Below are 230,348 nucleotides of genomic sequence, written 5' to 3' on the forward strand. Positions count from 1 at the left end.
TCTGAGCATGTGATCCTTAAGAGACACGTACTGGCCTGGCCTGTATGAAACTGGGTCAGAAAAGGAGAAGCTGCAGCCTCCACACTGAGTACACGCCAAACAAGACAGAATCTCCCCCTCCACACACACATACACAGTGGTTTATGTACACGTCGTGCTTTGCTTTCTCAGTGGGAAGTGCCCTCTGTCCCTTTGTCCCTTGAGAGGTCTGAGGGAAGAGGTAGGATGTATAGTGATAAATGCAGATGGATGAGAAGGTGAGGATGTACTCAGAGGCATCAGAGAGAGGGACCAGGAGTGGAGAGACCAGAGTTCCATCATGGCTGACTAGCACAGGGTTCAGATTCTGACTGTAGCACAAGTAGGAGCGAGCAGACTTCCATGTGGAGTTTTGATATGTGTGTAATTGTTTTACTTTCTTCCTTCTATTTTCTCTTCTTTTTCTTTTTCTCCGTTTATCACATACATTTATCCTCCATGATATTTTGACTTTGGAGAAGAGCCAGAACATGTGTAATGCCACATGCCAGATGGGTGTGTAGGTGGATTAGGACATATTGGAATGCTTTCACGGGCCCAGCGTTTCGTCGGATGGCACTCACCAGCAACATTCACTGTCTTTTGAATCACACCTTACAAAAACATAAAAGAGGACTTCCACCATTGCTTCAGAATGTAGGAAGAATGATGGGATGTGTTCATGGTGAGGAGAAGTATTGTAAGGAGAATTAATGGCAGTATGTTTTCTGCTATCATAAATTATTATTATTATTATTATTATTATTATTATTATTATTATTATTTTGGTACCGGGGATCAAACTCAGGTCCTTGCACTTGGGAGGCAGGCGGCAGAACCACTGAGCTAAATCCCTGGTGCTGTAATAAATTATTTTAAAATTCAAGCACTCACCATATATTTTAATCAATCCTGTGTAGTGAAATTTTTGAAACTTATCAAATATATCAAGCTAAATGTTAATGCATTTTTATGAGCTAAATGGGCACTTCCTCATTTTTATATATCATTTATTGCTAAATCAAGACAATTTATGGAGTTTTTCATCTTCCTAGATGAAAGCTTTGAAGATACTTGTTACATGAATGAGTAGATGGGCCAGGATTTAGCTCAGTGGTTCCGCTGCCTGCCTCGAAAACGCAAGGTCCTGAGTTCAATCCTCAGTACCAAAAAATTAAAAAAAATAAAAACCACATGAATGAGTAGATGTAAAGGAACGAGTCACAAGGTTACACTATCATCCATTCTCTGAATTCCTCTGAGTCACAGACCAAAATGACAGTGATTTATGACCCACTGACAAACGGATTTTAGTATAAATAAGAAACCAGATACCAGTTGATGCGGAAAGAATTATGGGTAACACAAAATAATACTTGAGATCAAAATGACAGAGTAATGATCAGCAGCAAAATACAGACTCTCTGGGACCTTGAATCCAGACACACAGAAAATAACAACTTGGAAAAGAGAAAAAGAAAAGCGTTAGATCTCCAGGAATTGGAAAGAAACTGAACAGTAGAAACTGCAGAGAAGCTGGACTAATGGAGCACAATGCAGAGGAAAGAATGAAGCAAACGGGAGAGCTCACTCTGGCTCCTGGGGAGAGGAACCTATCTCTACAGACACAAGGTAAGCTCCCAAGGTTGGGAGGTCCACAGAGAAAGAGTGGGCTTGGCCAGCAGTGCTAGTCCAGAGTAATGGCCTCAGCTATTGTAAACCGTAATAACAACAGTGTAGGCTTTTACTCTGAAAATTATTCCTTTGGCATTGCAGGCTGGAATTTGAGAAGAAATCTACCACCCAGCATGTTGCCAGAGAGTGTTCAATCAGGGATCATTTCAAGAAGGGGTTGATTACTTGAGACTGAGCCACAGAAAAACTACAAACCAATTTCACTTCAGGGTTCCCAGTGTTACACTCTCACAGTGACTGGGTAAGAGAGTTATGGGAGATAGTCATGGACAAGGAGCAGGTTAGACATAGAGCCCTTGAGTTGTTTAAGCTCAGGTGGGGATGGACACAGGGCCTTACCCTCCATGGTGAGAAGCCAGACGTGGCATACGTAGCTCTCAGAAGTGGCTGGGTCTGAAAGTGCTGACACTAAGTCAAATGGGCTGCTGGACTCTCTCCCTGCTGCCTACATCCAGCACACATCAGAGGTCTGATTGCTTTCCCCACCTACCAGTGTGAGCAAGGACACACCTCAGCTCAGACAGTTGCCATAGCCTGGGCTCAACTAGACAGAGGGGCCTCTGGAGCATGGGGCATCTCACAAACCCACAGACTGTAAAGTTAGGAGGAGACAATTATGGCCTGCTGGATTCTAAAACTGCAGATCCTGGAAAGAAACCACTCAGGCAAATATACAAGAATTTTTTGCATTCATTTCTTTTTTCCATTGGAGTTTGGGTGTTTGAGGTTTTCCCCTTTTTCTTTTTTCCGGTTTCTTTTCTCTTTATCAGTTTGTTTTTTAATTTTTACTCTTCTTTTTTATTTTTTCATGTTCTTTTTTGTTATCTTTATCCAATTCTATTAACTTCCTTTCACTCCTTAGTAGAATAATTTACTTCACTTTCTTTTTCTTCTTCTCATCTTTAATTGCTTAATTTTTCTTTCCACTTAGATTTACAGATTGATGTATTGAATAAATTCAATAAACAGATAATGATACAACAAGTAACAGGCAAATATAAACATTTTGAGGATTTTAGATTTTTTTAAATGTAAATTCTTATTAATTAAAAAGAAAATACTGTTACTTTCCCAAAATATAGAACTGGATTCCAACAAAATAACTTAATAAAATAAGGTGCAGTGTTTAATGAGGCAAAATTCTCACAGAAGGTTGGTATAAGATTACATTATTCTATTATATCTTGGGAGGTGAGGAAGAAGTAGTAGAATTTAAATAACTTAAGTATTCTTTTTAGAACATTTACTATTATAAGGTAATACATAAATTTGATACAATAAGCTATATAGAGAAAATAAACCTACTTGTTGAGTTGTACCACTGAGTTATTCTTTTTTGGGGAGCAGGTACCGAGGATCGGACTCAGGTCCTTGCACTTGCGCAGCAGGCCACAAAACCACTGAGCTGAATCCCCGGCTTTACCATTAACTTTTAATTAATTAAATGTTTATAAAGATATTCCTAATTCACAGTTTTAAAAGCAGAAAATTAAAATATCAGATCATACATAGTCATTTGAACAAAGTAGAAGTCAATATATTTTCCGTATCCTATGAGAAGAGTAATACCAGACATCCTGATGTGTGCACAGCTGAGCAGGAGACAGGAGGCTTTGGCTGTACCTATTGAGATGGTGATTTAATTTTTATTTTGGCTATATTTCTCTCTGATCATTTATGTGTCTAAACATACCAAACATCGTCATTCTTAATAAACACCCCTCTGACTACATTAGCATCGGCATCTCCTTTGGATCTCTTTGAAAGTTTTCTGTCATTTCTCATTAACATGTTTAAGTCGTCGTAGTTCCTTCCTATTTAGGGTCCCGATGATGGGGTAGTAACTTGAGGCTGAGGTAGCATCACTGCCTCTGAGTGCATTGTCTCCCTCTTCTCAGCTGCTGACGCATAGGATACCTCTGTGATCTCCTCCATCCCCTTCACTTGAGGTGACGTCTTATACAATGGCCTTTCCGACTCCTTCATTTTTATCAGTATTTCTCCTGACTCAAGCTGAAGGTATTAAAAAGGAATGATTTGGGCCGGGGATTTAGCTCATTTTATTCCAAGGTCAAATGCACAGCAGTGGACAAGGCAGGCAAGTTTGTCCTATAGCCTTGGTTTACAACTGCTGTGTCGGGTGCGGTGGCCATGTGTGAACTCTGTAGACTCTTGACTCCTGTGAACTAAGACTCCTTCACCACATGTGTATCTCCAACAGAGGCCTCACTGTGCCTTCCACCATGAAGACTCACAGGAATTTCTCAGGGTTATATAGTATATCACACTGTATTGCTAAGCATTCTGTCCACATTGTGCTTGGTGAATTCTGTGTAACCATGACCTTTGACACTATATTCATCTTCCTCAAATCCTGGACAGTGATCACTTTGTTGGGTGGTATCCTGATAACAGAGATGCCAATGGGCTGGGGATTTAGCTCAGTGGTTCCAGTGCCTGTCTCGCAAGCACAAGGTCCCGAGTTTGATCCCTGGTAACAAAAAAAAAAAGAAAGATGCCAAAATAAAATGATTTGTAGTCCACAATTTTACCTTTAACTTACAGACAGAACTGTCAGGGCCAACAAGGCCACAATATTCATAACCTTGAGACAGCTCAATGTCTTTAGTTTACATAATGTAACTAAGAAGCCAAATTAATCCAAAAGCTATTGTACTGTTTCCAGAGAAAGAGACTGAAGTGGACCGAGTGATATTAACCTGTTTAACAAATTAACAAATGAACACCTGCCACAAATAAGCATAATGTTGGATGTTTTGGTGACTGCAAAGTTGAATCACTAAGTCCTCTGCTTGAAGTTCTGATTCATAGGGAGTGTGCACAAGTAGATATAATCCCTTTAGTCTCTGCCACCGGTTGAAAGAAGTTCTGATTTAGATGCCACTATGGAAGGACACAGATGCCCTCAGGGGACGTGGAATCAGAAACCAGGACTTGCAGCACTGTGAAGCCTAAGTCAGGGGATCACAAGCTGAACCCAATCCGGGCAACTTAGAGAACCAGCAAGGCCTTGTCTCAAGGCGAAGGATGAAAGAAGGACGGGGTATAGCTCCGCGCCAAGGTCATGGGTATCATAACCAGTCCCAAACAAAAGGCTTGTCACTTTCCGGGTCACTCCTGACACTGTTGGAAACCATCCTTCAGTAATTAGAAAAACGAGGGGGCCGGGGATGTCGCTCAGGCTTGCTGTCCTGAGTCTGATCCCCAGTTCTGGGGGAAAAAAAGAGTGAGAAAAACTGGGACTAGAGCCACTTTCTGAGCTAAATGTTAGTCCAGCACCAGGAAGCCAGGTCTAAACACAGCGGAAAAAGGGAACCAGGTAACAGCACATACACAGCCGTCTCCTAACGTGCGCTCAGCCGTCTCCCCCAAGCCCTGGCCCCTCAGCCCCGGTTACCGTGTCACTGACTACTTGGACTCGGCTTCCCCCACCCTCGGGTGTGGACACCGTGGAAGTTCGAAACTTCCACGGCCGGCTGGAGGGGCCAGGTCAAGGCATTCGTTAGCAGCCGTCACACCCCAGACCAAGCTCTCCATCCCACTGAGCACCCCCAGCCCCCAACCCTCAACCGAGCCCCCTCGGTGTCCTGAGCTTTTCTTACTTGCCTGCTCTTACTTTGGAGTGGATTTCATCTTTTCTCTTTCAAATAAATCATTGATCCTGCTGCTACCCTTACGGGTCCTTATTTTTTGTTTAGGATATCGAGAGCCCGCACAAGACCCCCAACCTGGTAATATCTACTTGGCAAACCCAGCCAGGAAGTATGGCCCCTTTGGGGGAAACATTTCTTCATATTTTTCTCTTTTCTTCCCATTTATTTGGCCCTTGTGTCTTTGGTCACTCATTACAGGCATGGGCTGGACAGGGAAGAGCCATTAGGGCGTCTGCCCCTTGAAGAAGGCTGTGAGGCGTTGCCCACTCTGTGACAGACCTTTGTCGGCTCTACCCAGCACAGTGCAACTTCCACACTTCTGCCCTCATCTTGCCGTGTGTGTGACCTAGTGCTGAACAAGGCTTTTCCCTGCCTACCCGTGACTCATTGGTTGGAACTAGTTCAGGCAGGTTGAAGACCTAGACTGGGGGCCTGAACCTACTGCTTTTATTTTCCACCTTCAACGAAGTTCTGTCTTGCCTTGTCCCTTCTCCCCTTTCCTGGGTTGCCAGTTTCAATGTAGGGAAGTATGCAGATTTTTAAGTTTGTGTTTCTACAGTGGGGCCCTCGTTTTCTCTCAGTTACCCTCCCCTTTGGTCCTCCAGTTCTGAGGCAGTTCAGACACGGTCCACCTCCGAGGCCCAGCTCTGACACAGGGCATATCCGCTAACAGGCAAGCTGCCCTGGGGATCAGCCCTCACCCTGATGCCTTTCTGAAGTGCCTTTCTTTTTTGATCTCTTATATCATGTCTTTGGGGTAAAAGCCACTGTCTAAATTGTTTAGCATTCTGGGGCCGGGGGTTTAGCTCAGTGGTGTGCTGCCTGCCTCGAATGCACAAGGTCCTGAGTTCGATCCCTGGTACTAAAAAAAAAAATTTCTTAGCATTCTGCATTCAAGGTGTTCACTATGGAGCATATGGTCTTAGACAGGGCCATAAATCCTGGAAAACTACAAGAAAAATTAACAAAATAATTTATCATTGGGATAAACGGGAGGAATGCTGTTTCTCAACTGGACGGGTGAAACCAGTAGGTGACTCCATCCTGCTCTTTCAGGAATCACAGCGGGCCACAGGCTTTGGGGAGTTCTGAGGAGTAAAAGGTCCAGTGCCACTTACTTGAACAGAGACCTCTGGGAGGAAACGAGTCTCTCGGAGGGAGGCCTTATGGCTCAACTTACGGCTCTCTGTTCTGCAGCAATACCTCCAGAAAGGCCCCAAGGCCTAGTCAATTCTCTTTCTGCACACGTTTCATGCATCACCACGGAATTAAACTGTAACCCTGTGCCACACCTGGACATCTCCTGACACAATCAGGGAAAGGCTCCAGACCCCCTTTCCAGTCAGGCCCTCGTGACCTCGTCAGAGGAGCTCCCACCCGCAAAAGAGCTCCCAAGATGCCTTTGTAAATCCTCGCCTCCTAACCCTAAGCTGAGGTCGCTAACCCTCCTTCTGGCTTTGCTAAGACCCCAACTCCTCTCCAGCTGTTTCCCTCTATATCTTAGGACTCTGCCTAATGTAAAATGACAAGAGCATTGCAAGAGATCTATTTTGATTCACATAGAAATAAAAAGGGCTAACTGGTTGTACCCAGGGAGAACTCTATGTGAGCAGTCTATTTATGTTTATAAAACTAAAACTAAAGAAGAAGAATTATAATCCAACTTGGCCAATGAAATGGTTGAAGAAAAAAGGGAGGCTCTGCCTTGGAGCCCATTTTCTGGGACTAGATATGCTGTCTGTGCTAAATGTTAGACCAGGACCAGGGAAGAAGCAACCAGGTAACATAGCTTGTACCCAGAAAGTCCTAGGCACCCACCCAGTGGCTTTCTGCAACCCTTGGCTGACCTGAACCTAATCACTGTGGTGCTGAGTGTGCAGATTTGAGCCCCTTCCTCATGGCTTTGGCTCCCATGACAGTTCCTCAACCCAGTGAACCTGAAACCCACACCAAACGCTGAGACTTGAACCCTCAGCACCAAGCCCCTTCCATATCAGGAGCTCTCCTAGCCAGTGCGGTCTCACTCTGTGGAGTGTACTTTGTCTGTTCTCTGTCAAATAAGTCACGGATCCTGCTGCTACTCTTGGGTGCTTTGCTCAATACTTCCTTTAGGACATCAAGATCCTGGAGAAGACCCCTAGCCCAGAACACGAGCAGTGTTTCTCTCTTGACAAATGCTAACAGCTGTGTCCTCAGATTCTTTCCTCGTTGAGCGGGTGCTGGAAATGTAGGGTAACAGGATGATGAAACGCAAGACAGAAGCTGAGACTCTACTAAGGGTTGGCCCTGGTGGACAACAAAATGGAGAGGAAAGATATGGTTTTATTAGTATTTTCATGAAGGTGAAGGGAATAAGGGCTGAAGGACAAAGCTGGAGAGGAAGTAACCATGCTGATATGGAGGGAAATGAGATGGACTGGATGCCTCAGTTTAAAGGGATCATCTGAACATGGCATAGCACTCAGCATGTTGATAGCCACGTTTTTATTTCCCCCTACAACATTCATAAAAGGAAACTCTTGTCTCCCTTTGTTTAGATGTAGGAAATGTAAATGGCTCTTCCAAGCTCATCTAGTCCATATAACACAGAGAAGAAAAGTTATATCTAGACCCCAAATCTCCACTGTCAGTGATTGGCCCTTGTCACTTTGCCATACTGAACTTGAGGAAGACGGGGATAGGCAAATGGTGATGTCCTCCGCCGGGGCCTGCCTGGGACCATAGAAAGCAGGGCTGGTTTTCTCTGTACACCAAACTAGACAACTGTTTACCTTGGAATAATCTTTACTTTAGTTTTACCACAAATCCATCAAGCTTGGGGTTTCTATATGGAGAAACAAATAGCAAAAGGAGATTTAGAGGCAGGGGTATGTACTTAGAAACTCACGCCCATTGCCACAAGCTGAAGAACATTCAAGATAAGCAGTCACAGCATCTGACCACCAGGAAGACCAACAAACACCACCACCTGAGACTGCCTTAAGAACAGTGACACGGTGGTTTTGCCATTCAATCCAATGGTATTCAAATGACAATAACGTGTCCTTATAACTAAGCGTAAGTAATAAGTTAGGCAAATAAGAACTAGTGATGTGTGTAGAAATTGAGCCATTTTTTAAAGCGCGTTTATTAACATTTAGCCTAAGTAAATTCTATCCTGACAGAGTCACTAAGCCCTTGTGATGGTTTACTTTGGGATCAAGGTGATTGCTTTTACCTGACTGCTTCCCTCCTTGTCTAAACTTTCACAATTGATATTTACTGTTAGACACTGTGTCAGTACTCTTCTTGAATTAATCTCTTAAATATGTAGATAGACATTCGTATTGTCACCTTCAGTTTGCAGTGAGCAAAAGATCCTGTGAGGTGAGGCCCGCTGAGGACGCCACGGTGGGAAAGGGCTGGGTTGAGCCTGAACCCAGTAGTGAGCACTGGAAGTCAGCTGCGGCCTGCCCCCGGCCGTGAACACAGGGTGACCTGAGATGTCATCAGCACCACACAGCCCAGGGCAGGCGTGCAAGTGCCCTCGTAGGCCTGTGCACCACCACACTCGGCTTCTATTTCTCATTTTTAAGTGACATCCTTGCTGCTTTCCTTAGCAGCTGCTACATTTTATGTTTCCAGTAACAATGCACACACTTTCTTCGTCTCCATAGTGTAGCTACATATGCAGTTTTATTTTGTATACTAACCATGCAAATAGGTGTAAAAGGATCTGTGAGTTAGGACCTGAAATTCAGCAAAGAAGCACCGAGGCAAAGACTCTAGAAATGTCACGCCAACCTACAGCACGCCTGACGACACGGATTATGCCCAGAACATGCTGTAAGCAGCGCAGGCTGCAGAGTCAAATCTCTCGACTAGCACACCCTAAGAAGCGAGTCTGACTGAAGCTCCATGACTCACAGAAGCAGCTCCCGAGCACCGCAGTAGCACGTAGGTCAGCATGACCTCCCGCTGACGGCCACGGCCAAGACCAGAGTGCTGGCCTGTGAGCCTGTGGGGCTGATACAAGATGACTTCTGCAGCGAGGTTGGAGGACTCACACCCAAACTCCACTCCCGCAATCAGCGCCTGAAGAGCTTGAAGGACAGTGCTCTAATCTCAACCATGTATTTTGTCTATCTTCCGATTTGAAAATGCTTTGACTTCTCTTTAAAGCCTCACCTGCATTGGTTTCCACGGAGATGTCACATACTGCACATCTCCACACGGACTTCACCTTTACCCTGACTGAATGATAAAGTTCGGTGGAAGAGATGGGCCAGGACCTTTTGCCAAAGGAGCATGGGCCATCCCAGTTCACACTTTCTTTTGTCTTAAGTTTTTCTTCAACCTTGCGTTGCACACTGGGCAGCTGGGGACTAGAGACTTGGTGTAGAGTCTCTGGCAATTCGCACCCAACATGGGGCTTAACCCACAAGCAACCACCTGCTCAGTGAAGTTACTCAGAATAAAAGGAATAAACAGAAATCGACGATCAAAGAGCTCGGGTCGTCACAGGGCATTGCAGCATAAACCCAGAAAAGAGGTAAGTGCTTCAGATGCAAGTAATTAACTGGGACGAAAGAGAGAGAGAGAGCGGGAGAGAGAGAGAGGGAGAGAGAGAGAGAGGGAGAGAGAGAGAAAGAAAGAGAGGGAGAGAGAGAGAGAGAGAGAAAGAGAGAAAGAAAGAAAGAAAGAAAGAAAGAAAGAAAGAAAGAAAGAAAGAAAGAAAGAAAGAAAGAAAGAAAGAAAGAAAAAGAAAGACAGAAAGAGAAAGAAAGAAAGAGAAAGATATGGGCAGCCTCAGACGAGGAGCAAAGTCACATCTGTTTGCTCCATGCTCTTTTTAAATAAGCAAATTATACTGTGTCAGTCCGCAGCACTGAAAAATGCCAAAAGACGTTCAGAAAGGTTTGGCAGCCTGTGGGAGGAAACCTCCGCGCTGCTCAACAGAGAGGACAAACTATTTCCCCAGAGACCCTAAGGACTTGGCTCTGGCGCGCTCCACTCTGGCCCTTTACAAGCCAGCTGGCACCTTCTAAAACGGCCTCAGATTCGCTGCGGGGAACTCGCTCCTCACGGAAAAGTGCCCTCCTCAGCGGAGGCATCGAGGGCCCTGCCTGCCCTGCGGAGGAACGCGCTCCTCCCCTGCCACTCCCACTCCTGTAGTCAATCTCTGACTTCAGTCACACAAATGAGTCACTTTCCCTTTCGAATTCCACTGAAATAAATGAAGTTAAAAAGTGCATCACCCACAAGAGCAAAGAGAGGGAAGGAGGACAGTGGGCGGTGGCGGGCTCGCCTCCGAAGGGAGCACGGCGAAGAATCCTGCGCGCTCAGGGCTGCTCTCTCTCCTCGCTCGTTTTTCATGGCACAGGGTCTCACACTTCCCACCTGGCTAGGCTGGCGTCACTGTCCCTTTCGCTCACCGTGCCCCCACTGAAGCTCTTTTAGAGGGACTGTTCTGATGGACCCTGCCTCCTGTCGGAACCCGACTGGGACAAGGTACCTCTGCAGTGACAGGAACAAAGTCATCCTGCACATTCTGATTTACAGCGTGCCTTTGAAAGTCAATCGTACTCCACTCTAGAAATCTCCCAATGCCAGTAAATATAATTGCATCTCCTCGTTATTTTTATTTGATAAGATTTTAGTAGGATTTCACTGAACCCCACAGATATCAATTGAACACCTACTAGGAACTGGATATATTCCTGCCCGTATGTGCGATCCAGCCCTATGTGGGCTTTAAGGCAAATGTGGAGATAACTGAAAGGGAAATAGGAGGCATCATAAAAGAGCTCCCGGCCAAGAACCATGGGATTCAAAGGAGAGAAAGTAGGGGCCATCAGGGGAGGCGGCAGAGTCTGGAAACCCGGGGTGGAGGAGACAGACCAGGGGGCACAGAGGCCGCTGCTAGAGCCAAGGCCCTGTGGTTTGAGGCGTGAGGCACTGTAGCCGGGCAGGGTGAAACACTCCTCTGCTGTGTTTTCCTGACTCCTCACAGCAGTTTTTGGAATTAATGTCAGTGTTCTTCCCTGCCCTCTCGATTATGATCTCCAGTGAGCAGGAATTGCCCCTCATGCCCTTTTGCTCACCCCTGGCTGCGTAGGCCAGGGTGCCAAGGACACGTGGGTGGAGTGAATCCGGATGGGCAGGCCGCAGCAGGAGTGGAAGCCACGGTGGTGTGCAGGGATAGGCGAGTGCGGTGAGAAGCAGGGTCCAGCTCCTAGGTCCGTGCCCTGTTTCCGGGAACTCCAGTCCTTTTAGGCTTACACAGAATCATCTATAGGATCACATTTTTGGGGGGTCGCTACCTCCTGCGAGGCTGGGTCCCCTCTCCTGTGGATCCCTTCTGAGTGTGGGTTAGAGTCGAAAGCCCACCACTCCCTCCTATGGGAACAATTCAGGAGGAAACTCGGGTGTTTCCTGGGGTCCCAGCTGCAAATGGCTCCAAAACGGGCAACGTGAAAACTTCAGAGAGCCCCTCCTTCCCCGACACAACTTCTCCCCGCAACCCAAGACCGGCCAGAGTGCCGACTTCTGTCCCAAACACCTCTTTCTCCTCATCCGCGACGTCTTTGCTATTTCGTCTGCTTGGTGGCTCAGGATACTGAGACAGGCAACAGCTGAGTCTGGGGTGCCTGTGCCACCCTGTGTCTGTGTGGCAGCAGCTACCGGGACGCAGGGGCGGGCGGGCCTGGGCGGGAGCTTGCACCTGCCCAGGACACAGCCCCCCACGCACTAGCTGCCCCTGTGCCTTTGCACCGTTAGAATTACCTGCTCGCTCGGCCTTGGTGTCTTCACCTGTAAAATGGAGCTGGTAATGTTCCAGAAATCTCGGAAAGAAATACATGAAGACACAGAATTCGGGTAAAATAATAAAATTTCTTCTCGTGAGCAGGCAAGAACGCCAGAAACAGATCTGGTTAGTATCTGCTGCCCTTTGTTCAGTGTTTCTCTTTTTACATCCTTTTTAGCCATTATCTCATCCCTAGTGGTCTTTGATGTATAAATATAATTCCAGTTCCTATTTACAAGTCACAGACACAAGATAGGCCATATACATTGTAAATTCACCCTGGCATGGTAACTTTGTTAGGTTAATGAAGTTACAGGTTAGAGTCAGATAACCCGCACATTAAACAAGGAGTTATGGGAAAAGCAAATCTTAAAAGAACACATTACTTATTTTGCTTCTACAACTACCTTAATATTCAATCTATTAAGTTATCTAAAACTTTTCCCTACCATTCCTCCCTCTGTTTACTTCTGGATAATTCGTCTATCCATTACAAGTTCTATCCAGTTTATCTACATTTTTAACACTAGTATTTGGTAGTCTTGAGCTGCAGCATTGTGCTACTGTATAAATTTTGAAATCCATTGGATGACACAAGGACCAAATATTAATAGTAATATTATAACAAGAAGGGGACTCAGAAGAGGTCCTATCCAAGTTTTTTTTCATCCTGCCCAAGTAAAATTAATCCCATAGGACAGCTCTCCTGTACCACATTTCCCGAGAGCCTTGATCTGATCTTGTAGTTTGCCTAGTGATTCTTGTACTACACCAGATTTATTAGCATATTAACAACTCTTTTCACCAAGAAGTAAGCAAGTCCCTTCTTTCTGGGCTGTGAGCAAATCGAGAGCATACCTATTCTGTAATGACATTGGCCAGTGAATCTAGTTGGGTTTCTAAAGCCTGAAGTGCGTCTCGAATTTCCTCAAGATCTTTTTAAATTTCTTGTCCTAATGAAATATATTACTCCTTGTAGCCAAATAAGATCCCATGGGGCTGGCATATACATAGATATAGGATTACACTGACCTTGTTTACAATTGTTACAGTTACCAGTGGCTCGTCCAACAAGGGAGCCATTGATCCAAACTTGGGTTTTCTCTTTGCAATATAATTTTTCATTAGAATAGCCCCCCACAGTCAGAAGCTACCCCAGGTCCCCCGTAATGTTTTTATCAAAGACTATTGTAAACGGATAGCCTTCCGGTTCCCATTTTACCATTTTAAAAGTCACATAGTGTTCATCAAACTTTTCATAACTAGGCCTAAACACCCATAATTCAAAAACAAGGAAGCTTAAGGCAGTGGTGATCGCACAACACAATAACCCATGTCGGCCTTGTTGGGGCTCCCATCCTTCAGCCGTGCGTTGCCTCACCAGCCTCCGGAGTGGTGAGGGGAGGGCTTTGAGTGCGGTGTCTTTCTCGGCTTTCAGCATCAGCTTTGTTGTTACCTTGTGCAATGAAGTCTTTGCCTTTCTGATGTCCTGAACAATGTATTACTGTGACTTTGCTAGGTTCCCACACTGCCTCTAGCATCTGTATAATTTCCTGTTTATTTTTAATTAGCTTCCCTTCTGCCATGAGAAGACCTTGCTCTCGGCAAATCATGCCAATGATGTGTAATGTAGCAAATGCGTAGCGAAAGTCCGTATATATTTTACCTTTTTACCCTTTGCCCATCGGCGTGCCTGTATGAGTGCCCAGACCTTATCACACTGTGCCAACTAAGGAAGGGGCCCTGGCTAGGACCACCTCATCCTTTGTGGTTACCGCATATCCAGCATGATGAACCCCATCTTCCATGAAGCTGCTGCCATCCGTGAGCAGAACGAGGTCAGCATCGGACAAGGGTGTCATCTGTAGGTCAGGGAGGCTGGAAAAGAGCTCATGGGTGACACTCAAGCAGTCATGGTTGGGAGGGCCTGTCACCATGGGCAAGAGGGTAGCAGGATTTAAAGATTTTATAGGAATAAACCGTAAGCGGGGGTTCTCACAGAGAAGGGCTTGGTACTGAGTAACCTGATTATTTGAGAGCCAACGATGCTCCCTTGTGTTCAGCAGTTCTAGGACCACGTGTGGAACCTGCACAGTTAGTTCCTGACCTAAAGTCAGCTTGTCTGCTTCTTGGATCGGCAGAACTGAAGCTGCTAAGGCCCAAAGACAAGGAGGCCATCCTTTTGCTACTGGATCTAAATTCTTAGACAAATATGCCACCAGTTGATTCCATGGGCCTACTTCTTGGGTCAACACACACGGTTCTTCTCAGTCACATAAAGAACAAAAGGCCGCTTTACATCCAGCATGCCTAGAGCAGGGGCAGCTGCTAAGGTCAGTTGTAGTCGCCTAAAAGCCTTTTTTTTTCTATAGCCCAAAGTTAATGATTTTTTTTCCTTTAGAGCTTCATAAAGAGGTTTAGTGGTCTATGCAAAACCAGGAATCGAAATTCTACAGAAGCCTGTCGCCCCAAGGAACTCCCTCAGCTGTCTCTCATCTCGTTCATCTTTCCTCTTCGCCCGTTCCTTCTCTCTCACTGACTCTGTTTTCACAGACACTTTTTTAGCCAATTGTAGCAACTGTTATAGTCATACCCTCCCAAGTTCCTTGTTCTTGAATTTTCTTCTAATATCTTGAGCTGACTGGGTCACAAAGTCATATTGATTAACTGATGGTTATCAGGAACAGCAGGATCAAAAGGTGTATACATTCTGCTAACTTTACAGAGCTACTCATAAAATCTCTCAGGGCTCTCATTGGGCTCCTGCTGTGTTTCTAGTACTTTAATCATATTTGTAGGTGGTTTACTGGAGGCTCGTATCCCTGCCAGGAGGGCTGTCTCATAATTGCTTAAGCTGTCCTGGCCTCCTGGGGTGTTGGGGTTCCAATTGGGCTGCTCATTCACTGGAAATTGCTGTTCATGCCAAGCGCCTGGATTTTGTGTGCCTGCCGGCATTCTAGGAGCATTGATCTTTTTAATTTCTCCTAAAACTCTCTGCATTTTTAGAGGTTAACAAAGTTTTACAAAGTTCTTTACAGTCCTCCCAATTAGGACAATGGGTAGCAAAGATGGAATCAAATAACTGAAGCATTTTGGAGGGGTCTTGGCAGAGAATAAATGACTTTCCTTTTCTGTGGACCGAGCCTCCTTTGTCTTTTTTTTAAGTCAAATCCCAAATACCGCACCTCACCTTGGTCTGACATTTTTGTACCTTTTTCCAACAGTCTTTTTTCTAACTCACTATAAAGGAGGAGGTCATATTGTAACCTGTTGGCTCTTAAACCCTTTGAAGATGACCAATGTACACATATTATAGTAACATATTTAGAATTTAACCCTTTGATGACAACCAATGTAAACATATTTAAACTTTTTATAACAAACTTGAAACCAACAAACAAACATACATATTTTTTGATAAATCACTTTCCCGCATCTTTTAACATACCTAGGCCTTCTGGCCTTGTATATTTTTTTATCTTTTTAACAAGACAAACATACAAAAATTTTTATGTCAAAATTGTATCTCTTTTACTTACAGCTTTTAAATATATATTTTTTATCTCACTATAGACCTTTTATCACAAACTTGTCTTTAGCTGTTAAAATTTTAAAGTGTCCCTTTTTTGTTCTCAGATTGTTACACTTTAAATTTGGTTGGCTGCCAATAGAATGGTAGTAACCTTGAGGGTTTTTTATCAACAAAGTACAGAAAAGAGCAAGTTAACCTTATAATTACAGTTGAAGAGTTTGCAATGTACAAGAAATACTTTAAGCACACCAATTAAACGTCAACTCAAACTGAAACACAGATACATTTATCAATTAACTAAAATTTCTAACTTTTCAAACTGAAACATAGATACATTTACCAATTAGCTAAAATTTGTAACCCTTGTAAAATTTTTTACTTTCTCTGGCTTTGTTTTATGTCCTTCAGAGCTTTTTTAGCTGTTTTTAATCCATTCCTTATTTTCTCTTTCTAATTTTTTTTTAATTTGAGCGTAAGCCCTATTCCATCCTCTCTGAGTCTGACCACAGCACGGTGCTCTGAAGCCAAGCAGTTTTCACGCTTTTGTCCCCACCTCCTCCAAACCTGTGAATTTAGGAACTCAAAAGGAGGGGGAAAGTCTAAATTCTCTCCCAGATCTGAAAGGACCAGTTACTTTTCAGCATGGTCCCCTTTCTGACGGAGGACCAGGATGTTGCTTTTCACTTCCGGGCCGCACATATGAAGCCAAGGAGGCATTCTGTGGCACAATGTGAGCCCTAAATCAACATAGGGAAATTGATCTGGATGTTCCCGTCCAGGGGTGGTGACTGTTAGCCAGACGGACCAGGCGAGACCCTCACCTAGGGATCTCCCTATTGGCCAAGCTGGGCAAAGCTCGGGCCATTCTACCTCACAAAAGGCTCTAAGTTTGGGGGTTTCATCTTAATACCATAATTTCCAATAAACCCTTCTTAAAATTCCTAAGCATGCATTCCAAAACTGTAGGACGAGATGGTTCTGTCCCCACGACCGGCACCTCAGAGTGTAGGTGTGTGTATGGGTGCCCTTGTACGGAGACCCAAGACAGACAAAGGTGGGGATCACTCGCTCACCTGCCTGGCTGCGGGCTTCTCGGCCATTGTGAGGTCCCTTCAGGCTAAGGCGGGCTGTCGCCACACACAAATTCTATGACTCGGGGAGGACTCTAAGCGCAAGCGCTTCCTCCCTGTCTTGTTCCACAGCTCGTTCCACACACTCTCCTGTCCAGAACTCTTTCACTCACACATTTATACAGAAGTTATCACATTCCCTCCCGGTGACCCCTAACCGTAACCAAAACAAATGAAAGAAGCTACCTCCCCAAATGGCAAAGCACAAGGGGTGATCAGGCCCCTGCGCTGTATTTGCCCAAACTTACAGAATACAAATTCACAAGGCAAAACCGGAAGTTAACCACTAGGGGGTTTCCCGGGGTTTCTCACCCGGCAAAGGAAAGAGACAGAGGAGACACCAAGAGCAGCAGTCCTCCTTCTGTGGTCTCCTTCTCGGGTTCGGGCGATCCTCCGCCGGTGAGCGGGTCTCTGTGTCCTGTTGGGGAGCCTAGGAAATTAGTCCCAGGGGCGCGCCTTTTCTCTCCAGGAGATAGAGAGCCGCTCCCTCCGGTGGGGTTCGGGCCGATGCCCAAAAGGGCTATTTCATTCCCGATTCCCAGTCAGGGAACCAAAGGTTGCAGAAATCTTGGAAAGAAATACACAGAGACACAGAATTCGGGTAAAATAATAAAATTTCTTCTCATGAGCAGGAAGGAACACCAGAAACAGGTCTGGTTTGTATCCACACCCTCTTTGTTCAGCGTTTCCCTTTTTATATCCTTTTTAGCCATTATCTCATCCCTAGTGGTCTTTGATGTGTAAATACAATTCCAGTTCCCATTTACAAGTCACAGACACAAGATAGGCACATATACATTGTAAATTCACCCTGGCACGGTAACTTTGTTAGGTTAATGAAGTTACTGCTTAAAGAGTCAGATAACCTGCACCTTAAACAAGGAGTTATGGGAAAAGCAAATCTTAAAAGAACACATTATTTTGCTTCTACAACTACCTTAATATTCAGTCTATTAAGTTATCTAAAACTTTTCCCTTTCAGTAACACCCACCTGCCCTCAGAGCCAAGAGAAAAGGCAAGTGGAAGTGTGTAGTATGACGCTTGACATAATATTTTATTCTTCCCTTCCACCCTCTGTCCTCTATCATTTTGTTGTGTGTGTACTGGGAATCAAACTCGGGACCTTGTGCTTGCGAGGCAGGTGGCGGCACCACTGAGCTAAATCCCCGGCCCTGTCCTACTCCTTCAGATGTGTCCAGCAGACATCTAACCCGGAGAGGGGCAGCTGGGGAGGAGTCCAGTTTATCTGGCTTTCAAAGCAGTTCATCAGCCTCTTCACCTCTTGAGGGAAACTTTAATCAGTTTGCAGGTCTGGCTTCCATTTCTGACCAGTGGCTCTGTTGGCTCCCGAGCCACACATGGTGTGGCCCAGAGCTGAATGGCCTCCCTGAGCCGAGCCCGTGACTGGCTGCCCACGGCAGGGATTTTATGGAGCCCAGGGCGTCCCCTTATGACAGACTTGTCCACAGCCAGGGGAACCTACTGGCTATGGAAAAGCCAGATTCTAAACACTGTTTGCTCCTGAATAATTTCTAATCCGTTTCTCAGGTCAAACCATTAACTCAATAGAAAGTACTTTGCAGATACTATGAATTAGGGTCTCACAAAAGGCCTTTGCACTCCATATGATTCTCTCCATTGGGCACGTGAGAAAACTTAGTCACAGAAATGGAAAGATCTGCTCAAAACCATGCCAAGGGCAGAGGCAGGACAGGGTGGGAGCTCAGAGTTCCTGGCTCCTCAGCTGGTGAGCAGTTTGCAGAATATGCAGGACTGGGCTCCCGACCCCCAGCACCGGCAGTGCCACCAGCTTCTGCTGACGACCTGGCACTCAGTTCAGTAAGCCTGACTAAGGCCCCCAGTTCCTGAGACCCATGCCACGAGGGGAAAGGCTCCATTTTGAACAGGCAACCTGGACACGTGCCCAGCAACCGCCTGCAGCGTGTCCTCACCAGCTGCATAGCCTTGTCCCGCTTCTAGATCCCAGGAAAGCAAAAGCAGAGTGAGAAGTTACTGGGATTTGGCTTTTCTCTGTGTGACCATCCTAGGACAGGTGACCAGGCGAGAGGAGCAGCATTTACTGGTCTCTGGCTGCCCTGCATCTGAGCCCACTTCTTACATGTGGCTTCAACACTCACCAAGAAACAAAAAGTTTGGCTGGGGCCTCCTAGGCCCCTGGTGATGGGGTGCGGGCACTGGGCCTGAGCTCAGCCAGCCAGAAGCCCCTGCCCGGGCCTACGGGTGTGGAGTGACTGACAAGAAGCAATGCAGGGACAGGGTGGCGCTGTAAACCTGGGAGGCCCAGGCGCTGCTAGCTGAGGTGCTGGGCCACTGGTTGTCCTGTGAGTTGGGGTCTCGGGGAGGCTTTCGTCCCCAGACTGCTGCTGCGTGACCTGCTGCTGCAATGTGCTGTCCCTCCTGCTCAGTTCCAGAAACTTCTGGCTTGATCCATGAGTTCCAGCTGTCCTTTCACCCCGTTCCTTTCCTGGTGACATTTGTGAGTGTCATCGGCCTGTGTCTTGGTAGGAGTCGGCTGGCGTGAGCGAGGCGTGTCTTTCCGCTTTGCTGTCATCTGCTATTGAGAAGTACATTCCTAGAGCTCAGATGTGACTATTGATGACACAGAGGTGACAATACCCCTAGACCAGAAGGCTGGCGTGGCCAGGAGCTGGTGGAGAAGGCCATCGCATCACTTGGCACCACCCAAACCCGCTTCAGCAGTGCCGGTCAGCATGGCCGGATGTGCGCTGTGGCCCACACGCCGTCATCGCCGTGCCCAGCACCACTGTGAGCCTCGGTCACGTTCTCATCGCTGAGACAAAATACCCAGCACCCGCAGCTTCGAGGAAGAGGGGCTCCTTCTGCCTCATGGTTTCAGCCCATGGTCGCCGGCCCCAAGGCAGAGATGGCATGGCGGAGGGGAGCTGCTCATCCAAGGCAGCCAGGAAGCAGTGAGGCTGAGGGCGAGCCCTCCCGCTCTGAGTCCACCCGATGACTACCGCGGCCTCAGTGCACTCTGCCCTCATTTCCTTACCGTCACAAGCTACTTCCAAATCTTTGTACCCCACACAAGGACCAGGGAACCCATGCCCAGACCCACAACCCGTGGAAATGTCTTAGGGGCCCAACCGAGAGTTGAGACTCCTTTGGTGAGCTGTTATTTCCTTTTCTGTCTTTTCTTTTGCATTTCCTTATCCTTAGTCACTTGTGGCAGGCATAGGTCAGACAGTTGAGCTGTTAGGGCGTCCGCCACTTGAGGACCCCCACGGAGGACAACCCAGTCACCTGCCAGAGCTTCCCCAGGCGCCACTGGGCACGTGTCCATCCCCACGCGTCATGTGGGCCTGTGTTCTGTTTGTGTGGCCTTCCTCTTCTTTTCCATAAACTCATAGACCTCTGCGTCTTAGGGACTCCTTTTTGACAGCTAGTCTCCTGAGCCCCTAGAAAAATGAGTGCTTAAGTATGAAAGTGCGTAAGACCGAGAGGCAATTCACTCAGAAGCGGGAGGGGGCATCAGGAGGCCCCTCCAGGGTGAGCAGCAGCCTCACTGCGCATTCCTCTAGGTCAGCACCATACCCCATCTGAGGCTAGCCAGGGCTCTGAAAAGTTTGCTCACCCAGGGAGACACAAATGAGGACAGAGCCCCATCTAGTGTCCAAAGTTTCTCTCACACACCTGGTGTGGGAGACAAAATGGAGACACCATGGAGAATTCTGGTCTCCAGGTCACACTGGAGGAAGCTATCTCCAAAAACATACACACCGTCAAGTCCTAAACACTTTGGTCCGAAAGAGACCTCTAAGCTGCTCTTTCAGTCCTCTTTCTCATTCTCCCTGTGCCCCCTCTCCACAACCACGGGGCATGGCCCCTGGGCCCTCCTCAGAACTCATGGTTCTTTCTCTGTGGAACTGTCGTCTCTTAGGAAACTCATGTCCTCTATAATCTTGTGCGATGCCAGGTATCAGGACTGCAAGGGACAGGGGTGGAGGGAGAAGCTAGGGAGGGTTGGGGGGAATGTACAAGAGCTCATGTTCTGAAGCTAGCTCCTGCCTAGGCTACTGGCAGCATCGGGGTCCAGATCCCGCCCTCTCCCAGGCCAGCAGCAGCATCAACTGCTTAAATGGCCCGGATGGTCACCCCACTTCAGATTCTTTCCTTAGGGACTCATCCTATTCCAGCTTCTAGGCTGCTGCCTGCTGGGCTCCTCACCCATTGGACGTACATCAGCTCTGCAGGTGAGGGAGCCCAGCTGCCCTACTTAGAATAGTTGGAGCCAAAACATCAGAATTCATTGCCCTGAGTCGTAACTGAGGACCATTTGTTAAGTTGCTCTCCTCTGTCAGAGCCAGGGTCCCCAAGGGACACCTTCACAGGAAACTATTTCAAGTTAAAGGTGGAACAAAATAAAACTTTTTTTGAGACAAGCTCTTGCTATGTAGTGTGTGTAGCTGGCCTTGAACTCCCTGTGTAGCCCAGGCTGGGCACGATCCTCTTTCCTTAGGCTCCTGAGCGCTGGGATTACAAGTGTGAGCCACCACACCCAGCAGGAGTGAAATGAATTTATCAGGCTCTCATTGAGGCCTTTCAGGGGAGAAGCACTAATTTCCCTTTCAGCATCGGCAGTGAACTCGCTTTTACTACCCCTCCTCAGCACAGGTGTTCCATGATGCTGAGTGATTTTATAACTGGCTAAGGGCTTCCAGCCAGCACTGGCTCCCCAGCCCCGATACCCATCCAAGAGATGGGCTGTGGCCCAAGGGGGAAGGAAAGGGGGAAACCCAAGCCCACAGGGGGTGGCACCAGTGCCACATACAACCAGAGATATCTGGAGCTCCTCTCTACTGAGGGATGTTCAGGCCCACACAGGTCAGGGATCAACCCAGGGGATGATCTGTAAGGCTCCCATGACCCGACTCTTACTCCTCCTGCCCACAAACCCATCACAGGGAATGCCTCTTCCATTCCCCCGACTCCCCACTTGGATGCCTCTTACACGGTCGGAGGTGCCCTGCATCCAAGACTCCGTGGCCCTGAAACAAAAGCCTGATCTTTGCCAACCCTGCTGTAGGGCTGATCCCTCTTTGGGAACCAATACTGCTTAGGATCTCCTCTTGTCAGTCCCTCCCTCCAATGTGCTACCTCTTTCCCACCCCACGCCGTCAGTGCCCCAAGGAGATCAAGCCAACCTCCTGAGCCCACCCCACACAAGATCTAGGTCCATGTACCATAAGACCCTGGACTCGGGAAACTCAGCATCTAAGCCTGCCACCATCTGATACCCCTTTTTTTTGGTACTGGGAATCAAACTCAGGTCCTTGTGCTTGTGCAGCAGGCAGCGAAACCACTGAGCTAAATCCCCGGCCCCTGACCCCTTTGAGAAGTGGCTGGTACAGGTGGAACTGTCCCAGTTCAGCTCCCTTTTCAGGAATAGATATCCTACGGTCCAAAGAGAAACTGGGCATGATCTCTGAGGACTCTAAGAAGTCTGTTGTTGGGCTCCATACCGTGAAGACGGCTTTCAGTCTGACCTGGAGAGATGTCCAGTTTATCCTGGTTTCTCACTGCACAACAGCTGAAAGAGAAAGGACCCTAAACACTACCAGATAGGCCAATGATAAGGCCTTTGCAACCTTGCCAGACAGCAATCGGCTAACTGACGTGCTCTTGTGGCCCAGGATGGGCGCGGGCAGAACTGTAACACTGGGGCTGGGGGACTCAAGTGCAGGTGTCACGTCCAGGCCTTGGCTGGTATTCATAAGGGCACCCCAAGCCCATAAACTATTACAGACAGGACTACCATCAGGGTTCTGATGAAAATTTGGTGGTTTTTCAACAATGGCTCAGAAAGACCCTCTGATACTAATTTGGACCCGAAGTCTAGACAAGGCTGCATAATTCTGAGCCAATATTTTCTTAGCAGTTTGGCTCCAGACATTAGGAAGAAGCTCCAAAAACTCCAAGTGGCCCACAGATGGGGATGAATCCACTGGTTGATTTTGCTTTCCTGGTCTGTAACAACTGTGACTGAGAGGAGGACAAACAGAAGTGAGTAAGGAGAAAAGGCTAAAGTCGTGGATCAGGGCCATAACAAAGCCTGCAGCACTAAGGGGTACCGAGGTGACCCAGAGGGGGGTGGAGGCAAGTCTGTGTGCTTAGGTACAGGCAGCTGGGGCTCTGGGCAGAGGAGGGCCCGAAATGCCACGGAGGACTTGCTGATCCTGGCTGGATACCGGCAAGAACCTTTGCAGTGGAGGAGGGACTGTCCTCATTCCCAAAAGTGAATAAGGTCGCTCACCACGCTGGTGGCCAGAAGAATGCCCAGATAGTGGCTGGTGGTACAGGAGACAGGCCCGGTGGCCCCTGCACAAGGGCATCCCATCAGTTTGGAAGGGCATCCATGACTCTGGACATTGTGGGTGAGCAAGTTACTTTTCTTTTGGATATAGGGCTTCTTACCTGACCCTAAGCTCCTATCAGGGCATATTATCATCAGCCCTTTACTCAGCTGTTGTGGTCCTTGAAGGAGTTAACTAGCCATTTTCTTTGTAACCACTCCAAACTGTCAGTTGGGAGATTTCCCTGTGCAAGCTGCCTTCGGGGCAATGCCACAGTGCCCCAGGGATCGGAAGAGATAAGCCCCTCCTACTGAGAGCCACCCTGTCACTCAAACCTCTTGCAATGCACGCCCTAGTTGCCGGGGCCCCAGGCAACCTGGCCCCGTCAGGCCAAGTTCTTTTGTAGGAGTTGATGCCCAAGCGTGATATGATGACACCCTGGAATGGGCTGTCGGGGCCACACTGGTGATCATTCATCTCAAGAAGCCTAACCTACACCCTCGGAAAAGACAATATCCCTCAGAAGAGAGGGTATGCTGGAGCCAAAGCCCATTACTGATAAATTATTGGCTACAGTGTTGCTCTTGCTGTGACAGTCCCTGTGCAACACACCTATCTTATAGCAGTGGAAGCCTCATGAGCATGCCACCCGGTACGAGACCTCAAAATCATCTGTGAGGCAGCAGTGCCTATTCACCCCCACACACACATACACACACCAGTGGCAAACCACACACCATCCTTGAACACATCCAGGGAGATACCAACTGGTTCTTTGTCCTTGATCTCAAGGATGCCTTCTTTTCTATCCCTGTGGACCCAAGTTCCCAATATTTATTTGCCCTCGATTGAGAGGATTCCCAAACTGGGCTCCACAGCAGTACACTTGCACTGTCCTGCCTCAGGGGTTTAGAGATGGCCCCCATCTGTTTACATGAGCCTTGGTTCAAGACCTTAGAGACCTAAAGTTGAGAAAGGATGCCCATTATGATACATAGATGACCTCCTCATTTATAGCCCCACCAAGGAGTTATCTAATTAAAACCCCTCAGTCTCCTAGCAAAGAGGGGACATAAGGTGTCCTAATGTAGGGCCTAAATTTCTTAACGAAAAATGACCTACTTGGGGCACATTTTAACACCAGAACAGAGACAACTGTCCTCAAAGAGAACAAAGACAATTTCCCAGCTGGGCCCTCCAGAGTCTACATAGCAGCAGAGGGCTTTCTTGGGAATGGCTGGCTTCTGCTACACATGGACACCCCATTTTTGAGTAGTAGCCAAACCCTTCATATGAGGCAACTAAGGAACTAGAAACTGAACCCTTAGAATAGACTGGGCACTCAGGAGGGCTTTCAGGGCCTAAATGGGCCCTAATGCAGGCTCTGGCACTAAAAACACAAACCTAACTAAGCCTTTTTCTCTCTTTGTGGCTGAGAATTAGGGAAAAGCACCAGAGTACTAACACAGCATCTGTGCCCAGAAACCCAGCTAGTCACCTAGAAGAACCAGGGCTGGCCTACTTCCTAAAGCAACAGCTGCAGCGGCACGCTTAGTCTAGCAATCCTGTGACATAACATGGACAGAAGTTTTCAGTTCTAACCCACACCAAGTCAAGGCCCTGTTAGAATCCAGAGGGCATCTGTGGAGGACTGGGGAAAGGCTCACTGAACACCAGGCCACCTTTACTGAAAACCCAGACACCAGGCTTCAGTTTTGTGCAGTTCTAAGCCCAGTTCCCCTCCTCCCCACTAACCAACAGGTAGAACACGAGTGCGACCAACCTACTGCCCAAAATCATGCCATTTGCCTGGACCCGAGGGGCCAGTCATTGCTGGTGATGGGAAGCACACGGTTCACTGATGGAGGCAGTTTCGTAAAGGATGGCATTCTGAGTGTGGGGTATGCTGTAGCCAGCCTAAGCCAGGCCTCTGAAGCGAGAGGACTCTGTCCTGGAGCCTTAGCCTAAAGGCAGAACTCAGAGCGCTCCCTCGGGCTTTACAACTCACCCGGAGCAAGACGGTTGTGATGGTTTGGGTCTAGACGTCCTCCAAAGCCTCATGCGCTCATGGGTGTTCTTTTCAGAGGTGGCTGAATCTAGAGCCTGTGATGCTGGGACTAAGGGCGCGTGATTACTAAACCAGTGCACTGATTGGTTGGACGCTGTCCTAGTGCCGGTAGTCTGGGTGGGGTGAAAGGGGCAGAAAGACGCTGTTAAACTTCCCTTGCTTGTTTGCTTTTGCTGTCTTTTGCTGGCCATGAACTGTTCCCCCTCTGCCAGGCCACCCTGCCTTGGAGCCAGCTGATTAAGGACTGAAACCTCTACGAACCGTGAGCCAAATAAACCTTTCCCCTTCTAACTCTGGGTGTCGGGTATTTTGTCTCAGCAATGAGAAAAGTAACTAAGGCAAGGATCAATATATATACTGACTCCAAGTACCGCGTGCCTCTGCTCTCAAGCACGAACCCTGACATTCAGAGAAAGAGCTGACTTTTGACTCACTGCCAAGGTGAACCAGAATTCTCAACCTCCTTGAGACAGTAGGTCTCCCAAGTGAGGCTGCAGGTGTCCATTGCTGAGCATATCAAGCCTCCTTGGACACAGTCACCCGGGGTAATTCAAAGGCAGGTTTGGCTACGAAACAGGCTGCCTTCCCAAATAGCCTGGCCCATCAATAACTCCCCATGGTTCCATCTCAAGCTTCAACTTGCAATCAGGGTGCTCTAGGGAAGAGCTTCGGGTGGGTTATGATGAGGGAGGATTTCAAAAGGGCCAGTGGTGATAAATGAGACCCCAGCTCTTCTTACCACACTGGGTACAATGGTAGTCATCAAGTCCCTCCACAGTGCCTTCCACCTAGGCTAGGAAGCCACCATCACTATAGCACATAGGCCTTTTACAGGACTCAGAGTCCAAAACATTGTAATCTCTGTAAAGCCTGCCCTATCTGCATCCTCCACAATCCACAGTCCCATCCATTCCCACTGCTTGAACCAACACAACAGTGCAGGACCTCCCCTGGGGAAGACTGGCAAATGCAGTAGGTTTTACCCACTTCCCTCTGTGCGTGTAGTGCATACGTATCTTTACTGGGTAGGTAGAGGCCTTCCCTGCCATGTCAGAATGAACCCCTGGAGGTGGTAAGAGTCCTTCTCAAGGAAGTAATGCCTCTTCAGACTACATTGATCTATCCAGAGAAAAAGTGGGCCCTTCTTTACTTCCCAGGTTACACAGGGAGCTCCCAAAGCTCTGGGAATCAAATACCATCTCCAAACTGTTCGAAATGCTGTGTGGGAAACCATTCCTGACATCTAACTTCCTACCTCCTCCAACACAGCATCCATCTGGGAAATTCCCAACAGGCCCTCCAGGAACATGGAAACAAGATGCTTCTACTACCAGGGACTAACAGTTGTCAGCCAAGGTCCACCCTGGCAACCAGGTTCTGATCAAGGCCTAGAAAGACAAGAGGCCCCAGGACCAACTCGCCCCAGATGGAAAGGCCCGTACACAACCCTCTTAACCACACTGTCCTGGGGCAAGAGACAGACAACTGGATTTGCCCGTCCAGGGTAAAACCCATACTGCTTGGGGCACCAGAAAGTGAAGGGAAGAAACCGCCAAGCCTGTACACTGTGAACCCTCAGACTTCTTTTAGGAAGAAAAACATCAATGAATCTGCTAAGTCAGATAAGTAGACTTGTTTGCTCCGCCCAAGTGGAAAGTGAAAATCTGCCCCATGGGAGTGTGGCTTGCCCTGTGTGTCTGGTGTGGCTAGTTCCTCTGCTCTCTTGCTTGTCACAACTAACACTGTGATGTCACCGCTGAGATCCTTGCCCGCAGTTACAGAATGATTTCTTTTGCCCTGTTCTTGTTTTTCTTCAGCCTGGGATCCACTTTGGTAGCTTGAGATGGTCTCTATGGCAGTGATGAGCAGTGAATGTTGTCTTTCTATCAGTCAGTCTGGATAGTGAGAGACACAGCAGGACAGCTAGCTGACCAAGCTTCTAAGATCCACCGGAACTGTCTGAGTCGTGGAGTCCTGGTCAAAGATCTGGAAGTGGCCCAAAGATCCCGGCTACTTCCCTTAGTGGAGCCTTTGTTAATGCTTCTCATAGTCTCATTCTTCAGAGCAAGTACACTTAAATCTCTTAGTCAATTTGGTTCTTCTCTTTCACAGCTGTCAAACTACAGATGACGATTCAAGCCAAGAACCAAAACCCACTGTCATATCTAGAGCTCGTCAATGCATCCTCTGTGGTGGAATACTGTTCTCTGGTCCTGCAGGATCCAGCAGGGTTAATACTTCCACTCAGGAGGAAGCAGATATAGAAGACAGACAGTCCACCCTTAGCACACCTTAAAGACTTGTGGAGACCAGGTCTCTCAAGGGGGAATAGCGAAGACGTACAACTGAGGGCTTCAGGACTGCTAGCCTCCACTCACCTAAACATGGGCAATGCCCCAGAGCCAACCTTTGACCCTCTCCTAGGACTTACCACATAGTGGTTGAAATAGAGGAAACAAAGACCCCAAGAATGCCTGGGAAAATTCCAAACCAAGACTCAGGCACACAAGACCGCCCTGGACCCCTATGCATGACCTGTAATAATCTTCCTTCCCCTGGAGCTCACTGAAGGTTCATGCACATGGATACTGTATGCATCTTATACATACAGTAATAACAGAGTGAATTAGGGGAGGCACACTTGCAGTAGACCCAGCAGACAGAACTCAGCACCCTGTCCATTGTGCTGTCTATTATGCTCTGCAGGACCCCAATAGGAGGCACCTTAAAGACTTTTAAACCCCTACACCCTACTACACCTCAGTGCTCACACCATTTTCCTTTTCATTCTGAGTATACTTTTGCCTTAACAGCTTTTGCCAGTTTCCTTGCCATCATGTGCTGCATCCTGTTGTCCATTCATCATAGGAACCACCCCAGGCCACATAACCTGTGCTAACACTGTCGCAGTGGAGTGACTCGGATCAGAGGGTCACTAGGTAGGATGGAGTCCCTCGCAGCCACAGCCCAAGAGCTACTGTTCTGCATGACGTGAGTGACTCGGAGCAGCATACAGCCTGCTCTGCACGAAGACTACAGTGGAGCACCCAGCTGCATGACCACCAAACCAGTCATTTTTAAATTTTAATTTAGAGCTAGTGAGGCGGATGGATTTGTTCAGGTTTTTCCTTGGTGACACTAAGGTGGGAGGGCAACCTGGATGGTAGGTACCTTCTGGAATAGCTGCCCCTTTTTTGAGATCTTCATCAGCCCTGTAAATTACTGTACAGTTGCCATCCTTCCCAGCCTACCCACACAGATGCCCTGAATTAAGCCTCTAACACTCAGCACTGAAGAAACAAAAGAGGCTCATTCGCCATCCATCAGGCACTTGGATGAAAAGAGGAAAACTAAACTGGGCACAAGTTTCCTGACTTCCTAGGCTACTTTGGGTCCCATGAAGAAGAGAGTTCTCACCTCAGAATGGATGAGTTCCCTGCTGAATAACAGAAGCCGGGGCTGCACCTGGCAATCTGCACTTTGCCTCCATGTGATTGTGATGCCAGCGAAGTCTAGACCCACTGGCTTCGACAGAGCTCCGTTGCGCGACTCTCTTCATTACAGGAGAGACTGGGAAGTGCTGGGCATTGGGGGCATCATCCTCCAGGACTGATCTCATGGTAGCTGTGGGTAAATCAAAATTTTAAGACCAAGAGATCTCTGAAATAAAAGGGTTTACTAAGCTGTTAAGGATGCCGCCATGCAAGACAGGGTACAGAGGGCTGGTGACCTGGGCAGCAAAAGAATTTACAATAGACAGGGAATGTAGAAAACACAAGAGTTTACTTTGGTCACAAATCCTGCCAAGGGGGACAGAGGGAGTTTCCAAGAGAGAAACCATGCAGCCAAGGCAAAAGACTGGGTTTTTGTGAAGGCTGGAGAATCTGGAAAAAGGGTTGAGACAGCACAATGTGATTATCACGTAGATACCTTTCTGGATCATTTAACGCCTTGTAGATCCCCCAGGGAGAGCCTGTATTGTGTTTAATATTACGTTTACCTTACCGAGGCAGTTTTGACAAGACTTCCTCTGGCCTCTAGCTTTAGATGAGAAGGTGAAAAGGAGATCTACACATATTTTTAGGAAACTGGGTCAATTCTCTGGGAGGAATGAATGGGCCCTTTTACATCAAAAGCTTTGGTGCTGTCTTACGACTGCCTGAGAGCGAGATGCCTTTCACTGAGCCCTTTTGTTGTTGGTTGGCTGCAGCTGAAGTTCCACTGTTAAGGGTTTTAATCCTTTTCCTTGCCAATGGGCAGCCACTACAAATGCTGGCCAAAAATGAGAGGACTGGTCCTGGGACAAATTCCCTAACATGGCTAGAGGGGATGGGAAAATGTCCACCAGAGCCAAGGAGCCAGAGTATTTTATAAAGAAAACCGGAGGAGAAGAAAGCACAAATTGTTCAACAAGCTTCACCAGGAAAAAAACTTTAAGGGAAAAAAAGTGAGGCTTTATTTCAACAGTTTGAAATAGCAGTTTGTAAACCGGGAGATGCAGTCTTTGGTACAAAATGAACGCAAGACAGAAGGAACAAAAGAGGGACTCGGACTCACAGGAAAAACTCCCATCCAGGACCCATATGCAAACAAGGGGTATTCATTGGCTGATATTTCCATCTGACCACACAGCTCAGCCGATTGGCTGGGCCCAGGTGCTGAGGTGGGATTTCCCAGATGCCGTTTAGCTTGGCAGCTGAAACCGAACATGCCCAGCAAAGGTCCATAGTGTCCACTTCGTGCTTCTGAGAACACACAGCGCGTGGCCCCAGGTGGCTGCTAGATGCGGTCTGGCCATCACTTCTCACCTAAGCACATACACCAGGCCAGGCCTTCCATTTGTTTGGCAAGACTAGCTGGTTCAAGAAGTGGCCATGTGACCAGGACTCAGGTGGCTTCAGTGCCAAGGCTGGGAAATAGTCCTGACCACTAGCGACTGGTGACGGGGACCGCAGTGAACCAGAACAAGCAAACTCTGGATTACCTTTGTCTCCCAGGGGCCATCTCTCGTAGCGACATCCCTAGCCTTTCCTCAGCTAGGCCACAAGTCTATTTTTACACTTGATCTTAGCCAAAAGGCCGAGAAGCGATCACAAGTCTATTTTTAATATCATTCCTTCACAGACTCCTGGTTCTCCGTCTGAGAAATATAAAAGCTGTATCTTTTGGTCGTTTCTCTGGAACGTGCTGCCTCTCTGGGGAAGCCCTTACTGGGAAGAGCAAGCTGCACCTGACCTTGCTGTGAATTCCTCCGTGCAGAACAGGGCTGTGCCTTGCCCTGAGCAACCCCACTTTATGGCAGCAGTTTATTCCACTTTGCCTGCAAGTGCTGAGGCAGAACAACTTGGTGACTCGTGTACAAACGATCACCACTGAAGTAAGCGAGTTAACCAGAAACCCCCAATAGCCTGCACAAGAACTTTAGCCCTTTCCTCCTGCTGCTTGTTCAAAGTGATAAGTTAACCAGCACCTAGCTTACCTTGTGTTTAAGAACAAAGGACAGCCGGGCCGGGGATGTAGCTCAGTGGTTCTACCGCCTGTCTCACAAGCGCAAGGATCTGGGTTCGAACCCTGGTACCACAAAAAAGAACAAAGACAGGACATGTTATACTGTGGCCTTACCCATAAAGGCAAGAATTTCCTGCTGGATCCCAAATATTGGATTTTAATCTATCTTGCAATTTGCTTCTGTACCCTGTGCTTGCTCAAAGACGAGATCATGACATTCTATTGTGTGGTTTTCCCTTTAAAAACTGGGCTTCCCTGCTTGACTGGTACCAAGGAAGATGGGAGCCCAAGCTCATCCTTGGTCGCCGGCTAACAAGGACTTTTAATTTGGACATTTTCATGGCATGATTCTTTTCTCTGAAACGGCTACAACAGTCACCAGGTGCTGGACGCACCAAACATCAGAAAAAGACTCCCAGCTGCACAGCACAATTGAGGCATAAATTGATAAATAAATTAATCTTCCTAATAAAAAATCGGCATGTCTAAGTTATGTCAGACCAAACCAGGCCGCAGCTTACTGGACACCCCAGCCCAGCGAACCAGCAACCTTGCTGGGTCGTACACGGGAGAGGCACCCAACACTGGGCACAGCGGCGCTGCACCCAGTGAACGCAGCACAGGGCCGGCAGGCCGAGAGCTCCAGCCCTCTTCCCCAGTCAGCGGAGCTCCGTCTCCCTGCTCCACGCTGCCCACTCGAGCCGCCTGCTGTCCACACTCAGGCTTTGAACCAACCCCGCACTCCTGAGAATGGCACACGCCCTCTCGGGAGAAGCCCCGCCTGGCCCTGACCTCATCCAGCCGCCTGCGACGCGCACGCCCCATCCCGTGGCCCCTGTGAACCCTTCTCCGCCTTTCTCTAACCCACTATTACCTGGGGTGTGGCCGCCAGTGTTACAGATTATCAGCAAGGAATTCATAACTAAGGTCCCCAAGCTCACGGTTACCAAGTGAACTTTGAGTGCTCAGCCTAACAAGGCTAAGAAAGCCAGTGTAGCTTATGAATTTTATTGTGTTCCAGTAAATTCTGACAATGTGGAGAGCCAAGTGTGTTACTGCCATGGCTCGCTTACAATGCCCATGTACTTGTAAAGTGAGTAAAATTGTATCCTTTTCTCTTGTTAATCAGCACTCGGCATTGAGTTCTTAGACCTACCCAATGAGCCCACATAAAAATTGAGGGAGGAGGTAGGGACAGTGGCACATGCATGTAATCTCAGCTACTTGGGAGGCTGGGGCAGGAGGATCATAGAGCCCGGGGATGTTCCATAAATGACCTTGCTTGGGTCATGTGCCATCTGGTAAACAAGTTATTAGTGCTGCACAAATGAAATACTATGGCTGGCCAGGCCTGGTTTATGTGCCCAGGCTTATGGCCATGGATTGAAAGTCTGTAAATTGACCCGGGGATTTAGCTCAGTGGTTCTGCCGCCTGCCTCGCAAGCACAAGGTCCCAAGTTTGATCCCCGGTACCAAAAAAAAAAGAAAGTCTATAAATTAAAACAGGGATGGAATAACTTTCCTGGAAAGTAGGAAAATAGCACAACAATGTACAAGTTTAAATTAAGACAATGCCAGCATTGACGGGGTTCAAAATGAAGCATCCATGGATAACTCTAAGGCTTTTGGTTCAGATGACTGGGTAGATGAGGCCATACATTACGAAAGATAAGTCAGGCCAGGTGTGTCCGCACATTCCTGTAATCCCAGCTACTTGGGAGGCTGAGACAGGAGAATCCCAAGTTTGAGGCCAGCCTGAGAAAAATGAAGGAAGGAGGGAGGGAGGAAGAGAGGAAGGAAGGCAGGAAGGCAGGAGAGTTCAGGCTGAGGGCAGATAACGGGGTGAGAATGAGGAGTTTGAAACAGGAAAAGATGGACCAAAAGGTGTCTCCACTTTGAGGCCTAATGGGGGCGGAGGAGCTAAAGACATAAATTCAGGGCTTTTTTGTCATGTGAAAGACAAGTAATGCCATGTTGTTACCACACATAGGTCCAGAAGCTCACTTTACAGCAAAGCCAAGGTCTGAGAGACAAGCGCTGGCGAAAGAAAGTTTTCACTCAGTGACCAAAGAATGGAAAACCAGGATCCATGCTCACGGATCAAATTCCAGGTACAGGGAAGGAATAATGAGGGAGAGAGAAGAGCAAATGAAGGAGGAAATATTCATGTTCTTCTGGGGAAAAGGTAGAGGTCTCCCAAGAACTCAGGTGCCAACTCTTTCTGATCTGGTGTTTACAGTCATGGCTCCTGGTGTCTTTAGTCCTGAAGGAGAAAAGGAAAGATCAGGTGTCTTAGACGTTCCTCATTGCTGGGACAGGATACCTGACGCCTGCAACTTAAAGGAAGAGAGGTTTATTTTGGCTCACACTTCACAAGTTTTCATCCACATCAGGCAGAAACAGCATAGCAGAAGGGCCTGGAGCGGGGAAAGCTGCTCAGCTCATGGTGGCCAGCAAGCAGAGCAAGGAGCCAGGAAGGGAGGTGGACGCTTCCAGGCCACCTTCCAACAGCACACTCAGCTGCGGAACCACCAGCAGACGGTTCGGTGCGGAGTACAGGACCTCCACGATCCACTCACTTCCCACAAGGCCCTGTGAGTGCAAGAGGCCTCTCGACCTGACTGTACCACTGCTAAGTCTGGCTCTAGTCAAACTTGTATGGTTCTGGCAAAGCATTTTTCATATGATGAACACATCTACATGGAGAACTCAGTAGCACTGACTCAAACCAAAGGTCAGGGCAGCAAACAGGACAGACAGATGTGAAGACAGAAGACACCAAGCCTTTTTATCCTGTTCTAGTCACCCATCACACATCTGCAGGCCCGCGTGAAGAGTCAGTATTTTCAGGGAAAGTGGGCTTCAAGTCCCTGAGAAGTAGCCTAGGTAGCCTACATTTTGACAACAAAAAGACCCACCAAGAAAGAAAAATATCCCAGCACTTGAGTGGCTGAGGCAGGAGGATCACTGTGAGTTCAAGGCCAGCCTAAGCTACATAGTGAGTCCCTGTTTCAAAAAAAAAAAAAGAAAAAAAATATATATATACCACCAAGAAAGAAACACATCCAGGAATTTGGCTGCCATTCATTCATTTTTTGAAAGCTTTGCTTTGAACTGTTATGTAATTTATACACAGTCCAAATACATGACAATTGATGAACAACTTGCATCATTTTGTGGTTGTTGTAGCTTTTGGCAATATATGCCAAGCTGTAAGACTGAGGGCCTTACCAAACGCTCCAAGGAGCTGACTACAGCGACGATCACCCGGGAAGGAACACACCGGTCAAGTTGGAAAGTAAAACAGACCTTTATTAGTCTGGCCAGACGGCACTCCCAAAGCAAAGTAGCTAAGAGAGGCAACTGGCTCAGAGTCCGAGGCTATTTTTATAGGGGGTTGAGGGGGAGGTTAACATGTAGATTAACGGGAAAAAAGGAACAAAGGTTGGTGGTCGACTGTCACGTACTAACGGTCAGCAGACACACAGTAATGGTCACGACCATATGGTCACGACCGTCACGTACTGATGATCAGCAGGCACAGTGATGGATTGTTCTACCGATAGTGGGTCTGGGAATTTTCGTTCTCCGGACAAACAAGGGGTTGAATGATTTACTTAGGAACTTTGCTTTGTTACAGATTTTATCTACTATTTCAAGACTAACAAGCACATTCTAACCATTAAATTTTAAACATAACAGAGGCTAGGGGAATAAATGAATTTTGAATCATACAGTCCCACAAAGCAAACCTTCCAAATATGATATAAGAACATATCTCCTGATAGATGCGAAGACATTTTACACCTTGAATTTAGAAATTTATCCTAGAACTCAGCCACCAGATCTTCATTCATGCAGTAACAAACCATATGATTTTGTAAACAGACTTGTTGTACCTATTTCAAAAAGTGACCCAAATGTCACATTTGATAATTGATTCACTAAACATTGATATTACATTTGCTAAAAGAACATCAGTTGATCAGCACAGCAACTATTTGCAGAAACAAAGCAGAGATTCCAAAAAAAAATGTTGCAAGTTCACAATAGGAAAATGTATAGTATAATCTTTGGATTTCAGAAAGACACAACATTGGCCTCATATGGTGAAGAAAAACAAAGCAACACTACTGTCAGCATTACATCATGATGATAAGAGTGATAGTGAAATCAGGCTTGGTGGCACACGCCTGTGAGCCCACCACTTGGGAGGCTGAGGCAGGAGGAGCCTGTGAATTCAAGGTCAGCCTGTCCTACAGAGTGAGTTCAAGGCCACCCTGGACTATCTAGCAAGACCCTGTCTCAAAAAACAACAAAAGACTGATAGTGAATCCTCAACACAAAGCCAGAAATGGTCACATTTTACAACAAAACAAAAGGCAGAGTAGATATTGCTGACAAGTCATGCAACAACTATGATGTCACTTGAAACACAAAGCGTTGGCCAATGGTGTGTTTTACTGGATCCTAAACATGTCAGGCATAAATAGTTTCATAGTTTACAAAGAAAATAACAAGCACAAAGTATCTCGGAGAAACTCTCTTAGAGGATTGGGACTGGAATTGATAAGTGACCAATTACAACAGAGGGAGAACAGTATGTGTCTGCCCAAAGAACTTCACAGAAGAATTCTGGAGAGACCAGTGAACAGACAGGTGAACATCATAGGAGTCCGCCTAAGAACAATAGGAAGAGCAGCAAGACGTCAAGTGCGTCCTGCCAGAGAAGACAGGAAAACAAAGCACATGTGCTGTCAGTGTGAGACTTGTGTGTGGAACATGCTGTTTCCATGTGTGAAAATTGCCTTAGGTGTGATTATCGAAGGAAAGATTTTTTTTGTGGTAGAGTTGTGTTTGTATTTTCAGTGTAGGTCATACAGGAATTGATTTCTGTTATTTTTTACATTTTGTAAGCAAACAGTTGATGGTGAAAATGTTGATGTTTATTCTAAACAGTACATATTTTATATTTTTATTTCATTGATATTATATTTTCCAGCTAAGTGCACATCGTATAATATTATGAGAACCTCCTGACAAAACACGAAGGCCAGGTGACAAGTATGTCCTGCCAAAAGAGCCAGGAAAGCAGAACACACGTGCTATCAGTGTAAGCGAGACTTGTGTGTGGAACATGGTGTTTTCATATATGAAAAAAATCCCCTAGGTGTGATAATTGAAGTGAAGATTATTTCTGTGGTACAAAAATATTTGTATTTTCATTGTAGTTCACAAAGGAATTTGTTTGTATTTTTTAGATTTGTAAGCAAATAAACTGTGGATGTTGAAAATGTTGATGTTTATTCTAAACACTCATTACATATTAAAATGTTAATATTTTATTTTATTGGTATTTTATTTTCCTGTTAAGTACATATTGTATAACTCATAAAATTAAAATAAATAATTCATCAATAGAAATACTCCTAAAACATAAATGTGGGTACTATACACCCACTTAACATTCCTTTTTTGGGAACTTAACATGATGCCCAAGGAGGTAAATTCACCATTGTTAAATGATTTTGACCTTTTTCAGTAAGATTTGTTACCATATATAGAGTCCATTGGAGCTGAAATTTTTTTAAAAAAATTTAAAAATGTTTGTCTTTCAAAACACTCCACGATATCGAATTTGGCAACAAGGTATTGGATATGATTTTTTTCAAGTTGTAATTTTTAAAAGCTGACATGATTCCCCTACAAAAAGCACAGTGCTTTATCACACATCTTGACCAAAAAAAATACTGAACTGTCCAATTTTGTTGAACATTTTTCTTCGGCCATAATTTATCTTTTACTTTTTCTTTTCTATTTCTTTTTTAAGGTTCTGTTTTCTTTGAGAGGATGTTGAAGCCGTGCTGAAATTTAAAATTTAAAAAAATCAGTAAATAAGCAAACTTTATTTTTCTAGTATAAGGCATGCTGAGCAATTATAATAATATCAAAAACAAAAAAACTACTTGATGTATTGTTGTACTTCCTATACCACAGCTGCTTTAAAAAAGCTATCTAACCTGTTCAACTATCTCAGGACTCGACACGAGCCCAGGTACGCGGCGGCTGGGCGCACGCGCACGCCCGAGGCGGGCTGCACCGGGCATCACGCAGCCCCGCCCCCCGTGTGCGGTTGCAAAACCTCGCACTCGGGTCCCCTCCGGCGCCGCCGACCCAGCCACCCCGCGCAGCCCACCGGTACCAGCACGGCGCCGCGGGGCCCGCGGGGTCCAGAACGGTCGGACCTGGACAGAGAGGGGCGGGGCCACGCTGGGCGTGACGGGCAGGGGGCGTGGTCTGCGAGGCGAGGCAGGACCTGCCGGGGGCGGGGCTACCCGGGAAGCGACCTGCCGGGGGCGTGGTCAGCAGGGCTTTCAGGACCGCGTAGTGCGCAGGCGTGCGAGGGCCGGCGGCGGCGGCGGTTGCGGCGGCGGTTAGCGGACCGGGCCAAGTCCTACACCTGCTCCAGCCGTGCGGGGCGACGCGGCCGGGCTGGTGGGTGCAGCCCGCTCCGGGCCAGGGGCCGGGGTCCCGGGTCGGATCCCGGGCTGAGGCCCCGCCGGAGGCGCAGCCGCGCGTCCCCACCTCACCCCCCGCCCGCTCGCAGCCTGGCGACATGGAGCCGGTGCTCGTGGTCCACGGCGGCAGCGCCGGCTGCATCCCGTGCGAGCGCCGGCCGCGCGTGCGCCAGGGCGTGATCCGGGCAGCCTCGCTGGGCCACGGCGTCCTCAGGGCCGGGGGCAGCGCCGTGGACGCGGTGGAGGCGGCGGTGGCCGCGCTGGAGGACGACCCCGAGTTCAACGCAGGTGGGCCCGGCGAGAGGAGCCGCGCGCAGCTCAGCGCAGCCTCACTCCTCGCGTCCCTCCACCCCTTCCCTCTGGCGGATCTGTCTAATGTCTTGCTTTTCACTTGCACTCCGGGCTTCCCAAACAGGAGAGACCGTGCGATATTCGCGCTTGTGTGTCTGGTTTACTTCACTTACCATTCTGGTCGCAAGGTGCGTCTGTTCTCCCTAGATTTGTCCTTTATACCAGAATAGCACTCCGTGGGTGTAGATGCAACGTTTTCTTCAGCCATTAATCTGTGATGGACAGATAGGCACCTTCCGTGATTTAGCGCTCATGAATCGTGCTGCGCTACACACAGGTGTGCGTGGATCACTGTACCACGATGTCTTAACTGTCGGGAAGATACCTAGAAGGGACTAGGAATAGCTGGCTGAGTGGGATTTTTACTTTTTAGTTTTGAGGAATCTCCATACTGATCTCTGTAGTTCCCCACTCCCTGCAGCTTGACCAGTCTTTGTTATTGCTTGATTTCTTGATATAGCTGTCCTAGTGACTTTTGCCTTGCTGGGTCAAAATACTCACAACCCAGGAATTAAAAGAGAAGCTCATTTCAGCTCTCAGTTTGTAGACATTTTAGTCCATAGTCGGCTGGTTCTAAGGCAGGGTGGCATCGCAGAGGGGAAAGAGCTCCTGGCAGGGCAGGCAGGAGGCAGCAGCAGCCTCCCTTTCCCCTTATATTCTACCCAGGACACAAGCCTGTCGATTGGTGCCACCCACAGCTCCTGGGGGCTTCTGCCTTCAGTCAGGTATTCAGCCCCACCCAGAACTATACTAAGTCAGTGTGAACATCTCCTGCTGTCCAAGTGGGACCAGGCACAAAGTTAAAACCCAGAGCCAGAGCGTGCAGGTGCTTTCCAGGCAGAAGTGGGGATGGGCACTGGAGGGGAGGAGAGTGCCCTGCAGAGGCGCAGGGCAGTGGAGCCCAGGCATTTCAGTAAGGTGAGCTGAGGACAGGAGAGGAGACAGTGAGCGGGAGGGGATCTGAGGCCAGGTCGGCGAAGGCCGAGGGCTTGTTTTGTAGCCATAGGGTGCTGTCTCAGCCTGAATCTGTGCTTTCTAGAGAAGTAGGGTCAGGAGTGCGGCTCCCTGCTGCAGTGTTTGCCCAGTGTGTGCCCCGGCCTGCGTCTCCCCAGCACCACAGAGACTGCGTGAGAAACAGAGAAGGGATGTGGGACGGGAAGGGTGGAGGGAAGGGAAGAAAACAAGGTAAAGCAGAGTGGTTCAGGGACCACAGCACTGTGGAGGTTCCCGGGTGGGCCCAGTGCTGGGCTCAGGTGAGGCCTCCTGCAGGTGGCCCTGTGGCTGGAGAGCCAGGCACAGCCGGAGGCAGCTCACTCCTGGAGCGGATCTGCCCCACTGGAGCAGTGCAGCCTCCACCATTCTCACCCTGGGGACCCAGCTCCCAGCGCGCAGCCTCATCTGGGCCAAGAGGGCGCCCCGTCAGATCTGAGTTTCCAGAGCCCCTGTGCAGTGGAGTAGAGGATGGGCTCCAGGGCTGCGTTAGAGGAGCACCGGGCCTTCTCTGAATTCTCCCGCCCCGCTTTGCAACTCCTCCTGGTGCAGGCCGAGGCTCTGTGCTGACCGAAGATGGAGAGGTGGAGATGGATGCCAGCATCATGGATGGCAGAGACCTGGCCACAGGGGCCGTGTCTGCCGTGCGCTGCATCTCGAACCCTATCAAGCTGGCGCGGCTGGTCATGGACAAGGTGTGGCAGGGGGGTCCAAGGTGTCCATCTGGGACCAGGGGTCCTGCCCAGGCTGAGCTAGAACTTGCAACCCTCCTGCCTGCAGAGTGAGATTTCTAAGCCTCAGGGCTGGGGATTTAGCTCAGTGGTTCTGCCACCTGCTCCACAAGCGCAAGGACCGGAGTTTGATCCCCGGTACCAAAAAAACCAAAAAACAGATTTCTAAGCCTCAGAGCATGTGTGAGTCACATCCCTAGCACTGACCTGTCGGTTTGGGACTTTGGTGAAAACAAGAACTCAGAGAGCTGGCCGTTTCAGCGTTGAGAAAGCAGGCCAGGCTGGGAGCGCCCCGCAGTGAGTGCTGCCTCCCCTGGGTGAACCTCTAATCTGATCCCCAGCAGAAGGAGGAAAAGAAGCAACACAGGCCAGTGGGATTTGCATCTGGGTCCCTTTGTGCCCAGAGAGAAGCAGTTCTTTCCACACCAGGCACAGTGAATGGTGCATTCCTGTAATCCCAGCTGCTCTTGAGGCTGAGGCAGGAGGATCACAATGTCACCGCCAACCTGGGAAACAGAGACCCTGTCTCAAAAAAAAGAAAAAAAATTTAATTTCACCAGGAAACTGTCATCTTTCCTTTTCTGTCTTCTCAGACCCCACACTGCTTTCTGACTGACCGAGGTGCAGCAAAATTTGCAGCAGACATGGGGATCCCAGAGATTCCTGGGGAGCAGCTGGTGACAGAGAGGAGCAGGAAGCACCTGGAGAAGGAGAGGCAGGAGAAAGGGGCCCCGAATGCCGCCTGCCCCCAGTGAGTCACGAGGTTCCCTAAGGTCCTAGGGGAGGGTTTGGAAAATAATCTGATCAGCCACATCTAACCAGTTTACGCCGAGGCCGAGGCCAGGGACAGCTAGCTGCTCCTTTTGCCCCTAACTCGGGCCTCATTGTTGCTCCTCTGTGTGGGGACTCCAGCCCCTGCAGTGCTCCCCTGATGTGCTGCAGCGAGGCCCGGCTGCTGGCTGAGCCGTCGAGTATCTGGTGCTTCCCAATGTGTCCCATCTTGCTGAGATTTGAGGGATCCCTGGACCCTGCGTGTACCCTCCCCTCTCTGCTGTGCAGTAGTAGCTGGGTTCCCGCTCTTTAGCTTATTTACTCAGCATGAGGATCCCGGAGTGACCAGGAGGAATCGCTGTTGTCCTGGCTGGTTCAAGCCTCCCCCTCTGGAGCTAAGACTTGGGGCCAGTGGAGCACAAGCTCACAGGAACAGGAAGCAGAAATTCTGCTAGGGCTAATGGCGAGCGGTTCCACCCCCACTTCCTTTCCTCCTTGGACTCCTGGACTGGCCTTTGGGGGGGCGCAGTGCCACAGAGTGGAGAGCACCTTTCAAATTTGAGCCGTGGTGCTCATGGCACCAGGGAGGAATCAGTCCAACTCCTAAAAATTCACATTAATCATGCGTTCTAAGGGGTGGGTCTCTATGTTACAGATTTCAGAGTCCCAATTATTTGGGATAAGTAAGCGCCCTTATTTAAAACCAGAGTTGAATGTGGCCCGGAGCTGGTCATGGCGTTCAGCCAGTGATGCTGCACAGCCCTTAGGGCGGCAGCATTTACCCAGAGGTCTCTCTTAGCAGAGGAGTGAGGGGCTCACTCCCCGAGGGACCGGGCTTCCTAGGTCTGGGGTGCAGGATGGAAGAGTTTCCCAGGTACCTCTGACCACCCCCGGTTCCAGGATTGCAGCAGCCTGGCAGCTGTGACCAGTCTCCCCGATGTGCAATTTCTGTGGCCAGAGTCCTAGCAGTGGGGCTGCCAACTATTTTAGAAGAGGTCGCTGCAGTGTTTTCCAGATGTCCTGTACAGCAGGGTTGTAGCTCAGTGGGAGAGCACGTGCCCTGCACGTGTAAGACCCTAGGCTCAGCCCCATCACCAAGAGCAGTGAGTGACACGGACACTTCTCTCCAGCCAGCAGCCCTGCTGGGCTCTGGCTCAGGTGTTTGCAGAATTTCTGCGGTTTCCTTACTGTTGGTGTCTGGTTTCAGTGTGCTGTGATCGGAGAGAATCCATGGGGTGGCTTCCGTCCCTTTGTGCTGTCCAGGGTAGAATGTGGTAGTTTGGGAGAAAGTTCTGCGTGCTCCTGAGGAGAACATGTGTTCTGCTGTGGTGCGCTAGAGCACTCTAGACATCTGTATATCCCTCCATTCGAGGCGGGAGTCAGGTCTGATATTTCTTGATTCATTTTTTCTTAGTTCACCGGTTTCCGAAAGTGGATATCAAGGTCCCCCACTATGATTGTGTTGATGCATTTGATCTTTTATGTCCAGCAGTGTTTATTCTATGAAGTTGGTGCCCCAAAACTCAGTGCATGTAAATTTGGCATTGTTCTTGCTGCTGACTGATTCCTGAACTAATCTGTAGTGCGGCTGCCCTCTCCGGCCCGCAGGAGCACTGGGTGCCCCCGTGGGAGCGCCCGAGTGACCCCCGCCCGCTCTCGCTGTGGGGAATGGGTGACTGGCCGCCCTTCTCCAGTCCCTCCACTCTCAGGTCCTGGCTCTGTGGTCTCCCACACCACTCTCCAGGTTTCTGCTCTTCTGAAGCCTGGGTGCAAATATCTGACTCCCCGTGCTGCTGAGGTGAGAGCCATCTGAGTTTCTTCCTTCAGCCAGGCCGCCCAGTGAGCTCGCACGATCCCGTGATCTCCCCTTGGGTTGAGGGGAGAGGGACACCGAGAGGCACCGAGCCACACAAGCAGGCACAAGGTGGGGCTGCCCAGTGACCAGGCTGTCCGGACCCAGGAGCTGGCCGGCCTCTGACCTTCCTCCTGCCTCTCTTCTCGCTGACTTTGTCCAGTTCCGTGGGCCCCAGGACTGCGGGATGGGGCCAGCTTGTCTCCCACCTGCTGGGCCTGCCCTCCCTTCCTGGGGCCTTGGCCAGAGCCGCACCCCACTGCTGCTGGCCTGCTGTGCGCCCCGGGGCTCCCCTCTCTCTCCTCCTGTTTTCTTTGCTCCATGCTGTTGCCGCCTGAAGTTTTCTTGGCCCTGTTGCTGCCCCTGGGCCCCTCATGCAGCTGTGCGGGAGAAGGGACTGGGTCCCTGTCGCTTCCTGCTGTGACCAGCGTCCAGGACGATTCACTCGGGGCCGGGAGGGGAGTGGGTGTTGGTGCCCAGTGATGCCACCTTTTATCTGCAGACTCATGATAAAATGTCAATGGGAAAATTCGCTTACTGCATCTTCCCCACAACCCGAGAGACAGGCTCTCAGTGGGGCCAGTGAATGGGCAGCTGGGAGCCCTGCCAGGACCTCGGCACCACAGGGCTGGGCCTGCCCTGCACCGCCAGCGTGTCGCGTCTCTCTCTTCCTGGGGAGCCTCAGAGGCTGGGCCCAGGTGTCCACAGGTTCTCCCGAGTGCCGGAGTTGGAGGTGGGCTCCTGTGTCACCAGCTGTTAACGGGGGCAGCAAGTCGGTTCCGCTCCGAGGCCCCGGCTCGAGGTGGTGCTGTGGCTGGGGTGCACACTCGGGTGGGGGGCAGGAGGACGTGGGGCCCCTCCTGCAGCAGGCTCGGTGTGTGTGGGGCCGGAAGTCGAGGCTCGGGAGTCTGCAGTGTTGGGGCCGCAAACAGCGCACACAGCGCACACTGGAGGGGCTGAGCCCCGTGGGCACTGTCGGGAGAGTTTCTTCTCAGCCTGGAGCTTTCCTGTTTCTTTGTGGCAGAAACTTGGGAACTGTGGGTGCTGTGGCTCTGGACTGCAGAGGAGACGTGGCTTACGCGACCTCTACAGGGGGCACCGTGAACAAGATGTGTGGCCGAGTCGGGGACTCGCCCTGCGTAGGTGGGACTGGGCTTCGTGCCTGCCCGCCCCTTCCCCTCCATCACAGCCACAGCCCCTCTCCTCCCATTCCTCCCGAGGGTCCAAATCCTCACGCCCAGGTGTGGACCCATATCCGCCCCCCCCCCCCCTGTACAGCGGGAGCCCTGGCCTGGGCCTGGCTCTGGTGCAGCTGCCACTGGCTGGGTCTGGGTCGGTGCTAGAAACAGGCCACAAACTCCTGGAGTGCCAGTGTGAAGTCACGAGAGAAAAGGCGCGAGCTGCATTCCCCAAAGCCCGGGTCCTGGCCCGGAGGCCCTTCGGGGACACCCTGGCCCACCCGCCTGGCTGGGGTGGAGCCTCAGCCCAGGCCAGGACTGCTCCAGGAGCCCAAGGGAAGGGAACCTGGGTCCTGTGCCAGGGTCTCCGGGCACCTGGAGTCCGGCCACTTCCTCCTGCAGCAGAAGCTTGTGTGAGACCAGGGACCGAGGCCACCTTCCCCACAGGAGTGCACATCCGCGGCCCGTCCAGCGCCCTGCAGACCCCGCCTGGGCTTTCCCTCCCTGGACACCCCGGCCCTGCACAGGCAGCCCCACCTGTCAGCCAGATGATGCCCTCATTTTCCAGCCCCATGATCCAGTCGGGTTCCGAAAGCCCCAGCTCGGAACGCTGAGACCTGGGGGCTTTTGCACCTGCTCGTGACAGGGGCGGCCACTTTCCCCAGCTTCTTGGTGTCCAGAGAGGGCAGGCAGGTGGCCTAGGTGGTAGGTGTGGGTGGGCAGCACGAACTGCCCTGAGGGACAGGAGGTGGAGGTGCTGGCCCAGTGCTGCCAGGTGAGAGGTCCCCTGCCCCGCCGCCCGGGATTTGCCTCTGCTCACTCCTCCTCCTCCTCCCCCTCCTCCTCCTCCTCCTCCTCCTCCTCCTCCTCCTCCTCCTCCTCCTCCTCCTCGGCATCCCAAGCCCCACACCCCAGCACTGGGGTTCACTCTGGGCTGCGTGGGGCTCATCTCGTGAGCCTCGCTGCTGGGTGAGAACCCTTCCCCTCTGGGCAGGCTCCGGAGGCTACGCCGACAACAGCATCGGAGCCGTGTCCACCACGGGACACGGAGAGAGCATCCTGAAGGTGAACCTGGCCCGGCTTGCTCTGTTCCACCTGGAGCAAGGTGCGCAGGCCCAGGGTGGGCGCTGGGAAGCTGGGCGGGGGTGGAGGGGCGGAGCCTCTGCAGAGACACTGCTGGGCACTCCCGCAGCCTGACCCTGCCCTCCCGTCAGGCTCCCTGTGACCGAACCCCTCTCCCACCTTCCCTCCCCAGGAAAGACGGCGGAAGAGGCTGCGGAGCTGGCGCTGGGCTACATGAAGTCGAAGCTCAAAGCCCTGGGCGGCCTCATCCTGGTCAGCAGGACAGGGCACTGGGTGGCAAAGTGGACCTCCGCCTCCATGCCCTGGGCGGCTGTGAAGGGTGGCAAGGTGCACGCTGGCATCGACCTCGGCGACAGCACCGTCATGGACCTGTCCTGAGCCAGAGACGGTGCCTGCGGGGCCAGCGTAGCTTAACCAATTAGATGTGGAAAGGAAAACTCACGCAGTCTGTCCCTTGCTTTGTGCCTGATCCATGGGTATCTGAATGTCTGTGTGCGCTGAGGCTCCGAAGTAGTGAGAGAGACGCCCACCTTCAGATGGTGGTGGATGGAGAGGATGACAAACCAGTGTGGCCCTCCCCACAGGTGTGAGCTGCCTCAACACTGCTGGGGCACAGAGCTGGGGCTGGCAGGGAGAGCCGGTGAGCAACTCAGAACTCAGTCACAGGTATTCTCTAAGGAGGGCCCTGTTGTCTGCGACCACCAGGGTCTGAGGCTCCCGATGCTGCGAGACCCTCCCACTGTAGCTCCCTGCTTGGAGCCAGGGCTCAGGTGGGGCTGGCATCCTGGGCTCAGGATTTCCTGTGTCACCCTCCGGCCCTCACACAGGGCAGCGGGGGCTCCGACCGCCCAGCTCCCCAACAGCAGGGAGGGCCCGATGCATGCAGAGGGGACACCAGCCTCGCTGGGCACAGCCTGCTCCGTGCCTTGGGACCCCACTGCTTGCCTGGCCTGAGTCTGGTGAGCGTAGAGAGCCAGCGGCACCTGGCTGGGGACCTCGCTCTGCTCTGTCCCGCTCCCCCCGTGCTGTGTCTGCTGTGAACGGCCCTGGCTGTCTCTGTCTCCGGGCTCCCTTCCTTGGAGAGGAGCTGCCTGACTTGCATTCTGTGCCCGCTGATGAAAGCTGTCTGGAAGAGGCCCGTGGCCAGGAGTCGCTGTGGCCTGGACCCGAGGCCTCCCCTGGGCAGGGGGGTGGTCAGGGCTTGGTGGGTGAGCAGGGCTTAAGCTCCTGTGACTGAGCTACTTTGCCTCCCATTTCGGTCTCAAGGCACCCACTTAGCTACAGGTAACTGCGTTCACCTTCATGGCAGTAGTGCTCCTTTGTGCATAAACACTGCATTTCTGTGCGTACGTCTGTCGATGCACACATAGGCCCCTCCACGGCTGAGCCACTGTGAACTGTGCTGCTGTGAACATAGCTGTGCAGGGATCACTGCTCAAGTCTTTCTGGAAGACACAAGGAGGGGAAGAGCTGGGTCAAATGGAATTTCTAGTGAGAGATGAAGAGCGGTAACCAGTAGTGAAATGGAACAAGCATTGCCATCTACTGCAATAAACGTGTCACTAATGTTTCACCCAGGGCTTGGAACTCGTGGACGTTTCTCTTGAAGTCAGTGAGCTGATGACTGCGCTGGCCTGTGGGCCTGTCAGTTTCGCAGTGTAGACCGGGAGGAGACGGCCTGAACCCGCTCTGGCCTCATCCTGGCCGAGCAGATTCTCGGTGACGTCTGCTGCGGCTGCTGATGAAGATGGGGAGGCAGCGTGGCCACAGCAGGATTCGCATCGGGTTCTCCTCCGAAGCTTAGAAGCCACAGGCCCTGGCGGGGATGAGGCCAGGGAGTCACCCTCTCGCTGGAGGGTGGGGCGGAGCCGGGCGTCCGCAGGTTGCGGTCTTCAGCTCCGGGCCAGGGCCACGCCATGCGGTGACAAAACGGGGTGCAGCGAGCGCGCCCCCTCCCGGCCCATGTGGAAATTGCAGAGCTGATGGGGTGGGGAGCGAAGGAGAAAAAGCACCAGAGACCTGCGTGGACAGCGCCAGTGGGACCCGAGCTGCTCTGGGCGGGGCAGGAGGGCAGGGTGGGGTGGCTGCTCCTGCCTCCGTGGCAGAGCTGTTCTCAGGAAGGGCTTCTTGTGAAGGGGTTAAGGAAGACACAGCTCACAGGTGTCCCAGGCCCTACAGCCCAACTACCGACCCCAGGACGCTACTGGGGGGGCGGGTGCAGCCTGGGGTCCGTGCCGCTCCGGTGGCAGCCTGGTAAGGGCCTGCCTCGGAGAGAGAAACCAGTCACGCAACGAGCAAATGGAGGTCAGCGAAGACCACCGGGTGTCTATCTGGGGTGGGCTGGGCACGCAGAAGCTGAGGCCAGGTCAGAAGGGGTCCGAGCGCCGGCACCGGTGCCCGCAGGCTGCTCCCCGCGTCCTGCTCGGGGCAGCTCGTGTCCAGCGCCCACCACCCGGCCCAAGTGGGTCTGCCCGCACTGGGCTGGAAGTGGAGGCCGCCTCAGCTCCGCACACCGACCTCCTGCAGGTTGTGGCCGCTTGCACCCAGACACCCGGAGCGGCCTCCCCGCGCCCGAGGTGCGGTCGGCCTGGCATGCGGGGTCAGGGCTCCGCGCGTGACTCGGTGAGAGAGGCGGCACAGGGTCAGCCGCTGCGGCTGACGGGGGAGGCCCTGAGCCAGCCCGGGGTGGGGGCCGGAGAGCCCCGCCCGCCTGGGAGCACCTGTGCGGCTGTCCCGCCCGGGCCGGCATAGTCCCAGACCTGCAGGAGCCGCCGCCCCCAGAGGGCCCGGCGTCCGGCCTCGTGCGTCCTCACCCAGCGGCGGGGACCCCACCTCCTCCAAATGCGCGCCCCTCCCAGGACCCCCACGGACCCCTCCGAGCCTGGGCAACTCTGCCGCTCCAGGGACCCTCGGCTGGCACCAGGGCCCCTTCAGGCGCCCTCCCCGGGCGAGGGGGGTCCCAGGACTTTGGGCACCCAGATCCTTCAGAAATCCGGGCACCTCAGTCGGAAGTGCTTGGAGAGCCGCAACAGTGACCCTTCCACAAGTGGCCGAGGTGGTGGCCCAGGCCTGTGACCCCAGCGTCTGGAAGGCTGAGGCTGGAGGATCAAGCCCAACGTGGGCAATTGGGAGACGTCGTGAGACCCTGTCTCAAAATAACGGAAATGTTTTAAGGGCTGGAGATGTAGCTCGGTGTGAAGGCCCTGAACTCGATCCACAGTACCATTGAAGAAGGAAGGAGGGCTGGGGATGTAGCTCAGTGGCACCCGCCTGCCTTGCCAGCGCCAGGTCCTGATTTGATCCCTGGTACCAGAGAAGAAGAAGGAAGGAAGAAGGGCAGTGCTGCTGCAAGGCTCAGTTGGTTCCCACACGGAAACAGACGTGCGCCCGGGGCACAGCAAGCGCCTCGCACGCGGGAGCTGGAAGCCGAGCCAGCCAGGCGGCCCTTCCTCTCCGGGGTCCTCGAGACAGTGGCCAGCAGCTCCCGGGGGCCTCCGTTCCCGGGACTCCCGCGTCGCTGTGACCCCTCTGGCCAGCTGCTCGCTCCTGTCGAGCTGTTTTCTGCTCTCCACGGCCTCTCGTGTCTCTGGGCACTGTGGGTGGTCAGGTCAGGAGTGAGCACCCGGCCTCTGGACCTCGGGGCCCTGCCGATCCCAGGCCCGGAGCCCTTCCCTCCGCACTAAGCTTGCGGCGATGCTGTCATCGGCTGGTCACCACCCTCTCCAGAGCGGGGTCCTCTTCTCTGGAGCCCATCTTTCTGCAAAGGGGATGCAGGGCCTCCCACAGAGAAGGGCCCCATCCTCCTGCACCAGCCGGGCAGCGTGTCCCGTGCTTGGGCTCCGGCCAGGCCTGGCGGAGGGGCCGCATCCACTGTCCCCTCTCCATGCCTCTCAGTCCACCTGGCGCTGTTCAGCCCCTGGCGTCTGGAGGAGGACTGGGTAAGAGGCAGGAGTCAGCTGCAGAGGAGACCGGACAGGCCCTAGAGGGCCTCTGCGCCCGAGGCCACGCGCGCCCCGCAGCCCCCAGTCGCACCCTCGTGGTGCCCAAGGGCAGGGCCGACAGGGCCAGGCTCCGGCCCAAGGGCCGTGGGGTAAGATCCACGGTCCCGAGGTCTCCTCAGGGACCACTCACACCCACCGAACAAACGTGACCAGCACACCACACAGTGAAACCAGTGCCGCTGCAGTCCCGGCCCACGGGAGCCAAGCGCTGCGGAGCTTCCACCCCACGGGAGGGTCAGGGCCACCTGCAGCCCCGCCTTGACCCTGGCTCCAGCCACAGCGCCACTGCGGCGCTGCCCCGGACCCGCGGAGCCCTCAGCTGCCCAGCTAAGCCCAAGCTCCCCGCAGCCAGCCCTGCCCCCAGCCTGTCCCGGGCGGGGGGACGCCCATCTCCTGGGCTCACTGGGACCCCGAAGCGCAGCCCTGCACACGCAGGAGGGGGGGGAACAGTGGGGCCTAGAGGCTCTGTCTGCTCCACAAGATCTGTCTGCACCCGTCCTCCCCTGGCCCTCTGTCCCATCCCCGGCCCCCTCATCCCTGCCCTCATTCCTATCCCTGTCCCTGTCAGACCAGCTCAAAGCCAGCTCTGCAGGAAGCCTCTGCACCCACCCGGAAACGCCACTCCCTCTGAGCAGGCCCGAGCCCCTTCCCGTAGGGACGCCATGCTGGCCCCTGCGTCCCCTGCATCCCTGACTGTCATACCCTCCAGGCTATCACTTCTGGTCAAGTCAGTAAGTTCCTCCACCTGTGCCAGCGGAGGGACCTGGCCAACCCCTGACAGGAGCCAGGCTGAGGATGAGATCAGCCCAGGACAGATCAGCACTGGGGTGAGTGTCACACCCCGCACAGCCTTTCTGCCCCATGCCCCACACCGGGCTGCTGCTGCTCTCCAGCTCCCTCCCCTGCGGACACTGTGCAAGTCCTCTAGAGAACAGTGAGTCCGTGGACTCCACTCACTCCCCAGGTGGCAGAGCTCTGGCCACAAAAGAAGGAAAGGTGGCCGCGTGGAAGGTCGGCCACCCTGGGTACAGGCGACAGGGACATCGGCAGTGGCACCATCACGGGACAGGGCCCAAGGAGGTTCCCGAAGCTGGGACAAGGAACCGAACCCACACATCACTGGACTGGGTTCACTGAACTCGGGGCACGTCCGTCAGAAGCCAGGGGTCACCAGGCAGGAAGTGAAGGCTGCTACTCAGAAAAATAGAGAACAGGGGGCGAGAGGCAGAGACAGAGAGACAGAGGCAGAGAGAGACAGAGACAGAGAGAGACAGAGACAGAGAGAGACAGAGACAGAGAGAGACAGAGACAGAGAGAGACAGAGAGAGACAGAGACAGAGGCAGAGAGAGACAGAGACAGAGAGAGACAGAGGCAGAGACAGAGGCAGGGGCAGGGGCACCCTTTCCTGGACCGGGAACATTTGTGCTTCTCTTGGGGGGAACCCAGAAAAAGGTGGTTGTGCCCCACCTTACAGGTGCTGGCCCTTTCTGCAGGTATGGACCCAGGTGTTTACGGTGGGTGGTTTAGCCTTTGAATTCTCTGTCTGCCCCTGTACTAGGGTCTGGCTCCTGCTCTCCAGTTTCCCGCTCTCCAGTTTGCCGCTCCCAGGGTCCTGAGGAACTTGGGGCAGGTGGGTGTGGGGGGAACGCGGGTGCGGATCTCCGCCGTGAGCTCCACTGAGGCCGGGGACGCAGTCTCCTTAGAGCTTCGGTTCTTAGTCACGATTTCCCAGTCTCCTCTCTGCCTGTCTTTCACTCCTACCAACCTCGGCAACAGGGGTGGAAGGCAGGTGTGAGCCACAGGGGCTGAGGCAGGGACGTCCCTGAGGCCAGGCCCTGGGGGTCGAGGTCACAGCACGGGCTGCCAGGACACCGCAGGCTCCAGTGTCACAGGTGCACACCCACAGACAAGGCCACTGTGGGGTGAAGCGGGGAGGCTGGGCCTGGGGTGACAGTGTGGCCACAGGGACAAGGGAGGCGCCTCACAAAGGGGACCAGCGGGCCACAGGCTGATGAGACAGTGCCGCCCAAGGTGACCCAGGGCCCCGGGCACCGTGTTCCCAGCATGTGAGTCCAGCAGGAAAACCCAAGGCAACTGCAGAGAAGGGGTCCCCAGCCCCGGCCCCTGCAGATCTGGTTTGCTCCTGACGGCTGGGAGCTCCCAGGTGGCCTCTGGAGGCCTCTCCCCCCACACACCCAGGCTGGCCAAGGAGGAGCTGCGTGGGGCTCTCCAGCCCCTGCAGATCAAAGGCCCAGGTGCAGGGTCCCGGGGTTCAGATCCAGGGCAAGCCGCCCGGGGTGGGGATTCTCGGAACACTGCTTCATTCGGTTCCCTCCTCCTCATAGCTCGGCTGCCAGGGTGCTGAGCGAGAATGTTGGCAGGGCTCTTCCTGGCTCCCACAGTTCAGAGGCGCTGGCCGTGGGAGCCAGGAAAGGACCCGGGTGCTAGGGTCTCAGTGCAGGCAGGCGGGACAAGGCCTCCGAGGGCAGCTGCTTCTCCTGGCCACCAGGCCCCAGGCTCCTGAGCAGGTCACGCACCTGCAGCCGCCTCGCCACTGCCTTCCCCAGCTTGGGCGGGGGTTAGTGGTAGGAGCGCAGGCTCCCAGGCAGCACGCGCTGCCACTTGTGTGGAACAGAGATGTCGTGTATGAGGAGATTGTGTCAGAGAGCTCTGTGATACACGTGGTCCCCAAACTGACTTCAACTGACTTGTTTGCTCAAGTGACAGAAAATGATTGTATGTATTTATGGGGTTCACCGTGCTGTTCTGATGTCTGTGTGGGTGGGAAAAAGAGTGAATGGGCCCTGACACACCCCTCACTCACCTCCTTCTTCCTTTGCCTGTCGCATACTTTTCACTTCTGGGCTTGGAAGCCCTGGAGCCAGGTCTGAAGCAGAGGGGGGCCCCCAGCCCTGGGTGCTGCGTGTCCTGCCTTTCATCAGATTCAGAACAAAGAACAGCACAGTGATGTAAAGACGAAGAAACAGAATTTTAAAAGTTGCTTCAATCCTGTCCTATAAGACTTGGAATTTATGCTGGGCATGGTAGCACACACCTGTAATCCCACCACTTGGGAGGCTGAGGCAGGAGAATCACTGGGAGTTCAAGACCAGCCTGGACCACATAGCAAGACCCTGACTAAAAAAAAAGAGGGAGAGATTTGGAATTTTTGTTTGGACTTAAAATTTTTAAATAGTGAAGGAGTTTAAGGTGTCATTTTTTGGTTTAATAAGTGAACATTGTAGTTCCTATTGGCAATATTTTACTAAATTGTAGTATCTTGAAAGTTGAAATGTATTCTTTTTCAACGCTTATTGTTTTAGAACTAAAGAAAGAGCCAAAAAATTTAGTAATTGTTGAAATACCTTTTGCAGGTATTTTGGTTTTATGGAAACTTTTATTGGTTACTAGATAATTATTGACATAAAAATTAACAATCAGATCCTAATCGGAACACAGTGCTGTGAGGCAGCATCCAGAGCCTCGTAAACAACCGTCCCTGAGTCCCGGCTGCACCCACTGCGGTGTTCGCGGGCCTGGCCTGGCACGCACTGCCCCGCTGCGTGGGGTGGGAGCAGCCAGGCTGGGGCCAGGGCCAGGCGGGGACCCAGGACTCAGGCACAGGGTCCCCAGCGGAAGTCAGGAGGGCGGGCACAGCCTGGGAGGGTTCAGGGCCCTGCAGAGTGAAGCTGGGGCTGACCCTGTGGTCCAGGCTGCACTCGCCTGGGGGCTCAGGCCCGGCTGAAAGAGATGAGAGAAGAGAAGAAATGCATCGTATGCTGTGTGTGCCTGCGTCATTTACACAAAATATAAATATAAGAATAAGATACCTTCGATATAAAAGTAGAAAAATGGCAGGGGCAGCGCTGCTTCACTGGGCAAGGAGCACAAGCGAGACCGTGCCTGGGGAGGCAGGTGCCTGGGGTGAGGCATCATGGGGCTCAGAGGACAAGGCCACGGCCAGGGGTCCTCACCTCCCTCAGTGAGGACAGAGCTGGGCGCCCACCCCCCAGTGCCAGGCACAGTTGGGCACAGGGCCTGGGGCACAGCGGCTCTGCCCACTGCAGAGAGCCTGTGGGACCAGGCCACAGACGGGCCAGGCGCTGGCAAAGGTCCTGTCACTGCCCAAATGCACAAGGTGAGCAGCAGACCGAGAACACCTCCTCCTGCACAGCAGGGCCTCCACCTGCTCCCCACGCCAGGGGCTGAGCCCCAGACAAACGGCCTGGCTCTCTGGGCACCCAGCCTGGGGAGGGACCCAGGGACGGCCCCACCCTGCACCCTACCACTGACCACCCGCCCAAGGGACCACAGGCCAGAGCTGTTGCCCTCCCTGAGCGACAGGCCGCCCGGGCACAAAGGGGCAGCCGAGGACACCCAGGGCTGGGCGGTGTTGGGGGCTGAGGGGCAAAAGGAGACGACGAATCCCTGGCCACTGACGCTGCCCACCCACGGCCCTCTGCTGCCCCAGTGCAGATGCCCTCAGGGGACCACAGGGTTTGTAAGGCCGAGGACGGAAATAACGCCAAGTGTGGCGAGCAGGCATGGGTAACTTGAATCGTGTCGTAGCCATGCACAGCTATACTCCGCTGCACGGAGAAGGCAGATGCATTCATAAGCGCCAAGGTTTTGCCTTGTGGTACTGGGCATTGGACCCAAGGCCTTTGCACCCACCCCTTTTTAAGTCCTTTTTTGAGACAAGATCTCACCAAGTCCCTAAGTTGCTCAAACTGCGCTTGAACTTGCAATCCTCCTGCCTCAGCCTCCCAGGGTGCTGGAATGACAGGTCTGTGTCTTAAAGCTCAGGCTTCAGTGATGTCCTAGACGTAACTCCAAGCAGGATGTGTGGGCCCCAAGCTGTGTGCACAGAGCCATGCTGTGGCGTGAGGCTGCTCTGTCCCGGACACTCGCACCGGCCCTGTCCCCACCACTGCCACTCTGCTCTGCTCCCAGGGCCACCGTCCAAGGCCCAAGCCCAGCTCAGGTCAGCAGATTAGGCTCTGGCCACGGATCCTGGATGGGATGCCCTTCCCAGGACCCTCCGGCTCCCCACGTCTGGGTCTGCTGTGGCCTTGGCTGGAGGTGAAGGGCAGCAGGAAGTGTGTGTCACCCAGGCAGCATCCAGTTCATGGAGACGCGGCTGCTCCTGCCAGGGTGCAGTGCTGGCCGAGACGGAGCGGAGCAAGGGCGAAGCGCATGCTCTGTCTGGGGACGAGCCCTGACGTGCTGTGAACGCCGCAGTGTCCAGGGCGGCTGTGCGGGCCGTGGTACCATGGACTCAGAGGAACACTGCTGCGATGATCATCATGTAGTTGTGAGATCTTCGTATATTTGGAGCCAAGAGCCACTTAACAATCGGGGGCCCTCCTGAGGCTCACTGGCCCTGGGTGGGCACTGGCCGGGGACACACTGCTGGGAGATTCGGAGCTGCAGGCCACCGGGGCCAAGGGAGAACTCGCCAGCTGTGGGCTGTTTCCGAGCAGGCCGGACCTGCATGGCTCCAGAGCCCCACACGCTGACCTCGGGCTGACCTCGGGCCGACCCGGGCCACACTGTGGCGAGACAGGCCCACCACAGCCCTCTGGGCATGGCCAGGTGCTGCAGCCCCACCCCACCTCTGCCCCTGCACCTTGTGGGGTCAAGGACAGGCCTCCCAGCCAAGCACCCTCAGGGAGCAGAGACTTGGGCCTCAGCATCCTGGAACTGAGGAGAGGCCCGACCCGGCCCCCTGCCCTCAGCTCACCTGAGCTCTTTCCCCTCCCAACTCGAGGTCCTGCACCCCTTCGAGGGCTCAGAGGGCTGAGGGGCTGCAGGACCAGCTCACTGCCCCCTCCAGAGCCGGTGCGCGAGGGCCCAGTCTCCCCGGCAGTGGCCGGTGACTGACACTTCTCCAGAGCGGAGCCCCAGCCCTCACTTGAGCCTCACAGGCTCAGGGCTCCACCGGGTCTTTAAGGACAGAGTCGCCGCTTGCAGCTAAGAAGCCGCATCTGAGCATCAGCTGGCGCTTCTGCCCTGCTGCCCCCTGTGGTGGGTCCGGGGTGGGCAGAGAAAGGCCCAAGGCCAAGCAGGGCTCCCCAGGGCTGAGGGAACACTTGTCAGGGGACACGGCAGTGGCTGCTCTCCGGTCATGTCCAGGAAGGAAGCCCCACGGTGGCGGGAAAGCAGATGCAAAGCTGGAGTTTGGATACAAGATTCTTACTAGGACACAGAGAAGGGAGCTGGGCAGAAGCAAGATCCACAGGAGGAAAATGAACTGTTTCGACCAGCCAGACCAAGAGCTCCACTGGATCACCCACTGGGGTTGTCCACGCAGCACACAGACGCCGGGCCAGGCAGCTGGGATGGTGATACCTGTATCCCAGTGACTCAAGAGGCTGAGGCAGGAGGGTCACTTCACCCGAGGACACGACCAGCCTTGGCAACATAGTGAGACCCCATCCCTAAAGAATGCCCAGGCTTTGAAATCTGCCTTCCTACTGTGCCAGGCCTGGCCTGGATTGGGCAGCAGGGCCCGCCCTGAAGTTAGGCTGATGGATTTGCTGTTGTTCACACAGCTCCCACCAGGGGGCAGCAAGTTCTTCCTAAAGGCCTCCCACCATCCTTGGACCCCAGACTCAGGCTGGCACGGGACAAGGCAATCGGGGCATCCGAGGGCGCAGAGACCAGTGGTGTGGGCAGGCAGGCCCATCGCATGGGAGCTTGGTCCCTGGCAAGAGGAAGCCTGTGCTGGACTTCAAGAGGCGAATGACGTGGTCAGGGGCTTTGGGAAGTCCGTCTGAAGGGCAGGGAGGCCAAGCAGGAGTTGCTGGGAGCAGGCTGGGCCAAGGCTGCAAGGTGCAGCCACAGGAGGAGGAGAGGGCAAAGGGACAGGCCGGCCAGGGAAACACAAACACCGCAGAACAGCCTGAGGAGGAAACACCATCAGAACACGCAGCGCCGGCCAGGGAAACGGGGAAGGACCGGGCGGGGCGCCAGGAGCGCGGCGGGGGGCTGCCAGCCACTTGGGGCCCAGGGAGGGGGAGACAGGAGGGCCTCGGTTTGGCCATCGGAAGGCCAGGACTGGGCGATTCTGGTGGGCACAGCAGGCCCAGGCCTCAGATGGGTGTTGGGCACACGTCCCCTGCTGTCCAGGCCCCCGACAGCAATGACACAGCCAGGCCTCCCACCAGGCAGGCTCCGAGCCCACGTCCTTCCCTAGAGAGGACCTGGGGCACTGGGTCTGGGCGCCCTGGCCACGGAGAGGGTGGCAGGTCCAGGGGTGTTGGGCTCCCCTCAAAGCAGCACAGAGACCTCCAGGAAACTCGGAGCAGCCCCCATGGGACTTGGTGTAAGGAATGTTTACTTAGTCCACAGAGCTGGTGCCCAGGTAAACAGTGCATCTCATAGGCAGAGCCCTCGCCAGCCGGCCCCTCAGGCAATGCCTGCTGGCTATAAGCCGCACCCATGACAACAGTGCACACACACTCTGTGGGACCACCAACCCAGACCAGCACGGCCTGCCTTCTGCCGTGAAGTTTGGCACCACTGTCGCCCTCCTCATGCTGGCGTGCAGCTGCAACTCAGGTGAGAACAGGGGTCCCTCTCTCTCCCCGCCAACAGCACAGGACCCCACAGACAGAAAGGCCTGGTGTGGGGAGGAGACACCATAGAGGTGAGCGTGGAGATCACATACAGGAGCAAGGAGATCGCGCGCGCACATGCACTCACACACGCACGGAGGGGCCACACTGCCCCGTGCCCTTCGGGAGCAGGACCCTGTAACTATGCTTCACTCTGAATCAGCCCCCCTCCCATCTGAAAATGCCATTGTTCTCTGTAGTTCCCTAAACCCAGGGACATAGGTGTTTCGGCCGGACAACCCCAAGGCAGGGAAGCAGCTGTTTTCAGAGAGCCTGCCTTGTGGCTGGGGAAGTGACCCCTTCCAGCCAGAACGCGCTTAATTAGATGTGGGTCTGTATGGAGCAGGGAGGCTCAGCGGGATGGGCGGCTGTACTAAGGGTGGATCGGGAGCAGTTTGCACCCCTGAGTTACAAGCGGTGATTAGCCCTGATAACCGCATGCAGCTGCCCTACACTGGGGTGCCATTCCCGTCCCGAACCCTTCCCTGCCATCCCTCCCACTCTCCCAGCAACCAGTGAGGCAGGCTCGTGTTCCCCTCACAGACAGCACACAGAGGCCCCCAAGGCAAGTCCTCGGCTGGCGGTGGCCTCAGTGGTGGCCCTGAGCAGGAGCCCAGTGCTGATTCTGCTCACAGCTGGAGGGAGCGCTGGGCCAGACACCCCCACACAGTGGCCTCCAGGCCGGGCCAGCCCGGTGATGCGTGGCCAGACGGTGAGGCTCCAGGAAGAGCGAGGCTCTCAAGGCCTGTGCTCGAGCACCAAACCCCCATTCCACTCCGCTCCACCACCAGAAGGCCGCCGCCCTCGCCGGGGCTGGGCTGTGGGCGGCCTGGCCAGGGCCCGCTCCCACGGGTGCTCGCTCCTCTCCAGGTCCTGCCAAGACCTGCCGCTGTTCCACACCATCCTCCAGAACTTCCTGACGGGCTCGCTGCCTGGCTACCAGAGCACGGTGGAGCCCTTCCGGCCTGACCAGGACGTGAAGGAAGCGGGCACCAGGATGAAGACCCTAGTGGACACCCTGCCCCACAGCACCCGACGGGCGGTGCTGAGGCTGTCGGTGAGCCCATCCCCATTTCCAACCCAGATGGGACGACAGCGCCAAGGCTGATGGGTCCCTGGACAAGCAGGCACAGGCTTCTCAGGCCTTCCCCAGTGTTTATTGTTGGTTTTGCTTTTGTTATTTTGGGGGGTTCTCCACACATAGCCCGGGCCGGGCTCAAACACCATCCTCCTGCCTCAGCCTCTCAAGTAACGGGGACTATAGGCGTGCAGCTGTGCCTGGCTCCTGTCTCCTTTGTTAAGCGCTCTCTAAGCAAAGCACCCCGGCACTTACGCACTGCTGTCTCTGGGCACCTTCATCTCCCTGCTCTGAAACTCACTCATCGTTCTTTTGGGCTTTCCTTTCTCTTTTAGGAAAAAATAGTAAAAACCAGTGTGTGTGCTTAGACTTCAGCAACCCGAAGCCCTCTGGATTCAAAGCTGAAGGTGTCCCCGGACCATTCTGTCCCTGCCCGAAGCCCCCTTTGCTTTGCAATAAACCTCGAGCACCTCACTCAGCCTCCGTCCTCTTCCTCACTCACTCACTTGCTGGGGTGGGGGCAGGGCTGGGTCCCCAGAGCCCAGGGAGTGGGGGCCTGGGACCCTGAGCCCCTCAGACCCTCCTCTGCCACACTCAGCGGCCCCAGCGGCCAGGCCACCGTTCCCTCTGCCCTGCCTCGTCCCAGCCTGGATGCCTCTGCCCTCCCTCCGAGGGCCCTGGAGTCTCCCCCAGCCCATGGCCTAGGCCACTCTCCTGTGGTGGAGAAGGCTGAGCCAGAGGCGTCCTCCCACCCTCCCTGAACCTCGGGGCCTGTGAACAACAACACCCACAGCCCAGCAAGTATCCAGAGCAAACGTAGGGGGAGCAGCTGGCCCTAAAGAGCACCTGAGACCCCAAACCTGGCCTGAGGTGGCTGAGGACGGGTGGCATTGACCACCAGGGGGCAGTATCACCATGCCAGGCTGAGCCGGGGCACCGGGTGGAACCCAGCACTCCCAGGGATCAAACTCAGGACTTTGCACTTGTGCACGCGGTTATCAGGTGCCGGGCGACCGAGCTCCATCCCCGACCCTCAAATGCAATTTTTGAGGCGTTTTAAAATCCGAGTTCTGCAGGAAAACAGGGGAGCCATGCTCCACCCCTAGCTGGCAAGAGCCCCTCCAAAGGATCCTGGGCAGCTGACCCTGGCCCCGAACCCAACACCCAGGTACCCGCATGGATCCCTCACCCTGGGGTCATTGTCACAGTGCCTGCCCTGGACAATGCCAGAGCACAGGCCACCACCCTGCAGGTGGCAGGAGCTGCCAGAGCCCATAAAACAGGTGACATCCGTGAGAAGAGTCCCCAGGACACACACCCGTGCTCACACTTAAGCCAGGGTGGCCCTGCCCGCTGTGCCGGAAGGACCAGGCTGTAAAAATTCCAGGGCAGGTCAGCAGGGCAGGCGGAGATTCCTGGGGCCGGATGGGCGTGGGGCCTCCCTGCCTGTCACTCCCAGGGCCCAGCTGCCTGCATCCAGGTCACCCAGGATTCCTCCCGGGTCCCCACCAAGCCCAGGATTGTTCAGTGGATAAAGATCAAGGCCAGGAAGGCTCAGAATTTTAATTACCATCCCCTGCTGGGGCAGTGTTTACCTTGGGCAAACACAGGGCAGATAAGCAAGGACAAAAGGAGCCACGATTACCCTGCAGCAGGTCCCTGCCTGAGGAGCTGAGGGGACCCATAAGAATGTGCGCTATGTCATCACCCAGAACCCAGCCTTGTGCTTTTCAAAGAACAGGGTGCTAAGCGCAAGCAGAGAACGAGCAACTGTGAGAGGCAGTGACAGGAAGGCAGCTCTGGGCCCCTTGGTGGTCCCTCCAACGGTGGCACCCAGCTCGGTAGCACCCACCACCCCGCGCCCGCAGGCAGAGGAGCTTGGGCCGAGCCTGACTTCAGGTGAACACGAGCTAAGGACGGCTTTTGCATTTGAAGAATGAAGAGTGAGGAAGAGGAGAAAAAGCCCACACTTGTATTAGGCAAATATCTACTTACATATTAGCCATTTTCTCTAGGAATATGCCAAACCCTAAACACGGGAAGCCCAGCGTACGACTAGGTCCCTCCTGCATTTGAGGGGTATTGAACACCAACTAACTGCTTGAAGAAAAGACTTAAGATGCATCCCAGCCATGAACAAAAGACTAAAAACAAGAAAGGCATGTTTAATGCTCCACTTGTCTTAACATTCAGAACCTTGAGTAGCGAAGGTAGAGAAGGACCACATTTCCTGATGACTTTGTTAAGGTAAGTGAATCTTACCGCTTCTCGGCCTTTTGGCTAAGATCAAGTGTAGGAAAGTGAATCTGGGTGAAAAATATTTGGAAAGTATCTGTTATCCCAACAACTTGGAAACCAAAGGAATTTTAGCCTCGACGGTAGCCAAAGAGGAAGGGTAATTCTCAAAGCTGCTCTCACACTGTGAAATCCCAGCCTGGTCCTTCTGTGCCAGTTGTGGCCCGCATGAATTGATCACCAGGACCGTGTGGCCCCCAACCCAGGCGGCCGAGGTTACCCTGAAAGAAAATCTGCAAATGACTCACCAGGCCGGAAGAGGAAGCCAAGCCAGCCCTAATCAACTTCATCAAGATGGTGTGGATAAAACCATGTTTAGAGCCCATGCCAGGCATGATGTTTTCGAACACCGAGGACTTGTGGGTAGTAATTCAGCGCAGGGTGATGGCCACGCTGTTGGCTTCAGATGGACGATAAAGGGACCCTTGGCTGATGACAATCGGGCCACACAAAGACCTGTAATTAGGGGTAGAGTGAGCCTGAGTCATCAGCAGCTAGCCACCCAGCACACTTCCACAATAAACTAAAATTACCAAACTACAGGACATGCAAAAAAATCTGAAAATAGATTCAGCTAAGCAGACATGGTTGCCAGCTTCGGAACTGATAAGCCAGGGACTGGGAGCTCTGGCCTGGTCCGCCTCAGTGTGCGCAGATCCCCGCCTACCCCCAACCCTGCTCAGCACGGAAGCAGGGTTTGCACCCACAGGCAGTTGGCCCCTGTCACTGCACAGAGCTGCCTTTGGGACTCTCCGGAGGCTCCTGCCCCCAAGCAGATCCTCTGTCAGCCCTAGGGCAAGGTGGGGACCCCAGGGCTCCTGGGGTGTGGGGCCCGATTCCTCCCCTGCTCTCTACCCTATACTAGGCCTTGACACCCAGGCCTGGCTTATAGCAAATCCCCTCTGCACTAATTTCTTATGGCAGCTGGAACAGATTACCACAAACTTAATGGCTGTAAAAAGAAGAAGTTTGTTTATCTTGCAGTTCTCGGCCTCACTGGGTGGGGCACAGGGGGCAGGGCCCAAGCCCTGGACGGCAGGGGCTCCTGGCACCTCCCCATCTCACTCGGTCCGACCGCGCTTCTTCAGGCTGACTCTGTCGCCCCTGCCTGCTCCTGCCCCGCCCGGCCGCAGCTGAGCCGGAAGATGCCAGCTCCACTCCAGGCCTGTGGGGAGCAGCCTGGGCCCTGCCCACTTGTGCCTGGGCCCTGCCGCGGGGCTGGGGACCGGTGCAGGGACATTTTGACCCGGCCCCCGGACGAGCTCCAGGTCTGTCTCGCTCGCTCCCTCCGGAATGCTCCTCTCCCGGTGCCAAAACCAAACGGCGCCCTTGAGCTTTGCTCACAGCCTCCCTGCTCCCAGGCTCCGCCTGTTTCCTGCTTGGCCTCAGCCCATGACTCTCCTTGGAAGAGGCCCCTCTGTGCCCCGCAGGGCAGCCTGGGGATGAGCTCGCCCTGGGGGGGGGGGGACCTCGCTGTGCTTGCTGCCCAAAGGGCCCCAAGAACCAGCCCGCCAGGCATCTCTCAGGCGAGCTGAAAAAGGGTTTGCTCTTTTTTTTTTTTTTGAGACAGGCTAACCTCGAACACAGGGCAATCCTCCTGCCTCAGCCTCTCAAGTGCTGGGATTATAGGTGTGCACCACCTTGCCCGGCCTACTGACTTTACTGTTTATCGCAAATCCGCCTCTAACCAGGCATCCTGCACTGCCCACCCCCAGCCCCTCTGTCCCTGGGCCCCCTTCCTTCCATCTGCCTCTTCACCCTCTCCAGGACAGGAGCCCGAGCAGGCATGAATCCCATGTTTGCTATCTCACTGCTCATGTAGAGAATTTAGAAAATCCAAGTAGCAGAAGGAAAAGAAGCTGCTGTAGTGTGAATGTGCACTGTGTGCTGGGTCACACCACTAGGATCCTACATTTGACCCTCGGGTGGAAACTGAGTCCCTAAACCGAGTACGGGGCAGGACACTGCTTCTAGGCAGGACCAGGGCGGTACCTGAGAGGTCCCAGAGAGATGACCCCAGACCCCAAAAGACCCCCCATGACCTCCAGCCACCACCACTGCTTGAGAAATCCGCTCCCAGGGCAGGCCGGAAGTTCCACCCAAAATTCCACGAAGTTTGGGGCTCCCTGGGCCTGTGATCCCTGCTTCTGTTTCCAGATGAAGATGAAATCACCTTACAATAACAGATTCTTCCTAAACCACAAATCCATCTGAAATGTGCTCATTTCATTCTTGATCCTTTTCAAGGTCTGATCATTACACAATTATAGCAATGTTGGTGGATGTTAACTTTTAACCAGAGGATCCCAAAACAGGAATTTCAGACTGTATCCGTTTTCAAAGGGACAGAACACTTGGAAAAGTTGTGAGCCCAAAGAAATGCGTTGGTCGACCTGTTAAAAGTTACATTCCAGGGCCGGGGATTCAGCTCAGTGGCACCGTGCCTGACTCACAAGTGCAAGGTCCTGAGTTCAATCCCCAGTACCAAACAAAAAAAGAGAAGAAAGAAAGAGTGAGAAGGGAGGAAGCGGAAGGAGGGATGGGCTGAGGCTCCAGGCGTGACTCTGGGACTGGGGAACGGCACCTGGCTGCCTGTGGCCGCCGACCGGACCCTAACCTACCTAACCCGGGCTCTGGCGAGCGGGAGGGCACAGCACTGATGGCAGAGCTGGCCAGAATGGGCGCCTGCGGGACGCTCCCCCTGCAAGCCAGGGCTGCCCGTGCCCACGTGGTGGGTCACAGACCTGAGCCCATGCCTGTCCCGCATCAGGGGAGACCCGGTCCACACGCAGGGCTGAGCTGGGCTCCGAGTGGCCACCCTGGGGAAGGTGGCCATTAGCGGCAGGTGTTTGTTTCCTTTGGCACAGCAGCATGTCATTTCCCATTTTTAGAACAATGCTCCAAGGAACAGCACAAAAACAACGTTCAGAGGGGCGGTTTTCTTCCAGCACTTGGACAGCCCTGTAAAACAACCCCAGAGGGACTGGAGTTCAAAACCTATTTGCACGTCACCATAAAACCAGGAGCCAGGACGAAGTCCCTGCCCAGAGCCTGCGGGAGGGGCCTGGGCGGCAGCCTGGGGATGGGGCCGGTGTGGCCTCAGGCGGGCGGGTGGGAAGGAAGCTCAGGGAAACAGCACAGGACGTTCTCGGGTGGGGATGCAGGAGGCAGCCCAGGCTTCCGCCTGCCACAGGAAGCCTCTCGGCCCTCGAGGTCCGCACACCGGGCCCTCAGTCAGCGCCATGGCGACCCTTCCTGTCCTCTGCCTCCTGAAGCCCAGCAGCGGCTGCAGGACGGCACCCACTCCCTCACACCCAGCCCCGCGTGACCCCTCACTGCCCCTGGGACCAGAGTGGCGGGTTCAAGGCCCACCCGAGCCACGTGATGGGCCAGATCACCACCACCCTCCTCACTGGGGCACGATCCTGCCCGGCCTCAGCATGGCGCCTGCTGTGGAGGCACCATCTGCACAGTACCTCAGAGGGTGCTGCCTGGAAGGAACTTAGTCCTCTGGGACACAGTCCCCCGACTCTAGACAGTTGCCAGGAAGGAGTAAGACCGGCTGGCCTGGCCGCCTCCCACTGAGTGCAGTCCCCGTGCACCCTTCTGGGGCCCTGAACCCCCAGAGCTGCGCACTAAGCAAACCTCTGCTTTAGAAAGTACTCAGCTCCAAGCACTCTGTAAGAGCACCGCCAACGGATCCACCCAGAGGGGAGGTGCTAAGCAAGCCTCTGTCAGAGGACGGCAGGACTGGGCACGGGCAGCCCGGACCTCCTGTGCCGCCCCGAGCTCCCAGAGGAGCTGCGAGGCCCTTACCCGGTGGTGGGGTGAACTCCTGGGTGGAGCCCAGTGCTCCCGCGTCTCAGAGGGCGGGGCCTTTGGGGTTCCTGGGGTATCAGGCTCATGGTGAAGCCCCCTTTGATTATTAAAGAGCAGCATCGCAACCTCGGAAACCAGTGCTGTACCGAGAACCGCTCGGGACCCCTGACCACACAGACGCGGGTTCAAGCCCCACCCCACTCCGACCCCTGAGAGGCTCACAAGCCGTCCATCCCAGAAGCCTGGCATCCCCTCTAAAGTGAGAGCGATGCCTGGCTGATGGGTGGTCTGGAAGACGGGGGAAATGGCCTGTGCCAGGCAAGCTTGTGTGGTAAGTGCCCAGTAGGGGTCACTACTTCCCTGGCACACAGGCATGTGACAAGTCTCATACGCGTTCAGTAGAGCATGAAACGCTCACCCTAACGAAGAGCTCGGTCATCTGTCACGCTCGTGCACCCACACGAGCCACACCCAGTCCAGATGTGGGGTCTCCCGCGCCCCGGAAGCTCCTCCCTCACACCTGCTGTCCACTCCCCCGAGACAGACAGGGCTGGGTGGCTTTGCCTGCAGCTCAGCCTCGTGGCATGGGGCACAGAGCGCGGACCCTCCCAGGTCTGCATGCACTGTTGCTGCCCTCCAGTCCTGGGGATGGACTTGGGCATCCCAAGAAAACCCCTGGGACTTTCGCGTGCGGATCTTCCTGCTGGCACAGGATGGAATCTGCTGACCCGTCGCCTGGGGCTGGCCGGTCTCCGCTCGCCCCCTGGGACCTGGTGGTGGTGTTTGCCCCAGGTCCTCAGCTGCCGCTGGCCGGCCTCCTCGCTTCCCCAGACGGGTGTTCGGTGTCTCCTGTGGCCTTCATTTGCCCTTTCCTTGCAGTGATGTCCAGTGTGGGGCTGTCCTGTGTCCTCTTTGGGGAGTACCTATGTGAGTCTCCTGCTTATTTATTTTTGTTATATTTTATTATTTGTCTTCTTCGTACTGACTTACAGTGGTTCTTCATCAAGCCTGGAAACACACAGGCAACTACGTGCACCACAGGCCCAACTCTCTGAGTCTGAAACCTGCTGTATTTCATGGTGGCTTTTGCCTGAGAGAGGCTTTTAATTTTGAGAAAAGCCAGTGGTTGATTTGCTTCGCTGGTGAGTGCTTTCAGTCTTCTGCTCTGGAAATGTTTGCCCCTCTGTAAGGTCCTGCAGACCTTCTCTCTACTTCCATTTTTTCCAGGCTTCCCCTGGAGGTGGACAAGAGTGGTCTGCTGTTGCTTCAACAGGCAGCAAAGGTCCCCGAGAGAAACATATCCCTGTGGTGCTGATGTGGAAATGCCTGAAGTCTCTGGACCACCCAGCCTGTCCCGTGGCCTCCGGACAGGACAGAGGGCCCTGGCTGCGAGCTGAAATTCCAGGGTGGGGCCCTTATGGTGGAGCCAGGAGGAGTGGGCAAGGGAGGGCCTCACTCAGCTTCTCCTTACTGTGATGAAGTACCAGAGACAACTGAGCATACCGAGGAAAGGGCTTTGGTTCACAGTTATAGTTTCCAGCCCAAGATCAAGCAGACAGGAGCTTGGGCTCTGCTGGACTCCAGGGCCAGCAGGGGACCTGCCACTGCCCTGTCATAGGGCCAGGGAGGGTCTGGGTCCCACAGCAGAGGACCTCTGTGACCTGGAGACCTCCCAGCAGCACCGCGGGGGCCTCTGGGGGACCTTGGATGCCCAGACGCGGGCCTGCACCCCGAGGCCAACAGCTCAAACTCTTCCCTGGGCTGGACTCACTCCGGAACCTTACCCTAAACTCATCCCCACCCCACCACTCTGCTCTCCTTCTAAACCCTTTCTCTCTCCTCCCCTGAAACAAGGTAGCAGTGGGCCGATCCTTCTCTGGCAGGGCTGGCCAGGCGCAGGCCGCTTCTCTCCTCCCCACCTCTCCGCCCAGCCTCTCCATGCAGAGCCCAGGGACAGGGAGGGGCGGATGGAATGAGCTCCAGCCTCCAGGGCCAGTGGGTGTGAGCCCTGCAACCCCAGTCTCAGAGGAGGAAGCGGGGCCTGGGGGCTGGGAGGGGAGCCGTGCCAGGCCAAACAGGAAGCCAGCATCCAGCTGGCCGCGTCCAGCCTTGAGCTGGGATAGCTTTCCAGCCCCCTCCCGCCCCAGCCTCGGGCGGACAGTGGTGACTGCAGGTCACGGGGTGCTTCCTGGTGACTCAGCTGTGACCACTCTCTCCCTACACTGTGATCACGGGAGGACGCCGTGCCGCTGGCCAGGCTGGGAGGCGGCCTGAGGACAGGCCCTCCACGTAGTGAAGCCCAGGCCCTGTCCCCTGCTGGGTTTGCCCCCAGGCCCCAGAGCTGTGGCACCCAGCGATGTGACCCTGGAGTGGGGCTCATGGACAGGAGTGACTTCATGCCCAGTGCTGGGTGGTAAACCTGCAACAGGCACCTCAGCAGGGCTCAGCTCCCCTCTGCTTGAAGACCCTGCTGCACCAGGCCCGAGAGGAGCCCGATGCCTTCCTGGCTGAGAGCCCTAGGCCGTGACAAACCTCTCTCCTCTGTAACCCACCTGGGCCCAGGTGCTGTGTCCCAGCAACCGAAGATGGAGCAGGCTTTTCCTGAGATGGTCGGCTGAGGGCAGACAACATTCCAGGCCCGGGCCTCCTCTGGACCCCAGCGGCGCTCAGCCTCCTCGTGCCGAACTTCTCAGTGTCAACTTGGGGCATCCACACTGCACACCTCCCAGGAGGTCACCCTGACGTCCCCTCATCTTGTACAAAGTAGGGTGGCATTTGAGGTGACTCTAGTCCTACGTGGTGATTACTTTGAACAGTGGTAGACATATTTCAGGGTATTCCAAGAAAATATTGGGCTTTGTATATAGTCCTGATAAAGATCTTTCTTTTTCTGTTATTGTTCAGTACTGAGGATTGAACCCCGGGCCTTCACACTGAGCTGTATCCCCAGCCCTTTTTATTTTTTGAGATAGAATCTCACTAAGTGATTCTCCTGCCTCAGCCTCCCGGAGTGCTGGAATGATGACAGGTGTGCACCACTGCACCCAGCTGAAGATTTCTTTTTATTACTTTTTTTTTTTTTAGTGCTGGGGATTGAACTCTGGTCCTTGCACTTGCGCAGCAGGCAGGGAAACCACTGAGCTAAATCCCCGGCCCTATTAAATTGTTTTTTAAAATCTGCATAAAGAAGGCCGGGGATTTAGCTCAGTGGTTCCACCGCCTGCCTCGAAAGTGCAAGGTCCTGATTCGATCTCCCATACCAAAAAAAAATATCTACATAAAGAAAATTATCAAGGCAGCAATGGTGAGGCTGCATGGGTGAAGCAGAGGCAGCGAGCCTGGCCCTTGATGACCAGGCATCCTCAGTCCTGGCCACCTGGTCACCGACCCCGAACCACCTTTCTGGGGCTGAGTCCCCTCCCGCCTTTCCTACAGCTCTGTCACTCAGCGCTCTCATCTGCCTCAACTCGCGTGTTCCTCTCTCCTGGAGCCACACTCTCTTCTGGGTGGAAAGGGGAACCGACTGCTGCCCCAAACCTGCAGAGAGCCTTGCAGAGTCCCCAGCTGGAGACATCACCTCACTCACTCCTGGGAAGTGCCCCAGGCAAGGAGGCAGGACTCTGTCTGGGGAGGGCTCCTGGGGTCACCTCTGTGCTGGCCCAGGGCTGTGGTGACGCGGGGAGCCCTGGGGCTCTGGCCCTTCACCCTGCCCTGAGAGCCCCCCCTCCACGCCTGTCCCTCCCAGGCCCACAGCGACACTGGGTTCGGCCCCACCCTTCGGCCGGACTTCTCCAGGGACAACTGAGCACCCACGCAGCCTGAGCCCTGCAGCCCAGGCCTTTCTCTCCCTCAGAGAGGACCTGAAAGCAGAAGAAACCAAGGACAACCACTCAGGACGCCAGCCCCACGCCGGCGGCGCCTCCAGGATGTCCCCCAGTGCTGGAGCCTGCAGAAGGGCTGGCCCTCAAGCTGATTCCTGGAGGGCAGGGGCAGTCGGGGCTCCTCCTCCACAGGACAAATGTGGACACCGTCCAGGAGCTTCGTGCTTCTTGACTGACTCACTGATTCCATCCAGGCAGACTCGAGGGCCCAGGAGCCCGGCTGACACTGAGCAGATTCTGCCCCAAGGGCTCCCAGGCGCAGACTCACCGAACGCCTCCAGGGCCCCACTTTGGAGAGGACGCAGGGTCCGGCTGCGTCCCCACAGCGCCTCCCGCAGCTCCTCAGACACCCAGGCCCGCGCTGCTTGGTCGCCCCACATGCCGCCGGCGCGGCCGGACCGGGGCCTGGGGAGCGCGCGTCCCTCCCCACTCCCTGCCTGGGGCAACAGGCACAGGGACGCCTGGAGCTGCCCGAGCTAGGAGCCAGCGAGTACAGCTTCTGCAAACCGCTTTTCCTGTGAGCGGCCGTTACTCACACACACCGCCTCCGCTTCAGCTGACGCGCGCGCAGGACGCTCAGCCCGGGCCGCTGTTTGCTTTCACTGCGTCCATGGAGACCATGACGCAGAGGACAGGCAGACGGCTGCTCTTCTGCCGGCCGGCCGGGCCAGGCCGTCCCTCCCCACGCAGAGGAAAAGTGGCCAGGATGCAGCCAGGTGGTGGCGACAGCCTCTTCACCCTCGCGGGGGGCCTGGGCCATGGGGGCCGGGCTGGGTGGACCCCAAGTCTGCCTGCCCACCTCGGCAGTCCCCGTGCACTGCAGGGCCTGCACCTGGGGGACTTCACCCCTGGACCGCCTGCCCCAGAGCACTGCAGCTCTGCCCTCACAGGGGAGGCCCAGCCAGCTTCATCCTTGCTCCTGTGCACACCAGTGTCCACGGCCAGGGGTCACCCAGGGGAGGGAGGTCACGCTGTTCCTGGCCTGAGGCCATTGGCCCTGCCCTTGAGCTCTGCCTTTAATCTTCAGCCTCTCAAACTGGAAAGAGCCCTGCGCCTCCTGCCCCCGAGGGTCCCCTGCCTCTCCCTGGGGGTCTCCCGTGTGACCAAACACAGAGGGCTCCCGTGTAGAGGTGGAAGGTGACCCGCTCGGCTTCCAGGCTCCACGGGTGTCGGCAGCAGAGCAACAGCCAGAGCCCGGCACCCTTCAGAGGACCCGCTCCTGAGGCCCTCCCCGTGACTCCCCAAACCACGAGCCCGTCCTTGTGTCCTCTTGCTGAGTCCCAGCCCAGGCCCAGGACCCCACACTCGGCTCTGAAACTCCCTGTGGCCGTCGAGCCCCTGGGTCTGCTCAGGCCGACGGTCCCTGAGCGCCAGCCTGGGGCACACGCAGGGCCCGAAGCACAACCAAGCTTCCTCGGGAGACCGGAGACAGCGGCGCTGGCCCCTGGCCCTGCTCCCTGCTCTGGGGCGAGGGGCCCTTTCTGGTGGGGGACAGGAAAGAGGCTTTTCTTTGGCACGATGGGCACAGCAGAGGGGCTGGAGGAGGATCCACCCACCTGCCCCCCTCAGTAGGAGGAGGCGAAGGCGATGCCCTTGCTGGTGGGCGGGACCTCAGAGACGTCCCGCAGAGCTGTGCTGTTGAGCATTAGGCAGCAAGGAGCACCCCGGGCATGCAGCTAGAGCCTGAGCCCCCTGCACCCCAGCTGTTGCCCTGCCCCCCAGGGCGCCGGCCTCCCGCGGGCCCACAGCCCTGCGCACCCCAAAGGCAGCTCTCCTGCTCCGTGCTGCTCAGCTCGCCCTGTCCTGTCATCCACCCAGGGACGCTCACTGCAGGGTCCCATGCCAGGTGCCCTCCATAAACAAGATGAACAAGCAAGAATCTCAAGTTGTAACCAGCCTGGGTGGAGCATGCTGGTCACCCCAGCACTCTGGGAGGCTGAAGCCCAGCCTGGGCAACATACTGAGACCCTGCCTCAACATAAAGATAAGAAGGGCTGGGAGCGAGGCTCAGTGCGAAGGCCCTGGGTTCACTCTCCAGCACCAAAAGTAAAAATCACAGGCAGCATGCTGCAAATGAGCTGAGTGGCCAAGAAGGTGCTGGGGTTGGGGCGGCTGAGAGGCTGGGGAGGCTGGGTCGGAAAGTCAGGGGCGGCAGCCGGGCGGGAGAGGAGCAGGGCTGGAGGGCAGCAGGGACCGAGGGGTGACAAGGACCTGGGGACGGGGTGTGGTGCAGAGCAGAGCTGCGACCGGACAGGGACGGGGATGCAGAGACAGGCACTGTCCAGTGACCTGGCCCCTGTGGCCGAGGTTTGGACTGGAGGGGCACAGGGGACCCCAGTGGGCGTGGAGGTGACGTGACCCTTGGCAGCCAGGGCCCCGAGGGGCAGAGCTGCCCTGAGCGAGGCTCCCACAGCCGTGCGGTAGAGCGGAGGACATGTGTGCGCGTTTCCAGCATGCAGAGCGGCAGGGCCCCAGGTGGCGCTGGGACAGGAGCAGGGTCATCCTGAGACCGGCCTGGGGTCCATCTGGGAAACGCACAGCGTGAAAAGCCCCAGGGAGGGGACAAGACACGAGGGGCAGCTGAGGCTCAGGCTCGAGTAGTGCAGGGCAGTGGGATGCGTCCTAAAGGGAGGGACTGGGGCACAAGGACCCGGGGCAGGGAGGTGCGGGACTGCGGGGCCCAGCAGACTCCTCCCCTCCTGGTGTGGCCTCCCGAAGGCTCTGCCTGGGGTTGAGATCCCTGGTGGCCGGAAGCCAGGCCACCCTCACCAGCACTGCGGGCTCTGGGCCCCCTCAGCTGCACTGATGTTGAAACCCAGGAGGGCAGCAGGAGGTGGCGCTAGGTGGGTGCAGGGTCACCCGGCCCTGAGCTGTTCGGGGACCAGGGACAGAGAGCCAGATGTCCAGCTACAACCAGGCAGCGAGGCGGCCCTGCGATGAGGAAGGGCCTTGGTAAAGCTGGTGGCTTTACAACCCGGGCACAGGTGCCAGCCCATGCGGTTGCAAGGGTGTGACTGAGCACCTGGATGCAGGGCCCACTGTAAAACAGACGACGGTGACAAGAACACCAGTGACTAACACTTCCTGCACACCCTCCCGTCCCAGGCTCTGGGCCTAACAGAGCCACTGTGTGGTGGATATTACAGCTGAAGGCACTGAGGCCAGGGAGGCAGGGAGCGGCTGATGTGGGGGCTGGGGGTGGACCAGGGCAGAGACCTTCCTGCCACATCCGCATCCGCAAGGGGGCCGTGATGCTCTGACTCTGCCAGCTCCGGCACAGAGAGTACTCCTAGCTACACAGTTTGCTACACAGTTTGGCATCTTTGTTATGTCGGTGATCCCAACTAATCAGGAGGCTGAGGCAGGAGGATCACTAATTCTAGACCAGCCTGGGCTATTTAGCAAGATCCTGTCTCTGAAATAAAAAGCTGTCAGAGCTCCAGTGGTCCAATCAGTCAGCCCGAGGTACTTATATAAAATAAAAAGCTGTCAGCGGGGGTTTAGCTCAGTGGTGCTGCCACCTGCCTCCCAAGCACAGGGTCCTGAGTTCGATCCCTGGTACCAAAAAAAAGCTGTCCCGTGGGCTGGGAAAGTCGCGGAACACTCACTGTGCACGCATGAAGCCCTGGGTTCAATCCCCAGCACCACAAACAAAACAAACAAAAATGTTAGCTCTGCCTCTTCCCTATCAACACCTCTGGAGGCACCCGCTCCCCAGGGTGAGATCCGGGTCGCACCCCAAGCCACCCTGCCCGCTTAGCCTCCTTCACCAGGAAGGACAGAGGACTCTCGGAGCCCCAGCCTGGGCCCACCCGGCCACACACAGGCCGGCTGCATCCCTCCGCATCCCGGCATCTGCACAGTGCCAGGCACCCAGATGCAGGCCTGCAGCCCTGTCTCTGCAGAGCTCAGACTCGGGCAGGGTGTGGGGAGCCCCCTGCCACTTTCTCGAGCACCGGCAGAGACAGCCCAGCCCTAACGGGGCCAGAGGCGCAGCTCCTGCCCCATTGGCAGATGGCAAAAAGCCGACGGAGCAGCAGGCCCTTCCCTCGCACCCCGCCCGAGGAGGCCACGCTGCCCAGTGGCACAGTGACAATGGCTGCCCAGGACGAGGACGGGCCGGCTCCTCCTCCCACCCAGTCACAGTGGCCCCGGTGCCCCTAGGCCCCTCTCCAGAGCCGCACAGTCTGAGGGGGGCCTCGGCTGAGCTCCTGCTCTTGGCTCCGTCGCCCACAGTGCACAAAGCCCAGCTTTCTCAGCCCCAGGGGTTGGGAGGGTGGAGGAGGAGAGAACAGAACCGGAACCAGACCGGGCCTGGGCTGAGCTGGAGGCGCCCCACCCAGCCTGCACCCAGGCACCTTGGGGAGGCTCAGGGATCCCATGCAGCCTGGTCTGGGTTCTTAAGAAACATCAGCCCACACCCCAGCCTCTCTGTGGCCGGCCAGCCAGGGGCAAACCCGGAAGGGAGACCTGTCCTGCATGTGCGGGGCAGCACAGGGTGAGTGGGACAGCCGGTCCCCGCACATCTCAGGGCCTCACACAGGGCAGGAGCCAGGTCCCCAAGCTGGTGGGGAGAGGCGGCTCCAAAGTCCACAAGGAGAAAGGACCCAGCCACAAACGGACTCAGAGTTGACATGGGTGTGGCGGCTGATCTGGGATTTCACAACACTTCTGATGAAAAATAGGATCAGACCACAAGGAACTGACTCAGGGCGCTGGCAGCGGGTCCCCTGCCGGCCCTGGTCACAGAAAGTGGCCACAGCCCCACTGCCTGCTGAGGGAGGGGCATGGAAACCACAAGGACCGTGGAGAAAACACAGTCCTGCGCGCTCATCGCTCAGGCGAGAAAACCAGAGACCAGGACGCAGGTGGGCAGGGCAGGGCGGGCACAGCTGGCGGCCAGCATACAGCCTTCTGCTCACCACACCCCACGCCAGCCCTGCCGGGCGAGGGCCAGGAAGGGAGGCTGGGCATGCGGACGGCAGACAGCGGAGCGCGTGAGGGTCATGGCCGACCCCAAGTGTGACAGTCGTGGGGGCTGAGTCAGACATCTCCCCTCCAGCCACAGATGCACCACAGCCCAGCGTCCGCCGATGAAAAGGTGCTGTGCCCCTGTGGCAGGCTCTGGCCCCAGCGTCCAGCAGATCTGAGCCAAGACCTGAGCCAAGGACGCCAGAGAGAGGCCTGGGCTGATTGGTCCACCACTCCAGAGCCCCGGAGGAGTGGTGTGCCCCAGGCACTTTGTACTTTCAACAGCTCTGAGCCCTAGGAAATAACTGATGAGCTGCTCTTGTGATACCTTTAAAAAACAATGAACAGAAAGATCTTTCTTTAGCGCGCAGTGAGAGAGGAGCAGAGAGCAAGTCCGAGCCCTGGTAGCAGAGGACAAGGATGGCAGGGTTCAAGGGAGGGAGGCTGAAGCAGCAAGGCCTGGGGCCTGGGGGCGCTGTCCTGCAGCAGCAGGGTGGAGTGTGGACTGCTTTCATAAACAGATCCAGAGGAAGTGCACCCTGCAATCCCAGCTCCTCAGGAGCCTGAGGCTGGAGAGTGTGAATTCAAAACCAGCCTGGGGCCAGGCGTGGTGGGCACACCTATAATCCCAGCACTAGGGAGGCTGAAGCCGGAGGATCACTGCAAGTTTGAAGCCAGCCTAGGCTACAAAGTGAGGTTAAGGCCAATCTGAACTACATAGCCAGACCCTGTCTCAAAAAACCAAAACAAACAAACAAACAAACAAAAAAACAGCCTATGCTACTTAGCAAGACCTCCTAAAATCAATTTTAAAAGAGCTGCCTGGGATGTAGCTCAGTGGTGCAGCATGCCCAGCCCATGCCAGCCCCTGGGTTTGATCTCCAGCACTGAGGAGAAGGGGGGAGCTCTGTGGGGATCGGGAACCGCTCCCACTTTTCAGCTCAAAGTTGAGAGAAGGGCAGTGGCGGAGGGTTTCAGATCTAATTCCTCAAAAGTATCCTGAGTTCTCTGTAACTGAGAACTCAAAAGCATTGGTGCAAGTGAGTCGGGACAGAGGGGACTCCTCCTCCAGGGGCTGAGGCTGTCTCCCGGGTTGGCCCGGAAAACCTGGCTCCAAGGCAGCCCGGGCAGTGAGTCACAGCACGCTCCGGCCCAGGCAGAATTTCCTGAAGAGCAGAGGTGAGGGTTCCCGGAAGGCTCCGCGTGTAAGCAGCCGGGCTCCTGAAGCGCCTTGAGCCCCGAGCTGCAATGCACAAGTGCAGGGGCGCCGTGGTAGCACTCTTGCCGGCCCACAAAACAATAAGCACCGCAGCACAGGCACTGCACCTGCCGGCCCCCCTGCCCCGCTTCTCAGCCTCCTGGCCACTGAGTTATTACGAGCTTGGCAGCCCTGGGCGTGGTGGAGCATGCCTGTTTATAATCACAGCTACCTGAGAGGCTGAGGCAGGAGAGTTCAAGGCCAGCCAGGACAACTTATAGAGACCCTGCCTCAAAATAAAAATAGAACAGGCTGGGGAGGTGGCTCAGTGCAAAGGCCTGGGGTTCAATCGCCAGTGCTGCAGAAAACAACTTTTCAAAGAAAAGGCTGCCGGCCGCACCCCGCTCGGCAGTTTCCTGAGCCTCAGCTGTCATGCAGGCCCCAGAAGGCTCTCATCTGTGTGCTGGAGATCTCGGAGGCAGCCAGCGGGCAGCTGCACCACGTGTGATGACAACACTGGGGTTGGGATTCCACAGCTCCTCAGGCCCCCAGTCTCTGAGAGCAGCCCGACCCACAGGAGGCGGGGCCAGGTGACAGGGGCCAGGTGAGCAAGTGCTGAGGCAGGTGGTGGGCCTGAGGGAGGGCGCAGGGCGAAGGCGCTGTGCATTTTCTCATAACGTCCCAGAACGGCAAGCATGACAGGGCCACTGGGCACTGGGGCGCATGCCTGTGATCCCAGCCCTCAGGAGGCTGAGGCAGGAGGATCGCCATGAGTTCATGGCCAGCCTGAGCTACATAGCCAGACTCTGTCTCAAAATAAATAAACAAATAAATCCAGGGCCGACCTCAGATGGGTGCTGCCGACCCAGCAGCTCTCTCTGGGAGACCAGGCCCTCAGCCTCAGCCCTGTGTCACCAAGAGAATAGAAGCCACATCCAGGGCCACCCATCTTCCTCCACTTGCCCCCCCCCCTCCGGCAGGCAGCACTGAGCTCCATCCCCGGCCCCTTTTCTGTTTTTTATTTTGAGATAGGGCCTCACTGAGTTGCCCAGTCTGTGCTACAACTTGAGATCCTCCTGCCTCAGCCTCCCAGAGTGCTGGGATGACTCTTAGAATGGACCTGAGGTGCCCAAACTAAGCAAGTTGTTCTGCAGTCTGAGGCCCTCCCCCTTCTCCCCATGGTGGTCACCCCCCCAGCTACACAGACCGGGTCCCCTCTGCTCCTCAACTCAAAGGCTGGGGCCCTGGGTCTTCCTGTCCTCCTCCTGCCCGCTGGGTCAGCCCTGAGCAGCTGCTGCAGCCAAACCTCCACCTCTCCTTGCCTGAAGCCCATTCCCAGCCGTGCCCAGTGCAGCCCTCTTTCCATGCTAAGTCCGCTTCCTGTTGCCACTCTGGGACAACAGCATCTACTCGGGCTCCGGTCCCCTCACAGCAGAACCAGCCTGTGGCCAAGGCCGGCTGCCCTGCCCACCGGGATTCTACCCCATCAGAGCCAACCGAGGTGAGGAATTTGACCGAAGGTTACAGACCAGCAAGACAAAGAATCAAAGGAATAGCTAGAAAATAGGCTGAGCAGCAGCAAGAAGAGAGGGTTCTCAACATGCAGAAAGGACGCGTGTCCAAGGACATAGATGTGTCCATCACCCTTGATCAGTACCGCTGCTCACATGCAGGAAAACAGCGCGCTGTACTCCATTGATTCGCACAATTTCTATGTGTCCACTACAAATGTTCCGAATACAGAAAAACCACCCCTGTTCGGGGACAGGGCAGCATCAGATGCCGTAAAAGCTGCTGAGTGCCAGGGACTGCTCCTCCGAGACCCTCCTCCAGCAGGTCTCCAGCCCTGCATCTCTGCTCTGCTAAAATCTCCGTGCTCCCCTGGGTTCGTGCCAGCCTCCTGGAGCAAAGATGTCCACATCCTGGTGACCTTGTCAGGGACAGAATCGTGACCCCAGAGACACATCCAAGCCCACAGTCCTGGTCAACGGGACCGCACTTGGAAATAGCCTTCACAGATGGTGATCAAGATGCGGCCCTAATCCAACGGCGCCACCCACGCAGGACACCCATGTGATGTGATTGTGCAGGGACAGAGGCCGTCAGGCTTCAGCCATCAGCCCAGAAACGTCAAGGTCGGCCAGCAGCCAAGGATGGCCCCAGCCCTCAGGGGAATGCAATCCTCACTCTGCACTCAGCCTCTGAATCTTAGACAGCAGATTTCTGTTGCTGCAGGCCACTGGCAGGTGGTCACGTTACGCAACCCTAAGGAATATGCGACCCCACTTGCCTCGCGCCTGGACTATCCCAAGCACCAGAGTCCCTGGCTGTCCCTTAGGGTCTCAAGCTTAACCTGTCCAAAAATGAACCTGACTCGGCCTCCCTCCTCAGTCCCCCCTCTCAGTCAGCAGAACCCTGACCCTTCAGCCACCATCCGGGCCCAGCTGGGGAAGTCACCCCCAATCTCTCTCATTCCTGCCCCACGCGTCCAGCCCTCAGTTCTGCACTCAAAGCAGTCCCTCTCCTCCCACCAGCTGCTGTCCTGTCTGCCTCCCTCGAATATTCCAGAAAGGCAGGGGCCTGCGCATCGTCCTCTGCAGGGCCCAGACACGAGAGAGGCACTTGACAAACATTTGTCACTGGAGGAAGTCATACGTACCGATTCCCACACGCCCCTGATTGAATCAGTGACCATTTAAACACAGGCTCCTACACAAATTAAGGGCACACTTTAACCACACAGGGCACTGAGCTGTGTGCAGACGTGCCTGCTAACCATGCTTCATCCCTGTGCTTGCTGGACCCAAGGGCTTCTTTCAAAACACCTGGTTCACTCACTGGTTCTGCAGAGCCTTTCCCGCAGCCCACTCCAGGACATGTGAACTATGCTTCTGAGGTAACGTGAACTGCATGTAAAGGAAATGCGCATTCCACAGTCCACAGCCTCAGTGATCCCATTAGAAAGTACAAACTGGGCCAGGGATTTAGCTCAGTGGTTTGCTGCCTGCTGCGCAAGCACAAGGACCCGAGTTCGATCCCCGGTACCAAAAAAAAAGAGAAAGTACAAACTACGAATCCCTTAAAGTGTCAGTTTCTGGTCTCCTGAAACCGTCCAGGCATCCTGTAGGGAGCAGGGAAAGGAGACGTTACTAGAACCTCTGCAGTATGTCCTAATCTCCAGCACCAGGCGAATTAACTTATTATACAGGAAAGGTAGAAAAATGAGACTGAGAAGAAGCTGAGCTTTGGGCCTGATCAGTGCTGCTCTGGGCAGCAAAGACAAAAGCCCCCAGCCTACTGCACCTTGGTCGGTACATCAGGAACTACAAACAAAGCAGGTGGCTCAGGGCAGCAGCAGGGATCATCGTAGAACAGTGAGGAACTACGTGATCCCCCAGGATGTCTTCAGCTGCTGTAGTCTTGTCCTGGAGCATCACAGCATCACGGACCATTGAGGCCTTAGCTGTGACCAGAGTTAGGTCTCAACAGGCCATAGCGGGCCTATAGGCAGGAGAACTAGGCCTAATCATAATTTTAATTGTGAAATGATTTTCCCCCAAATTATGTAGAGCTGCTCCTGACACCTTCTGACATGGGAAATGGCTTTAGCAGAAAGAACACCCTGGGAAAGGAAGGCAGGCGCCCTCCCTGGCCATCCAACCCGCCCCGCTAGAGCGTTTCCTCGGTATGCGTGCAGTGGCTGAAATTTGCCATTTTCCCAGCCCAGCTGCTGTGCACGGCTCCCTTCTTTGAAGTTCAGCTCGGCTCACACAGCGCTTCCTGAGGTCTTATCACACATCAGACACAGCTTGGCAGCATCAGGGCTCAAAGGTGAGTAAACAGCACAACGTCCTGTCCCTCAGAGTCCTCCCCACTGGGGAAGTGATAGGAGGTGCGGAGATTATTTGGGGGCTGTATTCCCACAACCACACAGCAGGAGGAGCTATAGTTGAGGTGTGTGTGTGTGTGCACAGGTAACTCCACTGCGGGTGTCAGACAGAAGAGGCAGTTGCGTGAGGTCTCAAGGTGGACACACAGGAAGCGTCCGAGTGCTGACTACAAAGCAGAACTCCCATGGGAAGGCTCCCGGTGCTGGGAGAGTAACTCTCCTAACTGGAGCCCCACGAAAACGGAGAACTTCACAGCCAATTGTCTGGAGGCCCCGGGCTGCAGCCATGGAGCACAGCCAGGCCTGCTGAGAGCCACCAGGTGGCTGGACCATTTGCACCACATCCCTGTCTCCTGCCAAGCTGCATCTCACAGTCCATTCTCTAGAGGAAGAAAGAAAAACTTGTGGCCAGCCACCTCGTTCGTGACAGCCCAGGCTTCCCAGCCCGTGGGTGTCAAAGGGACAAATAATGCAGGAGCCCGGGCCTGCTCCACCCACCCCACCTGACCCAGCAGGCAGAAGCACTTCTGGGTCACTAGCACCTGCACTGGAAGACCTAGGAGAACTTTGGCCCAGCAAGCACTTCAGCATCCTGCAGCTGGGGGCGAGGACAGAGCCACTGGCACCTGGCGCCAGGTAGGGGTGTGGCTGGAGGTCCCCAGAGTCCTCCTGACCATGGCTGGGCTCACACAGCCCAAAAGTGGGTTCTCAGTTGCAACACTTGTCACTCAGGACAGTGAGCGCTTCCTTGTGGGAGGCTGTGCTGACCTTAGAGTGGCTCCCTGCCCTCTGCCTCTAGACGCCAGCAGGACCCTAGCAGTGACAGCCTACGCTGTCTCCTGGGAGGGACAGTACCCAGATGAGGACAGTGCCCCAAAGGACAAAGCAGGGACAAAGGACAGGGAAAACCCAGGGTGAAATAGATGCAGGGGAATCTAGGCGGGCAGGGAGTGGGGACCAGGGGTGAAGACAGGCCAGTGGTCAAAGCCCCAAGATGACCCTGCCTGGCCCCTCCTGCCTTTTAGAGAAGAGAGATTCTCAGTCCAGTCTAGACCTGTATCTTCACTCTCAAGGAGAAGACCCAGGGCTTTGTACAGTTCTCAAACTGTGCTACAGCTTGTAACTGGATATCCCTGCTCATAGGTGGGGTTTGTGGGAGGTGGCTGGATCTAGGTGTGTGATAATGGGATTAAGGGTACTGCTGGATTAATCCACTGACTGGTTTAGCACAGGTATGGACATGGATAAAGCGAAGCCCCACCTGAGTGTGGATGGCACCACCCAAAAGGCTTATAGCCTGGATGGGTTAAAGGGAAAGGCAGGCTGGCTGCTGGCTGCTGGCTGCTGCTGCCTCCTGCCTGCCCTGCCATGGACTGTTTCTCCTCTGCTGTGCTCCCCTGCCTTGGAGCCAGCTGGCTGTGGGCTGAAGCCTCTACAAACTGTGAGCTGAAACAAACCTTTCATCCCTTAACTCCTGCATATTGGGTATTTTGTCCCAGAAATAAGAAAAGTGACTAAGACAAGTAGCTTGCACTGAACTTTTCAACAAAAAGAGAAAACTAATTTTTCTTTTTTTCTTTTTTGGTACCAGGGATCGAACTCGGGTCCTTGCACTTGCGCAACAGGCGGCAAAACCACTGAGCTAAAATCCCTCGCCCAAGAAAACTAATTTTCAACCAGCAGAGGCAACACAGTCTTTTACTAATAACTGTGTAACCTATGCTTACCTGGGCCACACCAACCCACGATGAAGGTGCAGCACATTTTGGGTAACACAGATGTTATTGGTTCTTTCCTATGACAACTGTGGTAGGGGCCCTGGCTTCCTGCACCCCCATTGTACATATACACATAAACACATGCACATGCACAGGTACACACAATGCATCCTCCTGTGCACATATACTTATGCACTCACTCATACAGGTGCACATAAATGCACATATGAACATGCTCATACAAGTATATACATAGCACATGTGCACATATGCAATACAAGCACACACAACATGTGTGCACACGCACATGTGAATATACATATAACACATGCTTGTGCATACATGCAAGTGCATGCATGACATGCACAGATGCACAGTGCACATACGAATGCCTACACACATAACATGTGCACACATGCACTGCACAAAGTACATGCATAACACACATGCACGTGTGTCCACATGTACATACATAACACATGTATGCACATACAAGTACATGCCTAACGCGATATACTTACACACAACCACATACATGACACATGTGCCTGCATATGTACACACAATTGCTTACATAAGTACATACATAACACACATGCACACAGGTAAAGTACACTGTAAAGTGCATGTGTGGATCTACTGTACATAATGCATCCACATGCACACTCACATGTATACATGCATGTGCACTTGCACAGACATATGCCTGTGTGCACACGTGTGTGCACATGTACAGTGCACTTAATGCACATACCTGTGCACACACATGCATGCAAATATACATCATGCACATGTACACACACGTGTGTCTGTGTGCACATTTGTATATGCATGCACATACAGACACACATGCACATGTGTGTACATACACATATGTAACAGTGTGTACACACTCCATTCTGGAAATCCATCCTCAGACAGCTGCCATGTCCTCCTAAACAGCCCTGAGCCGGTCCCACGAGGCCTTAGTTTGCTCCACAGCGTCCCCTCCCTGCAGCCACCTCATCCCCATGGCTCACTGAGTAACCTGAAACCCCCACTGCCCTCCAGGTCCTTCAGCCACCTGTCAGGACTCCAGGGCGGCCAACCCCGTGCTGTGCATGGAGGGCCAACCCACCCAGTGTTTCCTGGTCCCCAGAGCACCAGAGACGCCTGTGCGTCACACTCAGGGATGCAAATGCCTCGGACTCAGTGTCTCTCCCAACCCCATGGCCTCACAGAGACCACAGGAACCCACTCACCCAGGACCCCGCACGAGACCTGGGCCAGCCCTGCGCCTCAGGAGGCTGAGGAACTGCGCCTCATGCTCCCAGCCAAGGCACAGGAGTGGCCGGGCCTTTCTCCCCTGCGTTCTCCCCACCCAAAAACCTCCCTCCCTCCAGCACCTTGGCTTCCGGGGTGGCCCCAACCCCAGAGGCACCTGAGCCCCAGCGGAGGCTCCAGTGAGCTGAGTCTGCCCACCGCCCTGTGCTGCCCGTCACCCACACCCTCCTTGGGGCCTCGGCCCTTCCGCCTCCGGGACACAGGCGACACTTCCTGGTGCTGATGCCATGCCAAGCACCGTCCTGAGCCCTGTGCACAGATCTCTCACTTGACCCCAGGACGATCCATGCAGGTGCCATTGATGGGGAAACTGAGGGACGGAGACAAGTGGAGCCACCCAAGGCCAGGTGGCCGAGGAGGAGCAGGGTGGACGACTGTCCCCTGAGTGGTGCATGTCCCCCGGGCCCTCGCTTCATTCCAGGGTGGCAGGAGACTGGAGGAGAGCGGCTGAGGAAGGCCGGCGACAGCGAGGCCCGGGTGACAGTCTCCCCAGTTCCCGAGGGCCCCGCTGTCCCACAGACCCAGGAGGCCGCCGCAAGGCTGCACCCAGGCTCCAGGGCCGGCCCATGGCCCCAAGGACCCCACCAACCCTGCACAGCTGCCTGTGCACCGGAAGATGACCGGGCGCCTTGGGTGGGTGCGCCCAGTGGAGATGGGTGCCAGAGTGCACTCCAGGGGGCTGCGGGACAGCAAGGCCGCACACTTCGGGCAGACATTCTCTTTGGGTGTTGGGTCTGACTGCAGCCTGCAAGGTCGTCCGCCCCGGCCCGCAGGAGCCCAAGCCCCGCTCCCCGGCCCTAGCCCCCCCTCCGGCCCTCCCGACCCCGCTGGCCTGTGCCCACCTCCCACGCTGGCCTCTGACCTGCAGTGGGACCCAGCACCAGCGGGTGCCTCCTTGGGGCCAGCCGTGTGCCGGCCCCGTGCTCTGCAGCCGCAGTTTCTCCCTCTGGGTGCTGCATCACGCGGCCTCAGCCAAGTTCCCACCCTCAGCAGTGCCTGTGGACGGGGCCGGGCTCCACCGACCTGGCCTCCTCCCTCCTGCCTGTCCTGGGCTCCATCCCGGCCCAGGGCAGCCGTGCCCACCCTGGCCTCTCTCCTCCCACAGCCCCTCTCAGAGCAGTGCAGACAGGGCAGGACCCCCAGGAGCCCTGTTTACACCAAAGGCCGAGAGGCAAGACAGGCCCCAAAGGACCCTGCTCTCTACTCTCCGCAGCCCAGGTCGCCTGCGCTTGAGCGAGCAGCCAAGCAGCCGTTGGAGCAGGCAGCATCGCAGTGGGAGAGATGGAAATCCAGGGGCTGACAGAGGACGGTTACACAACCAGGCCACCAAACTGCAAACCTAACAGTGGCCACACGGTAAATTTTATTATGCATATTTTACTGCAATTTTTAAAAACTATGACAAAATCAAAATCTTGGTCAACCCTCAGTACGCCTAAGAAAAACCAACCCAGGTCCCGGGCATGGGACCCAGAAGCCTCCCCACTTGGCCGGCTCCCCAGGAGGGCAGGGACAGACCCCGCTTGGCATCATTAGCGTCCAGAGCAGGCTCCAAATCCTCGTCCCCACACAGGTCCGGTGCTTTCCTCACGTGGCTTTTGTGACGCAGAACACGAAGGGCCAGGCGTTCACAGCTGCCCAGTGATGAAAAGCTGAGGTTCAGTCACACTGTGCTCACTGAGCACCCAGGCCCCAGGCCCTCGGGGGTCCTGGGGTTCCAGGGCAGGCAGACAGGTGACGCCCCAACATCCAGGCCACACTGAGGGGCGGAGGGGTCTCGCCTCTCCTGCTCAGGCTCCTGTCTCTCGAGGCCTCTGCTCCCTGGGGGCCCTGGAGAGACAGAGCCTTCTCATCTCCACCCCCCTTCCCGGAGGGCGAGTGGGGCCTGGGGTCTCCACACTGAACCCCAAACCTGCGCCCCCACCCACACTCCCCAGGGTCCCAGAGACCAGGCCTTCTGGCCCCAGCGTAACCCTGGGACGCGGAATGCAGGCAGGAAAGGCCCCTTCTCTCTTCTGCTCTTTCACTTGTCCCAAACCGCCCACTGCAACTCCAAGTGTTTAGGAAAACAGACCGTGGCACCACTGGAGAAGCCACACTAAAGGCTGGGCATGCGAGATTTCGCTCCTGTGGACACGGTCATGACACAGAGTCCGCCTGGGCCAGCACTGACTGTGACAGGATGGCCGGACGCGTGCTTAGGAGCTTGCTGTTTTCTGAAGAGACCCTTTGCCTGCATAGCTTGGGGTATGGATATCATCCAAACGCTTTGGCCAGGCCAACATTTTTGTCTCAGGGACAAGGAGGGTTGGAAGGTGGCCAGGCCACCGCAGGCCTTCGTAGGCTAGTTCCCTAATAGCCCATCCCCACGCAGAGGGGGCCATCCAGGCCAAGAACCAGGCTCAAGTCCCGGGTCCCTCGAAGGGACCAGCTCTCTTGCCGTGATCCACTGCTGCTATCTCATCCTTTTGCCTGTTTTGCTGCGACACTGTTCTTGAGACTCCTCCAGACTGGCTCCGGGGAATATGCACATCTCCACTGTTTTCCACTCCAATAAAAAGTTACAGCAAGTTTGGCTGCTTCTGGGAGCTGGAATGTCAGGCAGGCAGACGAGGTGCCAGGTGCACAGGCTTGTGGGAGGGTACCCGCCCAGCACTGGGGCAGGCTTGGGGCCCCGGGTCCTTACTCCCGCTAACATCCTGTCCCCCTTCACAAATCCCCATCAGCTGGCCCTGTCCCCGGGCCGGGAGAAAATCAAGCCCAGGGAATAAATGCAATCATCCGGGGCCCATCACTTCAGAGGCCAGTCAAGTAAATTTGGGATTAGTGTGGAAGGCCTGAACCTTTCCAAGTGGACCCTGAACCCTGAGGCTCTGACCTTTGTTCCCAAACAGGGCCTTTCTTCCAGAGTGCTTTGCTATGCAAGGAATTCTGCAACAGTTAAAAAAAATCTACCAGATTTGCCAAGTTCTGGTTTTCTCTGGCCGAGCTGGAGGAGCCAGACCCCAGCAAGTGCTCCCTCTCCCTCCCTGAGTGCCCTGTGGCGCCGGCAGGAGGCCGAGGCTGGGCCTCCCTGCTGCTTCCAGGCACCTCCAGGCCCCAGAGCCCGCCTCCCCCCTCAGACCCGGTCGCACAGCCCTCTTCAGAGCGGTGTCAGATCAGCCCTCTCCAGCTGACAAACAAGCCCCTGACTGTCAGGTCCTCCGAGCCCCTGGCACGGCCACAGTCCTCCCTGGAGGCTGCCTGGCTCCCTCCAGCAGGGCCACGCTGGCTGTTCCTGAGACGGGGAGTGCTCTCCCTGAGGTGGGCTCGGGTCGTGGTCCTTGCTGAAGCCTTGGTCACAGCCATGCAGAGTGAGTGAGAGGAAGGGCCCAAGCCAGCATCTGATCCCTGTCCTGACTCCACCTGGCTCCCCCGAACCTCGGCTGATCTAGGAACCTCTGTGCCCAACCCTGGCCCCCACCTAAGGGCAAGGAGTGAACAAGCCAAGCCCCACAAGCCTGTGCCGCGCCTGCCCCAGGAAGCACTTGCTGTCACCTGGCCACACTGCCCCGTCCTCCTCCAGACCTCTTCCCCTCGTGGAGCAGAGCCCACACCGACCGGGCCACCTCACACTGCCGCCACAACGCCAGCTCCGCAGGGAACAAGGAGGAACCAGAGCGTTTTATCTGTAGTCATCACTGTGATAAGCAATGGCCCAGGTAGGGACTCAGAGTGCTTCTCATTCCTGTGTGCAGAGCCAGAGGAAAGCTGGCCCTGCTGCTTCCTGGTGGCATTTAACCCAAGACCTGGGGGAAAGCAAACTCAGGAGCGGGAGGATGGCCCTGGGCCCAGGCTCTGGCCTGGAGCACTGGAACCAGGTGTCGCCCCAGGAGACCCTGGCTCGAGGTGGGACCGCATCCACCCTCCTGGAGGTCACAGGAGACCCCAGCCCAGGGCCACGGGGTCGGGAGGGCTGCAAGCTCCTCAGTGACCCCTTTGCACTGGGGGACACGGCAGCTGGGGCCTCCCCGGCTTTCCAGCTCTGAGTGAAAGGTTTGGTGTGAGTAAAAAATGGCAACGAGCCAGCCAGTCACGAAGCTGGTCCCTGAATGCCGGTGACCGCACTGTGCATCCTCTCTGGTCACCAGTGCTGGCCGCGAGCAGCTCAGTGCTGGGGAGCACCTGGCCCAGCAGGTGCAAGGCCCGGGCTCCTTCCACAGCAGCAGAAATAACAATGATGAGGATGACGACAGGAGCGTGCTAGAACACATGATTCCGTGGTTCTGCATGCAGGAATGAGAAGCACTTCGCGTCCCTACCTGGACCACTGCTGCCACAGCAAAGGTGACTACATCGGAGCCCAGCCCTGGCCTTTGGGGCACTGGTCTAGCGTGGAAGAAGAAGTGGGGCTGACAGTGATGCTGTGCACTGATTGCTCCAAGGCAGAGCCCTCAACAGGACCAGAAGCTGGAGCGGCCTCAAGTCCCCGCTCCACTTGGCACGTGGGGCCCAGCGTCCACTGTCACACAGGCTCCAGAGGGCACAGGATGGGCTGAACCAAGATGCCAGTCCTGCCAAGCTTTGTACAGAAGACAGATGAAAAGAAATAACCAAAATAAAATCAATCTGATTCCCTCAGCTTCACAGGGAAAAAGAAGAAACCAAGCAGGGTGAATGGGCTACAGAGGGGCACAGCTCTCTGCCGCCTCTCAGAAACAGCCAGGGGAAGACGCCAGGCTGCAGCAGAGACCCTGTCCCCAGCCACTGTCGGCCCTCAGGGCCCTGATCTGCACTCAGCACTGGTGCTCTCCGGCTCTGCAGGCATCTCTGCCCCACACCTCCACTGAGTGGCACCAAGTGGCAAGGTGGGGTCGGGAGGGCTACAGGCTCCCGGGTGGGGACACCTGAGGGACTGAGACCCCGGGAGCCACACAAAGCCCAGCGTCACGGCGCCCGAGCACCGAGAGGGAGAAGGAGCACAGACGAGGGCTAACTCAGCCGGGACCTTGTGAGCAGAGGTCAGGTGAGAGGCTGGGGCCTCAGGGCCGTAGCCTGTGGAGGGCCCGGCGTCTCTGCCGAGGCAGAGCTTGTCCAGCAGAGGACATTCCGGGCATAGCTCAAGGCAAATGCAAGTGCCTGGCTGGCTACAGATCCCAGAGCTGGGTGAGGAGGGAAAGGCGGGGCCCCAGGGTGGAGGCTCGAGGACCTGCACATGCTGATGCTGCCGAGCGGCCCATCTTGGAGCTGTGGCTAGGAAGGACCGGAAGTGTCCAGCACAGGAACCGGGCAGCCAGTCAGGGAGCAGTGGCCACGTCCCAGTGGCTCCAGCCACGGCGGTGGAGATGGGAAAGCGACCAGGCTCTGGGCACGGGAGCTGGAACCCACAGGAATTGCTAGTGGTATCCCGGATGTAAAAGACCAGGGAAGCCGGGTGTGGTGGTCCATCCCTGTAATCCTAGCACTTGGGAGGCTGAGGCAGGAGGGTTGCCAGGCTGGACCACACAGAGAGACCATCTCAAAAAGCAAAGCAAGCAAACAAACAAACAAAAGAATAAGAGGTGTCCCGAAGGATGTCCAATTTTAACCTGTAAAGAAAATGCGAGGTGGTAACCCAACACAGTTGCAACAGGAGCCAGACACGGAGACTCCAAGCCACAGGCTCTGCTCATTGAAGGAGACCGGAAAGCCAACCTCCTGGCCCAGGGCTGGAGCAGTAGTTACCGGAGGAGAGGGGAGGGACAGGTGGACGGACACGATCCACCCACAACACACACACACAGACAACCACAGAAACCCAGCATGCCGTGCATCATTACCCATCCCGAGCTGCCTGCCATCTGCTGACAGCGCAGGGGAGGCCCTGCTGGAGGCCGCAGTGGGGAGAGAATTTCCCCAGGGCTCAGACCCCAGAGTGTAAAACACACAGTGCACAAGGACAGTGTCTGACCTGCACCCCACTGCTGCATGGGAAGCAGGAGGAAGCGGGAGGGGGGAATCAGGGACCCCAGCATGATACTCACGATGGCCGGAAGGTAGGCCCAGCCTGACGCCATCACACAGCGGGGGAGACTCGAGAGGTGGTGTGCACATGCAAGGAGGTAGTGCCCAGTCTCTGGCTCTCTCTCTGTGTTGAGACAGGGTCTCACCATGTAGTCCAGGCTCGCCTCAAACTCATGGCGATCCTCCTGCCTCAGCCTCCTGAGTCCTGGTATTACAGGCATCGCCACCACACCCAGCTTATTCAGCTTTAAGAAATGAAATTCCAACACCTGCCACAGCATAGCTGACCCTTGGAGACGCTGCACTAGGAGAAGAAAGGACACAAAGGCCAGACATGGAACGTCATGGGCTCCACTTACACCGAGTCCCCAGAGCAGTCAGACTCAGAGCCGGAGCCGGAGCGGTGGCGGCTGGGCCGGGAAAGGGAGGGAGTGAGTCCATGGAGGCAGAGGGCTCTGGAGATCGCCCCGGTGAGGGTCGCACAGCATGACTGCATGCAGACCAGTGAGCTGCCCATTGGAAACAGCTGGAGCAGTTCTGTTGCTGCAGAATTTTGCCAAGCTCCTATCGTGGCTGGGACTTCCTCACATGTGAAATAAGCAAGCTGGTGTGAATTTTATGTCAGGCATATGGCACAATTGGGTTTTCGTTTTTGTTTTAAGACAGAGTCTCCTGCATGGCCCAGGCTGGCCTCGAACTCAGAGATCCTCCTGCCTCAGCCTCCTGAGTTCTGGGATTCCAGGTGTGCGCCACCACGCCTGGCCTCATCAGTTCTTGCTAAAGCCAGGTGGCAGTCTCACAGGGCAGTCCACTGTTGCAGACCCACAAGGTCTTAGAGAGTCATCGCACAAGCAGAAAAGAGAAGTCGCCCTGAGCTTTCCATGACGGATGAAGGCATACCTGTCCCGCCCCGAAAGAGTCTTTGCATGGAGACAGCAGGTGCTGGGCAGGAAGGCAGGGTGGAAGTCACGGGAGAGGGGGGACTGGCCAGGGGGGCCAGGGAGCAGAGGCGGGCACAGCGGGCTGGGGCGCTGTGGGAGGAAGGTGACACTGAACAGCCTGGCTGAATGGCGAGGCCCTCACAGCCCCTCGGGAGGGAGAGGCCGGTGCCTTCGGAGGACAGCGTAGAAGGCCAAGCAGGTTGGGGACCCAGGTGGCCACGTGTCAGAGCTCTGGCCCCGGGCTCCGGGCTCTGGGAGCCACAGCCTCCACCCCACCGACAGCCCTTGCTTGAGCTCCAGCCTCTGAATCCCAGGCTCAGCGCACTTGACCCACGAGGCCACTCGGAGCGCCCTGCCCTGATGCCCACACCTCACGCAAGCATCTCCGCAAGGAAACCAGGAAGCTCTGTCATGGCTTCCAAGGCAAATGGCCAAGGCCTGCAGCAGGTGACCCGGGAGCCCCAGGCTGCAGCAGGGCCGCAAAGGCTCGGGCAGGCGCTCGGGGTCCAGTGAACATCAAGCCCAGGCTCAAGGGCCATGGAAGCGAGGGAGACGAATGGCTTCTGAGGAAATTCCCTGAACATGGAAGGCAGCATCCTGGGCTCAGGGGACTTCATCGTCCTCCCTAGGGTAAACCAGGAACATGAGACGGAAGGACACAGCTGCTCCTTGGCACTCCCAGATGGGGAATCCTGCAGCCAGCTGCTCCATTCCCCTCTGTGCCTGGCTCCTCCCGGGTGCCCCAAGACCTGCCTGGGACTGGGTGACACAGGGTAGAGCAGAGGCGGGGGTGCGCCCCCAGGCACCTCCAGATCCTGTGACCCTGAGCGTTGGAGTCAGCAGAGCAGAGAGGAGCAACGTGCTGGGAAGGGAGAGTGGAGAGGCCGGCACCCATCCCCAAGGCCAGTGCAGCCTGGCCAGGAAGCCAGGTGGGTCCTTGGGTGTGGCCAGCAGGAGCCAGTGGGGCAGGAGCTGAGGGACTTGAGGCAGAGACCCAAAGACCCTCAGGAAGCCACAGCCGTGTGGACTGGGGACCCGAAGCACTCGAAGTCGCAGGGACGACAGCACCACGTGGGAAGTCCCTGAGGTGCTGGGCATGACCTTTGGCCCGGAGCCCGAGGTGCCACTGAGGAGCTTTCAGGAAGGAGGAACAGGAGCTGGGCTCCTGACTTCAGACATTGCATCTCACAAGTCCAGCCCCGAGCAGCTGGAGGACACAGCCATGAGCTGCTGTGAGAGCCCAGGGGCCTCTGACACAGGGGACCAGGTTTTTGCACATTCATCATCCAACAGACCCCATCCCTGTCTCCAAGGCCTTTGCAGTCTGGAGAGAGAAGGGGCAGCTGTGGAAGGAGGAGGTTTCCGTGAGGGTGTTCCTGGTTACTGTCTCTCCTCTGCCCAGCACCCAGCCGCATGCTGGGGACAGGGCTGCCACCAGGACTCAGAGCCCCACACGGCGACCCCAGGCCTGCGTGGCAGATCTCCAGGCCAGGGTCCCTCTGCTGAGGGAGGGTCCCGGGGTCACCAGTCCGTGCCAGGTGTCCATCCAGTGTCCTGGAGGACACAGGTGCTGTCTGTAGCCTCACAGGCCATGTCTGTGCTCCAGTTCACTACGATCCCATGAAATCGTAGTGAAATCTTCCTCAGGAGAAAACAGCCCGGACCTTGACAAACACAATGAGTCATGAGCTCCAATTCACACTGCGGGGTGGTTTGTGCTCCCATCCCAATCCATGGTGGACTCCAGGTTGCTTAGTTTTCTTCCTCATAAGCAATGAGCCAGCCGCCTCCTCACTAGATGTTCCTCGGGCTGGAGAGATCTAGACCTTGTCTCCGCATCCCAGAGCCCAGTGCAGGGCTGCAAACGTTCTGGAAATGTTTGTTACTCGGAGAGATGGATGCCAAGGGGATGGATGGATGAATGACAAAATATTCTTTTAGCTGAATGATATTTGGATCTCTCTAACAACCAGTGGGATGAAAACGGAATTCCAAGGCTCTTAAAACGTGCACAGAGGAGGGGCCCCAGATTACCTCAGTGGTTCCGGCGCCTGCCTCAAAAGCACAAGGTCCCCAGTTTGATCCAAAAGTGGCCAGAGGTCAGTCCCATCCAGACGCTTCTTGGTCACAATTTTTTTTTTTTGCTACAAATTTTTAAAAACTGCAATAGATTTTAATCAGACATGAATTATTTTACAAAAAAACCCTTATTTTTCCCAGAAAGGGTTTGCTTGAGCATTTGACAACTCAAGCTGGGCACAGTGGCACACATCTATAATTCCAGCACTCTGGAGGCTGAAGCAGGAAGATTGTTGAGAGTTCGAGGCCAGCCTGGGCTACATAGTGAGTTCAAGGCCAGTCTGAACTGCATAGCGAGGCCCTGTATCCAAAAAAACAAACAGAAAAAACTTTGATGACTCTTCCTTTGATTTCAATTTATTTTCAAACGAATCTCTGAATGAGTCCAAATAACCCCAGAGAAAGGAACATTTTTTTCCCTTCAGAAGCAATGATTCACCACCTGGGATGTAGCTCAGGGACACTGCACCTGCCTGGCAACCACAAAGTCTTGAGGTTGATTCCCAGTACCAGGGGGAAAAAAATGAAATCAAACAGAAGCAATGATCCAATAATAACGGCAGATGCCACATCAGCACTTACCGAGCACCAAACAGCCGGAGCCCCGAGACAAGTTACTCCTCTCAGCTCTGGAGATGTGGGGAGCTGTGGCCCTGCTCTACACTGGAGGGAACAGAGCCACAAAGGGTTACGCCCTGCGTCCTGGATCACACAGAAAGGCAGCGGCAGAGCAAGGGGGCGGCTACAGTGAACTCACTGCGACCCACTAAGCCATCCACTCTCACGCTGCAAGTTTTCAAGAAGATCTGAAAGAAAAGCCCACACCTTGGTTGCAGCATTCCCAAGGTGAGAAGCAACCTTGCAGAACTCAGTCCTTGGCTGAATATATGGATTGCTTCAGGGCCGGTGCATTACATTCCTGTCCCAAACTACAGCATTTTAGAAATAGCAGTGATGTCACTAAAGCCATCAGAAAACAAAGATTCTGTACTAGCCAGGCTGTGTGCAGGAGTAGGAAACGAACTCGGTTTCTGCTCGCTTTAGAAAATGACACAACCCAATCAGAGCAAATGCTTTTCTGCTGCAAACACAAAATTAATCTGGAGTCACCAAAACGAACCCCTCTGCCTTCCAACCCCTGCGCTGGTCTGGAAGAAGAGGTGAGAGGCGATCCTGCCGGGTGGGGTGGGCCGCAAGCCCGTCGCTGCCGCCCGGGAAGCCCGGATGGGAGGACGAGGTGGGAGCAGGAACCGGCCTGGGTGGAGCTTCTGAGGCCGGAACCCACGAAGCCTGGCGGGAGCACAACCCCATCAGCTCCTGCTGAGGTGCTCAGAGCGCACGGGAGGGAGGCTGGGCGGGCAGGTACTTGAGAGGGCTAGCGGGCAGAGGCCAGGCCGCCCAGACCCCAAGGTCACGCTGAGCGCTCAGCGGCCGGAGGAGTCCTCGTTCCACCGGAAAAGGGGGCGCCTGCGCCTCCACACGCGCCGTCCTTGCCGCTCGCCCGCCACGAGGGAACTGAGGCTTCGGTTCTCACCGTCAGGTCCTGGAGACGTGGAAATAAGGGACACGCAGCCCACCCGGCACAGGGGACATGGGCCTTCGTGCCCGGAAGCGGGAGGCACAGAGCCCTCCGGGAGCCAGTGGCCCCGCTGTCAGCGTCAGCGGCTCAACGCTGCCCTTGGCAGAAGGACTCGTCCACTGTGCGACACCACGCGGTGCAGAGCGGCGCCCCCGGGGAAGGGGGGACCGCGCCGTCTGCAGAGCAGCTCCAGGACACGTTTTCCGGACGCAGGAGGAGGGTGCAACAGGCTTGGGACAGAGGAGCTTCCCTCGTGTTGTCTGAATTGTTTACCTCCAAAAAAGAATTTCACTGTGGAATAATTAAAAATTAAGCCAGGTGGGCAGGGGATTTAGCTCAGTGGTTTCACCACCTGCTGCGCAAGCGCAAGGACCTGAATTCAATCCCCGGTACAAAAAAAAAAAAATTAAGTCAGATGTGGTGGTGCACACCTGTCATCCCAGCACTCTGAGGCTAAGGCAGGAGGATCTCAGCCTGGGCAATTTAGTGACTTAATGAGACTCTGTCCCAAAACACATTCTTAAAAAGGTGAGTAGAGGGGTTGGAGAAGTAGCTCATTATGAAGGCCCTAGGGTCAATCCTCAGTACTGCAGATAAATCAATCAATCAATCTTCAGGAATATTAGTTCTCAACCTGTCCACCTGCCCGAGAGCGTTGGCCAGGTGTGAAGCACTCCATCTGCTGTGATTACTCAGGATGAGTTCTTTCAGCAGAGACTTACTGAGCACCTGCTAAGCCAGGCGCTGTGCTAGACTCAGGATATGGAAAAACCCTGCCTTCCCAGGGTTTCTAGCCCAGTGGAGTGTGGGGCGGGGCTTCTGGGAGAGAGGGCATCACAGGGCCCGAGGCAGGGCACAGCAAGCTGGGCTCTGCTCGCCTCTTCCAGGCCAAAGACAGATGGGAGAGGTGCCAGGCTTCCGTCCAGACCGGGGCAGCCAGCCAGCCCCTGCCTCCGAGGTCCCCGTCATGTGCCCTGCCCCAGCCTGCTGGAGGGACTGAGACCCAGAGGCACAGGCAGGGCTGGCTGAGGAAAGCCTCCTGACAGTGCTGTCCTGTACACAGCCACATGGGACGACAATGGCCCAGAGTGGGAAAGCAGAGGACAGGACAACCGGTAAGAGGACAGGCACAGGTGGGAGAAGACGTGGGAGGCAGAAGTCTCGAACGGGCTCACTCTGGCCAAGAGGACAGCGACGTCCCCTTTCCTGACCCATCTGCCCTCCAGGACCAGGAAGCCCTGGGCAAAGGCTTCAGGTCCTCAGGCCCCCACTTCCTGCCAGGCCCCACTCGGCACCACTTCCTGTCCGAATGGAACAGAACAGGGATGGGCCAGGAGACGTAGAAAGTGGCACTGGGCTTGCTGCTGCCCCAAGAGAGACAACACCACATAACTACGGAAGGACGTTTTCAGGGAAGGACCCCGAGAGGACCCTGGGCCCGGGGCCTCCTACACTCACAGAGGACCGGCAGGGACAGTTGTGAATGTGGAAGACTGAGTTAGCAATGGAGAAACTCAGGCTTCCTGGGCAGGCAGAGGAGCAGCCACTCCAAACCAGGCCGCCTCTCCGAAGGCCTCCATCGCAGATCACAGCCAGCCGCCAGCTTCCTGGAGAAGCCAGTCACGTGGGTGCTGGGAGCCAGTCCCATGGGCTTCTTACCGATTGGAGTCAGGTCCCAGCCTGCTCCTCCTGCCTACTTGCAGGCACTCAGAGCCCTGAGACGCAGGTGTGGTCAGCAGCTCAGAATTGCTCCAGCAATTTGTAAAATCCAAATGGGCTCTGAGATGTCAAACCTGGTTCACTACCCTGGAAATCAAACTAGAGAATCATCTAGGCTGGGCGCGGAGGTACAGTCCTGTAACCCCACCACTCAGGAGGCTAAGGCAGGAGGACCTCACGTGTGAGCCCAACTCAGGGAACTTGGTGACTTAGTGAGAACCTATGTCAAAATAAAGATGTAAAAGGGCTAGAAAAGTAGTTAGTGCAAAGGTCCTGGGTTCGATCCCCACCATCATAAAAAAAAAAAAAGACAAGGCCAGCCTCACTCAACTTCAGGTGGAAAATACCACTGTCCACATCCTGGCTGGGCTATTCTGGGTGGAAAGCTTGGGGAGGGGTGACATGAAGGTGCTGTTTTATTCCTTTAATGAGACAAAGCTTGTTCAGGACACCCAATCTCATAAAATTGTGGGTGGGTTTTTTTTTGGAACCGGGGATCTTGGTGCCACTGAGCTAAATCCCCTGCCCTCTCATAAAATTGTGTTTAATTTTCCTATTTTAATTTTCAGACAGGCTCTGGCTATGTTGCCTACACTGGTCTCAAACTCCTGGACTCAAAGCAATTCTCCTGCCTTGGCCTCCTGAGGAGCTGTGTGTGCACCACAGAAACCAGTTCTTAATAAAAACAAAACTAATCAATGGGGAACGGAAAGATCTAAACTCACAGATCCCAGACTCAAATGGTGAGTGATATTTTGATGCTGGCCTCTCGTTCGGACGAGGCTGATCAGATTCGGGTTATCTCCGCTTCCTCCCCCTCCCCGGCCTTCACGCTCACCCACCGACCTCCTTCCCCGCGAAGGCCTCTCTGCACCCGCTGCCACCCCACTGCGCCTGACAGTTGGGCAGCTGGAACCGAGGCAGCGGCTGCTGCTGCCAGGGCCGTGGGCCGAGAGGGAGCCGGGCGTGGCCCAGAGACTGAGGGGCCCAGAGGCTCCGTCACCTTCCACTGCAGACCGACCGGGCGAGGCTGTGCCCCGAAGCCGCCCCAGCCTCCTATTGACTGAGAGGAGCCGGCCCAGCCTCGGCCCGCAGCACAACCCCCAGGGACCGTGCTGACGTCACAAGCACACGGCTGTGCGCTCCTCCATCAAAGTCCGCAGCTTCCTCGTAAAACAGCATCAGCTGGGCACAGTGACAGTCCCTGAATCCCAGTCTCCCAGGAGGCCAAGGCAGGAGGATGCAAACTCAAACCCAGACTGAGCAGCTTAGCACAATCCTGTCTCGGAATAAAATTCTAAACAGGGCTGGCGGCGCGGCTCAGGGTCACCTGGGGGCCCTGGCTCCATCTTCGCCCTGGGGGGAAAAACAACTAAAACCCTGGGCTCAAAGCATTAACGTTTAAGGGAAAGTGCTAGGTGGGGAATTTGGGCTGTGAGAAGAGCCAGCCTCCCTCCCTGCAGGAGCTGCAGCCACACGGCGGCCCCAGGCCACGGCCCAGCTCCTGGAACTCGTCATCTTCCCTGCCGGCTGGAAGGACCCACGAGGGACTCGAGGGACTCGGGGGCGCGCTGACCGCCCCGCCCCGCCCCGGGGGTAGGAATCTGCCTGGCAACAGGTGACGCAAGGCCCGGGAGAGCGCGGGGATTGGCGGGGCTGGGCCGCAGGGGCGGGACCGTAGCCAGTCGCCCTCTTCTTGTCGGTCGTGCGGGGGCGCTGCTCCGCGCAGACCGAGCTTCCGGGCACCGCCCGCTTCCCAGGAGCCCCTGCACCGCGGCGCCGCCACCTACCCCGGCGGGGGCGGGCGTTGGCCTCTCGGAGCGGCTGAAACCGATGCCCGCCTCATGGGGCTGCAATGGGAGCCAGGGGCGAAAGAGCGACACACACGGCACCTGACACGAAGTCGCCCGGAAGCAGGCGTGATCGGATAATGCCCAGAAGGTTCACACTTTTAAAATGTGTGACAGAGGCCGGATATGGTGTTGCAAGCCTGTAATCCCAGCAATCAGGAGGCTGAGGCAGGAGGATCCCCGGAGTTCAAGCCCCCCCCCCCAAGCGCATCATCCCATCACCCTGACCGCTTCCTGCAGCAGCTCTGGCGTCCTCTTTCCTGTGTGTCTTCAGTGTGCTGTCCTGGCTGCCTGACGTCCTGACATTGACCTTTTCTGTCATTGTGACCTTGGGGAAGAGCTGGAGGTCACACAGTGCCAGAGCCAGTGAATGAGCTGCCGAGGACACACTGTAATGTCTGACAGAAACTGCCAGGAACATTGAGTCAATGGGGGTGATCAAAAAATATGTCTAGTGTTTAGATTTTTAAATCCATTACAGTAAAATACACATTGCCGTGCATCTCCTCGAGTATCCATCAGTCACGGTTCCTTCAAACACACTTGTCCCATCTCAGGCCATGCGGCCTTCGTGACAGTGGTTTTCTTCAAATGAAAGCATTTGAGAGTTTGGGGGGCACCCTTGTGCCATGAGGAGCAGCTCACCCCGTGTTTCCTGCTTGCTGAGCCATTCTGCCTGTTGATTCATGTCACCCTGCAGCAATGCCAGGCAGGTGGTATCACCAGCAGACAGGGAAACTGAGGCACAGAGAGTTGAACTGGGGACTCCCGAGGCCACAGCAAAGGTGCCTTGGCCCTTGTCACCTCCGTGTTGTTGTCCCTCCCTACAGTGGTGCGTTCCTGGGAGAGGTGCTCAGAGCTCTCAGCATCTCTAACACTCTCAGGGCTGTCAAAGGCCCAGGACCCCCAGGTTTCCAGAGACAGCCCCATTTCCTAGTTCTCCCCTGAGACTTGCAGCTTCCTCAGGAAAGCATCCAGAAGAAAAACATCCTTTCCTCGCTAAAGCAGAATGCCAGGCCTGTGGGGCCAGGAGCTCCTCCCACCCTGGGGCCTGGGCCCTGGGCCCCAGTCTGGACCAGGCTTCCCCTCAGACCACACCTTCCCGCTGTTTCCTGGGCAGAGCTGCAAACTCAGAGCTGAAGGGAGGATGCACTTCCCCACCTGAGCCCAGAGAGCTGGCCTCTCTGTAGCCCCTGGCCACGCCTGGAAGCCCTGCACGCTCACAGGGGAAACTGTGCTCACAGAGGTGTCTGGGGGATCAGAGCTCCCTGAACAGCACCCTGGCCACTCATGAGGTCTCCCGACCCTGGGGGCTAATCCGAGCTGGTGAGCAGTGCAGCCCTCAGAGCACCGCCTGCCCAGGGTTCTCTGCACTTTAAGTTAAGACACAGCTGCTCTGCACTGTGGAGCCCAGGCAGGAGACAGCACCAGGGCCCAGCACAGCCCCCTCTTAGAGCCACCTTGCAAAATAAACCTGCCTAAACTTGGGCTTTGCACTTGAAGACCTGGGCTTGCTTGTTAATTCTGATGGGAAAAATATAGCCAGATGACAAAGAGGGATGACCGCCTAGGAGCAGAAACTCTGTCCCCTGTGGGGGCTGAACCCAGAGGCCTTGTACCCCAGATCCCCAGAATCGCATAGTGAGGAATAGCATTAAATAAATGTCCTGCAAGACCCCTGCGCCTTGTCCTCCACAGATGTCAGCATCAAAACAGCAGTCATGAAGCTGAGAAGCCATCACAGATTGAAAAACAGACATCTGGGCATCATGGCGCATGTCTATAGTCCCAGCACTCAGGAGGCTGAGGCAGGAGGATCCCTGTGAGTTCAAGACCAGCCTGGGAAAAAAAAACACCAGCCTGGGCTACAGAGTGAGACTTGGACTAAGAAAAAAACAGACCCCAAGACAGCTAAATGCCAGGCAGAATCATGGACAGCTGAAGCCTCACTGGGAGACAGGGAAAAAAAATCAAGGAAATTATTGGGGCAATTGAGGGATTTAAATATGGGCTCCATATCAGAAAATACAAGGTTTTCTGAATGTAGTTATAATGTTGGAGTCATACAGTACCAAGAGTGAAGTTGGGACATCTATGCGGGGATGGAGGGAAATGTCAGCTTCGGAAACCAGGGCAGGAGGCAGTGTGCAGACTCAGTCTTGCCACTTCTCTGAAGATTTCAACCTCACATGAATACACCTTCAAAAGGGGACAGAAGCTGGGCACGGTGGTGCCCATCTGTAATGCCAACACTGCAGAGGCTGAGGCAGGAGGATTGCCATGATTTCCAGGCCAGCTTGGGCTACACAGTGAGACCCTTTCTCAAAAAACCAGAAAAGGGGCTGGGGATTTAGCCCAGCAGCACAGCGCCTCCCTGGCAGGTGTGAGGTCCTGAGTTCGATCCCCGGTACCAAAAAAAGAAAACAAAATAGAACAGAAAAAGGAGGGGGAGAGAAACTTGTTACCTTCCTACTAGTCCCAGAAGAACTTTCCCAGGGTCTGGCAACCTGGAGAATGGGTGGAGCCTGGTAGGGGACAGGGGTATTTGGTGGGCGTGGCCTTTTGTTGCAGACTGGAGCCAGCACTTTCACGAATGTCGCCTTTGCTCACAACTTGTCAGACGGCTCCCAGGCACCAAGACAATCTCGGCTGCACCTGCTCATCCCCAGAACAGCTCGGCTCCTGAGGGAGTTGTGCAGGACTGCAGGGGCCCGGCCCAGAGAGGATGTCTCTCCTGTTATAGGCAAGGGCCCGAAGGCTCACGCGCAGACCTCTCAGGGACTCCGAGACTGGTGCTTTATTTATTTATTTATTTTTGGTACCGGGGATCAAACTCGGGTCCTTGCGCTTTCGCAGCAGGCGGCGAAACCACTGAGCCAAATCCCCAGCCCTTTTTTTTTTTTTCACCTCTTGCTAAGTTGCCCAAGCAGCCTGAAACTCTGGATCCTCCTACCTCAGCCTCCAGAGTAGCTGGAATCACAGGTGGCTGCCCAGCATGTCTGCGCTCTCTGCCCCTGCACCTCCAGGACCCCTCCTGCCCCCCATTCTGTGTCCCCAGGAGTGGACACCTGCACCCTGGGCCCTGCCTTCCTCTTGCGCCCCCTCCGGGCCTCGGGGTGCAGCCAGGGTCTAGCAGCCTGGGCCCCCTGCCTCTACCTGGCTCCCTGCTCTGTTAAGTCTTAGGCTGACATATTCAGGTGGAACCTGGGGTGCAGGGACCCCGACAGACATGGAAATGCACCTGGGTTCACAGACACTGTACATGCCACTCCCCAGGGGTCACCATGACCACGCCCGACCACGTGGCAGTTGTGCTGCCTGGAGCAAGGGGGACCTCTGGGGGATGTGGATGCCGCTGGCTCCCATGAAGGCAAGAACTGGGGTCTCAGAAGGGAAGAGCCCAGGCCCCATAGGACCTTGGGGTGACGTGGAGCATCCTTGCCAGGGTGCAAAGTAGGGACACTGCAGAGACAGCAGGGCCACTCGAGGGGACAACAGTGAGGGCTTCTGAGCTCCTGCCCCAGCCCCCCAGCCCCACCTGCCCCAGACAGTGACATCCTGCCTCGCCGTCCCTGCCTGGGAATTTGGTGCCCAGCACCAGCTTCACTGACCCTGCAGGACAAATCTTACAGGGGTCAGAGGCTTCCGAGCTTCTCGTTGGTCACTGCCCTGGTCTGTGGAGATCAGCAGAAGACAAATCTGAGACCCCTGGGCCAGAGAATCTCACCCCGGGGCCCCAACAGCCCACCCAGCCCTCCCAGAGCCTGAAAAGAACAGACATCTCTGCAGGCACCCCGGGGACCTGCCCAGCACGGATGGGCACCACCCTGGCTGTGTCCTGGTGACCACTGGCACAGCCCTGGAGAGATCAGGGCTGCACACACCTGTGGGCCCTGCTGTGGGGACCTCGAAGCAGCTGCAGGGGGAGCACTTGGGAGTGTGCCCCACTCCACAGGGTCCTGGGCAGCCCGGGAAGAGGGTCCCACCCAGCTCCTGAGGACCCTTTGCTCCACAGAAACGTGGCACTGCACACCTAGGTCTGAAGCACTGGCCCAACACCATGGGTAGAGAATTCCACACCAGGACACTTTGTTTATTACGCAGAATTATGTGAAATTATCTCCAGGCTGTGTGAGTCCATGAAGCATAATGGAGCCTCATGTTTAAACATGGGTCCCTTTCGCCGTCTCTCATGGTATACGTGCAGATGTCCCAAATCTGAATCAACCTGACCTCAAACACTTCCAGGTACAAGCATTTCCGGCAACGCCTGCATTGCTTGGCACCTGCAGGGACCTTCGGCCCCGTGATGCCCTCGTCTCTGGTTGAGAAAACTGAGGCTGGGAGAAGAGAGCCATCTTGTCCAGTTCTCCAAGTTGGTGGAGACAGGTAAGCTCCTGCCTGACCCCTTTGCAAAGCCCAGAGCCACGCTGGACCCCCACACCCAAGACACTGGGCTCTGCAGGCCGGGAGTCATGTCTGAGATCTGGAAGGGACAGGCGAAGCCCACCCGGGGCCCGAAGGCTCCCCTCACACCAGACCAGTTCAGACCCGGAAGTCGAGAGAGGCTCAGGGAAGAGGCTTCCACCATGGTCGGCTCAGACACAGCATCGGGGACCAGAACAAGGCCCAGCCCTTGATCACATCCACACTTCAGAGAGGGTGCCAGGCAGGTGGCACCACAGGCCCTGAGCAGGTGCAGCCAGGCCAAGAGGAGGCTGTGGCACTTTGCTAGCCCAGTCCTTGGCCCCCTGGGGAACCATGTCTGAGTGCGGAGTTTGTGTCTCAGGGTGCAGGGCAGTGGGTCCTGGGAGTCCCTTCCCCAGGTGCTGAGGATGCACCCGCCAAGCAAGTGGTCCCATCTCTGCCAGGCATGGCAACTGGCATGGGGCAGGGGCTCCTCCACACCAGCTCAGCAACAGGTGGCTCCTCAAACACAGAAGGCCGAGGCATGAACGTCAGGGTTAATACACAGCTTTATTTACCTTGTACAGCATCCACTTCCTTACATTCTCAAACAATTTTGCCATTAAAGTGCCAGAAATTTTCTCAGTCATGGTAACATTTGTTAAAAGAAATCAGAACTATCATCAGGAGCGTGATGGTCATGAAGGAAACATTTCTTACAAAACATGGATGGAAGTCCCTGGTGTCCCCAGCAGGCTGAGTAACTTGCACACAGATCCCGGTTCCCTCTCCTGACACCAAGCTGGTGGGACTGCCAACCGCCACCTGGGGAAGGCTATGCAAGAGCTCAGCAGACACCCGCGGCTGCCAGCTGTCCTGGGCTATGCCGGGGGTGACTGCTGCCACCGGTCCCCTCTCAGGAGCAGAGACTGGGCAGCCCTGCCGCTCCCCGTCCCCACCAACAGAAGCCCCGAAAGTCGTGGGTGTCCATTATCCCAACAATTAACAATGTTCAGTACAAATGAGGGTAATAAACACAAAAGCTTGCTTAGTAAACAGGCGCTCTCAGCGTTCAATGCAAAAACAGAGAAAGAAAACTGCAATCTTAAGGCAAACACTGTTGGCTCTGCCCAGGGCCGGCAAACCAGAGCTCTTCACGGAGCGTGGCATCCTGAGCCCAAGGTGGCGCTGGCCGCTCTGCGCTCTCTGAGGCCGCCGGGAAGCTCTGGCCTTTACACACGGCGCCCCAAGGCTGCTGCCTGCACGGGCGTGGTCACGGGCTCGGGCTACTCCTTCCTGGCGGACACGGCCAGCTCCACATCGGGAAGCTGGATCCCCACCTTCGTCCCGCTGTCATTGCTAGAGGAGGAGGACAGTCGGGACTTGGAGGCCAGGGATGCACCGCTGCCCTGCAACTTGCCTGCGTCCTCATCACTCCCAGTCACCTCGTAGTGACCTCTGCTCTTTGAGCCCAACCCGCCAAAGGTGCCGAATTTCAGCTTGCCGTGTTTGCCTTTCGCTTTCCCTCCTTCCAGCGACAGCTCACCGCCCTCAAACTCTAGAGTCCCTGTCGGAGTGGAAGGAGCAGAAGGCTCTCTGTCCTCGCTGAAGGAGCCGGAGCGGGGGCGCGGCTTCTTGCTCTTAAACAGGGAGAACTTGCCTCTGGGGGACAGCACCTCGGGCTCTGCCTCTCCCTCCAGAGAGCCCAGGCTGGCCTTGGAGCTCTTCAGGTCCCCTCTGGACTCCGAGACAGACGCCTCTGGAGAGCCCGAGGAACTGCCCTTGCCCTTGGGCTTGGAGAAGGTGAACCGAGGCATCTTGATCTTGGACTTCTTCAGCTTCACCTCAGCCTCTCCCCATTCGCCCCCTGTGGCACCAGCCTGCGCGGAGGCTTCCACCGTGGGGAAGGCGACATCCACGCCCACTTCTCTGCCAACCAGCTCCCGGCCGGAGGTGAACTTGGGGATCTTCATCTTGGGGAATGTTACTCTCCCAGACCCACTCTGCATGGGGCCCTGGGGCCCGGACACACTCAGCCCGAGCTCGCCCCCGTTCATGCCTCCCTCTGACTTCGGTCCAGAGAAGTGGAGGCCTGAGCTGAGAGCTGAGGAGACCTGGGGCCCCTGCCATTCTGCCCCACAGCCTTTGGCACCGAGACAGCCCTCCCCCAGGCTGATGTCAGGGGCGCCGACACCCCCTGACATGTCCATGCCGCCTTTGACTTTCGGGCCCTTCAAGCTGACACCAACATCAGACTCGGGGGAGGCCACACAGAGGGAAGGCCCCTTGACGCTGACCTCAGGAGCAGCCCCGTGGAGACCCAGCCCGGAGGCCTTCAGGCCCCCTCTGATGTCAGGACTGGCAATCTGCCCTGCTGGGAGCATCACCGTCACACCAGGCAGATCCACGCCACCTCGGGCCGTCGGCAGTGCAGGGGCCTGCAGGTTTCCTTCCAGGCCTTGAATGCTGACTCCCTGAAGAGCCCCTTTCACCTCTCCAGGGGCCCCCAGGCTGCCTGTCACTTTTGGTCCCTGAATGTTAAAGTCCACGTCAGGTGCGGAGAGCTGTGGCCCTTTCAGACTCATGTCCACGCCCTTCCCCTTTAGCCCTCCAGCAACCTGTGGCCCCTTGATGCCGACATCCGTGTCGGACCCTGGTGTACAGATGCCAAACTGGGGGAGCTTCATTTGGGGAAGTTTCATTCCAATTTCTGGTGCTTCCACGCTCAGTTCAGGGGCACCTGTGCAGATCCTAGGACACTTGATGTCACCCGAGACAGCCAGGTCTCCCTGCAGGCTTGGTCCCTGCAGTGTCACATCTGGGGCTCCAACATCGGCACCTGGCACTTTCACGGCATCTCCTCCCATCTGCACCTTCCCGGCACCACCTCCGAGGGCAAGACCTGGGCTGTGCACCCTCACACTGGGAACAGAGGCACCCAGCTCTCCCTTCAGACTTGGTCCTTTCAAGTTCAGATCAAGGTCAGGCCCAGAGACTTCAGACAGGTTCATGGAAGGCAAGTCCACGCCCGGCCCCACCAGAGTGACCCCAGGCCCTTGGAGCCTGATGTTTGGAGCACTCGGGGCCCCCTTGAGAGAGGGCAGCTGGACCCCAGCCTCAGTGCCCCCCGCCTCCATGGTGACAGCAGGGACACCGATCCTGGGCACTGAAAACTTGGGGAACTTGATTTTCGCTTCTGGACCTTGCAGATCTACATCTGGTCCTTCGAGTCCCACACTGGGGACATCAGCCTGTATCTTTGGTCCTTTCAAATTAACATTCACATCGGGCATGGAGACCTGAGGGGTGGAAACGCTGAAAGAAGGTGCTTTGACTTTGGAATCTGGGCCTTCAATGGTGACTCCAGGTGCCTCCAAGTTGGCCTGCACCTTGGGGCCTTTCAAGTCCCCTTCTGTCTTCAGCCCTGAGACATCCACACCTGGCATTGTGAATTTGGGGGCCTTCACCTTAATATCTGGACCCTCCACATTGATCCCCGGTGAAGAGAGATTCAGATCGGGTGCCTGGACTGAACCTTCCATCTTGGGGCTGGGGAGGGAGGCCTCGGCTTTAAATTTGGGTGATTTAATGTCAAACTCTACATCTGGGAAGTACATTTTCCCAAACATAGTCTTCTTGGAGCGGGGAGATTTCACGTCAACTTTGAGTGCAGCATCCGGCCCAGCAATGCTGATGTCCACGTCTGGGGCCTTGAGACTGGCATCAATTTCGCCCCCAGGAGTATTCAGGTCAAAGCCCTGCTTCTTGGCCTTCACCTTAGGACCACTCATGTGAAGCTTAGGCATCTTAAACTTGCTTTTCTTGCTCTTGCCACCAGTACCAACCTCAGGAATCTCCACATTCAACTCTGCCTCGGGCATGGACACATCGAGCGAAGATGGCTTGATGTCAGCTGTAGGGCCTTTTGCTCCAAATCCAAACTTGGGTTTCTTAAACTTGGGATTTTTCACATCGTCCCACTCAGTGCTAATACCTGGGCCTTGCATGTCCACATCTAAGTTTGGCGCTTCTAAGTCAACCTTGGGCCCCCTGAGGTTCACTTCACCACCTTCTAACTTGGGATCAGAAACTCCAATTTGGGGCATCTTCAAGTGCAAATCAACATCAGGAACAGTTACTTTAGGAGCAGATATGTCCAGGGATGGCATCTTCAAATTAGGGCCTCTGAGTTTGGCATCAGGTCCTTCAAAATCCAGAGCTGGACCCTTAAGATCCACTTCAGGACCTTTGAAAGTCCCTTCAATCTTAGGGACAGAAACATTAAAATCTTTTACTTCAGGGCCTTTCAAATCCAGATCCACATCAGGCATGGAGATCCTGGGGGCCTTGATGTTCATCTCTGGCATCTTGAACTTGGGACCCTTCAGTTTCGCCTCTGGACCTTCAATATTCACATCTGGGCCTTCAATGTCCACCCTGGGTCCTGAGATGTCAATGTCGGCCTTGGGCAGGTTCACATCCACCTCGGGGCCCTCCGCTCTGAAGCCAGGCATGCTGAACTTGGGCATTTTCACCTTGGGCATCTTCAGGTGCCAGTCTGGGCCATGAACACCCACATCTGGAACATGGACATCCACTTTCGGCCCTTTAATGTCCACTTCAGGAACTTCAATCTCACCTTCCACTTTGGGGAGAGACACATCCACGTCACCCTTCACTTTCGGTCCTTTCAGGTTAAGATCAATGTCAGGCACGGAGATCTTTGGAGCTTTGATGTTCATCTCTGGCATCTTGAACTTGGGGCCCTTCAGTTTCCCTTCTGGTCCTTCAGTATTCACATCTGGAACGTCAATGTCCACTTTAGGTGCTGAGATGTCAATGTCGGCCTTGGGCAGGTTCACATCCACCTCAGGACCCTCTGCTTTGAAGCCAGGCATGCTGAACTTGGGCATTTTCACCTTGGGCATCTTCAGGTGCCAGTCTGGGCCTTTAACATCCACATCTGGAACATGGACATCCACTTTGGGGCCTTTGAGATCAACTTCAGGGCCCTTGAGATCACCTTCCACTTTGGGCAGAGAAACGTCCACATCACCCTTCAGCTTTGGACCCTTCAGATTTAGGTCAACTTCAGGCATGGAAACCTTGGGTGCCTTGAGGTGCAAGTCAGGCATTTTGAACTTGGGGCCCTTCAGTTTCCCTTCTGGGCCCTGAACGTCAATGTCTGGAGTGTCAATTTCCAACTTAGGGCCTTTGATATCCACTTTAGGGCTTTTCAAATCTCCTTCCACTTTAGGAATGGAAACATCCAAATCTCCCTTTACCTTAGGTGTTTTCAAGTTCAAATCAATGTCACTCATGGAGATGTGTGGGGTTTTGAAATGAACATCAGGCATCTGAAATTTAGGACCTTTGAGTTTGCATTCAGGACCTTCAATGTCTACCTCTGGCCACTTTGGATCACCTTGAACCTTAGGTAGTGAAAGATCCACATCTCCCTTTGCCTTTGGCCCTTTGAGATTTAAGTCAAAGTCAGGCATGGAAATTTTGGGAGCTTTGATGTGCATCTCAGGCATTTTAAATTTGGACCCCTTTAACTTTCCCTCTGGGGCTTCAATATTGACATCAGGAGCATCAATGGACACACCCGGGCCCTTGATATCAATTTCCGGGCCCTTGAGGTCACCTTCCACTTTGGGCAAAGATATGTCCAAATCAGCTCCCACTTGGGGGCCTTGTAGATGTAAATCAAGGTCAGGCATGGAGATCCTGGGGGCCTTGATGTTCATCTCTGGCATCTTGAACTTGGGGCCCTTCAGTTTCGCTTCTGGACCTTCAATATTCACATCTGGGGTTCCAACGTCCACCTTGGGTGCTGAGACATCAATGTCGACCTTGGGCAGGTTCACATCCACCTCAGGGCCCTCTGCTTTGAAGCCAGGCATGCTGAACTTGGGCATTTTCACCTTGGGCATCTTCAGGTGCCAGTCTGGGCCTTTAACATCCACATCTGGAACATCGATGTCCACTCTTGGGCCTCTGAGGTCACCTTCCACTTTGGGCAGAGACACATCCACATCTCCTTTCACCTTAGGACCCTTCGAGTGCAAATCAAAGTCCGGCATGGAGATCCTGGGGGCTTTGATGTTCATCTCCGGCATCTTGAACTTCGGACCCTTCAGTTTCCCTTCTGGACCTTCAATATTCACATCTGGAACATCAATGTCCACCTTGGGTGCTGAGACATCAATGTCGGCCTTGGGCAGGTTCACATCCACCTCTGGGCCTTCAGCTTTGAAGCCAGGCATGCTGAACTTGGGCATTTTCACCTTGGGCATCTTTAGGTGCCAGTCTGGCCCTTTAACATCCACGTCTGGAACATCAACATCCTGTTTCAGGCCTTTAATATCCACTTCAGGAACTTTAATCTCACCTTCCACTTTGGACAGAGACACATCTACATCCCCCTTCACTTTGGGCCCCTTAAGATTCAAGTCCACATCAGGCATGGAGATCCTGGGGGCCTTGATGTTCATCTCCGGCATCTTGAACTTCGGACCCTTCAGTTTCCCTTCTGGACCTTCAATATTCACATCTGGGCCTTCAATGTCTACTTTGGGTGCTGAGACATCAATGTCGGCCTTGGGCAGGTTCACATCCACCTCGGGGCCCTCTGCTTTGAAGCCAGGCATGCTGAACTTGGGCATTTTCACCTTGGGCATTTTCAGGTGCCAGTCTGGGCCTTTAACATCCACATCTGGAACATCGATGTCCACTCTGGGGCCTTTGAGGTCACCTTCCACTTTGGGCAGAGAAAAGTCCACATCTCCTTTCGCCTTAGGACCCTTCAAGTCCAAATCAAAATCCGGCATGGAGATCTTTGGGGCTTTGATGGTCATCTCTGGCATCTTGAACTTGGGGCCCTTCAGTTTTGCCTCTGGACCTTCAATATTCACATCTGGGCCTTCAATGTCTACTTTGGGTGCTGAGACATTAATGTCGGCCTTGGGCAGGTTCACATCCACCTCGGGGCCCTCTGCTTTGAAGCCAGGCATGCTGAACTTGGGCATTTTCACCTTGGGCATCTTCAGGTGCCAGTCTGGGCCATGAACATCCACATCTGGAACATCGATGTCCACTCTGGGGCCTTTGAGGTCAACCTCAGTTCCCTTTAGGTCGCCTTCAGCTTTGGGCAGAGAAATGTCCACATCTCCTTTTACTTTCCGTCCTTTCAGGTTAAGATCAATGTCAGGCATAGAGATCTTTGGGGCTTTGATGTTCATCTCCGGCATCTTGAACTTGGGGCCCTTCAGTTTTGCCTCTGGACCTTCAATATTCACATCTGGTGCTTCAATGTCTACATGAGGGACAGAAATGTCAATATCAGCTTTAGGGAGAGCAACATCCACTTCAGGGCCCTCTGCTTTGAAGCCAGGCATGCTGAACTTGGGCATTTTCACCTTGGGCATCTTCAGGTTCCAGTTTGGACCATGAACATCCACATCTGGAAGATTGATGTCCATTTGGGGGCCTTTCATATCAACTTCCGGCCCCTTCAGATCTCCTTCAAGTTTGGGAAGAGAAAGATCCACATCTCCTTTCACATTGGGACCTTTCAGATTTAAGTCAATTTCGGGCATGGAGATCTTGGGAGCTTTAATATTCATGTCAGGCATCTTGAATTTGGGGCCTTTTAAGCCTCCCTCCAGACCCTCCACACTGACGTCTAGGCCCTCAATATTCAGACTGGGACCTTCCATGTTGATGTCTCCTTTTGGTATATCCACAGTTACATCAGGACCTGCTGCTTTTAAGCCAGGAACACTAAACTTGGGCATTTTCATTTTGGGCATTTTCAGGTTCCACTCAGGACCGTGAACGTCCACATCAGGCGCACTAAGATGGACTTGTGGTGCCTGAATATCCATGTTGGGTACTTTAACATCTCCTTCCATGGTAGGACCTGCAACCTCTAAGTCTCCTTTGACTTTAGGGCCTTTCAAATTTAGCTCCACATCAGGCATAGAGACTTTGGGTGATGAAATACTCAGGAAGGGCATCTTAAACTTGGATCCTTTCACTTTTCCTTGGACTTCAACATCGGGAGCATTAATATCAGCTTTTGGACTGAACACATCAATATCAGGCTTTTTAACTTTGACATCCACCTCAGGTGTCTGAACTTTTGAGCTAGAAAAATTAAATTTGGGAAGCTTAAAACGAGATTTCTTTGACTTGGCTTCAATATTGAGTTTAGGCTCAGAAATGTCTACTTCTGGAGCCTTCACATCCAATTTAGGAGCTTTAAAGTCACCCTCCAATTTGGACCCAGAGATATCAACATCTCCTCTCAGCTTAGAGCCCTTCAAATTCAAGTCAATTTCTGGCATAGAGATCTTGGGCATGTTGACATGCATGTCAGGCATCTGTAATTTTGGTCCTTTTAATTTGCCCTCTGGGCCATGAATGTCAACATCTGGAACATCCATATCTAACTTTGGGCCTTTTAAGTCAAGAGTAGGCGCCTTCAAATCACCTTCAACGTTCGGAAGTGAGACATCTACATCTCCTTTCACTTTAGGCCCTTTAAGATTCAGGTCAAAATCTGGCATGGAGATGTTGGGGGCTTTGATGTTCATCTCTGGCATCTTGAACTTGGGGCCCTTCAGTTTCCCTTCTGGACCTTCAATATTCACATCTGGAACGTCAATGTCCACTTTAGGTGCTGAGATGTCAATGTTGGCCTTGGGCAGGTTCACATCCACCTCCGGGCCCTCTGCTTTGAAGCCAGGCATGCTGAACTTGGGCATTTTCACCTTGGGCATCTTCAGGTGCCAGTCTGGGCCTTTAACATCCACATCTGGAACATCAACATCCACTTTGGGGCCTTTGAGATCAACTTCAGGGCCCTTGAGATCACCTTCCACTTTGGGCAGAGAAACATCCACACTGCCCTTCAGCTTTGGACCCTTCAGATTTAGGTCAACTTCAGGCATAGAGACATTGGGTGCCTTGAGGTGCAAGTCAGGCATTTTAAACTTAGGACCCTTCAGTTTCCCTTCTGGACCTTCAATATTCACATCTGGAACGTCAATGTCCACTTTAGGTGCTGAGATGTCAATGTCCGCCTTGGGCAGGTTCACATCCACCTCAGGACCCTCTGCTTTGAAGCCAGACATGCTGAACTTGGGCATTTTCACCTTGGGCATCTTCAGGTGCCAGTCTGGGCCTTTAACATCCACATCTGGAACATGGACATCCACTTTGGGGCCTTTGAGATCAACTTCAGGGCCCTTGAGATCACCTTCCACTTTGGGCAGAGAAACATCCACATCGCCCTTCAGCTTTGGACCCTTCAGATTTAGGTCAACTTCAGGCATAGAGACATTGGGTGCCTTGAGGTGCAAGTCAGGCATTTTGAACTTGGGGCCCTTCAGTTTCCCTTCTGGACCTTCAATATTCACATCTGGAACGTCAATGTCCACTTTAGGTGCTGAGATGTCAATGTCCGCCTTGGGCAGGTTCACATCCACCTCAGGACCCTCTGCTTTGAAGCCAGGCATGCTGAACTTGGGCATTTTCACCTTGGGCATCTTCAGGTGCCAGTCTGGGCCTTTAACATCCACATCTGGAACATGGACATCCACTTTGGGGCCTTTGAGATCAACTTCAGGGCCCTTGAGATCACCTTCCACTTTGGGCAGAGAAACATCCACATCGCCCTTCAGCTTTGGACCCTTCAGATTTAGGTCAACTTCAGGCATAGAGACATTGGGTGTCTTGAGGTGCAAGTCAGGCATTTTAAACTTGGGACCCTTCAGTTTCCCTTCTGGACCTTCGATATTCACATCTGGAACCTCAATGTCCACTTTAGGTGCTGAGATGTCGATGTCGGCCTTGGGCAGGTTCACATCCACCTCAGGACCCTCTGCTTTGAAGCCAGGCATGCTGAACTTGGGCATTTTCACCTTGGGCATCTTCAGGTGCCAGTCCGGGCCATGAACATCCACATCTGGAACATCAACATCCACTTTCAGTCCTTGGAGGTCAACTTCAGGGCCCTTTAGGTCACCTTCCCCTTTGGGCAAAGACACATCCACATTGCCCTTCACTTTCGGTCCTTTCAGGTTAAGATCAATGTCCGGCATGGAGATCTTTGGGGCCTTGATGTTCATCTCTGGCATCCTGAACTTTGGACCTTTCAATTTCACATCTGGACCTTCAATATTCATATCTGGGGCTTGAATATCCACCCTGGGTCCTAAGACATCAATGTCGGCCTTGGGCAGGTTCACATCCACCTCAGGACCCTCTGCTTTGAAGCCAGGCATGCTGAACTTGGGCATTTTCACCTTGGGCATCTTCAAGTGCCAGTCTGGGCCTTTAACATCCACATCTGGAACATCGATGTCCACTTTGGGGCCTTTGAGGTCAACTTCAGGGCCCTTGAGGTCACCTTCCACTTTGGGCAGAGACACATCCACATCTCCTTTCACCTTAGGACCCTTCAAGTGCAAATCAAAGTCTGGCATGGAGATCCTGGGGGCTTTGATGTTCATCTCTGGCATCTTGAACTTGGGACCCTTCAGTTTCGCCTCTGGACCTTCAATATTCACATCTGGGCCTTCAGTGTCCACCCTGGGTCCTGAGATGCCAATGTCGGCCTTGGGCAGGTTCACATCTACCTCGGGGCCCTCTGCTTTGAAGCTGGGCATGCTGAACTTGGGCATTTTCATTTTTGGCATCTTCAGGTGCCAGTCTGAGCCATGAACATCCACATCTGGAACATCGATGTCCACTCTGGGGCCTTTGAGGTCAACCTCAGGTCCCTTTAGGTCGCCTTCCACTTTGGGCAGAGACACATCCACGTCACCCTTCACTTTTGGTCCTTTCAGGTTAAGATCAATGTCAGGCATGGAGATCTTTGGGGCTTTGATGTTCATCTCTGGCATCTTGAACTTTGGACCTTTTAGTTTCCCTTCTGGACCTTCAATATTCACATCTGGGCCTTCAATGTCTACTTTGGGTGCTGAGACATCAATGTCGGCCTTGGGCAGGTTCACATCCACCTCCAGGCCCTCTGCTTTGAAGCCAGGCATGCTGAACTTGGGCATTTTCACCTTGGGCATCTTCAGGTGCCAGTCTGGGCCTTTAACATCCACATCTGGAACATCAACATCCACTTTGGGGCCTTTGAGGTCAACTTTAGGGCCCTTGAGGTCACCTTCCACTTTGGGCAGAGACACATCCACATCTCCCTTCACTTTGAGTCCTTTCAGGTTAAGATCAATGTCAGGCATGGAGATCTTTGGAGCTTTGATGTTCATCTCTGGCATCTTGAACTTCGGACCCTTCAGTTTCCCTTCTGGACCTTCAATAGTCACATCTGGGCCTTCAATGTCTACTTTGGGTGCTGAGACATCAATGTCGGCCTTGGGCAGGTTCACATCCACCTCGGGGCCCTCCGCTTTGAAGCCAGGCATGCTGAACTTGGGCATTTTCACCTTGGGCATCTTCAGGTGCCAGTCTGGGTTATGAACATCTGGAACACTTACATCTACCTTGGGGCCCTTCGAGTCCACATCCGGTACTTTGATGTCCACACGTGGCCCTTTTAGGTCTCCTTCCAATTCGGGAACATCTACATCCACCTCACCCTTTACCTTGGGAGTTTTTAAGTGTAGATCAATGTCTGGCATGGAGATTTTGGGAGCTTTAAAGTGCATGTCGGGCATCTTGAACTTAGGACTTTTCCACTTGCCATCTGGGCCTTCAACAGCTACATCTGGGATGTCAACATCCATCCTGGGGCCCTTGACATCAAATTCGGGACCCTTTAACTCTCCCTCAAGCTTTGGAGCAGAAACGCCAATGTCTCCTTTGATTTTAGGTCCCTTTAAGTTGAAATCAACATCAGGCATAGAGATCTTGGGGGCCTTGAAGTGCATTTCCGGCATCTTGAACTTGGGACCCTTCAGCTTCGCATCAGGACACTGCAGATCAACATCGGGCATCTCCACATCCACACTGGGGCCTTTCAAATCTCCTTCCAATTTTGGCAAGGTCACATCCACATCTCCCTTGACTTTAGGGCCCTTCAAGTGTAAGTCCACATCAGGCATAGAGATCTTGGGGGCCTTGAAGTGCATTTCTGGCATCTTGAACTTGGGACCCTTCAGCTTCGCATCAGGACACTGCAGATCAACATCGGGCATCTCCACATTCACACTGGGGCCTTTCAAATCTCCTTCCAATTTTGGCAAGGTCACATCCACGTCTCCCTTGACTTTAGGGCCCTTCAAGTGTAAGTCCACATCAGGCATAGAGATCTTTGGGGCTTTGATGTTCATCTCTGGCATCTTGAACTTCAGACCTTTTAGTTTTCCTTCTGGTCCTTCAATGTTAACATCAGGACCTTCAATGTCCACCTTGGGTGCTGAGACATCAATGTCGGCCTTGGGCAAGTTCACATCCACCTCAGGGCCCTCTGCTTTGAAGCCAGGCATGCTGAACTTGGGCATTTTCACCTTGGGCATCTTCAGGTGCCAGTCTGGGCCATGAACATCCACATCTGGAACATCAATGTCCACGTTGGGGCCTTTGAGGTCAACTTCAGGGCCCTTGAGGTCACCTTCCACTTTGGGCAGAGACACATCCACATCTCCTTTCACCTTAGGACCCTTCAAGTGCAAATCAAAGTCCGGCATGGAGATCCTGGGGGCTTTGATGTTCATCTCTGGCATCTTGAACTTGGGACCCTTCAGTTTCCCTTCTGGACCTTCAATATTCACATCTGGGCCTTCAATGTCTGCTTTGGGTGCTGAGATGTCAATGTCAGCCTTGGGCAGGTTCACATCCACCTCTGGGCCCTCTGCTTTGAAGCCAGGCATGCTGAACTTGGGCATTTTCATTTTTGGCATCTTTAGGTGCCAGTCTGGGCCATGAACATCCACATCTGGAACATCAATGCCAATTTTTGGTCCTTTGATGTCCACATCAGGCACCTTCACTTCACCTTCTACCTTGGGCACAGTCACGTCCATGTCCCCCTTAACTTTGGGGCCCTTCAGGTGTAAGTCCACATCCAGCATCTTCAACTTGGGGCCCTTAAGCTTTGTATCAGGACACTGCACATCAACATCAGGCATCTCCACATCCACACTGGGGCCTTTAATATCGACTTGTGGAGCCCTGAGGGCACCTTCTAGTTCCGGCACAGAAGCATCTATCTCTCCTTTTAGCTTAGGTCCCTTTAAATTCAAGTCAACATCTGGCATGGACATCTTAGGAGCTTTGATATTTAACTTTGGCATCTTAAACTTGGAACCTTTCAGTTTTCCTTCTGGTCCCTCAATACCTAAATCAGGAACATCAATGTCCACCTTGGGTGCTGACACATCAATGTCGGCCTTGGGCAGGTTCACATCCACCTCAGGGCCCTCTGCTTTGAAGCCAGGCATGCTGAACTTGGGCATTTTCACCTTGGGCATCTTCAGGTGCCAGTCTGGGCCTTTAACATCTGGGACACTGACGTCCACTTTGGGGCCTCTGATATCAACTTCAGGGCCTTTGAGGTCACCTTGCACTTTGGGCAAGGAAACATCCACATCGCCCTTAACTTTCGGTCCTTTCAGGTTTAAGTCAATGTCAGGCATGGAGATCCTGGGGGCTTTGATGTTCATCTCTGGCATCTTGAACTTCGGACCTTTTAGTTTTCCTTCTGGCCCTTCAATATTAAGATCAGGAACTTCAATGTCCATCCTGGGTGCTGAGATGTCAATGTCGGCCTTGGGCAGGTTCACATCCACCTCGGGGCCCTCAGCTCTGAAGCCAGGCATGCTGAACTTGGGCATTTTCACCTTGGGCATCTTCAGGTGCCAATCTGGCCCTTTAACATCCACTTCTGGGACAGTGACGTCCACTTTCGGGCCTTTAATGTCCACTTCAGGAACTTCAATCTCACCTTCCACTTTGGGCAGAGACACATCCACATCACCCTTCACTTTCGGTCCTTTCAGGTTAAGATCAATGTCCGGCATGGAGATCTTTGGGGCTTTGATGTTCATCTCTGGCATCCTGAACTTCGGACCTTTCAATTTCACATCTGGACCCTCAATATTCACATCTGGGGCTTGAATGTCCATCCTGGGTGCTGAGACATCAATGTCGGCCTTGGGCAGGTTCACATCCACCTCAGGGCCCTCTGCTTTGAAGCTGGGCATGCTGAACTTGGGCATTTTCATTTTTGGCATCTTTAGGTGCCAGTCTGGGCCATGAACATCAACATCTGGAACATCGATGCCCATGTTGGGCCCTTTGATGTCAACATCTGGTACCTTCACTTCACCTTCCACTTTAGGCAAAGACACATCCACATCCCCCTTCACTTTGGGCCCCTTGAGATTCAAGTCCACATCAGGCATGGAGATCCTGGGGGCTTTGATGTTCATCTCTGGCATCTTGAACTTGGGGCCCTTCAGTTTCCCTTCTGGTCCTTCAATATTCACATCTGGGCCTTCAATGTCCATCCTGGGTGCTGAGACATCAATGTCGGCCTTGGGCAGGTTCACATCCACCTTGGGCCCCTCTACTTTGAAGCCAGGCATGCTGAACTCGGGCATTTTCACCTTGGGCATCCTCAGATGCCAGTCTGGGCCTTTAACATCCACATCTGGAACATCGATGTCCACCTTGGGCCCTTTGATGTCCACATCAGGCACCTTCACTTCACCTTCTACCTTGGGCACAGTCACGTCCATGTCCCCCTTGACTTTGGGGCCCTTCAGGTGTAAGTCCACATCAGGCATTGAGATCTTGGGGGCCTTGAAGTGCATGTCTGGCATCTTGAACTTGGGGCCCTTTGACTTTCCTTCTGGATATTCAATATCAATGTCACCAACATGCACATCCATCTTAGGAGCTTTCACTTCAACCTCAGGACCTTTCAAATCTCCCTCTAGTTTGGGAAGGGAAACATCTACATCAGTTTTAAGTTTAGGAGCTTTCAGATTAAGCCCAACATCAGGCATAGAGATTTTGTGTGTCTGTATATTCATGCTTGGCATCTTAAACTTGGGGCCCTTCAGTTTCCCCTCTGGACCTTCAATATTCACATCTGAGCCTTCAATGTCCACCCTGGGTGCTGAGACATCAATGTCGGCCTTGGGCAGGTTCACATCCACCTCAGGGCCCTCTGCTTTGAAGCTGGGCATGCTGAACTTGGGCATTTTCACCTTGGGCATCTTTAGGTGCCAGTCTGGGCCATGAACATCAACGTCTGGAACATCGATGCCCATGTTGGGCCCTTTGATGCCAACATCTGGTACCTTCACTTCACCTTCCACTTTAGGCAAAGACACATCCACATCCCCCTTCACTTTGGGCCCCTTAAGATTCAAGTCCACATCAGGCATGGAGATCCTGGGGGCTTTGATGTTCATCTCTGGCATCTTGAACTTGGGGCCCTTCAGTTTCCCCTCTGGACCTTCAATATTCACATCTGGGCCTTCAATGTCCATCCTGGGTGCTGAGACATCAATGTCGGCCTTGGGCAGGTTCACATCCACCTCGGGGCCCTCAGCTCTGAAGCCAGGCATGCTGAACTTGGGCATTTTCACCTTGGGCATCTTCAGGTGCCAATCTGGCCCTTTAACATCCACTTCTGGGACAGTGACATCTACTTTCGGGCCTTTAATGTCCACTTCAGGAACTTTAATCTCACCTTCCACTTTGGGCAAAGACACATCCACATCACCCTTCACTTTCGGTCCTTTCAGGTTAAGATCAATGTCCGGCATGGAGATCTTTGGGGCCTTGATGTTCATCTCTGGCATCCTGAACTTTGGACCTTTCAATTTCACATCTGGACCCTCAATATTCACATCTGGGGCTTGAATGTCCACCTTGGGTGCTGAGACATCAATGTCGGCCTTGGGCAGGTTCACATCCACCTCGGGGCCCTCTGCTTTGAAGCCAGGCATGCTGAACTTGGGCATTTTCACCTTGGGCATCTTCAGGTGCCAGTCTGGGCCTTGAACATCCACATCTGTTGCTTTAATATCTACCTTGGGACCTTTCATGTCCACATCTGGAACTTTCATCTCACCCTCTATTTTTGGTACAGACATATCCAGATTTCCTTTCACATTTGGTCCTTTAAGATCCATGTCAACATCTGGCAGAGTCATCTTTGGAGCCTTGAAGTGCATCTCTGGCATCTTAAACTTGGGGCCTTTCAACTTCCCTTCTGGTCCTTCGAGGCTCAGATCTGGGGCACTAATATCAACCTTTGGTGCAGAAATGTCCAAATCAGCCTTAGACAGGTTCACATCCCCTTCTGGGCCCTCTCCTTTGAGACTGGGCATGCTGAACTTGGGCATTTTAATCTTCGGCATTTTCAGGCTCCAATCAGGACCATGAATATCAATGTCTGGAGCACCGACATCTATTTTGGGGCTTTTCAGGTCCCCTTCCAACTTTGGCACTGTAACATCATATTCCCCCTTCGCCTTGGGACCTTTCACATGCAAATCCACGTCAGGCATGGAGATCTTGGGGCCCTTGATAATCATCTCTGGCATCTTAAGCTTAGGACCCTTCAGCTTCCCTTCAGGGACTTCAACATTTACATCTGGGACTCCTACCTCCACTTTGGGGCCTGAGACATCCATGTTGGCCTTGGGCAGGTTCATATCCACTTCTGCACTCTCTGCCTTCACACCAGGCACACTGAACTTAGGCATTTTCATCTTGGGCATCTTTAGGTGCCAGTCTGGGCCCTGAGCTTCCACACCTGGTAAATCAATGTCCACTTTGGCAGTTTTAAGTTCAACATCAGGCACTTTAATCTCACCTTCAACCCCTGGCACTGTGACATCATATTCTCCCCTTGCATGAGGACCTTTCAAGTGTAAGTCCATATCCAGCATGGAGACCCTGGGGGCTTTGATGTTCATCCCGGGCATTTTAAACTTAGGCTCTTTCAGCCTCCCATCTGGTCCCTCAAGGCTCACACCCAGAACACCAGCCTCTACCTTGGGCCCAGAAAAGTCCACATCAGCCTTGGGCAGGTTCACATCCACCTCAGGACCCTCTGCCTTGAAGCCAGGCATGCTGAACTTGGGCATTTTCATCTTGGGCATCTTCAGGTGCCAGTCAGGGCCGTGAACACCCACATCTGGGACACTGACGCCCCCTTTAGAACCTTGAACCTCTGCTTCAAGCTTTGGTACTGTTGCATCACACTCTTTCACTTCTGTCCCTTCAGCATGCAAATCTACACCAGGCATGGAGATCTTGGGTGTCTTCAAACCCACTTCAGGCAGCTTAGTATCAGGGCCTTTAAGTTTCCCTCCAAAACCCTCCATGTGGAACCCTGGTGCTTCCACGTTGACCTTTGGCCCTGAAACACTGGCATTCCCTTTGGGCACAGTCACGCCCACATGCGGGGCATCCCCCTTGACTCCTGGAATGCTGACCGTGGGCATCTTCAGGTTCCACTCTGGGCCATGAATCTCCACATCTGGGCCGCTGACATCCACTTTGGGACCTTTGACATCAACTTCAGGCACCTTGAATTTCCCTTCTACTTTCGGGAGTGTGACGTCCACACCCCCTTTCACTCTAGGTGCAGCCACGTTCAGGTCCACATCTGCCATGGAAATCCTACATGTCCCCGTCTTCCCAGAAGGGCCACCAAGCTTGGGGGCTGTCAAGGTCCCCTCCAAGTCTGGTGCCTCTATGTCCACTTTGGAGCCTTTTAGTGCCACTTGAGGGCCCTTCATGTCACCTTTTACCTCAGGAGCAGAAACTTTAATATCTCCTTTCAGTCTGGGGGACCTGAGGCTCAAATCCACATCTTGCATAGAGATTTTTGGTTTCTGAATAATCATTTCAGGAGTTTTCATCTTGGCACCCTTAGTCTTCACTTCCAGCCCACCAGGGACAATCTCAGGCAGGCCAACACCTCCAGGAACCCCTGGGAGAGTCACTTCCCCCATGGGCAGCGTCACGTCGATACCAGCTCCCTCTGCCTTTGAACCGGGTGAGAACTGAGGCCCCTTCAACTTGGGCACATGTACACCAGGGGCTCGCACCTCCCCACTGGGGCACATGACACTGCCCTCGACTTGGGGGACAGAGACATCCACTCCAATGCTCCCCTGTGGCTCGGCCCGCTTCAGGCCTAACTCCCCCTCAAGGGGCGGCCCAGCGACCTGGGGGCTTTTCAGGATCCCCTCAACACTGCTGTCCAGATGTGGAGCCTGGATGTTCCCCCTGATGACCACACCTGGCCCACTACCCCCAGAGACACTTAGTCCTGCCCCAGATGCCTGGCCCTCAGGCCCTGGAGAAACCGCAAACTTTGGCATCTTCAAGGTAGGAATTTTAACTTTTCCACTGTCCACCTCGGCTGCTCCAGCCCCAAGAGAAGATGGGACATTCCCTCCTGGAATGTGGACAGCTGCCCTGCCACCCAAGTCTAGGCCCTTCTCACTGACACTGATACCCGGGCTCCCCACCTTCACCCCAGGCATGGTGACCTGGACTTTCGAGGTGCCTGCACCCTGGAGCTCTGGCCCTGAGGGCAGCTTGATCACTGTCTTCCCAGGCCAGGTTTCTACATCCACTGTGGAGATTTCGGTCACTTCATGCCTTGGAATCTTGACCATGAACTCAGGGCTGCTGATGTCGATGTCCTTGGCTCCTTCAGGGGCGGTGACATCCACAGTGTAGGCGGTGACCCTTCTGGTCACCGTGATGGTGCGGCTCTGGGTCTCCCCGGGGTCCCCTGACACCCCGTCCTCTGGTCGAAGCCTTGGCTTGATCTTCGTGGCGTAGATGCGCTGGTACTCCTCATCAGCCCCGCTCTGCAGAGAGACACCCAGCACAGGTCGAAGGGAGCCCCTAGCCACTGTGGACAGGACACAGCACTGCTGCCCAAGAAGCAGGGTCCCCATGAGGCAGAGCGCCTAAGCAACAGCCCACCTCTCAGGCGAAACAAAATCATGTGAGGGACTGCAGGGAGCAAAAGCTCCAAGAGACTGGGCTGCAGGAGGTGGGAGGAGTCCGGGGCCAAGCCAGCCTGAGCCAGCCACACCCTCTGCTCTCCAGGCTCCACACTTGGGCTTGCTCGAGTAATCAAGCAGCACCCCGGTATGGTGGGGCACACCTTTAGTCTCAGCAATCGGAGACTGAAGCAGGAGGATTGCCCTCAGTTCAAGGCCCACCTGAACTACATAGTGAGTCCCTGCCTCAACACACACACCAAAAAAAAAGAACAAAAGGGCTGGGGATTTAGCTCAGTGGTTCCACTGCCTGCCTTGAAGGCACAAGATCCCAAGTTCAATCCCCCATACCAAAAAAACAAAAACAAAAAAAAGAACAAAAGCCCCCAAGGGCCCTCACAATGAAACGCCTTTGCAGAGCCTGAGAGCCGAGTGCTATAGTTAAGTTAACACTTTCACTTTAAGCACAGTTCATCTCTCCCATAAACGGGCCATGGAAGGAGCACGCCATGCCCCTGCAGGTCCGGGGCTGCCAGCCTCGGACTCAGAAACAGAGTCTGGGGCCACAGGTGGGCGCCACCTGCGAAGCCACCCCCTACCCAGTACCAGGGCCCAGGGTTCATGGTCACTGTCCCTGTGCACTGCTCTAAAGGGACCAGAAAAGACCAGATGGGGCAGCGCCAGCCCCACATCAGACCGAGCAGAAGAAACAGCCAAGCAGGGCGTTGGGCAGCACGGTGGCCACACAGGTGTGGAAGGATGAGGCAAGCAGCCCTGCAGGGCGGCTGAGCAGGGGACCCAAGCAGGCCCAGCCACAGTACTCACCAGAATCATCTCTGGGCTTTGGGAGCCAACGGCCTCATGTGCCCAGGCCTGGCCGGGCTCAGGGGAGTGGTCACCCCTGCGGTGCAGCTTCAGGCCCACAGTGTGGTGGCCCACGGTGCTCAGCAACTGTGCCACCTCCCCCGACTGCAGATTGTCAAAGTAGATGGTGGCACCCACGATCTGGTCACCTAAACAGCAAGCAATGAGCCAGTCAGGCCCATGGGTCTGGGAGCCATGTGTCGCAGCCAGGCAGGAAGCGGGCAGTCACAGGAGAACCACGTGCACACAAGCAAACTGAGCTCTAGACACACCAATCACTGTGCCTAACACTGCAGAGGTGGGGTGGACCCATCCACAGGGTGGGCAGAGGGGCGGAAGGGTGGGGCCCCACATCCTTCTGGCACCTGCAGTGCCCACCCAGGCTGGCAGGCCGCACTCACCCTCCTGGACCACGCCGGCACGCGCGGCAGGTGAATCCTGCTGCACCTCCTGCACAAACACGCCTCCGTCCCTCTGAGCGATGGTCAGCCCGTGCGAGCCACTACCCTGCCAGCTGGGCAGCAGCAGCTCCCGAGTCGTCTCCTCCTCCTTCTCCATCTGGCAGGCAGGGTGGGGACTCAGGTCAGGGTCCTAGGGGCCTCTCTCCAGGCTCCCTCACTCCACCCTGCCATGAACCCATCCCTCCTTCCAGGAAGGCCCAGCCACCAGACCCCTGCCCACCTCTGCAGGTCCTCACTCCGAGCAGACCTGGGCCAGGAGCCCAGCCCTCGACCTCGCTCCTCGTGCGTGTGGTCTGTGTCAGAATCAGTCACAAAGCCTAAAAGGAAAAAGTTCACAGTGACGCCCACACCCACCTGTGTGGGGCCCTGACAGCTGCCACTGAGGGGTGCCCAGGTGCTAGGCCCGGCCCAGCCAACCCCAGCCCACGATGGCCACAGTTCACGATGCTACAGCCTCTGGTCAGAGAAAGCCTATCTCTAACTCTGGCCTGGCACCTTCCAGGCAGTGGGGCCCTGGCCAAGACAGTTGACTCCCTGAACCCCGTTTCTGCCTCCATGAAACTGGAGCCGATAAGAGGCTCTCCTGGGGATACAGGAGCTCGTGACTGCCAGGTTCCTCGGGCCACCACCAGGAGAGAAGGCTGCCACTGGGCACAACCTAGGACCTGGAGGCAGCTCAGACTCCATGACCCCCCACGCCATAGCAGCATCTCTAGCCAGTGCCCAGGCCCTGCACACGAAGCTCCCTGATCGAAGGACGTGCATGGGACTGGCGGACACCTGGGGAAACACCGAGTGGGACCCTGGGCAAGGCCAGGAACTGCAGCCACCCACACAAAATGACAGCAAGGCCAGCAAATTCTCGCCTGAGAAGCTGTGTGGGTGACACTGTGACACAGCGGACAGCCTCACCCAAAGCCCCACCCCAAGGCTGTCGATATCCAGACATGAGTCACCCAATGGGCGGTGCACATGTGACCCCCACCCACGTGTCCAGCGCTGTGCCAGACTCCACAGAGGACCCCAACTGGGGACAGACACAGCCACCCAGGTCAACCTGGCAGCCTCTAGTCACTGAGTGCAGCAAAGCGACAACCCTCAGACCCTGTTCCAGACCTATGCCATAAGCAGGGTGCTTTCCCTGTGACTGGCTCAGCCTCAGAATCCCCCAAACATGAGAGAGCACCCCAAGGGAACAACCTAAAGGAGGCGCTCATGGTGCTGGAGTGTGAGCTGGGTGTGGTGATCCATGCCTGATCCCAGGAATCTGGGAGGAAGCTGAGGCAGGAAAGTAGAAAGTTCAAGCCCAGCCCGGGAGAACCTGTCTCAAACTCTAAAACATGTGTAAAGACTGCTGGGAATACAGCTTAGTGCAAAGGCCTGGGTTCAATCCACAGTGCCAGCCTCAGCCAGACCCTTACCAGGCTTAGCACAGGCACAAGATGGGCAGTCGTCTGACCACCCCAGGGGGAAATGTTCAGTGCTGGCTGAGGAGCCTGCCCTGCAGGAAGGACTGGAAGCCACCGCGCAGGGTGCCCGGGGCCCCATCATCCCCCTCAGCAAAGGGGACGCAGCTGGCTGCCCCCCATGACCCCCCTCCCGAGTCATCGCGCTCAGCTGCAGGTCACAGAGGGCACCCAGAGTTGGCCCAGACCCCAGGACACTGGCATCTCCACGGACCCCAGTGGGCAGGGAGCTGAGATGGAAACCATGCAAGGCAGGAGGCCCAGCCCACTGTAGAGACCGCCTGCGCCTGCAGCATCCATGCACCCAGTCCTCCAGCTGCTGCGCTACATACACACACACACACACACACACACACACTCACGATCTCCTCCAGGCTGGCAAGCTGAGCCAGGCAGGAGAGGCTACACCCTGTGGTCCGACTGTGGGACTCCACATGCACACAGGGTCACTCTCCATGGTCCCCATTGGGGAAGAAACCTTGGGGCCATGCTGGCCTGCACGGTGGCCGCAGGTGGCTAAATTTAAGTGAAGCAAATAAAACTCAGTTCCTTGGTTGCACTTGCCAGGGTCCAGGTGCTCGATGGCTACCTGCACCTCCAGCTGCCGCAGGCAGAATCGTCCTCAGCCCAAGCTGTCCACACAGACGAGACTGCAGTCCAGACACAGGAGGACCAGAGCCTTTGATGGCCCCTGGCGAACCGAGAGGGAGAGGCAGAGACCACCCCAGCTGCAAGCGAGGAGACGCAGCCCCAGACCTCATGCTGAGTCGGCATGGATGCAGGAGCAGGGCTGCCTCCAATCCCAACCTGCAAAGGGGGTGCCTGCCCCGCAACAGGGGTGACGCCCAGCAGACCTGGGGGACACTGGGAGCGGGGGTCACTCGCTCGAGGTCCTCACAGGAGGCCAGCACTGCGGCCGGTCTCCCAGTTCCACAGGGAGCAGCTCTTCCTCCCTGGCAGCTGAAGGCAAAGGAACTGAAACCCCCACACCCCAAACCCACAGCGCCGAAGCAGGAACACAAGGGTGCACTGCCCTGGGGGGGACACAAACAGCCCAGCCGCAGAGGGAGGACAGACACCCCGCATGCACCACAACCACACACAGGCCGGGACAGGCTGTCCCCACCCGGGACCGCTGCATGGGAGCCCCACACACCACACGACAGAGGCAGGCAGGCCACACTCCCACCAACCCTGGCACAGATAGGAGCACACATGCACCTGGAGGAAGCTGCACACACGCTACACACTCACTCCACGCCCCACACTGACAAAGAAGATGCAGAGCACTGTGGAGTGAACCGCCCTGCGCTGGTCACATCCACACGGAGGCCTCACCCCTACCCCAGCAGCCCTTCGTGGTGGAGACGGCACCTCAGTAATGGGAACTAGAGCCCAAGGCGATAGGGCCCAGTGAGAAGGCCAAGAGCCTTTGCCCAGGCAGGAACACACAGCGCAGGAGACACCTGGGAGCCATGCGGGAGGGGTCCCCAGAGGCAGGACCGTGAGTGTCCCAGAGCCCAGCTCACCGCCAGCCTCCTCAGGGGCCCACAGGCAGGGAACAAACCAATTCTCCCCTCTAGGAGGGCACCAGACCCGGCCTGGACACAGCCACCAAAGTGAGCATGGCCACTCACCCCAGAAGCCTGAGACCATGGGGGCACCTCCCCCACAACCTGGCCTCCAGATGGACTCGGCCCACGCAGCTGTCAGGTGAGCAACATGCTCGGCTCCACCCAGGCAGAAGTGCGTGCGATCTCCTGAGGAACCTTCGCACACCCACGACACCTCCGATGATGGCAACAGTGACAAACTAGGGTCACAGGGAGCCCTAGACCAGCACACAGAAAATGCCCTGGGGCCGCTCAGACACACGGACACCGCAGCCCCACTGCCCGAACCGTGGGCCACAGCCACACCTTCACCAGCTCACAGACACCCGTCACTAGCTCTTGTCCCTGGGGCCTGGCTCTGACTGTCACCTGCCCTGGGAGGGGAGGAAGGCCCAGACGCCTCCTCTGAGGCCCCAGAAGCCCCAAGCCAGGCCCTCACATCCAGCGGGCAGGGAGAATCCTGCTCGTCCCGCGGCCCTCGGGGCCTCCACCACCCCTGCCCCCCTTGGGACAGCCTGGGGGCAGCGGGTCAGGATCCAGCGGGAGGCCCCGTGGCTGGCCACAGACACCGACTCTAGGCCTCTCCAGGGCGAGGGGACGGGGACACCCTCTTGCGTGGAGGGTGGACAGAGCTTTGCCGACCCTAGGGCAGAGGGCAGCTGGGGTCCCGCCCTGGGCCCCACCCAGGCCTGGCTTGGAGCAGGGCCGCGCTGCCCCCAGTGGCCAGGCCACGCCAGTGCAGGGGCCCAGGGGCGCCCCCGGCCCGGCCCGGCCCGGCCCGCTCCAGGCTCTCCCTCCCCCAGCCTCCGGTGGCCTGAGCCCGCAGGATGCCCCTCCCCTCGGCGGACTGGCCTCTCCGCCCTTTGCAACTCGGGGAGCGCCCACGGGCAGAGCACACGGCCACTGCCTGGCCTCCAAGCCCGGGGTGACCACGTAAGCGACACACACCCAGCGCGACACCTCCTGGCAGTACAGGAACCTCACCCCAAGCCCAGGCTGGGACTCGGGGACTCAGGGCCACAGCCAGCCGGGCGCTGGGCGCTAAGGGCCGCAGACACAGCCACTGGCCCGCCGCCCCTCCAGGGCCGCCCCTCCTGGGCCACCCCTCCTCGGACCTCAGTGCCGCCTGCACACGGACAGCCCAGCCCGGCGCAGAAGGCAGAGAAGCGTGGGAGCGGGCACAGCGCTGCCGCAGCCGGAGGGGACTCGCTCTCCCGGTCTGCCTGCCTGTCTCCAGGCAGTTCCCAAGTTCTAAAGGACGGGGGACCACACCCAGGCCCACACACCTCCTCACCCCGGCTCTGTCCAGCCCCACAAACCAGCTCCTCAGGCTCGGCTTGGCCAAGCGTCGCTCCTATATCGGAGCCTCCCCGGGACCAGCGCACGGGCCCCCAGCCCCCGCCTGCTGTCCTTGGCTCCCCCGGACCTGTGTGCACCCCTGAACGGGGCAGTCCTCAGCGCAATGGGGTCAGCTCCTCAAGGAGACCCAGGACACCCCAGGCACGAGTGTGGCCTCGGTGGCTGCCCGTGTTCCCTTTTGGGGGCAGGCATGGGAGCCCGGGGCACTGGTGGCCCTCACCGCCCACCGCCTCAGCTCCTCTCCAGCCGCCCTCGGCCACAGCAGACAGGTGCTCTCCGAGCCTGGGCTCCCGGGCGCCCCAACTGCAGGCTCTCACCGAGCGACCACGCCCTGCGGGGACTTCCCTCCCTCCGCGCGGGTGGGGACTGGGCCCGGCTGCGCCTGGAAACACTCCCGCCAGGGACCCCCGAGCCGCGCACGCCACCGCCTGCCCCTGCCGCGCCCCCGGGTCCCCTTGACCCCACGGCGCCGCGGGCACGCAGGGGCCCACCCAAGACCCGGGAGCGTTTCGTGGGCGCCGTCGACAGCCACTCGGGCGGATGCGGGAGCCACGCGGGGTCCTCAGTGCGCAGTCTCGGGTCGCGCTCGAGGGGCTGCACCCCACCCACGCACCCCGCGCGGCCCACGGCGGCCACTGTGGAGGCCAGCGGCGTCGGGGTCAGGGCGGGCCCCGCGCGGGCTCGCGACTCTGTGGGCCCCGTGGCCCAGGTCCGCGCGGGCTTACATAACCGCCCCGCCCCGCCCCGCCCCGCCCGCGGTCTGGTTTGAATTAGTCACCGCGCATTCCTGGGGGGCGGGCGCGGGCTGGGGTCCGCCCGCGCCCCACCCCCACCCGCTGTCCGCCAGGCCCGACCCGGCCCGGCCCGAGGTGCAGACTTCGGGCTCCCGGGACCAAGGAGCCCCGCGGCGGGGCCGGGCCGAGCCGGTGTCGGGGCCAGAGTGGGGCGGCGGCCGCCGAGGAAACTTCCCAGGGCGCGGGGACCCCGCGGGATAGCGCCCCGCCGCGCGAGAGCTCACGGTCGGGACCGGGACGGCATCCGCCCGACTAAGGCGCAGCAGCCCCGCACGCGCCCCCTCCCCGCTCGCCCCTACCTGGCTCGGCCTCCGCGCGCCCATGGGTCGGCTCGGGCTCGGGCTCCGCGGCCGGGCGGGGCGGGAGGCTCTTGTACCCGGCGGGCGGGCGGGGCGATGGCGCCCTCCTCCCTCCTCCCTCCTCCGCCCCGCCCCCCCCCCCCCGCCCCGGCCGGGCCGGACCAGACCAGGATCGGTGAGGGCCGAGAGGAGCACGGCCCAGTGTGCGAGGCTCCACACCCCCTGCTGCAGGCCAGGAACAACTGGACACGCGACCCACGCGCCACGCCGCGGCGCTCCCCCCCCCAGACTTTGCCCACGAACGCTCACTGTCCCCAGCACCCTTGCCCCACTGCGGGACGCTGACCCGCGGGTTTACCGTCAGTTCCCAGAGCCACTTTGAACTGTATGCACATTTTATTAAACGCTAATGACAGTGCGGCCTGGGCCTGGCCTGCAGCCTGCCACACCCTCCCCGCTCCCCAGAGTCCTCTGAGCCGCCCTGTGCACTCCCTGCCCCGCTCCCTCCTCCCGTGGGGACCGGGCCGGGCGCCCCCCTCCGAGCCCATGAGTGGGCCCTGTCCTCTGAAATGGCAAACATGTTTACTGGCTAAAAATACCAGCGGCGAGGCCTTGCCAGCCCGGGGGCCGGGTCAGGTCCAGTTACCCACGGGGTCGGCGTGGGGGCGGGGAGGGACGCAGGAGGAGCCCCTGGGGTGGCGTGGGGAGGACGCGCGGTGCGCAGACACGCGTGTGGACGTGCAGCGTGCAGACAGGCTCCGACACGCACACGGGGACAGACGAGCAGACGGGTAGAGACGTGCCGAGACGCGGCCCAGCAGCGCTCTGGGCATCTGTGCGTTCCTTCACACCCGTACACGTTCCCAGCTAGTGACTCAGCCCGGCCACTCACTCTCAGGCACTGTCGGGGACCCAGAGGACTCCCCAAGAAACTGCCTCTCCCCACTTTTTTCTACGCCCTCGTACTTAAGGGGAGAAACAACTGCTGCAATTGCTGGAGCCGGAGCGTCTAAACTTTCAGACTTCGGAACATTTTTTTTTTTAAAGTAAAAACCAAGAGCCAGTTGTTTCTCTTTCTCTTTCTCTTTTTCTTTTCTTTTTTCCTTTTTTTCCGGCTGGCCTTGAACTCACCGTGCAGACTATGGCCTGGAGCTAGCTCTGTCTCAGACCTAGAACGAGGGGCCACACATCTGCAAGCCACACCATCTCTGCCGACACTCTCACAAGTAAAATCAGTGCCTCTCCAGCGCTCTAGGGCTCTTTGTTTTGTTTTGTTTTGAAATGCTGTGGATGCTGAGTGGAAATCCAGGGCCTCCCCAGAGCTAAGCAGTACAAGCCACCACCCACAGCCCCAGCCCTTGGAATTTCAACACCACAGAGTGGAGGCAAAAGACCCCCTCCAGGACCCCACCACTTGGATTGTAACTTTGAAAAGAATCACTTGGTTCTCAAAAGAGCGAGTTTGCCCAGTGCCTGTTAAAAGGTGACCTAGGTTCTCGGAGGCACGGTTGTCCTGTGACGTGGGCCACAGTGAGTCTCCACAAAAATGGCTGCAAGAGGAGGGGCTGGGGCTGGGGCTGGGGCAGGAGAGAAGGGCGAGCAGGTCTTGGCCATGAGTGCCAGCCTAACTCCAGGCCGGGGTCACCACAGGTACTGCTGCAGTGCCGGAGGGCACAGGGGTCACCCGGAAAGACCGAGCTCCTAGGCTGGACCAGACCTGGGTGCCCAGGCAGCCAGGGGAGTTTCCAGGGCCTGGAATGGAGAGTGCAGATGGACACACAATGCAGATATTCCTCGGTCCTTCCTTTCTGCCCAGGGCTGTAGCCGCCACTCCCTCAGTCCCCCAGAACCACCCGATGCTGAGTACAGCAGGTTTTCATGTTGGCTCATTTATCCCTCAATGAGGGGAGGGTCTCAGAGAGGGTGAGTGATTTGCTGGAGTCACACAGCGGGCAAAGCCAAGGATCAAGTGTTCCTACTACAACAGGGAGAGTGTGTGTGTGTGTGCACAAGCACTCTGTGCCTGGTGGACCAACAGCAGTCAGGTTTTACCTCATTCATCAAGTGATTTTTAATTTTGTGATACTGGTGACCAAACCCTCACACTTGCATGGTACATGTGTTCTACCACTGCTGCCCTTCCAGCCCCAAGGAGCAGGGTTTTGTTTTTATTTTATAGTACTGTGGGTTGAACTCAGGCCATTTGCACTGAGTTGCATCCCCAGCCCTTTGCATATTCTTTATTTTTAGACGGAGTCTAACTAAGTCACTAAGTAGCCCGGGCTGGGCTGAAACTTGTGATCCTCCTGCCTCAGCCTCCTAGGGTGCTGCGATTACAGGTGTGTGTCAGCACGCCCAGCTAGGAACAAGTTTTAAGTGAATGAATGAGCTCTAGGTGGAACTGGCCCCAGGGACCTAGCTCTTTCCAAGGAGCTCTGCTTCCCATTGTTACAGCGTCCAGCTACCTGCCCCAGGGAACAAACCCCATACTTGTAGGCCACTGCCCACACGCACATACACACATACAGACATGTGCACACACAGCCTCACAACATACATGCAGATGCATGCACACACAGACATGCACACTCTTTAAAAGACCCCTGTGTCCTAACACAGTGAAGAAAACCTGTGTCTGCCGTCACGACGTTCTGGGACTCTAAACACAGGGATGTCTCTGGCATCCCTGCCCACATCCGGGAGGCCCCTACCCTCAGGCTGGCCCTCTGTACCCCTCCAGATGTCCTGACAAAGTCCTGTGAATGCTACGTGTCGTCAACATGGGGATAGCCCCAGCTTCCCCAGGAGTGACACTCCCTCTGGGGTTCCCTGAAACACGCGGGGTGTGTGTGTGTGTGTGTGTGTGTTTGTGTGTGTGTGAGATGAACCTGGAGCTCCTCTGTTGCTAGGCGACAGGCCTCTGTTTGGTTCCTATTATGCCTGTTTCCATGGTACCCACAAGGGGAGCTCCAGTGCACCCCGGCCAGGGGATTCCCCTTCCCTCCCCTGCGGCCAGGGTCCCCCTCCTCTGAAATCTGCCCGTAGCTGGGAGGAGGGAGCTAAGTGGGTGATCTCTGTTTGAAGCATGGCCCTGACAGGAAGCAGAGTGAGCAGCCTGCTTGTGGGCCCCAGAAGCAGCCCTTCTCAAGAGTAGCCTTCTGTGTGGCCTCCTCGGTAGTTCAGAAAGGACTCTCCTCAGCTCCACTGGGAACTCTGGGGACCGATCTCCACCCTTTGCCAGCCCTGGGGTGACAGCCCTCCCAAGCAGGCCTCTCCCAGTCCTTCCTGTTCCCTGGCCAGACAGCAGACTCCTGGGCGACCGAAAGCAGTTCTCTAACTCTACAATCTCCACCGTAACCAAACACGGGGAGCCAAATAAAATCATCCTTCCCCAGCTCTGAGCCACCCGGCCCAGATTAGACCTCCAACTTCCAAAGGGTTCCTGCGTGACCAGGTGGGAACCTGTCCCATGACACACAGTTTGTTCGATCTCCAGGCTCAGCCCGGTTAAAGCTGGTGGAGACCCGCAGCCTGGTGCAGCAGGAAGGCTAAAAAGGTGGTCCAGGCAGAGAGCAGGAAGGAAGCGTGCAAAGGAGAGCAGGTAGCCCAGCTGGGGCATGGGTGCCGTGGGGTGGAGAGGAGCAACTCCACCCCAGATTGGAGGAAAGAAGGGGCAGGGGGACGGCAGGGCTGGGAGGGAGACGGAAGCACACAGGCGGCCGGGCTTGGGCGGGCCAAGCTGGAACCCTAGCCGAGCAGATGATGGACTGAGCCAATGGACTGAGCAGCCCCACCCAGCCGGCTCCCCAGCGGGACAGAGGCCTCCGCACCCCTCGGTGGAATCTGCCTTCTTGAGGTCCCTCTGCTTCCTCTGCCCAGCCCGCTCCTAGGCCCAGCTGAGGAGAACGGGCTGGGCGGAAGGAAGGGTCGGGCCGGGGCTGCTCTGCCTGAGTCACCGCATAGCTGAGGTTCCAGTCACTGCAGCCCCGCCTCGGCAGCATCCCGACTGGCATTGCTGCAGCCCACCCTGCCCCAAGCCTGCTCCTCAGGCCGGCTCCAGGTTGGGAGCCTCTGGGTGCCCTCCACACACCCCAACTCCCGGGCTCCGCTGGTCTAGGGGCAAAGGTGACTTCGTGGGGCCACATGCCGGGGCAGGATGCACCCACGGTCCCATCCCCTTGACTGCACTCACAGGTGAAACACGGGCCTGTGGGAGCCTCATGCTAGGTACATTCTGTGAGGCTGAGTCAGGCCCAGGAGAGTGGGACAAAGGGGGTGTGTCAGCTAATCCCGGTCCCAAGAGTGGCAGTGAGGCAAACGCCCTGGGCACGTCAGTGACTCAGTCCCACCCAGCAGTCTGGGGAAGCGGCACCTTGGAGTGGTGATCCCCAGGGTCCACTAGCTGACCGTCCCCAACACCACTGGCCAAGTTCCCAGTCCCAAGCAGGCCATTCCCATGATGCAGCCCCGAGTTCATGTTTTCCCTCCCTGGCCTGCTCAGCTGCCCCACTCCCCTACCAGCCTTCCCAAGTCCAGTGCCCTCGGCCCCAGCCCTGGCCCATCTGCTGCCTGCAGAGCCGGCCAGGCTGCAAAGGGCTGAGGCAGCAGAGGCCTCCCCAGGGTGACAGCCGCGCCGGGAGGGCCCCTGGGAGGGAAACACTTTTCACCAACATCACAGCAGACAAAGCCAAACCTGACAGCAGCCAGCTCCTCTACCCCGCCCAAGCCATTGTATAAAAAAGGGAAAGTCAACAGGTCCTGGCCCCGCCCCCGGGATCCTGAGGAAACCAGGAAAACAAAGAGGGCTGTGGGGTGGGGAGGGCCAAGGCCATGGGGTGCTGGCCGAGGGGCTGCACCTGCCCAGGCCCGTGCCCTCCCCAGAGGGAGTCCAGAGGAGCCCTCGCCACTCCCCAGCCAGTGTCCACTCCCGCAGGTCCTGGGTGCTGGGGCACTGGGACAGCCCAGGAATCCCGCTGGGTAAGCTGACGGCCACCGGGAGAGGTGCCAGACGGATCAGGGCCGAGTGATAGGAGCAGGTGCCCTCTTCTTTCACCTTTCAGGAGCCTCAGAGGAACAGGGTGGGGCCCAGAGCATATCCCCAGGGGGGCTGAGGCCAGTCAGGCACCATGGCCCCCGCCCCACCCAGGAGCCCACCTTCGCCAATGAGGAGGCCTGAAGGGCTCGGCTCTGGGAACAGGCTGAGATTGCCTTGCAAACCCAGGCCCAGTTTAGGAGTGTCTGGGTGGGGCCTCCTTCCCTAAGGGGAAGTGGCACATTTGCAGGGAGCGATCGGCAGCTGGTGGGCCGGTCTCACGCAGGGACAGAAGCAGCTGCCTGGCTCTGACTCAGGGCGAAAAGATAACCTAGGTCTTTCTTGGAAGAACTTTAAAGGCTTTTAACGTTTTAAATAAGTGACTTAAGCAGATTACCAAAGAAGCTGAGATAAGTAGCTGCTTGCAGTCAGCATCCGCTGGTCCACAGCTGACCCGGGCCTGGCCTGGCGCACACGCCGGGTTCGGCAAGGATCCCGTCTGCAGCTGCAGCTCAGCCCCAGCCTCCCATCGGGAGGCCCTGATGCCGCCCCGCAAGCGCATAAAACACCCCTCCTTCCCGCCTCCTGCAGGTTTTACAAGATCATCGCCGTTCTCAGCCCCTGGCCCGTCCCCACTGCCCTCCTCTTCCGCCCCAGCCTTGGGCCCGTCAGCCCGCCCTGCAGTGGGCGCAGGAAGTGTCGGAAGGCACGAGCTCCCCTGGCCTGCAAGGAAAACTGCCCAGCAACTGGAGACGTCCGCAGGCGCAGGTTCCGATTGGCTGTCCAGACCGGGAAGGGCGGGGCTCCACGTGGTTAGGACCTGGAGAGAGGCGGCCAGGCTGGTGACTCAGGTTTGGGGCACACGGGGCGGGACCAAGTCCACATGTGCTTCTCCTCGCGCCCCATCTGCCGCTGCACTCAACTCAGCTTGAAGAGGCAAGGGCTCCAGCCCAGCCCCTCAGCCCGGCGTGTTGCCCCCCGGCCTCCTGGCCGCCCAGGGCCGAGGCAGCAGGAACTGCGCACGCCTTCCTGCTCCGCCAGTCCCCAAAATAAATCTTGCACAACGCGGCTCCGCGCCCAAAGCTGCAGATCCCGGGAAGAGGGCTAAGAAGGGGTGTGGTGGGAAACGGAATCCAGGCGGCCAACACAACAGGTTCGGCGAGGCCGGCAAGAAGCTGGGCTCTGGGCTGGGGCAAGATCCTGCTGGACGCCGCGGCCCAAGGGGAACAATAACCACCCCATCTTCAGTGGACTGCAGGCCACAGCTGCTTGCTGTCCACACCACCCCGCCCCTGGAGGGCGCCTGTCCAGCGGCGGCTTCTGTGCCTGGTGAACCGAAGGTGGAAGGCGGCCCTGTTTCTGCATCTGCCTTAAACGTCAATCAGACTTGTTTTGCAGCAAGAGGACGTAATCCAGGGCACTCCTATCATTAAGCTACATCCCTGACCCTTTTTGAGACAAGGCTTTGTTAAACTGCCAGGCTGTCTCCTGTCTCAGCCTTCAGGGTGGCTGTGATTACAAATCTTTTTAGGATTTGTATCCTAAAAAGGACACAACCGAAGGGGAAAGACAGCCATCCTGTTCTGGGCAGGGAGTCGGGTGAGTTATGTGCACTTGACATCCTGGCAGGTGTGGGTGGATGGGCACCTGAGGTGACACCTTGGGCCCGCAGTCTTGAGCACCAGTTTCTCCCCTGATGGATGCAGGGACCCACCCCAGGGCTGAGCCACAGCAGGCGAGGGCAGCAGGCTGGGGTCTGAAACCCTCCCTGCCCTGGTCCGTAAACACATCTGCCAGCTCAACCAACCAGAAGGAAAGCATCCGGGGCTGGACACGCAGCTGGGTCTGAGCCCACTGGAGCACCAAGGCCCTGGGCAACACAGGAGACTCCCGGGCCTAACTCCTCACACAGCAGGTACCGGAGACCGCGTGCTGTCAGTAGCTTAAGACCGTGAAGTGCCCAGGCTCTGTGCAAGCTGACCACTCGAGCAGAGACTTGGGCTCTCCTGGGACCAGCACCTGACCCTCGACACAGCCACACCATCAGAGGCTCCTGTGTGCACCACAGGCTGCCGCAGCCTGTCAGCTCTGGGTCACAGGCACTGGACCCTCTCCCTGGGGAGACCCGAAATCCCACCTCACACTTCTGCTGTCACAAGGTGCCTTCCGCCCACTCCTCCAGCCCCTCCCGAGCTCCCCCCAACGGCAGACAGCCAAGGGTCAATGTTCCGTTTCCTTTAATGATCCCCACCTCCCCAAGGGCCAGGTGTGGGTGGCTGGGAGACGGAAGTGGCGGTCACTTGAAGATCTTGCCCTGGTTGAAGGGTCTGCCCACATGCTGGAAGGCCCCCTCCCAGGAAAAGTACTCGCGCACCAGCGTCTGCGTCTCCTCGCTGCCGGGGTCCAGCTTCCTCCATGTGTACGACTCGTAGTCCACCTGCCAGTCTAGACTCAGCTGGGGGAAGGCGGCAAAGGGGGTCAGAGTCAGACACCACCCCACCCACCCGCGCCCCCACCGGGACCCCTCCTCACCGGAAAGGCCAGCTCCTGGCCCCGGAAGACCCAGACTCCCGAGATGGAGCTGCTGTTGTTGGTGCCGAAGAGGATGACACTGGCAAAGGCATTCTTCCGCAGCCTGTCGAGCCGCTGGAACATTCCTGAGGGCAAGGGACACCGCTCGGAACCCGGCCCTGCTGTGCCCTCCTCCCCTCGCCGGCAGCCCCTGCCTTCTCACCAGTGATGAGGTTGCAGCTCATGAAGGTCTGGGTGAGCTCTTCCGGGAAGCGGTACTCAGCAAACCACAGGGACCAGCCGTCCTTGTCGAAGTGCTCCCAGAAGTACGGCAGTGCCACAGACAGGGTGTCCTCGTTGGAGTACTTGCGCTTAAACTCATCCAACACAAAGGTGCTTAGAGGAAGAGGACAAGTCATGAGGGGCGTAGGGACAGCAGCTGCCAGCCAAGAACCCACGTTTTCCTGTAAAGCTCGTGGTTCCTAGCAGTGCACCTTAGGAAGCAGGGAGCAGGCTGAGGACGCCACAGGGGCCTACTTGCTCCTCTGCCCCTCTGCCGAGTACACCAGGCACGGGGAGGGTGGCACTGATCGCCCGGGCCCAGGCCTGCATGCCAGGGACGGCATGGCCCACTGCTGCCCCCCGGTGGAGACCTAGAGCCAGGACCCTGGACTCCTCTAGGCCACTGCCCTCCCAGTTCAGTTGCTGACTCCCCGAAGGCAGGAAGGGGGCCTCCACCCCCACCCCACACCCTGTCCAGAAGCTAGTCTGGGCACTGGAAAGCTATGGGCCCTAACCCCACACGCTCCTGTGGCTCCTCCTTTTGCATTATACGAACACAAGCCGCCTACAGAACACCATGTACGCCAGTGAGCAAGAACACCAGTGTTCTTTTTTTTTGGCCCCAGGGATCGAACTCAGGTCCTTGAGCTTGGGCAGCAGGCGGCAAAACCACTGAGCTACATCCCCGGCAACCCTAGCATTCTTTTTGCAGTATTGGAGTTCGAACCTAGGACCTTCACACACAGCTATGTCCCCAAAACATCTACTTTTTCTGGTACCAGGGATCGAACTTAGGACCTTGGGCTCGCCAGGTGGCACTGAGTTAAATCCCCAGCCCTACTTATATTTTTTGAGAGTTTTCTTGCCTCAGCCTCCCAGAGCGATGGAATTACAGCCATGTGCTACTTACACCTAGCTACTAATTCACATTTTTATGTCTTCTTTGGCTTTCGATTTTCTGAAGATGCAGCTTAACTGTGCAATTCTCCCACTCACACCCTGCCCCCCCCCCGCCCCCCGCCTGGAACTGCTGTGCCTGCTGTCCACACCCAGGGCCTGCACACCTCCATCTCTCCAGTCACCAGACACAGAGACACGGTTCGTGCACAGTCTTAAAGGCACTCGAGAACCACAGCCAGACTGTAAACCACAGCCTGGGACAGCATCTCTTCCGTGATACCAACAGTCTCCGGGAACCAATGGGTAAAGACACGATGCCCACACACAGTGAAGCACTACTCTTCCATAAAAAGGGTGAATTCAAGACACTTGTCGAAAAACAGATGCACCTTAAAAACAATGTTAAATGAACTGAATCGAACACACAGCTTCAATACCGCATGTTTTCTCCATGAGAAATCCAAAGTGCAAAGAAAGTAAGAACAAAATAAAAGAGCAAAAAAAGGGAAATAGATCTTTGCAAATGTTAAGAGGACATGAAGTGGCAGTTGGGAAAGGAAATAAAAAGACTCAAGGTGGGTCGTGTAGGTGCACCAGCTATGCACAATGCATGTAATCACTGCACACCACAGATGTGAACTAGAATAATAACGAAAATGGGGAAGGGGACTGAGACGGAGGGAGAAGGGTGGGAAGGGAGTAAAAATAATCAAAGCACGTGAAGCACAGGAATCTACTCTCTAGTAGCCCGTGGATGTCACATGCCGTGCACATCAGTGGTGCACACCTGTAACCACAGGATTTGGGGAGGCTGAGGTAGGAGGGATGCAGGTTTGAGCCCAGTGTGGGCAACTTAGTAACTGAGCAAGACGCTGCCTCAAAATGAAAAGGGCACAGGACGTAGCTCGGGGTGAAGGCCTTGGCTTCCATCTCCAGTGCCACAGAAATTAATCCCTAACTTTTTTAATAACCAGGGGAAAATAAGTCTGGAGAAAAGCACTTTTGGCAACCCAGAAGGGCACCATGGCAACGCAACCAACAGGCATTAATAAACATCCCCAAGGCAGGTAACAAACACAGTTTAGTAGCTGCAGGTCCTTGGAAGGCTGAGACAGGAATCCTGCTTGACCCAAAAGTATGAGGGCAGCTTGGAAAACAAAGTGAGACCTTGCCTCTGAAAGAGAAAGGAGGGGCCGGCCATTTAGCTCAGTGGTTCCACTGCCTGCCTCACAAGTGCAAGGTCCCAAGTTCGATCCCCAGTACCCAAAAACAAAAACAAAAGAGAATGGGACATTTATCCAAGATTTTAAAGTCGTTGCCCAATTTTTCCACCCAGAATGCAGACCTATGGCACAGCCTACGGATGTCTCCAGCCCAGCACACCATCCATGCTACCTTGGCTCTGGTGCAGCTCTCACTGCCCGCCCAGGATGGTCCCACAGGGTCCAGGAAGAGCCCTGCAGGGATGAGTGAAGGCCCCAGGCTCCAACCCCAGCACTAGGAATGTAGCCGTCACCCAAGCGCCATGCCCCAGGGCAACCCATCAAGGGCTGGCTCAGCAGCCTGGCCCTGGCTGATTCCCAATGCCAGGGTGGAAACCATCACAGAACAGGACAGGTGGAGCCCAAGCTCGATAGACCCACAGTGAGTGGACTCGGGCTTGGAACAGCAGGGCAGGGGCGTGGACACAGCTGTGAGCAGACATGGCTCGGACAGCACTCAGCATGCTGGTTTCAACTCCCAGTAAATGACCTGGGGTCAAGAACTGTGCCAGAGCCAGGCAAGAACCGGTGCCCACTTTATCTGACACACCAAATCTCTCCTCAGCTGGCACAGCAGTGCACACCTATAGCCTCTGAAGCTCTGGGGAGGATGAGGCAGGGGACCAGCTTGGGCAACACAGCAAGACCCCAGAACAGGGGACACAGATGACACCCCACCTACCTCCTCCTCTCTGGGGGCTCAAAGACCGGATTTTGTTAACGGACAAGGCAGATACCAAGTGGCCTTTCTCTTAGTAACCTGCCTGGTCTATCCAGGAAGAGCACTTCCTCCTCATGCCTCACTGCTGAGGCCTTCAGGTCTTCATGAAGGCCACAGCTCAAGCTCAAGCTCCTGCGCTCCTGCACCAATGTCCCCAAAGACTAGATGGATCTGGAGCTGGCTTCCTACTTTCCACTTTTCAATTTCCTAGAACCTAAACACCCAAAACAAGAGCACGCCCGGCCGCCTCACCTCTTAGGCAAGTGTGCAAAGGGGTCCTTGGCCTTGGGCTCAGCAGCCAGGGCCTCCTCACACTCGTCCAGCTCCTCCTCATGGGCTGGGGCAGCCGCCTTCTTCTCCTCTTTCCGTTCAGCCTGGGGCTTTTGCTTTTCTTCCCGTGAGCCTTTCTCTTTCCGTGGGGTATCTTTCTTGGGCTGGCTCTCTGCAAACTTCTTAGCTGGTGGATGGGAGGGCAGCAGCATGAATATCCAGGGAGTGAGAGGCGGTGTGACAGTGGCCCAATGAGCACCTGGACCCGAGTCCCGTCCCAGAAATCCGAGCCCCCCCACGCCAGAGCAGCTAGGATTCCTTATTTTAATGCAAATCAGCCTGTGCTTGGACAAAAAGATTTAACATAGTACCACGGGCAGCCCTGGATTCTGACAGGACATCCATCAAGGGGCTGACACAAGTGGACGCTGGCCCTGCCTGGAGCTCCTCCTCAACTCACCGTCGAACTGGGCCATCTTCTCACAGAGCTTCACCTCCCCCAGGACTGCGAGGAACTGGGGCTGGTTAATGCAGGTGAGGAACCAGCGGTTGGTATTGGGAAAGGCCTGGCGGAAAGAAGGCTCCAAGACCTGCAGGAATAAGGGCGGGAAGAGTCAAGGGAGGGAGAGGCCCTGAACAGGCTCAAGCCGGAGCTCAGGAACCCAGCCCCTCTTCCACCTGAGCTGTCCTCAGCCTCCTCTCAAGCCCGACAGAAGCCTCTCCCTGCGTCACCTTCCCCTGCAGTGCTAACCACTTCCTGTTTCTTGTACGAATCTTGCCCTGAAGACCAGTCCACTTAAGGGATGCTCTATTTACTACACAGCACAGGCAGCTGGGTGGGGGCACACACCTGTAACCCCAGCTCTCGGGAAGACCATCAGCTCAGTTCAGTCTGGGAAAATCAGCACAGCAAAACCCTGTCTCAAAGTAAAAGCAGGGAGCCGGGGGTTTAGCTCAATAGTTCCGCTGCCTGCCTGGCAAGCACAAGGTCCAGAGTTTGATCCCTGGTACCAAAAAAACCCCAAAAGCCAAAAACCAAAAAAAAAAAAAGTAAAAGCAGGTCGCAAATGTAGCTCAGCATAGAGGCCCTAAGCTCAATCCCTGGTACCACCAAAAAGAGTTGGGACTAAAACAGGCATGGCAACACAGCCTGCAACCCCAGAACTTGGGAGGCAGACAAAAGAGGATCCCAGGTTTAAGGCCAATCTGGATTACATAGCAAGACCCTGCTTCAAAACAAAAAACAAGGGCTGGGGATTTTGCTCAGTGGCACTGTGCCTGCCTTGCAAACGCAAGGTCCTGAGTTCAATCCCCCGCACCACACACACACAAAAAAAGCAAATCTCAGTGTATTTGGGCCGGGTATGTAGCTCAGCAGCACAGTGCCTGCCTACCAAGTACAAGGTCCTCAGTTTGATCCCTAAAAACAAACAAAAAGTAGCTATAAAAACACAGCACTTATTTTAGGGCTGCGGATGTAACAGCAGCTGTGTTTGCCTAGCATACATAAGGCCCCAAAGTTTGATACCTAGCACTATGAGCCAAAAAAGAGTGTATCGGGCCAGGGATTCAGCTCAGTGGTTCTGCTGCCTGCCTTGAAAGTGCAAGGTCCCGAGTTTGAAAAAAGAATACTTATTATGTCAAAGAAGAGAGAAAAGAAAGAAAAACACCATGACATCTATCAATCTATTTTCGATACTGACTACACCATACACACCCTATCATTGAGCCCCACGGAGCCAAGCTGGGTAACACCTGAATCCCACACTCAAGAGGCTGAGGCAGGAGGATCACAAATTCAAGGCCAGCCTGGACTCCATAGCAAGACCCAGTCTCAAAAAACAACACCCACACAGACACACAGCAAAATCCAGGCTGAGGATATAGCTCAGTGTCACTTGCCTAGCATGCAGAAAGAAGGCCCTGGGTTCACTCTCCAGCACTACTAAAAAACAAAACAAAAACAAAACAGAGAAGAAAGAACAGGCGGGCCTGGGGGTGCACACCTGTAATCCTAGCACTTGGGAGGCTGAGGCAGGAGGATCCCCTTGAGTTCCAGGCCAGGCTGAACTAAATAGTGAGATTTGTCTCAAAAAACAAAACAAAACAAATAACCAATTTAGAGTTATCAGCTTGTCCCTTAGATTAATCTTAGCTTGAGGAAGAGCTCATTGCTCTCGTGTAGGCTGAACAGTCAGGAGAACCAGTTCTGTAGAGCCTGGGCATATATACATACACATATATATACACATGAAGACTTTCGACTGGTGGAGATGGAGTCCAGGACCTTTCCACTAAGCTACACCCCCCAGCCCTTTTCATTTTGAGACAGGATCTTGCAAAGTTGCCCAGGCTGGGCCTGAACTTGAGATCCTCCGGCCTCAGCCTCCCAGAATGCTGAGACTGTGGATGTGCTCCACCATGCCCAGCTGGTTCTGACACACTTGTGTTCAACTCGGGCGCTGAATGGCTACGTGCTATGGGTGGGTACAATTCTCCCTGCCGCACAGCCGGTGTCTCAGCGTTCAGAGGACACTGCACAGTGGTCCTTGGCCTGGGGCCTGGCACACGGTAGGTGCTTTTACTGCAACACCATATCACTCCTGCAGACCAGAACAGGTCCAGACCTGTCCACACAGCATTCTTTTCTGACCCGTGCCCTACACTGTGAGAATTATTACCCTGATCCTACACACCAGAGGAAAAAAGGGACCACAATCCTTCTACCCCATCAGCAAACAACTCGCACAAGACCCTCGCCAGAGCTGCCCCCAGAACCCTGCTGCAGCCCCGCCCTTCCCACCCCCAGCGCAGCCAAACAGAACCAGACAGAAGAGTTCTGGGCTGGTCCTGGTGCCGTGGCTGGAAACCACTACCTGAGCTGGGTCACCTGGGGGTCCCCACCCTGCCTTCTGCTGACAGAGCCTGGGGACGCACCTGTTTGTAGAGCCACAGCAAGGTGCAGACGACAGTGATGTCGGCGAGCGTCACTCTCTCGCCCACCAGAAAGGTCCTAGTTTTCAAGTGGGCATCCAGCAGCCCCAGCACACGCTTCACCTCCTCCTTTGCATTTTCGGTGGCCTGTTAATTCAAATCCCCCAACTCAACAGCTGGTACCAAGCCCTCTGTCCATGCCCTCTGCTAATGGGGCTGAGAAGCCAGTTTTCCAGTCCTGGGCACCCTGGCCCTCTCCCCTCTCAGCGGGACCATGGTTTGGCACCATGCAAAGGCACCACACAAGAAGCTCTGCACGCTAAAACTCCTCCCAGCGAGTCCAGCTTTTCATCCCACTGTACAGACGGTGTCACCTATCGGGAGGAACCTTGGAGATCCCCTACATAGACACTCACTCCTCTCTGCTTGGCCCAACTTCCCCACAGCAAAAATCTCACCTGATCCCCCAGCCAGGGTCCCAGTCTCCTGGGCTGCCAAGAACCCGTCCCTCTACATTATGTCCCCCGCAGGGCACACCACCTCGAGGCCTGCACACTTGCCGACAGCAGGCCAACATTGCCCTGCTTCTCCCCAGCTCACCTGCTTGCTGTGGTGCATGATACCCAAGGTGGGGAACACCCAAGTGCTGGCGGGAGGCACGATGTCACTGTCAGCAAAGCTCACCCACTGCACCACCTGGGCGGCCACCTCTGGAGTTCTTCCCCGGAGTTCCTCGTTGCTCACTGCGGAGGCCAGGCACAAAGGTCAGGACTTTGGGGTCCTGCCAACACCAGCCTGGTCCAACACTTCCCCTGTCCACCACAGCACCCTCATACTCTCCTACACCCACTGCCAGCCCCTCCAGTTCCCCCAATTTACCATAGTAAGCGATGGCGTTGCTCTCAAATACACAGAACCCATCATCACCCTCAAACGCTGGAACCTGGGTGGAAGATAGTTAGATACACAGGGATTTCTCACTGGCCAACTCCAAGAGCCCGAATGTTTTAGGTACAAGTAATTATGTTAAGATTGGCAGCCCTTGGTATCCAAGCTCGTGACACTGCCCGAAAGTCAGGAACCAAAAATACTTGAATAATACTAACCACTGCAATATGGGGTTTTTTTGTTTTTTTGGTACCGGGGATCAAACTCGGAACCTTGTGCTTGCGAGGCAGGTGGCAGAACCACTGAGCTAAATCCCCAGCCCTAACCCTTGCAGTATGAATCCATAAGATCTGAATAAAGTCCCCTCAATCAAACAACCAGAAGGCCAGGATCCAAGTCTCACATCCACATGTGCATCACTGCAAGTGACAAGGAGGTGACCTACAGGCAGTCGACTTCCTCTCATTTACCTAGCTCCATAAGCCCGTAGGGTAAGAATCCCACCTGCAACATACATTTGGTATATGTGCACTAATGACACCCACAAATACAAAACAGACCTCTGAATTTTAGTCACCGAATAGTTCAGTACTATTCCACACAACTACACGTGGATCTACAATGATCTCAGACACAGATGCTCTCAGAATTTCTTTTGAAGTCTCTAAAGCGTGAAGTAACATAGGAAGATCCCTTCATTTTAAAGACTGAGGCCATGTATCGCCAGGCTGACAGAACCCTAGCGGTCCTTGAGTTCTCAGGACTAAAAGCCCCATCCAGTTCCCCACTCACCTTGCCGGCGGGAAATTTTCGGAGAAATTCAGGGGTGCGGTTGGTTTGGCCAAAGTGGAAGTGGGGTGGTGCGGAGAGCACGCGAATCTGAGCCCCGCTGTACTGAGCAGCGATGAGGGCCTTGAAGGCCCTCCAGTTTTCAGGGTATGTGTACAGGGTCTGCGCGAGAAGAGGGGAGTCAAGTGAGCACAGGGCCAATTCTGAACGCCCCCAGGATGACTTCCCGAAGAACCTCATCTGCTCCACGGCGTCTCCTCCCTCTGGACAACCAGGCCCTTCGGTGTTTGCCCAGTGTAACCAGAGTCCCCTACATCACCGAGCTGAGCTGCTAAATAAAGCTCGCTGCCATCCGACCTTCCCTGAGGACACCTCTGGCCCTGAAGTGCATCTCCAGACATCGTAACTTCTGACTGCACCGGACTCCCCCGCCTCCTCAGAACCTCATTTCATTCATTTCCCAGAGCCCGCGTCTTCCTCATCCGGCCGCCCCACTGCGGTTTACTGTTTACGGATGCCGGGACCCGGAGGCGCTCTCCCGCCCAGCCCCCCGGTGGGCGCCCTGCCGGTGCTGTCTCCTCCACACCTGGCCAGCGGGGCCCGCAGCCGACGGCCCGACCTCCCGGGGCCACCCTACAAAGACTCCTCGTCGTGTCCCCACCAGTGGGTCGCAGGAATTCCGTCCGCCTAGCCAGCGCCCTCTTTTCTCGCGACGAGGACCCGGATCGCTTCTGCAGGGCCGGGGCCGCGGACCCGGCCTCCACCCCGCCCAGAGCCCACCCTGGTCAGTCTCCGTCCCGCCGGCCTGAGCTCCCTGTTCTCCGACACGGCGGAATGCAGACCCAGGCCGGCCGCCCATTTGGCTGCAGAGCGCCTCCGGTGCCGCCTGGCCCCTCTCGGTAACAGGATGGCGACGGATAGGGCGACCCGGATCATCGGAGCCGGCTAACTCACCCCGGCCGCCATGGTGATTCCGCAGAGAAAGGGGGTGGGGCTCCGCCGCTGCCGCAAAGTAAGACGGTGGGGGGTAGGGGAGAGCCGTGAGGAAGCAGCAGCCGGAAAGTGAGGACGGCACAGAAGGCCCACGCACGACAGTTTCGAGTTCAGTCGCGCTCAGAAAAAGGGGTGGGGCCTGCCGGCCTGCGTACTGGAACTCTTCATTGGCCGCCCCTAGGTGCAGCCGGCCAATTGGAGCCCCGACAGGAGGTGGGCGGTGCAGGGGCGGAGGAAAGCGTGAGAACCGGCCGGAAAAGCTGCCCCCTAGCGACTTGGGTATCAAGGGACGTAGCGGACTCCAGTGGGGCGGAGAAAGGGGAGCGGATCTAGGAGAAGGGGACCCCCGCAGGGTTGGGGGACGGGGAGGTGGGTCCCCACGGGCGGGGCCCGTTGAGGGAGGCGGGTTCCCAGCAGATGCACCCGCGCACCGGTGGCCTTTGTTCCGTTCCCGCAGGGATGTCACGTCTAACAGGCCTCGTCCGGACCCCACAGGGCTGTAGCGACCACGCTCACGTCTGAAAACCTCCCACGCGCAAACACATCCTTTGCGCCACATGCCGCCCCAAGCTCCTGCTTCGCCACAAGTGCCGGACAGAGGACACGGGACACACGTGTGGTCCAGCAGCTCATTGCTTTATTGCCTGGCGCAGCGCCTGGGGCACGAAGCCTTGCAGGAAGTGGTGCAGCTCAGGGAACAGACCCTGCGCGTCCCGCAGCGGGGTAACTGAGAGCATCCCCTCGGCTTCGGACGCGCTCGCGCTCGCCATGAAGGCCACAAGGGGCTCGGCTCCTGCTCCCCGCTCCCCGCCGCTGGGTCTGGCCAGCTCCTGGGTCACCTGGGCCTCAGTCGCCAGCCACCCGGCCCCTGCGTCACCCCTCTGGCCCTCCTGCTGCTGCTGCTGCTGCTGCTGCAGGCGCCGCCGGGCTCGCCGCCGCCCCTGCCACGTGCGGTGCCACAGGGCGCAGCGCCAGCTGGCACAGCTGGGGCGTGGCTGGGCCTGCGCTGGGTGGTCCGGTCCTTCGCGGTGGCCAGCCACCCCTGGCGGGTCTCCCGCCTGCCCTGGGCTCCACATAGCCGAGTCCGGCACCGTCTCGCCAACCTCCACGACCATCTCCTCCACTACTTCCCCGTGGAGGTCCCCCGCGTGTCCCCAAGGCTCCTCGGCCCTGTCCTCGCCGCCCTCTCCGTGCCCATCTAGCTTCAGTCTCTTCCCAGCTCCTCCCTGAGCAGCCTCCTCCATCCCCGCTTTGGGCCTCGGCCTCTTTGTCCCCTGTTCAACCTGGCACCCCAGAGCGTCCCGCAGCACCCGGACCAGGGCAGTGCAGAGCTGGGGGAAGGGCACGACCGGCAGGGGGATGGGAGTGGCCGCGAGCAGCGAGGCAGGGGAGCTTGACTGCAGGAGCGGCAGCAGCCCCCAGTCCCGGCCGCGGGCCGAGCGGCGCAGATACTGCAGGCTCCGGCAGTAACTGGCTGCAGCCCGGCAGCAGTTCTGCAGCCTCCCGGCCACTCGGCTGGTCACATTGGCGGCCACGTTGTGACTCAGCTCAAAGGGGTCCTGAAGATTCATGGGGCCCAGACGCAGACCCTCCCAGAATATGGCAGGCTGTCCCCCGGCCACAGGCAGCGCGCGGCCCTCCCGTAGGGACAGCAGAGAGCCACGGAGATCCCAGCAGGAGACACAGAAGAAGAACTGGGCCAGCAGGGCGCCTGGGGGAGGAAGCAGGGTGCGGATGGGGGGGTCACTGGGGGCCTCTTCGACCCCCTCAGAGGCTCCTCCCGGCCCCTCCCCTTACTCCCTGCTCCAGCAGGAAGCAGGAACCAGGGCGCAGCGCCGTGCTGAGCTTGGGAGCTCCCGGCCAGAGTACCCAGTGCCACATCTCCCTCTCCATCCGCACCCCGCCCACTCACCCGGGGGCTCCACGTTGGCGCTGGGTTCCAGGCTCCGGGCGTCCCTGGGGAAACTGCAGTCCCAGCCGTCCACTTCCACCCGCTCGCCCTCATCTGTAAGAGCAGAGGAGGGGTGAGCTTGGAGGGAGGGGAGAAGCGAGGTGCGAGCACAGACGGCACCCCAGGGGGGCTGGCTTGCCCAAGTACCTGCTTTCCGGGTGAGCTGGGCCACCGTGGGCAACACAGGTGGGTCCCGGGTCTGCAGGAAGTAGACCACGAGCAGGGTCAGAGCGTAGTTGCTGAGGAGGGGGCCGCTCCCTGGGTAAGCAACCAACAATCCCTTTAGCCAGCTCCCACTCCACCGCCACTTCGCCCGGCCCGAACCCAGAGCCCTCTCCATGATGCCAGCTCCGGCCAAGTCTGTCCTGATCTGCTCTCACCTGCCAGCCCTCGGCCCTGTGCCCAGCAGCGGACGGTGTACACGAGGGGCCGGACTCGCCCATCCAGCTCAGCGCACAGGCTCAGGAATTGGGAGTTGTGCAGGGCCAGCCTGGGGCAGAGGAAAGACGGGAACCACTCAGTCACCTGCTGCATCCAGAATTAGAGAAGACAAGAGCCCGATGTTGCTACAGCCTGGCGGGGGGGGGTGGGGGTTGTTGGTTTTTTTGGTATCCGGGATCAAACTGGGATCCTTGAGCTTGCACAGCCGGTGACGAAACCACTGAGCTAAATCCCCCGCCCTTGGAGCCTTTGATATGCAACGGAACAAAGCCTGAAAGGGCAGGGAAAAGGGAGAACACTGCATTTCATCTAGTATTTCCCAATCTGACGTGGCCACAGAACTCTGCACACTCCTCACAACAATCCAAGGCACACGCTTTCCACACAGCAAAGCTACACAGATGAGACACGAGCGCCAGAAGGGCCTGGGACCAGCCCAGCAGAACCTGACAGCCTCCCAGACCCGGAATCCTCCAACCTCACCCACCAAGGTACCGGTTACCGAGGGAGACGTCACCATGAAGCCCCGAGGGCCGATGGCAGAACTTCACCACAGGGCGCCGGGCCGATGGCACGCTGTGGACACGGTAGACGCCAGGGACACAGCGCCGCAGGATGGAGCCCACCAGCTCCAGCATGGCCGCTCCCGCTGGCTTCTCCCCACCCAGGGCCTCTGCTGCATCCGGGGCCTTCCCGGGGTCCCCCTCGCCCCTGTCCTCCTGCAGCGGCGAGGCTGGAGGCAGGGACTGGGGAGAGGCCAGGATCTCAGAGGCCAGAGCAGAGTCTGGCGTCTGGGGTGCTAGGGAGGACAGGGCCTCAAAGTCCAGCGCCTCAGAGTCTTGGGGAGACGTTGGGGGCTGCGAGTCCGCAGGGGAGGCTGGGGTGCAGGCCTGAGGATCCAAGGGGGAGGCAAGGGCAGAGTCCAAGGACGGAGACTCCGGAGCCTTCGGGACCTGCTGTGGATGGGAATGAGCCACATGAGTCCCCTTCCACTGTCCCAAACGGGGACACCTATGTCCCCAAGACAGTATCTGTTACTGCCAGGCCCTGTTCTATGAGCTTTCCATACAGTAACTCCTTCAACCTTCACAGTAACCCTTTCTTTTAATTTTATTTAATCCCATTTCTCCCCTATGTACAGAAGCTTTGTTTCCATTTTTCCTTCTGTCTTCACCTTTTTCTTGTCCCTTCCTCTCTCCCTCCTCCTCCCCTGTTCCCCTTCCCATTTAATTTTGTTTTGTTTTTTGGTACCAGAGATCGAACTCGGGTCCTTGTGCTTGCACAGCAAGTGGCGAAACCGCTGAGCCAAATCCTTGGCCCTCTCCTTCCCATTTGAACACTTTCTTCCCGTTTCCCAACATCCGTTATACACCTCAGTCCTTATTTCCTCTTTTGGTTTCTCACACTGGAGAAACAATGCGGTATTTAAACATGCGTGTCTGATTTAGTTCACTTAAGAGCATGGTCTCAAGGTCCATCCTTTCAGTTATAAATGCCTGAAGCTCATCCTTCTTTATGGCAGAAATCTTTTCTTTTCTTTCTTTCTTTTTTTTTTGTTACTGGGGATCAAACTCAGGACCTAGCATTTGAGAGGCGGGTGGGGCACCGCTGAGCTACATCGCTTGCCCCAAAACCACATCTTCTTTATCCACTTGACAGTTGATGGGCACTTGGGCTGTTTCCAAGATTTAGCTATTACATACTGTGCTGCTAGAAACATGGGTGTGCATCTATTGCTCACAGCAACCCTTTCTTAAAATTAAAATAATCTTTTAACTCCATAAAATAAATGTGCCAGCAAAGCATGGTGGCACTCGCCTGTGATCTCAGGGGTCAGGGTACTGAGGCAGGAGGATCAGGAGTTCAAGGGCTTGGACTGTATGAGACCCTATCTCAAAAAACAAAATACTTTTCCAATGATGAATGTCATTATATTATATACCTAAAATGTACCAATAAAATAAAATGTAAACAAAATACTCCAGGGCCGGGGATTTAGTTCAGTGGTGCTACCGCCTGCCTTGAAAGTGCAAGGTCCTGAGTTCCATCTCCGGTACCAAAAAAAAAACCAATACTCCAGTACTCTGCCATTAACCTGAGAGACAAAACCAGAGGAATAGTTCCAGAACAAAGACTGAAAAGGTGAGCCAAGGTACACTGTCATGACTGCCGACCATGAACATATGCTGCAGGTTAAGAAAGTCTGGGCTCCCCCAGCTCTGGTGCGGCACTTCCCCCACTTGCTAACCGCACCAGGGATGCGCAATGGAGCCCTTCTGTTTCTATGTCATGTGCCTTACAGTATCAAGGGCAGAGAAGCACGTGGACGTAGCCCCTCTTAAATGATTCTGAAAACATAAATAATAGCATGTGTAGAGAAAGAGAAAGTGATCAATGTTTTTACAGACCATTCGCCTTGCAAGGCTGGCAGCTAGCTCAGGGCAGAGCACTTGCCTAAGACGCACTGAACCCTCCTTTGATCCCCAGCACTGCAAAGAAAACAGTGAAACCTCTTTTGTGGGGGCTGGAGGTCTGTGGGAACTCTACTTACTGTCCACCCAACTCTGCTACATACCCGAAACAGCTCTGAAAACCAAAATCTTTAAAAATAATACTAATCCTTTCCCATTCCAAAAGCAGACTCTGTATATTAGATGTTAAAATATATATAAACACCTGGGCCTGGTAGCCTGTAATCCCACAGGCTGGGAGGCTGAGGGAGGGGCACTGCAAGTTCGAGCCCATCATGAGCAACATTTGGCCAGTGAGTGAGACTGTCTCCCAACATAAAAAGGGGGTGCGGGACTGGGACTATAGTTCTGTGCAGACCCTGGCTTCAATCTCCAGTACCACAAAAGAAAGAAAAGACAGATAAGCAAAGAAATAATCCCAAATTACCTTAATGATATATCTTTTATTTTTTTCTGGTTTATATTGTTCTTATTATTTAACACTATGATATCACATTTCTGATCCACTGCCTGGTATTGAGAATCAGTAATTAATAACCAATACAATTCCACCAAATCTATGTACATACATCCTTTTACAGTATTTTTTCACAATGCATACCCCATTAAGAAATCTGCTCTTTTTTTCTGTCAGCCTATCACCTACCTGTCTCACGTCAGTGCACTGGTACCCTGACACCCACCTCCCTCAATTTCTTCAGGACTTTGACCTTTGAAGGCGAGGTCCACATCCCTGAGGTGGAACCGAGGCACACAGAGGTCACCCACACGGCCAGCTGCCTCCACTTGCTCACCTGAGGCTCATCCAGCTCTCCCAGATCCAGGAAGAGGTCAAGATCACACCCATGGACATCAAAGCTATTTGTGGAAGAGCCAAAAGGGTGGACTGCACAGCCTAGGGGCCGGGAGAGCAAAAGTCAGGGCCAGTAGGAAGGGCACTGGACATAAGTGAAGGGTAGGCAGGCCGGCCAGCAGGCACTCACCAGGGAAGAATTCTGTGAAGACTTCCTGCATCAGGGCCACCACCAGGCACCGCAGCTGCCGCTCCGCCTCGGACAGTTCCCGCAGCGCCACCAGCTTCATCATCTGTGTGCCCACGTCTGGGGCCTCGGCCAGTGCACTGAGCAGCTGGCCACTGTCCTCGGGGGCAGCACCCCGGAGGGCCCTGGAGCCTGGGCTCTGGAACGCCTTCTGCTCCCGAGGCCGCACGCGCAGACGCTGTCCTCGTAGGCTGTGCTGGGGCTGGGCCAGGGCAGCATCCCGGGAGCCCATGTCCCCCATCTCCACGATGGCAAACACGCCCTGCAAACCCACAGAGCCCGTGAGGGTTCTGAAGCCAAGAATTTCCACCTTCTTACTGATGAGTTTCCCCAAGGTGATGCCGTGGAGATTAAATGAGAGAATGTGTATAAAATTCTCAGTGAACAATTGGTGGACAGTAGTGTTAATAAACACTTTAGCCAGGCAAGGTGGCACAGGCCTGCAGTCCCAGCACCCCAGAGGCTGAGACAGGAGGACTGTAAATTCAAGGCCAGCCTGAATTACGTAGCAACTTCAAGGTCAGCCTCAACTACATAGTTAGATTCTGGCTCAAAAAAACCAAGAGGAGGGCCAGGGATTTAGCTCAGCGGCATAGCACCTGCCTAGCAAGTGCAAGGTCCTGAGTTCGATCCCCAGTACCAGGAAAAAAACAAAAAGAACCAAGAGGAATAAAAGACAACAAAGAATCGTTCTTTCCAAAAGTAGTAAATACGGGCCAGGGATTTATCTCAGTGGTGCCGCAGCCTGTCCCAAAAGCACAAGGACCCCAGTTTGATCCCTGGTACCAAAAAAAAACCAAAAACCAAAAGAAGTAAATATAAGCCAAAATGGGGACACTGGGCTTTCTGAAGAAGCTGGGGTAAACGGTCCCAACTGCCCACCCACTACATATTCTTTCTTCCTTACAAAGAGAACCCCAATTTTGTTTAGAGAGGCAAAGTACCCAACTGAAAAAACTTAATTTCCCAGGCTTGCCTACAGTGGGGGATCACCATGTGGTAGAATTCTGGCCAATGAGATAGAAGTCAAAGTCTGCTGAAGAAGCCTCCGGAAAGTGTCTTCCTCAGAAATAAAGAAGTTGAGGGAGTCAGACTCAGAGGCCTTTTACATACTCTCTTTCAATTTGCCCTGGCGTTGTGGAAATGGGAGCACCACGAATATTAATGAGGGCTATGTGCTAAGGATGACAGAGGGGGAAAACAGCTGGTCCCTGGGCTACCTGGGTTGGGCTTGTTAGATGGAAAAAATACTGAACTTTTATTCCAAACTGTAGTTCAGTTGCTCGACAAAAGCCCTAACATTTCTTTAGGGTGAGAAACCAAAAGTGTAAATAAGGACTAAAAGGTATGATAACGTGAAATAGGAAGAAAAGGGGCAAAAGGGAAGGGGAAGTGGGAGGGGTGGGGGAAAGGAAAGAAGGGAATGGAATTAATATGAGAAAATGGAAAACTGGAAACAAAGTCTTTGTTAATAGGGAGGGATGGAGGTGTTGAAGGGAGGGCAGGGGAAGGGGGAAAAATAAGAACCAAGAGAGATTACGTAAAGGTGCAAATTTCCAATGATGAATGTCATTATATTGTATACCTAAAATGTACCAATAAAATTAACTTAAAAAAAGCCCTAACAAAGTCAGACCCTACTCATTCTAAAACAAACTCTGGTCTTCTGAGAACACTGACTCTTCCCCTGCAATGCTGGGAGTGGAACCCAGAGGCTGCACACGCCAGGCCAGTGCTCACCACCAAGCTGCATCTCCTAGCCATGTCTGGCACCTCTAAGCCATACCTGAATCCTCGTGCAGACTCAGAACCACAGGATGATCCAACAGTACAGCACCACACAAATGAACTTGTCTCAAGGGACTAAAGGGACAGTTTAAAAAGTTCTACATGAAAGCAAGCAAGATAAAAGAACTACCAAGGGGTGGGAGATTTAGCTCAGTGGTTCCACTGCCTGCCTTGCAAGTGCAAGGACCTGAGTTCAATCCCCAGTACCAAAAAAACCTGAAAACTACCAAGAATGAGCTTGTTTTCCTGTCAGAGTGTTCTAACCAATAACCTCCAGTAGTTCTTGGTATAGTTAATAAACTGCCAACCACTTTATCAAGCAGTTTCTTGGGGAGTGATCTTCCAGTGGTGTGTTGCTATTTGGGTTTTGGTTTTTTAAGACAGGGTCTCAAGATGTAGTTCAGGCTGGCCCTGAATTCACTATGTAGCCCAGGCTGGCCTCACACTTGCAACAATCCTCCTGCCTCAGCTTCCCAAGTGCTAGGATTACAGGTGTGTGCCACCGTGCCCGGTGGTATGTTCTTTAAGCTCCAACTTCCACTAAAATTATTCACATTAACTGTCCACATTAACTTCTCCTGTGGTCTGTTTTTTTTGTTTGGGATTTTTTGAGACCAGGTCTCCCTATGTACCCTATGCTGGCCTCAAATCACTATGTAGCCCAGGCTGGCCTTGAACTCATGGATGATCTTCCTGCCTCAGCCTCCCAAGTACTGAGATCACACCACCACCACCCCCAGTTCCTCCTGTAGACTGTAAACGCCATGCAAGCAAGGATCCGTCTACTCCCTCACTACTTAGGATACAGCCCTAATATTTAATACAAAGGTAGCAAGGAATAAACATTTGCCCTGCAAATAAAAGACAGTGAATAGGGCCGGGGATTTAGCTCAGTGCTTCCTGCGCCTGCCTCGCAAATGCAAGGTCCCAAGTTCGATCCCTGGTACAAAAAAAAAAAAGACAGTGAATAAATAAATGACCAGTCTCTCAGGATTACCTCTGAGGTTGGATAAAACCCAGCAGGGTGGAAGTGATGTTAGCTTATGGAGCTGGGTTATCCTGAGTGCTGCGGTCTCCTCCAGGCCAGGCCACACTCAGAGCCAGGTAGAACAAGCTGCTGCTTGCTCCCTCTTGTCCTGACTCACTCCTTACCCCTGAGCCATCCACTCTACCTTGTCCTTGTCCATGACCACGCTGGCCACAGGTCCAAATGCCTGGAAGTATTCAGAGAGCTCTGTAGAATCTACATCCCTGGGGAAACCACTGACAAACACACTCCGAAGGCCCTGGGCCTTTCTGGCAGCTCGAAGTTCTACCAGATGCCGGTGCTTCCGGCCTCCCAAATGGGCATCTAGGCTGGGTCCTGCAGAGACAAGAGACAAAAACATCTAGGTCACTCTTCAGTGTACCCTGCCACTATGTGCATAAATTCTCCTGATCCTCCAAGCCACAAAAGTGTGGCCTTTGAAGCACTCAGAGGCTGAGGCAGAAATTCAAGGCCACCCTGGGCTACATGAGTTCAAGACTAGCCTGAACTACATAGCAAGATCCTGTCTCAAAAAACAAAACAAAAAAAGTGTGACCTTTGAATAAACAAAGTCCTGCTTCCTCTGTCCTTGACATTCTCGTGGATTTCTACAGAACACGTGCTCTAGGTCATTTGCAGAATAGCACACTCTAAGCAGTTCTTTTCTTTCTTTTTAAAATTATTTTTATCTGAGGGCCGAGGATTTAGCTCAGTGGTTTCATCGCCTGCTGCACAAGCACAAGGACCTGAGTTTAATCCCCCATATAAAAAAAAAAAATTTTATTTTTATTTGAGACAGGGTCTACTTAAATTTTTAAGGTGCCCAGAGTGGGCTTGAATTTTTAATCCTCCTGCCTCAGCCTCCACTGTGCTGGCGTTATGGGCATGTGCTGTGACTGCTGGCTCCATATGCACACTAGGGATTGAACCCAGGGGCACTCTACCACTGAGCTACATCTCCATCCCTTATTTTGTATTCTGATGGAGAAAATTGTCTGGGCTGACCTCAAATTTGTGATCCTCCTGCATCAGCCACCCGAACACTGGGATTACAAGTTTGCACCAGGGCACCCACCCAGCTCAAGTCATCCTTAAATCATCAATCTGCATTACATTGCTAGGCATGGTGGCACACACCTCAAATCCCAGCTACTTGGAGCCTGAAGCAGGATTAAAACTTTGAATTCAACATTAGAAACTTAGATTGTCTCAATATAAAATTTTTAGAAAGGTCTGGGGATACAGCTCTGTGGTAGAGTATGTACAAGGCCCTGAGTTCAATCCCCAGTACCAAAACAAGGGGAAAAAAAGTAGACATATGTATCTGCTAGGCAGAGCAACACCTGAGATTGTCAAGAAATCAACAGGTAACTTATCTAGGTTATACAGAGATCTCGGGACCTGGATAATTCTCACTGACCAACTGCGGGTATAATATAGTGACTGCAAGCATGGGGTCTAAAGCTGTTCTAAGTTCAAACCCAGCTCTGTGAATCTCTGTGAGACCTTGGGCAAGCTGCTTAACCTCTCTGTGCATCCGTCTCTCCAGACTTCAACGTAGGTAACAATACCTTCCACAGAATCAATAAACATTTAGATGAACTGACAGAGTCGGTAGGTGGTAAACGAGGACAATCTCACTGCTAGTATTATCTGTATTACCAGTCAGCTGCCTGGTGTCACCAAAGTATTTGTGGAGCCAAAAAGACTTTTGATATCCAGCTTGCCCTACTGAATAAGGATGGTGCCATTCACGAGGAAAGGCTAGAATGGAAGACCCCGTTTAGAGACAATTGGGATTCCGGCTTCAGAAGTGAAATGTGAGGTTGCGTGGAGCCCCTTGAGCTTCCATATGAGGACCAAGTCCACTTCCCAAACCCATTCTCTGCCTGCTCCCTGCCACACTGGCTCACCCATCCCGGCCTCCGCGGGATGCTGCGGGACTGCTGACTCGGCCTTCTGTGCGGTGCCACAGCTGCCTCCTTCTAGACGAGGGCAACCGCATCCCCGAACCACCCCCGCCCCCGGGCCGGCAACGCACCAGGCCCGGAACAGGGGCCCACAGGAGGGCTAAGCGGAAATGAATCACGGAGCTTTCGTGGTGGATATTCTGCACAGAGGGGAGGGGAGGGTGCAGGTGGCCGGACGTCCCCATTCTGCCGTCCCCATTCTGCCGTCCCCTCCGACGTGCGGTGAGAACGAAGGTGCGCGGCCCCGTCGGGACTTAACAGGAACTACGCTCCACAAGCACCAGACGAACGCCCCCAACCACCCCTCACTAGCCACCGCTTACGGTTGGCTGTCGTAACGTGGCAGAGGCAGCAGCGGAAACCCCCACGCGGCAGCGATTCGACATCCGAATCCACCGCCGCCATGGCGACCCTCGGGCAAACAGCAAAGGGAAACTCTCCTGCCTCCGCCGGAATTCTCTTGTGAAGACCGCGATGCTCTCGGAAGCGACTTCCGCCAGACCTACAGGAAGTGACGAAGTCCGCCAATCAAGAGCAGACACCCCGCCCTCGGAAATAGCTCCCTCAACTCAGGGTTAAGCGTCCGGCCTAAAACGCTTCTCTGCGTGTGGTGCCCTTCTTGGAGGGCTCCGCGCTTTTCTCCAGCGTTGATTGGCCCAAAGCGTCGTGAATATTCATGAGGCAGCTACAGAGGCGCGCCGGGGTGGGGCTCTAGCCAGCTCCGTGACAGCCGGGCGGAGACCTTTGCTGAAACGCCTGGCCCCGGGAGCCTGGACGATCGCTGCCTCTGCGAGCCGCACCGTGACCGCCGGCTGAGCCCGGGAGACCCCGGGATACAAAACGCAGCGGGATGGAGGGCGTGGGGCTGAGAGCCGCGCACCCAAGCAGCAGCCTTGGCTTGTAGCCGAGAGCGCCCGACCGGTGCAGCCGCAGGGGCCCGCAGAGCGAGGCTGGCTGGGCTTGGGCTTCTCCCCAGGGCGCCCCCTCGGGCCTGCGTGGGCGTCCACAGGCAGGAGAGGACTGCAGGACCTGGGCCACACGCCCTGCCGCACTGCCAGGATCCTGGGTCCCAGGGAGGCCAGCAGCCATCCCGACAGCCAGCTCTTCCCACTGCCTTAAGTCCCTCCGGGCCCAGGGCCCAGACTACGCTTGGGCTCCAGCATCCCTGGGAGCTGGGGGCAGCGTGAGTCTCAGGCCAGGGGGCCCGGCAGTGGCGCACGTCTGGAATCCACCACTGTGGGATTCGGAGGCAGGAGGACGAGTTCGAGCCCAGCCAGGGCAACTTAGTAGACCGTATCTCCAAAAAGCCCTGGGTTCAATCCCCAGTACCAAGCAAGGCAGGGAGCAGGCCACCTCACCCAGCCCCAGTGTCTCATGAACCTGCTCCCCGTGTGTACCTTTCTTTCCCGTCATTTATGCTCCCTCTCAAAAACACCCCCAACACACTCCACACCCACTCGTGGCAGAGAACAGCTGAGCCAGGAAGAGCTGAAGAAAACAGCTTTTTATTCGTTACTATAAGAACCAATTACAGAATCCGAGGTTAAAAAAAACAGACAAAAGATCTTTATTTCTGAGAACTGGCATACAAAAGGCGGAGGGGGAAGGGGAGAGAGGAAAGAGCTAGCACGGGCTGGGGCTGGTGCCAGCTCAGGGGCCTCAAATACCAATCAGCAAAGTCCGGACACCGGACAGGAAGAGAAACCCCCCAATTAGGAAAAAAACCAAGAAAGACATGGCAGTGCACGCCCCCCACCCCCAGGTGCTACTACCTGAGAGCTGTCACTCTTCCCCTCCCGTCCCCTTTCACAAAGGGAGGCAATACTTTTTACAAAATTAAAAAACCTTCCCCCTGAAACTGTCCAAGACAAGTGTGGAAAGGACCAAGTTAGGAACCCTGCAGGACAGGCCAGGGGCGTCTGAGCCCCATGGGCACTGCCCCTCCCATCCCTCTGAAGCCCCAGCTCACCCCCTGCCAGGCTGCCTCCCTGGCCCTCACTGCTTAGTCCTCCAAGACAATGGGCTCATTGGTGCTGGATGCATGTGAGGGTGCAGGCAGAGGGACTGGGGGCCGCACAGCCATCAGTGCTGGTTTCACCTTCAGAGGAAGGTTGGGCCTCCGGGCAGCCCGCCGCATCTCCAAGTGGGTTAGAGCCTTCCGTAAGGCCCTGCACAGAAAACAGGACAAGTAGAAGAGGGCAAAGAACCCCCAAGATTCCCAAGGCAGCCTGACATACTCTGTGCTGCAGCTTATCTCCAGCGCACCTTTCCCAGAACCCCATTCCGCTCCGCACTGGCACCAGTGCTCCCCGCCCACTGATGCCCTACCTGGTATCCTTTGTGGCCACAAACACCACGGGATTGGGGGCATCTGCTGGGTTTAGTTTCTGACGTTTGGCTGCTGGCTGCGAGCCTGAGCGGATCCCTGAGGCCAGAGGCCTTCCGTTGGCAGAGAAAGGGACCCCTGCCCCTGCCATCTGGAAAAGGACAGGGTAATTCAACGAAGGATGACCTGGGACTCTTAGCAGAAGCAAAAGGCCACCCAGCCAGGCCAGGCCTCCTCCATCAGCCAACTCACCGTCTCATAGGCTCTCTTTACCATGATGCCCCCCAGGCCCCGGTTCTGGGTCAGCTGGTTTCTGTTGATTGGGGTCTTGGTGCCCCGAGGTGTTTTTGGTTTCAGAGGTGCCTGAGCCACTGTCAGGAAAAAAACAAAACAATTTTCCCACCTCTTTTCTGCAGTTCCCCTTTCTTGCCTCCATCTCTTTTCCCTCAGCCAGCTGTTTTACCTGGGCACAATCAAATGTATGGGGAAAGGGTCTGGAAGCAATTACTGTGTTCACAATCACACATGTGTGACAACACACAGCCAGGCAACAGCCCCAGAAAACATTATTGGGCTGAAGATGTAGCTCAGTGGTAGAGTGCTTGTCTAGAACGTGTAAGGCCCTGGGGTCAAACTCCAGTGTCACCAAAAACCAAACAAAAAGCAGCTGGGCGTGGTTGCCCACACCTGTAATCCCAGCACTCCAGAGGCTGAGTCAGGATTGCTATGCATTCAAGGTCAGCCCAAACTACAAAGCGAGAAAGAAAAAGAAAGCAACCACCACAACCACCATAGGAGCAGTTTTTCAGACTAAATTAAATGTCTTTGGACTCAGGAAAAGGGAAAGTTCTTGAGAGAAACAGAACCAGGAGCAGACACACCCAAACCGCTGCCCGTTCAGTACCCAGATCCTTGACGATTGTTGCCAGGGGTAGCCGAACCAGAGGGTGAATCTTCAGCGGTGTCTTGGCAGCCTTTGGAAGGCGGATGGAGCCTGGAGAAAAGGAAGCATGCTTCTGAGCGGCTGCAGCACCCAGGCTTAAGGGCCAGGTGGCATCTAATTTCCCACAGCTCCTACTGCTCCTGGCCCCTCCGAGTCCTTACACTCTGCCTTGATGGCATTGGCATTGATGGGGGCGTAGGGCCTCCGGGCAGCCCTCCTTGGCTGCAGCAGGTCCCTGCACATCCGCCGGGCAAGCCGGGTTAGCTTTGTGGTCTGAAGCAGGAATGTCTGCCTGTTCTTGGCCAGCAGCTTGGCCCGGTTGGCGCTGGTTGTGTAAGGGGAGAGACTTTGGGCTTCAGGTCTGGACAGGTGACCCCTTGAGTGTGGCTCCTGGAGGACAGGCACAGAGAACAGGTCCTGCAGCGGCACTGAGGGGCCCTTCTTTCTCCCACTCCCTGCAGGGGACAACTTGTTTCTGCCTGACTTTACTGACCACCCCCACCCCACCCAGGCGCTCTGCTCTGCCAGGCGCTCACATCAGCCTGCTTATGCTGCCCACCCCTGCTCACACCGCTCCTTACCGTGGAGCCCCGAGCAGCCCCCTCAAGCTGGGTTGGGGTCTTCAGCCCCCCATACTTCTTCCAGTAGATCCAACAGGAAGCACAGAGACGGCACTGCATGTTGGGTGGGCCCCAGGCGTACCACTGGGCAGACTGCGTGGCTATAAGACAGGGTGTCTGTTGGCGAGAAACCCACTCCTGGAGGCCCTGCACCCCGGCCCTGTCCTGCCCTGGGACTCACTGTGGCAGCTCTCACAAGTCAGACCCTTCTGGAACCCAGCTCCGTTCATCCCAGGTTTTGAACCCACAGAAATGATCTGGTTAGGGTTTGGCTTAGTGCTAATAAAGAAAGCACAGGGAGAAACCAAGAAACCAGTCAAGAAAAAGAACTCTTTTTTCTGCTTTGAGACAGGGTCTCAAAGGCTGGCCTCGAATTCACAGCCATCATCCTGCCTCAACCTCCTGAGTGTTGGGACTACAGGCACGTACCAGCACGCCTGGCTTGGGAAAAGAACGAACTTCTCATTTCCCCTCCCAGTGCTGAGCCCCGAGCCAGGGGCCTCACACACGCTAAGCCTGCACATGCCACTGAGCCAACACCCCAGCGCCCACCTCCATCACTGCATTCTGCTCCCTGACACCCTGAATCACGGAGGAAGGCAGAGGTCGGGGGAAGAAAAGGAAGACGAGCCAGTCCCCCCTGTCCAGACTCACTAGGTGGGAATGTAGACCTGCTTCAGTTTGCTGTCTGCTTCAGCAGCCTTCAATCTCTTCTGCAGAAAGGAAGGGAAAAGCTCACTGTCTCTGCAGAGCAGATGACACAGGCAGCCCCGGTGCAGCCTCCCAGCCCGACAAACCTGCTGAATGTACCGGTCTGTGGTCTTCCACATGTAGTAGAACTGAACTATGCTTGCAAGTGACTTCCAGGGCAGCTGAGTAGGACAGACAGCAGAAGAGTGAGGTGGCACTTGGCCCCGGGTCCCTTGATTGCTGTCTCTGCTGCCTCCCCTCTAGGCCCATCCACTTACAAAGTCCTGGCGGATGTCATTGAAATCTTTTCCGTACTTCTCCAGAGCCTCCTCGAACAACATGGCCTCGGAGGCAGACCACTCCTCCATCTCGTCTCGGCACAGCACCGGGCCCCCCTGGGGCACCAAAGTGGACATGGCTTTGGCTAGGTCATAGCCATTTCTCTGCAGCGTGTCCATGGCATGAAACTAGAGGAGAGGAAGGAGGCGGCTAAGAACCCGGGGCCAGGCACCACTAGCCTGCTGCCCTTTGAACACTCCTACACCCTCAGAAACACGGCTCTCTCCCCCCGTGTCAGGCACTGAAGACCCCACAGCATCCCCAGCTCAGCTCTCCCAGGGGCTGCTCACCAGGGTGATATCTCGGGAGGCGGCAGCCGCACTCATGTGCAGGCTGGGCTGTCGGATGGAGCTGCTGCAGTCCAGGGCTCTCGCAAAGGTCCCCACAGCTCTGCAAGCAAGATCAGGAAGTCAGAAAAGGAAAAGCAGGCAAGAGCAGGCTGAGATTAACCCCAAAGGAAAAGAGCGCCAGGACGCGCAGGACTCAGAGCCACGTCCACAGCTGCCCGGCCTTCTTCCCATCCACCCACCCTCACCGGGCCACCACAAGGAACTGGTCAATCTGCCGGTCCGTGAGGGGGTTGTCTGGATCCCAGACCTTCATCTCCATCTTCTGCTGATTCCGATTGTCCAGTTCTCCTGGGGAAGGGAAACAGCATCACCAGGAAGAGGGAAGGAAAGGTAAGTGGTATCCCGTCCTCACGCTTTCATTCTATCAATCAGCCACTGCACCTCTCAACATCTTCCCAACCATCCCATCTGCCCCTGACAGGCTCCCAAGGTCCCAGCCCAGCAGGGGAACGGCACAGAACCACGCAGACTTCCATGTAGGACTGGGCCTGCCGGCTACAGCGACCGACCATGCTGTGAGACCACCCTGGGCATTTGCTAGTCCACCAGCCATACAACCTGTCCTGTTGTTTACCCTCTGCCAGGCGATCGGGGATCTCAGCTTGGTATTTGCAACCAACTCTAATCTCCCCTTGGTCAGCCAGCAACGTCTTCTGCACTGGGTCAAACACCAACGAGTAAAAAAAGCAGTCCTGGAGGGGGAAGAGAGGAGGTGACAATGCCGTACCCCCATGGTGTGTAGTCACTGGGGTACATTCACGGCTCCCAAGGTGGGTGGGCATCTAACAACACGACTTCCTTGCTGCCCTGCTGTCCTCTCCCAGCACCTCCTCACCTCCTTTTCCAGGTACTGGCTCAAGATATCTGTCTCATTCAGAAGGGTCACGCTGCATTTCCCTCTGCAAGAGACGGGGAGGAAACCAGGTGAGCCCTCCTCCCCCACTGCCTCCCAGTGCACCGCCATCCACCCGGTATGCTGGGCCAAGGGGTCCCCTACCGTATGTGGGTGGCCGGTAACGACTCAAACTGCCGGGACAGGAAGAGCTCCCGGTGCTTCAGCTGATGCCTCTGCTGCTCCGACACCCCTGGCTGCTTTGACTCCTCCTCGAACTCCCCTAGGACAAAGAGGAAGAGACCAAGTCAGAAGCTAATTGGGAAAGAAAGGCAGCTTGTGGCAGGCAGTGATGTCACACGCCTATAATCCCAGCACTCCAGAGGCTGAGGGAAGAGGATCGCCATGAATTTGAGGCCAGCCTGAACTACATAGCAAGACCCTGCCCTAAAGGGGCTGGGGATTTAGCTCAGTGGTTCTGCTGCCTGCCTGAAAGCGCAAGGTCCTGAGTTCGATCCCAGTACCAAAAACAAAACACAAACAAGACCCTGCCTTAAAACAAAACAAAGGGCCGAGGATTTAGCTCAGTGGTTTTGACGCCTGCTTCTCAAGCATAAGGTCCCGAGTTCCATCCCCAGTACCAAAAAAACGAAACAACAACAACAAAAAAAGTACTTGGACACTAACCCAGGGAAAATGCTTTCTCTCCTGTTCTTTTCAGTACTAGGAATTGAACCCAGGACCTCAGCACTGAGCTACAGGCCCAGCCCTTTTTACATTTCGAGACAGGGTCTCCCTGCTTGCTAAACTGCCTGGGCTGAGCTGGAACTTGCCATCCTCCTGCCTCAGCCTCCCAGAGTGCTGGGATCCCAAGTGAGCACCACCACACCTGGCCAGTTTCTCACTTGGGTCAGGCATCTTACCCTTGCTTCAGCAGCCTCCCCTCTTAACTCAGTCACAAATGCTCTTGGGGAAGAACTGTCAGAGTACAAAGAGCACCACAGAAATGCATCCCAGACCCAGCTGCACAGATACCACCATGGCGGGCCCAGGAGCTTCTGCATACTTGACTCTTTCTTGCTGAACCAGCCCGAGGTCTGGGAAACCAGTAAGATGAAAGATCACACAAGACTGTAGGAGTTCTTTTTGGGCTTCATAAAACTCTTTCCTCTAAACCATCATATATAACCCTAACTAGCCCTCCCTTTCTACTTGGCTAATAATAGCTCCTGGGACTTTCAAGGACAGTACCTCTAAGCCAGTGCCAACACCTTCCTGCCCAAGAGCTGCTTGGCCCTGCAATCCTGGAGCAAAGGGTTAATCTGGCTGAGTGCCAACCCCAGCGGGGCGGGGGGGCAGAAGAGCCCAGGCTCATTGGTCCATCGTTCCAACCTCAGGGAGCAAGGAGGGGGTGAGTCAGCTCCACCCAAGCCTGTGTGCTCCGAAAAAGGGTGCTAAACCAGGGGGACCACACCCCCACACTCCTCTGATTGGACAAGGCTAAGGTCATCCCCTGCCGTATGGGGCTGGAAACCCCAAAGGGCCAGGGATCTAGCTTGATAAAGCCAGTTCATTAACCCCTTCTGAACCAAACCAGCCTGAAAACAATTTTTGAAGGAAGAAGGAGAAAGAAAACCCAAACAAGAAAGGATTAAAAAAAAAAAAACTTAAGGAAACTAAAGGGAAATTTTTAAAAACGATTAGAATGTAAAAAGAATGACAATAAAAAGAGATAACAATGTAAAATGCAGTGGAGAGAGAAATGGGAAAGGTGAATAAGAAAAAGAACAAAAAAACTTTCCTGCCATCTTTCAACTTACAGGGCTCTCTAAAATGTACTCCCTCCTCTTTTACAGAAGGATCTTGCTCCCCCACAGGGCAGTCTCTGCAGTACAATCTCTTCAGCTTGACCTTTTCACTGTCCCATTCCGTCAACCCCAAACTATCCACTCAAATGCCCTGCTTCTCTGAAGCTCTTCCTCACCCCCTACCTAAAGTCCCTCCCTAAACCCATTCTTTCCAGGTGAGCATGGTGGCACACGCCTGTAATCCCAGCACCCAGGAGGCTGAGGTAGGAGGATCACCACAGGTTCAAGGACAGTCTGGGGGTACACAGCAAACTCCCGTCTCAAAAAAAAAAAAAATAGGTAAACCCATTCTCTCTCTCTCTCTCTCACGCACCCCACAGAAACCATGGTCTGGCTCTCATTATCATCATCTGGCCACCCTGCTTCCAACTCCAACATGTGAAAACAGGCCTCCACCCCCAAACTCACAACCTGCCCTGGGCAGGGTACCAGGGCAATACCTGCAGGAACAAGCCTAGGCCCATGCGATGAGAAAAAGAACGGCAGAAAATACTCACTGGCATTGCTATCAGCCAGGCTGTTGAGGCTGCTAGAAATGTCCCTTCGCCGGAAAAGACAGACCACTTTTGCTTCCACGTTTCCATTTGCAGTCTAAGGCGGGGCGGGGGGGGGGGGGCACATGGTACAGAACGCTGGTCATTGGTAACCAGAAATGCACAGAGATTACCAACAGCCAGCACACACTTAAGTACGAGAGCGTAAGAAACTACCAGTCAAGACTTAGGTTTCAGAACACACTTCAAAGCCCCTTTCATCTGCCCCCAAGAGACAGTAAAGTTCCCACTGAGCTCTCCACACCTCTCGCGGTGGCCGGGAATGAATGGCTATGAATGAGGCAGGGAACAGGGCCCCGTCCTCCACCTAGGGAGAGACCCCAAGAAAGGCGCCCTCCCTGGGGAGCGGGGATCCGCCAGCCCACCTTGTTGAGCTCCTCGATCCTCCGCACCAGGTACGGGTTGCTGGAGGAGTTCTCGAAATAGACGTAATCTGCAGGTGGGAGGCCAGGATCAGGGCAGGGCAGGGCAGGCCGGGCCCGGAGAGCGAAGGGCCAGGTGCGAAGTCGCCCGCCGCCAGCGCAGACTCGGACCTGCACTCGGGGCGGCGGCTTCCGGAGACAGAGACCTGGCCCCGGCCCCGCGCCCGCCCGCGCCCCGGTTCCGGTTCCGGTTCCGATCCCGCGCCCGGCCCACGCGGCCCCCGGCGCCCAGTCTGCACTCACCCCCCACCCGGTACATGTTGGCCGCCATGGCCGCCGCCGCACAAAGGGCTCCGGGCCCGGGGCTGCGCTCGCCGTCTCCGCCGCCTCAGCCGTAGCGGATCATCCCGGCCAGTGGCGCCGCTGCCCTCCCGCCCGGTGCCTCGGCTCCTTCCGGAACGTGCGCTCCCACGCACCGGGGCCGCCCGCGCCTTCGCCCTCGCGCACTGCGACGTGAGCCTGCACTAGGGCTGCGGGAACACGCCAGCCGCCTCGGACTCGCCGCCTTCCGGACACCCAGCCGGCCGGAGAACAAGGCCTGCCGCTCGGCTCAGCTCGGCCCCTTCCGGAGCTGGCTCGGCTTCTTCCGGCCGTTTCCGCCGCGGCTTGGCTCCTCCTCCGGGGCGGGGCGGGGCGGAGCACAGCGCGGTTAACCCTCGGCGCTGCGGGCTGCGTGGACGGGCTCGGCTCCCTCTGGCCCTCGCCCCTAGATTCCCGAGGCGCCCAGCCGCTCCCCACGAAGGCACCAGAAGGCGACTTAGATCTGTTTATTGCCCCTCAGCAGGCAGCGGGTCAGGTGGGGCCGGGCTGGGGCGGCCCGGCGGGCAGATCCGAGTGCGTGGCGCCGGGAATGTCGAGCGGGAGCGGGACCGCCCGTCACACGTCCAGGGAGGAGGCGGGGGACAGGGAGGGCGTCCGCGACGGCGTGGCGGCCCCCGCGCCCAGCACGCGCCACTGGAAGATACTGGCGTCCTTGCCGCCCAGCGAGACGAGGTACGCGTCGTCGTGTGTGAACCGCACGCTGGTCACGTGGCTGCCGTGGCCCGCGAACACGCGGCTGGGCGCCTGACCGGAGGAGAAGGTGAAGCCCCCCTAGCCCCCCCCTCGCCCCGCCCAGCCCAGCCCCGCCCCCGAGGCTGACCTTAGCGCGCGCGCACGGGTACTGGAAGAGGTGCACTTTGCAGAAGTCGTCGGCCACGGCCACCACGCGCTCGTTGTGGGAACGGCACAGGGAGTTGATGTCTGTCCCGTCCGAGCCATCGGGCCACACGCCTGGGACCGCGGGAGGTCAGGGCCGCCCCGCCTCGGCACAGCCCTCCGCCGCCCCGGCCCGGCCGCACTCACCGTACACGTGGAAACCCAGCACGCAGGTGTAGGTTGCCCACTCGCGGTCGCGGCTCTCATAGCGATTCCTCAGCAGCTTGCAGCCCCCGGCCACGTGCCCTGGGGACAGAGAGCCTCAGCGCAGCGGTCCCCGCGCCTTGCCGTGGCAATCGCACCACCCCCGTGCCTCCAGTCCCCCTCCCCGGGGCTCTAGGTGCCTCCGTCCTTTCCTGGGAGCTGCCCTCCCACCCCCTGAGAAGCTCCGGGGTTCCCTCATCGAAGTGTTCTGTGACCTGCCTGCTTCTCCCAGCCATAACTTCCGCCTGTGTGCACGGGTCCAGCTCCACCTAACAAACCAGTCGGCCACCACCTGTGCATCTGACGGCCCCTCAGTCTGGTGTTCCCCGAGTATCTCCCATCCCTGGGCCAGGAGCCCCCCCAAATAAAGCCCACCCCAGCCGCTCACAGTAAAGAATCTCGTAGTCCCCGGAGTTGGACATGATGAAGTTGCCGTCCTTGGACCAGTCGAGGTGAGTGATGAAGCTAGAGTGACCCTGGGGACAAGGGGCAACGGTTTAAAAATGGAAGGGACGGAGGAAAGAGGCAGTGAAGAGACAAAGTGAACACGTGGTACACTGTAGATGTGGATTAATAAACATTGCTTTAAATATGTCTAAATAAAAAAAGCTTAAAATTGTAGCCACCAGCTGGATGTGGTGGTGCATGCCTGTAATTCTAACACTCAGGAGGCTGAGGCAGGAGGATTGCCGACACGAGGGTCAGCCTGAACTGCATATCGAGACCCAGTCTCAAAAAAACAACCAAAAGTAGCCAGCGCTTCCCATCCCACCCCCAGAGCACCAGGCCCTGTCAGTGCACACTCACCAGACCCACCCGCCACCCCAGCTTCCTCACCACACAGCGGCCAAAGCGGCTAGACTTGGCCCCATCACTGGAAACACTGTAGATGTAGATGGTGTTGTCATGGGAGCCAATGGCCAGGTACAGGCCGTCTGTGGAGACAGTCACTCAGAGAGGGAAGGGGGGCGGGTGTGATGTCCAGGGTAGGGGTGGCTCCCACCTGGGCTGTACCGGACGACTGAGAGCTGCTCGTTGCCATCAGTGACATCAGACACGATCTCCCTGGTCTCTGTGTCCAGAACCAACCACCTGGCAGGGAAAGGAGGTGGCAAGAAGCAAAATGCACCCCAACCTCCATGGAGCCCCTGGGCAGAGTGGGGAATGGCAAACCAGAAAGCCTCAGGCTGTGATGCCAGAACTCTGAGAGGCTGAGGCAGGAGGTGGCAAGTTTGAGTCCAACCTGGGCAACTTAGCGAAAGAGCAAGACCTTGTCTCAAAATTTAAAAGGGTCTGGGGCCAAGTAAGCTGTAATCTCAGCACTCGGGAGGCTGAGGCAGTAAGGTAAGTACAAGTTTGAGCCTAGGGCTACAGTGAGTTTAAGACCAGCCTGAACTACATAGAGATCCTGTCTCAAAAAATAAATTAATAGATAAATGGGCTGCAGATGTACCTCAGTGCAAAACCCTGGGGTTCAATCCCCAGCACTGCAGAAAAAGGGAAAAACCCAAGGTTGTCAGGTAGAAGAGAGGTCACCACCACACTTTAAGGCTGGGAAATGAGCAGATCAAAGTGAGGGGCTTCTGGAGCCGTCTGGGAAAGAAGCAGGAAACACAGACCAGGCCTGTGTGGGGCACTCGGTGCCACATTCCTCCTCAGCTCCCCGGCCCACCTCGTCCCTCCTGGGAGCCCAAAGCCCTCACCTGCCAGTGTTCAGCCCCACAGCCACGACCGCCCCGCTCGGGTGGAAGTCAGCACAGAGACCAGTCTCCTGCCAGGGAAGGAGGGTTAGGGGGTCAAGGTGCCTTCCAGAGAGGGAGTGAGGACGGCACTGGTCCCAACCCTTCAGAGCCTCCTGAGGTGGGGGACGGGAGATTGGGTCCCTAGAGCCTCAGCAGCTTGCCAGGGGGAGTGTCCCCCAGCAACAGGCACAGCACAAAGAGTTCCTGAGCACCGAGCAGTGGACAGCAAGGCAGCTTGGCTGGAGGGACCCTGGCTCTACCTTGAGGTCCAGGCTCCAGGCCAGCGCGTGGCCCTCCCCATCCCACAGGCAGAGCTGCCGGTCGTGGCCGCAGGTGAGGAAGCAGCTCTGGGCAGGGTGTGTGCAGAGTCCCCAGAGCTCATCCGTGTGGCCCTGCAGCAGAGCCGAGCAGAGCAGAGCGCTGTCACCACTGCCCTTCCCAGCACCCCACCCGCCAGCTCCGGTGCCAACCTGGATGACCGCGGAGAACCCCTGAGCCAGGTCTCCTCTCAGGAGAGCGTTCTTCGTGGTCCCCACCAGCAGCTCGGCACCCGGCCCCTCTGCGATGGCCCGCACAGCTCCGAAGTGCTCCGGGATCTGCAGGTGGGAACAGGTGTCCAGGGCCCACCGAGGACCGCTCCCCCTCCTGGGCCCCAGCTTGCCCTCACCTCTGTCTCCTGGAGGGCCACCAACCCCGGCCCCCACTGCACCAGCCGGCGGTCTCGGCCGCCACCACTCAGCAGCGTCCCATCCCGCCGGAGACATAGGGCAAAGATGGAACCTTCATGAGCATGAGCTTGGGCCACAATCCCATAGGTCTCTGCGGACAAAGCCCCAGGAGTCGTGATCTTGGCGTGCGTGGGGAGGGGCATCGGGACAGAATAGTAAATGCTTAGCTATCGAGCACTGGCTGGGTACCATCCTTCATCCTCACAGCCCTCACACAGCTGCGATTCTTCCCACTTTACAGATGGGACCGCTGAGGCTCAGAGAAGTGAGGTTATTTCCTAAAGGCCAGGTGACCAGCAGCAAGCTGAACTCTGACCATCCCTCAACCCACTGCCCCTCCTAGCCCAGGCCCCCAGAACCACGAACTCCAAGGTGGAGAGAGGGGGACCGTCCCCTCGTCCCCACAGATCCTCCAGCTGCAGCTGTCCCAGCTGCAGGGACCACGTACCTTTGGCCCCACCCCTGCCTGGCATCTTGGAATCAGAGAGGCTCCGACCCCAGGTGAGAATGTTCCCCTCTGAGTCCCCCGTGAGGATGTCACCATCCGGGAGGAAGACAAAGCAAGGGATGAACTTGGGTTTCTTGTATTTCTGGGGGCGGGGCCAGAGATGAGAGTTAAAGGCAACACCCAGGAGTCACAGGACGGCTGGGGGCTGGGTGCATCAGGGCTCCAGGACTTAGCCTCCCGGCCTCACCCCGAAGACACCCTGCTTGCGCGCCAGGGTGTTGTTCCCTGGAGCCCCTGTCCCACCGCTCCAGTTCCAGAAGTGGACGTGGGATTTCCCACTTGTGACGATGCAGCTGCTATCACGAGGGCTGAAGCCAACAGCCAGGACTGAGTCGTTTGTGCTCTGAAGGGAGAAGACACAGGGTTCAGCCACCCCCAGCCCTGAGCACCCACATCCCTGCAACTCTTCAAGGGCACCCTAGCAGCTGCTCTGCATCCAGTGCCCAGCATGGCCAGAAGAACTGTGGCCCCCACTGCACAGACGACGCCAGCTAGACGGGCGTGGGGGTCTGCCAGAGCTGCGGCCAGGGAGGGCGTGCGCGCCACCTGGTGTCCCCACCTTGATCTCAGCCAGCTTGGTCCCCCGGCTGCAGTCCCACACGGACAGCATGTGCTCGTTGGAGTCATCCACCACACAGAGAAAGGCTCCCTGGTCCTGGGGCGCAGGGAGGGCCTGGTAAACACTCCGGTTCAGGCACCCAAGGGCGTCAGGCAAGGGGCAAATGAGTTGACACGGATCCTTTCCAGGAAAAACGGGCTCGGAGCAGCTCAGGAAGGCTGGTGAGGCTTCCTGGGGGCGTGGAGGGAGTCTGGGGCCCTAGGCCAGCTCACCGCTAGGGAAAAGGCCAACGCCCCCACACCGCGCTCGAAGGCACCCAGTCCAATCTCCTGCAGCTTTAGCAGTGTCTCTGAGTCCCAGACGTGGACCACTGGCTGCAGGGGCTGCACAGGGGGAGGAGGCGCAGGGCGGATGAGGACTAGGGGCTGGGCCCAGCCGTCTGCCCAGGGGTCCAACTGCAGCCTTACCTTGCCATCCTTATCCACGCCAGCTGTCTGTCCCGAGGCCACACGGACACCGTCAGGGTGGACAGCGAGGCTAGGTGGGAGGGGACACGTTAGGGAGGGTGGCCTACCCCCAAGGCCACCAGAGTCCCCTGCTCTTGGCCCCTGCTGCCCAACAGCCCCTCCTCCTGCCAGGCCCGCCCCGGGCCGGGCCCTCACCATCTGACACAATCGCTGTGCCCCCGGTAGTGTCTCTGACTGCCGCCTCCAGGCCCCCCGGGGCCTCCCCCGGGCCGGTACAGCACCACGACGCAGGCAATGAAGTAGACCACCTCCCCGGAGCGCAGCACAAACAGATTGGAACGGGAGTCCCGGCCCCGGTACCCATACCTGAACAGGGGCCAAGTCAAGGAAAGGAACCGGTTCGGCAGGCGTAAGGAGAGGGAGACAGCGCAGTGTGTGGTGGGGGAGAGCAGCACTCATGGCTCCCGTCCCCTGGGGCCCAGGAGGAAGCTGGGGGAGGGCTTCCCTGGGATCCAGGCAGGATACACCCAGTCAAGGCCGAGGGTCTCAGGGGGCAGGCCGCTGGGCAGCTCCTCAAGGCTGCGGACGCCAGACGGGATGTACATGGTGATAGGCCGGCCACGGAGGAACATCTTCACCGAGATGCCTTCTGCCAGGGAAGTGGGTATCACACCTCAAGCCAACATCGAGGAGAAGTCCTGGGGCTGAGCCCAGCCCTGACCCCAGCCCCAGGGTCTTCCTCCATCCTGCGCACGTACCCAAATTGTAGTTGCTCCTCCGAGACCCTGGACCCCCAGGGCTGCAAAGGGGATCTTTGCCCCCACGGCTGTAGGGGGAGAGAAGTATAAGGACCAGGGACTGCGGGCGGGCATGAGAAAGCAAGGTGCTGCAGAGCCCGGTGACCCCCAGGCTGGCATCTGCCAAGTTTGGGCAGTGCCACTGACGAGATGAGAGCGCCTCAGCACCCGGGAGGCTGAGGCAGAAGGATCACAAGTTCACGCCCAGCCTGGCAACTTAGTGAGACCCTGACTCAGAGGTAAGTCAGAAGGGCTGAGGATGTAGCTCAGTGCGAAAGCCCTAGGTTCAGTCCTAAGTACCACCAAAAATCTTGAAAAGAATTTTGTTTTAAAGAGCTGGGGATATAGCTCAGGGGTAAAGCATTTGCCTAGCATGTGAGAGCCCTGGGTTCACGCCCCAAAAGACTGAGAGAAACGACAAGACCAGGCCACACAGCCCTCACAGGCAACACCAGCACCAGTGCCCTCCACGCCCCCGGGTGGCACGGGTGCGGGGAGTCCAGACTGAGCCCGGCCTCGTCTGTCTGGAGACCATTCTCCGCTGAAGGGGAAAGGGACAGGTGAATCCAGAGGTCACTGTCATCACGTGCTCAGGCAACACTGTCTCCTCAGCAGGAGTCCTGCCTCCAGGGGTCCCTCTGTCCCCTCCCAGCAGGAAGAGCACAGTGCCTGCGCAGTTTGAGGACAGGCACCTTCGCGGATCACAGGAGCTTCAGGAAGGGCGTCGAGGCCTGGGAGGTGATGCGCCTCCTGGAGGTCCTGGGGCTGAGTGCTGGGGATGGGGACCGGCGGGCCACGAGGTGGGGCCCCAGGAGGGAAGCACGTGCCCCTGCGCACCTCTCCGTGCTCCCACAGCGCAGCAGCAGGTTGGCGGAGGACACTGCCTTGCGGGAGAGTTTCTGCCGGGGCCACTCCGAGGGAGAGGAAGAGGATGAGTTTCTCCGGGGCCTGCGGGGCAGACAGGCAGGTGGCACCCAGGTCCCCAGGTGCAGCCCTCCTGCAACCCAGGGGCCCAGGTCACCTACGTGTCCACGTGTGCTGGGGGCTGCGCTGCCCAGAGCACCCCAGGAGGGCCTGGCCCCCCGGTCCCGCCGCTGCAGCCTTCAGAGGGAAGCCCACCAGGCGCCTCCCTGCCCGCCTGCAGGCCCGGGGGGCCGTTGCTCAGGCCAGCAGGCCCCAGGCTCGGCACGGCGTCCTCCTGCATCTCTGTCTGAGTGCCCCGGCTCACCAGGGCCGGGCTGCAGGGTACTGCGGGGCTGAGGTGATACCAGGAGGGAGGAGGCGAGGCGTGTGCCTGCGCCCGCCCCCCCCTCCCCCGCGCCTTTCCGCCCGTCCCCATCTGTCCCTGTCCCGTCCCAGGCCTGGGCCTTTCCTCACCTGTCCCCGCCCCCGTCCCTGTCGAGGGGTCGCAACCGCAGCAGGCGCAGCGCCTCGGCCAGCGCGGCCTTCACCAGCTCCATCTCCTCCTCCTGCGCCCGCAGCCGTCGGCTCAGCGCTCGCAGCGCCTCCGGGGCCGCGCCCGCACCTGGATGGACCCGGGGCGGTGAGTGGGGAACGGAGGCGGTGGGATGGGGCTGGGAGGACGGCGACGCGCCGGACCTGAGCACCGCGACGGGGCGGGCCGAGGCGCCACCACCCGGGTGACAGCGGGAGGGTCAGGGCGGGGCGGGGACGGCCGCCCGTGAACTCACCGGGCCCCGCGGCCCCGTCCATGCGGCCCGGGGCTCTGAGGCGGCGTCGTCTACTCCGCCGCTGACTCAGCCCTGCCCGTCCCCATGCGGACCGAGGCACCGTGGGCGGCGGGCTCGGGACCGCGCAAGCAGCCGGACGCCGGCGCAGGAAGCGCAGGCGGCGCGGCCCCTCCCCGTCCGCTCGGGTCCCCGCCCCGCAGGCAGCGCCGGACCCCACTTCCGCGGGCTGTTCCCACGGAAAGGGGCGGGGCAGTCCCCAGGGACGGCAGTGTCCCCGTGGGGAGGGAGAAGGGACAGTGTCCAGGCTGCCCCCACGGAGGGGGCGTGGCCGAAGGGACGGCCGCGGGGCGCGCGCCCAGGGTATTGGGGTCAGGGCTGCGTTAGCCTGCTCGAGCCGGGCTGCGCTGACTCAGCCCTGTCCGTCCCTGTTGTCCCTGTCCAGTCCTGTCCAGTCCCATCCCGTCCGCCCGTCCCGATGGCCCCCGTGCTGGCCCTGCCTCTGCCCCGCGGGGCCCGTGTGCGCCTGGCACAGGGGCTGTGGCTGCTGTCTTGGCTGCTGGCGCTGGCGGGCAGCCTGGCGCTGCTGGGTGCCTCGTATCTCCTGGCACAACTTCGAGCCCTGGGCGCCTTCCTGGCCCCGAGCTGCCACTTTCTGGCAGTCCCCCAGGCTGCGCTGCTGGCCGGCGCCACGGCGCTGGCAACCAGGCTGGGGGTCGCGGGTGCCAGCCGTGCCAGCCTGGATGCCTCTTGGTACCCAGCTTGTCGAGCCCCACTAGGCCCGCTGCTGCTGGCAGGTGTGCTGGGCGGTGGGGGCCTGCTGCTGGCTGCCTTGGGGCTGGCCTTGGCACTGCCCGCAGGCCTGGACACAGGGCTGCAGGAGGGCCTGGGGGCTGCCCTGGCCCACTACAAGGACACAGAGATGCCAGGGCACTGCCACGCTAAACGGCTGATGGATGAGTTGCAGCTCAGGCACCGGTGCTGTGGGCACCACGGCTACAAGGACTGGTTCAGGGTCCAATGGGTCAGCAGCCGCTACTTGGACCCCAGCGACCGGGATGTGGCTGAGTGACTTCTGTCCCCCCCTCCTGTTCCCTGGAGGACCCCACACACCCAAATGGGCAGCGGCAGAGGCCTCCAGAGCCATGGCCACAGCTTTGCCAGGATCACTGTGCAACCCTGGGCTGCTGTCAGCCACCCAGGTGGGCTGGGCCAGGCCTCTCCACTGTGAACCAGTGGTAGCGGTGCTTGCCTCCACGAGTAGTCTTGCAGGTAAATGAATCATGCACGCCTGGCGCCCAGCAGACGCCCATAAACACTGCACCACATCTTTCCCTTCAGAGACCCCCCAGCTCTGTAGACTCATGACACCGTCTGTCGTTCCTGCAGCCGCATCCAGAGCAACGTGGAAGGCCTCTACCTGACCAATGGTGTCCCCTTCTCTTGCTGCAACCCCCACTCGCCTCGGCCCTGCCTGCAGAGCCGCCTCTCAGACCCCTATGCCCACCCACTCCTTGATCCCTGGCAGCCCAACCTCAACCTCTGGGCCCAGGGGTGCCACGAGGTGCTGCTGGACCATCTGCAGGGCCTGGCAGGGACCCTGGGCAGCGTGCTAGCCTTCACCTTCCTGCTGCAGGTGAGGGGGACACCCTCCCCAGACTCCCCTGCCCTGGGGACCCCACCCCACAGGCCCATCCACACTCTTCCTCACTCTCTGCAGGCAATGGTGCCCCTCAGCCTGAGGTACCTACAGATGGCGCTGGAGGGGCTTGGTGGGCACATCGATGGGGAGGGGGAAACCCAGGGCTACCTCCTCCCTGGAAGGCTCAAGGACATGCCAAAGAGAGCCTGGCTGCAGGGAGGGGGTGCCCAAAGGCGAGCGCCTGCCGAGATGCCTCCAGAAGAGGCCCCTGCCAAGGAAGACCTGCCTGAGGCTTAGGTGCCAGGCAGGTGGGGCAGGGTGCAGATGTGCGGAACTCGGGTCCTTGCTGGGAGGAAGCTACAGAGCCAGAACTGGTGCCTTCATCTGCTCTGTGGCTGAGGTCAGGGTAACCGAGGTGAGAAGAAGGACTCGATGCTGCTTCTGGACACAGGCTCCATAATAAAGCTTTGGAACAGAAGCCACTGTCACGGGGATGTCTCTTCATGGGATGGGCCCTGAACAAGTGAGTCTGCCCTGGCAGAGGCCGGGGCCTGCGCAGGAAGCAGAAGGGGTGTGCTACACAGAGAGAACCAGAGGCCCCGGGCCAGGTGTTTATTCCGGAGGCAGGAGAGGGTTCACATGCTCGGGTATGGAGGGCCCGGCCCAGCTCCCCGACCCCCAGCATGCCATCCCAATAAGTTACCCATCCCCCCAGTCCATCTGTCCCCTGTCCCACCCACCCAGGGCTGACCGCTTGTCCCCAGTCTACAGCCACTGCTGCATGGCAGTTCTGCCAGGGATGAGAGGCACCTGGGCCATGCCCTGGTTGAGCGGTCAGGCCTGGGAATCCCACAAGGTATGTGCCCAAAGTGAGCCGAGTCGGAGCAGGGCTGTCACACCTCCACAGCCGGGTCTGAGCCCTGGCCTTGCCGCTGCATCTGCTCCTCCTGCTTCATCTTGGGCTTCTCTGTCCGTGTGTGCCATACTAGCACCTGTCAAAAGGATTCCAGGTGGGGGCAGGCCAGGCTACAGCCAGACAGCTGGGTCCTTCCAGCCCTCTATGCTCAGTGGTGGCTGCAAAAAGGGTTATGCTAGGAGCCAGGTGAGACTGGTTCCTCTAAAACGGGCTTCTGTCTCTCTGCCCTGTCATGCCATGTGGTTCCCATGGTTCCCAGAGATAGGGCCCACCCTCCCCACCCTCCCCACCCTCCCCCCCCTCCCACCCCAATCCCAGCTGCCCATTCAGTAGAGCAAGCAGGGTGGATAAGGGGTCTGAGTCCACCTTGGTCAAACACCTAGCCCCAGGGTCACCCCACACCCCCCGCACCTGCCCACCCGGCCCAGGTCCCAGCCTCCACCTCCCTACCCTGGTACAGTTGGCAGCCCGTGGCTCCAGGTCCTTGGGGTCCACAAGGCGGCTCAGGAGGCTGCTCTCCAAGTGCCCCCGGGGGGCGGCAGCATCAAACCGTGCATCAGGCTTGGCCAGCAGGAGGGGCAGGGCGACCGCAAACCCAGCCATGTCCACAGGGAAGGGCCTAGTGGGCTCCCATGCTGTATGGAACCCCACCACCCGGCCATCCTGCACCCTAGGGCCCTCGAAGCGCAGGCCCCCTACCAGCCCCACCGGCCACACTGAGACACGGCGGGTCCAGCGCATCTGCCAGAAATCAAGAGAGGAGATGGTATGGGTCAGGGAGTGGGGTGGGGGGCAGAACCATGTGGTGCCCTCCACCCAGCACACCCAACTTCACCCTGCTCCTGCCCCATCACCTGCACCCCTCACCTCTTCAAAGAGCGCCCTGCTATAGGTGTTGTCATCATCAGCAAAGTACACGACTCCTGGGGACCCAGGGGATGGCGGGTCCTTCTCCCCACCAACGGCGCCCCCTTGGCCCCGGAGCCAGGCCAGGGCTCCATTCCGCTGCTCCACACCCCGGGGCCGCATCCAGCCAGGCTCACCCTCCCGGAGCTGCTGGGCCTTGGGCGTGAGGACAGCCAGGTGGGTGAAGAGGAGTCCAGAGGCAGCCAACAGCCCTGAGACCAGTGGGGTGGGGCCCTCGGCATCCTCCACCAGCAGCCAGTGCAGCCGGGGCACCAGGCTCAGGGTCTGAGACAGCCTCACCAGCTCAGCCTTCTGCACCAGCCTGTGGGACAGGCAGAAAGGTGCACTGCAGCCACGCTCTTCTCCCACTGAGCGCTGACACTCATCTGCCCTGCCCTTCCACCCTGGGGCTCTGCAGGGGATGGGGTCCTGTTAAGTTAAGGGCAGATGGATCTGGGTTGGCAGTATCAGGTGAGACACCAGGAGAAATGGCCAGATTTCCACCTCAAGTCTACCCATCTGTGAAACAGGAATAACCATACTTGATGACAATACTGTTTTAAAAAGTAAAGATAAGCCTTGTTCATTCTAGCCAAGCTCATTTAGTCAGGATTTTTCTTAAACCCTAAGAAAGATTAATTCAATGGCAAGCTCAAAATTTCTGAGTGAAACTTTAAAACATTTGGTTCATCTATCCCATTGTTTGGCATGCTCTAGTTTAATAAGACCAGTGCCTCCCAAATTCATCTCCAACCCCAACTTCTGGGAGGATGCAGTCCTCCTGGGTGCCCAGCGCCCATACCTGGCATAGGTGGGGGTAATGACGTAGATGGTGGGCAGGGCCTCAGGTTCAGGGGGCTGGGCAGGGACAGCAGGCGGACGGTGGAGATCAGTCTGCAGCTGGGAAATCCTCAGATCCTTCTGCCGGAGCTGCTCCGCTGCTGCTCGCAGGGCAGGGAGGCAGTCGCAGGGCTGGCCTGGTCCCAGGAAGCAGCGACAAGGAAAGGGGTGGGGACAGCGAACCACAGACGGTTCACAACCCAGCCATTTACCCCGAGCCCAAGCAGGTTCCCCTTGCACTTCTCTCTCTGCCTGTCTGCACCTCTGGCGTGCGCAACGCGCTGCCTCAACAGCACCTTCTCTCCATCTTTAATGCATTCCATAATTTTCTTTTTGCAGAGCTGGGGATGGAACCCAGAACCTCGCACATGCTAAGTAACCGCTCAGCACCGTGCTGCACCCCTGCCCTGGGAGTTTTTATCTGGATATTGAGCTGATTGCGTCCATCCTGTCCCCTGGTCGGTCTTCACTTCAGCTCTGGATTCCTAAGGGAACAGGTGTGCATGCCGGACTGGGTCGGTGTCACCGGGCTAGGGAACAGTCAACCTGCACAGGAGCTCCCTGGCCATGCGCAGAGACTCTGGGCCGGCGTGAGCGGGCGTCTGTCGCCCGCTCCAGGGGACACTGCCCAGGTACCAGGGGTGCGGCCGGGACAAAGCACCCCACGCCAGCGAAGACGCGGACAGTCCGACAGCACACGTGACGAGGTCACGGGAACCATGCCTGGGCCGCAGGAGGGGTCGCGCGGCACGGGGGGAGGCCCGCCCCCTGCTCACCCAGCTGCACCAGCGCGTAGAGCAGGCCAGCGATCGACACCAGGAAGTAGACAAGGAACACGTTCTTCAACTTCAGCTTCATGGCCGCGCCGCAGCGGGCGCCCCACCCGGCGAGGTCCCCGGGTACTAGGGTGTCCACGCCCCCGCCTCCAGCCCCCTCCCCTGCCGCAGGCCCCGCCCCACCGCGCGGCCCCGCACCGGCTCCCGGCAGCGGGGCCAGGCAGCGCCGCCCGGGGCCCACTTCCGGTCATCGATGCCCTCCCACCACCAGCTTCCGGTCCCACGGCTTGCTTCCCGCCCGGGGCTGCGGCGTCACATCCGGTGTGTGGGCGCAGGGCCGGAAGCCCGGCGGAGCTTGTGGAACGCGGTTCGAGACTTGTCCCCGAGCTCAAGCTGCGTGGGTAGTAATTTCCCCACGCTTGGTCATACGCCCAGCACCCGGGCTCCGCGCTTCTGGTACAGATGGGGAATCCAGGGCTGCGCCGGAGTGCTCACTGCGATCCTGAAAGACCGGGGCTGGGGTGCAGCGCACCCAGCCCTGCGAAAGAAAACCGTGCTCTCTTCTGCAGCACATACCGTATACTAAAACTAGAACGATACAAGGATGGCCCCTGCGCAATGTTGACACGAAAGTTGTGAAGCGTTCCCTATTTTATATATTTATTTTTTGGTACAGGGGATCGAACTCGGGACCTTGCACTTGCAAGGCAGGCGGTGGAACCACTAAGCTACATCCCCGGCGCATAGGGCAATTTGCTATGTCCGTGTAGATAACCAGCTCCAGAACCTGTGCTGTTTCTTCTGGCCCACTTCTTTCCCTCAAATACCGCGTGAGGAGGTGCTCAGGCAGCGTGCCGCCTCGAACTGAACTTGCTAGCTGGGGACCCTGAAGCACATTGCTTACTCCCACAAGCTATCCCTAACATTCTTCCTTAAAAGACAAAAATTTCTTGTGAAATAGCTTCAAAGAGACGTGCTCAGTGTATGAAATAGAAGCTATTTCCTGTCACTGACAAAATAGGTTTTTTTAAACTGATACAGGATCATATTAATGTCTTAATACATGCATACATGCAACGTTCAAATAAGGGAAACCTTAGCCTTTTCCTTAGTTACTTCTCTAGTAGTGGAAACATTCAAAATCCTTTCTGTAGCTTTTATATCGATATTGATGTATACAGATACATATCAACCTGGCATGATGACACACTCCTGTAATCCCAGCACTGTGGGAGGCTGAGGCAGGAGAATCCCAGTTTGGGAAATTTAGCAAGACCCAATCTCAAAATAAAAAACGAGGCTGGGGATGTAGCTCAGGGTAAAGACCCGGGGTCAGTCCCTTCATAGTAGCACAGAAATGAAATGTACTGTATTTTCTGGAGTCATTCTGCTGTGCAGTGGAATGCCAGAACTTCTCAACACTGGATAATTTCTTTCTCCACCTCCCCTGAATGGGAGTTTTGTTTTGGAGACAGGATGTCCCATTGCCTGAGGTAGTGTGAACTCCTGAGCTCAAGGGATCCTCCTGCTTCAGCCCCGAGTAGCTTGGGCTAGGCTGGCACCCAGTTCAACGAGGGGATTTTCTTTTTAGCCACCCCTCTCCAAACGGGGAGATTTTAAAGTGCTGTTGGCTAGAGAATCACCTTTGGTGTCAGAACATCTGACCTAGCTACTGCTACCCACAGAGACATGGTAAGCACTGGCCCCCTTCCTACCTAGGCCTGCTAAGCCTGGCCCTCCTGAGAGCACGGTGGGTGGAGCAAGCCAAGAGAGGCTGGTGTGAGCTTGTTTTGCTAAAATGAGGCAGCTTGGACTGGGGATGTAGCTCACTGGGGCTGCACCTGCTTTGAAAGCACAAAGTTCTGAGTTCAATCCCGGGTACCAGAAAAAATATATATACAAATAAAATAAAATAAAATGAGGAAGCCTGTGATAAAGCCAGATGAAAATGTTAGGCCCTTCTGCCACCTGCTGCCAAAGCACAAGGACCTGAGTTTGATCCCAGGTAGCAAAAAAGGTTAGGCCCTGGGCCTTCTACAGTATGCTGCTACAACTAGAATCCAGACACCTGGAGATTATGTGTGGTTTATCTCTTTATTGTTTCTTTTATCAAAACCTGTCACAGTTGGGGCCAAAAGGTAAAATAAAAACTTCCCACCCCTCCCCCGATGTGGTTCCCCATTGGTCCTGCCGAACCCCACCCAGGGCTTCAGGCCAAACCTGGGCACACATGATCATCTTCCCCACCAATAAATACAGGTGACTGTGATTCCATGAAACCCCCACCACTCTCCCCCCAAGGGGACCAGAAAGGAAGAAGTTTAATGCCCATCCCTCTTAATAAGGAGGCACGGACACATTTTCCCCCAGGAACAGGAGGCAAAGCTACCCCGTCAGAACTGCGGCATCACTACAGGACTGAGAAGAGACTGGGAGGAGGGAAAGGACTTCTCCAGCAACCGCAGCTTTGATCCCTTCCGTCTCACCAAGTAAGGTGGTCCCAGTGTATCAGTGGGGAGGGGGCAACAGCCTGGCAGGGTAGAGCCAGGGAGAGGAAAGAGATGGGGGAGAGGAGAGCCCTAAATTCAGCCCCTTGTCTTCTTCCAAGGCATCAACACAAGAGATAGAGCAGGAGGGCTGAGGAGATGCCAGGGAATGGAGGGAAAGGCTTGGAACTGGCGAAGCAATGGAGTGGGGGAGGTCAGGAGATCACACAGGAACTGAGTCCAAGGCCACCCCTCTCATTCAGCCCAGATGTTCGTGGCATCTGGTCTGGGACAAGGAAGGTGAAGTCTGGGGCGGGCCAGCCTCTGAGGCAAGAGGACAGTGACCCCCAGCACCCCATGCCCACCCCTGGGTTATCGCAGGAGAATGCTCCAGTCAGAGGCCACGCTGACGCCAGGCTTGCGCAAGACCAGCACAGAGGTCTCGGGGTCGTGCTGGAAGGACAAGCGGCTCTCAGGCGACCCTGGAGGAAGCGAGAGGAGCCAGTCACTGCTGGGCCGCTTCCCTCCTGCGAGGCTGGCGCAGGCTCCAAGCCCCACGCTGGCCGTCCTGGCAGACGCCACGCACCTCGGGTCTGGAGCACCACGGCAGCAGGCTTCTCAACTCCCATGATCACCACCCGCTCAATCCAGACTGGCGTCTCAAAGTGGCCTCGGGGATCTGCGAAGCTGGAGTGAAAGGCAGGTGCCCAGGATGGGAAGGGGCCAGCAGCACTGTGCCAGGGAGAGCAGTGAGACAGTGGCCCGCTGCACACCCAAGGTGGCCATTACCTGGAGACCAGTGTACTGTTGGAGAAGGAGAACCGCCGCAGCAGAAACTCCTGGCGAGTCTGGTAGTTGAACGTGTGCCCGTCATCCAGGAAGAGCTCCCCTTGGGCCGTACCCTGAGCAGGAAGTGGGGGTGGAATGAGTCAGGCTGGATGGCTCATGTCCTGGGGGCGGCCAGATGGCCAAGCTGGGGACTCACCTGGGGGCTGAGGGCGACAAAGAGAGTGATAGGGTCATCCTTCATGCAGTCTGAGGAGCGCCGCACACGCATCCACCGGGGCACGATTGTCCCTCCTCGCTGGAACACGGGGATCTAGGGCAAGAGCACTGTGAGGCTGAAAGCCTCCAAGGCCCATGGCATCTGTGCTGTCATCCACCGGTGCCCATGCAGGTCCTTGGCCAAAGCTTGAACAAAGCATGTTCCCCGGTGGCTGGGCAGGCTACTCACACTGCTCAAAGTTACAGGCAGGTACAGAGTTTGTGGGCCACGGTGCTTCTGGTAGCTCTGAATGTCATACCACACCTGCAGGTGACAGCAGAGAAAGAGGCTAGGTCACTCTGCAAGGGGCCTGCAGCCCATCTGCTTTCTTTGGCTTCACCATCCTGCCCAGCAGCCTTTCCGTGACTCACCTCTTCGGGGCCAGGCAGATAGACCTGCACACCATGGGCCCCGGCATCTGACACAGGGTGAACCAGGAGCGCATCCCCTAGACAAACCAGAATCAACTCAGAACTGGGGCCCTTGCATGGCCCCTGGGGCTTGCAAACTCTGCCCAGGAGCACTGCCAGCCCAGCCCTCCCTCCTCACCAAGCAGGAACTGGTCATCGATGCTGAAGGTGGTCACATCCTGAGGATACTGCACCCACAGGGGTCTGCGCAGAAAGACAGGAGGATGTTGGCCATCAGTCGTACAAAGGAAGCCAGTCCAACCGACGGCGACAGAAATGTGTGCAACATTTCTAGTATTTCTTTTTTCTTTTTTGGTACTGGGGCTCAAACTCTGGTCCTTGCGCTTGCCATTTCTAGTATTTCTGATTGGCACACCCTCATAGGACTGGGTTTACACTCAGAGTGTTGTGAAGAGAAGGACTGATGTATGCTCAGACATGAACGCTTGTCACACAAGGGTGGGTTGTCAAAAAGGCCCCACAACTATGGCCTTGGCCTTAGGACCAGGCACGAGCCTGTGCCACCCTGGGCTACCCAGAGCCTTACCTCTGCCTGCAGGCCACACCCTCATCCTGACCCAGTCCATCTGCCAGGAAAGGCCTCAAGCTCCCACCTGGCCTCGACCTCCTACCTCGAGGAGACAGTTTCCTCAAGCACCCTCCGCTCTCCAGGTGTCACACCAAGCTAAGGGTCAGGCTGGTGAGAGGAAGGGCCTTCCTACCTGGCTGGGGACAGCGACCGAGGCTTCCTTCCGAGCCACCGGCCTGGCCTTTCACTGCTCACAGGTCCAAGGTGCAGCTCACCCTGGGCATTCAAGGCAACCCCACAGCACCCAAATGTGTCCACTGACGTGGAATATGCCCCATGTGTCCCCCAACCCTTGTGGACACTGCTGGGGCATTCTGCAGTACTGGGCCAGCACCTACAGGGCTCAGGGCCCCTCAGTGCGGGCCCACGCCATTGCCACTCAGCTGAGGGCGTCTGGGGCTGACCTGCCAGGAGGACAGTGTGCGGGTGCTGAGCACTCTGTGCTGACTGCATCTGCTTGCTCTGTGGTCTCTCACTACAATTTTACCTGTGAACTGGAATATTCCTGCCCTGGGCCTGGGATTTAGCTCAGTGGTTCTGCCGCCTGCCTCGCAAGCTCAAGGTCCAGAGTTCGATCCCTGGTACCAAAAAAAAAAAAAAAAAAAAAAAAAAATCCCAGGCCCGAACTGGAATATTCTTTACAACCGGCCATTAATTAGACTTTTTTTTTTTTGGTACCAGGGATCGAACTCTGGACCTTGAGCTTGCGAGGCAGGCGGCAGAACCACTGAGCTAAATCCCTGGTCCGAACTGGAATATTCTTTACAACTGGCCATTAATTAGACCTTTTTTTTTTTTTGGTACCAGGGATTGAACTCTGGACCTTGAGCTTGCGAGGCAGGCGGCAGAACCACTGAGCTAAATCCCTGGTCCGAACTGGAATATTCTTACCAGTGAATTTACGAAGCTTACACAGAATCATCAGTGTGCATGGGCCTATTCTGAAAAGAGAAAAGCAGCCCCAAAGAAAGAACCTGGGATGGACAGCACTGCAGCAGCCCAGCAGCCCAGAGTGATGGTCTGCTCCGGGCTCTCCTCAGCTCCGCAACCCAACTGCCAGCCTTTCCCTTCCTGTGTGGGAGGCAAGCGCAGGAGCCTGCACTTGTGAAGACTGAGGTGGACTGAGCCTGCTGTGTCCCTTCGGGGAAGGAACCAGAGGCAGAGGCCGAGCGCTGCAGTGAGCTTGGGGACCCAGGGCATGGACGGCGCTCTCTGCCTAGACCTCAGGGCATCCGGGCCTCATCTTGCACGGCCTTCTTCCATTCTTCAGACATTCACAGCTGTTGCTCATTCCCCTTAGCCTCCCCTTCACACTTCTTAAAATCTGAGGCCGGATCTCACTAAGTCACTGAGCTGCCCAGCTGGGCTCAAGCTGGGCCCCTCCTGCCACAGCCTCAGAGTGCCAGGACTACAGGTACACAGTACCACACCTCCTCCCCTCACTCTATCTGCCATCAGACTCTCTCCTTGATGAGGAGGCAGCCCGGAGGTCGAACCCAGGCTCCGTCCTGGCCAAAGCGGCCCACTCTGCAGCCCGTGAACAGCTCACCTCATGACAGGGAAGCCATCCCGGTGGGCGTGGTAGAAGAGGGTGTACCAGTAGGGCAGCAGGGAGTACCGGTGGCCCAAGGCTTCCCTGATGATGTCTTGATGCTGAGCCGGTAACAGCCACGGCTCCCGCCGCCCAGTGTCCAAGTGCGCATGAGCCCGGAAGAAGGGCTGGTAGGCACCCATCTGGTACCAGCGCACAAGCAGCTCGGGGTCTGGGTTCTTGAAGAAGCCCCCCACATCCGCTGGGGAGGCAGGGCGAGAGCGGGTTACAGGAGGGTGCAGGAGGGCAGCTGCACCACGGCCCCGTGCATACACCTCAGTCCTGTGCCTCCCACTCTGCCCCGGCCCAGCCCTCCATCCTCCCCTCTCACCCCCACAGAAGGAAAGTCCCACCAGCCCCAGGCTGAGGCACATGGGGATGGAGATCTTCAAGTGGTCCCACTCGGCAGTGTTGTCCCCGGTCCACACAGCCCCTGAGGGAGGAGAGGGCGCTTGCACAGAGAGGGCTCAGTCTTCACATGGGCAACCTGGGGCCTGGGGACCCCCTGAAGGTGCCGGGCCAGACAGGGACACACACACCCCCCCCCCCCGGATGCTGCTGGGAGGACAGTGCCCAGGCTGTGGCTCCCAAGGCCTGGCCTCCACATCCTCTGCCACAGCTCCACTCCCTGGCTCTTACCAAAGCGCTGGGAGCCAGCAAAGAACGCCCTGCTCAGGACAAAGGGGCGCTCAACGCCCCCTGAGCGCTGAATGAGCCCGTCCGCAGTGGCCATGTGCTGGGGGATGGACACAAGAGCCAGCGTCACGTGGGGAAGCTGCCCACCAACCCCCAGCAACCCCCGTGCCGCACCACATAGAAGCCGTAGATGTTGTGGATGTCACGGTGCTCCCAGCCCCCGTGGTGCTGGGCATCCTTCAGCATAGTGACCTCAGGCCCGTTGAACACAGACGGTTCGTTCATATCATTCCAGACATAGAGGTTGGGAGCAGAACCCTGGGGCACAGGCAGAAGATGCAGGCAGGACAGAGAGGAGAAGACAAGGCGGTGTCAGTGCAGAGCACTCCCTGAATCTGGAAAGATCTACTTTTCAGGGTGCTCTGAGGATCACGGAGTCCCCCCAGTTTGCTACAGGCAACCAAGCAAGCAGAAAGACTACTGCAGGAGACAGGGAGGGCCAGGCAGACCCCACAGGACAGGCCGTTCCTACCTCATAGTTGTCAAAGCTGAACATGTTGGCCCACCAGGCTCTCATCCTGGGATTGGTGAAATCGGGGTAACCAGCAGAACCTGGGAGACAGCAAGGACAACCTGTGAGCCCCCAACAGGCACGGAAGCTACCGCCCCACCCCTCACCTGCCCTCTGCCTCGGGCCTGGGCCTGCCTACCTGGCCAGCACCAGCCCTCATAGTCGGAGCCATCCCGGGTCTTCACGTACAGGCCCTGGTCCCGCAGCTCCTCGTGGACCCGGTAGCCAGAGTCCACCTTGATGTGGGGGTCCACGATGGCCACCAGCTGAGTAGACACCGCTGGTCAGAGCTCCCCAAGGCAGCCCCGCCCCAGCCCCACCCGAGAGGACAAGAGGGCCTACAGCCCCTCACCTTCCGCCGCTTGGAAGCCAGGCGCTCGAGCATGCTGCGGGGCTTCGGGAAGCGGCTGGGGTCCCAGGTGAAGTACCGCTTGCCGTCAGCGTGCTCGATGTCCAGCCAGATGACGTCACAGGGGAGACTGTGGTCATCGAAGCCCTGGTCCACCTCCAGCACATCAGCCTCGTCCCGGTAGTTCCAGCGGCTCTGGTGGTAGCCGAGGGAGAAGAGCGGGGGCAATGCCTGGGTCCCTGTAGGGTCATTGAGGGAAGGGCCACAGTGGGGCTCAGGCCCAGTCAGGGCCGTGGGGACACCCAGAGATGGAGGGAGGCCCAGGACTGCTGAGAAGGAACAGATCAGCGGGCCAGGAACCGAGGTGCCGAGTACCTGTGAGGCTGGCATACTGCTGGAAGACATCGAAGGCAGAGGGCCCAAGGAGCAAGAAGACATCAATGATACCGCTCTCCGACATCCAGCGCACGTCTGTCTGCGGGGTCTCTCCGGAGCCCTGCAGGTAGTCCAGCATCTTCCCAAACAAGGTCTGCAAGGGCAGGGGCAGCCGCTTGCTGCTCACAGTCCAGCTCCCAACAACGGCAACTTGCTCTCCTCGGGTCCCCGGGCGGCCTAGGCCCCTCCTGGGGAGGCATCCCCTGCCACTCCACTCATGCCAGCGCTATCGGGAGTGGCCACCTTGCCCTATCCGGCCAGCTGCCTGTCCCATGCCGTTCCTCCTTGGCACAGGGCCCTGTCCAGCTTACAGCACCACAAGGCTGCCTAACACACACACCAGCCGCCACTGCGCCCTTAGGCAGCCGGAGTGGTGCCCACCCAGCGACCTGCCAGCTGCCCACATGCACCTGGCAGCCCTGCCCTCCCCACAGGATGCACCTTTCCTGCTGTGTTGGAAGAGATGTCAACCCAGGTCTCGGCGGCGTTGAGCCAGAAGATGCCCAGGTCACGGTGAGGGCTGTGAGCCAGCAGCACAGGCACAGAGCCATACAGGGCCATGGGGTTGTCCACCTCGTACTGGAACACGTCCAGGTTGTACAGGCGGTATGGCTCCCCGCCCCTGTGGAGGAGGCCGACGCTGGCGAAGGCCTGTGCTGTGCACGGGTCTCCGCCTCCCCCGAGCCGGGTGTTTCCAAGAGACTCACTCAGTGGCCTTCAGCCGCAGGCTGTCTGCATGCTCAGGGATCCCGTACACGTGCTCGATGCCCGGCAGGGAGAAGTCCAAGCCCACAGACGTGGGGCCTGAAAGAAAGGTAAGGCTGAGCCCAGAGCTTCCCCGGGCTGGGGCTCCCCACCAGCCAACTGGACCTCACCGTGGGGCTTGCTGTCCGAGTGAGTCTTGAACATCTCTTCCCAGGCCCCTGGCTCCTCTCTCTCTGCCGTCTGCTGGGTCTCTGGCTATGAGGAGAAAGCAGTGACCCGGTCGCCAGGGGCTCCTCCCCGGCACCTGTCACCTCAGCCCCTCTGACGGGGACACAGCCTGCCCTCCACTTGCCTTGTCTCTGTCCCCAGCCACATCCTCGGGCTGGGCCCCGTCGCCCTCAGCGGGGTCCGTTGCTCCTTGCCTGGAAGGTAGGAGAGCTGTCTGCTCCAATCCAGAGGGGCAGGGACGAGGGGCTAGTGAAGGAGGGGTGGGGACAGAGAGCCAAGGGTCCAAAGGAACAAAAGCTCCAGAGGAGGGACTGAACGTTAGCCTGGAAGGGCCCCGGGAGCGGGCAGTTTTCAGAGCATGGGGGAAGAACTGAGAAAGGAAAGTGGGGCGAATGCCACCGGGCCCCCCCAGCACAGGTCCATACCCGTGTCCTACAGGCACCCCCAGAAGACAGGCAAGCAGGAAGTTCGGGGGTCTCACACCAAGCGGGCCCTGCTGCCCCCGCTCCTGGCCAGACAGAGCCATGCCCAGGCCTTGAGAAGACCTCAAGAGGCGTTGCCTAGGTCGGCTGGTGAGCAGCCCATCCAAGGCCCACTCCATCCCGGCCAGACCCAGGCTCTCGGCACGCAGCATCCCGCCACCCCAGGTGCAGAGGTCCGAAGAGGTCCACTCCCTGTGCTCCTGAGGGCTCCCAGCCGGGGCAACAGGGAGCGGAGGGGGGAGGGCGAGGCATGAGCAGGTCTGGAGTCCCTTCCCAGGCCAGAGTCAGGGCGGGCGGGGGGGGGCGGGCGGGCAGAGGAGCAGATGCAGGACCCACGGCCACAGATTTACCTAGAGAAAATGCTCTTGATCTTATCCCACATGCTACCGAGCGTGAGACTAACTTTATCCGAGAAACTGGGGGAGGAGATGAGTAGGGAAGGGGTAAAGGAGGCACAAAACCAACACAAAACAGAAACATAAAAGTGAGTTTCAGTCGACAAACTTCCAGATGGGGGAAAGAAAACAAAATAAATAATAAGCAAATAAGAAGAAAACTAACTTGGGAAACACAATGGCATAAGAAGCAGGAGGGAGAGGGACCCAAGCGGCCTCCCACAGAGATGCCCGGGCACAGCCTGGGGATGGGGACAAGCCGCTACCTCCCGGTCTGCACAGAGATGGAGGATGCTGCCTGGGGCCCCCACCTGCACCCCGCAGTCCCAAGCCCTACACTCACGGGACCCTTCGAAGCCTCTGGTGCTCAAATTCCAGCAGGCCCCGGGCGTTGACGCTGAGCAGAAGGCTGCGGCCCTCCAGCAGGTCCAGGCGGAAGGGCCGTGCAGTCAAGATGACCTTGTAGGGACCCTCAGCCACTGTCAGCTCCATGCTGTTGTCATCATGGCCAGAGACAGAAAGCCTGCGAGGAGAGACAAAGGGACACGAGAATCATCAGGACAAAGGTCAGCCCCATGCTGGCACAGGAGGGGACCCAGAGGGTGCCAGGCATCGCAGCAAGAGTGCAAGGACACATTCGCTGCACAAAGGAGCCAGAGAGTGCTTCGAGACTAACCCAAGCATTCTCACAGCTCAGAAATGTAAGACAGCGAACAGCAGATCAGCAAAGAAGTAGAAGAAACACATTTTCCATGTGGGAAAAAAACAGTATTTCTCACATCATACCAGATACAAACATCAACTCCAGAAAGGTTACAGCTTAAAAGTTTTTTTTCCTTGGGCCATGAATTTAGCTCAGTGGCACTACACCTGCCTCACAAAGTGCAAGGTCCTGAGTTCGAACCCCATACAAAAAAAAGTTGTTTTTTCTTTTGTAGTGCTGGGGATAAAACCCAAGGTCCTGCACATACTGGGCATGTGCTCTACCAGAGTAACACCCTAGCCCTATGGCTTAAAATTTAAAACTAAAAGCGTCAAAAAAATATATAAACCAATCGAGTTTCTAATCTTGGAAGCAGACAGACTTTCTTTTGTAACAAGGCACTGCTATGTTTCCCAGAGCAGCCTCCGACACCGGGGCTGCGAGGAGGAAACACACCACAGCCCGAGCACCAGGCCTGCACCACCCACCGTACCTGGCAAAGTTACAAATTTCTGTTCATCAAAACACATCTCTGGCTGGCATCATGGCACACACCTGTAATCCCAGCACTTAGAATTCCAATTTTGAGGCCAACATGAGCAACTTAAAGATTTAGCAAGATCTTGTCTCAAAAAATAAGACTGGGGATGTATCTTAGTGGGAAGACCCTGGGTTCAATGCCCTGTAGAGCAAAAGGTGGGAGGAAGACCCAGGGAAACCACGCATCACTAGAGTAAGACCTGTGCTTGTTCATGTCCTCTCAGAGGAACACCGTATCCAGCCCAGGCCAGGCCCCACAGGCAGAGTACGAAACTGCTGACTGAACAAAGGCAGTGAAAGGCACGTGGGGCAAAGAGGCGTAGAGCGAGACAGAAGCATGGTGAAGTGCGAGCCAGCTGCCAAACAGGCTCAGTGGGAATGGGAAAGGGACACCAGACAGGCGGGCTTCTTGGAAACACGCACGGAGCTGTTGGGGGATCGGCCACTAGGACATCAGGCACCCGGTACCGGGGCCGCAGGGGCTGCAGCTCATCAATCCTGATCCGAGTCATGTTCTTCTGAAGCCCTTGTAGCTCCAGCAGCAACACCACCTGCAGGGACAGGGTTTGGCTGTGGGGCCAGGAGGCAGCGCCCCGAGCTGTCCCCTCTGAGGTACGGGTCAGTCCCCATAGTAGGCCGTGCAGGAGTAGGCCACGAGCCCATCCCAGATGACCCTCAGCCACCCACCCTGTCCTCCTGACCTTGGTGACCTCGTGGACCAGCTGGACCGTGAGGGCATCAGGCCCAAGCTGCAGAGAGTCCAGCAGGGCATGGTATGGAGAGAGGCCTGGCCGTAGGCTTCGCTGCCTCCTGCCCAGTGCAACGGGTATTGTTGAGGTAGGAGGCCCCCAAAATGCCCCTGCTTCTGTCACCTGCAGTGTCCTCAGGGTCCCCCATCTTCCACAGACCACCCATGTCCACTCCCTTCCAGCCTGCTCGCCCACAACCAGCGTACTTGCAGAAAGAACTCTCTTCACAGGTCTTAAAGTTGCTTCTGTCCACAGCAAAGGCGATCCCCAGGAAGACCCCTAGATACGCCAGCACCAAAACCATTCGAGACCTGTGGAGACGAGGAAGGAATCAGCAAGGGCTTGGGAAGTGCCACCTTCCTGACACTGTGCTGTGAGGAAAGAAGGGGGAGATTAAGACACGGTACATGGGAAAGAAGAGCCAGGCATGGTGGCCCACGCCTGTAACCCCACACTGTGGGAGACTGAGGTAGGAAGATCCCAAATTCAAGTTCACCCAGGGCAACTTGTGACCAAAAAAAAGGGCTGGGGATGTTCAATCCCCTGGACCGCAAATTCATGAACAGAAAAGAAGGCAGCATGAACAGGGAAGGGCCAGGCCACACCTTCCATCTAGAGGCAGAAAAGTGAGCAACTGTCACCTCAGAGACCCTGGTATTGACACTGGTTACATCAGCCTCTCGGAGGCAGCAGCACAGAAAGTGGGTCCCAGAGGTAAAGTTGACAGCAACAGCAAGCAAGCCGCCTGGCCAATCAGGTGGGAGCCGGCAGAGCTGGAAAGCCTGGCACTGCCATCTGTGGCTTTCCCTGTACCCCAGGCACCGCTACACCAAGCCCATTTCCGCACCTTCAAATCACCACCACTCCTACCTAAGCTAAAGAAAACCTGCTGAGCCGGAAAGTACTGCAGGGGCCAGGAGCCCACTGCTCTGTATCCCCAGCTCTCAACTGCACAGATACAGTCTTAGCCTCAGGGACTGTGATTTAATTAGCCTGATTCAGGGCTCAGGCTTCAGTTCTTTGAAAGCTCCCTAACTGGTATGGTGGTGTGTACTAGTAGTCCAACCTGGGCTACTGAGCAAGACTCTGTTTAAAAAATAAATAAATAAAAATAAGAGTGTAGTTCAATGGGAAAGTGTTTCCCTGGCACACACAAGGACCTGGATTCAAATCCCCAGTACCAATCAATCCATCAATCAATGCTCCCTAAACTTCAAAGGATAACCACGATTCAAAACCACTTCTTTACACACACTATCTCTTTTCCCTTTTTTTAGTGAATAGGTTACGGTTTTTTCCTACATGAGAAAATTAAGGCATATAATGTTCAGTAATTCATCCAAGCTTGAATAGGTAGAAAGGGGACAAACTGAACCTAGTTCTCTTGACTCTGGGCCCACATACTTCAGTGACATGCAACAGAGCAGACTCATCACAGCATGATGGACCAAGATGGGTCACCTCCCCAGTGTGCCAGCAAATGGAAGACAGGGACTAATAGCAAACTTAAGTTTAAATGAGTTAATTTGAAGGATTTATTAATCCATTCTGAGTGAGCCCTAAACAGGGGTTATCTTAGTTTCTGCTAAGAAACACTTGCGGGCCCGGGATTTAGCTCAGTGGTTTCACCGCCTACTGCACAAGCGCAAGGACCCAAGTTCGATCCCCGGTACCAAAAAAAAAAAAAAAAAGAGAGAGAAACACTTGCAATGCTTACTAAATGCTTATCAAGTGAAAATTATCTTTCATTTTTTATTTGTTTTGCAGTGCTGAGGATCAAAGCCTGAGCCTTGCACATGATAGGGAAACACTCTACCACTGAGCTACTTCCCAGCTCCTAAGGTACATTTTGGTTTTTGTTTGTTTTTTTGGTACCGGGGATCGAACTCGGGTCCTTGCGCTTGCAAGGCAGGTGGCAGAACCACTGAGTTAAATCTCCAGCCCTGTTTGTTTTGTTTTCTGACTCAGGGTCTCATTCTGTAATTCAGGCTGGCCCTGAACTCAGTGATCCTCCTGCCTCAGCCTCCTGAGCACAGGAATTACAGGGGTGCACCACACCTAGCCCCCTAACTTACATTTTAAACACTTCTGGTGACTGCTGTGAGAACTCCAAGAACCACACGGTGAAATGTGTTCCAAATGAGAGTGGGAAGCAAAGGGAGAAGGGCTTCTTCTAAGCAGTGAAACTACAATCTATAGCAGGGTAAGGACAGGGCCTACTGCCCACATTGTATCTAGCATTAGCCTCAGTCGGTATCTGCTTGGAAGCTAAAGTAAACTACCAGAAGACTGCGGTTGTAGCTCAGTGGTAGAGCACTTGCCTAGCATGAAGGGAGGCCTGGGATCCACCCCCAGTACCACCCAAAAAAGAAAAGAGAAAAAGGTAATTATCATAACAGAGATCAGGGAACACAGTAAGCTCTCTAGCACCAGAATTTTGCAAGTCAAGCACTCCACACCGGGCCAGTCAGGAAAGCCAGGGAATCAGCAGGTGCTGGCTAAGTCAAGCAGGAGTAAATACTACCAGAGCAGACAGAAATGCTCCCCAAACATCATCAATAGCAAAGCACAAGCCCAGCTCCTGAGGAGTGGTGGCCCCGTCCACCTGCCCCAAGCAGAGCTACCAGAGGCTGGGGCGGCACCTCGACCCTCTCTGGAGCCGTATTTGCTGTCTATGAGATGGGTTCGCAGAGGTGTCGGGGAGGGAAGGGTTTCCGAAGTATCTATCAGCTGCGACCTGTTGAAAGCCCTAGAACTCGAGGACCCCTTGAGCACCCCGGAAAGGAACGAGCTGCAGGGCGAGCTGTGCCCATTGACCGCTTCAGATCACAGGCTGCACAGGGCGAGGTCCGGACTCTGCCTCGGGCGCCGCTCCCCAGACACTGCCAGTCCCGGGACCGCTCTGCAGCGCTGCTTCCACCCTGGCTGTTTCGGTGTCTCAAACCCGAGAGCGCCAAGCCCTTAGGTTACGTGTCTTGTTTGGGTAACGTCACTCCAGCGACCGTGAACCCGGTTCGGTAGTGCCAGGCCGCTGCCCACGTGCGGACCACGCGCGGGCGGAGCGGGACCAGGGTCGCAGGGGTCACCACCGTCCCCGCCCCGGGGAGATCGCGGGAGGCGGGGCTGGCCGCCGCGGGCCCAGGGCCGTGGCCAGGATAAACGCAGCGCAGCCGCGCCCTTCGGGACCAAAGCAGAAATGGGAGCTGGGCGCCGAGGCCCCTTCGCGCACGGTTCTACCGCGGGAGGCCGAGGAGCCGGAAGCCGCCTCTGAGAACAAGGGGCACCCGCGGGGCCAGGGGTGGCAGGGAGCCCTACAGAAAGGTGCAGTATAGGGCCTGGGTACACTGGGGGCGTCGGGGAGGGCCCCCGGTTCCGGGCTCCTCACCGGCTCCTCCGCGCCGCCATGGCCGCCACCGCCGCCATCTTGCGCCGGGTTTGCACCTTGACCCGGGCCTTCGCCCCCACGCACAGCGAGCCACGTACCACAGTTCCCGCCCCTTACGGCCTCCCGATTGGCCCGGCGCGCCCCGCCGCCGATGGCCCCATTGGCCGAGCGCACAATACCCGGGGGCGGGGCGCTGGAGCCCCGGGCGGTCCAGCTCCGCACACTGTTTACATCACACCGGGGCGTCGGGCTGAGTCTCAACTTGGCAAATTTTATTTAGAAAATACGGCGAGGAGGTAAAACGCGACAGCGGGGTTGGCACGGACCGGGCACCTCGCTAGGGCGCCTGGAAGCGGCCCGAGAAGAGGCCCAGGCGGTCGACGCTACGGTGCAGCACACTGTGCAGCACGGCCAGGTGCGCGCCACCCGCGCTGCCGCCCTCCCTGGAGAAGTCGCGCACGAAGCGGCCGCGCTCCGGCTGGAAGGCAAACTTCTGGGGCAGCGGCCCGTGCTCGCGCAGGAAGCCCCACACGCTCAGCAGCAGCAACCGCACCTCAAACGGGGCCAGGCGGCCGAACACCTCGTGCATGTTGCCCAGGGCCGGCGGCAGGAGGCTGCCCTCGGCCATGACGGACACCAGCGTGCAGGACGCCTGCAGGTGCCAGGGGGAGCCGGCCGTGTCAGGGTGGCGCGAGGCTTCCCAGTGGCCCAGCAGCGCGGCCAGCAGCCCGCGGAGGAGCACGGAGCAGTAGCACAGCGCCGGAGGCGCCGCCGCCACCAGCTTCAGCAGCTCGAACAGCAGCGGCTGCTCGAGGAACCGGCGGCCGATGCGGAGGTCGCGCTCCACAGTGGCCCGGGCGTGCTCCTCGGGCGGCCAGGCCAGCTCGGCGCCAGCGGCATCGGGACACACAGTCTCCACCAGGGTCACTGCCACCGCTTTGGCTGCCTCGGGGCTCAGGGTGGGAGCCGCCCAGCAGCCCCCGCAGTTCGCGCCTCCCGCAGCCCTGCAGCAGTGCACCAGGAGGCTGAGGAGGCTCTGGGTGTTGTACATCACTTCTTGCTGGTTGCGAGCCTGGACAGACTTGGGGGGCTTCAGACCACGGCCTATAATTCCAGCGTGGAAAACGGACCAGATCCCTCCAGGCCCTGGCCCAGCGGCAGTGTGCCGCCGGTTAGTGTCCAGCAGGGAGGGCGAGGCCAGAGGAGCCGAGTCAGCGGGGACAGGCTCACCGTCCCCATCTACCTCCCCTCCGAACAGTTCTGCATTGCCCGGATGCAAGGCTCCCTCCACCAGCAGCTGCAGGACTGCCTTGAGCCCAGCTGGGGAGGTCTGAGAGAGGCGGGTGAGAAGCTGAGAAGCGGAGGCCACTCCTGGAGGCCCATGCAGCCTCAGGGAAGTAAAGAATCGGTGCACCCCAGCCCTCACCAGTCCCAAGAGCTGTGAAGGGGACAAGGCTTCCACGGGAAAGGGACAGATGGCCAGGAGGGAGGCTGAAGCTCCAGCTACTTCCTCCTCAGGGTGCAGCAGGAGAGGAGCCAGGTCAGACAGATGGGCAGACGCAGACTCCCCAAAGCGGGCTCCTAGGGCTGCAGGGCCCTCCCCACCCTGCTGCTCCCACCCCACCAGCAGTGCCAGGTTTCGCAGGAAGCGGGCTGTGAAGGAAGGTTGCAGAATGCCTGCGTGAACCCGAGCCAGGCAGCTCCGAAAGGCCAGGGGCAGGAGACCAGAGAGACTAACCACCAGTCCGGCATACAGCTGAGTGGCCAAACTCAACTCCTCAGGGCTTCGAGCTCGGCTCAGTAGGTGACCCAAGGCATCAGGTCCACAGCTGGGCCGAGTATAGACAGACAGCAGGCCCAGGAGCTGGTGCTGCCAGAGGAAACGCTTCCGCTCCAGCCGTAGCGTCTCTCCACACAGCTCTCCAACATGGTTTCTTAAGGCGTCTAGGAAGGGCACTGGGCGTGGGGGCGGGGGTGGGCTCAGCACCCCATCCCCAGGGGACCCTCCCCGGTGATGGACCAGTTTTTGCAGATGCAACAGCAGCAGCTGGATCAGCCGGTCACAGGCCTCACGCACAGTGTCCGGCACAGCCAGGCCCTGGGTGGTGATAACCGAGGCAGGCATAGCTGTGTCCACAAGGAACTGCAGCAGGCGGTACGCCCCTGCTCCAGAGGCCTGGCTCACCAAGTGCACAGCCAGGTTCAGCATGTTGTCCAGCTCCTCCCGAGGGAAGCCCTGCAGGTGTTGCTGTAGCTGGCTCAGCACAGCTGGGGGCTTCAGGCAGTCCACGAGCTCACCAGAGACTGTGCCCAGCAGAGCTGGTGACATGACTGCCAGCTGCAGGAGGAAGGGAACTGTGGCCTGAAGGGAAGGGTCCCCACTCCAGCCCCCAGGACCCCCTGCCAGGCTGTCATGGAACATTCGAAGGAGCTCCCGCCGTATGCTGTCTCCGTGGCGGGAGGCCAAGTGCCCCAGGATGCCCACAACTGAGGCAATCTTAGGCACCCGTTTCTCCCCAGGAATGGCAGGAGACCCAGGAAAGGAGGGGTCTGCAGAGGGGGTCTGAGAAGAGCTTCCACTGCCAGCACCAGCACCCCCTCCAGCCCCTCCATGGACACAGAAGTCCTTAAGGCCACAGGAGAGCACTCGGGAGATGATGGTACCAGGAAAAGAGGAGCCAATATGTGCCACAACCCAGTCAAAGTGTGGGGAATGCTGGACAGAGGTATCCAGCAAGGCATCCACGCATGCATCTGGGCAGCTACCAATGAGAGCCGAGAGGCACTGCACATAGATGTCCATGAGCGTTCGAGTGGCCCTGCAGCCCATCCACAGCTGCAGTAGCTCATTGAGCGAGCCAGTGGCATGGGGTATCCGCTGATGCTGGCCTGAGTACGTGCTGCTCAGTTGTCCCATGAGGTCAATGGACCATGCACTAATCACAGGCGCCCAGGCCTTCGGGTTGGCCCGGATAAAATCGGACAGTACCTGCTGTACTTCCTGCACCACATCCTCTAGACCAGGTCCCCCAGTGAGGACATGGGAGGGTGGAGCTGGACGGAGGTGAGGTGGACCTGCCACAGGGCTCTCATCTAGGGCAGCCAGGTGGGCCCGGACACTCTCATCAAAAACACCTCTCAAGTGGTCAAGCACAGCAGCCCGAGCTGGCGGCAGAGAGCGGAGCAGGAGAAGACCACAGCGAGCATGTTCCCGGGGTGAGAGCTGGTGGCCCAAGATGGGGTCTATGCCGGTCAGAAAAGCCTTGATTTCCTGGGACAGCTCCTGAGCACTATAAAGAAGCAAAAGCAGCACACTTAGCAAGTTATAATCCCTCTGTGAGCTTTGATTTCTCTCCCTACAATAGGGATAACAACAGTACCTACCATATAAGTTTGTAAAGCACTTATATATCACATGTAGTTCTCATTCATCACGCAATAAATCCTTGCTATTTTTGTTTCAGTAATAATATCAATAATAATATGATCAGGTATTTGGTTTTGGAGTTCACACATGCTAAGCACCTACTCTGCCACTGGTCCAGTACCCATTTAAGTATTTTTTATGTATTACACTTGATCTTAGCCAAAAGGCAGAAGAGCAATGTTTTTTATGTATTATTTCAGTCCTGACAACAGCTTTACAGACAAGAACACCAAGGTTAAGAAGAGCTGTATGCTCTCTGAAGAGTAGGAATCATTTCTGTTAAATTGAGGAGGGTGTGCTGGTGCACTCCTGTAATCCCAGCACACTGGGAGGCTGAAGCAGGAGGACAGCTTGGCAACTTAGCCCGTCTCCAGGAGGTAAAAGCTACGAGTGTCATCAATGGGAAGACCCTGGGTTCAACCCGCACTACTACCAAATAAATATATTTTGTGTGTCTATATCGGGGTTTTTAAAACGTCTTCCCAGCTTTATTGCCTCCTCTCCCACACACACAAGCACCTCAGGAATCTGCTCTTCCCGGAAGGAAAATCCTACGCGGCTCGTGAAGGGCTCTCCTTCCCAACACCTGCTGCTTCCCCCACTGGGCACGAATCCTCACCACCCACCCCCACCTACCCAGCACCCAGTGTGCCGGGAGCCGGGGTGCCAGAGTAATGCCTTCCATCCGCCCCTCCCCAAACCAAAAGGTCGGTCCCAGCACTCCAGAAACTGGTGTCGCGGGAAGAGGCGACCCCCTTCCTCCTCTCGCCTTTCTGTCAAGAGACCGCATCACCAGGGGATGATGAGACTCTGGCTGCCCCGCTTCTCTCGAGGTCCTCAAAATTTTTAATAATACAAAAAGCCTCCCTGAGAGAAGGTGAGCAGGGGGAGGCTCGCGGGACAATAAGGTTTCTAGGCCTGGGTCCCGGGCGTCCACGGAGAAAGGGCCCGGTCCCTTGGGCGTGGGGTCCGGGGACGGGGCGGCTCCGGGCCGTGAGGGCGAGGCGCGCAGGGTCCGGACAGGTCCGAGCCCAATCAGGCTCGTGTTCCTCCGGGAGGACGGGGATCTGCTTGGACGCGGTAGGGCGCGAAGCTGTGGCTACCTGAGCGGCGCGGGGCCGTGGGCGGCCGGGGCGGGAGCGGGGGGCCCCGGAGCCCCGGGAGGGTCGCACAGCGCCGACATCCCGAGCCCGCCCGGAGCCCGAGGCGCGAGCAACGGGGCGCGCGAGCGGCGCATGCGCGAACGGGAGACGCGCAGGAAGCCGAGCCAGGCCGCTCTGCGAAAATGGTCCGGCCACGCCCGTGACCCCGACACCTTGGTTCCGAGCCGGCCCGCCCGCCCGCCCTCCGCGCTCTGCACCGGTCAACAGCGCGCCTCGAAGCTTGCAGACCCTCTCGCAGTGGGCCTTGGCTTTTGGCCTGGGGCCAGAAATACAGATACACAGCTCGGGAGCTTTTAGGAAATGAAGCCTGGGGCTGGGGAGGTGGCTCAGCTGGACAGCGCTGCCTAATATGTGCGGGGTCCTGGGTTCACGCCTGGCCTGCAAAAACAGGCCAAGGAGCAAAAACCCTGTAAAAAGCAGTTGAAGAGAAAGCAGAAAAGAGATGGAAAAAGAGAAAAATAAGAAGAAAATCGTACCGAAAGTGGCACGCTCCTGCGATCCCAGCGTTCTGGGACGCTGAGGCAGATGGATGCCAAGTGCAACCCCAGGCTGGACAATTTAGGAACTTTGCAAAACTGCAGTTTTCTTGTATTCACTCAAATATATAATAAAAACAACCAATGCTTATATCGTGCTCACCTTTCCAGGAACTAGGTGTGAACATTTTACCCATCTCAAAGTGCAGCCGGGGCCAGGCTTAGTGTGGCGCATGCCGCTAATCCTACCACTTGGGAGGCTCAGGTAGGAGAATCGCCACAAGTTCAAAGCCAGCCTGGGTTACATAGTGAGTTCAGGGACAGCCTGAATACATAAGGAGACCCTGTCTCAAAAATCTAAATAATAAATAAATAAATAGTAAAGGAATGGGGATAGCGTAATGTGAAGGCTCTGTGTTCAATCCCCAGTACTGCAAAATTAATTTAAAAAAATTTTTTTGAGACAGGGTTTTGCTATGTAGTTCAGGCTGGCCTTGAACTATGTAGTCCAGGATAGCCTCAAACTCGTAGCAACCCTCCTACTTCAGCCTCCCAAGTGCTGGGATTACTGGCATAAATTTTTAAAGATAATAAAAAGAAAAACAGGAAAAGAGAGGGAGGCCAAAACAAATTGGGGTAGCCTGGTTCAAGGCCTCCTCCTAGAAGGAGGCAGGCCCAGCCTTCTGTCAGTCTCCACGTTAAGCGTTGCTGTCCCCCCGCCTCCCAACATGAGGACATTCATCCAACTCATTCCCATGTCTGGCAGAGACGGTATCAGTGCTAGGACACCTCTGCAAGGGTTCCATCATGCCAGTCACCTCGATCAAGTGCCCACCTTTGCACTTTGATTTTTTTTGAGACAGGGTCTATGTAGTTCAGGCTGGACTTGAACTCACTATGTAGCCTAGGCTGGCCTTGAACTCACAGCAATCCTCCCTCCTGCTTCAGCCTGCTAAGTGTTGGGATTACAGGCCTGTTGCCACCATGCCTGGCTGCACTTTGAGATGGGTAAAATGTTCATGCCTAGTTCCTGGAATGGTGAGCACTCTATAAGTATTGGTTATTTTTATTATATTTTTGAGTGAATACAAGAAAATAGGCTCTTTGGCAATAGAGACTTTGCCTTTTTTCTTGATAGTTCTGGAGATCAAACCCAGAACGTCTTTTATTTATTTATTTATTTATTTTTTTGGTGCCGGGGTTTGAACTTGGGTCTTTGTGCTTTCGAGCCAGGCAGCGGAACCACTGAGCTAAATCCCCAGCCCTAAACCCAGAATGTCTTGCCAACTAGACAGACACTCTGCCACTGAGCTACATTCCCAGGCCGTACTTTTTTTTTTTTTTTTTTTCAGTATTGGGGATTGAATTTAGGACCTTGCACTCGCAAGGTAGGCCACTCAGTGCCACTGAGCTAAATCCTCAGCCCCTGGCCACACTTTTTAAAATCAATAATCTCTGGGCATGGGGTCTGGCTGCTTAGTGGCAAAGTACTTACCAAGCATGTGTGAGGCTCTGAGTTCATGCCTGACACAGAGAGAAAGAGAGAGAGAGAGAGAGGAAAGAAGAGGAAGAGCAGCAGCTATATCCTTATCCCCTACAATAGTGTCATCGATGTTTCGGTTTTGTTTTGCTGTAGTGGAGATTGAACATCCCCAGCCCATTTTTATTTTTATTTTGACGTAAGGCCTCACTAAACTATGAAATTGTCAAATTGCCCAGGTGGGGCTCAGTGTTTCAATCCTGCCTCAGCCTGCCAGTGCTAGGATTACAGGTGTGTGACCACATTCCTGTTATTACTGTGTTCTTAACTTTTTTTTTTGGTACCGGGGATCGAACTCAGGTCCTTGCACTTGCACAGCAGGTGGTGAAACCACTGAGCTGAATCCCCGGCCCCTTGCTGTATTCTTGATAAACATTAATTGAATGAATGAAAGGGAAAGTAGGTTAGCACAGGTTCCTGCTTTAGTGATAATGAAAATAAAGACTAAAGCACAAGTTTGTAGGGGAAAAAAAAAAGAGCTGTAATTAAAAGTAAGAGAAAATAAAGAGGAGCACATCTCTCAAAGATCAAGCTGGTCCTGCCAGGTACAGTGGCTCAGGCCTGTAAACCCAGCACTTGGGAGGCTGAAGCAGGAGGATTGCTGCAAGTTCAAGGCCAGCCTAAATGACACAGCAAGACCCTGTCTGAAGAGTAAAATAAAATACAAGTAAAAGATCAAGAGGGGCCAGGGATTTAGCTCAGTGTTTCTGCCGCCTGCTGTGCAGGTGCAAGGACCCGAGTTTGATCCCCGGTACCAAAAAAAAAAAAAAAAAAAGATCAAGCTGATCTGCAAACAAGGAACACAAGCATGAATATGGGAGGGACCCAGCTTATGTAGCTGCAGACTGAACACCAAAAAGACAGAGGCCAGCTCTCACTGAGCAGCTGTGGAAGGCCAGGCCCTGTTCGCTTTTTCTCTCAGTCCTGCTTTTTTCCTTTTTTCTTTTCCACCACTCGTTCCAAAGCTCAGGTTGGACCCTCATGAATGGGTATTTGGTCCCCATGGGAAGAACTCTCACAGCCCAGAGGACGAGCTCAGTCTTGTGAGGCTCCGCTGGCATCCAGGGACCCTAGATTCAGGACAACGGGGACTCCAGGTGTGGCTGGAAGTCCCTGTAAATCCCACCTGCTGGCATCCAGTGTGAATTTAGAGCTGGTAAACCTTGTTTTGCCAACTTTCAGAAACAAACTCCCTCAGTGATTGAGCTGCTTCTACGCAGGGCTGAGGTAGACTCTACCCAGACTCCCACAAAATAAAGGTCGTTTGGTTTTGTTCTGTTTTATTTTATTATTATTTACGCTTTTGAGACAAAGTCTTGCTGTTAGTTCAGGCTAGCCTTGATCTTTCTATGTGGCCCAGGCTGGCCAAGAACTCTCGGTGATCCTCCTGCCTCAGCCTCCTGAGTACTGGGATTATGGGTGTGCACCACCATGCCCTTTTTGTGCTACTTTAGTTACCTATTCAGCATCTGTGGGCCCAAGTAGTTTTAGCAAAAACTAGTTTACTGGGGGTGGGGGGCTTTTTTTGAGTTAGGGTCTTGCTGTATAGTTCAGGTTGGCCTTGAACTCACGGTGATCCTACCTCAGCCTCCCCAGTGCTGGGATTAGAAATGTGCACTACCACTCTCGGGTAATTTTTTGTTTTTCAGTACTGAAGACTGAACCCAGAGCCTTTCTCCTGGGCTCCATTCCCAGCATTTTTTTTCTTTTGAGGCAGGGTCTCACTAAACTGCACCAGGCTGGGCTCAAACTTGTAATGTTCCTGCCTCAGTCTCCCAGAGTGCTGGATCACAGGCTCGTGAGCTGCACCTGGCCATGATCTCACCCTGACTCATGAGTTAGAAAGATTTGGATGTCTCTGCCACTGATCAATATAAGCCTGCACTTATGGCCTGGATGCTTGGAGACAAAATCCTCATCTGCAAAATAAGCAAGAAGTCTCCAGCTCACAGGCTGTGAAGAGCACAAGAGATGTTTTACGTAAAGGGCTTAGAACAATGCCAGACACAGAAACTACTTTTTTTTTGGTAGTACCGGGGATTGAACTTGGGATCTTGCACTTTGGAGGCAGGCGGCAGAACCACTGAGCTAAATCCCCGGTCTGAAGAAACTACTCTTTGAAGGACCCTAGAGCTAAGCTGTTTGGAGCCAAGTCTGTCTATCATTTCCTAGCTTGTGTCCATGGACAAGTTTTTCTGGACATTGTCTCCACATCTGTGCACTGAGGATAGTGATGAATTTTATGTCTCAGTGTGGTTGTGAAGCAAACGAGTAACATACACAATGCCACAGGGCAGCATTTGGTGCAGAGTATAGCTCATAGATAGAAGTTGTCTATTGTGGATGCCACACTGGAAAGGTGGGAGGGAAAATCAGAGGCACTAGAAGACTCTATACTTACACGTGTATGGCAGTAAAAATTGTAAATTGGAAAAGGAGATGAGCCAGGTGTGGTGGCGTGAGTCTGTAATCCCAACTCCTGAGAGGCTGAGGCAGGATTGCTGAGTTTAAGGTCAGCCTGGGCCACATAGTGAGACCATTTCACACACACACACAAAAAAGGCTAAAGATGTCCCTCAATCTGAAGGCCCTGGGTTCAATCCCCAGAATCAGAAAACATACAAAATTTGCTATTTTAGACTAAAATTCAAATTCCCTACAGGTCCTAAATTTTTTTTTTTTTTTTTGGTACCGGGGATCGAACGTGGGTCCTTGCACTTGTGCAGCAGGCGGCGAAACCACTGAGCTAAATCCCCAGCCCCTACAGGTCCTATATTTTTTTAAAAAAATTTGAGATAAGGTCTATTTAGGCTGGCCTCAAACTCATGGGGATCCTTCTGCCTCAGCCTCCCAAGTGCTAGGGTTACAGTTTATTACGAAGCCCAGCTCAAAAAGTTCTGAAAGTTAAAAAAGTTTAGGGGCTGAGGCGTAGCTCAGTGGTAGAACACTTGCCTAGCATGCTTTAGGTCCCGGTTGCCAGCAGGGGAAAAAATTTGCTTTTTATTGTATTAAAAATATATATATATATTAAAAAAAAAATAAGAATTATATATATATATATATATATATATATATATATAAAATACAGCAAACCAAGACAGACTTGAGATAAAATCACTTGCCCATCCTGGTTACACAGGGACAGTACAGGACTGCTTTGTACCAGGGCACTTATCCCCTGCTTCCCTACAATAATCTCTACTTTTGTCAGAAATAGAAACTTGGGAGTGTAACTCTCTGGGGAGACAAGGGCGCCAGAGAGGCTGGCTTTTTGTTGCCTCTGCTAAGCAAGGCTTATGGGTCTGGATTCTCCATCCACTCTCAGACTCTCTTCACGGTCCACCCTATTCCTACATTTAATCACACACGGGCCATAGCTCTTGGGTTTATTTTATTTATTTATTAAACAGGATCTCCCTAATGTAGTTCGAACTGGTCTTGAACTCACTCAATAGTGCAGGTTGGCCTTGAATTCACAGCGATCCTTTTGCCTCAGCCTCCCAAGTACTAGGATGACAGATGTGCTGGCTCTTAGGCTTTATTACAAATGTAGCTGAGTGCTCCAGAGGTCTCTCTGCAGTCTTGCTTTTGTGCCCTTTTCCAATACACCCCCCCTCCAAGTGAGGTCTGACAGCCATTACAGAGAATCTGGGGAGAATGAAGGAGGGAATGCTCTCTCCAAAGTCCTCTGAGACAATCACCAAAACTTCCAACGGCAGGTGAAAATGTTCTGGTGGAAGAAGTAAAAATTAGCTCTCATCTTCCAGGTCCTCCATGTCAACATCCCGGTAAACTTTCATCTTCTTCTGTCGCTTGGGCTGTGGCTCACTAGTCCTGGCTGGCTTTGAGGATGTTTCCACTGAGCAGAGGAAAGAGGAGGCATTGGAAGAACCCAACACCCCTCCCACCCCCGGCTCCTTGTCCCTGTGTCTTGCTGGCCCTCACCTTCCATGGCTGCCTTCTCTTTCTGGGCCAGCCGGATCTGCTGCAGGAGCTTCCTGCGCTTCTTCCCGGACAAGGTGATGTTGGCCCGGGAGCTGGACCTGAAGGGCAGGAGAAGCAACTCGAAACCACCCGGGTCACCAAGTAGTCCTGGCTACTCCCGGGGTCTGTGGTTCAAATCACTGCAGCTGAAACAATGTGGGCTCTCAGAATATAAGGTGACTCAATACAGTCAGCATGTACCTCGGTAACAGGAATGTTTAGTTCAAGGATCAGGCGTTAAAAGTACCTAACCTTAAACGTTAGGAGTTTAACATGCAATAAAACCTCAAATGTTTAGAAGAAGGCAATGAAACAATGTAAAAGTAATTAATGAGAGAGCACAAAGTGCCCTTAAAACTTGAATGCAAAATCCTATTCAAACCTTTGGGAAAATTCACCGAGGTCTACACACTTATGCGTGCGCTTTTCCGAACGTAAAAATAAGTTTACTTATAAAACTACAAATGAGGGCCGGGGATGTAGCTTAGTGGTTCCGCCCCCTGCCTCGAAAGCGCAAGGTCCCGAATTCAATCCCCATACCGAAAAAACCCACAATCTCCCCCCCAAAAAACCACAAAAAACCAAAAACTACAAATAAAACTAGATGTGGTGGCGCACCCTTGTAAATTACAGCACTGTAGGAGGCTGAAACAGGACGATCACAAATTTGACCTCGGCCTTGGCACCTTGGGGAGACCCCGTCTCACAAATAAAGATAAATAAGAACTAGGGATGCAGCTCCGTGCGAAGGTTCAACCTCAGCACGGGGGGGGGAACCCCAAGCGCATGTGCTGACCTGGCGCTTGGGACGGGCGGCCCCGGGTTCGACCCGCGGAGACGCCGACGACACCGCCCCGCGCCCGGCCTCGACTCACGCGCGCTTCCGCAGGTGGTGCCGTGTGGTCAACCCTGCGTCCACCACGGCGCCGACCACCCTGCGCCGCCGCGACCGGCCCAGCACCCGCCGGCGCTTGAACAGCTTCCTCTTCAGCTCCTGCGGGGAGGGAGAGAGAGCGAGTGAGCGCGCAGCCCGCCGGCCCGGGAGCCGGTCCCCCATGGTTCCCACGTCACCGTGCGCGGCCGGTTGATCTTTCCTCCTGCACCCGCCATGTAGCTCCCCAGCGCCGCACTTCCTCTCCACGTGGGTCTGCACTTCCGTTCAGGTCTTCCGCAGGCCCCGCCCTCAACCACTGCGGACCAATCCCAGTCGGGGGCGGGGACGAGGCTATATAAAGCATCCGTGCACCGTCCGCACCGACCTTTCCGAACGCACCATTCAAGCCGGTAAATGTGGAGTTGCGCAGCTTCCGGGAGGCCGGACGGGACTTGGGGCCGCAACCCTCCCTTTCTTGGCGGAGAGTGGGCGCGTGGTCCCGCTCCCCGTTATGTACGGAGGCAAAAGAAGGGGCTCCGGCCCCCCCGGCGTCATGTCTTCGGTGCCGGCAGTGTCCCGTCTGCCGGTTCTATCCTCTAGCGCCGGGACAGGCTCCAAAGCGAGGCCCAGGGCCGGTCGCTCACGCATTCCTTTCTTTCAGGTCCGTGGACGCCAGCCTCGGAGCCGCATCTGTTGAATGTCCTTCAGTTGTCCAGTAAACACCGCTCGTCCCAGAGCGTGGGTCTGCGTTTGGATTCAGGCGACCACGTGCTTCACAGCTTCTCTGCGGAATTTGCAGAGCGTCCCTGGACATGAGGCACTGTGGGTGCAGCAACTTCGGGCCCTTCGATGGCTGCGCTGCGTCGGACGTTGCGGGTTCCGCCCCTGCTGGCCAGGTCGCGCGCCTCGGCGGGTCGGCAGGGCGGGCCCCTAACAACCTCTGGACTTTACGCCCCAGAAGCCTGGCTCTTAAAGCCTAGGGTGCGTGTGCCACGTGTTTGCAACTTTGACCTAAAACCTTCACTGGGTGACTCGTGTTCTCCGCCCGTGTCCTCAGCTTCTCTGGCCACTAGCTGCCTGGCAGATCGCCACCTTTGGGACCAGCTGCATGCTCAGCCCCATCCGGGGAGTGTCCCCACCTTCGACTGGTTCTTTGGCTACGAGGAAGTACAGGGACTCCTCCTCCCGCTCCTGCAGGAAGGCCGGGCTGCCTGTCCACTCAGAGTGCTGGACGTGGGATGTGGGACCTCAGGCCTGTGTACGGGTCTCTACACCCAGTCGCCACATCCGGTGGACGTGCTAGGCGTGGACTTCTCTCCTGTGGCGGTGGCTCACATGAACAGTCTCCTGGAAGGTGGCCAAGGCCAGATCTCCCTGTCCCCAGGACACCCTGCCTCCCGCCTCCACTTCAGGAAAGCCAATGCCCAGAACCTGGGACCCATAGCTCCTTCAGGCTCCTTCCAGCTCCTGCTGGACAAGGGCACCTGGGATGCCGTGGCCCGGGTTGGGCTTCCTGGGGCTCACCAGATGGTGTTGGAGTGCCTTAGGGTCCTGAGCCCACAGGGGACCCTCATCCAGTTCTCTGATGAGGACCCAGATGTGAGATTACCCTGTCTAGAACAAACATGCCATGGCTGCACTGTGACCATTCAGGAGTTAGGGCCTTTTGGGGGCATCACCTACTTCGCTTATTTTGTTAAAAGTGGTCATTAAAACACTAGTCCTGACTAGGGTTTCCGTTGGGAAAGAAGAGGATTGGAAAAAGCTTTGCTTTGGAGTGTGGACGACTGGAAGGAGAATTCGGGTCCTGGCATCCACATCCTGCACTCCAGTTAACTCGCCTGCAGAGTGGGAATGATACCTGGGCTGCATATAGTCACCTGAGACAGCCAGTGGCACAAGGTGAGTGTGGAGGAGAGATACAAGGTAGTGGTCTCCATTTGTGACCCACTGGAACTTACAAGAGCAGCAGGTGGGCTGAGTTCTACATGGACTTGGGGCTCATGGCCTGTAAGCCTCATGTCAGTCTGTATGGGGCGACTGAGGGTGGGTAGAAGGGTGTCAGAAACCACTATGTGAAATGTCGGAGGCAAAGAACAGTACTTACCCCCAAAGGTACTGGGAGTCAAGAGATGGGAATACTCCACAAAGCGGCTTCTACAGACACAAGAGCCTGGTGCTGGGTCCCAAAAAGAACGGGTTGGGGGCTTCCTGACCTGTATGTGTCCTCAGGAATCCAGGAGATGTTTTGCTCTTCCTGCTCCTGTCCCCAACTGAGTCCAGGGTTAAATGTTCTCCAGGGAGATTTGGGGTTCCGTGGGCTCCAAGCCTAGCCTGGGGGAAAAAGCCCATTAAAATTAAAGAACACGGGCCAGGGATTTAGCTCAGTGGTTTTACTGCCTGCTGCGCAAGCACAAGGACCCAAATTTGATCCCTGGTACCAAAAAAAAATTTTAAAAACACCTCTCATACACGAGTTTTTAAAACAATATTTGTTAGAGCAGGCGTGGTGCACACCGTTAATCCCAGCTGTCTGGGAGGCTGAGGCAGGAGGCTGGGAAATTAGAGCCCAGCCTAGATAAATTTTTTTACTTTTTTTTTGGACAATTTAACTTAGCCACTGTGTCAAAAAATAAAAAGGGCCAGGAATCAATAACCCAGTACTGCAAAAAATAATAAGTTGGGTAATATTTTTGCACGTAAAAAAGCAATAAGAAGAATAGTAGGCTGGGAGCCAGGTGTGGTGGAGTGCACCTCTAATCCCAGGGTTCCAGGACATTCACTATGATTCAAGGCTACATAGTTCAAGGCCAGCCTGAACTATATAGCAAGACCTTGTTTGAAAGGAGGGTGGGGAGCTGTAGTCTAGAGGTAAAGTGTGTATTAGCAAGCCCTAGGCACTGGGCTTGATATCCCCAGCTTCAAAAAAAACATGTAAGGGCTGGGGATTTAGCTCAGGTGTTCCGCCGCCTGCCTCAAAAGCGCAAGGTCCCGAGTTTGATCCTTTGTACCAAAAAACAAAAACATGTAAGCAGCAGTTTCTAAGACCCTAGATTCATAGGCTAATTTTTCTTAGAAAAAGTTCTCTTCCTAGGTTCTGCAGATCATGAGATAGTGTTTAGTACAGTGCCTGGCACATAGTAAATGTTCAAAAACAAAGTATCATTTGTAACAAGTCAGGCACACTGGTGCATACCTGTAATTCCAGTTACTACTGTAGAGGCTGAGGTAGGATGATTGCAGGTTTGGCCCTGCCTGGGCAGTTTAGCAAAACCTGGTCTCAAAAAATGTTGGGATCTGGCGTGGTGGTGCACATCTGTGATCAACTAGGTAGTTGGCTGTGGCTGTCAGCTGTTTTCCCAAGCAGTGTGCGTATTAATACTGATCTTTAAAAGATATTAATACTTACTAAAGGTATCACCCATTCTGGCTAGAACTGCCTTTTCTCTTCTGAGTCTACATGTACCAGCTCCGTGTGCATGAGCACCACCTCACCTGGCTCTCCACTCCCGTCCTGGACGAAGGCCGTGGCTTCTGCTTCCTCACCATCTGTAAGCAGCAGCAGCTCTTCCTGTGGCCACTGGAGATTCCCCACCACCTTCAGTCTCCAAGACCTCCATCATGATGGAGGGTAGACAGGGCTTTTGAGAGACTCCTTGGGCAAGGACAGTGGGGAGTTGACCCAACTGGAAGATGAGCCAGCCAGGATCCAGATTGGGGAGGTACATTACCAACCTGCACATCCTGATGACTTTCAAGCCTGTCTCCCTCTTCGGCTTTCCAGAGACGACTGGTCAACTTGGGACTTTCTGGTTGCCAGGAGCCCAGGCCAAGGCCTGTTCTGGCTTCCCGGCATGAGGGCCATGGTTGTGGCTCACAGTTTTGAGCACCGTTTTCCACTCCAACTGCCTTTTAATTTTTGCCCCTTAATCACTGTGAGGAGAGGGGGTGACATGCTAGGAGATCATGGGCCTTAGGGGGCTGAGAGAAGCCCAAGAGGTGGAAGAGGAGCTTTGTTTTTGTTTACTCCCTAAAAGTAGACAGCAAGGGCGTTGGGATTAGCGCCCTGAGTGAAGAGCAGTGACAGTGGACTTGAGATTCTGACCCTTTGCTTACTGGTTTTCTCAAGCTGACTTGCCTATTTGTGCCTTTAATAAATTTGTATGTGGTGTTCACTATCTGCCAGAAACTCTTTGTAAAGTGTTTACATATAAACTCAAACACAATTACTCTTAGGGCATATTTTCCAATTCAGAAACGGCAGAAACAACTAAAATGATTTTCCTAGTCACAACTAGGCAATATTTGCATCTCCAAAATAAAATTGGACGTTACACAAAATCCGGAATTTTCCTGGTTAGGTTAAGCCAAACAAAGGCAGGGTGGGTGGTGCAAGCCTGTAACCCCACCTACTCAGGAGGTTGAGCCAGGAAACTTGCAAGTTCAAGGCCAGACTGGGCACTTTGTTTTAGGTTTTCTTGAGACAGGGTCTCCATGTGTAGTCCGGGTTGGCCTTGAACTCCGCAATCCTACCTCAACCTCCCGACTGCTGGAGTTGCAGACGTGCGCCATTAGGCCCCTCTCAGTCTGGGAAACTTAGACCTGTCTAAAAAAAATGGGCTGGGGTGTACCTCGGTGGTGGAGCCCACCCTCCAATACCAACAGGGTGGGTTTCCCAAAGGCAAGGATATGCCGGGAGCAAAGTGATAGGCCTGTTAAAAAACAAAGAGATACTGGTAACTGCCCCAGTACTTCGGCTTTTGTTCCGGAGTGGGAGGAGTCGATAGACGTACGCGGAATGCTGTGTTGAGCGCGCGTTAATTTACTGGGGAAGCCAGAGCCGCGCCCAGTCGCTAGGGGTTAAGATGGGCAGCTGTTCAGTACGTAGCAGCAAAGAGGACGTGCTCCCAGCTCGCAATTCAACCGTAGGTGAGGGGGCCGGGCCTGCGGAAGCTCCACCCGGTGCCCGGGCTTCCGGACGCCCTCCAGCAGCTGAACCATCGAGACGCAGGCGCGCTGGAGCTCGCGATTCCGGGACGAGGCCGGCTGTAGCCTGGAGCGTCTCGATGGCTCGCATGCTGTCTCTCTAGCCGGCGAAGGGGCGGCGAGACGTCTCGGCGGATGCGCTAGGCAGCGGGAGGTCGAGCTCGCCGGCGGGGACGCAGCCTCCATGGGGGCCCTAAGGAAGGTGCTGGTCACCGTCGCAGCGATGGGCGCGGGGGCGGTCGTAGGGTCCGCGCTGTTTGCCCTGGTGACCCCAGGGGAGCTCCAGAAGCAGGCGTTGCTGAAGGTAGGCTGCTGGGCGTGGCGGGCAGGGCGGCAGGCAGGGCGGAAGCGAGACCCAGCTGTCCTTGTAGGAGATCCCCGAGCAGCATCGGCAGCACAGGGACGAGAAAGCACACACCCAGAGGCTCGTGATGAGCACGCTGCAGGAGGCCACGGCCACGCAGGAGAACGTGGCGTGGAGGAAGAACTGGATGGGCGGCGGAGGCCGAGGCGCCGTATGAGCGCACCCACGCCTAGCGGGGTATGCGGGACCCTGCCCAGGCCGCAGGGCGAGCCGCACTCAGAAACCCCGTCCGTCCGACTGGAGCCCCACGTCGTGCCACCTGCTTACTCCCACGCAACCCCAAATCTCTGTAAGCCCATCAACCACATTCTCAAAACATTTTCAAACTAGGTGTCTGTTTTCTTCAGGGGAACCAAGCGACGCTGTTTTTTTTTTCAGGATTGGATTGAACCCAGGGCCCTCGCCCTTAACTACATCCCCAGAAGCCCCCCCCCCCCCGTTTTTTGTTTAAATTTTGAGACAAGATCAGGCCAAGTCGACTACTGTGAGCTTGGTTTTGATCCTCCTGCTTCAGCCTCCCAGAACGTTCGGATTTTAGGCATGCACCAGCAAACTCTTCAGTCTCTAGGACATTCTTGAAATCCAGACTCCCTTGGGAACTTATCAATGTACACCTGTAGAGAACTCCTCTCCTCTAAGGTTAAGGGCCATCCAGCACCTAAGAAGCAATAATCCCTTCTGTGGCCACTAGTGTGACCATGGTGAAAAGAAATGTCTGTAAAGATATGGTTTAAGGGCCGGGGATTTAACTCAGTGATTTCGTCGCCTGCTTCGCAAGCTTCAGGACCCGAGTTCGATCCCTGGTACCAAAAAAAGATATGGTTCAACTCCTTCCTGCAGGTTACAAAACCCAAGTCTCTGGCTGAAGTGGTACACACTTGTGATTCCAGGACTCAGCAGGCTGAGGTAGGAGGATCGCTGTGAGTTTGAGGCCGGCCTGGGCTACATAGCAAGTTCAAGGCCAGCCTAAACTACATAGTGAGACCCTGTCCAAAAAAACAAAAAGGGCAGTGCCTGAGCTCAGTAAACGTAGATTGTTATCCCTGTCCCCCCAAGGTTTTTATTTTTTGGTACCGGCAGTTGAACCCAGGACCTTGCACTTACAAGGTGGGTGGCCGTGGAACCACTGAGCTAATAAATCCCTGGCCCTCCCAAGTTTTTTACTATTAGTTTCCAGTCCGCCACTCCACCCTCACTGGGGATGGCACCCAAGCACTCTCTACCAATGAGCTACATCCCCAACCTTTTTTCTTTTTTGGTACCGGAGATTGAACTCGGGACCTTGCACTTGTGAGGCAGATGGCGGAACCACTGAGCTAAAAATCCCCAGCCCTGCCAACCCTTTTTATTTTGAGATTGGGTCTCACTAAGTTGCTCAGGCTGGACACAAGCTTTGTTCAGACTGAACCTAGGCACAGCCTCTGGCATGCTAAACACACAGGTTCTCACTGAGCAGTACCCTCAGCCCCTGTATTTCATCCCCTGTGGTTCCCAAGCACGACTGTATCTGCAGAAAGGTTGTACTGATTAAAGCCAGAACAGTACTGTGTTAGAAATTAAAGCTGGGCCAAGAGTGTATAAAGCCAACACCTTCCCGTCTTATTAAGTGATGCCCCTGCTCAGTTTTGTCCTGCCTAGGTATTCAGGAAGCCAGGCATGTACAGAACACAGAGGGTCCATTTATTAAGAGGAAGATGTCGGTCCCTTAATAAAGATGAAGGTCCAGGAAGGTGGGATGAGGCTCTTCAGCTGGGACATTTCTTCGCCACAATGAGTACAGCAGAAGGCACAAGTCCTGAGGATCAATTGAAAGAGACAACCTTGAAACACAAGGACACTTGCTTTCTGCTCTCCAAATACTGGCCTCACACCAGCTCCACCAGCCCCCATCAGCATCGTCTTCCCCAGGCAGGCAGGCACCCATTCCCATGCCATACCCAGCTCCTGCAGGGGCCGCTCCATGTCGGCCTCAGAAAAGGCCCGTCTGGGGAAGCCGCTGAGCAGCTGCACAGGGTCCTGGGCCCCTCCAGCCTCTCCCCCACGGTTCAGCTCCACGTAGAGCCTCACAGCCGCCAGTTGTTCCCGGGCTTGGAATGTCTGGGTCAGTGATGTCCCATCTGGCAGCCTGACCTGGAGGGCAAGGGAAACGGATGCTCAGAACTATGATTGAAAGCTCATAATGAATCTGATGAGTAAAGAGTTATGAACAATCACTCATGCTCTGCTTTCCTAAGTGTGAAAGGTCTCTGCTCTCTCATCATTTAACAGAATAATAAATGACACAAGGTGGTGTTACATAGAAACATCAAAATTAGCTAGGCATGGTGGTGTGCACCTATAATCCCAGTACTCAAGAGGCCGAGGCAGGAGGATCACCACGAGTTGGAGGCCAGCCAGGGCTACATAGTGAGCTTTAGGCCAGCCTGAATCACACAGAGATACTGTCTCAAAAAACTAAAAACATTAACATCACAAAATTAGTTGTGTAGTGAACCAAATGTAACAGGTAAGTATGGATTTATTTATTTAGGTGCTGGGCACTGAACTAGGGGCCTTGCGCTTGTGAGGCAGGCAGTGGCCCCACTGAGCTAAATCCCTGGCCCAGAAGTATGGATTTAAATACATCTGTGGCAAGGGAAATTTGATCTCTTCCCCAAGTGGGAGATAAGGTTTCAAGTCATTTACAAAGAAGCAAGGAGAGATTTGGCAACCAGAACATGACTACAGAATTGTCTGAGTTGGATACCTTATAGGCCACAAAGGAGTTTCAGGAGCAAGACAGGAATTGGTGTCAGTACCTGGATGCGACACTGGTCATACTCCCGCTTGGTGGGAGGCTCCTGGCTGGGAGAAGAGGGAACAGGACCTGGCTCTGTCGCTGGCAGAGATGGCTGAGAACTCATACTACCACCATACTGGAGGACAAAGTATAAAACAGTAACCCTTAGGAGAAACTGACATGTAAGCCCATGCTTTCCCTGAGGCCGGGAGAGGTGATTCACTCAGCCATTCTTCTATAGTCTTCCCAGTCACCCACCTTCTTAGCTCTCTCTGCTTTGTCCCTTTCAATCTTTTCTCGAACCCTCTGTCTGGAATGCAGACAGGGAGAAAATAAGTCTCATGTGGACAAAGCAAATCTTGATTGGTTTCTCAGCTACTGACCCACACGCCCAGCTTGCAGACCTGGCTGCTAGCTCTTCAGCCTTTTCCCTCCTGCGTTCCTCAGCGGCCCTTCGCATCTCATCTTCCTGCAGTCTCTGTCGAGCAGCTGTCAGTTCTTGCCCTTGTTTTCGGCGCTGCCTTTCTCGTTCCAAGGCTTCCCGCTCCTCCCTTTCTTCCCGTTCCCGCTGCTTCTGGGCCACCAGCTCCATCATTCTGTTTTGCAGAGAGGAAAGAGTTCAAGGAAAGTGGAGATGGAGTGGGAAGGGAAATTTACAATGGAAACATGTTTGAGGATGAAAGAAACGAGGAGGGCAGGGATTTAGCTCAGTGGCACCGTGCCTGCTTTGCAAGCCAAAGGTCCTGAGTTTGATCCCTGGTACCAGGGAAAAAAAAAAAGCCAAGAAAAAACAAGGTGCTAGGTGTGTACCGCACTACTAAAGCACATGCTTAGCATGCCTGAGATCCTGGGTTTAAAAAAAAAAAAAAAAAAACAGGCATAGTGGTGTACGCCCCTAATCTCAGCACTCCAGAAGCTGAGGGAGGACTGCTGAGAAATCAAGGCCAGACTGAGCTGCACAGTGCGATGCTACCTCAAAAATCAAAATACACGAAGAACATAAAGAGGCCAAGGTTTTCTTGAGACTCCGCAGGTGAGGGAGAAGCCTGATCTTCACTTCACCTCTTGGTCTGTTCCTGTCGCTCCTCGTCGGTCAGGCCGGGTCTCCTCTCTCCAGCAGCTGCCTCGGGTCCTGGAACGAGCGCTGGTGTCACGGTTCCCTCCGTCACCCTTGCCGCCCCCCCCCCACCGCCGCCTCCCGCCTCGCCGTCCCGCTGACCTTCGGGTCCTGGCTCCCGGCCCAGGGTGCTCCCGCACAGGGCCGGCGTCGGCAGCGGCTCGTCTGCCTCGGGGTCGTCCTCGTGCTCCATAAGCCTGCAGGGTGGGGAGTTAGCGCGTGGCCGCGCCCGACCGCCCTCCCCCTGCCCGGCGCTCACCAGTCCATCGCGGCCTCGATGCCCTGGTTCCCTGTGAGGGCCAGAGCCTTCTCCCTGGGGGCAGAAACACCGTGAGCGGCGCCCGAGCCATGGCGGTGGCGGGCGGGGTGTGCGGCCGGGTTTCCTTACGCGCGTCCCCGGGCGAAGCCCATCTCGATGAGACTCTCCAGCGCCGTCAGCTCCGCCATGGCGCCGCCGCGCGGACCTGGGGGCGAGAAGACCGCGCGAGGGTCAGCTAGGGTCACCGCCCGGCCCCGGCCCCGCGCGCTCGCTCACCGGCTCGAGCCACGGAACGGCGCCTTGGTGGAAGCAGACCGGAAGCGGAAGCACCCGGTCTGTTTGGATCACGTGGGGAAGGTGCAGACGGTTGTCGCGGACGGACAAAAAGCGCTTGTCGGCCGACGGCGCAGAGTAGCGCCCAAGACACCCGAGGTGGGAGCTAGGGCGTTTGAAACAGGGTAGGTGGGATCCGCTCCAGAGCCTCACGTCGCCACGCCCTCCTCAGATTATTGAACGGGAGAAGGGGTCAGATACTATAGGGCCACTTCCCCGGGACGAACACATTCCTCAGGTAGCACAGACACTGCTGATTAAGTAAATAAATTTGTAAAGGAAAGGGCGGGGCGGGGGCGTGAAAAGAATTAAAGGGTGTGATGTCGGGCACCAGCTCCCCACTACGAAGTAATTGTTACGTATCCAGACCTGTGCCCATGAAAGTAAGTCGAAAACGAAAAGTAAATAGGCTAACTTGCAAAAATAACGGGAGATGAGAAGGAGCAAGGCCCGTGACGCAGCCCGTGGGCCCAGCGCCGGGAGCCCAGACGGGCGCTGGCCCTTTGACCCGCACCCCTTGGGGGCGTGGCCTCCCCCACTGCAGCAGTACCCTGTAGTCGCGCCTGATGGAAGCTCTGCCCGGAGACTCCATGAATGCTAGATGTTAGCTTCCTCCTGGGCCTGTTTTTGGTTTTTTGTTTTGTTTTGTTTTTCTTGGGAGTGGGTTGTTTTGAGACAAGGCCTTGCAGTGTAGCCCAGGCTGGCCTGGATCCTCCAGTCTTCCTGTTTCGGCCTCCCTAGTAGCTCGGATTGTAAAGCGCTGTCTATAGCGTTGAAATAACCAGTAGTTCTATTTAGGCAGAATGGTAAATGCTAGTATTTATTTATTTTTATTGTACAGTTTCATCTCCTACCAACCGAAGACAACCTGTGCATATTTCAGGGCAGGAGTTAGAGTGGGCTTTTTCAAGACTCCTGGGTTTGCTTTTTTTTTTTTTCTTTCAGTATTAGAGATGGAATCCAGAGGCTTTTCACTGAGCTCCATCCCCAGCCCTTTATATTTTTAAATTTTCAGACAGGGTCTCCCTAAATCACTAAATTGCCCAGGCTGGATTGAAACTTGGAATCCTCCTGTTTCAGCCTACCAGAGTGCTGGGATTTTTTTTTTTTTTTGGTACCAGGGGTTGAACTCAGGACCTTGCACTTGTGAGGCAGATGCAGCACCACTGAGCCAAATTCCTGGCCCCCAGAATGCTAGGATTACAGCCCCATGTGTCACCACACCCAATTAAATGTTTATTAGGAGGTAGAGCTAGCAATGGTGGCACACGCCTGTAATCCTAGCAGCTGAGGAGTCTGGAGGAAAGAGAATGGAGAGTTAGAGGCCAATCTGGGCAATTTACCAAGACTGTCTCAAAATAAAAAGGGCCCATGAATTCTAGATGACGAAAGTACTCCAGATGTATTCCAAGGGTACCATAATGAGTGACTGAATTCCACAGTTTTACCTCTTTCCCCTTTACGACTAGAAAAGATTCGAACCAGGGCCGGAGATTTAGCTCAGTGGTTTCACCCCCTGCTGTGCAAGCGCAAGGACTGGAGTTCGATCCCCATACCAAAAAAAAAAAAATCTTTGGGCCAGGGATGTAGCTCAGTGGTTCCACCACCTGCCTTGCAAGCACAGGGTCCCGAGTTCCATCCCCGGTACCAAAAAACCCCAAAGATTTGAACCAGATGTCCCAGCAAGAAGCAAAGGTTAAAGCCCTTCACAGACAGCATCCTCTGTAGACAGCTACACAGTCTTGAGCATGAGTGAGGAGGCTAGGACTTACCACTATGAATTGTGGCCTGTGGAGAACAATGAGTGCAAAAAAAAAATTTGCATTTCTGGAACATCTGCCCTGGTGTGGGGTGCAGTGACTGCCCTTGTAACCTCAGCACTCGGGAGGCTGGGGAGGAGGATTACCAGTGAGCCCTCAGCCTGGGCTACATAGTGAGACAGTCTCAAAAAAACAAAATCAGGCCCAGTGGTGGCACCTGTAATCAGCATTTTGGAGGCTGAGGCAGTAGGATTTCTGAGAATTCAAGGCCAGCCGGAGCTATATAGCAAGCCCCATGAACCCCATCTCAAAAAAACAAAATAGAACAAAACAACTGGCTAAGAGCAATTACCTCAATTTGCTGGGGATCAACCCAGGGCCAAGCACTCCACCACTAAGGTACACCCCCACTCAGGAGGCTGAGCCAGGAGGAGCATGAGCTACATAGTGAGTCCCAGGCCAGCCTGGAATCCAGAGCACATCTCAACCATTAAAGAGCCAAAAGAAGGGCCGGGGATGTAGCCTGTAGCTCATGCTCCACCTGCCTGGCAAGTGCAAGGCCCTGAGTTTGATCCCTGGTACCGGGAGGAAGAAAAGCCAAGAAAGAACTTAGCTCATGAAGAAAAACCATTATAGGGCCGGGGATTTAGCTCAGTGGTTCTGGCCCCTGCTTCCCAAGCACAAGGACCCAAGTTCGATCCCCGGTACAAAAAAAAAAGCATTATTAGGTAAATGATGAAACTACAAAGCTAATGTGCTGAAATCTTTTCATTTAGTACTGTAAGACCAATGCTTAATTATGCATTCTGTTCTCTTGTGCCCAGGTTGGTAACCCCAGTTTGCTTTTCTGTGTAGTCTCCTGGTCACAGCTGTTGAGTAATTTTAGTTGGAGGTTGGAGAAGAAAATGCTCTTCAGTGTTGTTTTTTTTCCGGTACCAGGTATCAAACTCAGGACCTTGGGCCGGGGATTTAGCTCAGTGGTTCCACTATCTGCCTCGCAAATGCAGCGTCGAGTTTGATCCCCGGTACCAAAAAAAAAAAAAGTTTCAGAAAGGGGCAGGGGATTTAGCTCAGCACTGCGTCTGCCTCAAAAGTGTCGAGGTCCTGAGTTAGATCCCCAGTGCCCCTCCCCCTCAAAAAAGTTTCACAAACTAAAAAAAAGAGCCAAGAGCAGTGGTGCATGCCTGTAACCCCAGTACTCTGGGAGGCTGAGGCAGAAGGAGTGCAGGTTCTAGCTCAGCCTGGAAACTTGATGACTTAGTGAAGCTGTCTCAAAATAAAAAATGAAAAAGGGCTTTGGAGGTAGGTCACTGCAAAGGCCCTAGGTTTAATCCCCCCAGTACTGGGAAAAAAAGTCATATCCCAAAACCATTAAAAAACAAAATTGCCAGGCATGGTGGTCCATGCCTATAATCCTAGCACTCCAGAGGCTGAGGCAGGAGGATTGCCTCGAGTTTGAGGCCAGCCTGGACTACATAGCAAGACTTTGTTTAAAAAAAAAGCTATACATTCCCAGTCCAAAGACAGCTTGTTTGTTCTTTCTTTCTGTCTTTCTTTTTCCTGGCAGGGGTGCTAGGGATCCAGCCTCTCCAGCACTGCAGGCTAATGCTCTGTCCCTAAACTATTGTCTACCCCACCCTGGGAGATTATCTCTTAAAGAGAAAGAGGACTTTCACTTGGTACTCTTTAGTGCCATTTGAAACTTTTAGTGTGTGTTACTTTTATAATTAAAGATAAATTAAGGCCCAGACATATTTCAGAGGTAGGTAGAACGCTTGCTAGTATGCACAAGGCTCTGGGTTCCATCTCTAGCTACATAGAAACAAATCACAACATTATAAGATGAAGTGAGGCTTCTGATATATACCAATACCAAACGGACTTTTCTACAGCCAGTTCATTTAAATGTACTTTAAAAGTATGTCTACGGGGCTGGGGATTTAGTTCAGCGGTTCCGGTGCCCGTACCAAAAAAAATAAAGTACGTCTACTGGCGAAGCCCAACCGACCTCCAAGGCTGCTTGACAAAGTTCCAGCTGGGGAAAGAAAGGGTGGAACACATCGTACCCTCATGTTTTATTTTTTCTTGCCATAATGTTTATAATTGTTCCTCTGGCCACAGGAGTCATTGTGTTTGTGACTAACAACGAACTCTCCATGAGGCAAATTGGCAATGATATATTGAAATCTGATCTGGCTCAAAAGTCCCAAATTCCAGTTTCTCTTAGTTCTATTGCCACATCCACTCCTTAAGAAACCCCTCCTAAAACCCCCTCTGTTTCCCCACTACTATAACTCCCCCTCTTATTGCTGACCTTCTTATTACTAAAGGGGTCTTACGAAGAGATTGGAAGGACAGACTTTAGATGTAAGAAATAGTAGAAAATGGGGAAAAAAAAGAAAGTTAAGACAGGTAAATACATTAAGGAGACAAGTTACTCAATATTTCTCAAAATGCTGTAAATATCTCCTGCTCATAGACTATGAACCCAAATGGCATTTAGCTAAGATGAATAGAGGTATAGAAAAATAGAGAGCTAATAGCAAACTATATTAACCATTGTGCAGTTTCTCAAGGGCCAGCTGGTGACCACAAGTTTGACACTTAGTTGATTAAATCTTGCTTGTACCCCTGCTGATGTAAAGATTTTGATTAAGTTACCTTCTGTTCTGCTTAGGTGTGGGTAAATAAGGGGACAATTGTAATTTTTAAATATGTATACATGACGTTCAATAAAATGAAACAGCTTAGAAAAATTGTACTTTGTTTAAAAAAAAATAACCTTTACTTCAATAGAAATTGCTAAGGCAATTTAAAATGTAAACATGTTCTGCCCAAAGCCTCCCAGCTATTGCTTAAAGATATAAAAATAAATCGGACCCTGAGACTTCTCAGAGGGAGCCTGAACACTGCTTGCGAAGGTTCTTTCTCATCGCCGGCCCAGGACCTCTCCCCTTCCTACCCTGCATCGACTGCAGCTGGTCTGCGGCAGTCTACGTCTTGGTCTCTGAAGAACAGCTGTCTCCAGACTAATGGAAAGGGATCGTGAAAGCTGAAAGTGTCCTCCTTTGAAATTTCCTTTAATGTAATTGGAGTGGATATGCAAGAAGCACAGCCTCACATGGTGATGCAGGCCTGTAATCCCAGCCCTCAGGAGGCTGAGGCAGGAAGATCTATGTGAATTCAAGGCCAGCCTGAGTTACATAGTGAGTTCAAGGCCAGCCTGAATTACAAAGTGAGACCGTGTCTCAAGGAGAAAAACAAACAAACAAACAAACAAACGAAACCCACAACGGAGGGTGATGGTTTAACTGTTGTTTTTATTCTTGTCAGTCCATGTTTGTAGTAATGACTGCATTCATCATGGGGAGTTGGTCCAGTACATCGCTCACCTTAATTGTGTTCACATACCCCACCACCATCAGGGATAACTATGGTTTCCTTTGTTTTAAATAGTAAGGTGACAGACTTGTGCCAGACTGCGGCTCTGGCCTCTGGCCCTCTTTAGGGCAGGCCGCTGCACATCCGCTCAGCCTGGTAACTGCAGAAGTAGGGAACCCAGCCCCATGCTTCCCGCTGAAGCCTTCCTCAAAGTCCCCTGGGAGGCTGCGGTGGCAGAGGCTAATGGGGGCGACAGTTTGGCCAGCGCAGCCCAGGGGGTGGAGGGGTTGTTGGCGGCTGCGGTTTCCGGGGGTTGGATTCTCAGCTTCACCCCCTCCAACACACGGGGCCTCAGGGTCCACCGGAAGTGCCCTGCCTCTCTGCTTCCCAGCTGCCCCGAGATCCCTCAGCCCCGTGGGGAGGGAGCCCAGGGCTCAGGCCGTGGTTTGGTGGCCTTTCGGGCAGCCCCAGCGCTGGCGCAGGTGGAAGTGCCAGAACAGGGCGGCGCAGCTCAGCAGGGCCAGGGCGGTGCCCACCCCGATGGCTGTGTGCACCAGGGAGCTGGGCCTGGGGGGCACGGAGAACCGGCCACAGGGCCCGAAGGTGGGGAAGGCTGCTGGGGCAGGGTCCTCGCGCCCCACCCGGGGAGTCCAGCTCTCCCCAGCCTGGTTGGCGGCCACCACGCAGAGTACATAGGCGGCCCCGGGCCGCAGCCCCCCGAGCTCAGCTCTGCGGACGGTGGCGTTGAGGGCGGGCCCCTGGTGCGGCAGCCCAGGGCCCGCCCAGAGCAGCAGGTGGTAGCGGTGCACGGGCGAGGCCGGGGAGCACCAGTGCACCTCCGCGCGGCTGTCCTCTGCCTCCACGCGCACCTCACCCAGGCGCGGCGGGGCGGGCGGCCGGGCCGGGCTGGATAGCCCGGGGCACAGACAGGCTACGGGCGCAGCGCGCTGCAGCTCCTCACACGGCACCTGCAGGTGGCGGCACCGGTCGTAGTCACAGAGCGCAGGCCTCAGAGGTGCGGCCACGGCGTCCTCCTCTCCAGGGTCCTGGGGGGCCCCGGCAGCCAGGGAGAAGGTCCCGGCCAGGAGCCACAAGAGGCAGGGGAAACCCAGCATGGAGGCTGCAAAGCGAGCGAGCGGGGAGGCCGTCAGCCCTGGCTCTCAGCGCCTGGACCAACTCGGGGACAGGGCGGGCGGGCAGAGGCGGGAACCGATGTGTCTGTTGGTCCATCAGCCGAGTGTGAGTTACACGCCTGGCTTCACCCAAGGCGTGCGAAGGCTCCCACATGTGTGCGGCAGATGTGTGGCAGCCTCACAGTGGGGCTGCGGCCCATTAAGGCAGAAACAGTGCTGGGAGGGGAAGGGTTTTCGCAGCCCAGGAGGAACCAGGGAGTGACCCCAGCTGCCCCCAGAAGCCGAGAGTGGCCGCACACACCCAGGGAGAGGCCAATGGCAGCGAGGGCGAAGGGGGAAGCGGGACCCACGTTCCTCACAGACTCCTGGCTTTTCTGGAGGACGCAGGACAGGACCCCAGGCCTTCGAATTGAGCTATAGCTGACGACCTTTTCAATTTTTTTTTTTTTGGTACCGGGGATCGAACTCGGGTCCTTGAGCTTGCGCAGCAGGCGGCAAAACCACGGAGCTGAACCCCCGGCCCCTTAGTTTTTTTTTTCAGTACTGGGGACCCAACTCAGGTCTGTGTGCTTGCCAGGCAGGCGTGGTGCCACTGAGCCACCTCCCCGGCCCGACCTTTTCAAGTTTTAGATGGGCCTCCCTGTCCCTGGTGGCCCAGGCTGGACTGCCTCAGCCTACCAGCCTGCTGGGGCAACAGCCCTCGTGCCCCCGCCCGGCCCACAGTGGCCTCTCACCAGTGGCTGCCTTGGTGCAGGGGATTCCGTGGGTTATAGCTTGAGTGGCCGCTGAGAGCACGCAGTCAGGTTGCCTTCCCGCTTAGCTGTTATGCTGCAGCTTTTGTACCCCAGTCTGATGTCACCACCTGGCCCCTCCTGCTCCCCGCCCCTGAGTGCCAGGAGGGCCTGAGGCCTGAGTCACGGAGGGGAGGGCAGGGCAGCCTCTGCTCCCCGGTGGGCTGGGGCTGGAGCTGGGATGGCTGGGTCCTGGCACAGGGGTGGGATGTGGCCTGCGGCCAGGAGTGGAGCCAGGCTGACGCCACGGAGGACAAGAAGGCCTGGAAGGCACCTGCCTGCATGCCAGAGGGCAGAGGACAGCGTGGGCTGGCCAGGGTGACGACTCCGTTTTGGCAAAAACCAACGCATCCCGCAGGCAGCCACTTCCTGGCTTCTGCCTCCCAGCGGACAGGAGGGAGGGGTGCAAGGCTGAGTGATGCATCCTGCTCTCCGACCCCTCCTGTGTCCCCTCCCAGGCGGAAGAGTCATGCGGCTGCCTCCCCAAGGACTGAACCGGAGCGGCAGGGCTGGGGCTCTGAGCAGGGGGGCCCACCTCTGCAGCCCGAATGCAGCCCCGCCCTCCTCCTGGGGACAGGGACATCACACAGAGCAGGGAACAGCTGGCACAAAATAGTTTATTGGGGCGAAGCAGGAGAGGGAGAGGAGGAGGGGCTGGCGTGCGAGGACAGGGTCCTTCAGGAGCTGGAGCAGGTGAGGCGCTGGCGTAGGGGCCCCTCGGAGGGCTCAGGGCGGCCCAGAGTCTCAGGGGCCGAGGTGGAGGTGGAAGCTGGGGCAGGCAGGTTGGCCTCAGCAAGCAGGGCCGCATCTTCCCAGGAGCCTGAGCCTGGGCAGGCAGAGCGGGCCCAGTGAGGCTTCAGGGTCCCGGGTCCCAGATCCCTGCCCACCGGGTCGCTGCCTGCTGGGCCTGCTCACCATCACTGGCCTCGGGCTCCAGCTCCTCACCCCTGCCCTCGGGCTGCAGATCTGGCTTCTCCGGCTTCTCCTCTTCTGACAGCTGCACCTCTGCAGGGTGCAGGCACCGGGTGAGATGGGTGAGATCTGCGTGAGGACTGCAGAGGACCCTGGGCGCCAGCCAGCCCAGCCACTCTACCTGTCCCTGTGGGCTCCTCCGGGGTCCCACCATCTTCTGGCCTCCTCCTGGCCCTGGCGCCCTGTGCCTCCAAAGCGGGTGGAGTGGGGGACAGGGTCCCTCGGCCTCCCGCCCCCTCCCCCAGAGCCCCCGGCTCCCCACCTGGCTGCTGCACGTTCCCTTGCGGCTCCGGCCGGGCACTGTCTCTCCTCCGCTTGTTAACCTATGGGCACAGGGCTGAGTGGCAGGGACTAGGACAGCACCGGCCGGCCACCTCCACACCCAGGGCAAAGGGCCGAGCCTCGCACCTGCACAGAGGAGCGGGTCCGGGGCCAGATGCCTCCCCACGCCCACTGCATGTAGCTGAAGACCAGGACCACGCTCAGGAAGGTGAAGTTGCTGGCAACACCCACGAAGGCGCAGGTCATAGGGAAGTTGTACATCAGGTACCTAAGGTGGGCGGCGGCAGTAACCACACAGCTCCTGGCGAGTGGCACACAGCATGCACCACCAACCTTTGGGTCTGTTTTTCCAGTACTGGGAACTGAACCCAGGGGCTTCATACTGAGTTCCATCCCCAGCCCTTTTCAGTGTTTTTGTTTTTTGGCACAGGGGATCGAACTCGGGTCCTTGCACTTGTGCAGCAGGCGGCGAAACCACTGAGCTACATCCCCGGCCCCCTTCACTTCTATTTTGACAGAGGGTCTCACTAAGTCCCTAAATTACCCAGGCTGGACTGGAACTTGTGATCCTCCTGCCTCAGCCTCCCAGAGTGCTGGGGTGACAGGCATAGGCCACCATACTTAGCTAGCACCAGAGTCCTAACTTTTCAGGAAAAACGTGAGTCATGTCCAGGGCACCTCAGTAGAGTGGGCCACAGCTGCTCCCTCAGCCCCCACGTGCCCTCTCACAGTTCCCAGACCTGAGGCGCTGGCTTCTGACAAAAGCCCAGGGTTTCAGAATGGCCCGGCATGGCGGCAGGGTCACGGGCAACCACCCCGTCATGCAGCCTCACGTCAGGTCGCACTGGCTGAGCCAGTGGACAGAGACAGCAGCTTGTCTTAAAGAAGAGCCCTGCTGTTGCCATGAGTTGTTTTTTTTTTTTTTAAAGACAGGTCTCCCTATGCAGTTCAGGCCGGCCTTGAACTCACTTCGTAGCCCAGGCTGGCCTCCAACTTGCAGGGATCCCCCTGCCTCAGCCTCCTGAGTGCTAGGGTTATGGGTGTGTGCAAGTACACCCAGCTCCACAAGGGTATTTTAAAAACTTAAGGCTGGGCGTGGTGGTATACACCTATAGTCCTAGGTACACAGGAGGCTGAAGCAGGAGGTTGACTTGAGCCCATGAGTTTGTGTCCCGTGCGGGACACAGCAAAACTCCATCTCTTAAAAAGTTAAGAAAGTTTCCTGGGGCCAGGTTTGAGACCCTCTGGGCCCCACAAAACCAGCACCTGGGTGGAAAGTCCAGTCACCCCTCACCTGAGCCCTGAGAAGTGGGCGTGGATGCGCAGGTAGGCCCCATACAGCTGGATGCGCCTGCTGTGGATCTCGATGATGGCGCCAGTCGTGGGCACGTACTGTGGGCAGGGGTGAGGGGTGAGGGGTGGCAGGCCTGGGTGGGGACCACTGCTACCTCTACCACCGCCCGATCCCCGAGTCCTGGGCTCGCTGCCCTCACCGAGTTCTCCCTGTAGTCTGCATACAGCTCCACCTCCAGTAGCTGCTTCTGCTCTGCAAAGCCGAACAGCAGGAGGCTGGAAAAGACGATCGTGTCCAGCGTCTGCAGCAGGTAAGAGCGGTAGTGCAGCATCACCTGTGTGAAGGCAGAGGCTAGGAAGGGCACTGTGCTCTCCACCCTGGCTGGCATGCACAGGGCTGTTCCTCCCTCCGCCCTGCTCTCTGCCCAGCCACATCTCTCCACTGTTCTAGCTATTAGTGATTGTTGGAGCACTGGGGACTGAACCATGGCCTTTGCATTGAGTCCCAGCCCCAGTCCTTATTTTTTACTTTGAGACAGCATCTGGCTAAGTACCCCAGGCTGGACAGGAACTTGCAGTGCTGCCTCAGTGTCCCAGAGTGATGGGATGACATTCGTGGGCCACCACGCAGGGCTGCGTTTCGCCATTCTCATAGAGCAAGGCACCCCTTGCCGCAGCACCCCTTCCTGGTTCAGCACAGCAGTGCCTCTGATCTGCCGTCCCCGAGCAGACCCCCATGTCGCTGTGACAGCCTGGCACTGGGCAGACACCCTGTGCCAATGCATCCCCATCCTCATGTGTTAGAGGCAGACTGTCCACTCACGGTCTGCCTTCCATAGCAGGGACACTTCTTGGGGACCCAGGAGCCAAGGTCCACCTGACCTCTCTGTCTCTTTCTGCAGCATGGGACTGAACCTTAGGGCTCGTGCATGCTTGGCCAGTGCTGCCCCACTGAACTGTACCCCCAGCCCTTTTTACTTCAGGGCGTCTGGCAGACATGAAGCGCTTGGTGAATGGACTCCCGTTCCCCTTCCTGATGCGAGGCCCAGAGCCCAGGAGAGGAGATTCCTTCTGTGGCTGCTCCCAGACACCCTGGCTCCCCTCACTGTCCACCAACACTCACGGAGCGGGAGGAGGTGGAGATGATGCGGCCACCTCTGGTATAGCAGGAAACCGTGACCAAGAACATGCCCAGGTCCTGGTTCACAGGGGACTCAGGTAGCTCGAGCTCCAGGGTGATGCGGTAGGGCTGTCCATACATCAGCACCTGCCCCAGAGCCAGTTCGGAATTAGGCCACCCATTCCCAAGTCTTTGCTGCCCCCTTTTGGTGGCCAGGACTGCCTGAGGTCCTCTGCCTCCAGTAAACTCCTCCAAATCCTAACCCATTGCATTCCCTCCCAGGACTGTGGGTTGCCAACTGAGCCATCCATGACTCGGGCCTAGGTGACGGTCAGCGTGTCTCTTGGGCCCGGCCGCTCTCCCTGTACTGTTAATTAACCAAGTACCCGCAGCACTCCCAGGCATGCTCATGTCATTCAACACCCCCACACCCAGCTCATCTAATCCTCCTGCCTCAGCCTCTCCAGCAGCTGAGACTACAGGCCCACACCACCACTCCAAGCTTGGTTCTGTTGGTGGAACCCTGAGATTCATACTCGGAAGACTTCTTCACTAGGACAGCCTCAAAAGGTTAGGGTTTCACCTAGCACCCCTAGTACCCTAGGCCATTCTTACACCCTTCTGACCAGCCTCTCCATCTGTCTACCAGTCTGTCTTTCAGTACTGACGAGGACACTCAGGGCCCAGTATGCGCTAGGCACATGCTCCACCACCAAGTTCCACCCCTCCCTCCCCTTCACTGAATGGTTCCTACCTGGCCTCGGCCCCTCAGCGAGGTGTCCCGAAGCCACAGCAATGATACAAGCCTGCTTGCCTGACTTTTGCAGGGTATTTTTGTGCCAAGCATGTGCTCCACCACTAACTAACCCTAAGTCTCCAGCCTCAGCCCTCCAAGCTTCTGTTTCTAAGCAAAGAGGGAATGAATAGCTTCCCAGGTCCAAAGTCGTGCCTCCCTGGACCAGTCCCCTCTGTGGTTCCTTTTCTCCAGAGCCCTCCTCCTCTCTGCTTCTCAAGCCCTGCCCTCCACGTCTCCCTCTAGCCTCTTCATCACCAGTCCTGGAAGCACAGATGAAATCTCTGTCCAGCCCTGGTACTCACCCGATCACGGCCACTCTTAGTCAGCGAGACATTGGCGACAGGGAAGGAGCACAGGGAGGTGATGGAGGGGTCACAGTCAGTCCTACCAGGAGAAGGGGATGGCACTGCTGTAGCAGTTGATCTCACCTGTGTGTCCACGCGCCTCCTGGTCCTATACCCCAGCCCATTTATGCACATTATATTTTGCTATTGGAGATTAAACCCAGGGCCTTACCACTGAGCTGCATCCCCAGGCCTTTTTTTTTTTGTCCTTTGCATAAGGGTCTTGCTAAATCACTAACTTGCTCAGGTTGAGCTCCAATTTTCAGTCCTCTTGCTTCAGTCTCCCAGAGTGCTGGGATTACAGGTGTGAGCTACCACACCTGCTTAAGACTCTCTCCCTCTTTTTCTGTACTGGGTTTGAACCATGGAGTGCTGAGGTATATCTCTGCCCTTTTTTAGTTTGAGACAGCGTCATACTAAGTTGTCCAGGCTGGACTCCAACTTGAAATGCTCCTGCCTCAGCTTTCTGAACAGCTGGGATTAAGACAGGCACCACCACATTCGGCTCTATCTACTCTCTTGAGGAATTTTATAAGCACTGAGTACTCTGGGAGCTTGAGATAGGATCACAATTTCCGGCTCATTTTGGGAAGCTTAGTAAGACCCTATCTCAAAAACAAAAAGATTAACAACAAGCTGGGCCGGGGATTTAGCTCAGTGGTTCCACTGCCTGCCCTGCAAGTGCAAGGTCCCGAGTTCGAGCCCTGGTACCAAAAAAACAAAAAAACAGTTTGTGGTTGTGACTCAGGGCAAAGGCCCTGAGTTCAATTCTCAGTATGGCAAGAAATAAACACAGATTCCATCCAGGTGTGGTGGCATGTGGCTGTCAGCCTACCATTTGGAAGGCTGAGGCAGGTTGATTGGGATTCAGGGCTAGCCTGGACTAAGAGTGAGCGCCTGTCTCAAAGAAAAATTTTTTTTAAAAAATTTAAATTGAATAATAAAATTCTAAAATGTAGATTCTGAGATCCTACCCCCAGATTCTGATTCAGTAGTTCTAGTCTGGGGCTTTTTTGAGAAAATTCCAAAAAGAGCTACAGCTAAGCTCTAAGAGGCTCAGGAAAGCTCCAATTGTAGGCAAGACTGCATGTGGTGTGTGGGTATGCATATGCATTTTTATTGGAAGATCATAGTTTTCATTAAATTCATGTGCCCTGATAGTTTAAGTTTTACCTTGCAAATTACAGCATGATTAGGGTTGGGGGAGGGGATTTTGGACCTAATAATGCCCTCATCAACATGTGCTGAATGGTCTGTAGCTGAGAGAATCTGGCTGAGTGTGGGAAATGGGGAGAAACCAGGCGGCCAGGCCAGCAGCAGAAGTCGGGAAGGCCAAGTCAGTTCTGTACGATCACCCTGTTTCCCTAATCTCGGCAGAGTACTGGGGCAGGAGGCAGTCAGGGAAAAGGTGAAGGCGGTTGTTCCACCACGTCCCAGCCAAAAGCCAAGTGAATTTTGCACCGCCTGAGGGCCCGGGCTGGCTCAACCTTCCACACTGACCCTGAGAGAGCTCCATCCAACCCAGAGTGGAGCTGCAAATATGTTTTCCTTATTTTATAACCCGAATCCAGCAATCAGAGAAGCACTGGGCCCTGAGAGCCCTCCGCCCTCGGGCCAGGCTCTCCTTCATGGGCCAGCAGGGACCGATCAGAGAAGCTCTCCTCACCTGTAATAGAAGTGCACGGGGCTGAGGTGACTGACGGTTGGCATGTAGGAGAAGTAGAAGGAGCCGTAGAGGAACACGGACACCCAGAGCAGCAGCAGCACGCTGCAGAAGAGCATTCCGAACTGCAACAGCAGCCTGCGCGCGCGGCCCGCCAGCGAATGGCCCATGTCCTGTGCCCGCTGCCCGGGGGGCGCCGGCGGCTCGGGGGCCATGGCGGGCACGGGGGCGCGGGGCACGGGCTCTGGCCGCAGGCTCCTCGCTGCGTTGTCGTCCGGGCCCAAGCCCTGGCCATGAGGCAGCGCGGCCGGCGGTTCCTGCAAGGACAAGAGGAGAGAGCGGTTCGCCCCCAGGTGGCATGATGCGGCCTTCTTCCACGCGGCCCTGCTCCAGGCCAGCCCGCCGGCCAGCTCTCCGCCCTCCGCACCGCCGCCCCGGCTCAGTCATGGCGACAAGAGCAGAGAAAACCAGCACCTTCCGGAGCCCTAGCACGCGCAGCGACCACCGCCTTCAGACGCGACCCCCCACTTCTCGGGCTCCTAGGCGGCCCGGCGCCGTCACCACGGAAACAGCCGCCGACACTACGCAGACTCAGCTGTTTCGCCCGCAACCGGACATCAACGAGGAGGGACTTCCGGCTGCCCTTGTGCGGGGGCGAGGCCCTGGCCAGTCGCAGGGGCGGGGCCTCGTGCGGGGCGGGGCGTGCTCGCCGAGCTGCCCGCCTCCGCTCCTCGCGCTTCCCCCGCTTCTTTTCCGCGGGTGACAGACGGATGGGGCCCCGGCTGTGTCCCCGCCACGCTCGGCCTCACCACAGCCCTCGGCCCGTGTTACCCTCGGAGCGGGGGCGCTGACGTCTGTGGCCCGAGCCTCCGGGGCTGCCGTCCGTTCTGCGCACTGCGCAGGTGGGCTGCGGGGCGCCGGTCAGGTGCGTTGCTGACGCTCACCCCGGGTTTGGTCATCAGGTGTTACCGTGTGCGGTCGACCCCCCCCCTTTCCTCGTGCCCCCCCTCCCCCAGATCCCCGCACCGGGTACGGGGCAGGGTTCTCTGCTCGTGCGTGCCCCCGCCCCCGCAGAGTCGGGGCCTCGCACTCACCGGTGCGGGATACTGCAGGTGGGGCGCGGTCCACTCGAGGCCTGGGGATTCCCCGCTCCCCTGTCCGTGACCCCAACCCGCTGAGCCCCTCACCTCCTCTGCAGAATCCGGCCCTTTGGCCTGTTCCCTGGAGTCCGCCTTCGGGTCAGCCGCGTCTCTGGACATCTTCCCGACGACACTGCCCGTCTGGCCGAGGCCACGCGCTGTGGTCTAGACGCCGGGGCCCTGTTGCGCGTCACATTCTCCTGGACAGAGGATGGGGACCCTGGGGCAGAAACCGAGGTTTGGTGCGGAGTGCGGCGTCAAGGCGGAGCCAAGGAGTGGAAGGGGCGGCTGATGTCAGAGCCTGAGCAGGGTCTGCGCCGCAGCAGAGCGTCAGGCAGGGGCGCTGGGCCGGACCACCGCGTCGGGGGCGCTGCGGGCGGGGTGCGGGCTCCCCCTGGGCAGGTGGTATGCTCCGACCCGGCTCCCAGCCTCCTCCCGCATCTTTAGCATCCTGCGTTAGCGGGCATCGGCCACCGGCGTAGGCCCCGTGCTGCGGGAACCGGGCAGCCCTAGCGACCTCAGTCCGAGCCCGAGGCCTCTCTGAGCGGCGGCTGACCCTTTCTGAAGCGACTCCCTGCAGGGTAGCACCACTGAGGCAGGGATAGGGCCCAGGGACCCAGCACCAGGTGCGGCTGCCACCGCGCTTGCCGCCTGTCGCTTCAGGTGAGCGTGGCAGCTTCTGCCGCTCTGCGGGCTCGGGGCAGGGAGGCGCTCCCGGGCACACGGAGCTCCGGTACTGAGCCCCCAATCACCTGGATGCTGCCTGTGCCAGGCCACGGGGACCCCGGGGCGCGTCCCACGCCGCCGTCCCCGGCTCCTCCGAGGCGGGCGGGCGGGGTGGGGGATACAAGGAGGTGGGAGGTCAGGGGACAACACCCGGGCGCGGCCCTCTCTCCAGGATGAAGGGGGAGACACCCGTGAACAGCACTATGAGCATCGGGCAGGCGCGCAAGATGGTGGAGCAGCTGAAGATCGAGGCCAGCCTGTGCCGGATAAAGGTGGGTGCGGCCGCGCGGGGGCATCAGGCCTGGGGTGGGGTCCCCGGCCCCAGACGTCCGAGAGCGCGAGACAGGAGGCGAGACTCGCGACGGGGCTGTCCCCAGGGCGGGCAGGGGTGCCCCTTGCAGAGGGAGCGGCTGCCCTGCCCGGTCCCGCCGACCCCTCCCGGGCGCCCAGGTGTCCAAGGCTGCAGCGGACTTGATGACGTACTGTGACGCCCACGCCTGCGAGGACCCGCTCATCACGCCGGTGCCCACCTCGGAGAACCCCTTCCGCGAGAAGAAGTTTTTCTGTGCGCTGCTGTGACCACGCCCCTCCCCGCCCCCTAGCCAGATGGCCCCGCCCCCTCGCCTCGCCGGCCCGGGAGACCTCCTGGGTCTAGAAACATGCCCCTCCCGTCCCCAAGGGCCCCGCCTCTCCCCTCCCCTCGGAGGCCGTCCGGGGCTTGGAGCCCGCCCCTCACCCGCTGTCGCCCCGCCCACTAGCCCTCTCCCCCTCGGGGCTCCTCCTCTCCCCTAGGGCCCCGCCCACAGCGGGCGCGCGAGGAGCTGCCCTTCCTCCACCTGCAGCCGCTAGGTGGGCAATAAAAGTCATCTGTAGGCCGCGTGCGCATCCTTGGGGCGGGGCCGTGGCTGCACAGCTGCCGAGACCGCAGGGGGCTGTCACCGCAGGTTCGGCTGGGGGGTTCGAAGCCGGGGGATTAAGTTACGCGGGCGAAACGTTACGCTGGCGAAAAGTTACGCTGGCGAAAAGTGCGCACAAGCACGCGCGCGCGCGCGGTCGACGACAGGCGGGAAGCCGCGGGCGGAACTCTTGGCAGATTGGCGCCTCGGCCCAAGATGGCGGCGTCCAGCGGAGGGCTGTACATCGCCGCTCTCAAGATGGCGGTGCCGGCGTGCGGCACCCCAGTAGGGCCTTCTGCGCTCGTCCGAACCCAAAATGGCCGCCTCATTGCGCCGGAACGTGAGGGCGGTGTCGCGGAGACTGGGGGTCTGCGCGCACAGCGTGGCCGCGGGAACCTAGGTTTTCAAGTCTCTCCGAGAGACATTCTCTGGGCAGTGACACAGAGGAACGGCCTCCTGCACTGAGCGTCCTAGGACCCGCTCCCCGTGGCTCCGCTTGGGTTTCGGGGTGGACCTGGGGCCCAGTCTACCTTGACGCCCCCTCCGCCCGCGCAGGGCCCAAGCGGCGCCGCCTGGCCGAGACCCCAGGGTGCAGGAGTCCCGGGTGCCTGCCAAAGGCGGGGCTGGCCTTCGGGGTGGAGCTGCTTCCCAGCAAACGTAGGCCGGGGGCGGTGTCCGGATAAGGAAGGGGTGACCCGAGTCACCCCTGCGCCTGGCCGCCTGGGGACCCGGGAGAGCTTGGGAAGCCTGTCTTCAGGAACATCGATGGTCCCAGAAGGTACCTGATGAACCCCCGCTCCGCCTCCCCGAGAGGAACAGAAAAAGCAACCCGGTGGCTCACCTGGGGCAGGGACCAGCCTCCCTCCGTTCAGTCTCTAGTGCCTTGGGAGGCCCAGGTCAGTCCTCGTCCCTGCGCCGCTGCACCGCACACAGAGCTCGAGACCAAGAACTTTCCTTTCCTACCGCATCAGTGCTGGGCAAATTTAGGGTCGAAGTGAAGATACTCGCATCAGCTCATACTTGGTAAAAAGCCACAGCGCTCGGTAAATGTAACCTTGATTCTGGGCTTTTAAAAAAATTGCCTGGGGTGATAGTACACGCCTGTAATCCTAGCACTCTGGATACTGAGGCAGGATGCACTGCCAGACCCTGTCTCCAAAAGCTCAACTTAAAAAAAAAACACAACAAAACTTTTCTGCACAACTTTCATGCTGATCAGGTTCCAGGTGGATGCCTGCAACTCTGCGTGGCGGGTGAGGGGAAACAGTTTTGGGAGTTCTGAGACACAAGGCATGAGCTATGCATGAATGATGAGTTAGGCTGTGATACAGCCTCATGGCAGAACGCTGGACTAGTGTTTGGCTTTGTAAAGCTCTGTGTTCAGGGAGGGTAGAGTTAATTAGCTCCAGCACGGACTTTGAATGTCCTAGTGAATAGGCAGCCGACAAAATCCAGGGTGCTATTTAGGTGGCAAGTTGTGAAATCCTCCAATCTGGGTCGAGTGCCCAGGGGAGGAGCTGGAGCTCTGCCTACATCGGTACCACTCTCCAACCTGTGCACTGGAGCCCCTGGCTGCCAGCCTTCATGGCTGGGGTTGATGGGCCCTGCTACTCAGGTTAAGGCAGGAAGATTAAGTTTGGGTCTACCTGGGACACCTAGGTTGTGGCTATAATCCCAGCGCCCTGGGAGACTGGCAGGAAGACTGAGATTGAGCCCAGGTGGGGCAATTTAGCAAGATCTTGTCTGTAAATTTAAAAAAAAAGCAAAAAAGCTGGGGATGTGAAGACCCCAGTACCAGGAAAAAAGAGAGGACTGGGAAACCTAGCTCAGTGGCAGACTGCCTCTGGGTTCAACCCCCAGTAGAGAGGGAAAAGGGAAATGGGTGAATTATGAAATGGAGCACTTAGGATAAGTTTAGAAATATGCAGTACTTGGGGGGGAGGGGTTCCTGGGGATTGAGCCCAGGGCCACACCAAGCTATCCCTAGTTCCTTATCTTTTAAGACAGGGCCTTACTAAGTTGCCCAGGCTGGGCTCAAACTTCCAGCCCTCCTGCCTTGGTGTCCCAGAGTGCTGGCATTATGGGTGTGCAGCACCACACCCAGCTATTGCTGCTTTTGTTACCTAAAAGTTAACTTCACTTTTTTTTTTTTGGTACTGGGGACCCAACTCAGGACCTTGTGTTTGCAAGGCAGGTGCAGTGCCACTGAGCCAAATCCCCAGCCCTACCTTCTAATTCTTCAAATTCACTAGAAAGCAACTCCCATCAAATCTCCGTTGAATGAACAGGGCTTTCCCCCTGGGTTGTAATTACTCTCAGATAAACTTATTCACCTTGAAAAGTGGACCGCCGCAGGTGAAGCCAGTGTCCACCTGGTTCCAGCCTGGCCCACGTACACAGAGCCCCTTGCTGCACAGATGCACAGCTGCTGCACAGCTGCTACCCAGCCAAGGCCTGGTGGAAGAGGAAGGGGACAGCCTCCAGCGAGAGGAGCATGCTTGGGTGAGGCCGGTACAAGTGGAGAAGTACACAGGGAAATGAGAACGTCAAATAACCACCTGATGACACCACTCAGTGCAGCCACGGGACAGGAGACAGATTCAGTCGAAAACTCAATAATGCTACTGTGCCTACATTTTTGCCAGAACGTTGTGATGGGAACAGGGAAGGAAAAGTACAGATGTAAACGACACAGTTACATTTTTTTAACGTAAACCTTTTTTACTGGCCACTTCCAAGAATGCTTTACAGGTTGTGCAAAAACATTTACAGACTCCATGTGGTGTTTTTCTCACAAAAGCTTTTCCATCTACAACAGATGTCTGATAACACTAACCAAGTCTAAGGAAAACAAGGCTGAGGTCCCTCGAATTGCCACAGTCCACATCCCTTCGGACACTTCATGAGACAGCAGCTCAGATGCCCCTGCTGCTGGGGTGACGGCTGTACCCTAACCCACCGGGAGGGAGGTGCCAGTTTCACCCCTCCCACCTACAAGAACGGCTTTGTAAAAAAGATGACTTTGTAGTGTCAAAAACCAACAGCAGGCCAGGGATTTAGCTCAGTGGTTCCATTGCCTGCCTCGAAAGTGCAAGGTCCTGAGTTCAATCTCCAGTACCAAAAAAACCAACAGCAGACTTTTTCCTAACCCTCCCCCATGAAGCCCAGGGTGGTTTCAGCTTTGTCCCCTGCCCGAGGGCGCTGGCATGCCCATCTGTGTCTCTGAGACATGGAAAGGCGCTTTCCTACCTGGGGAGACCCAGGCCACTGTCGTGGCGTGACCCTGGGCTGCTCACCTCACCCTCACCCCAGCGCTGGGCAGAGCTTCTCCACACTCCTGAAGGAGAGGGTTAGTGGGTTACGCGTCCTTGCTATCTCTTCACCCACTGCTGTGTAAAATCCACTGTGTGGCACCAGCAGAGGCACCACCAGGAGCGAGCAAGCTGCTGTCCTGCCAGCCCCACTCAGGCCTCAGGCAGAGGAGCTTGGTGGAGGGTGTCCTGACGGGCGGCCAGGGGCAGGGTCCGCACACCTGCAGAGGCCACATCGAGCAGCACACCTCGAGGGTGCGACGTGTTCTCCAGGGCCAGACCCAGTGTCCTCTCCTAGGAAGCGCTGGGCACGACGCTGAGAAGGGAGGGGAATGAAAGCAAGCCAAATACAAAACAGCACGCCTGTTTCCCACCTGGATCCTTGAACCCTGCAACATGCGTGTCGGGAGTTAGGCCGTGTTGGCCAGTCCAGGGGCCCACGTAGGTGTCTTGGCCCAGGCCCCAAGGTCAGAGGAGGCTCCTTCCTACACCAGCAGGCATGGCCACGCCTTTCCCTCGGCTACGTACAAAAGCCCCACAGGGCAGCACCCTGCCCTGCA

General features: G+C 55.8%; 18 protein-coding genes, 5 long non-coding RNA genes and 2 other non-coding genes across 49 annotated transcripts; 10 read left to right on the forward strand and 15 right to left on the reverse strand.

The window, feature by feature from the left end:
• Positions 1–1,123: 1,123 nt before the first annotated feature.
• Positions 1,124–33,450, reverse strand: LOC110347398 (uncharacterized). Of its 3 annotated transcripts, none has more exons than XR_015448318.1 (3): positions 30,720–33,450; positions 28,658–28,864; positions 1,124–4,204 (listed from the first exon to the last, which is right to left on the reverse strand). It is a non-coding gene; the product is annotated as an uncharacterized LOC110347398 (long non-coding RNA). The 3 variants fall into 3 exon arrangements; XR_015448319.1 differs by lacking the exon at positions 1,124–4,204 and adding an exon at positions 12,241–20,277; XR_015448320.1 differs by lacking the exon at positions 1,124–4,204 and adding an exon at positions 20,286–25,353.
• Positions 33,451–34,039: 589 nt separating this feature from the next.
• Positions 34,040–38,290, reverse strand: LOC147820697 (uncharacterized). Its single transcript, XR_015448314.1, has 2 exons — positions 37,731–38,290; positions 34,040–36,612 (listed from the first exon to the last, which is right to left on the reverse strand). It is a non-coding gene; the product is annotated as an uncharacterized LOC147820697 (long non-coding RNA).
• On the forward strand, positions 37,130–56,901 carry Asrgl1 (asparaginase and isoaspartyl peptidase 1). Of its 2 annotated transcripts, XM_004874360.3 has the most exons (8): positions 37,131–37,554; positions 39,160–39,302; positions 39,932–40,089; positions 42,986–43,104; positions 44,134–44,244; positions 44,395–49,050; positions 49,783–55,787; positions 56,714–56,901. In XM_004874360.3, exons 1-6 carry the CDS (start codon positions 37,365–37,367, stop codon positions 44,598–44,600), a joined length of 927 nt encoding a protein of 308 aa, XP_004874417.2. In that variant the 5' UTR covers positions 37,131–37,364; the 3' UTR covers positions 44,601–49,050; positions 49,783–55,787; positions 56,714–56,901. The 2 variants fall into 2 exon arrangements, with proteins under 2 accessions (XP_021107478.1, XP_004874417.2); XM_021251819.2 differs by lacking the exon at positions 42,986–43,104 and having other exon boundaries at positions 37,130–37,554.
• LOC110347397 (uncharacterized) lies at positions 51,570–65,578 on the reverse strand. The gene is made up of 3 exons (XR_002392015.2): positions 60,155–65,578; positions 59,465–59,672; positions 51,570–51,965 (listed from the first exon to the last, which is right to left on the reverse strand). It is a non-coding gene; the product is annotated as an uncharacterized LOC110347397 (long non-coding RNA).
• Positions 55,787–57,395, forward strand: Scgb1a1 (secretoglobin family 1A member 1). Its single transcript, XM_021251820.2, has 2 exons — positions 55,787–56,900; positions 57,257–57,395. The coding sequence occupies exons 1-2, from the start codon at positions 56,541–56,543 to the stop codon at positions 57,287–57,289; spliced, it is 393 nt and encodes a 130-aa protein (XP_021107479.2). The 5' UTR covers positions 55,787–56,540; the 3' UTR covers positions 57,290–57,395.
• A 25,592-nt stretch (positions 65,579–91,170) lies between the features above and the next one.
• Positions 91,171–94,667, forward strand: LOC147820698 (uncharacterized). The gene is made up of 2 exons (XR_015448317.1): positions 91,171–91,711; positions 92,885–94,667. It is a non-coding gene; the product is annotated as an uncharacterized LOC147820698 (long non-coding RNA).
• A 4,456-nt stretch (positions 94,668–99,123) lies between these two features.
• On the reverse strand, positions 99,124–129,958 carry Ahnak (AHNAK nucleoprotein). Of its 5 annotated transcripts, none has more exons than XM_087203816.1 (5): positions 129,826–129,958; positions 119,086–119,182; positions 118,806–118,962; positions 118,366–118,553; positions 99,124–117,402 (listed from the first exon to the last, which is right to left on the reverse strand). In XM_087203816.1, exons 3-5 carry the CDS (start codon positions 118,960–118,962, stop codon positions 99,859–99,861), a joined length of 17,889 nt encoding a protein of 5,962 aa, XP_087059942.1. In that variant the 5' UTR covers positions 119,086–119,182; positions 129,826–129,958; the 3' UTR covers positions 99,124–99,858. The 5 variants fall into 5 exon arrangements, with proteins under 5 accessions (XP_087059942.1, XP_087059939.1, XP_087059940.1 ...); XM_087203813.1 differs by lacking the exon at positions 129,826–129,958 and adding an exon at positions 124,397–124,515; XM_087203814.1 differs by lacking the exon at positions 129,826–129,958 and adding an exon at positions 123,795–123,912.
• LOC101716292 (uncharacterized) lies at positions 126,956–132,084 on the forward strand. 4 transcript variants are annotated; one of them, XR_015448315.1, is made up of 3 exons: positions 126,956–127,570; positions 127,893–129,373; positions 130,020–132,084. It is a non-coding gene; the product is annotated as an uncharacterized LOC101716292 (long non-coding RNA). The 4 variants fall into 4 exon arrangements; XR_015448316.1 differs by having other exon boundaries at positions 126,956–127,502; XR_002392016.2 differs by having other exon boundaries at positions 126,963–127,570; positions 127,893–127,997.
• On the reverse strand, positions 131,649–141,552 carry Eef1g (eukaryotic translation elongation factor 1 gamma). Of its 4 annotated transcripts, none has more exons than XM_087203823.1 (10): positions 140,647–141,552; positions 139,989–140,147; positions 139,188–139,251; positions 138,909–139,051; positions 138,312–138,455; positions 135,835–135,964; positions 135,357–135,561; positions 132,163–132,335; positions 131,961–132,085; positions 131,649–131,883 (listed from the first exon to the last, which is right to left on the reverse strand). In XM_087203823.1, exons 1-10 carry the CDS (start codon positions 141,535–141,537, stop codon positions 131,725–131,727), a joined length of 2,193 nt encoding a protein of 730 aa, XP_087059949.1. In that variant the 5' UTR covers positions 141,538–141,552; the 3' UTR covers positions 131,649–131,724. The 4 variants fall into 4 exon arrangements, with proteins under 4 accessions (XP_087059949.1, XP_087059948.1, XP_004874421.1 ...); XM_087203822.1 differs by having other exon boundaries at positions 140,572–141,552; XM_004874364.4 differs by having other exon boundaries at positions 140,940–141,096.
• Positions 141,553–141,598: 46 nt separating this feature from the next.
• Positions 141,599–152,184, reverse strand: Tut1 (terminal uridylyl transferase 1, U6 snRNA-specific). 3 transcript variants are annotated; one of them, XM_004874365.4, is made up of 9 exons: positions 151,990–152,184; positions 149,842–150,032; positions 146,825–147,143; positions 146,636–146,736; positions 143,866–144,323; positions 143,310–143,419; positions 143,077–143,187; positions 142,891–142,983; positions 141,599–142,689 (listed from the first exon to the last, which is right to left on the reverse strand). In XM_004874365.4, exons 1-9 carry the CDS (start codon positions 152,069–152,071, stop codon positions 141,608–141,610), a joined length of 2,547 nt encoding a protein of 848 aa, XP_004874422.2. In that variant the 5' UTR covers positions 152,072–152,184; the 3' UTR covers positions 141,599–141,607. The 3 variants fall into 3 exon arrangements, with proteins under 3 accessions (XP_004874422.2, XP_004874425.2, XP_004874424.2); XM_004874368.4 differs by having other exon boundaries at positions 143,866–144,326; XM_004874367.4 differs by lacking the exon at positions 151,990–152,184 and having other exon boundaries at positions 143,866–144,326; positions 149,667–150,026.
• A 971-nt stretch (positions 152,185–153,155) lies between these two features.
• Positions 153,156–161,225, reverse strand: Mta2 (metastasis associated 1 family member 2). The gene is made up of 18 exons (XM_004874375.4): positions 160,854–161,225; positions 160,554–160,621; positions 160,132–160,225; positions 157,932–158,049; positions 157,770–157,833; positions 157,509–157,626; positions 157,120–157,222; positions 156,875–156,974; positions 156,524–156,712; positions 156,353–156,427; positions 156,210–156,268; positions 155,737–155,834; positions 155,517–155,656; positions 155,097–155,325; positions 154,897–154,986; positions 154,245–154,363; positions 153,995–154,143; positions 153,156–153,834 (listed from the first exon to the last, which is right to left on the reverse strand). Exons 1-18 carry the CDS (start codon positions 160,879–160,881, stop codon positions 153,669–153,671), a joined length of 2,007 nt encoding a protein of 668 aa, XP_004874432.1. The 5' UTR covers positions 160,882–161,225; the 3' UTR covers positions 153,156–153,668.
• A 137-nt stretch (positions 161,226–161,362) lies between these two features.
• On the reverse strand, positions 161,363–168,659 carry Eml3 (EMAP like 3). Of its 2 annotated transcripts, none has more exons than XM_013069089.3 (22): positions 168,504–168,659; positions 168,190–168,337; positions 167,838–168,068; positions 167,650–167,760; positions 166,774–166,841; positions 166,541–166,661; positions 166,211–166,381; positions 166,016–166,085; positions 165,821–165,931; positions 165,549–165,644; positions 165,177–165,332; positions 164,930–165,071; positions 164,421–164,572; positions 164,224–164,349; positions 164,014–164,145; positions 163,715–163,782; positions 163,015–163,103; positions 162,849–162,946; positions 162,400–162,487; positions 161,955–162,053; positions 161,752–161,882; positions 161,363–161,675 (listed from the first exon to the last, which is right to left on the reverse strand). In XM_013069089.3, exons 1-22 carry the CDS (start codon positions 168,523–168,525, stop codon positions 161,487–161,489), a joined length of 2,619 nt encoding a protein of 872 aa, XP_012924543.1. In that variant the 5' UTR covers positions 168,526–168,659; the 3' UTR covers positions 161,363–161,486. The 2 variants fall into 2 exon arrangements, with proteins under 2 accessions (XP_012924543.1, XP_004874430.1); XM_004874373.3 differs by having other exon boundaries at positions 166,541–166,664.
• Positions 168,660–168,752: 93 nt separating this feature from the next.
• Rom1 (retinal outer segment membrane protein 1) lies at positions 168,753–170,620 on the forward strand. Its single transcript, XM_004874370.4, has 3 exons — positions 168,753–169,568; positions 169,890–170,136; positions 170,221–170,620. The coding sequence occupies exons 1-3, from the start codon at positions 168,979–168,981 to the stop codon at positions 170,437–170,439; spliced, it is 1,056 nt and encodes a 351-aa protein (XP_004874427.1). The 5' UTR covers positions 168,753–168,978; the 3' UTR covers positions 170,440–170,620.
• A 120-nt stretch (positions 170,621–170,740) lies between these two features.
• On the reverse strand, positions 170,741–173,839 carry B3gat3 (beta-1,3-glucuronyltransferase 3). The gene is made up of 5 exons (XM_004874369.4): positions 173,581–173,839; positions 172,767–172,941; positions 171,926–172,286; positions 171,509–171,799; positions 170,741–171,134 (listed from the first exon to the last, which is right to left on the reverse strand). The coding sequence occupies exons 1-5, from the start codon at positions 173,660–173,662 to the stop codon at positions 171,036–171,038; spliced, it is 1,008 nt and encodes a 335-aa protein (XP_004874426.1). The 5' UTR covers positions 173,663–173,839; the 3' UTR covers positions 170,741–171,035.
• A 294-nt stretch (positions 173,840–174,133) lies between these two features.
• LOC147820699 (U6 spliceosomal RNA) lies at positions 174,134–174,235 on the forward strand. The gene has a single exon (XR_015448339.1). It is a non-coding gene; the product is annotated as a U6 spliceosomal RNA (small nuclear RNA).
• A 1,420-nt stretch (positions 174,236–175,655) lies between these two features.
• Ganab (glucosidase II alpha subunit) lies at positions 175,656–188,987 on the reverse strand. 6 transcript variants are annotated; one of them, XM_013069099.3, is made up of 25 exons: positions 188,880–188,987; positions 185,701–185,805; positions 185,447–185,555; positions 185,169–185,296; positions 183,846–184,025; positions 183,458–183,523; positions 182,750–182,819; positions 182,568–182,652; positions 182,400–182,496; positions 182,134–182,314; positions 181,633–181,753; positions 181,261–181,496; positions 181,048–181,174; positions 180,870–180,949; positions 180,512–180,655; positions 180,341–180,437; positions 180,033–180,134; positions 179,660–179,903; positions 177,661–177,725; positions 177,483–177,559; positions 177,301–177,375; positions 177,052–177,165; positions 176,856–176,968; positions 176,653–176,753; positions 175,656–176,548 (listed from the first exon to the last, which is right to left on the reverse strand). In XM_013069099.3, the coding sequence occupies exons 1-25, from the start codon at positions 188,915–188,917 to the stop codon at positions 176,439–176,441; spliced, it is 2,865 nt and encodes a 954-aa protein (XP_012924553.2). In that variant the 5' UTR covers positions 188,918–188,987; the 3' UTR covers positions 175,656–176,438. The 6 variants fall into 6 exon arrangements, with proteins under 6 accessions (XP_012924553.2, XP_004874440.2, XP_087059944.1 ...); XM_004874383.4 differs by having other exon boundaries at positions 181,633–181,786; XM_087203818.1 differs by having other exon boundaries at positions 181,633–181,786; positions 182,568–182,648; positions 182,746–182,819.
• Positions 188,988–189,130: 143 nt separating this feature from the next.
• Positions 189,131–193,548, reverse strand: Ints5 (integrator complex subunit 5). Its single transcript, XM_004874376.3, has 2 exons — positions 193,410–193,548; positions 189,131–192,169 (listed from the first exon to the last, which is right to left on the reverse strand). Exons 1-2 carry the CDS (start codon positions 193,541–193,543, stop codon positions 189,217–189,219), a joined length of 3,087 nt encoding a protein of 1,028 aa, XP_004874433.2. The 5' UTR covers positions 193,544–193,548; the 3' UTR covers positions 189,131–189,216.
• A 5,317-nt stretch (positions 193,549–198,865) lies between these two features.
• CUNH11orf98 (chromosome unknown C11orf98 homolog) lies at positions 198,866–200,727 on the reverse strand. Its single transcript, XM_013069135.3, has 4 exons — positions 200,541–200,727; positions 200,345–200,463; positions 199,431–199,528; positions 198,866–199,344 (listed from the first exon to the last, which is right to left on the reverse strand). Exons 1-4 carry the CDS (start codon positions 200,577–200,579, stop codon positions 199,235–199,237), a joined length of 366 nt encoding a protein of 121 aa, XP_012924589.1. The 5' UTR covers positions 200,580–200,727; the 3' UTR covers positions 198,866–199,234.
• On the forward strand, positions 200,679–204,521 carry Cskmt (citrate synthase lysine methyltransferase). Of its 2 annotated transcripts, XR_015448273.1 has the most exons (3): positions 200,679–200,753; positions 201,005–202,245; positions 203,778–204,521. XR_015448273.1 is itself a non-coding variant. In XM_087203688.1 (2 exons), exon 1 carries the CDS (start codon positions 201,193–201,195, stop codon positions 202,054–202,056), a length of 864 nt encoding a protein of 287 aa, XP_087059814.1. In that variant the 5' UTR covers positions 201,011–201,192; the 3' UTR covers positions 202,057–202,245; positions 203,778–204,521. The 2 variants fall into 2 exon arrangements, 1 of the variants encoding a protein (XP_087059814.1); XM_087203688.1 differs by lacking the exon at positions 200,679–200,753 and having other exon boundaries at positions 201,011–202,245.
• On the forward strand, positions 200,809–200,956 carry LOC147820700 (small nucleolar RNA SNORA57). The gene has a single exon (XR_015448336.1). It is a non-coding gene; the product is annotated as a small nucleolar RNA SNORA57 (small nucleolar RNA).
• Positions 204,522–205,304: 783 nt separating the features above from the next.
• On the forward strand, positions 205,305–206,022 carry Uqcc3 (ubiquinol-cytochrome c reductase complex assembly factor 3). The gene is made up of 2 exons (XM_004874388.4): positions 205,305–205,633; positions 205,701–206,022. The coding sequence occupies exons 1-2, from the start codon at positions 205,514–205,516 to the stop codon at positions 205,848–205,850; spliced, it is 270 nt and encodes an 89-aa protein (XP_004874445.1). The 5' UTR covers positions 205,305–205,513; the 3' UTR covers positions 205,851–206,022.
• Positions 206,023–207,352: 1,330 nt separating this feature from the next.
• Positions 207,353–210,184, reverse strand: Ubxn1 (UBX domain protein 1). The gene is made up of 10 exons (XM_013069079.3): positions 210,125–210,184; positions 209,978–210,053; positions 209,849–209,902; positions 209,692–209,786; positions 209,535–209,604; positions 208,877–209,068; positions 208,731–208,782; positions 208,492–208,608; positions 207,631–207,823; positions 207,353–207,488 (listed from the first exon to the last, which is right to left on the reverse strand). The coding sequence occupies exons 2-10, from the start codon at positions 210,034–210,036 to the stop codon at positions 207,439–207,441; spliced, it is 882 nt and encodes a 293-aa protein (XP_012924533.1). The 5' UTR covers positions 210,037–210,053; positions 210,125–210,184; the 3' UTR covers positions 207,353–207,438.
• Positions 210,185–215,241: 5,057 nt separating this feature from the next.
• Lrrn4cl (LRRN4 C-terminal like) lies at positions 215,242–217,367 on the reverse strand. Its single transcript, XM_004874392.3, has 2 exons — positions 217,190–217,367; positions 215,242–216,442 (listed from the first exon to the last, which is right to left on the reverse strand). Exon 2 carries the CDS (start codon positions 216,435–216,437, stop codon positions 215,757–215,759), a length of 681 nt encoding a protein of 226 aa, XP_004874449.1. The 5' UTR covers positions 216,438–216,442; positions 217,190–217,367; the 3' UTR covers positions 215,242–215,756.
• A 478-nt stretch (positions 217,368–217,845) lies between these two features.
• Bscl2 (BSCL2 lipid droplet biogenesis associated, seipin) lies at positions 217,846–225,074 on the reverse strand. Of its 3 annotated transcripts, none has more exons than XM_021251874.2 (10): positions 224,904–225,074; positions 223,720–224,033; positions 222,012–222,093; positions 220,917–221,060; positions 219,994–220,128; positions 219,795–219,892; positions 218,627–218,768; positions 218,481–218,541; positions 218,162–218,251; positions 217,846–218,072 (listed from the first exon to the last, which is right to left on the reverse strand). In XM_021251874.2, the coding sequence occupies exons 1-10, from the start codon at positions 224,973–224,975 to the stop codon at positions 217,924–217,926; spliced, it is 1,287 nt and encodes a 428-aa protein (XP_021107533.1). In that variant the 5' UTR covers positions 224,976–225,074; the 3' UTR covers positions 217,846–217,923. The 3 variants fall into 3 exon arrangements, 2 of the variants coding, with proteins under 2 accessions (XP_021107533.1, XP_012924538.1); XM_013069084.3 differs by lacking the exon at positions 224,904–225,074 and adding an exon at positions 224,191–224,379; XR_015448272.1 differs by having other exon boundaries at positions 217,964–218,072; positions 218,162–218,400.
• Positions 225,075–225,754: 680 nt separating this feature from the next.
• Gng3 (G protein subunit gamma 3) lies at positions 225,755–226,456 on the forward strand. Its single transcript, XM_004874394.3, has 2 exons — positions 225,755–225,853; positions 226,032–226,456. Exons 1-2 carry the CDS (start codon positions 225,755–225,757, stop codon positions 226,158–226,160), a joined length of 228 nt encoding a protein of 75 aa, XP_004874451.1. The 3' UTR covers positions 226,161–226,456.
• The last annotated feature ends 3,892 nt before the right edge of the window (positions 226,457–230,348 follow it).

This window comes from Heterocephalus glaber, unplaced genomic scaffold (genome assembly GCF_053883595.1).
Source record: "Heterocephalus glaber isolate CG9 unplaced genomic scaffold, H.glaber_assembly_v1.0 deba00001806, whole genome shotgun sequence".
Classification (NCBI taxonomy): Eukaryota; Metazoa; Chordata; class Mammalia; order Rodentia; family Bathyergidae; genus Heterocephalus; species Heterocephalus glaber.

Bases quoted from the DNA above. Each gene is read 5' to 3' on its own strand.
- Lrrn4cl (XM_004874392.3), bottom strand. From the start codon at position 216,437: ATGCTGGGTTTCCCCTGCCTCTTGTGGCTCCTGGCCGGGACCTTCTCC.
- CUNH11orf98 (XM_013069135.3), bottom strand. From the start codon at position 200,579: ATGGCGGGTGCAGGAGGAAAGATCAACCGGCCGCGCACG. The intron at 199,529-200,344 runs GTGAGTCGAGGC...CCTGCCCTTCAG, and splicing joins CACCACCTGCGGAAGCGCGC to GTCCAGCTCCCGGGCCAACA. The intron at 199,345-199,430 runs GTGAGGGCCAGC...TCCTCTGCTCAG, and splicing joins AGAGAAGGCAGCCATGGAAG to TGGAAACATCCTCAAAGCCA.
- Ganab (XM_004874383.4), bottom strand. From the start codon at position 188,917: ATGGCGGCGGTGGCGGCCATGGCGGCGCGGAGGAGCCG. The intron at 182,315-182,399 runs GTGAGTCTCTTG...CCTCCTCCACAG, and splicing joins CTGCGGCTGAAGGCCACTGA to GGGCGGGGAGCCATACCGCC. The intron at 177,726-179,659 runs GTGAGCTGTTCA...CTTTCTGCGCAG, and splicing joins GATGGCTTCCCTGTCATGAG to ACCCCTGTGGGTGCAGTATC.
- B3gat3 (XM_004874369.4), bottom strand. From the start codon at position 173,662: ATGAAGCTGAAGTTGAAGAACGTGTTCCTTGTCTACTTCCTGGTGTCG. The intron at 172,942-173,580 runs GTGAGCAGGGGG...TCCTGGGACCAG, and splicing joins CTACGCGCTGGTGCAGCTGG to GCCAGCCCTGCGACTGCCTC. The intron at 171,800-171,925 runs GTGAGGGGTGCA...GATTTCTGGCAG, and splicing joins GCAGGGCGCTCTTTGAAGAG to ATGCGCTGGACCCGCCGTGT.
- Ints5 (XM_004874376.3), bottom strand. From the start codon at position 193,543: ATGCGCCGCTCGCGCGCCCCGTTGCTCGCGCCTCGGGCTCCGGGCGGG. The intron at 192,170-193,409 runs GTAGCCACAGCT...GCTTCTTTATAG, and splicing joins CACGGCCCCGCGCCGCTCAG to TGCTCAGGAGCTGTCCCAGG.
- Ahnak (XM_087203816.1), bottom strand. From the start codon at position 118,962: ATGGAGAAGGAGGAGGAGACGACTCGGGAGCTGCTGCTGCCCAGCTGG. The intron at 118,554-118,805 runs GTGAGTGCGGCC...CTTGCTGTTTAG, and splicing joins TGCCGGCGTGGTCCAGGAGG to GTGACCAGATCGTGGGTGCC. The intron at 117,403-118,365 runs GTGAGTACTGTG...GTCTCTCTGCAG, and splicing joins AAAGCCCAGAGATGATTCTG to AGCGGGGCTGATGAGGAGTA.
- Eml3 (XM_004874373.3), bottom strand. From the start codon at position 168,525: ATGGACGGGGCCGCGGGGCCCG. The intron at 168,338-168,503 runs GTGAGTTCACGG...GGGTCCATCCAG, and splicing joins GGACGGGGCCGCGGGGCCCG to GTGCGGGCGCGGCCCCGGAG. The intron at 167,761-167,837 runs GTAGGTGACCTG...TCTGCCCCGCAG, and splicing joins CCCCCAGCACACGTGGACAC to GCCCCGGAGAAACTCATCCT.
- Eef1g (XM_087203822.1), bottom strand. From the start codon at position 141,537: ATGTGGCGCAAAGGATGTGTTTGCGCGTGGGAGGTTTTCAGACGTGAG. The intron at 140,148-140,571 runs GTGTGGAGGAGA...CTTCTCGCGCAG, and splicing joins CTGCGGGCCCCGCTGGCCAG to ACCCTGTACACATACCCTGA. The intron at 139,052-139,187 runs GTAAATTGGGGG...TGGCCTCCGCAG, and splicing joins CAACGCCATCGCTTACTATG to TGAGCAACGAGGAACTCCGG.
- Bscl2 (XM_021251874.2), bottom strand. From the start codon at position 224,975: ATGTCCAGAGACGCGGCTGACCCGAAGGCGGACTCCAGGGAACAGGCC. The intron at 221,061-222,011 runs GTGAGTACCAGG...GCTCTGGGGCAG, and splicing joins CTAAGAGTGGCCGTGATCGG to GTGCTGATGTATGGACAGCC. The intron at 220,129-220,916 runs GTGAGTGTTGGT...GCCTTCACACAG, and splicing joins TCTCCACCTCCTCCCGCTCC to GTGATGCTGCACTACCGCTC.
- Cskmt (XM_087203688.1), top strand. From the start codon at position 201,193: ATGGCTGCGCTGCGTCGGACGTTGCGGGTTCCGCCCCTGCTGGCCAGG.
- Asrgl1 (XM_004874360.3), top strand. From the start codon at position 37,365: ATGGAGCCGGTGCTCGTGGTCCACGGCGGCAGCGCCGGCTGCATCCCG. The intron at 39,303-39,931 runs GTGTGGCAGGGG...CTGTCTTCTCAG, and splicing joins CGCGGCTGGTCATGGACAAG to ACCCCACACTGCTTTCTGAC. The intron at 44,245-44,394 runs GTGCGCAGGCCC...TTCCCTCCCCAG, and splicing joins TCTGTTCCACCTGGAGCAAG to GAAAGACGGCGGAAGAGGCT.
- Rom1 (XM_004874370.4), top strand. From the start codon at position 168,979: ATGGCCCCCGTGCTGGCCCTGCCTCTGCCCCGCGGGGCCCGTGTGCGC. The intron at 169,569-169,889 runs GTGACTTCTGTC...TCGTTCCTGCAG, and splicing joins AGCGACCGGGATGTGGCTGA to CCGCATCCAGAGCAACGTGG. The intron at 170,137-170,220 runs GTGAGGGGGACA...CACTCTCTGCAG, and splicing joins CCTTCACCTTCCTGCTGCAG to GCAATGGTGCCCCTCAGCCT.
- Tut1 (XM_004874368.4), bottom strand. From the start codon at position 152,071: ATGGCGGCGGTGGATTCGGATGTCGAATCGCTGCCGCGTGGGGGTTTC. The intron at 142,984-143,076 runs GTACTTGGGCAA...CTGCTCTTACAG, and splicing joins CCAGCTCACCCGGAAAGCAG to ATGAGGGCGAGCGGGTGGAA. The intron at 142,690-142,890 runs GTGAGTGGGCGG...TTCCTCCCCCAG, and splicing joins CGCCAACGTGGAGCCCCCGG to GCGCCCTGCTGGCCCAGTTC.
- Mta2 (XM_004874375.4), bottom strand. From the start codon at position 160,881: ATGGCGGCCAACATGTACCGGGTGGGGG. The intron at 157,834-157,931 runs GTAGGGGACCCC...CGTCTCTTGCAG, and splicing joins TTACCGGCCACCCACATACG to AGGGAAATGCAGCGTGACCC. The intron at 155,326-155,516 runs GTAAGGAGCGGT...CCTGTCCTCCAG, and splicing joins GGGCTGCTCGGGGCTCCACG to GAGCCACACTCAAGGGGTCA.
- Ubxn1 (XM_013069079.3), bottom strand. From the start codon at position 210,036: ATGGCGGAGCTGACGGCGCTGGAGAGTCTCATCGAGATGGGCTTCGCC. The intron at 209,069-209,534 runs GTGAAGTGAAGA...TCTGCAAAACAG, and splicing joins CGACAGGAACAGACCAAGAG to AATGATGGAGCTGGTGGCCC. The intron at 207,824-208,491 runs GTACTGACACCA...CTTGCCCTCCAG, and splicing joins ATGACCAGTGTCGCATCCAG to GTCAGGCTGCCAGATGGGAC.
- Gng3 (XM_004874394.3), top strand. From the start codon at position 225,755: ATGAAGGGGGAGACACCCGTGAACAGCACTATGAGCATCGGGCAGGCG. The intron at 225,854-226,031 runs GTGGGTGCGGCC...CCGGGCGCCCAG, and splicing joins CCAGCCTGTGCCGGATAAAG to GTGTCCAAGGCTGCAGCGGA.
- Uqcc3 (XM_004874388.4), top strand. From the start codon at position 205,514: ATGGGGGCCCTAAGGAAGGTGCTGGTCACCGTCGCAGCGATGGGCGCG. The intron at 205,634-205,700 runs GTAGGCTGCTGG...CTGTCCTTGTAG, and splicing joins AGAAGCAGGCGTTGCTGAAG to GAGATCCCCGAGCAGCATCG.
- Scgb1a1 (XM_021251820.2), top strand. From the start codon at position 56,541: ATGCGTGGCCAGACGGTGAGGCTCCAGGAAGAGCGAGGCTCTCAAGGC. The intron at 56,901-57,256 runs GTGAGCCCATCC...TTTCTCTTTTAG, and splicing joins GGGCGGTGCTGAGGCTGTCG to GAAAAAATAGTAAAAACCAG.